This window comes from Varanus komodoensis, unplaced genomic scaffold, assembly GCF_004798865.1.
Source record: "Varanus komodoensis strain SLA01 unplaced genomic scaffold, ASM479886v1 scaffold1, whole genome shotgun sequence".
NCBI classification, from domain to species: Eukaryota; Metazoa; Chordata; class Lepidosauria; order Squamata; family Varanidae; genus Varanus; species Varanus komodoensis.
The window spans coordinates 82,860,828-83,115,697 of NW_025335268.1; the positions used below are offsets into that span (position 1 = coordinate 82,860,828).

Here is a 254,870-nt window from a genome sequence, read left to right on the forward strand (position 1 = left end):
AGCAAAGAATTGGACAGGCAGGATTGAGTTGGTACTAAGTCATTCTTGGCCTCACTTGTCCAAAGCGCCACGCATGTAGGGCTCTTTCATCTAGCTGGCCAGTTTAGCATTTCTTGACTTGCGGAGGAGCAGGGAGGGAAGAGGCAGAAAGAAGCCACCTACAGGCCAGTACAGAGAATGGTTTGCTCTGTAGACCACAGCAAATGACTTTCCAGAACAAACTTACTCCTCAGTCTGGTTGTATGCAGTAATTTTTTGCATTTTTCTAGTACATGTGCTCATGGATTTAATCAGCAGCTAATAATTTTTATCACAGTGTGTACTGTTTTATTTGTAATTGTTCTTGCTCATTTCTAGTTTCCTTGGTTAGCAACCAGTTTCCCCCGATCAGAACACTTTGAACTGACCCAGGACCACAGAGGCCTACCGCACTGGCTGTCTCCTACATCACTCATGCTCAGTGGCCAAAGGTGAGCCATGGCTCTTTAAGTACTCCTAGGACAATGCACGGCCAGTGAAGACTTTGGCAGAGCTCTACCCTTTTTGGCCCAGCTCCCCAATAGGAGAGGGACAAAGTGGCACCAGGTTCCTCGGCTGCTTATCCTCATCTGTGACTCATGTGGAAGTCCCAGAGCATGGTCATAAAGCACATGATGCTTCAACTGAACAAAAGCTATGCAAGTCTGCAAGTTTGTCTGAATGGGAATGATGCAGGAACCCTGTGTACCTAGACCTAAAAAGTAAATTGAAGTGACCAACTGATGTGCACATGAGGAGAATTGTTGCTTATATGGATGACAGACCTTTTTCTACATCGTAGCTTGAAGGGAAAAAAGCAGGTATGTGAATTTGCAAGTCTTCCTTGGAACTGAATACTTTGCTAGAGGCTATACCAAGTCCCATTGCCTTAGGAAAAGAAGTAGTCCAAACACTTGATTTAAGAAACAAAGCAAACTGATAATCATGATGCATAAACTGTCAATTATATTTGTGGGTCATTGATTGCAATCCTCTTCTAAAAACATTTATTGCTTGGACTGGAGTGGAACTATTCCCTTAAAAGCATGCACAAACAAGAAATGGTTTTTGATTTGTTTATTAGAAAATCACAGTTAGATCTTAAATGCCAGATTCATAGGGTTTCTCCAATCTAAGGAGCCATAACTTTAGTTGAGAACTAAACACACCCAAATATCTATCTATATATTTTATATTGCTTTACCACATAATATACATGAAGCATTATTACAATAAACTATGACAATATTTCTTATAATAGAGGTTAAATGCCTGACTGTTCATTTTTATGCAGAAGTAAGCCCCACTGAATTCAGTGAAGTTTATTTCAAAGCATTCACAAAAGAATTCAGGCAATCCTATATGCATTTATTTGAAAGTAAGGTATATTGAACTTTTGGGAACCTTCTTCCAAGTGAAATACACACAGGAACAAACTATTGGGCAGAAATTCAGAATATGATTTCTTCTTGCTTTTTGCAACAAAGTGAATGAGTGTTTGGGGATAAAACTATTTTTTTCAGGAATGACATGGGAACATCTTCAGAAATCAGAACATTCCAATATTTAAGTTCAGCATTGCTCCTGATTTGCAAAATGAGTATCATATAAAAAGTATTACCACTTAGTACAAGCAAGTTGCAGTCTCCTATGTCAAAACATGATGTTTTTATTAGGGGCGCAACATTATGCATGCTTGTAGAGAGAAAAAACATCATATGACTAAGCATTCCAGCATGAGTGAGGAATACTGCCAACTGTGGTATCAGAACTGTATCCTAATTTTTAAGACACATATTTGGTGCAGAAAATATGTCTTCCATTTTGTTTCTCATATGCACTCTAAGATGAACAGAGTCAAGGATCCACACATCGCTTATACAGCTAACTTTCATCTAGTTTGCCACTGAATGTTGTTTCGCTCCAGAAGGCCAGTCATACAGAAATAATTCTGTGTGATAAAGAAATGGTTTTACATTGGCATGATGCTTAGCTAAATATTATATGAATTACCAAAAAGTAACACTCTGGGTTGAACCTTTCATGATGTAGTTTCATTTTTGTTGTCAGCTTCTACAAGTTTTATTTATTTATTTAAAACTTTTATATGCTGTCCACTAGCAAATGGTCTCAGGATGGTCTTACAATAAGGTCACCATCTTAAAACTCAAAGAATAGACGCAGGAATTCTTTAAGATTTGTTCCATCAAATGGAAATATTGCATTTGACTGTTCCCGATGGCCCTCAAGGCCTTTTTCCCCATGAAAATTGATTTCACATTGTTTGGATCAATTACTTATTACAGGTTCCTTTAATGGCACTTCAAGGTATAATGCTTAAGGCACATGCATTGGACAAACAACCCTTGTTATCAGAAGCATATTATCTATTTGCTGAAAAGTTTTAACTAAGTACTCACAAGAATGTTAAGTCTGGGGGGCAGAAAAAACAAAGAGCCGGCAGAGCCCTTGTGAATAACAAAGAGCCAAACATTATAGTCTGAAGCATAGGCCATCACACAATTTTAACAGGTAACTGCATTAGCTAAACTTAGTTTGGTTTTCTAGTATAATACAATGCAGACCTAGAATTAGTAGCTGGATATTTGTAGGCCAGTTTGCGCAAAGGTATATAGAGGGCCCCACTGCCAGAAGCAGAGGAAATAGAAGAGACTGTATTTCAATTGCCATGCCTATATTTTAATTCAAAATAATAAAGATATATTTTGATTCATATGACCTTAAGTGCAACATGTACTAGAAAAGACTTCTTAGAGAGTCAGCTTCAAGTGAGAAATATTAAGGCAACGTATCTTGTACCTTCGTTTCCTATGTACTTTACAGAAAGGTAAGATAGAATGTTAAAAGTGGCTTCAAAATCAAAAAGGCTATTAGACTTGAATTACTTCTTGGAAGGCAAATATCCACAATGTTCTAGACATAACCCCCAAACAGAACCCAGGATGCAGCTATGGAGAAGGAAACACAATTGATCAGCTCACCAGGGATGTGGTTAACCTCCTATGCCAATGAATGCAAGACTTAACTTCTCTCCCATATCTGTGGCTGGTTGCCACACACTCCTCTGTGAAGAAATGAAAATGCTGCACTTCAGGGCAATGAAGTGGTGAGGGCAAATATACACACCATCCCTCACAACTGAGTGGCCTGAGCCTTACTGACAAGGCCCTGGAAAGAGGATGTGATGTGTGTCTCTGTGCAAAAATGCACCACACCTCCCTGTGGTCCATGTCTCCCCTGGTACATAGCCTGCCCAAAGGCAGTTTGCTAGCAGGCACTAACATCTCCCCTCAATTTAAGGCTATCGCCACAAAACAAAAGTTGAAACTTCAGACAAAAGTAACAATTTCAACAACAATATGTTTTAAAGCAAATAATCAGCAAAAGCACAATGTTCAAGGTTCTGAAGGTAAACCACAAGTACAGGTACTGGGATTTGCTGAAGCTTTCTTCTTCCTTTCAAAATATGCTTCAACAGGACTATTCTAACTTTACTTCACAATTCATTTTTTCTGCTTGAAATGTGTTGTTATTCAGGGAAATATGTAGGTTCTCTATCCAGTTTCTGGTCTTCTCTTCATCTTAAAGTTTATTACTGTTTCTGCAGAAGTGTACGTTGAACTAAAAGAGAGGAGAAGAAACCATTTAATATTTAGATATGCTCCCATTACAAATATTTCAAGAGAGAGTCAATATACAGACTGCTGCTCAAACTCCCTACAGTCTATTCACTGAAGTCGCAATGCTGAATGCACTAACTTCTGGAAGGTGGACATCCCTTCCACCCCGTTAAGTGGAGATTCCCTTTCCCTTTCAAAACCAGATAGGTGCAGGCAGCTGCCTGAAGTGAAAGGCTTTTGAGAAAATTATGTCTTGAGATTCCAACAGGCAGAATTTGCTTCAGCACTTAAGAGCTCAATCCCCTGTTTCAGTTATTATATCTGTTCCAGCATTCTCCAAAGAAGCTCATGGAACTTGCAACCTTTTATTTTCACAGAAGACCTCGTTGGTAGACTGTGCTGAAGTATACTGTTGATTGGCCTATTCACATAAATAGTTTTATGACTCAGCCAGGATTTGAATACACGTTTCCTAAGTTTAACACCAACGTTCTTGTCACTCACTATTGCTTCCGTGCACTAATGCACACATGGAGAACCAAATGAAAAAAGGTAACCCTCTTCCCATATCCCATATTGAAATGAGCAAACCAGTCCTTGCTCACAGGACAATTCTGCCTCTGTCAAAATTTGAAACAGCTGCCAGAAGCACGCTGTGGCTTAAGACTTTGTACTTTCAAGTAGGCCAAGGACAAAAATAGGTTTGCTTTCCAGCCATTGCCTAAAGCATTTTGTCATCACTCCAATCTAAGGTTAAAAGTTCCCTGCAGTCAGACATGGGCAATACATCAGTTTTTAGTCATTTTAAGCCCTGCAAGCCCTCTCAATGGTAGCAACAGCTCTGTATGATGGAGACGGAGCACACACAGAGACAGTCTATCACCATAATGAGCACCAACAATGGAAAATGCCGCTGTCTTGTGCTCTCTTTCAGAGGGAGCGTCTTTGTTCCACACAATAGTTCAGCAGCAATGTTAATCTTTCCTGCTCCCAGTTTGCTTTCATAGAACTTCAGCCCTGTCCAAATTCTGTTAACATTTTCCTATTGCCAATTCCTTCTAAGCTTTGCTTTATAGGTCTAATCTATGGTCCAACAATACAGGGGATGCTGTCAGACTTCCAACACATTCCATTCCAGCAGCAACCAACAGTCAATGACCAACAGTTGCAGTCAATATTCTTTTTCCCCATTTAAAGCTGCAGTCTTAAACTCCATAGAACACATTTGGGTTGACTTCTGAGAAGACATGGGTAGCTGTTTCATTGTTGCAATCTGTAGGTTAAATACACATCCCTGAACATCAAAACCATTCATTCATCAATTTTTATTGATTTATTTGCGGCCAGTGTTCCTTTCAGCTTTACTTTGGGAAATTACTTAGGCTCCACACTTTTGATTCAACACTGAAAAGTAAATGAAAAATTAAATAGGCAACCCTTTTTGAATACTCTAAAATATAAGGCAGGATAGAAGAGAGAGACGATGAAGTACAGGGAGGTCAGTCACATATACACACATAAATATCCCTGCATATATGCATCTTTGCCTACGTATATATCCATCTGAAGAAGACCTTTCTCAGCAGACTTCTGAAAGAGATTGATTTTCCTACTATTTGGTCTTAGCTGGTTGTATCTGTGCTTACTGATTTGATTATCATTGTGGCTTTTATATGGAAAGTCATTTCAGAACCACTGCAGAAATGAGACAAGACATTTTATAAGCAACCCTCTCCCTCCCTCCTGCCCTGTATCCCTTGGTCATGACGGGTTCCCAGTAAAATACAACCTTTCCCCCCCTGTAGAATGCACATGTGTATGGGGGAAATGTCCATAAAGCCCATGAGGCCCAGAATGAGAGGAAGCCTGTTCAGGGCAAGGGTGGGTGGGTGGTACTTTGTATAGCCACAACCAGCAACACAACTTTGCCACCATTGGCTTGTCCCAACTCTCAACAGATGAGAAGAATTTTGTCTCTATGATTAAAAGCCCCTTAATGATGAAAAGGTTCACCTCAGTGACAGAGCACATGCTCTGCATACAAAAGGTCCCTGGTTCAGGTATGAATGAAATTATAGCCATAACAATAACAATACACACATTATGTTTCTAGGGAAAGGATTTCTTACCAGGTGGCTCTGCATGGGCTCCCTGTTGGCTTTCCATATTAACATTCTCTTGATCTGCAGAGATAAACATATTTAAGAGACCTAGCACTTGTAAGTCATAAAGAATATTCAGCTCATGACTGCTCTGATTTCAAACTGCGGGCCTCTGATTACAATGCATACAGACAGTGAAGTATTGAGGCAATATTCTATGAGCATTTCCCACCCTGCTCTCAGAAAATTATCTCATGTCACTGTTAAGTTACAGGAAATGGTATGAGCAACATTTGAAGACCCTCCCTGCCCCAAAAGAGACAGAAAGGAAAAACTTACCACTAGCTTTGAAGCAAAGCTTTTTCTTCTGATATGCTATAAAGCTTGATGCAGCCCCAACTACAGCCACAACGACTGAGCTAATAATGCCAGCTAGCATTCCTTGAGAACCTGTTAGAAAACAGTTTTAATCTCTGAACACTCTTATATAAAATAGAATAGGGGACAAGTTATTCAATAGCATTACTTAGACAAGCAAATTCAGTGCATGAAGAAACCCTAGAGTTCAACAGAGTTTTCTCTTGTAGGCGTGCATGAGATCTCTTAGGACGGTCTCTTACCATGCCCTTGTGCTGCCACTAGTGATATTGCACCACAAATCTGCACTTTACCTTGTTGTCCTAGTAAGTGCTTGTTTCATTGTGCAAATGTTCGTTTAGGCTAGTGCAACATCATTATAATACTAGCAGTGGGGCAACGCTAGATAGTACACTTTGAACATATGTTCCTCTTTAAGACGTGGTTTGCACATCATGAAGAGAATGGCTTGTTTAACTCGTGAGTTATTCACTATCAGATAGGTGCAAATCTGCATGCTGGGGCCTAATGGCTCCTTCTGCCTTGATTAACAACCCAGGAGCAGGCTAGCAGCAGAGGTTTAGCATATTACTTGACTTGCAGCTTCTGGGTAATGCAAAATATGTGCCACACAACCTAGCAGTCACAGGCTCCCAGTTCCTGATGCTCAGTTACAGCCAAAAGGCTGTGTCGAAACCAGGACAAACTTTTCTACTCAAAGTAAGTATTATGAAGAGTTGGTTTTCAACATCAATTCCAACTGAAAACCCATGCTTTTAAGCAAACCTTCGTGAGCTGAAGTACTGGTGGGCAGGAAGAGAGGAACAAATGCCACGACACATTGTGGATCATGCTGTCCAGAGCAGCGTTCAAGTCAGACAGGAGATCACACTTTCTGACACTCACCAGCCCTGCTTCTAAACACATACAACAGGAAGTGATGGCTCTGTGTTTGCCAGGAGTAATAGAGGATGCTGGCTCATGAGTTCTCTTTGAGTAATGGGTGGAAAGGGAAAATGGAAATATTGACTTCCTCCCTGGAGAAGTAATAACAAATTTGAGGACCTCAGAAGCAAACACACCAGTTCTATACTTGTCCATGGAACTGCCTTTGAGGATGGTTCAGAAGCTACTGCTTGTGCAGTATGTGGTGGCCAAATTAATAACAGAGCCAGAACATCTGAACATCTATTTCTGTCCAGCTTTCACAGACTGCTAAATGTTTCTGAGCTCAATTCCAGGTGCTAGTTAGAAACTATCAGGTATTACACAGCCTTGCACTGCCAGCATAGATCTTTTCAGCACTAGATTAAGATCTTTTCGCAGGCATTTGGCAGCATATGATGAGGTTTTAGTCAAGCCTGTTTCCTGTTGATGGTTTAAAATTGTTTCTGGGCACACATGTTTCTCTGTGTCTTGCATGTTTATATGCATATAGCTGTTTATAAACTATTTTAAGTTTTTTATTTTTAAGTTTTTTCTTTTATTTTTAAGTTTTAGCCTTCCAAGCTGCCCAGGAAGCTTCAGCTATTGAGTGGTACAGTAATGTAATAAAAGAAATGAAATTTTCTCAAGTTTCTAACAACTGCAGGAAATCATAGGATGTTCTTGACTCTCTAGCAGTACAATACAAATAAGGACTTAGACAGCTCGACTCAATGCTAAGTTTAGAGAATGGGTAGGAAGCAGAAACTTGACAACTATCAAAGAGGATGATTAGCCACCCAACTTTAAATTAAACTATGATCCCACACTGTAAAATCAGTAGGATGGCCTTCCCTATAGGCCAAAATAATGTCTCCTAAAGGAAACATTCTATGGTAAGTTAAAGGAATTTCAGCCGTAAACATCTATTTTGAACATTGCTAAAAAAAAAAAAAAAGACCCTGAAGGAAACTCAAAACAAAACAGTGTTTCCAGACCTTCAAATCCCTTAACTAGACTTTTCACCAAAAGGAAAGGATAATAACAAATAGTTGTTTCAACAGCAGATTTTCTGAGCAAGTGAACAAAAGGTAAAGATAAAGTATGAGTATTGGTGCCCATGCAGTATGAGAATCTTCATTGCTAAGAAGGAGTGAGCTAAACTATTTAAGTAGTGAGCTAAACTGTCTAAGTACAAACATTAATTTTTAGGGACTTTTTAAAAACTAAGCAAGAACACATCAGCTTACCTTCTGTATTTTCAGTGGAGCCTCCATTCCCTCCTCCTGTGGGAATAATTATGTTAGTATGCATATTACACAGTATAGATCCCTTTTTTTCAGTAACTGTAATAGGATATTACCTATAGAAAATAGTGCTTTCTTGAACGATGTGAGGTCATCTTTTTTAAGCCTGGATCTTTAAATAATTGTTGTCTGGTTTTATATTGTGCTATGACTATTAAAATACATCTATTTTGTTAAAAGTACTTAATGTTGGCCATTCAATTAAAGGCTATCCTTACAATTAAAAAAACCACCTTCATTGCTTGGTTTTAATTTTCCCCTTTCCTTTAAAAATCTTGTGCTCGGTTCAAGCAGGTTACAATTCCAGTAGATGGGTTTAAGAAAGATAAAAAGAATGGGAAATATCTGAAAATTAGTAATAACAAGACATCAAGGGACTTTAAGTTACAAGCAAAGAAAGAAATGCAAAGTTGCATCCAACTCAAAACAAGCATTGACACAGGCCACATACCTGGAGAAGGGTTAGAAGCACGGCCTACATTTAAAAAAAAAAAAAAAAAAACGTGCATAGCATTGTGAGAAGCAAAAACCAACTCAAATTGTTACTTTAAAAAACTCTTGAGATTATCAGCATGTGTTAGTTGGACATGCAAGCACATGAAGCACATTAGCTGTATTCTTGTACTTTAAATTTGAAGACAGTTTATACAAAATAGCATCAAATAGACAGAACCTGATGTATGTACCTTGCAAAAGCAGCACCAAATCAAAGGGCAATATCGTTAAGCTATTATCCATGCACAGCAATTTAAAAAAATTAGGAAGAGATCTGACAAGGACTTTCATTCTGCATATAGGGAGCTTAAAGCAATTAGGCTGCACACGTCCATTTGAGCATCACAACAGAATCCAGTCTGTATGCTGGGGTGGGAAGGGGGGAGATGAGAATCTCATTCAGCCTGGGAACATCATTTAATTTTGGCCAAGCTCAGGGGGGCTGTTTTTCAAGTGCTGGGGAGCAGGGTCTGAAGGCAAAGGGCTAGGCCTAAAGAGGCAAATACAGGCATACCGTAGCTTAAAACTCTTCATATGTTAGAAAAGGTATTTCAAACTTTTAGAATGGGGAAAAGCTATACAAAAGCCAGGAAAACACAAAATGATTTTGTGGTTGGAGTGAAGAGGGTGTGGCCATTCCTGAACCCTTGAAGGCCAGAAGGGCCAGATTTGGCACCTGGGCTTCAGCTTGCCCACCTCTGCCTTAGTTCCTTTAGGCTGCAGTCTTATGCCCATTCCCCTCAGAGCAGACAAGTGTTGAGCAGCTCAAACACACAATCATGGCCAAAAACAAAGACTGCAATTCAAAGAAAAGTTTTTTTGTAGGGTAAAAACTTTTGTGCGCATGCATAGTTTCTACCCTACAAATAAAACCTTTGAGAATAGGAAAGAAGATAACTGTTTAGTCAGGAAGGCTAAAACTCCCATACAATGGTGGAAAGAGACTGAAAACTAGAGTCTGGAACCTCCCCAATTTTGTGACTGGAAACTAATTCAGCAGTAATTATGTATGGGCACATATATAATTTGAGGAATTTGGAGTTTGCCCACTTGTGCAGATAGGCATGCTAATGAGAAAAATGGCCCCCTAAAGGAAAGCAGGGTTACTACATTCCCATATCCTGTGTTGGGCAGGGATTTTACAAATTTGGAGGTAATTTCAAGATATACACATCCTAAATATTTTTAGGCTTTTAATATTTTAGTGCATAATTTTTGTATGATTTTGTTTGTTTTTGTTGTGAGCCACCCCGAGGCTTTGTTGCGATGGGGGCGGCATAGAAATGTTGTAAATAAATAAATAAATATTTTCAGTGCCTTCATTCATGCCCCAAGGCTCCACCTTTTAATAGCTAAGCAATATAAAGGAAATATGTGCTTAAGCTGTACATTTGAAGACAACTTAAAAGTTGTAGACCTAACATACATAGCCCTGTTTCCATAGTAATAAACAGATAAATAAAGTTGATTTCCAGGTGAAGTTTTTTGTTTGAACATCACTCTTTGTTAAACGTCATTGAACTTGATTTCAGTTTGTAAACAAATATTTAATGTTGGCTACTAATACATGAATCAGTTTTTATACAGCATGCAAAATTAACATGGGAGTTTGGTTCTGTTTCTTTTGTTGCTTTGCTTGTTTGAAGCTTTGGCTGCTACATCTCAGTCAAACAAACATACTATATCAGGCTTTTTCTCTCTCTTTTATTTCAGAGATCACTCAGCATAGTTCCTCACTTGCTATCATGAAAACAAACAAGTCCAACACACAAGCCCCAAATATTTTTAAATATGTTGTATGTCAGAGACTTACCTGCTGGTGGTTCTTCTGGAGGCAATTTACCACCGACTAAATCCAAATCACTTAATTCTTTAAAGACAGATAATTAAAGCAAGTGTTAAAGAAAGTTCATAATTCAAGCATATTGTTCTCTATGATAAATTGTGCACTGTGGTGTTTTCACTACCTTTCCAGCTTCTGTAGCTTTGGCTACAACCACAAGTGCATCTACCTGAATGTTAAGCTGCTTGAGCTTATTAGGACATGCTTCTAAGTCAATGTGGTCAAGACAGAAATAAGGCTTCCTACAATAACATTCAAAGTGCTCAAAATCCAATTTCACAAAGCACATGTTGGTATTGTGCATCCTATAATGCTCTGCCATCATTCCAGATGTCAGCACTGGAAGGGAATCGGACAAAGAAAAGAGAACATACATTCAGGTAGTGCAAATATCTTAGCCGTTCCTAAGGCATCAACTCAGCCATAAAACTAGGGTACAGCAAAGCGTGCAACGAGGAAGTAAAGCACGGAAGAAAGAAACCATTTTTACCTCTCATGTTAGATTTTGGGTTTCTGAGAACTAAAGAACTCATTATTTTAAAGGCACAGCTAGGAGCTACTTTTTTTTCTTTTTTTTCTTTTTTACTGTAGACTACACACAGTGGTCCTGATCCAGATTTGTATGCTTTAACACTTGTCCCTGGGGTCCCAGTCCAGAGCACGGTCCCTGTGCCTTCAGTATTGCCAAATAAAGATCCATTTGTTTTAACGGATGACGACTGGACAAGAGACATAGGAAGGGTGGCAGGGCACAGTTACTCTAGTGTAAAAAGGGAAAGATGTAGCTGCTGCTGAATTCTTTAAGGTGTGGTTGGGCGACGTGAGGCCTAACCATTGACTAAGTGGCTAGGACTGATGGGGTCTGTAGACTAAAGCATCTGGAAGCCAAGCGGTTGTGCTTGGCTTTAAAGTAGCATGCATTTTGAGTCCCACCCAGTGTTTATTCACAGAAGGAAAGGCATTTCAGGAGACTGAAGGCTGAGATCTGTGACCCAGGATGCCCCTATTCTGAATAGATTTCAAGGCATCTCTGCCACACTCCATTACTGTTTTTCCCTTTCAGATATTCAAAGGTGCTTGCAAGGAACACCATCATCAGTCTACCTCTAAAGCTAGACACAGCTCTGCTTTTAGCTTAGCACAGATCCTGCTCACCACAAGAAATTATATGGATTACTCTTAGAAGAGAAATACCTTAAACACGTTTTTATTTAAAACATTGCCTATAACTTCCCTGTTAAATATAAATCTAAACAGGTGTTGAAGATCAACTGCATACACAGTAATCATTCTAGAAGCCCAGTTCCCTCCACATCTTGCCCAGGGTTCCCAATCTGCTTGAAATGAAAAGCTCCTGAAGCATGCTCAAAGAGTTAAACCAAAAGGATGAACTGGGGTCCACAGGCTCCACGGTGCTCATCCAGTTCTCCCCAGGTGTTAAAATCCCTGCAGGCACCCCCACCCCAAGCAATACAGAGAAGAATTTCACAACTGGGTTCAGATGACATAACAGACCAACAAGGGTAAACACCCATCACTCCTACTGCCCCACTAGGCCCTGAAGAAGTTTTTCCAGAGAATCTTACCCCCAGAATTGCCATGGCTTCCGGGTTTTGGTTGAGGAGGAGGTGGTGGCGGTGCTGGATTGGAGTCTTGATCTAGCAATGAAGAACAAGCATTCACATGTGAAAAGCAGAGAGAACCTCCAGCATTCGAAGAATGCAAACATTTTAGCCACAGTCCTTATTAAAGTCGTAACACAGACTTGAGTTTAAAAAGTCATGCACTCTTCCAGCAGACTGAAGCACAAGAATGGACTCCTTCTCCATTAGAGTCTCACAGTACATCAGAGTCTCACAGTCTCACAGAGTCTTACAGGCGAGGGCTCCAACTGTGTAGACATGCACAGAACCCTCAATTCATTATATCAGCATCAACATCCCATCTCTTTTCCTCATGTCAGGAATCTAATTTAGCACAGTTCCAGACGTTGTGGGGGTAGCAGAGGGACAGTTTTTAGTCTTCAAAACCCCCAACTTTCACACCAATGTCATTTTGTCTGATGCAACTCAGCATTTTGCTGCCATCAACCATGGACATGGCTTACATCATTTCTGGCCCAAAACATGTGGCAGGGCACACATGTGTCCTTATGTGCTGGGTAATTTGTGAGAAGCTGTGCCAAAAGTGGTTCCATTGTCATGCATATTTGGACTGCAAGACCAGTTTTGGATTTTAATCTTCCACAGAATGGAGGACCATATATCTGGCCCAAAGACTGAGGGATTCTGAGAGTTTCTTGATGTCCCAGAGGATTTTCCCAGAGATTTGGACAATAGATCTGCCAAAGCCCTAAGAAGTGAGAAATAGCAAAGGCCATTGATAGGATCATTTCTGAACATCTTTTGTCAAGTTAATTCACTTCCACAGAAACCTGTGGACTGGGAACAATGAAATAGCATGCACAACTCTGAACAGAGATATTATTTTGCCACCACTGTATCTGCATAGTGCCACTCAATGCTTTTCAAGCCATAAGGGCCTGTTTACAAGCTTGTTCAGACCAATTTGTAATGCTTTTTACAGATAAAATTGCACTCCAACCTACCCACCACAACCTGGACAGAATCAGGGACAAATACAGCGAGGGTACTTTCTGGTCCTATTGCTATAGACTGCTTTTAACTTTTGTAACTGAAGGCAGGTTGGGTTGCTGAGGAAGCCCTTGTCTCTTGACTAGCAAAACTGGCCAGGGTTGGGCTGTCAATGTTGGCTTTGGAAACAGCAAGTGCTTCATTAAGGAACTTTGTAGCCTTCATCCTGGGATGCTCTAAAGTATCAGTTAACTGACCACTCACTTTTTATTACTCTTAATTGCAACTGCTATATTAAGTTCCATTTTTAGAAGAGACAGAAGAGAAAGGCACACCTGCCTGTTTGAAATGAACCAACCCACTTTCTTCAATCTAACACACAGCAAAACTTCCACATGAGAATTGTTCTGTGGGTGCAATCACCAGCAATGACTAATGCACACATACCAAAAGCACAGGAAAGGCAAAGAGACTCGGAAGCATGCAAAATTCACTTTTCAGTTTTAAGAGAATGCCTTCCCTAAAAGTTATGGAAAATGGAAAGGGCGATTCTGCTTTCGTGAGCTTGAGTGGACTCCGGGAGATGGTGGAAGACAGGAAGGCCAAGAGGAATGCTGTCCATGAGGTCGCGATGGGTCGGGCACGACTTCACAATTAGCAACAACATTCTGCTTTTAAGCAAACTCTTTGATCCAACTGTGCTTTTGAGATGTTGTCTTCCTGATCATATGCACATTATGGGCCAATGTCTAAAAACACACAAGTTAAAGCCCAATTTATAATGGTTTTTATTACTTTCAGTACTTACCATCGATGGCATCTCCTAAATCAAAACCACCATCTAAACAGGAAACATAAATCATTTAACAAGAAAAACAATTGAATTAGAAGCCACCCATGTGGCTTATATGTTTCAGGTAAGGTGGCCAGATTTTTTTTAAGAAATGAAAAAGAATTAGTATCCCATCCACAAAAGAACATTTGCACATATTTAGAAATGGGGGGGGGGGGGGGCAGCCAGGAACAAAAATACCTTCTTGCCTAGCCTTATGTGGGAGAAAGCAAGGGAGAAGTATATTCGATGGCTCACTAAAGGCACAATCTTGTGCATGTTTAGACACAAAAAAGACTCACAACTCCCATCCCACTGGTGTCACGGACTGCACATAAAGAAGCTTATTGCTCAAATTCAGTTAGATCCACTGAAGAGCTGTACATGAATATGAAATCATCTCTAATTAATACAAAGAATACTTGCATACTCACCACTTGGTGGCTTTTTACTAGGCACGGAAGGCTTCGACGTTGGGTCTATAGTATAAAAATACATAGCACTTAACCAACATTTGAACAATTAATTACCACAGTAGGGGATCTGCTTGAATGATTTTGGGATAAGTAAGTCAACAAATGGGCAGAGTTGCTTTTTATGCTAGTTAAAGCAAAATATAAAAGTCAACTCTTATACAAGGTGTGAGGTTTCCAATTGAACCAACAGTAAATAGTAATAACAGCATTTATAAATGCCTTAAAAAGTTAGAAGATATATTAAACATATAAAAACTAGTCCTGTCAAAGTAAGTTTATGTTCTCTGTTATCCAGGTCTACTGAGGCAGACAGAATTGAGCTCAATGGTTATTAAACTCAGGAAAAAAAAATCTAAGATTACTGTCCATACTGTGTAGCTGAGCTTTGCTGACAAGTTGCTCAACTGACAACATGTTGTTGTTGTTGTTGTTGTTGTTGTTGTTGTTATTATTATTATTATTATTATTATTACATTTCTATGTTAAGCGGATACCAAGTTTAACATTGACATAATAAAACAAAAATTCTAAATAAATAAATAAAACAAAACATTCAGTCTTAAAACTAGGGCAATATCAAGTATCTAGACATTTTCGCTGCCAGCAAACATTTAGGAATAATGGGTTTTATGAATGAGTTAGGAGAACATGACTCTGTTTGCTTAAGTTAAGGAAGCATGGGCCTTGGCAAGATCATCATGTAAGCTGCCTGGTGTTTTCTACCAGAAGAGCATAAAATGTAGATATTAAATCAGAATATTATCTCAATGCATGTAACTCTTTAAAAAGCTCATCTACTCTCTTTTTCCAATGTGGAATGAGTCCGGGGAACTATAGGACCAAACTACAAACAAGAGCAGCACCCCCATGTATCTGAATGCAAACCCATTTCTTCCTTCGGCTCCCACATCACCAAAGACCTGAGACCAGTTAAGAAAACTGGCTGGGGAAGACATGGGTGAGGCAGGGGAAATCACAAGCAAAGAGATCTGTAGGCATCTGCCTCAGTGACTGCTTGGGGCATTAAAAAGTTCGCCCTGCCCATGTTTTATCAGTTATTAAAGCCGATCTAAGATATGATTTAAATTAAAACTCTCACTGTACTATATTATCACTATTAAAAAATCATAAAGAAGACATGAAGTTTATTTGTGAATTGAGCTACTTACGAGATGGAAGTGCATCTGACAAGTCAAAATCTTGTCCTGTGAAGTTAAAAAACAAAAATCATTATCTTGTCGTAATACACAATTATAGGTCTATCCAGGATAATAATAAATCAGGGAATGTAAACTATTTTCTCAATCTTAACTGATTTTTGATAAGTTAAAAGGTAAAGTAAAGGTAAAGGTTTCCCCTTGACGTTAAGTCCGGTCATCCCTGACTCTCCGGTGCTCATCTCTGTTTCCTTACCGAGGGAGCCAGCGTTTGTCTGCAGACAATTTCCATGGTCATGTGGCCAGCATGACTGAACACTGAAGTCACAGAATGCTGTTACCTTCCCACCAAAGTGGTACCTTTTTATCTACTTGCATTTGCATGCTTTTGAACTGCAAGGTTGACAGGAGCTGGATGGAGCAACGGGAACTCACCCCATTATGTAGATTCGAACTGGCGACCTTTCGATCAACCAGCCCAGCAGCACAGCGGTTTAAACCACTGCGCCACCTGCATCCCGTTTTTTGATAAGTTACCACACAGGAAATATCTTTGTGGAACCACTCTTTGCCAATGGGTTTTCCACATGCAAACCAGTCTGAAATCACACTCTCAGCTGTTTAATCTTGACAGATACTGAGCATCATGAGAGTTAAGTAGCCACATGGTAAATTCCCAAACCCATCCAAAAGGTGCACTGTTAGGTATTTCTTTCCACCAGGACTTGTAGGATTGGTAAATCAACTACATTCTCTCAAGACTGTCTATGCATTTCTTTATAGAGTTACCAATTAGCCATGTTAGCCAAGTGGAAGCTCTTTTTCTAAGGAAGTACGTCTCTACATTCCAGGCACCATTGCCACAGTGCCATTTGTAAGCTTCTTGGAGGCAGCTATTGTCAACTGCCAACATAATGCTAGAGTCGATGGCTCCTTCCTGTAATCTAGCAGGGTCCCTCTTATGTCCTTATGGTGACTCATACCTGGTTGAATAAATTAGACCCATGTCACAAAGGATTGGTCCAAAGAAAAATGGATCACTACAAGTTGAATACAACATGCAAAAACTTGTTTAAATCATGTTTTCATTCTTCAGTTCTTAACACTATGGTAGACATTTATTTGTTTGTTTGTTTGTTTAGGAAGCTTCTATGCTGCCCCATTCGCCGAAGCCTCGGGGCGGCTCACAACAATACATACTTCCCAGACTGGACTTTCTGAACTTCTTCAGAGAGTTGGCATACCCTGTTAGCAGTCACACAAAAAATAAAGATTGGTATTTTTCATGCAAGTTTTCAGCAGGTGAATGACCTCAAGAGCAGTTCATACTATTTTCCCGAAACTGGAATACAGTGAATTCCCTGATCAAACTAGAAAGCAGGCAAGTTATGGTCTAGGTGCTTCTAGTATGTCTGTGACTATCCTGCAGCAGGGGTGGACTGAAGGCAGATCTTCAGGAGTGATGGACTTCAAATCCCAGCATTTCTAACTATTTGGCTATTTGCAAAGTGTCCTAGAAGGTCAAGTTCCAAATATCTGAGATCTAGCTTCTGCACACCCCTGACCTAACATTTTCTCCCATTTGATACCAGGCAAGAATGGCTGTGTGTCCAACCTGGATTTGGGCCTACACCACAATAATTACAACTGCAGGTGTTTGTTCCTGCAAAAATAAGGGAAAGAAGAGGGGTGGGGGAAGAAACTTGTAATGGAAGAGTTGTAAGCAGCAGCCACAAGAAGTGCATCAGTTAGATGAGCATCTAATTTTCATTTTATGCTTCTGGCATGCATACATATTCAGAGCACTCTGAGTTGGGGGCCAACTATGCCTAAACTAATAGTATTTTTAAAGGAACTCCCCCAAGGATCCTAACTGCTTTCTGCGAAAACAGAAAAGCATCTTGGTCACCTAAGGAGAGTAGTGTTCGCAGAAGAGTTTCTTCTGCTTATTGAATAAAGTAGTGAGGATTCAAGTGAGCAACATGAAAACTCAAAGTGCGACTGGCATCATTTTTCAGTTTATATAGTGAGGGACAAAAACACTACTCTTTTCAAAATAATAGGGATTTGCTTTTAACTTGGTTTTTTCCCCATATTTGAAACTTTTTTTGAATAGTCAGACTTCCTCCATCATTCATCTCCCATCTGAAATCCATTCAGCTGCAGAGCAACACCAAATCCATTAGGTACAGGTAGTTCGAAGGATGCAGTACATTGGCATCCCAACCTGTTATGCCTTTGCCGTATCACTGCTAGAAACAGCTCAGTAGACATTTGGACATTTTAGAGTTTGTTAGGTGGAGGAACTAGAATACAAGCATAACTCACAAGAAGAACAAACTGCTTGCAACAGCATTAGTCATCTCATACTATGCAGGAATTTGTGGGCATCATTCCTCCCAATGAAACTAAACTCTGACAGGATGTTTACACTCGCTGCTAAGCAGCGCTTTATAATTAGCTCTACAGGAACATACCATGAATTTAGGAGGACTCGGTACTACACTGGAATTTCTATCTGTGTCAGCACTACATAGATTGTCTCAAGCTCAACAACCGTTTCAGTATAGATTTAAAAATCTTTCAAAGTCATTTTGAAACATATGGGACCAGCAGTGCATGCAGTCTGGCAAAGACAAGATTCTTAAGCTTAAGAGACTTGGTGCTTTTCATAAAGTTAAATGCTATAGTCCCCTTGCATCAGCAGCATGTCTTCTTACAAAACTTAACTCCCAAACCCCTGAAAATGTATTATATAGAAGGCAGATTTGGCCACAGTGACCTGTTTCTTAACTATCTCTCACTTAGATGAATGTATGACAGTTTACATAGAGCTGCTCTTGAAAAGTGTTCTGAAACCAAGAAGCCCAAAACACAGGAGCCAGAGTCTTATCTGGCATGTCTTTTAAAGAACCTGCAAAACTTTTCAGCCAAATACATTGTTTTCCAAACCCCATTCAAGAGCTGGTTTGGATCTTCAGATCTTTAAATAACCCAGGGTCTAAATAAGTGAAAACCCCTGTTACTTTGGATTATGTATGGGATCCGTTGCTTCAGAAGAAGGATCTGCTTTTGTTGATGTGTATGTAGGTAATAGTTATTACTCTATATGTGATTTGGGTAACCGGTTATGTTTTGCCATTTGATAGCTTGTTTATTTAAGCAAAATAGGAGGGCAAGAAGATATTTCCAGCATTAGAACATGTGCTGGGAACCTTTTTTTAAGCCCCAATGCAACAGCTCAATACGATGCAAGGAGTTTCAGTTAACTGCCTTAAACTATTATTACTGATCAGAAATCATAACAGAAGAGGCATGTGGGCCAAACAGAACCTTGCTTGGGGGAGGGGGAGCTTACTTTTTCTTCCACTTTTTTCTTAATATGTATATCTTGTACTTGCAGTTGTCCTTCTCTATCCTTCAGTTTACTTATTAGTATCTTCTCTCCTTCCTTCTTCACTTTATAAGCTAACCATCTCCCTGGTTTATTAGCATTTTCAAAGTTCTGTTTGGTCAATTTCATTTGCTTAGTGAGTTCGTTTGTATCCAAGAGGTTCAGTTTATGTTTTAGAATATTCATTTGTACCTTAAAGTCTTTTATGGATGGATCTTCCTGTAGTTCTTGTTCGCATTTCGTCAATTCCTCTACTATTTTAGCTCGTTCCTGCTTTCTCCTTTTATTTATTTTTGCTGAGTATGTTATTATGAGCCCCCTGACATAGGCTTTGGCTGTATCCCAGACATTTTGCAAAGAGGTTTCTTCAGTTTTATTTATTTGAAAGAATATTTGCATTCCCTTATTTATCTCTTCTATGAATTTTTAATCCTTTAATAAGACTTTGTTTAACCTCCATCTGGGCGTTTTTACTGTCCCTTTCAATGTCATAGTTACAGGGTTATGATCTGTCCAGACATTTGCCTCTATTTCAGCTTCTACCAGGTCTGGTACTAAGTCTGGGGCTATCCAGATCATACCAATGCTAGACCATGACCTATGTCTATTCGAATAGAAAGTATATTTAGCAGAGGTTGGGTTTTTATGTCTCTAGACATCTATCAAACTAAATTCTTCAATCATATTAAAACAAGACTTTGGAAGTATCCTCCTGCCTTTTTGGTCCTTAATCTCACTCTTATGGTCCATTTTCTTGTCCACAATTGCATTAAAGTCTCCCATTAAACACACGGTCTGGTAGTCCAATTGTGAGAGTAAAGCATGTAGCTTTTGGTAAAACGTTTCCTGATGGTCATTTGGGGCATAAATCGCCACTAAAAACACATTTTTAAGTTTCATTGTTATTTCAACCATCAGAATCCTACCACCATCATCAGCTAATATATATTTAGGGTCTAATTTTTCCTTGATGTATAATGCTAAACCTCTTTTCTTTTGAGAAGCGGAAGATATAAATAGCTTTCCAAGCTTTAAACATTCCAAAAGCTTATTATGTTGTTTCTTAATATGTGTTTCTTGTAGGCAAATTATATCTAATTTCTGCTTTTGAAGTTGAGAGAAAATCCTTCTCCTCGTAGAGGGTCCGTTTAGTCCATTTATGTTTAAAGAGAGCAGTTCAATTCTTCCATTTTGAAAGCCATATTTAAAGGATATATATTTATCTATTTATGCTTCACCTTTACACTTCTACCTTTTTTCTTTTCCTTTGGTTCCAGTGTCTGTTCCTCTTGTTGTAAGTCTGTATCCACTATTTCTCCTTCTTCAGAGTGGTATGCTGTTAATTCCATTGGTTCAGCACCTTTTCCTCCTTCTTTTGAAGCACCCGATTCTTCCTCTTCAAATGTGCTTCTAAATTTTTCATAAAACTCTTGCGCCTTGGATACTGAGTCCAGCTTATATCTTGTAGAGTTCCAGGTGAAAAATATTCCTTCTGGTGTTAGCCACATGATCTCTTCCTTAGCCAGCTTCGTGGTAAGGAATAAGTATTTCTTTGGTCCTTCTCTAATCCTCCATGGTATTTGTTTCAAAACAGTCACCTCATGATGATCATCAGCCTTTAAAGGTTTATCATGTACAGCCCTCAAAACATTGTCTCTTATAGACCTTTTTGCAAATTTAACATGAACGTTTTGCAAATTTAACATGAGCGGAGCCGGCTGGTGCCGGAGTTCAGACTAGATGGCCCGGGAGACCCCTTCTGACTCGCTCTGTTTCTATGTTTCTATGTTTCCTTTGGAAGCTTGTGTTTCCTAGCATAATTTGAATTCACTCTATAAACAAGGTCAATATTTATGTCCACCTCTTTGTTTTCTAAATCCAACACCTCTGCCAGCATAGTAATTATTAATTCCCTTAAGTCCTCATTCTTTCCTTCGGGTATATTCTGGAATCTCAGATAATTAGATGCCTTCTCCATCTCTAATATAGCAAGTGAATCCCATAATGACTTGCTTGTTTGTTTTATTGTGTTTCTTTGTCTACTGTTTCAATTTTTTCATGGGCTTGTTGTATTTTTTGTGTATTCTGTTTACACAGTTTTGAGTCGAACATCTGCCAGTCGGTTTGATACATCCTTAACAGAGCTGTCCAATTTGTCAAGATGTTCTCATTGTTCATTTGCAAAGTTAGGTTGCCCTATACTATTGAACCATGGTTCAAGTCCCCACTCAGTCATGAAGCTCACTTCATGGACTTGGGCTAGTCACTATCTCTCAGCTTCCCTGGACTGTTGCATGAATAAAATGGTGGTGGAAATGCAGGAATTAAAATATACTGTAAAGATTCTATATAAAATGAATCCCTTGTAAGGTAGAGAACAGAGGAAAAGTCTTGATGGTTAACTAAATTCAGTCTTCTGCATTCAAATAAGCCAACTGTGAATAAGCCAGTAGCATGATTTTGGGCAGCTTCCAATGCACTCTGATTTTTAAAGAACTGTTATCATGATATACCAGCTTTCCTCAAACTGATATCCTCCAGATGTTTTGGACTACAATTCCCAGGTCTCTTGACCATTGGCTCTACTGGCTGGGGCTTAGAAGAATGGAAGTTCAAAACACCTAGAGGTGTTTTGCCAGACTGGTGAAAGCCAAAATATTCTTGTGGGTAGCCTTCCCCAACCTAGCACTCTTTGGATGTGTTGACTAAAATAATCCCATCAGCCCCAACTATTAAGATGTGGATGATGATTTGTAGGCCAGCATATCTGGAAGCTACCAGCTTGGGGAAAACTGCTCTATGTTGCTAGTTTAGCCACACAGTGGCTTCTCTTTCTTTGCAACACCTGATCAGCATCTATTTTTTGAGTTTGCGAACCAGTTCTGGATCTTCTTGAGATACTAAAAGCAGATGTTTTGGTTCTTAAAAAGCAAAATGTTAAAATATCCTCTACAAAATGTTGGGAAAGGTTTTTCTCCACATAGCAAAGCTATTGTCATTTCCTTGCTGTTTACATTCTAAAGGAGGAAAAAGCTTGGAGAACCTTCCGCAAGTTTCCAAAAGATGAAGCCTTCTTTTATCATATGAGGCAAATCATATGACTTGGAGCTCTGATTCACAAGCAAAGCCTTCCAAATGACATGGCATGAAAAACAAAGGGATCAGAGCTACATCTCCTCTCTACTACACTCTGAATGTACCAAAGATACTCTTTCCTCTAAAGTAGGAAAACTAGACAGAGAATGTCAAGATGGGGTTACAGCACAGTTCTGTGCCAATCTACTCACAATTTGGAATTCAGTGGGAGTTAACTTTCAAGTTGTGTGCAATAGATTGCTGTTTTAGGCCAGCTTTTGGGTAATGCCTTGTTACAATGTTTGCCAACATAATTTGATTCCAACATCTACACTGCACATCAAAAGATTTGTTCAAAAAAAAAACATTTTTCAGTCTTGTTTACGTGGCCAAGACAACACCTTGGAAGAAAGTGTAATATGCCCACAGTGGACTGTCCCTTTTTTTCTGAACCAGGTTAGTGAACGAAGCTCTTTCAGTTCAGATGCTGCACTGCCCTTTCAGATTAACAGTTACTGGAAAGGAGGCGTAACAATGAACTTTAAACATTAAACTAGCAATTTGCCTGTTTTGTACATCTTACCAAGGTACTTGCAAAAACCACAATTCATACTTTCCTGGCTTTGTAATCCATTTTCCTGCTTTAAATTTTGCTTCCTTAAAACGAAGCATTCTAGGTGAAACAGCCCTGGATATTGCCTGTGCCATGCAGGACAAGTGACCTTCACAGAAAGCTCACCCAGAACATCCCAAGAAATGCAGCACTTGTGTCTGGCCAGCTCTCTAGAGAAGCTTTCTGGAGAGTCTGTTTACACTGATCTCATTCGGAAGCCCTTGGATGACATGGAGGCTCTCTGTGCAGCAGAAATAGGTGGGCACTATAGTAGGTGAACACCAGGTTCAAATCTCCCCTCTGCCAGGAGGCTCACCAGGTAAACTTGGGACACCTATTATCTCCCAGTCCCCCAGAATTGTTGCAAGAATAAAATGGGGGAGGAAATGCCAAGTATAAACATAGAGATGTATGTTATCAGAGGCATAATATATACTGAGTGAATGGTGGCAATAGCACCTTTGCCAGCTGTCTGCCCTACAGGTGTGGTGCTTGGATGCCAGCCCCATCCTTCCCAGTAGGGCCCCAGGCAATCTACCATTCTGGCATTGGCCATGTAAAGGTGGCTATACCACCGCACGTGACAATGGCAGAAAATGTCCTAGGGCCCTTGAACCCGCAGTGGCACGATTTAGGCCAGCCTTCCCTAACCTGATGCCATGGAGATGCTTTGCACTACCATTTCCCACATGACCACTGGCCATACTGGCTGAGACTGGTGGAAATGCAAAACATCTGGAAGGCCCCATGCTAGGAAAGGGTGATACAGGCAAGCAAAGCTTTGAAGATGCAGTTGTGACAGCATAGTTCTTTCTCAATGATAGGTCATTTTAATGGAAAAGAAAACTAAATTTCACATTGATTGCATTTTTGAGATCAATATTCATGGTGTTGACAAACTTGTTTCAGGAGCATTAATGAATCCACAGTAAAGAGAAAGAAAAACATTTTACCTAAGTCTTTTGGAGGTGATCTTATTTTAGAGTTCCACCAAAGCATCCAGCACTGGGAAAGATATTGCTGACACTGGAAACTTGTGACTCCCCCCTTGTATTCACAGTGCTATTGCAAATAAGCCCCAAGTTCTCCAACAGTGTTTATCCCTTGAAAAGTACATGCTCAAAATGATGGCATGCTATAGGCATGCTTTTGCACAGACATTCATTTACGACACCATACGGCAGGCATGTTGAACTTCTTTCAGTCCTCATTGAATGTATTCAAGTTATTTCTGTTTGGCAGAAGCTCTCAAAGGTCTCAAACCAGTGGTGTGTGCAGCCTATGAAAACAGAAGCAGGCCCAAAGGCAAAGGAGAAGGTCCAAAGCAGTAGCATATTTTAGAATAAAGCACTCACTGTCAGCAATAGCAACTTAGAAAAGTATTTCAAATTTCTGGATGCTGCACAAAAGCAAAGAAACCTACAAAGGATTGGTGGCTGGGGAAAGGGGGCCCACGACTGGGACTCCAGGAGGTTGTGTTCCTCTGTCAATTAGCCTGGGACCACAGACTGGCCACATAATGCATTAACAATAATACCATCAAGTAGTATCAGTGCAGAGAATGGAAAAAATAAGGCAGAGCTGCAAATACCACACCCCACACATGCAGTTTTGAAAAACATTGCACTGCTGACTATTGCCAGTGTTAGGAAAGAAGCTTCAAGTTCCAAGAGGGCTTAAAAAGTTCTGGAAGTGTTAGCAGAAGATAACTAAACTGATTGTACAATGTAGCCCTTTGTACCATCAGGGGGAGAAATATTTAATGCTTTCAAGAAGCAGGCAGTATTCTAAGTTTAAGAGATTTAAATGGCAGAAGAGCCGATGATGCATTTCTCATTTTCTTGTTTGGTTAATCAGACACAATTTTAGGATAAACACATATGCATAGCTAGTTCAAAACAATACCACTGGCACAGAACTATTCCCAAATGCATTGATATGACTGAAATTACTGTTGTGTATTCCTTCCGGAACCAGGTTACTTAAGAACCTATTACTGAATTCTAACAATTTTCCTCATAGTGTATACTATAAATAAAGCTTTAAATCACTAACATATCTGATTAACTTCTTAAACCTTGTGTCTCCTACAGAAGGTCATAGTTGGCTGTGATACATGCCAGACTGACCCAGCTCATTCAGCCTTCAGAATGCAACCCAGATGGATTTCACTCAGGAGTTTCCTATCTGTTTTTGAAAACATGACTTAGACTTCATCCTGTCTCAATAAGGCTGATGATGAAATACCTGTTTTTCTAGTTTCCCCTAGAAATCACCTATGACAAAAGTACTCAAGGGATGAAGGAAGAACCTTGACTAATGGGGTGTCAGATCTTCTTTACTTAATCTTTACCGCTTCAGGTGTCCAGGAAGGTTCTTAGATGACTTTCATAAATGTAAAATTTCATAAACATAATATATTTTCCAACATGCTTCCCTAATTGTCCATATTTTAATATATAATCATACTGGCATTATATTTTAATATATAATCATACTGGCATTAATATATAATCATACTGCTAATATCAATGATACCAGGGCAGTAATTAATGGTGCCAATTACCAAGAGTCTGTAACAGACAGAGTACTATATATTCCAGCCTAAAAGGCAACTCCTGTATAAGATGAAGTTAATGTTTTGGGTTGTTTTTCTGGTGTTTGTCATACGTTGGGCAAATAAGATGACCCCCAATTTTTACTTTATTTTTAGCTTCAAGGGATTCTTATACGCCCCGTATATACGTGTATTTGTCAGCCGGATGCTTCTAGACTCTGATAATGTCATGTTTCTGTCTCCTGATGTCACATCCCTCACTGATTTGGAGGCCGATGGTGGGGGCTGGCTGGCTGGGGTCAGTCTGGGAGGAAGGCTGGTGCCAGCACCATGGACGGACATGGATGGCTGGGCGCAGAGGGACAGGCGAGTGTGGAATGGGCACTGGACACAAGACTGGGTCTGCAGCTGCGTGCAAGGCTCACGACACATCACAACACAGGACGAGCTCTGCCAGGACCAGTAAGCAGCATTTATCTATCCAATAGACAGACTCCAATCTTACAGCAGTTGAATCTGGTGAAGTTTTCTGAGCACAGCCTGGTCCAATTTTATTGGATGATCTGTTGTTTCAGCTCGAGGATGTTGTTGACAAGATGTTTGCACAGATTTGTGCAAACACATTTGTACTGGATCCTTGCTCCTCTTGGTTTTTAAAAGCTAGCAGGAGGGAACAGTCAGCTGGGCCAGGGAAGTAACCCTTGTTACCTGTACAAAAGGGAGTGGTCCCATGCTCCCTTAAAGAGGCAGTTGTGAGGCCCCTCCTGAAGAAACCCTTTCTGGACCCAGAAAACCCAGCGATATTAGGCCAGTGGCAAGCTCAATCTAGTCAACACTGAGGTGCTGTGGTGATGGGGGGGGGGTGCAGGGGCGGGTTCTTCTGACTGGATGGAACATGTTTAGCCTGTACGGAATGAGGTGATATGCCCCTTGAAGAAGCAGGCTGATAGACTGGGGTCAGCCTGGAGTTATCTTTGTTACTTGAAACCCTGATGGCCTCAGTGGCACAGAGTGCCTTCTCCCAGTTTCAGCTGGTAGCCCAGCTACACCTCATCTGGACGGAGATAGCCTCTCTTCAATAATCTATGCTCCGATAGTCTCTAAACTAGATTACCGCAGTGCAGACTAGATGGGGCTGCCTCTGAAGACAGTTTGAAGCTGTAGCTTGTGAACATGCAACAGCCAGGCTAATAACTGGGACCATCCAGTCCAAACATGTAACTTCAATTCTGACCTCCTTGCACTGACTGTCTATTTGCTTCTGAGTCCAACTGAAGCTGCTGGTCTTAATGTACAAAGTCCTCCACAGCTCGTGCCTGTAATACCTGAGGGAATGCCTGCTCTAACCACAGTGCTGCACTCAACATCTGAGGCCACCCACTAAATGTCACCTCCAAGGGAGGCTTGGCTGGTGGCAAAAGAATGCCCTTCTCTGTAATAATCCACAGGTTACAGAATGATCTCCCATTGAGGCTCACCTAATGACAAATTTACTATCCTTTCAGTGCCAGGTTAACATTGCCAGGTTAACATATCCCTATTTGCCAAAGTGTTTACAAATTCCAATCAATGCCTGTTTTTAGCAGGGCTAGCAGTACAAACAGGTTTTGGATGTTCAGTTGTTAAAATGTGTTTTAATGTAATGTTATATTAATACAGTATTTATTAATTGTACTATACTTACAAAAACAGTGAGGACTTTATGAGACCAGCGTATTTCAGAAACCTATGGAATATATTTAAATCAAACGTGTAGCTCATTGTACAAAGCATAACTAACTAAAACTTCTAACTGATCAGCATTCTGTCTTGTTGTTGTTAAATTTAACCTATGTTTGTTTGTGTGCATTCATATCCTGCATTTCTTGTAACAGGACACAAGATTGCATACTTTGAGACCCTGCCATTTCCCAGTCTGAAACAGACGAGACTCAGCCTTTCAGCTAGACCACTACATGATGTCCCTTCAAAACCAAGCTCTGATCTGGGGGGATCTTATTCAAATTCATGTAAAATTAAGCCTTTGCATGCTCGTGGTAACAAATAAAGCAGGGGATATTGTAGAGAAGAGCATTTTGTGTTCCTGCAGCTCATGTTCCATTTTTCAGCACAAAGTAAATATGACATTTAAACGACTTGCCCAAGGGAAATGTTCCAAGAAAAGAGTGAGAAGGGGGATTCTCTTTAACTAATAAACATCAGAATATTTCTTGCCTGCTTGTGAATGGGAAAAGAGGCAAATATAGGGCACAGCAGTCTTTGCCATAGTCCTACATAGACTAGAGTTTGACTCAGTTTCATTCTGAAAGTGGGAAGTTATAAGGCCAGATAAGTTTTAAACTTGAATTAGTTAAAGTGGGAAGAGCCACGCCTCTGTGTAGCACCAAATTACATATCTGTGCATGGTGCTACAGTCAAAAACAGCATCCCTTTCCAGGGTTTATACAAAATGAGCAGGTATGAACTTAGTTACATGCATCTAGTGGCCAACTTCAATTCAGTAAATGTCTGCTCAAGGTAGTAAGGATAATGAAGAAAAAAAAAAATCCTAAGATGCTACAGGAATGCTGTGTGCATTTATATACTTCCCTCGGTGTTTACTGCAGGACTCTGGAGTGTAATACTTACTAAGGAAGAAATTAATACACAAAATGTGAGTAAGAGTTGTACAAACATTATTCAATGTCACATTAAAACTGACTTATGTTTATATGAGCCAGTTTAAAATGATATACCAGAAGATGTGTTGTGTTTGTTGTTTGTTTGTATGGGTGGGTTTGTTTTGAGAGGGAATGATGCTGGTAGCAATTATGAAGAGTTTAAAGCAGGGTCGCTAAATATATACAGGTTCCACAGAAAAGTAGGTAGCAGACAATAAAGCACATCCATAGCATTTAATCTTTTTCTTTTTTTAATTAGTGCTCTGATGTAACATGAGCCCCAGACTCTCACCAACATTAGATACATATTGTTTTAAAAGCTTGCTTTTGTCACAGAGTGCAAAACATAATTCAAAGCTGCATAGCTAGCTGCTGCTGCCAAAAATGGGAATCTAACTGGCCCAGATTCCAAAATAGCACTCAAAGAAAGTGTCTGCCCTGTCAAGTTAACCTTAATGCAAGAGCAAACCATGACTAGTTGGTAACACTGAGAGCTGTAGGTGTTTTTAAAATTTAAACATGCATAGAATTGTGTCCTAAGCATACTTCATTCCCTTGACTGTTTCTTTAAAATTATTTTTATTTTTATAAATAATAATAACATAAAATTGTTTAAACTTACTTCAATACATTGGATTTTAAAGTGCTTTAATATTTAGGGGACTATTTGGATAATCACTCCCCCCCCCAAAAAAATAGAGAATCCTCCCCCCCACACACACACACCGGACGATCCTGGTTTGGCCACTTCCCTATTTGCTTGCCACATCTATTCTCTTTGAATTCTGAGTTCTGAAGCTTGACTTTAGAATTTAAGGGTGCAATCTTATGCTTGTTTAGACCGAAATAAGTCCTACAACCCCCAGTATCCCCAAGCAAGCAGGAAACGATTCTGCTCAGTTTGGGTATCAAGAGATCCAGACCAAAGGGGACTGCTGTGTAATAGTCTCAAACTACTCAAGGGGCCAGTGGTAGATCTATTAGCAAGCTTGGTCAGGGGGAAAGTTAATTGTAAACCCCCACTCAACTATGAAGTTATCTCTTGGGCTAGCTTTCTCCAACTTGGTGACCTCCAGGTAGCCATACTGGCTGTGGCTGATGGGAGTCATAGTTCAAAACATCCAGAGGGCACCAGATTGAGAAGGCTAGATGATTAACCTAATTTTAAAAGACAAAGAAAAATGTGATTTGGGTATAATTACTGTTCTGTGCCTCAAGGAGGAAGCACTTTTTAAAAATGTTTTTTAAAAGTCCAATTTGCTGTGTAACAGTGGGCAACACAGCAAATTAATTTCCTAACTTTCTTTGCTCAGATTCATTAATGCCATTTCAGACAAGATGGTTTTCCTACACAGGTATCACTTTGAGACAGTAAATACTGTGACTGCATTGTGATGAATAATGGATGCTCATCTATCTGTTTAGTCCCACGCAGATAGCAAAACCGCTTGGATGCATTCGTCACACATGTTGCTTTATGGGTTTGTCCTGTGGACGCCACACCATCCTCCCCTTCATGAGTTACATAAAGGGAAACTCCCATCCACATAATGCATCCTTTTTAAATTAGCCAAGCCAAACAGCATGTCTAGCTGTTCTAAGTCCCTGTTATGTAACTGTTATCCACTGCTCATAACCAGAAGCATCAGAAAATCCTTCCACGGCACCTTTAGCATATTATCATAGTTATCCTGAATAACACTAACAAGGGAAAAGTAGACTCGGGGCACAACCATATGCATATTTTGACACGGACAAAACTGTGCAACTGTCAACACTCCCCGGTTAGCCATCTGGAAGCAGGAATACAAATCTGACAGCAGGTACAGCAACAGCCAAACACCAGTGGGAGAACATTTCAGACCACCAGGACACTGCCCCAAGACTTTGTAGGCAGGTTAACACATCTAAATTAGCCACCGAGGGTCGCTTGTTCATGCATCAACCCATGTTATTCCTGATACATGATCAGAAGCACAGAGGCTTGGGATGGCTTCTTTCCTCCTCAGTCTCCCTGGTAGCTTCCCGAATGTATCATTGTTCTTTGCATGGCAACTCATCCCTAACCTGGAAACTTCCCCAGTGTACTCCCCACTCTAATTGCTTTTGGAGTACTTCCCTCATTTGCTACTTTTTTTAAAAAAGAAAAGTATCATTTCTGCACTACAGTCTTTCACAAGGGCAGATTCAGTTATCTACTATGTATAGTCTTGTCTCCTTGTATGTTACAACTATCAAAAGTTAGTGTTCAAATGGAGAAGGTAACAAACAAACTGCCACAACAAGGAAAAAAGCCAGTGCACATGCTAATCTGCTTGCATTTGCAAAGGGCTAAAGTAAAAAACAATGAACCCATTTGCCTTCCTCATTTTGACATTTCCCAAAAACAAGTTAGGATGGGAAGCAATAACTTCCACTTGTCAACTCCCTTGGGATTCACTGAGATGTTGGAAGGAAGAGATACTGTCACAGGAAGACTTCATTTCCCATTTCTTTTCCAAAGTAAGCTATTGTAGCAAGTTCTAAAATGTGATGTGAATTAGCAAAGACACAGCCATCCCCGATGTTTTCACGAGCTGAACGAACAACCAAACAATGTGCCTGATTTGCATGTAATGATTTGTGGTTTTGACCCATGCATTGTTGGGGCCGCATGCAAGCACAAACACCAGCACCTGCCCATTCACCACGTTGCATCTGCTCAGGCAAACAACCGAGGAACACCACATCCCAGTTCCTCATTGCTTGATGCAGCATGAAAACCTGGAAGTCTGGGGTGCTGAATGGGAAATATCCTAGCATTTTAATCAAACAACACACCATGCATTCAAACTCTGGGTTATGTAAGCTTCAACCACCCAGAGAACTTCCTAACAACTTAGGAACAGGGCATTCCTGGGTTGTTTCCCAAAGCAGATGCAGAATGGAAGCAGCAGATTGGAGGCCACACTTTTGCTTGTGGCTCCAATAATTCACAAGTTAAATAACTCGTGTATTGTTGTGCGCAGATTGAGTCAATGGGTATCACCCCTCTGAAGCAAGGACTTCCACTCATTTCCAGTTCCACGCTGGTTTTTCCCCCGAGAACTTAGGGCAGTCTAACCTGCATGAGGACATGAAATACCACACTTAGGAAGGGCGGCTACTTAAACAATAGGGAGGAAGTGACCCCGGGCAAAGTCCTGTGGGTATGTCTCCTGGGAAGATGCATTGTATAAATGCTTACCTAAATTCACTTAACTCCAACTAGTTCGTGACACCAATCATCCTTTTGCAGACACCAAGGGTTGAATCCAGATTTAGTCAGCCTTGGAAAAGGCCCCTTGGAATCAATGGAACAAGTTAGTCTAAGCATGACTAAATCTAGATTCAGCCCATATGGATTGGACTGGATTCTAGCCAACGTTGCACCCCATTCCACAATTCTCTCAAATGACTAAGCAGGATTTTACAGAGCACTAAGGACTGTGAATGCACAATAATTATTCCAGAATTATTGTTTTACTTAACATATTACCTGTACGTAATCCGATCCGTACAATACCGCCTTTAGACAATAGACCCTGCTCATTTTAAAGCGCTGCCTGATCTGAACTTGCTTCCTAGTCTTAAACCTACGTAAATTCCATGGAATTCAGGGCGGTTTTCGCCCATGTAAAAAGTAGCCCCGCAGGTCCAGTCCGATTTGCGTCGAATGCCTCTTGCTGATCTTCCATGGCCTCTGAAAATCGTGGTAAGGGATCGTCTAAACAACCCCTGTCGTGTGATCAGTGTGAGCATGGATTATTTTAAAGCCAGAGACAAGCCACGGAACTTTGGAAAAGAATGCTTTGAAGCATGTACAGATTGCCTCTGCCTTTCCCACGTCAATGAGCACTGCGGCACAACGGCTGCCAGCTCCGAGGGCGTGGCCTTGCGGGCAGGAGCCGAGCCCAGGGCATCTCTCATCACCGAGAAATGTGGCCCCGGAGCCTGTCGGCCAGCGATTGCCACCTCTCTCCCTCTCCGCTCTGTCTTAGTTCGGGACAGGAGGGAGGGAAAGAGAAAAAGAGACGCGCGAGCAGAAGGAAACCTGGGAAGCAAACAGCAGGCAGTGCCCAAGGGGAGAGTCTGTGAGCGGCCACGCCTAAGGCAGCAAAAAGTGTGGGAGGAAAAATGGAGCCCAGGGGCACCCCTCTTACCTCTGCAATGGGTCGCGAGGAGCACCAGCGACAGAGAGACAAAGAGGAGGAGTTTCCGCATGGTGCCGCCGCCAGCAGCTGCCTCGGTCCAGGTTCTGGAACGAACTTTTCGAGACTCCCACACGCTCTTCTCGCCTAAGCCGCCGCAAAGTGCGATTGGTATCCTCTGCCCACTCCGGCTCTCTCTCGTTCACGTCGGTTTCCCGCAGAGCGTGGAGGCGCCAGCTGAGCCCTCCCCTCGCTCCGCCAGAGAAGCCCCGCAAAACAAGCGGCACCAAAGTTGCAGCTCCGCGGCTAAAAGAAACCGATCCGAACTGAACTCGCTCCAACTTGGGAGGCCCGCCTCTACGAGGCGATCGGCCAATCCCGAAAGGGAGCGGAGCGCCAGCGGCCAATGAGAAAAACTCTGGGAATCTCGGCCTTGCAGGCATCTGACAGCAAGAAAAAAGACCCGAGCGGAGCAAGTCCTGCCCCAAGTAATCGGAAACCCCGCTGGGGCGTGACTTGGCTTGGCTCGCCGCTGTCGGGGCGGGGGAACGGCTGAGTGGCTTTGCTGATACGGCGGCTGCCGCGTTTGCGGCACTTTGCCGCAGTTTGGATATTTGTTTCAGTAGCAGGACAATTGAGAGCTCAGCTGTCAGGGATCTTAAAACAGGCTGGCCTATCCTTTGATTGAACAGTATGGATCGGAGTAGGACGGGCTTGTTTATTAGAGCTATGGATAAAGTCTGTGATCCTTGAGAAGTAGCTAGTGCTCAACTCCAGAGAGGTGTGGTGGTTACAAGCTACCGAGACTTGGGTTCAAATTCTCCTTGCTCATTCCTCCCAGGGAACATATAAGCCTGGACAGGGTTGGAATCTTAAATGGGTGCGGCTGTGCTTCTTTAGGGTTACATATATGCATTGGCTTGGGAGTTCAGACCCTTCCTAGGCTTGTACGCTTGCTTCTGTGCAAAGTACTTACCTTGTGATCAGCCAGGTCCTCCAGCAGCTGTTCTAAGACTAACCACAGCAGGTGCCCACAGCACTTTCTCAAATCCTCAGATGTGCCCATGGGTCTGAAAAGGCTCTGGCTTTTGTCAATCTGCTTGGACTGTTCAGAAGTTTTTTTCTTATGTTCATCTGAAATCTGCTTTCCTGCAATTTAAGTCCATTATTTCATGTCCTAAAGTTTTGGATGATTGAAAACAGGTTGGGGCTGTCTTCTGTGTGGCACCCTTAATGTACTTGAAAGGTGGCCTTATATCCTTCATTCCTTCTCAAGGCTAAACACTTGCAGTTCATTGAATGCAGCCTTCTTCCTGCACATCTTGCCTCTCCTTTTCTGAACTTATTTGATTTTCTGTGAATCCATCTTAAAGCAAGGTGTCCAGAACTGGCCACACTATTTGAGGGCAAGTCACCTAGGACAGTGAAACTGTCACATTATTCTGAAATGACACGGCTTTGGTGCAATTGAATGAAATTACTTTTGCCTTTTTTGCTGACTCATACCCAGCTCGTGATCCACTGTAATGCCAAGATCCTTTTGACATGTTCTATTGCCAGACCAAGTATCCCCCACTTATAATTTCTTTTTCTTAAATAAATAACTTTGCACTTAGCTCCAGTAAACTTTGCTTTATTATTACCCCCCCCCCCCCAGTTTTCTATCCATTCAAGATCATTTTGATTGTTTTTGTTTGCAAAGGTATTGGCTATCCAACCCAATGACGTGCCATCTGCAAACCAGAGAGGCATTGCCCCAATCTCTTGTTTGACCTTCCTGTCCTGGAATCCTATTGATCAGTGTTGTTAGTTCATCGTAGTCCATTTTCCTGAAGTCCAAGGGACGAAGATGTTTTGATGGTGCTTCATGCAGGTTTAAATGCTTTCTTGGATACTTCAAAAGTATTGTTGAAAACAGTATCAATATGAATTTCTTCCAAATGCCTCCCACTGTAGTAACTATGTTTCAGTGGAGCCTCTGTAACCAGATTCCTCTGCAGCAGGTTTAAGATATTTTTTGTTCTATAAGACACGAAGACACACCTAGTTTTTAGAGGAGGAAAACAAGAAAAAAATATTCTGAATCAAATGGGCACATAATCACCGGCACATTCCCCATCACTTCCCCATGGGCTGCACATCTGACAGACTTACTGCACACACACATTCGCTCTATAAGACGCACAGACATTTCCCCTTACTTTTGAGGGGGGGAAAGTGTGTCTTATAGAGCAAAAAATATGGTACTTTTAGCACAATTTCAATAGACTGCAGATTTGATTGAGCAATCGTATAACTTTTCTTTTTAGATGGCAACATTTTCCACAAGCAGAAAATGCAGTAATTAATTTGAGTGTAGAAAGAATGAATTACTTTCCTCAATCTAGAACTGTAACTGCATTCTGTCCTTGAACCAATAGGCATATTGAAGAACTGTATTTATACAGCTCAACAACATGTGTTGTACCTGACTCCCCAGGATCCTGACATAATAGAGATACCTATCAGCTTTCTCAGGGCATTCAGGATAGGCATGACTCCTCTAGGCTCCAGATAGGCATGACACGGCCAAACACTAGAATAATCAGCTGTCTCAGGGTATGCATGATAGGCTTAGCTCTCCTAAGCTCTAGCCCATTCAAATGTCTAGTAACTGCCTCAGAGAATTCCCTCAGAAAATGGAAAAAGCTTACCAAAGACGTAATCAGCAAAGATTGCTTAGAAGGTGTAAATTAAAAGATAAAGCTTACTGCTAACCAAATCTGCTTCTGTATATCGCTTGCTCAACTGCTTATGTGATTCTGCAACTCCCCATTGTCACCATTGTTCTCATTCTTGTCAAAAACTGATTGTATTGTTCCCCATTTGCCGAAAGCGGATTGTGAAGGTATAAAGATCTCCTTCCAACTCTGTTCAAGCACCGCATTCTAACCATGAATGTTGGTCCCTGCCGCAGGAATAAATCTCCTCTTTACTTCACCATCCGGTCTCTGGCCTCGTCTGTAACACCGTGGGTACAACAATGTCCCTTTTTAAATTATATGTACAACTGTTCACATAAGTCAAAATATTTTCCATCTATTGGCTGAATTTCATACACTATTAGGAATCTGTGGGCAGAACCCACCATGGCACTACCCCCAAATAATAACATCCCAACTTAAATGCTGGGGGGGGGGTGAGGGGAGAATTAAAGGTTTTCCTGTTCATTTTCTAACATTTGTGTATTACATGTAATTAGTCCTCTGTTTAAAAAAAAAAGGCAGGGAGGAAAGGAATCAGGGGGCACCCCCTCCCCATTAGGGGGCCAGGGAGCTGCCTTCCTGGCCCTGGTAAAAACTATTTGCCTATTTAGGCAAAGCTCTCCAGGAACTGAGGAAGAGAGCTTGCACATTCCCTGCTTCCTGGTCCTCTTAACTGGTGACAACAGGAGCGTCGGCACAATAGCATGCTTCCTGGACCAGGAAGACATACAGCTTCCTACTGCTCCCCATCCGCACGGTGATCTTGTCCATGCTTCTCCCTGAAGGCATTTTAGAGCAAGGCATTGGCCCCAGCAGACACACCAGACTGCTGCACTGGCCGCACTACTTCTCAGATATTTGCAGTAACCAAAAGCAGTCTTTGCAGTTCTAGAGAGTCCATCCACTGAATGACCCCCAGGGGAATCCTAGCTGTCACTTTCCTTTCATGGTAAATGCTAAGAAAACAGCCCATCACAAAGACAGCTTTCTGGGTGGTTGATAGGGAAGGACAAGTCATCACCCCACCCAGTCCACTGCCTGAGGCAGAAGAGCTAGCCCTGAACAGCTGTGATTCAACTTCAAGCTTTATGTGTGTAAAGCATGCTCTGTTACTAAGAGCTCTGGTCTCTCCTCTGTTCACAAAAGGTGGAATATCAGCCTTTCCCCATCTGGTTCACTCTAGATGTGTTGAACCAAATGCTTATAGCCAGCTGGGGCATGCTGGGTGTTATACTTCAACACATCTGGAGGCAACTGCTTAGAGAAGGCTACTTTAAATCATAAAAAGTTTTTTCCCCTAAAATCTTAAGGTCCACCATGTTTTGAATTTCAAATGTATTAAATTTATCTAACACCAAACTGGATTTGATGTTCTTTAGTTCTCAAAAAAGATCTACCCTTAGTAGATCTTAATATAATTCTAGATCTTCACTCACATGAAACTAATGGGAGTGCATTCTTCTGTGTTTGTTGGTTTCCAGCTAAGTTAATTGGAATGCACCACTCCCAGCGAGCCTATCAGAAAAGCATTTAAGAGCAAAAGAGGCCTAAAAATCCCAGCATGCCCCAGCCAGCAAAGTTGTGAATTTGTGCCAGCATCATTTGAGATAGACTCTTGTGCTGCAGTGGATGGAAGATATTGCTTCATTTGGCAAAACAACAGGTCCATGTGGCTTAACTTATCGATTTTCCATTTCTGCTAAATGTTACTTCTTGAAGAGGGAAATAGTCTCTCAAGGATGCAATCCCATACATGTTTAGGCAGAACAATGTCCTATGTCTCCCAGCATGGCTGAAGAAAACTGGGACGCATAGAACCTTTTTCTGTATAACTGATTTATACAGAAAAGGGACCATCTTCTGTACTTGAGGGACAGATCTGTGTTGGGCATCTCTCCATCCAAAGGTATGTCAGCTCTCACTGGCCCAGATGGGAGACTGAACAGAGTTTTTAAAACTTTTCTCCTGTTAGTCTCTCTCTCTCTCTCTCTCTCTCTGTGCGTGCACGCGCATGCGTGCACGTGTGTATTTGCAATGGGGGACCTCCCTACTCCATCCATAGATAGGGATCACATTAGAAGAGGAAAAGGAGGATCCGGATCCAGCATATCCAAGGCTTCTCCCAGAGTTTCTCACCAGAATGCTGCAGGTTGAGATTGGCAGTACTCCTATGACCATTGTTTTGAGCACATATACTGGGAGACTCAGGGACTCTACTGGCACAAGGAGTCATTCTGCATTGTAATCCCCCCTTCAGCCATCCTGCCAAGAAGATTAGAGTTGTTCTGTTGGAAAGAACAGAAATATGTATTAGATATCATCACAAACCTTTTTTCTCCCAAAGTTGAAACAGTGCATTTCAGAGGCTCAATGCAATGCATTAAAAAAGTCCCTGCTCAGCATTTCTGGTGAGTGACGAAGACTCACTTGGTCTGACTCATTATCATATGGTAGCCATTCATTTTTTTTCCAAAGATTTAAGCATTTTTACAATTAATGCTATATGGAAAAGTGCCATGCTGTTGATAGCCCCTTCAACCACTATGTGATTTGTGCAGTATAATCCGGAGGATTTTATGGAATCATTTTAATGCTAGTCCTCTTTTTTCTTCTCAACTCTTTCTTCTCTGTTTCTGAAAGAGCCAGGGTGGCATAGTGGTGAAGAGCATGGGACCGGGACTCAGGCGATCTGGGTTCTAGTCCCCGCTCAGGCATGGAGGCAGCTGGGTGACTCTGGGCCAGTCACAGACTCTCAGCCCAACCTACCTCACAGGGTTGTTGTTGTGGGGATAAGATGGAGGAGGAGGAGGAGGAGGATATAAGCTGCCTTGAGCCTTTTGTAGGAAAAAGGCAGGATATAAATTGAAAAATAAATAAATAAATAAATAAAATAGTCTGTCTCCATTACCACATTTATTGGCAACCTAGCACAGAAAAGTCTTTGCTTAACAGATTTCTCCCCATGAATGCATCACATGAAATGCTTGCCCCCCACTTTGTCACCTGTGTGGATTAAAATCCTTTCTGTGCAAGGAAATTGAAAAGTAGCTGGATTATTCAATATATTGGCAGGGTGGCTAGTAAAAAATTTGTGGACCAGTAAGATTTGCAGAGGCTAAACTCATATCTGTGTCATGTTATTTGTAGATTTTGTACCTTTCCTACATTACCTTTCCTACATTATGGAGTTTGCAATTCAAAATACAAAGTGATGCCAAATAAGGACCTTTGTTAGGATTATTTCCCTTCATTTGCAGTTTTTAAAATCTTCTGACACGCTACATTTTGGGGGACCATGCTACCTGAAAGATTACCTTCTTTCATCTGTGGCTATCTGAATCTTAAGCTCTTCCCTACCCAGACCTTTTATATAAATGTAGTCTGAGACTCTAAAATGTAAAAGCTTCCCCCCCCCCCCCATTTTGGAATGCTCTGACTTTTGTTTTTGTTTCCAATTTTACATTGCTTTCAATTGTGTGGTTGCATGTTCTATTTTTGTATTTAAATTGCTCTATATTTGTTTACTTAAAGAGAAGTTGGTAATGAGGAGGCATGAAAAGTTATTTATTCATTTATTTACAATATTTATATGCTGTCCTGTCACGAAAGCCTCAGGACAGCTCACATAGATAAAATACAATAAAATATAACATAAATAAAATTATCGACCCACAGTGGCTGCAATAAAAACATATAGGTCATAATATTAAAACTTTTTAAAATATTGCTGAAATAAAAAGGTCTTAACCTGGCACCGAAAAACAAATAACGACAGTGCCAGGCAGACCTCTCTGGGGAGCGCATTCCATACGCGGGGTGCCACCGCACAGAAAGCCTTCCTCCAGGTACTTTGCCTCCTAATATCTTTCATGGAAGGTTCCCGGAGGAGGGCTTCTGCTGCCGATCTCAGGAGGCAGGAGGGCAAATATGGAAGAAGGTGTTCCTTTAGATATCCAGGTCCCAAGTCTTAAGGGCTTTATAGGTAATGACCAGCACCTTGAATTGAGCCCGGACTTCGATGGAAAGCCAGTGAAGCTGATAGAGGACTGGGGTTATATGAGAATAACGCCCAGTCCCCATAAGCAACCTGGCCGCTCTGTTTTGCACCATCTGAAGTATCTGGACTGTCTTCAAGGGCAGCCCCACATAGAGCGCGTTACAGAAATCCAACCGGGAAGTAACCAATGCATGTGTCACTGTCACTAGGCAATCTTCCTCCAGGTAGGGACGCAGCTGAAGCTGAAGGAAAGCGCTCCTTGCCACCACAGTCACTTGAGCTTCCAAGGACAGCTCAGGGTCGAGGAGCACTCCTTTAGAGGGAGTGCAACCCCATTCAGGGCAAGGCCCAAGTCACCTACCCAGGAGCTCGATCCACCCACCAGCAGGACTTCCGTCTTGTCTGGATTGAGTTTCAGTTTATTGGCCCTCATCCAGCCCATTACCTCAGCCAGGCACCGCTTCAGTACAGCCACTGCCTCACCTGGATTGGTTGAAAAAGAGAGGTAGAGCTGGGTGTCATTAGCATACTGATGACTCCACAGCCCAAACCTCCTGATGACCTCTCCCAGCGGTTTCATGTAGATATTAAATAGCAAGGGGGACAAGATGGAACCCTGCAGTACTCCATGGCATAACTGCCATGACGCAGAGCCAAAGTCCCCCAGTGACATGTTGAGACAGCCCCATGGCTGTGATGGAGGCCAAGAAGTCCTGAGCCGCCCTGGTCAGAACAGTCTCGGCATGGAGATTGAAGTCCCCCAGGACCAACATCCTGGGGTCTTCAACACCAGGTCCAAGACAATCTTTGTCAGCTCAGGCAGGGAGTCTGATGGGCAGAAGGGTGCACGGTACATCAGCAGAATCCTCAAACTGTCTCAGTCACCCAATGCCAGGTATAAGCACTCTAGTCCTGGTCTTGAGAGAACAGGAAGCCCCACAAAGAGAATAGAAGGTCAGTAAATTAAAGCGACCCCCCCTCCCCTCCCCTCCGGATGTGGCTTGTGCTGGACCAGATACCCAGGTAGGCACAATTGAGAGAGGGATACATTCCCCCCCTTCCTGCCCAGGTCTTTGTAATGCAAGCCAGGTTGGCCCCCTCATCCACAAGTCGTGGATGAGGGATGTTTTCTTATGGACCGACCTGGCGTTAAGCAGCAGCACCATCAGGCCCAAAGGGCAGTTGACAAGTTTACCTGGAACCTTCCGGTTGGGGGAATAACCAGAAGGGGGAACAGGTGTCAACCATCTGTCCCTCGTTCTTCTATGCCGACACGTTAAACCCCCAACATGGAGGGCCCGCAGGCCAGCAGTGTCCCCTGGCCCCGGTCCTGCAGTGGCCGCCATCCGTCTGTCAGGCAGCATCAGCGGGCGGGGTGGGTCAGCGTCTGCAGGCGGCGGCGGTGAGTGGGCCAGTCCAGTCCCAGCTCCAGCCCAGCCGTGGCTGGCCAGTTAAGCCAGTGGCCCCTCCCTGCGCCCTGCTCCCAATCCGGCGCAGCTGCCACCCATGCTGGCGGGGGAGGGGGGTAAGGGCAGGGCCCAGGGAGAACTTGCCGGTGAGGATGGAGGGCCCGCAGGCCAGCAAAATGGCATAGACAAGTGAATAAATAAAAAGGCTCAAGTTTTGTGTGTCCACAATTCACCCTCTAGGTCTGGATTAAGTTGAATTATTTGCATCCGTAGACCTGGTTTGCATGGTACACTGCCTCATGTTGTAACAAAATGTGTGAATTTGGACAATATACTGCAGGTTGTTATACGTTTTTTAACCTGTGATGGGCCGCGGGATCTGCAAATTGTTGTGTCCTACAAACCTGGCCAGTGTGGGTCATGTGGGGTCCATAGCCCTAAAATAGGCAGTGGGTTTTATGAAGGTTGCTTAACCAAGCAGAGATCGCAACCGCCGAGCAGAGCTTGCGCAATCAAAATGACAGCTGCACGCACACTGCATACACTCACAGTTATGGTAGACTGTATTTTTGTGAACAGCCACTATGCATTATTGACTCCGAGTGGTTCTGATGTGTGAATGCTCCCATGCTAACAAACCATGATTTGTTAACCACCATCGAAAAGAAGAACATGTGGTTTGGTGTTGTGAACTCTGGTAAGTGCAAACCATGCATTGTTATGACTAGTTGGGCCTCAAATTCTTCTTTTTGATGCCACAGGACATTGCCTTGGTTTAGAGGTCTTGACTACCACATTATCCACTGGTAATTATATAACCTTTGCTCTAGGCTCCAGGCTTATCTTCAAAGTTGTTTTGCCCATTGGTTTTCTTTTTCAGACTCCACTGAAAACTTTGTTTTGTTGTTCATATTCCTCAATTAGCTTTGCATGTACATACACTTATTTTTCCTAATTCTTTAACCTTTTCCTTCTGGTTGTGAGCCACCCCGAGGCTTTGTTGCGATGGGGGCGGCATAAAAATGTTTTAAATAAATAAATAAATAAATATGCATATTTCAGAAAATGTTCTCCCCAAAAGTGAGCTTTTATTTGATGATACATAACAAGGCTCCAGAGGTAGCAGGCAAGAGTGATAAAACAACACAATACAACAAAACACCCCCTACCACTCACTCTGTATGCCAGTACTACAGGGGTGCAAGGACCCTTGGGATGCAAGAGGGAGTCAGTAAGAGAGAAAGGAAATAAACTAGAGACTGAGAAAACAACTCCAGACTCCCAGAAGGACAAGAAACCAGGGGTTAATAAAACATAGGTTAGCATTATGTGTGAACTGGGCCATCATGTTGTACAACTTTTGGGATATCCTGTCATGCTTAGCTAGACTGTTTCAGTTTCTCTGATCACATACAGCCCTTCCTTCTCCTTTACACTTCTTTAGGAAAAAATGTTACTGCTATTGTAAGACTGATTTGAAATTAAGTCATCTGCACCTGCTCTCACACTCATTCCTACAAGGACTACCCCACTGAGACTTAGCGGCAGGAATTACTTTCCACCCTGGGGCTGGGAGGAAAGAACAGATCTAGGAGGAAAGAGTCAACTAAGGTTGCTCAGTGGTTGCATCACGGCAGTGATAGCAGCCGCTATAGCAACAATAGCAGCCTTAGAGCTGGGAAGCCTCTTGGGGGACTAGAAAGGGGTGTTACCCCAAGAAGAAGAGCAAAGAGCTTTTTACCAGAAGGGCTGGCAGGAGGTGATCTCTAAACTAGGAAGAACTGGATGTTTGAAACACCAAGCTGAAAAGACCTCCAAGGAAATCAAACACACCACTGTTCTTATTCCTAGTATTTTGTGGTTTAGGGATGCACACAAATTCTGATTGTGAGAGGAGCAGTCACAGGGAAGATGTGTGGGCTGAGGGTGAGTCCCTGGGATCTGCTGAAGGCCGGTTCAAGATGAAAAAGTGTCTCCAGGGCAAGCGTGGGGCTCAACTGGCCAGGGGTGGTGTCCAGGATGCCATTGGCACAGTGCTGCTAATGGGACACCACTGCAATCTCCACCCATAGCCACCAAAGCCTAAGGCTGAACTGGCTGGTTACCAGCCCCAGCTGCTGCTACAGTCCCTTCCTCTTTGGAAACCCCTGTGCTGCTTGCCCACCCAACAGAAAAGCCACAAACCTCATTTCTCTCTGGTTTTCTTTCTCTCTTTTTCGTTTTCGTTTTCCTTTTTGAAACCTGCGGTCATGCCAACAGCACAGAATCCTGCTCTCCTGGCTGGCCCCCAGCAAAGCAGCTTAGCATGCAAACCTTTTTTAAAAAATGTTTTCTTAACTGAGGCTTTGAGCCGTCAGGATCTGCAGGAGGGAGAAGCTGCCCTTCCGGGAAATGGAAAGAGCACCTTGTGTTCTCATCTGGCATTCCCCCCACCGCCAGGAAAGTGACTGGTTTAGATCACTGCTACTCAGCTTTTAAAGACCTTTTTAAAAATGTGGTGCTGCAAGGCCTGCAGGCTTGGCCAATGCACTTTCCAGGTGGGTGAGGAGCAGGGTAGGAAGGCACAGGAGTGGCAGTGGCTTAAACCACCTAGGAAGGCCCCGACAATTATAGGCAGACTATAAATATATGCAAATATATGTGCATAAATAAGCAGGTGGGCCCTTTGAACTCCTGTGCTCTTGGCAGCTACCTGCTCATGCCAAGCTCTGGCACCAGGCCTGTCATGCTCCTTCCCTTTCAAGGGCGTGCAATAGATAACAAACAGAAAAGCAATGAAGTTAAATAAACGTGTGTTCCTTGGAAGATGTTTCCTCGGAAGGGTTTTCAGTTGCATTCTAAGGTCTGTGGCCAGTGCAAACAAAGATTCAGTTCAAATTCAGATTCTGGTGTGTGCAAAAGAAAAAAGAAAAAAAAGCAGCAACCCTCACTGGGGGCACATCAGTTTTATGCACATTCTGCCAAGCGACTTGGTCCTTTTTCCTGTTTGTTGCAGCTGTTTGACTTCTCAGACTGTTGCCAGCATTGTTGTGTTTTACTTAGCAACCACCCTTTGGAGTACAGTGGCCATAATCAAGACTGTGAAATATTGTTCAGCTGAAGAACAGAAGAACAGCAGGAAATGATTACTCATCAAGAGAAGGAAAGAAAACATTGCATAAAGCTGCTGGTAGCGATTTATGTTTCTACTATTTTTTGTTTTTCGTTTCCTGAGTGTGTTCTTTAAAAGGGAAAGAAAATCTCTTTGCCTGGATTCCTGCAACAAGCCGTTGTGGACAGCGAGCCATGGAGGGTTGTTTTGGCATGATGTGCCAGACCACTATCCACGGGGTGATTTGCTCGTGGCCACCAAGACATTCACTTGCTTGTTCTAGGGGCTGTTGGACCCATGACGGGTTCCCATGTCATCTGTATCCAGGCATCCAACCCCACTGTGAACTCTTTGAAGCAGCTAGTGAGGCGCTCTGCAAGAGCTGGTCCAGGCCACCACCAATGTCAGTCACCCCACTGATGCCCAAGCAGCACAAAGGAGTAACCATTACCTTGCCACCCCCCACCACAATTACAAACCCTTTTGTGCTCACCATGACCTTCCACCCCTCATGCGTAGGATTGAATCCTAAAGGTTGCGGGTAAAAAATTGGAGATGCTATCCCATTTCTAGTCTTCTAAAAGCAACAGCAAAACAGAATGTGGTGGGCAGCGATCCCTACATAGCATCTAGAGGGCCACATAATTTTTTGAATGCTTAGATCCAAGCTCAGAAAAAAATTCAGCGCAATCCTGCCCACCCCATCCTCTACAGCTGCTGTGGAAAGAACTACACCAGCTTCTTCCCCGAGATCATAATAACAGCCTCAGGTAAAGGATGTAGTGGGTGCTCCAGGTGCCCAGAAAGGAAGGAACTGGCTCTGCCAAGGCACAACCTATCCTGGTGGTACCTCAGCCTCCTCCCCACCTTGTCCAAACATGACCATCTAGCTACCTTCCAGAGTAGGATGCACAGAGGTGACCTTCACATCCATGCCCCTCCCAGTCTGCATAGGATGCCCATAATCTTCCTAGTTCAGGGGGTTGTGGCCATTTCCACTGCACCCTGAATTACAGTTTTCTTATAACCCAAGCAGAGTGTTCTGTTAATGCTTCAGAAATAATGACACTGCTGATTTTTTATGTACAGGTTTCTCAGTAAACAAATCACCATGACAATTCAGAAAGTTCCAAAGGTTGAAAAAAGAATCTTCCTTTTCAATTTTCTTACTGTGTTTTTCCCCCTCTCAAAATCATGGATGTAACAAAGCACAAAAAGCCTGCTGAATGTAAATTGCCACATTATTTGGCTCGAAGGAGAAATACACCACAATGCCTGGTGACCTTTTCCATACACATTATACCATGCAGTAATAATAAGCAGTGAAGATCATTACAGAAACAACCCCGGGGCTTTCTTTTCTTTTGCACACAATTATTAGCCAAAGCCAGATAAAAGTTCAGAAAGAAAAATACAGATTGTGTGCATTCCTGGAACATCCAACTACCACCAAGTTTGAATAGCAAGCATAGCCACAATTGTACAAAATGCTCCAGAGGGCTGATCTGTGATATTTTTTAATCCATTGACTTCAGTGCAGAAACTGGCCATCCATGATGATCAAAGTCGCATTAATCTGGTCATCAATGCATGACTCATACAGATATTTTTGTTTTTCCAGTGATATCAATAACTATGTTTCAGGGTGGGGGAATAGCATCACTGGCAAACAGCTATAATGTTTTACAAATAATTGGTGTTGCACTTGAAAATAGACAGATTTACCTTCCTCTGATTGTCACAGCTGTATACAAAGATGTTCAGTCTTCTGGCCATCTCCCTGCTGTGCCACATCCCAACCTTGAGACATTTAGTAGGGCATGTTCAGTGAGAGGACAGTGTTTCAAAGTAAATCCCACATTTAATTCCCCAGTGATTACAGATAGAATAGTCTGCAATGGCTGTTATATGGGCACCAGCAAAATGCCTGTCCCTACCATGGGAAGGGTAGGGAAAGTTACATATATTATACCAAGGGATGCACTGGAAGGCACAAACTGGTATTATACCACCCCTAAGGAGACCCTATTGATGTGGGAGGGGGCAGGTGTTAAAAATGTATCAGTTCTCCAACTAGTGGGGATTTGAGGTTAGGCACTACAAAGCCCGAATTTTTTTTTTTTTTTGGCTAAGAGAGTATGGGATATTGTAATACTGGAGGTCTTTGTTGTACTTTCAAATATGCAAACAAGAGTATATGGGAAGCAAGCAGGCATTCCTATAGCAGGTATGAGATTCCCAGACAGCAACTTGCATTGCTCCCTTTTCCAGCAATGTCTTCACCCTCAGGAGATTTTCTACACAAGGTTGTTAATTGTCCCCACTGTATCTACTTTTGGTTTCATTGTAGAACTGGTAACCAAACACTACAAGTTTTTTCCCTGCTTTTCCATTACATAATTTCTAGGTGGCACTATGGTATAGCAGAATAATCCTGCTTTCTTCCACTTTTACAATTAAATGCTGCATTTGTCTTGCTGCGAACAAAACAAAAGTTTCACTGAGTGCGGTACTTAGACACAAGTAAAACTGGAGGATCATATAAAGACAATATAAATAACCATGAGCAGGGAGTGAGGAGTGCTTGATAAACTTCTCATTAAAAAAATTCCTTAGGAGTGATTCCCCAGTATCATAAGGCCATGTTTGGTCATTTTTGTCCATTGATGAAACATATGTTGATAATCCCAGATTATTAGCCACCTACTTGCCTAACAAAGGCATGATCAGCCAGAAGCTAGCATGAATAAATTCACAGTTCAACCTTATGCATGTCTACTCAGAAGCTTGACCCACTGATGTTACTGGGACTTACTCCCCAGTAAGTATGCATGGGATTACAGCCTCATTAATGAAGTGTTCCATGGATAAGAACCAACTATTGATAGGTGACCCTACCTTCATCCTAGACAAAGATGATACTTGGTAAGTTTCAACACTTCTGTTGGATATTCCCTTCCCAGCCTGACTTTGGTACACATACACCCCATTGCTTGTTCTGTTAAGGAAAGGAGCGGGGCTAAATGCAAGGAAGGCTTCATCGCAGGCCATATGAGGTGACAAGCATAAGAAGCATCTGTTTCCAAAAGGGTAACCTGATAGTCTGCTGCAGCAAACAAAAACAACAAAGAATCCTGTGGCACCTTAAAGATGACCAGATTTTCTATGACTTAAGTTTTCATGGGCTGAAAGAGGTATGGACAGATTAACTGGTAAAAGCCCCATTTGAAGAGACAGCTCATTAAGATGAGGGAGGAGTGTCCAGCGTAATCTTAAGCATGTAGGCATGAGACTCCATCAGGATGTGGCAAAGAAGTGACACATCAATGCTAGACAGACAATAGGAGTTCCAGGCAGAACTAATATTCATGTGTGTTGGTGACATGGACTGCAGATCACCCACTGGGCTGCCTTTACTTCCAATGAAAAGATGTGTGATAGGAGGAGGGGGCGTCTCTTATTTGGTGGGCTGTACATAACTTTTATAATACCAGGCAAATGATCCAGAAATGTTTTCTGGGCTACATTTGTTCTGAGAGTGTTTCCATTGTTGTAGCTAAAAAAAGAGGTAATATACCTGGAGTCCAGGAGAAGCTTGGTCCATCTTGTTGATGCAGTTAGGATAAGAGGGTATCACACTACTTGAAAGCAAATTCCATTAATGTTGTTGTGCTTGTATTTAAGAATGTTGGAGCGTTGGCTGGTCATGAGATCTTACCTGGTGTGTGTGTGTGGTGAGAGAGAGAGAGAGAGAGAGAACCTCAGAGAATTAGATAATTCTATCTGTATAAAGCAGGGAAAGAGGAGTTAGAAATACACACAATTGACTTTGATTTGTTTGAATGACTCAGTGGCAAACATTCATGCTTCCTTCCTCAATCTAAAAGATATTAGCAATACAATTTGACTGCAGCTATGAAGCTGTCCTGATCTGGAGTTCATTTCAACATGAACTAAGAAACCAGTTCTAAAACAACAGTCCAAAAGAGCTTTTTCTTATACATTTTACAATTGTCAAAGCAAGCCTGACAAATGGAAACCCATTGAAAATGATCTTCTAAAAATATTAGATATCTCTTAAATCAATCAATCAATCAATCAATCAATCAAAGAAACAAACTGCAGTACAGTTAGAACAATTAGCAGGAAATGCAATAACAGTTTCACAATAAAGTTCTCATAGGTACAAAGTGGAGTCATGCCATTGTGCCATCAAAGACAGAAGGGCAGAATGAGAAATGGCGTGTGGTCACAATGCCCCAGGCTACAGAACTGGTATGCCTAAGAGAACAAAACAAAAAACATCTTGAGCATTCCTGGGCACCATTTATTGAACATATGAGGAAGATAGTTAATACTGATATAATTAATGTGGTAGAAAGTGGTGGTTTTTAATATCTCTGAAAACAATCCACACAACCCTTCCTTGTCTTACAAGTAATTAGGCAGGTGGGTGCCAGGCAGGCCTCAGTGAGGAAAGTATCCCATTCCACATTCTGTTTTATACTATTGTTGTAAGTTGTAACTGTTTATAATACTTTTATGTAAACAGTTTAGGGAATTTATATTATGAAATTGCACATCAGTGTTATAAAATTAAATAATAAAGTATTTGCACTAACATACTTATTAGTGTATAAAAAGTAATTTTGGAGCAAAAGCATGTTGCCTTCATATGGTTAACATTTGTATTTTAAAAAATGATAACTAGTTTGCTGAAGTGCACAAATACATAATATGATGCATGCAAGTTTGTACATTTTTGTACATAAATAACTGTTTGTTTGTTTAACTAACAGTAGCTTCCTGAGTTGATTTTTCAGTGAATCAGCTGAGGCTGAATTGTAGACTCCTTGTTTTAGCTATATGTGAAGCTCACGGCTTGTCAGTTCATGTCATTATTTCCATTGTCTGCACATTTATGACTCATTGGTTTTGCTTTTCCTTTATTTCTGTCCTGCACATCCCCCCACCACTCGGCTCTTCCTGTCTTCTGTCAGGGTGGAGTGAGAAGAGAATTAAAGATTCGGCTAATAGGTAATGTAATGGTACCACAGATCAACTTTGCTGAGCTTTGGGTGCTGGTGGCTGAGTTTTAACTCTAAGTAAATATGAATGATATATGAAAGCTCCAGCTACATTAGATCACAGCAGAATAAGATCACAGATTGTGAGCCGCCCCGAGGCTTCGGCAAATGGGGCGGCATAGAAGTCCCCTAAATAAATAAATAAACAAACAAACAAACAAGATATAATTTTATTACAGTCATTTAAGTTGTCAATGTCCTGAAGTCCTGTTTAGATTTCAAGAACAGGCTTGTCAACTTGAGAACGTGCCATTTCTCTTGACAGGTGTACATAGTTTTCAAAGACCCGTCAGTATCAGAAAGGACAAATGAAGCTGAAACATTCATAGGTTAGACACTTCTCATTAAATAATTGGGCTTAACAGGCAGCCAAAGCATCCATGCCACTTAGCAAAAGGACTGAAAGCAGGCAGATTTCACTGTTTTTCTGAAAGGCAGAAAATGATACGGTTTTTTTCTTAATAACCATGAGTGCTCTGATATGGGACTGGGTGAGAGAATTCCTAATGCCCTTGGCCCATAGTAATGCCTGATGAGATGGCCCTTTGGGTCTACCAGGTACCCATGAAAATGGGCTATTTCTGTCAACAGCAGGTATATGGCAGGACTCGGGGCACTCAGTGACTTGTTTTGCACAGAATACCATTTCATAGTTTAAACAATCCATGTATTGGGGGGATCACATAAGAACAAGCAAGAATGTTGACTCCTGCCTGTTTGCCACATCTGCTTTGCAACCACTTTCTAGAACAGCCCAGGGTTGTTAGTCTAAATATGACACTCTGGGATGTTTAATGGTTTGGACAACCCAGAAACAGGTTGTTTGTTGTTTTGGAAAGCAGATGGAAAGTGGAAGCAATTTGCATGCAACAGTCAACACACTTGCTGGTGCTTGGCCCAACAACGCATGATTTATTCAACCCATTGGTAGTTGTTACATATGAACCAGGCCAATGTTTAGGGTGACCAGTTAGGGATTTCCAAAAGATGTGAACATAACTCCCAAAAATGGTAGATACATCTTTTTTCTGGTGTTTCAGCTTTGACCTTAGGTGACCATGCTAGGAGACTAGTAAAGTGAGAGAGTCTGGCCTCCTGACAGCATTGCTCTTTGCTTCTCTGATACCCTCAAACCCCCTTAACATGTTAAAGAGTGAATCTAAAGTGGTGGTGGGGGGACCTCTCTTCCAGATTTCACAGCTGGTGTGTGTGTGTATGTGTCTTCACAGATTTCACAGCTGGTGTGTGTGCATGTGTGTGTGATCAGCTAATTTTTTTAAAAAAATAGTGGCATCTTATGAAGATATCCGTTACTTTCAAGAAGTCTGAAAATGAAACCTTACTAATTTTTCCCATTTGTCAGTGAGTTTAGTGAAATGCTATATATCCATTTACTTATATGATCTTTTCAGAACAAATGCTTATTATAGGTTTTTCTCATACTCAGTTGTAATCTATCTTTCTCCAGTTTCTATCTTTATACATGCTATATTTAATCACTATTTATATGTATTGACAATGAGTGGAAGGGAATGAGACTAGTGACTAGAAAGGAGTTACCATAAATGATGTAGCAGCAATCAAATAGATTGTGCTTTAACTGGAAGATATTCATTTACTATTTCATATGGTTTGTAAGATATAGCTCACAGAGATAAATAAATAATGGTCAAATTCTGAAAAACAACCCTTTTCTTGTATTGTTGCTGGTGTTATGGAACTTCTCAGGAATTTTGCACGTCCGCATGAGCAAAAGGAACATGACCGGGTCTTGTGGCTAGATGTTGGCCACTCCAACCACTGAAAGAAGTCATCAGAGAAATGAAGTGCAAACTTCTTGTTTATTATTCTCTGCTTCCCCCTTCTGGAAATTAATAGTGTCTGACTGTCGTCTGCACTGCTGATGATTCATCTGGAACTGTTTTGAGCTGGTCTTTTCTTCCCTCCCTAGCAGATCAAGGCAAGAGGTTTCTAACTAGTTATTTATTAGGTTAAAGTTTGGGTTAGGGTTTATTTAACCCTAAATAAATAGATGAAAGTCCAACCCCACCTTTTTTCCCTTTTCAGATTCAGCGCCATATCCATGTTGGAATGCTGTAATATGGGAGACAGGAGCCTCGTAGTGTTACTTTTCCAGACTTCTCTTTCTTCAATTTTTGACCATGGTCGTCGTTTTGCTCTCAAAAATACAATTCTTTTTGGAATCCACCTGTCATCTTATTGTCTACTGTTGAAACAGCCAATGCATTACATAACTGCTGCTGATAACTGATGTGCTCTAGTTAGGCTGATATTAAAAGCAACAACAATTACCAGGACTTATGAGCTGTTGGAGTTCATGGACTGGGTCACATGACTGGCAGGCAGCTAACAAGCCATGGTGGGTTAATACCTATGCTGCAAGTGCCAGTCTCATCACAGTCCCAGCCCGGCCATTAGGCAGCAAGAGGCAAGTACCTCAGTAAGTGGATCTGGGGTGTTACATTATTGTTACATTAGTATTAGTATTTTTAATTCCAAAGAAAGAGTGAGTTTGGGGTACTTTCTGCATCAGGTAGCAAAATAATTTGGCTCGCCTTTGGCATTTTGACTTGCTGGGGGTATTGACTATTTGCTATGTTGCCTCTGGCAGCAAAATGGGTAGGAGCAGCCCTGTCCATGAGTCCTTTTTTGCTCTTGAAATCGGAACAAACCCCCCACTTGTCAGTGATCGGAGCGGACCTGCGTTTAAAGGAAGAGTCTGCAGTATTCAAGTCACAGTTCAGCCATAGGAAAAGGAAGATGGCATCTTTTAATATGGGCAAGGCCTGCCTGCCTGCCACTAACATTGATGCTTTTCCAGGGTCAGGTTAAAACCTTCTTCTCGCAGGCAATTGGCAGCAGATTAGCAGGTTTTAAGCAGGTCATGATTTTTTTCTTGCTGGTGACTGCTTAGAATTGTTTTTAAATCTCTGTATTGTAGGATTATATCACTATATGCATATAATTTTGTATATATAAACTACAATAATCTCTGTCTGTCTGTCTGTCTGTCTATCTAAAATTAGTATACAGTATAAAGTGCATAGCAGAGGTGGCCAGACTTTCTCAATGGAAGAGCCACATATGGTAAATCTCAGGTGTCTGAGAGAAGCAAACGGGCACCCACGGGTGCTGAAACAGGGTGGCGAGCAGCAGGTGGGTGCCTGTGGGCAGTGGCAGCAGCAGTGAGCAGCAAGCTGCAAAATAAACTCGAGGAGCCTGGGTTCAGCCACCCCTGGTATATAGTATATTGTATAATGTAATACAGTTTATAGTTATTCTATAATATAGTTTTTATAATGCATTTCAAGGTTCTAATCCTTGTTAATTTCCTAAAGCAGTATAGAAACATTCTACACAAATGAATGAAATGAATGAACAAGAACTATATAATAACTTTTTAAGCTCTCTTTTCCTATCATCTTAAACAATTGCACAAACAGGAAGAAAAAACATATTACTCATTGTTGTACTAGGGAATGAGCTCTTACACAATCCAAACTAAACTATCACCAGGAGAAAGAGCAATACTAGCAGGAATAGTGAACTAATTTCTGAATTTGAATTTCAAATTTGAATTGTAAAGTGCAGCTCTGGCTCTGAATGTTAATAGGCTGGGGTGCAACGTGCATTATAATGGCACACTGGCCATCCACTGGTCACCACTGGGACAGAAATTGCTGGCAGTGGTGCTGGTGGCTTTGTAGTCAGAGAGGCCTTTGCTGTGATGGGTGATACTGGGAGAAAAGCCCCAGATGAGCTGTCCCATGGTCAGGGAAGTTCTCGCTTGGATCAGCTGACTTGAAAGCACTCCATTCCTCTAGATAGGCTTGACCTGAGCTCATCACCCATGGCAAGTTTGGAATTGCTCTGGCTAACCCCATCCCTTCATTGCTGTGAATGGAAAGGGAATTGGAAAACACAGATCTTACAGATGGAAAATCCTGGCAGAACCGCCCCCCACAGATGCACTTTGTATTTTGGCAATACAAGATGATGGATCTGTGAACGAGGTGATGGATCCACTGTCCTGTTTCTTCCACCTCCAATTAGAACTTTCCTGATAGCAAGGAAAGGGAAACTGAAGTAAAACAGGAATCAGTGCCATCCTATCAGTGGAAAAGGATAATAAAGTAAAATGAAAAACAAGCTCACTGTTTCTAAATCTGTCATTAACTGAGAAGCCAGGATTTGACACAGACTCCTTACAGCTTGCTGTCTGTGGACTGCAGCTCTGCTAGATGGTAGATCCCCTTTCCACCCCACCAGAATCGACCATGAGTTCCAGCTGCTGCAGTACTTGGGCAGCTGGATTATGATGCCTGTGTCAAAAGATGAAAATCAGCTTTTAGAATACATGGCCTTTGTATCTGTGCTAATGAACCTCATTCAGACATCACATCCTTCCTTTAGTTGCCATGTTGCAATTGCGTTTTCAGTTCTCTCTGTGTAAAAAAAAACTTTTAACTGGTAATTTAACAAGCTGACTAACATAACACATTGTGACTCTCATGTTTTGTGAAGATGTACGTGACACCCTTAGGCTAATTCTGATTTTAAAATCTGTCTTAACATTTTTTTCAGTATTCCAGTCTAATTAAAATCACTCTGCATTTAGATTCAATGCAGAATGTGAAATCTGATTTTAAACTAAATGGTTCTGACACTGAAATCCATCCCTAGAAATGCTTTGGTTCTGCTCTGCTAACAGACCTCAGAAAATATATCAAAATAATGGCCATATTTCATACTGGAATTAATTAACACACATTCTAATGGAATAGTTGCATCATAGCCAGCACTTTTCAGAAATAATTAGTTATTTCTAGTTGCAACTTGACCTTGTGCTCATTGTTGTAAATACCAAATCTGTCACCTCAAGACCTATTTTGCAGCCATGTTCTCACTAAATTTGAGAATAATTTCATAAATAGCACATTAAAAGTGTAACACCAGTACTAAGGGATGTTTTTACTCTGGATGTTATGGTGAAACATCAGTAATTTCAGTATGGGAAATGCATGAAGCTTTCAGGAGAGGATAGTTAATTAATGAAGATAGCTCTCTAAACAGCAGGAAAAGGCTCCTGGAACAATGTAAAAGGCCTTGAAAAACAAGGTCTAGATAAGACTAGGGTTGTAACTCAATATATAGATCTGGAAGTGGTCTGGCATGTTAAAATCAACACTGTAAAGGGAAACAAAGCATATAACTATCTCTTGAGGAAATCTGGAGCAATGGAGAAGAAATTTTGGATACAAGCAATGATGCCAGAAAAAGCCTGTATGGTAAATATTGCTTACCAGAAAACAAATCTTTTTTTTTTTTTTTGTCATTTTGCTAAAGGCCATTTGCTAGTTCCACAAAACACTGATATTCACCATTTAGTTTTTAGAAATTTCAAAATGATGAATTGTGAAACTGAATAATTCTTTGTAAACTCTTGCTTGTGTCTGGAAAGCTGACAGCTAATTCCCTAATGCCATTGTGTTCTAAGTTATTTTTTAAAAAGCCTAGAGGGAGGGAGCTTTGGCTTGCATAAACCTGCCTTGCATTCCCTGGGAGGAGGTGAAAGACCACATTGTCTGGCAAAGATCCAGTTTTGATTGACCGAGGTCTTAGCTATGTGGAAAGAGCAGAAAGGAACTGACAGTTGATGGCTGGGTTAGTCAATTGGTTCATATTTGCTATGTGACAAAAGGACTAGAGAGCAGCTGAGGAGAAAGAGAATAGCTGAGGCCTGAAAATTAAGCTATTACTTTTTAAAATTTATTTATATCCTGCCTTTTTCCTACAAAGGACTCAAGGCAGCTTACATCTTCCTCCTCCTCCCTCTTATCCCCACAACAACAACCCTGTGAGGTAGGTTGGGCTGAGAGTCTGTGACTGGCCCAAAGTCACCCAGTTGGCCCCATGGCTGAGTGGGGACTAGAACCCAGATTGCCTGAGTCCCAGTCCCAGGTTCTTATCCACTACACCACACTGGCTTTTTTGCAGTGATAATCATGGCTTGCTGGTGGAGATGAACTGATGGCTGCCCTAAGATTGTGCTGGAAGGTTAAAGAAGCAGGCATTAAAAAGAGATAAACTGTTCAAATCCCCAGTAGTAGAAGAGGAGATGCTTAGGTGTAAGAGGAAACCTGTACCCAGTACTGTACTGGATGTAGGTGACTTTGACTAGGGTAGAGGCTTAGGGAACACGGCCTGAGGCAAAATAACTGTTTTGAAACTTGTGTAAGCAATAACATCAACAATTATTTTAAGAAGTGTCAGCAAATATACTTTTGAAAATCTCAGAGCAAATACTGAGTACAAAATATCTCATTGATAAACCAGCTTATTTATGATCATTATCTGGTTGGTCTATCTGGATTCATTTCAACAGCAGTTCAGGCTGGGTGTCAGCATGGAGACAGCCCTGACTGTCCTGCATGATGGCCTTTGTCAGGAAATAGACTGGGATCGTGCTGTCAAGAACAACACCCCCAACCCCCGCATGCAGGTTAGCCTAGGGAAGACCACCTAGCTGAAGAGCTGCAGACATGTTGCAGTTCCTGCTGTTGCCTTTTTCATGTTGCATTTCCTGCTGCGGGGGACCAAAGAGTGATGAGCCCCATGTGAACTCCTGGGACAAGTCAGCAGACTCTCAAAAGAGGCAAATGGGGGAGAATTCATGATGCCTGGAACAAGTCTGAATCTCAACAAAAGTAACAAAATGCATTATGAATTAAAGTAGATGCAGAAACATGACATGGGTGTGAATGGTTGGGAGATTGTTAGAGGACATATGGGAAGGGAAGTCCTTGGAAGAATAAAGGGCTCTTCTGTAAACTAACAAAAGGAAATGATCAAGAGTATCCACTTTGTATCTGGAAATCATGCTTGTGACATGGGGTATATAATGGATGCTTTTTGTACTTCTGATGAGATGTATTTTGGAAGAATCCAATCCCCTTGGTCTCCATTTACTCTAAAGTGCACTAGAATGAAACTGTTTCCGGCCTTAAGTCTCATCTCAGGCTCCTTTTGGTTCAGGGACTGGGGTCCACCCAGGCTTGCTGAGGTTGGTAACAATAGTGTGGCATAGTTGGCAGCCTTCAGTACTGTTGACTTTCTGGGACAATTGAGTAGAATGTGAGAGGTACTTCACTGTAGTGGCTTCACTCCTACTTGGATTGTTGACTCCAGAATAGTTTCTAAGATACTAGACATGCACTGAGAAGATAATTGCTGGCATCGAACTGTCTGCCTAAGTGTCCACTGTTAAGATAAGTGTGGAATGCAGCCTACTTTCTCTAGCTAACAATGCACAGAAGGTCGGATCAAAGGGACAGGTCAAAATGACCAATCACTGAGTTTTCTCTTAAAGGTATTAAAACATTTGGATTGTTAGTGGAAGGTGCCAATCTCTCTTGGAGAGGCAGGCTGTTCTGTATTGTTGGGTGCATGATTCAGTACAGAGCTTTTTCTGTTAGATCTTGCTGGTTGTTTGTTGTCTCTCACAGTTAGAGAAATGAACCTTAGCCAGTTGGAGTTAGAGTCCCTGAAAAAAGGGAAAGAGAATTCTCATCGGTAGCCCCTGAATCTGAAATACTCTCCCTAGTAAGGTCTACCAGGCACCACCACTATCTTCCTTTTGGCACCAAGTTAAGACTCTTCTAATTTTGAGGCTTGGGGTTTTCATTGACCTTAGTTAGATTTACTTCTAAATAAACAGACTGCAATACATTATTTCTATGTGCTTTTTTTCTATTGAAAAATGTTTATGTATTCCAGTTCTTAAACTGAAAGAAGCACTTTGACAATAATGATCTATAATGGCAAGGAAAAATGTGATGGGAAAAATCACAAGGTTTTGCCATTTCATGTACATCTTTCCTTGCATGTTTCTTTCTGTTTTAATAGGAAGTAATTTCTTGGTAGGATGTTTTGGATTGGTTTGGTGGCGTTTGTCAGCTGCCACAGCAATACTAGACAATTTCCTTTGTTCATAAGTCAGGCTAAATTTTAACTTATTGTTCTATACAGGAAAAATAACTTAATGCAGAAATTAGTACTTCTTTGTTCAAGGGGATGTGGTGGATCAAAATTAATTTCTGCTTTGATTTTATAAAAAGTGCAAAAAGGTGGAGGAAGGAAGAGGATAGGAAGTAACAGAAAGGATAAATGCAGCATTACAGAGAGAACACTTATATATAAATTATGGTACTCAATCTACTATTATGTTTTATTAAAGTTAAATTTGTTTAATTTGCATTTCTCTGAAATGTTGAAGTTTACCAGTTCTGTAAGGATGATAGGATATATACAGGCTTTCATTTTACCTGCTTTTTATGAAATTAACCACTTCCAATCTCTTTGGATTTATGAAACATTATTTTGATTTAAGATGCTTAATCTCATATTTTAATCTCACAAAATGATTGTAGGCTTGCAATTTAAGGGATCCACATTTGTGGTCCTAAAAATTTGCCGCTATTGGAAAAGATTGCTTACTTATATTGAAGAAGACTCATATATCCAACACATGGGCCTTTTCTTCATATATCCACTACATGGGCTGGGATCTAAATTGCTGCTTGAATGTATTTATTTGAGGAATATGCAGTAACCCAGTAGATTTCTATCTCTCTCTTTGAATAGCTGACTTGCACGGCATGTCATGAATTGCTTTTGGCACTTTCCACATTTTCCAAAGTAGCTTTTATATATCCCATAATATATAACGTATATCATGCCAACATAGAAATATGCTGCTCAGAAAAAAACACATCTAAAGCCTTTGTGGTTTATCTTAAACATTATTTTCAAATGGATTTCAGAATATATATATTATATATGCTCAGGGGTGAGCAACTTGCATCATTTGAGATGTTTTGGCCTACCATTCCCATCAGGCCTCACTATTGGTAATGCTGGCTAGGGTTGATGGAAGCTGTATGCTAAAGCATCTGGAGAGCTTCACAAAGAGCTTAGAGATGACATCAAAACAAAACAAAGCAAAACATATAGGAAGTGGAAGGAAGACCAAACTACGAAGGAAGAATACAAGCAAATAGCAGGGAATTGCAGGGATGTTATCAGGAAGGCTAAAACTGAAATTTTGCTGAAGTTAGCAAGGGTCTCAAAAAGCAACCAGAAAACCTTATTCAGATATATAGATAATAAAAGACAGGAAAGAAATAATGGTTCAGCTATTCAACGAGAATGGCAAAATTTTAACAGATGACAAAGAAAATGGAGAGCATTGAGAAGGGGCTGCAATACAATGGACTTAATAGCTCCTTCCAACTCTACTGTTCTAGGATTCTAATTCTGACCCTGAATTCTCATCATTGGCTGTGCTGTCTGAGGAACGACATATGGAGGGTACTAGGTCAGGGGAGCCAGCTGCAGAAGATAGGTTTGTTTAAGATCAGCGCAAGGAACAGTTCCACACAAGAGAGGTCCACCTGGCGCCGTCATTATTTGTTTTTCGGCACCAGGCTAACACCTTTTTATTTAAACAATATTTTGATAACGTTTAATATTACTAATATGGGACTGCAGGTGGCGCAGTGGTTTAAACCTCTGTGCTGCTGGGCTGGTTGATCGAAAGGTCACCGGTTCGAATCTGCACAACGGAGTGAGTTCCCGTTGCTCTGTCCCAGCTCCTGCCAACCTTGCAGTTCGAAAGCATGCAAATGCAAGTAGATAAAAAGGTACCACTTCGGTGGGCAGGTAAAAGCGTTCTGTGCACTTCGGTGTTTAGTCATGCCGGCCACATGACCACGGAGACTGTCGGCGGACAAATGCTGGCTCCCTCGGCTAGGAAACGGAGATGAGCACCGCCCCTTAGAGTCAGGCATGACTGGACGTAATGTCAAGGGGAAACCTTTACCTTTTAACCTAATATTACTATAGGTTTTAATTTGCAGCTGGAATGAATCAGGTTTCTGATTTGTATAATCTGTATTTTTTGTATTATATTTGTTTATTTATGTAAGCTGTTCCGAGGCATTAAGCGATGGGATGGCATACAAAAACTCTAAATATATATATATCTCGTACCCATAATTTAGAATTTAATTCCAGATCCTTTAATCATCCATGCTAACATCATGACCCTGGTAAGTAAAAATGCAAAATAGCCCTCAGAAGAGCACATCTGTTCTCTATAAACAAATGAGAAAATCAGATCAGGAGTACTATGTAAAGCTTTGGTTGCTGTCCCAGAAACACAGTAGGGTAGCTTGACAAGAGTAAGAAGAGAATTTAAATGGGACTGGCATTTCTGAAATCACTTGGATTGTTTTTCATTCTAATGAATTTCCTTGAAACAATCAATAGGGAAGACTTAAGCCAAGCCTGGAATGATGGCACGGTTGCCCCTTGATAAAGTGGTAAACCAATTTCATGTGTACTAGCATAACTTTGGTGGGGTGGGGGTGGGGGTTATGAGCTAATCTGGAGTAGCTGAAAATATATATGACATGATTCACACAGATGCATAGCCACATGAATGGTGCCTGCATTGTTCTATTTTTCAAGAAACAATCTTGCTCCTATTCTAAAGTTTGACTGTAAGGTACAGGTCTGTCTCTGGTGTTACCTTTTACAAATCTAGTCTTCGTTTTGTATCCCCATGTAATAAGAAATGCTACTTCATTCCTTCCCCTTGTGCTTTTGCAAATGCATGAACCCCTTGTGTAACCAGAAGTGTATGAAGAATGTAATCCAAAGCGGTGACACCTCATCTCACCTGTGCTTAGATCTGCGTGCTCTGGAAGAGCAGGTTTGGATGTTCAAAAAGAAAAGGCAGCAGCTGCAAGCTGGGATTTAGAAATGTGACTCATACTTCTTAGTTCATTCTTCAAGTCTACTGCTCAAACTGGAATGCCATGAAGAGCAGTTGTGAAGAACTCTATTTTTTCCTTGAAGATGTAACTGTAGAATACCTGGATTCCACCTCCTCTACTGAGAATATTGTCTTAACGCCCTTAGATACATTAAGAGGGCAGATAAGAGCCCTCTCCCATGCAAAGGCCTGAATGATAGAGGCAAAAATATTTCAACTTACAAATACTGTATGTTCATTCCCTTACCTCTTGGTGGTTGGGATGGCCAATGGGGAGGATTTGGGATGTATAACAGGGGTTAAGAACTATTCAGGGAGCATACTTACCCTCATCCATCCACTGTGGATGGCATGATGTTCGAGGGGAAAACCCCACCACTGGACATCATATTAGCTGCCCAATGGTTCTGCCATGCATTTGTTCTAAAGTAAGGTAGTTTTCGAGCACAAAAGTTGGCTTGAAACTCAACATTAAGAAAACTAAGATCATCTCATCTGGTCCTATCACTTCCTGGCAAATAGATGCGGAAGAAAAGGAGGTAGTGAGAGATTTTATTTTCCTGGCCTCCAAGATCACCACAGATGGTGACTACAGCCAAGAAATTAAAAGATACTTGCTCCTTGGGAGGAAAGCTATGGCAAATCTAGACAGCATACTAAAAAGCAGAGACATCACCTTGCCAACAAAAGTTTGTATAGTCAAGGCTATGGTTTATCCAGTTGCAATATATGGCTGTGAAAGTTGGACCACAAGGAAGGCTGAGTGCCGAAGAATTGAGGCCTTTGAATTGCGCTGCTGGAGGAAACTCCTGCAAGTCCCTTGGACTGCAAGGAGTTCAAACCAGTCAGTCTTAGAAGAGAGCAACCCTGACTGCTTTTAGAAGGCCAGATACTGAAGATGAAACTCAAATACTTTGGCCATCTAATGAGAAGGAAGGACTCCCTGGAGAAGAGCCTAATGCTGGGAACAATAGATGGCAAAAGAAGAAGGGGATGGCAGAGGATAAGGTGGCTAGATGGAGTCACTGAAGCAGTTGGTGTGAGCTTAGCTGGACTTGGGGGATGGTGGAGGACAGGAGAGCATGGAGGAATGTTGTCCATGGGATTGTGATGGGTCGGACGTGACTTTGCTACACAACAACAACAAAGTAGCTTTCATGATAGCATTGCTTCTTCTTGGAAGCTACCAGCATTGGCATGGGGAGTTCTGATGTAATAAAGCCAGTCCACACATGTTAGTTCCTCTATGAGAAAGGAAATATTCAGAAGTACAAATAAATTCTGATATTTTACATGTTTTACACCTGTGTTGGCCAGATTTCATTATAGGACACAATCTGATCTCAGGTGAGCTGCATTTGGTGTTACTGCTTCCTACATGATTTTTACTCCAGTTATGCACAATGGTTTGAATCTAGACTTATTCCTGCAAAAAGCTAGTGAAATCAGTGGCATTTAGGGTAGTCATTAGAGGAGAGCAGAACAGATTAGGGCAAATGAACTGAAATTAAAAGGACAAGTTAGTCATGACTGATTTAAGTCCCATTGGTTTCAGTGGGTCTAATCTAACATGCCTAAGTCTGGATCCAACCCAGTGTGTATACAAATCAGCCCACAGTTAAACAGCAGCTTTCAACCAGTGTCCTCCAGAGAAGTGTTTTCTGTTGTTCATGGTGCTGTCTTTCGCTTTCCTCACTTGATTCTGCAGTGAGCAGTTTTTACGAGAAAAGCCTGACTCACTGCTACCATCTGGAATCGACTTTCCACCATTCATGTGCTGATCGCAATAAAGCAAGAGGGCCAAAGTATACTTAGCATTAGTTGTCTACAGTGCATATGGAGGTTCCTATCAATCCGGTTGAAGAAATAAACCTTAAATAAGCAGGTCACCTTTGAGACAGGGGCACTCACATCAGTGGTAAGTTTCTGACCCACCTTTCTCTATATCCTTGCTAGATAAATCCTATAAATAAGTAATCCTTGGAAAGCCAATCGTCTAGTCAGGCATATACCTGTTCACCCCATTAGGTGGAGCTATTAGATAAGTCAATCAATGAAGGACACCTTCATGCTCTAGAGAAATACTGTATAGTGTTTTCCTTTCAAATGCATTCCTCTTATGATTCATTAAGTGTATTCTCTGGAAAGCTTAGTTTGAGGCAGCTCCTATCTTTTCCCTGTGGTCTGTTGCATTACTGATTTTCAATTGCTCAACATAAAAAGATGCTTCATAGAAAAGGAGTAATTCAGAGGAGATGATAGACATTTCTAGAAAGATTTGCACAGAAACAGCAGACAGACTCTCATACAAAATTCAGAGGCAAAAAAAGTCAAAATATCCCTGGGCAAAAAAGGATTATACAAACATGCTATAAGGTTATTAAAGTCATCCATAACAAGCTGATCATGTGAGGAATTTTTCTTTTTTAAAGTCTGCAGTGAAAACATCAAAGTAATATCTCTAATTAATTTTGCTTAATGTCTAAGATGACATTTTAAAGACACAAAACTGGAATCAGGTGCCCAATTATCTCATAGGAAACGCAAACAAAGCACAAGGCTTCATCCTGTTGCATAAGTAAAATAATAAATTTTAGGGATTGTTCCTGTTTAAACATGCCTAGGATTGCATCTCAAAGTTGCAACCCTGATTACCCTTAGCTGGAAAAAAGTCTCACTGACCTCAGTATTTACTCTTCCATGAAGGATATTTTAGTCTCCCCTGTCATTCAATTAAATCATATTATAAAGCAAACCAGTCATTTTACTTTGATGAATGATCTGAAGAATTTTACTATTTGATCAGACTGTTAGCAAATTAATTAATAAGCAAATTAATGGACATGTCAATACCAATATTTGTAGTGAGATAGTCAGGACTATACTACTCTTAGGCTCCATATATAGACAGCCTGGGGATTTTAGTGCAGACCATCAACCTTAAACCAAGTGTTGGAGAAAACTACTTGGATCCAAATTTACTTTTGGAGAAAGTTGCAGGGCCTGCATTCCAGTGGTGGGTGAGGCGAAGGCAAAATGGGATGTCAGTAATCCAGGCTTAAAAGCTGTATTTCAACCTTTAAAAATGTAGGGAATGGGAAAAAGTCAGGAAGCCACCAGATAATCAGGGTTTGGAACAAAAGGAGGCAGGGCCAGGGGATGGGGTGGGCTATCCAGGAGCTGTAGAGAACCCAGTTAGAAACCTAATCCCTCAGAAGATTGGATTAGGCCCTCAGTTTGGAGGTCCTCCCCCTGCACTAGATAGCAGAATGCAATAAGAGAACTTACGCACTCTCCTACAACTGGATTTCATGTGTACTTACTCAAAACCAAGACTTAGTGGGGCAGTGGGACTTATTCCCAATGAAAGGTACCTGGGATTGTAGACCTGAAGCCCAATTCTATGCATGTTTTGACAGAAAACAAGTTCTACAACTCCCAGCATTTCCTGGCCAGTTTTGCTGGAGATTCCAATGCTTGTTTCTGCCTAAACAAGCACAGAAATGCACCCTTACATATATACCATAAGTGCACACTTGCTTTGGAAGAAAGCCATGAAATTTTCATCTTACAAAGCATTTAGGTTTTAAACCAAAGTGTGTAATTCAGCATGCAGTTTTGAAAAGCTCTTTTGACATCTACTGAATCTATCCATGCATAACGATGAACTGGAATGTTCTTGTCTCTGTTGTGAACCTGCTCTGAGAAGAAAAGTTTCAGGAGACCCATATTCAAACAGACTCTGGCTGACTTGATTGTGAGCAGAATTTAACCTTTAAAGGTTTTCCAAATTAATACTTCCTTATGCTGCCAGGGCCCCTAGACTGAATGGCAGGCTGGGCTTGAATGAGGAGGGGCTGGCCAGACATGATGCACCAATGACACTTCATCAGAGCTTCTAGAAATCAACCCAAGACTGTGTGTTGTGCTTAAAATGTTGGGCTAGGACTTGGGAGATCTGTGTTCTAGGCTTCACTTGGCTATAAAACTCACTGGGTAACTTTGGACTTGTCATGGACTCACAGCCTAATCTACCCCACGGTGTTTTTGTGAGGATAAAATGGAGAGGAAGAGGGCCACGTGAGCTGTTCTGGGTTCTTTGCAAGAGAAAAAAGTTGCTTATGGTAATAATGAAAGACCCAGCTTCATGACTGGGTCTAAGTCAGAGCCCAAAGCCATCAGATCAGTTGCTTTTGAACCAGAGGAACACTGGAATTCAGATCTCCAGTGGTTGTGTTCTCAGATCCTACAAAGCTAGGAAATGTCCTTTCCATGCCAGGTTTCCCCATCTCCATAATGACTCAGCAAAGCACCTGGACGAAACTGCTAGAAAGGAGAAACTTCAAGACAGAGGTCTTCCATCTCAGTTCATTCTTTAGACTTTGCAGAAATGAACTTCTAACTTGGAACTTTTCATGGTGCTGCAAATCCAAGCATTCCTTGTTCTGTGGAATCTTCTCAAATTCAGGGCAGGACATTTGCAGTTGATGTATCCAGGTAGCTTTCTCTAAGTTTGCTGCTTAGGCCCCTGTTGAAAGAATACCTAATTTTCTAAGCACTCACTCAGCAATATTTAATTGCTGGGCAAATGAAGCTCTTCTCTCTTTCCTACCTCAGTTTCTAAAGCTGGTATTTATTTTCTTTCTCCATTCATTCATAATTCATTTTCATCTTCAAGGCTGTGTCTTGGCTCTCTGCAACTCATGAATGCACCTCTTTCTTTTCTGTTGAAGTGTTGATGTGGTTTGCCTTGCAGACTAACTTGGGAAGTTGCTATTTGAGAAAAATATAAATTCCCCTTGAGCTTATAGAAATAATCATGCTTTCTTTTAATCTTGCCCTAAGCAGTAGTAGTCTCTCTCTCATACACACAGTATTGAAAGAATGTATGTTTGGTGAAAGATTTCAGCAATGGTTCCTAGAAGATGCTATACCTTATTTAAGGGGAATGACTAACTTAATTTAATCACTTTAAGAGTGAGAAAAGCCTATTAGTTTTATCTTTGTTTTATGCAAATATAACGCTTTCATAATAGTCTATTTTGAGGAGAGCTTAGTTTCTCCGGATTTAATTTAGCTTGGGTGAGAAAATCTGATGATTGCATGACCATTGGTGAAGGATGTTTAGAAGTGCTAGCAATGAGCCTTGCTCCAGTTTAGCATGAATGCAGACAAGGCTTTTTTAATGGTGTCCTTGCTCCAATTTTTATACTAACATCCACTGCTTTTTTTTCCCATTTTCACCCACAGTCAATATAGTTATCCTGTTGAATAGAGGGGATAATTTGTGTGTGTGAAAATTTCTAAACCTTCAGGCAGGCTGACTATTTTCTTTTGCTGGTATTTGTTTAGGAGGAAGAAGAACTGAATACAAGCTTTTACCTATCTTGCCACAATTGTTCATTTTCCATACCAAAGATTCTGAACTGCTCCCTCTGAAGCTGTCAATAGAATTTTGCATCTACACAGCATCTTCTGTAAGGAAAGTTAAAAGTTAGTTTTGTTTAAGGAAAGAAAAGGCATAGGGCCTACAGATGAGAATACCAAGCTAGTGCCAGTCATGTAACTGGCAGATTGTAAAAAAGCTAATTGCAGGTGTGGGATCCTGATCCAGACTGGTAGAAGACTTTAATCCTTTGCCCTCCCCTGTAGTCCCAATCTAGATCAAGCCCATACATTTACTATTTGCATCAGGAAGAAGTCTCCTATTGGAGTGAACATAAGCCCCCCCCCCCCCCCAGTCAAATAGCAAGTGTGGATCAAGACTATGGCAAGGGGCAAAGATTTAATGCTGCAGATCTTTTATGCTAGAGTTCTGGATAACCCAGTACCACCATTACCAGAATCCACGCAGTTCACATATAAAAAGTCATTCACCTGGTTGAGAATGTAAAGAGGGATTGGGCCAATGTGAAATTAATTGTGAAAGAGAACATATTCAGGAGCTGAGATGGCATGAGCACAGGAAGCTGAGGAGGCAGATAATTTGTAGGGTTCCATATGTTTTGTACTCAAAACCCACATTTTGGGCTTTAGGTCTCAGGTTATTCTGTAACTTTGAGAATGCAGAATGTTTACACTATCCATCTGCCCGTCTGTCCATCCAATTTCTATGCTGCCCAGTAGCCAAAGCTAAGGACAGTGGGCATTCATTCATAAAGTGGCCCAAGTCAGAGATGACTTAACAGCACATAACAACAATTCTGTTGCCGTCAGAGCAGTATGACTGCTTCTCCAGATCACGTAACCAAACTTCCATTCCATCTGAAAGTATGCCATCCTTTTAATGACTGGAAGGCTCATTCGCTCTTAAAATCTTTTTAAGAAAAACTACATGAAAAATGGCATTGGAGCAGAGTTGCAATATTTGATCAATGAGTTACAATCCTAAGGAACTTTCATGTTAAACACAGATTGCAGGTTAACTTTGTGACAGCTGAAAGCTGGATTCTTTCATGACAAAGGTGTCAGTTAGATTTTCCAGGTGATTAGAGGTCTCCAGGGCTTTCTTCTACATGTAGCTTCAATTTCTCTTCAAGCTGGTAGAATTTGCTAGGGATGTTTACTCAGGCATAAATTTCTCTGTGTTCACTGGGGTTTTACTCCTGGTTTTGTGCATAAAGAATTGCAACATAAATGTGTCAATACTATTATGTATTAACTAAGAACACTGATTACTTTGTCTTGGAAAGCTGGAGCACGAATATACTAGTATTCTGTTTTGTGTGTGTTGCCTTTAAATAACATTTCTTTCTAACTTCTCATAAGCAGAACACAAGCAAGATATAATAGAATTATTAGAAGTTAAAGGAAATCATTAAAAAATGGTATCCATTTATTATTTTTCCCTTCTTTATCATTGCAATAGTGTAGAAGGCAATACAAGGAGTTTGTCTTTTCCGCAGAAGCTGTGCACTGGACCAACATTTTCACTGAGCTGTCCATTAATAGCAGACCATGCAAAAACCAGAACAGTGGCACCCAAACCTGTTGCTTTCTGTGGAGACTTTATATGTGAAGGACAAAATGCACATACTTTTCTTGCTTCCATGCATGTGAAATCATTGCACATTACAACCTGCATAACATTACGTCATTTCATACAGAGAGGGTTTTCTAGCCTCAAATCCAGTGGCTCAGGCCCTGTTTCTATAGCTATGATCCTTTCAAAAATGTTTTACACTGAAATTTACAGTGCTGGATCAGCCAATATGCCATTTAAACTGCACTCAGCGTAATGAGCAGAATATTATATGTACTAAGATGACTTCAGCAGCAGGACAGGAAGGTGGGTGTAAGAGGGAAGAAGTGTGTGTGTGGTCTGTAAGAGAGAAGTGAGGAGGGAATAGAGGGAGGGAGAGAGACCAGCTTTGTTGGCAGAACAGAGAAAAATGTTTAATGGGTGAGATTTCTTTATGTCAGAAACATGGTTCATCAGTGGAAGGCTGCTGCTGTTTTTGCAAGTGGCATAGCTTTTCACAACCTGCTATCCTCCAGAAGTTTTGGACTACAGCTCCCATCAGCTTCAGCTAGCATGAGAAACAGTAAGGGATAAACGGATCAGTAATCTAAAACATCTGGATGGCACCAGATTGGTGAAGGAAAACATTTGCAGCATGAACTAATGCAATAGTTGGTTTTCAGGGTCAGGCATTGCCAACAGATGCCTAGCTGGCAACTGGCAAGAACAGGGAACTAGGGACACTTTTCAATGATGTCATGGAAAATAGCAGAGCCTTATAGAACTTTTGAAACTCCCACCGGTTTATTGCAGCACAAACTTTTACAGGCAAAAAACAGTCAAGGCTGGTGGCTCCAATATAAATGGGATGGTGCATCCACTCTGGGTTTCTGAAATTTAAACGAGCTATCCCTGTTGCTGATTGTTATTTCAGGTTAAAACCTGGAGTGGAGATACCGCCCCACTAACCCTGGAACTACCAGGCCCGCTTCAGATATATAAAATGCTATCCTGATATTCAAAAGGCCATTTTTAGTAAAGCTCTGCTTTATGCAAGATAACAACAATCATATGACTAGCAGGCATGGGCAATAATGCAATGTTTCTAGCTATGCTAAGTTGACACCTGTCATAGAAGAGGAATGCATGGATCTAATCAGGACCTAAATGAACAGAAAAAAAAATTAGTTCCACGTGTTTACATGGGATCTTTCATTCAAGTATTTGTTGAATAATGGTGACTTCCTGACTGGCAACAGAGTGCCCTGGGAGATGAAAAGGTTTTCTCACTCATATCGCCTTTTGTAGTCGCCTTTCTACCCATTTCTTCTCTTATGTAGACACTGACCTGTCTGGCCTATGTAGAAAGTTGGAAAAGGATGCAGAAAGCAGAAACAACTGGAGGGTGACAGCGCCTATCACAGGGTTAGGCTATCTATCTATCTATCTATCTATCTATCTATCTATCTATCTATCTATCTATTTAGAGAACTTCTATGCCGCCCCATTCTCTGAAGCCTCGGGGCAGCTCACAATCATAAATAAATAACATAGTATAAAACAGTATAATTTGACAGTATAATTTAAGTCGCCCTGGCCAAAGAATAAAATAAATAAATAATATTAACAGTTCAAATAACGTTTGAATAAAAAGGTCTTCGCTTGGCACCAAAAAACAAATAACGACGGCGCCAGGCGGACCTCTCTGGGGAGTGCATTCCATAGATTGGGCGCCACCGCAGAGAAGGCCCTTCTCCGAGTACTTAACCTCCCAATTTCCTTCACGGAGGTTTCTCGGAGAAGGGCCTCTCCCGCAGATCTCAAGGGGCGGGCAGGCATATATGGACGTAAGCGCTCCTTCAGGTAACCAGGACCCAAGCCGTTAAGAGCTTTATATGTCATCACCAACACCTTGAATTGGGCCCAGACTTCAATGGGAAGCCAGTGAAGCTGACAGAGGACTGGAGTCATGTGAACATAACGCCCAGTCCCCGTCAGCAGCCTGGCAGCTCTATTTTGCACCAATTGAAGTACACGGACCGTCTTCAAGGGCAGCCCCACGTAGAGCGCATTACAGAAGTCAAGTCAGGAAGTCACCAACATGTGTGGTGCCCATGGTCACCAGTAAAATGCTAAACACCTTTATTTGTCCTATACCTCTCTATATAGGGATATATAGATCTCATTAGAGAGAGAGATCATAGATACATCCATTGATGGTGAGCTAGGATGTGAGAGAGTGAATGGATGGTGACCCATCGTGAGAGAAAGAGATAGATAAATGCGGGGGGGGGGCGGTGAATGGGTTAGCAGATGTGCATATCACATTGGAAGATGAGCAAGTGAACAAGCATCTGATGCTTTGCATGGTGTGATTAGGTTCTGTAATGAAGGGATTGGGCCCATTTCTTCCAAAATGCAGCATCCCGGCTGCATACTTCAGACTCTGAAGTCAAACTTCAAGAAGAGGCAGGGTTGGAATGTTTCACTGAATTGTCCAGGCTGCAAAAGAAGCAAAGCAACTGACTTTCTCTGGTTCTGGGGAAGACATTGGGAAATGGGGGACATGTCACTTACGCAACCCAGAGCTTCAACCTCCAATCAAATTAGCAAACCAATTAGGTAATATCTGGCATGCCTGTCATCTGGCCCACAAGTAGCACAGCCTTCCCCAAGTCAACTCCATTTGGTGGGTAAGGGAAGAGGGGAATTCACGTTGAAATCTACTCTGGAATGAGCAGAATTAACTATACAACAGAATCATTAACTTGATGGAGCTTCTTGTTAACAGCACTTATATTACTTACTCTTTATAAGAAAGCCAGCCCTGGCTGGGGAGCTTATCTTAATAAGACTGTACTTAGAAGCCTCTCGCCTTGATCCGCTGGAAAGAGAAAAGGAGAGAGGTTTTGGAGGAGAGAGACCAGCTAATGATATATAATAGCATTGCCTGAGTGAACATGGAGACAGAATCATCACAGTTTGTTGCCATGCCTTCATATATATATTCTTTTATATTTTTTTATTTATTTTATATTGTTAATTTTAATTTTATATTGTTATTTTTGTATTTTATTGTGTTGTAAGCCGCCCTGAGGCTTCGGCAAGGGGCGGCATAGAAATGTTTTAATAAATAAATAAAATAAATATATCTCTGTTTGCTGATTTATTATAGTGAGTTAGAGTAGATCTGTACGCAAGGGCTGGGCTGCTATCCCAAGAATGAATAGGCTGTAGATCACTGATGAGACATTAAATTTAGTCTAGCTGGAAACCGGTAGTGCAGTTGGGTCATTCTAGACTCTGGATTATGGAGAGAGGCTCTTTAGGTGAAATGTACTACCAAGTGTGGCAAGCCAGTCCTGCTTCTCATTCAGTTGAGTATAGTTTGGAAGTGATACCTGTTCTGTTTTGGGGATCTGGTAGAGGCAGTCTGGGTGAAACTAAGGAGTTTGTAACTAGATGTTATAAAGGCACTGGGCCCTGACGGATTACACCCGAGAGTACTTCAGGAGTTGGCAGAGCTTCTCTCATGCCCACTGGCCTTCATTTTTGAGGCCTGGTGGAGAAGGGGTGAAGGGACTGGAGGGTGATGTCAGTGGTCCCAATCTACAAACAGGGTAGTAGACAAACAGGGTAGTAGAGGGGACATGGGGAATTACAGGCTGGTTAGCCTTACATCCATTCTGGGAAAGACGATGGAAAGGCTCATAATATGAAATGCTCTGGAAACCCTAGATAGGGAAAGGAGGTTGGTGGCCATGCAACATGGCTTCTGGAAAAACAGATCCTGCCAGACAAAACTTGTGGACTTCTATGACAAGGTTTCAAGGTGGCTTGATGGAAGGGACGCAGTGGATGTGGTTTACCTGGATTTCAGCAAGGCCTTTGACAAAGTGCCCCATGATATCCTGGTTGAGAAAGAGTTTTGGGATAGACTAATGCACTGTCCAATGGATTAGGGCATGGTTGACTGACCAAAAGCAGAGGGTAACCATTAGTGGGGAATCATCAGGATGGCAGCCAGTGACAAGCGGGGTTCCCCAGGGCTCTGTCCTGGGGCTGATCCTGTTTAATCTTTTCATCAACAATATGGAAGAAGGGGTGAACAGTCTGCTGATCAAATTCACAGATGATACTAAAACTGGGGCAGTGACCACAACTGAGGAGCAGGTACTCCTGATCCAAAAGGATCTGGACAGACTATGGAAGAGGGCAGGAAACAACAGGATGGCGTTCAATGTGGATAAGTGCAAGGTCTTGCACTTGGGGCATAGGAATGAGTGTCATAATTACAGGTTAGGGGACAAGTGGCTGGAGAGCAGCACTTGTGAAAGGGATCTTGGGGTACTGGTGGACTGCAGGCTAAACATGAGTCAGCAGTGTGATGCAGTGGTCAAGAGGGCGAACGCCACCCTTGGTTGCATAGCCAGAAGTGTAGCTTCAAGATTGAGAGAAGTATTACTACCACTCCTAGTGTGCCTGCAACTGAAGTACTGTGCTCAGTTTTGGGCCCCATCATTACAGAAAGGATATAGCCAGGTTGGAGTCAGTGCAGTGTAGGGCCACAAGGTAGGTGGCCGGTTTGCAGGGGATGCCGTATGAGGCGAGACTGAGGAAACTGGGTCTCTTCAGCCTGGAGAAGAAGAGACTCAGAGGGGATATGTTGGAGATATACAGGTATGTGAGGGGATGTCACATGGAGATGGGTAGAGACCTGTTCTCCCCTGCAGAGGAAGGTAGGACACGCTCCAATGGAGCAAAGCTCAGGGAGCCAAGGTTCCATTTGGATGCCAGGAAGCACTTCCTGACAGTTAGGACCCCGAGGGTGTGGAATGGGCTTCCATGGGAGGTGGTTGAGGCCCCATCGGTGAGGGTGTTCAAGGATAGGCTAGAAATGCACATGGTAGGTATGTTGTGAGCAGAGCCGGCTATAGCTGGGGGTCAGACTAGATGGCCCGGGAGGACCCTTCTGATTCATTTTGTTTCTCTGTTTCCCTGTATCCTTTCTGAAGCTGTTCATTAGTAGGTTACCGTGGATGGCCTGTTTTTTCCCTTCTGTTTCTTAGCTTTATGAGGAGGTTATTGATGTTTGAGGAATGCCTGACAGAAATACAACCAGTATACGTTTCTGTTGTGCAATTGCATTAGAGGTTCCTAATATTCTGTTGTTAAGCTCTAATGATACACATTTGCATTGTTGGAGATAACCCAGATCTTCTGTCAACTACATCTCACATCTAATGTGAAACATCTCAAAAGCACTGATAACATATGATTTTTGTTTCTGCAACAATAGTGAGTATTGGTGCTAGGAGTACAGATGCATGCATTCTATACATGAAGAGAAACATACCGAATAAGTATACTCCAGAAATATACATCATTATTTTCAGTTCCATTTCCCCATTTCAAAAATTGTGTTTAAAATAGGTTCGATCCACATATAGACATGCTTATAGTAGATTCACTGAAACCAGTGGGACATAACACTAGTCATAAGTACCATCAGCCCCATTGATTTCAGTGGGCTGGCTAAGTCTGGATCCAACCCATTACTTGCCAACTGCGCCTGTGTTTTCATTTTCACTGTGCTGGGGAGAAGATGACAGAAGATGGAAAGGAGCCCTGACTGGAAAAATGTGAAAAACAACCATATTATTGAAATCTTATTACTTCACATCTTCCATGAATGAATGCTCATAAGCCCAAGTGAAGTAATAAAAATGTCATGCTTTGAAATAATTGCTGTAGTCCTGGCAACTGGCAATAGCCTAAATTCTGAAATATATATTACCTCACCCTGTACTGGTCTTATCTAGAATAAAACATCCAGATCTGGGTCATACTCTGGTTCTGGGTTTTGTCCATCTCAGGTCTTTTGCATGTCTAGATCCTTGTCTGCTCCAGATCAAGTTCCTGGTCTGGATTTGGGCCAGGGTCTGAATCCAGTTCCGGGTTTTTGCATGGGAAAGGGTTTGTGTGTGTAGGGGACCTGTTCCATGTCCAGGTCTGGGTATGGATCCAGATCTGCATCAGGGTCCAAATCCAGTTCCAGGATTTCATCTGTGCCAGGGTTTTTGTGTGTTAGGGTCCAGGTCCGGGTCCGGGTCTGGGTCAGGTAGGGGGTCCTGATCTGAGTACAGGTCCTGGTCTGAACTTCATTCCTGGTTCTTGTCCATGCCAGGGTTTTATTGTTTTGGTGTCATGGTCTGGTTCTGGGTCAGGGTTGAGGGGCTTATCCAGATCCAAGTCTGAGACCAGATCCCATTCCAGGTTTTTCACCATGTCAGGGTTTTTGAGTGTATGTGTCCTGATGCAGGTCTGGGTCAGTGACTGGATCTGGATCCAGGTCTGAATCTGGTTCTAGGTCCTGGACTGCATCCAGATCCAGTTGTATGGATGTGAATCCAGATCTGGATCCAAATCCAAATCCTGGGTTCTGGGTTTTTATGACATCAGCATTTTTGAGTATTGGCTAGGATTATTTTCTAGGTTTTCTTTCTTTCATGGATACAAACCCGGATCCAGATCTGGATCAGAAATCAGTTTGGGGTTTTCCTCCATGTTTGGAGTTCTGAGTGCTCAGTTTCTTGTCTAGGTTTTTTTTTTCTTTTATGCACCGAACTCAGATCAAGGTTTGGGTCTCCATCTGGTTCCAGGTTTTCCTTCATGTCTTGGTTTTTGGTTGTCCAGGTCTTCTATTTTTTTAACCCGCTTCCATTTTCAGGTCAGAATCTGATTCTGGGTTTTCCTCCTCGTCACATTTTTGTACACCTGGGTCCTTTTGTAGTGCTAGGCGATGAATGGGACCCAGATCCAGGTCTGGCAAAGGATCTGGTTGCAGCATTTCCTCCATGTCTGGGTTTTTGGTGGTCGGGGTCCTTGCCTTCCTTCTCTCATGGATACAAACCCAGATTCAGATCTGGGTGGGAATCTGGTTCCGTGTTTTCCTCTTTGTCTGAGTTTTTTGGTTGCTAGGGTGATTGTCTAGGCCTTCTACCTTGTGTTGATGCAAACTCAGATTGAGTTCCAGGTTAGATTCCAACTCCAGGTCTTCCTCCATGCTTGGTTTCTGCTTGGTGGGTCCAGTTCCGGGTCTGAATCCTGGCTTTTGGAAGGTGTCAGGCTTTTTTGGTGTTGGGGTCCTGATTTGGGTCCAGGTCTGTTTGTGGATCTGGATACCTGTCCAGGTCCCAATCCCGTTCCGGGATCTTGCCTGTGTCAGGCTTTTTGGGGTCCTGGTTTGGATCCAGGACTTCTCAAAGGCCAGCTTCAGTCAACTGAAGGCCAGGCTTGAGGAAGTCTCCTGGGAGAAGACCCTGGAAGGCAATGAAGTTCAGGAGGTTTGGACTGCTCTATAAAGGGAGGTGCAAGCCTTTAACAATACTGCTGATTAGCAATGTGAGGAAGCATAGGTAGAAGCCACCATGGATGTGAAGAGTGGTGGTAAGAGGGATTAGAAGGAAGAGGGACCTTTGCAGGAAATGGACACTGGGGAAGTGGACAAAAGGGTTTACCAGGAAGAGGCAGCACAATGCAGAAGGATTCTTCACAAGGCTAAAGCTGATTATGAGCTGAGATTAGCAAGGAATATCAAGAGCAACATAAAGTGCTTCTGCCTTCATGTAAAGAGGAAGAGGAAGGGAAGATAAGCAGTGGGAAGGGAGGGAGGGGATCTGGTAACTGATGTAAGGGAACAGACACAGATGTTAAATTATTGTTTTGCTTCTGTGTTCTCTCCAAAGTGGGTTGGGAGCTAGATGAGGCTGGGGTTTTGGGGGCACAGATTGGAGTCAAGGAGCTCCTCAAAGGCACCTTGATGGGCTACACCTGAGGGTACCTTGGGAATTGACAAGGGTATTATCACGTCTATCGGCTTACATTTTTGAGACCTCATAGAAAACAGGAGAAGTTCCAGAGGACTGGAGGGTGGCATCAGTGGTTGCAATCTTCAGAAAGGGTAGCAGAGGGAATATGGGGAATTACAGGCCAGTCAACCTTATGTCCATTCTGGGAATGATGATGGAAAGGCTCATAATAGGGAAATCTCTAGAAACCCTAGATAGGAACGGGAGGCTGGCAGTCACACAGCATGGAGTCCGTGAAAAACAGGTCCTGCCAGATGAACCTTGTGGAATTCTATGATAAGGTCTTGAGGGGGCTAGATGGATACTGTGGATGTGGTTTACCTGGATTTCAGCAAGGCCTTTGTGATGTCCTGGTGCAGAAATGGTTGAACTTTGGAATAGATTGATGCACTGTCTGATGGATTAGTGCATGGGTGACATACCACAAGTAAAGGGTGACTATCAGTGGGGAATCATCAGGATTGCAACCAGTAACAAGTGGAGTCTCCCAGGGCTCAGCTCTGGGTCCGATTCTGTTCAACCTTTTTATCAATGAGCTGGAGGAGGGCTTTCTCTGCGGTGGTGCCCAATCTATGGAATGCGATCCCCAGAGAGGTCTGCCTGGCGCCGTCGTTATTTGTTTTTCGGTGCCAGGCGAAGACCTTTTTATTTAAACATTATTTTAATTGTAATATTATTTATTTATTTTATTCTTTGGCCAGGGTGACTTAATTTATACTGTTAAATTATATTGTTTTATAGGAAGTTATTTATTTATGTTTGTGAGCTACCCCAAGACTTTGGCGAATGGGGCGGCATAGAAGTCCCCTAAATAAATAAATAAATAAATAAATAAATAAATAAATAAATAAATAAATAACCAGTCTGCTGACTGAATTTGCAGATAATACCAAAGTGGGGGCAGTGGCCACAACTGAGGAACAGGTGATCCAGATCCAGAAGGACCTCGACAGGCTGTATAAGTGGGTGGGGGACAACAGGAAGGCATTTGATGTGGATAAGTGCACTTGGGACACAGGAATAGGTATCACAGGTACAGGATGGGAGACAAGTGACTGGAGAGCAGCACTTGTAAGAGGGATCTTGGAGTACTTGTAAATAGCAGGCAGAACATGATCCAGCAGTGTGATGTGGGGATTCAGAAGGCAAATGCCACCCTTGGGTGTATAGCCAGAAGCATGACTTCCAGATCTAGGGAAGTGTTGATACCACTCTATAAGGCTCTGGTGCACCCACAACTGGAGTACTGCATCCAGTTTTGGGCTCCACGTTATAGGAGACACATAGCTAGGTTAGACTCAGTTCAGCAGAGGGTCACAGGAATGGTAACTGAGTTGGGAGGGATGACATATGAGGAAAGATTGAGGGAACTGGGTCTTTTCAGCCTGGAGAAGAGGAGACTCTCAGGGGATCTTTTAGCAACTGAAAGGTATGAGAGGGAATGTCATGTGGAGCGGGGCTATGATCAGTTCTTCCCTGAATTGGAGGGCAGAAAGCATTCCAATGGGAAAAAACTCCAGTAAGCAGACTTCAGGTTGGATGTCAGGGAGTACTTCCTGACAGTTAGGACCCCTAGGATATGGAATGGGCTTCCAAGGGAGGTGGTGGAAACCGATCAGTGAAGGTGTTCAAGGAAAGACTGGACAACCACATGTTGGGGATTACATAAGCACAGTCAGCTGGAGCCAGGGGTCAGACAAGATTGCCTGGGAGGCCTCTTCTGACTCGCTTTGTTTCTATGTTTTTATGTTCTATGTGCTTCTGAATAGACATCCACAGGAGGGTGCTGTTAATCATGCTGAGTCAAGGATACAGGATGCATTCCTTTTCTCTCAGGTATTACAAATTGTAGAGTGGCACCAAGTATCTACTAGATAGCAATGAGAGATTCCTGCTGTATACTTCATCCTTATGCAAACATGGACAAAATGCCTTTAGCAAGTTGTATAAATCATGAGTATAGTATATTCTTCCAGGTGCCCTTCTTGAATCACTTAAACATTAACTATCTGTATTTATTTTATTTTTTATTTAGAAAATTTCTATGCCGCCCCATTCGCTGAAGCCTGGGGGCGGCTCATATTTATTGTATGTCAACTCAGCTAAACCATCTATCTCAGCTGGCTTAACCTGTGGTGTTCCAGAGAGATTTTTTGCATGCTCAGACAGCAACTCTTTTATGGCTTAAAGACAATCTTGGTATAAATTCTTCTTCTGTGTGGGAACTAAGTAAAATGATAATAATAACATGGTATTTTGCACATAGTAACCATGTGCAAAAAGCTGCTTAGGGCAGGGAAAAACAGAATGATGAAACAGCTAAATATAAAAGGTAAGTTTTAGAAAGTCATTTCAAAATGAGGAAATATTGTGGGAAGACAAGATATCAGGTCACTAAATTCTTGACTTACTCATATGGTATGATTTTTCAGGAACAGGTAAAGCAAAACTAAGTGGGACTTGAGAGTGAGGCAGGAGCAACATCCAAAGCCCTGCTGACTTTCACTGGTTAATGGGCTCTTCAGCCCAGCAGATAATGTCATTTGTCAGTTTACCCACTGTTTTCACTTAGGAATCAGATATGTCAATTCCAGACTGGTGTAGCTGTGGGAGCTGGATTAGGCCCTTTTGGGAGAAGAATGCAATTTTAGGTTGAGGCGCTACAAATCCAGCTCCAGCTCACCACCATCCCATTTTAGGACTTTATATTTATGACTTCTGATGGGAACATTGCCAGTGGTAGCTTTTTACCTGATCTCTAGTGGTCTTTAAAATGCTGCTGGTAATAGTGGGATATTATAAATGCATTGTGCATTTAATAGTAGTTCTATGAAGATTCACAGATGAAAATGATTCATTGAGTAATTTTATCTATGTCTCCAGCTGTGCAGGAGCATGAGTTCATTAACTAAAAAGATCATTTTCCTAGGCCAAAATATTTGAAATTAGACATGATACATCCATCCTTTCTAAACTGTTATGTAGCCATTAAATACCTCTATATACTCTCAGTTGTGGGGATATGTTCTTTTACTCTACCTACAGCTTCTCTTCCTATTTCTTGTAAGTTCTATCTTTGAAAAGATTTCCCTTTGAAAAGATTTCCCTTTAAAAACTCATATTATTCTCAGTTTTTCTCATCTTTAATATGCCATGTGCTTCAATTTCACCATGTAAGCTATATTGCCTCTAGAGCAGAGAAATATATTTTGTCCTAAGTGAAAAGAATAACAGTTTATAACATCTAACTCTTCCCATATTGGATATAATGAATTCAGATCAGTTCATCTGACAGAATGACTGAAGGGTCAGTACATATCCTTTTCCTAAGCATATGTCTTGCTATAAACAGAGAGACACATAATACATACATAAATATATATCTGTGCACATACACACAATTTGACAAATCTGATTCTGATAATGAATCATTCATATTTTGTAGTCATATGGCACCGACATTCTGATTTTTTCCTCTGCATATGTGCCCACCAGCTTCATTCTAGAGCAACATTATTTCATGAATAAAATCTGTGTCACAGACAAGGCACCCTGTGCCACCTGTGAGTTACTCATTCATTAGAGATGTGTTTCAAGTATTTACACCACATGGATCTCACTTTGTATCTTTTTACCATGAATTCATGTTAAATCAATCTTAGCCTGTGGTCTCTCGATCTGCCTATCCTCAGTCTCACCTAATGCTGGAAGTTTCTAGCACTGATTGCCAAAAGTTTGATGGGGTGCTGGAGGTTTCTGTCAAACATACCAGGACTGTTGTCTGTTTTAGAACACTTCTAGCTGTTATTTCATTATTCATTGTTACGAAATAATGAAAAAGCTTTTTATTTTTTTCATCCTCTGGTCAAAGGTACTATTTTGCATGTGGGAAGAGGAAGGAGGGGAATAGGTTGAAGCAGATTGTCTTCCCTAAACCTAGTCTGTCAGGTTAGAAGCAATTGATCAATCTTGATATATCAAGTTTGTATGTAAGGAAATGCTCACTGGAAAGTGCTGCCTTCATTTCTTGCCCAGGTATTCTAACCAAGAGTAGTTGCCAATTATTCTTTCCTGAAAGCTTGGGACTGGGGCTCAGACGATCTGGGTTCTAGTCCCTGCTCAGCCATGGAGCCAACTGGGTGACTTTGGGCCAGTCACAGACTCTCAGCCCAACCTACCCCACAGGGTTGTTGTTGTGGGGATAAGATGAAAGAGGGGGAGGATGTAAGCTGCCTTGAGCCCTTTGTAGGAAAAAAGGCAGGATATAAATAGAATAGAACAGGCTTATGTAAGTAATTTTAATGTGTAATCTGAAAGCAGTATGGTTTTGTGATATCATGGAATGTAGCTGTCCATAAGAAATGGCTGATTTCCTCTGCTCATTCCTCTGTTCTCTGGGTGAAGGTTTCTGAATAAATACAACATAAAAACCAACAAAGCTCAGTGTACAGAATCAGCATGAAAACCAGAATAAAAATTAGCATAGGTGTCCCTCTGTGTATAGGGTGATTTATAATCCACGCCACTTGGAGAACTCTTTAAATTGCTCTAGATAGCCTGTTATCACATGGGATACTATGTGAAACAGTGTAATATGTGTCCTGAATTCCCTTATTTCTCCCTTGCCAGCACAAATCTTTGTTTTGGGGCTTTTGTGCTGGAGCAGGAGTGGGAACTTGCCCCAAGGGCATCACAAAATGTCTTCCCAGCATGAAAAGCGGACCAGTTGTCACTTTGGACAAAATAATGTGGCAGCCCTAATATGTAGGCTGGATTATTTTATAATGATTATGTGCCATCTGATTTGCACAAGATTGGATCTAGACTTACAGATTTAGAGTAGACTGATTAAAATTAATGAGACTTAATTTCCTTGTAATAAGCATATATTCCATTCATTTCAGTAGGTCTACTATACTCTGCATCCAACTGAATATCTTCATAATTTCATGACTTTCAGCTGAAGGTCAACCCTGAAAGATACTGCGTTTGGTAGCAGAAGAAGCGATGTGGAAGCTCAGTCTGTGCAGCTCTGTGGGAAAGATCCCTGAAAGCTGCTTCACACATGCAACTTGCTGCTGCAAGATGACCAGCCTGCACGTGCTGAACTCAACGCCACAGGTGGCCGTTATCCTGGATTAATGATTCTGGGCTGGAATAAAGCCTGAGCATCTCCTGACCCCTGGGAAGTTGTGCCCTCCATCTATCTTGCTTCCCTCCTTTTAAGGCATCCCTGCCCTTCTCCCCACTTGTAGGCACAGCGGCATCACAAAGCTGGAGCTGGTGGAGACGTCTGCTAAGCGTGCGCGGCGGAGGGGGTGCAAGCCCGGCCATCACCCCCTCCCCGCTCACGGAGACACGCCGCACCTCACGCTCCCCGCAATTAGAATCGCAGCACGCGCGCTGCGTCTCTCGGCGACAGCCGAGGTTTCCCCGGCCGCACGGGCGGCTTGCGGGAGGAGGACCAGACAGAAGGCGCAACGGGGGGCAGGCGGGCAGGCGAGCGGGCAGGAGGCGGGAAAACGGGAGCACGAGCTCCGCCGGGTGGAATACTAATCAGGCAGGTTCCCGGCTGCAGCGAGCCGGCTGCCTCCGCAGCAGCAACGCGCGCAGGCAAGGCGCGCTTGGAGCATCTCCCGCGCCCCCCGCTCGACGCAGAGGCGCGCGGGGGCAGCAAGGGACTCCCAGGGGCGGGCGCCTGCCGCCCCCTCCCTGCCTGCCGCGCCGCCTCCTCTCCTTCTGCCCTCCCTCCCTGGCCGGCTCTTCCCCGCTCGGCTGCTGCGCTGTTCTGCCGCCGAGGTCCTTTCATGGCTTCGCGCGCAGAGCCTCTCCGGAGCAGCGCGCCTTTCCCCAACTGCTGCTGTCGCCGCGACCCGCGGGCTGCCTCGTCGCAGCGCAACTTCGAATGCGCTCGCTGTTGCGCCGCTGCCCGGCGCGTCTCCAAGGTGGCGCGTCTCTGAAGCAGGGCAGGCGAGGGGCAGCGAGGGCGAGGGGGAGCCAGCGGGGACACCTCTCTTCCCCCCGCCCCTGCCACCCCCGCGGAGCCCCAGCGACGCGCGGCGCCCATGGCAGCACTATCTGGCAGGTCAACTTCTCCCCGCCTGCCCCCTGCGTTTGCCAGCCGAGCGCTGCTGCTGCTGCCGCTGCGGCGGCGGCGCCTTCTTCTCAGCCTCGTTGCCGCTGGAGACTGGCAGCTGCAGCGGGAGGACCCGGGGAGCGACGGCTTGTGAACGCCCCGCGGGTCAGTCTCTTCTCTGGGCGCCCGACCAAGGGGGGAGCTGATCTCGCCCACCCGCCGGCTCTGCTTCGCGCCCTCTTGTTGTCAGCTTGGCACGAACCAATGCAGATGCAGCCCAGGTTTTAGCGGGGCTATTTCAGACAGCCGGGAGACTTTGCTTCGCTTCGGATAGTGCCGCTTGCTGCTGCCTCTGCGGGAGACCCTTCGTTCTCTCTCCATCACCGGGCTCAGCCATCCATCGTGGGCGCTTCCTAAACGTGGTCTTAATTGCCAACTAATCTCCTTCGGCTGCGGCTCTTCCCGGGTGTCATGCAGTCCCTCATTTCTCCTGTGACCAAGGCGATTCTGGTGGCTCTGTTCATCTTCGCCATCCTCCTCATCCTCTATGTGATTCTGTGGTACATCTGCCGGGATGTGGATTGCGATCATGGGATCTGATCTGGGATGCTGGGCAAAGGCTTAAGGGACGAGTTCTTATTGCCTCGTAGAACTGTGAGGACGGATCGCAAGAAGCGGAGGGGGGTTGCCAAAGCGAGTAGAAGGGGGAAAACAGAGAGAAGAAATAAAACCAAATCTGCTGAAGCCCCTCGAGGGAACGCTAGCCCAAGAGTGACCTTCAGAGATCAGGGTGACCCGGTGAGTCCCTCCACTTCTTGTTTACAAACAGGGAAGGGGAAAGAGAGCAAAGTTCTTATGCCTGGTTTTAAACAAACGTGTTTGCAGCACAAATGAGGCACTCCTCTTGTTCCTCAACCAGGAGAATACGCATGTATTTGCTCCTCCAGAAACTACTGCAGTGTCGGGCAGTTTTGACTGGCTTGCACAGTTGTTCCGTGCGTGGCCTCAGTAGTCACCATAACTGTCTATGTGTGAAGAAGGCGGGGAGGGGGCACAGAGCTCCCCTTAGCTCTTCTGCTCGTGTTTTCCTTATGGTTTCACATATAAAGACAATGCCAAATAGCTCCTGTCTACTAGTTGCAGCTCAGGATCCTACCCTGGGTTCTGTTTCATTTAATGGGGACATTGCAAGGGGTCTTAAAAGAACTGTAGAAGTAGATATGTGAGTGAGACAGAAAGCTGTAGCTGTCATGCCCCCCTCCCGCCTCCGCACACGCACACACACACTTCTTTAAAGTCTACCTTTAAAATACACAGGGTTTGTGTGTGACTGAAAAGGTGTGAGGCTGTTATCAAGGGCTGTTAGGTTGTCTTTGCAGCCCTCAAATTGGTATGCAGGAGGTAACTGCACTGCTAAACAGACCATAAAGGTAAGCCCGTGTGACAGAAGGAGCAAAATGCTTTGTAAATCCAAAAGGTGGAAAATCAAGGAAGTAACTGAAAATTAGATCTCATGCATTCAAGATTCTAGAGGCACAAATACATGTAACGTGGCATAAACACTTTAGAATGATTTTGCCCCTTATATGTTTCACCTTGCACTCTGCATAGATTTGCATTTTAAAATGTCCGTTGAGCAGTTTGGAGGTTGTTGTTTTTGTTTGTTTATGTGGGGGTAGAGAAAAAAATATGCCTCATACATCCTTTTTGAGAAGAGCTAAGATTCAGTATTTAGAACAAATCACCTTCACTCCTGAAGCTATCCTAGGTGCAATCTCATTCTATAAAAAATGAATTTGTGGGCTGCCACTCCGTGTTTAATTGCTGAGTCCTGAATATGTCTACTGCTATACTGTAAATATTGGGAGTGCTGTAAGACCCATGCAGCTGCCCCCTCTATATAGCCTACACAGGGGAAAAGAAAGGTGTATCCCATGGCCATGATGATGTCAATATGTTGTTTTGACATCCCTCAGTGTGAGCGCCTGTTAAAATTAAAATGGGGGGTGAGGAGAAGAATGTCAAGCATACTGACTCGATGGAGATCTTCCTGAAATGAATGTGGTGCTGGTGGTGGTGGGATTGTTTCTATGACAGGCAGGAGAGGGCTTAAGAATGAGAGCCCAGCCCATGGGATGTATTGCCCTTAATTGGTGTATCTGCTGTGTGAGACATGGACACAATCTCTGTCTAACATGTCATATGCACCAATTAAGAGAGATGCTTTGGAGGAGGGGAGGCCAGAGAGAGATTGATTTGTTTTAAACTCCCAAGGGTATCCATGTAGTCGAAGTGCAACTCTGTGATCTGAGATGATGTTGCATGCCTTGCCTTGCCTGAAGGTGACTTCTTCTCTCCGGAGACCTTTTAATATAGTTTAGAAGTGGGGGAGCTGTGGGGAAGTGCCTGCCCTTATGAAGTGTTCTCTATTAAATTTTGCTCTAGCTCACATTGCACCTCAAAGGGCTTCTGGTCTGGCTGTTGCTGATATTTCTATTAATGTACCCTACCAACTAATGTGTTTACAACAGCCGCTTCATCACTGTTTACATGTCTGGCAACTGTGCTGCTGAATCCATTTGTTTATCCTCTCCTTTTGCCAATCTGAAATTCCTGCTGCTCAAAACTGTGAGCAAGCAAAAGGTCACAAGCAGATGTCTACAACAACTAGCCCATCTTCACTGAAAACCGTTTCCTTCACTAATAGGTTTTATGTGCCTGAGCATTACCTAGACTGCCACATGGCTGTCTCCAAAAACATATACAGAAGTCTATTTATAAGACCTCTCACATATTATGTACTCACAAGGAAACTATTTGATTATTCATTTATTTATCTATCAATTATTTTCTATGCCATTCCACACCAACGATCTCTGGGTGCTTTACAGTGGGGTGTTCTTCTGCATGTGCCCCTGTGAAATGAATGGGAGTACTGTTATGCCAGGTCATCTTGGGGAGCAAAGGGGGTACATCTCAAAATGGGGTACTTGCCACCTGATTGCCTTGAAAGATTTGGGAGCTCTGCTGGGGTTTAACACGTGTTGCCAGACTGAGAACATACCTTGTTTTTTTCATTTGCAAGCACACACATACACATGCACCACTTAGGAAAGAAAATTTATTCAGCAGAAAATAAAAAGCAGACATAAACTTTCAACCTGATGTTGTCTGGGCAGAAAGAATTCCTATTTCATCCCACTCTATATTGCTAAAGAGCTTCCTGTCTAACGGAGAGCAGTTAGCATGGAGGGGGGAAATGAGAGGGAGCCCATTACATGTTCTGCAGAGAAGACTCTCAACATTGGTCCCTTGTGTGGGCAGGAATGGTGCAAGGCAACCACAGGCTGTATTGTCAGGCCTGACCTTGTGCTCAGAGCTTCCCCCTTCCTGCTCTGTTCATAGCTTGCGCCCCCTCCATTTTCCAAGCCTCTGGACATTATACTGTTTCTCTCTGTACGTGCCACTATGGGACTGAGGGATTTCCCCAGACTTACGCTCATTGTTGGATGGGTGCTTGATTGTTCCTTATAAACTTACTTTCTATGATCTACTAGGTGACCGTGTCTATTTTCTATGGGTCTTCTGGTGTGTTTGCTAGCTGCTATTGATGGGCTGATTTCTAGGTGTGTCAGGACACTGGGTCATCCTCCTTGCAGGGTTGTTTTGCCTAATCTGTTTGAGGGAAAAGCCTGACTTTTCTCTGCAAGGATTCCAGCTGTCCTTATGTATCCATGCATCCTTATCACATGCTGGCTAGCCCAGGATACCAGTTCCTTCTCCCTGAATTCAAGCCGATGCAACATGATGGCCCACGGCCTGAAAGCCTGAAGCTTATTGTTATGGTGCTAATATTAACGTGTACATGTGATAAAGTTTTAAAGAACAAAATAGCGTTTTTGCATATCAGTTTACCTCATTGGGGGCTGTGCAAGACAACTTTCTGATGCAATGTGCTTTTGCTCTTGAAGGAGAACCATTACAGAAAAGATACAAATGTATGTTGATATATGCAAAATTTGACGTTTTTCACATTTCAAGCTGCTGCTGTTGTTTTACAAGTTATTGATTTGATGAAACACCAACTATTAGATTTTATTTACATATGCATTTATTTTGGCTGCAGGTGAGTGAATTCATAAATATGACTCATTATTAAACAGCATTGCACTTGTAAAGGCTGTGAAATCATTCTTCTGTATGCAGGATGCATATCTTTGATTACTTTGATGCTAGGTAAAATTCTTTTAAAAATCATTCTATAACAAAATATATTCTAGGTAAGAGGAGTAATTCATAGCCCATATTAACTGTATTTCAACTTTGAAAATATATACATAGTGGCATTACATATGAAGAAGGTAATGGCAATGCACAAAACAATACTTGGCTCTCAGCACTTACCTGGAATTAATTCCTAATAAAAGACAATGAGAGTTACTAGTCAGGTAAATGCTGTATAGTCCTGTACAAGTCTTCTCATAAGTAAGCCCCATAGAGTTCAATGGGACTTACTTCCAGGTAGGATAAGACTGTGGGCTCAGGATCATATTGTTTGAACCTTGCAGCCTAATTCTGTGCATGTCTACTTCAGCAGGGCTTATATCTGAGTGAACTTGGAAAAGATAAGGTCATTAACAAGTAACTTTGCCCAAATCATAATTTGCAAAAATCTTTACATACAAATCATTACAAAGTTCTTTAATATACACAACCTTAAAGATGTGCATATGTGGTAGAACGAGCATGTCAAATGAAGTTTTACTTTCTGCATTATAGCAGTGAAAACAAAATATTGTGCAAATTTATACTATGTACTTGTTACATTTAAATACACTATTGCTGCTCTCACTATAGGAAGTATTCATACTGTGAATACCCCATACTATGGAGTATTCAGAATTTCTTGAGTATTCTCAGGAAGCTTGGTTTGAATCCTGCGTAACACCTTTTCTATTTCTCCCTTACTAAAGAATCAATGTTATTTGAGAGAATATTCTATGTAGGACACTTGGATTCTGTTTTCTCATTTGTTTTCATTTTTTGGTAAATTGGGTTAACAAGACCAGATGATCTATGAACAACTCGTACATCTTCTGCCACAGGAAGGCAGGGAAATGTGCACTGCCCCATCCAGTGCCTACATCTCTGTAGTAATGGAGAAGGATGGTCAGGAAGATGTAAGTTTCTCACAGCAGACTGTTCTCATCAACACGGGGAAGTTTGGTGTGGAGAGGAAGGGGCCAGTTGTTCCCATCTCTCCTCCATATTTACAGTTTTCTAACAGTAGGGCTCATGGGTCCCTTGAGCCCAGTATCGACAGTCCTCTTTTGTACTACTTTGCTATTGGCTCTAATTGAAAATCACCTGATCGGTTTAACTGGAGATGCCAGGGTTTGACTCTGGGACCTTCAGCATGTCTTCCACCATTGAACTACTATTCTTCTGTTGTGTGTAATGTTAAATTCTGCTTAACCAGTATTCGAATTCTAGGGCAAAATTGTAATGATTGGTGCACAAGTAGCATAAATGATTTGTGTATACTTATTGATTTCTCCCAGTGAAGTGGTAGACAAAGTGGTTGTCCTTAGAAAAGGAAGACCTAGTTTCGGAGATGCCACATAACAACATGTTTCAGTTATGGCTTGGACCAGGGAGGCCATGACAAGAACTGTGGAACTTCACAGTCCCCGTAGCTCAGAATAATACTGATTGGATTGAAAAAATAGGGCAAGCTCCCATTTATGTTGCCCAGAGCCTTTTGATGGAAAAGAAATTAATCATAATAATTTATCATTATCCACTTTCAATCACCTGTCCTAAACACAAAATAAAGCATAACTGAGATTTTCTTGAGACAGACTAACTCCTTTACTGTCAGAATCTTATTATGTCTTTAACAGTCATTCAATCAGGGGAATTTCTTATATCAAACCACAGGTTCTTATAATTTTGCCAGAAAAACAAAAATTAGACAGTCACAGAAAGATCACAGGTTGAACAAGGTGTGCAAATCAGTTCACCATGTACATAACCTGTAGCTACATTTTTAGGATGTCTGCTCTAATCATTTTAGTTCTCATTGTAAGTGATGTTACTTCATGAGTTCTGTAAGGTTCTGTATCTACAGGTAGCTCACATTATCTGCTCAGCCAAAGTTTTATCAGACATCACTCACTGATTTTTTGGCTATGATTGAGTGAAATTAAGCAGTCTTTGGTTTCCCACGATTATGAAAATATATGCACACATGTGTATGCATGCATAGATACATATATACACATCTTGGTACTTGTTCTTTGTCACAAAGCTGTAAAAAGGCAAAGAAGCGAGAGAACTGACAAGCTACTTTTCCATGGTCAGTGTACTGTGGTACCAAATTAAAGAGAAAGACTTGGCAAGCACAAAGCATTGTGAAATGCAAGACTAAACTTTAAATGTAATTTTAAATGATCGTTTTAAATTTTGATAAGAACACAGCTCTAGTAAGGGGTCAGGCCTTGCATGCATAGCAATTTAAAATCTGCTGTAAGGATAATTTAAACCAAGGGTAGATGATATGGTCCCTAGACACTCCTTTTGGTGCTGCCCAAGGTTCACTACCACGCAGCTTAAAAAACAAAAACCTGAAAGGTTTTCTCAAAATAAGTATCTCTTGGTGTGGAGAAATATGAATTCAAAATATTTGTTAAGCGTGTCATTTATAAATCCACCCAACACTCCACTTAGAACTAATACTAATAGTTGATGGTTAAATCTAAGCAATAAAGAATAAAGCATAGCTTTGCAACGTTTCATAAAGGGAACATTTTTGCCTTTACCAGTTTTACCTATGCAGAAGCACCTAAGTATTTTAGACAGCAGTACTATGCGTACTTACTAGGGCTTAAGCCCCACTTGACTCAGCTGACATTCTTTCTGACTAAATGTATCCTCTTCTAGGGTGCCCTTCCTCTCTGTTTGAATTCAGTGGAGAATCAATTAATTTTAATTGAGCAGGACTGCAGCCCTACTGAAATACCTTAAGAAAAGTATATTTCCCACTGTCATCTTGCTAGGTGAAGAGCGTAAGTCTGATGGAAGGAAGGGCCAAACTGGAATGATAGGAGAAAGAAAGTTGAATGCTAATTACTTACTTTTTAAGAAGTGAAATTTTAAAGTTTTCTTGCCAAATTTAAATAGTAAAATAACACATCAGAGGGCTTTCCAATTGTCTATCTTTTTAGCTGGTTCAGATTTTTTGTAGTAGAATATATCAACAAATTACCAGCTGCTGCTGCATGATTTTTTAAGTCTTGCCAAAAGATGGGGGGGGGGGGGTTTGCCTTTAGTAAATACTTGAAAGCCTATTACAGAAACTCATATCTATAATTTACAACTATTTTATTAGAATTTAATACATTCCTCTTCCTTAAGCATTTCTGTATGTGCACTGTTTAAAGAAGTAATTTCATATAGATAAATTGACATTTATTCTATATGTTCTACATTATAGATATAAATAAATTGACATTTCTATCAAATTATATTTAGTTTGTTGGGAATTTATCAGTTGTGTGATTTGATTTGTACTCAAAGAAATATGGGCTACATTTCTTCCAAAAATGGATCTCAGGGAGTGGCTATTTTATTGGCTTTATGCATGGAACTTTTAGGGATTTTTATTATAATGTTTATATTAGTATCACCCCGGGCTTTCATTTCTATAATAAGCTTCAGAATTAAACTCTAATTATGATATCTGTGTCATTCTGGAACTCTCAGAGGTATGGTCTGGTTCATATGCAACAACAGTACAAGCTATATTTTCAAAACAAAACACAAAAACCTGGGTTACTGTGCACCATTGATTTGTTCATCATAACTTGGTTCCCTCTGCCAGTGGAAGCAGCTGAACAATTCTGAAGTTAAGTTTGGTTTGGCTTGGCTTGGCTTGGCTTGGCTTGGCTTGGTTTAGTGTGTGATGTTTGAACCCAGAATCTTGCTTCTCGCCTTTCTGAATGCTCTCCTTGGAGGAGAGAAACCAAAAGAATATGGAGAAGGGTAGCTTACTAATATGGGATGGGAAGAATATTCTCCATTTAACTTACAGTTAAGCTATGGAATTCACTGCCATGGGAAGTGGTGATGGTCCCCAATTTGGATGGTTTTAAAAGGGATTGGACAGATTCATGGAAGAGGAGGCTACCAGTGGCTACTAGCCTTGCTGACCATGTGCTGCTTCCCTTACCAGAGGTGGCCTGCCTGCATACACCAGCTGCTGAAGCACTCAGGCAGGAGGAGGTCTTGCACTCATCCTGCTGGAGGGATCCTGTGGGCAGCTGGTTTGCCACCATGTGTATGCCACCATGTGGTCTGATCCAGCATGGTTTTTCTTATGTTCATACTCTTCAGAGAGGGCAAAAATGGTCAGTTACATTGATATAAGAAAACACTATCCCTCTGTTTTAAATAAACATGTACAGCTGAGTTACAAGATCGCATAATTAAAATTTCCAAGGATTTCTTGCATGGTTAGCTTAACTTCTTTTAGATTTGACATTTAAATCTGTTTCAGATTATGCTCTGCCTAGCACATACTTATGTCCAAGTGCCTGAATCCAGCAAGAGAGACAACATGTAGGCAACTTCCATGTGAGTAGCCTCTACAAATATGTACGTACATTCTTTTCAGCTTTACAATGCTCATCCAGGCCCTGATGAGCTAATTTAATGTATTTTTTGATGTGGAGAAATGTACATTTCCATCCAAAACCGCCAGTTATTATGCATGTTTTGTTGCCCACAGCTTTTGGGGCCAAGATCTTACTTACTGTAGAAAAAGCATGATTATATAATTCTTCTTTAAAAATTTAAATACATTTTCTTGCTCTTATGTGAGAATAAACTCCAAAGTTGACACTTGGCAGTATAACTTAATAAACACAGTGTGAGAATAATAACTATGAATACTAAAAATAAAAATAAACTGTTCCTGAATATGGAGGAAAATGGCTTCACCACTAGACTCAATCAAAATCACTGAGCATTTTTCTTGTTTTGTATGATTATTCAGGAAAGAAAAAGATTGGGCAAGTGTGTGCACGGATTAGCCTGAGAGGCTGGTTCTCAATACTGGTTTGAATGAGACTAAGCATCATGCGAACTTTCAGTTCAGTGAATTGGATGTCATAATTCTTAGTAAACTGGTTGGCTTGCACTGATCATCACTAATGAAAAGGAGTGGCTACCTAAACTTACCTATGTGGGAAATAGTGAATCTGTAGATACATGGAGATCATATGAATGTTAAAAGGTGGCAAGAACAAACATTTGATCTTGCTTCATTACCAGTGGGCTGGTTCACATGACTGAATAGCTACCATAGCTTATTTAAATGCCCAGTGGCCATTTTGAATATTCTACAACAAGCAGTGTCTTGTTTAGCCTTGTACAACTTCCATTGCCCAAGTTTTCATGATACAACAGGCTAAAGCCAGACACTACATATGCGGATTCGGCCTGGTATTTGCTGCAGTGACCTATTTTGATCATACAAACTGGGTCAGAATGTTATGGGGATCCAGATGATAGTGTCCACTTATAACACTTCTGTGCTTCCGTACTGCTGCTTCTTTTTCATACTGCAGAAAATCTCTTTCAAAACAAAACATGGGATTGCTGCATGATGCTTCTACTTGGTAGTACTACTGAACCACCAATATCCAAATATAACGTTCTTACAGTCTGTAGTGCATGCGTGACTTTGTATTCTAGGTTGCGGGTCCAGTGGTCTCTGCCTAGGACAGAGAAACTCTGTGTGTTAAACAAAAGGCAGCTTGATGTACTATTTCAGCACACTGCCTTTAATGTTTTCAAGTCACATGTTGCCCTAGGATTAGTCCACTTTTATATTCCAAACATTATGCTTATCAAGCAAGGATAGAACTAGTGCAGGCCACAGTATCTTCATTCATTGAGTGATAAATATCTGCATTCATAGAAAGTTTTCCTAGGCCATACCATTCCTACTTCCTGTACCATTATCACACCTTATATCTGCTTGTACCATTTCTAATTCCTCACTATCAGGGAAACAGTAATCATACATTACGACTGGCTTCAGACAGCCCAGTAACTCAAATTATAGAGTTTAGTTTGGACTGAGTGTGGGTTGTTGTTGAACCCAGCTACACCAGCAAGCAGAGGCTTCTTAACCATGAACAACATATGAAGAGAACACACGTTTTGTTATTGGACTGTGAGTTGTGGGCTGTTCACCATGGTTAATTATTAGGTTGGGGCCAGACAACATGATGTCCCACATTTCAACATCTTCTGAATCCTTGAGTGTGGGCTATTGTGTTAACTAATGCCAGTCATTACATCAGGAAAAAAGCCTCAGTGAGGCTTATTCCCAGATAATTATGAATAGCATCTCAGCCTTAAGAAACAGTCAAGTAGGACTGTGAGAAACTCCAGCACTGATGAGAAAATGAGGGAATAAAGAAAATATCTGTTGAGGAGCTAGATAGTTAGAACAAAAACAAATGCCACAGATTATTATTTTTGAAGAATTGTTGTTTCAGGACATGTATGGGCCAAAGGGGAATTGTGCAACACAATGTTGCATATGATTTTGGTGAACAGACATGTTTTTGAAATTTGGATTTATGTAACAGAAACTGATTTGAATAGGAGTCTCAGGGCTGATTCTCATACTGGGGCCTTTAGATCTATGGTAATTCAATCAGCATACTAACCCTATGTCAGGCAGAACATATAGTTTATTCCCTATATTTATTATCGGTCATGTTTAGTAAGTCCTAATTAATAAACACTTGACAACTATATTTGAGAAAGAGGCTGACTATCCCTACAATAGGAATTAAGTAAGGCTTTCATTATCATGGTCTTTAGGGAATATAAACTGACACAATTAGCTAATTTATAGACTAGATTTCTTTAAAAACCTCTTTTAAATTAATGCGCTTAGAAAGATAAGAAGTTATCATTGCCACCCTTATGAGATATGTATATTGAACAAGGATTAAAACCAAGTTGACAATCAGTCTCTGTTTTAATGACTTGTTTTCATTTCGTACCGTAATACCATTCTATTAGGCCAAGTGGGGATTTCAGCTAAGTGGGAGGTTAATGGAAACGGAATCACTGAAGATAAAATATGACATTAGGAGCATACATGAGGCCACTAGCTTGCTTGAGTTTACAGCTACTGAAATTAGCGCTAAGGAATGCCCATTACTGGAGCAATCCTCTGCATGTTTAGACAGAAAAAAGGCTGACAACTCGCAGCATGCCCCAGTTGTACACATATTTTCTGTCTAAACTTGTGAAGGATTGCACCCTTAGCCACCCATTGCCATAGAAAATCACAGCTCCGTTCCCTCTGGTAAGCAGCTGAAGGTTACACAGTGAAAGACGAACTTATTCTCTGTGCCTAGATTTTTCGCGTTAAGTGGGATATAAAGGGAGTCTTTCTCTTGAAGGAATGTGAATTAGAGTGAGCAAGGAGATATGCTTTATGCGAGAAACAGAAATTCATAGATAACAGCAGTGTCATAACTGTTCCTATTATCACTTGACCACCAAAAAGCAACCAAATAAAAGTATTTTTGGTGCTATATGTTGGCTAATTGTCTCTAACGTGACATCTGCTCAGCAGAATGTGAATTCCAACACAAAATGACAGCTTCTGAAAGCTGTATGAAAATATTGAAAATGGTTTTGTAGCCATCTTTACACAAACTTGACAAGGATCTGCACTTTGCTCTACCTCATTCCTTGCCTGAAGAGAAGATACTCAGTTTTCCAGCACTGCAATGAACTAGCTTATGTAACCATGTATGAAGGATAATACTGTTCTCAGAGAAGTAGAATTTAAGTACAAGTTTTCATGCTTCTCTTTCTGCCCTTCATTCTGTTTTCCTGAGGGACAGTGGGGGTGGGAGGCAAGGTGAGTATGACTGGAATGCTTAAGGCTCTTTTAGGTGGAATTGTGCAGGATTCTTTGGGACTCTTTGAAGGTGTGATGATTTGCATTTAGAGAGTGGGAAACACTTTTCAGCAGGAGGAGTGCTATTTACAAAGCAGGAACAGCACGATCAGAGTTCAGCAATCACATCAGGCTATTGCTGCTACTGTTTTGGTCCCAGCTTCTTTGTCCTGACCTACCTAAGCCAGTTTTTTCATCATGGTGAAGGCTGGCTATCTGGCACACCATGCTACACACTTCCTAATCTGCTTTTCTTGTGCTATTTCAGCTCTCTTATTTTTGGAATTTACAGTTTGAGGTCTCTTGCAGTTTTCTTGCAGACTGTGTATGTATGCTGTGATGGCAGTTGTGTTACCTATCCTGATGGGAATGACTTCACGTATGGAATTTCAGTAACAGCCAGTCCCTTGAAGGTGGGCAAATAAGATGTGGCTTCCCATGGAACAAAGTGGATCTGTCCACTATTTCCTACTTTCTTGGGTGGTGCAGCATATCTACCAATTAATATGGGGGTGGGGGGGAGGAGCTCTTCCAGCTCCTTGCTGTACCTGCAAAAAAATTGGTTTCTTGAGAAGAAAGTTCCTACTCAATGCTTTCTTCCTTTCTCATTTGCTCTTGTATGGCTGTCTACTATTTATTTATTTACACATATTTATAGGCTGCCTATAACTGCCGGGGCCTTCCTAGGCAGCTTGCAATGAAAAATGGCCTTTTGCCACAGTAGGAAAGAGAAGAGGATAAAAGAACAAGGAAAGATGCACATCAGACAGTAGTAAGGGACCATTTTTCTGGGAACTGCCTTGCAAGAGCAGTCGTTTCTACACCCGTTTCCTCCTCCCCTTCTTTCCTCTTCCTCCTTTTTTGTGGATGCCTTTTTCAGTGCATGCAGAGTCTGAACAATCATTTTTAAACCCCTGTTGCCTCACACCACAAGCACGTATTGTGACAGCTGAGGGTTGGTTTCCAACATCTGACATGAGTCAAAAGAAAAAAAATGAAACCAGTGCCTGAATTTCCCTCCCATTTCTTATACATTTTAGTTCCACAATGTAAGCTTTAGTTCCACAAACTTTCATTACAAAGTTATACAACTATACCTTTCCATTTTCTCCTACTTCTCCCACAGTTGGAATACTATGCACATTTGTGTGACGTGTAGTAAAGGTAGCAGATAGTGCACCCTATTGATGTGCTTCAATGGAAACAATGATTTTGAAGAAATCCCACAATAGCACTGACTGATGCATGGAAGGAGATCTAGTGCAGGTCATTCTCGCGATAGTGAATTTCTAAGCTATTCATCATAATCCACCTTATTTGCAAACAGATGAACTGTTTTTTCAGGAAAATTATCACACCTTATATGTCGGCAACAAAACTGAATTGTGCAGTGCAATCATATGCATGTTTACGCAGAATTCCACTGTTCAAAGGAATTTATCCCTCAATGGGTGAATTTAAGATTGCTTCCTTAATTGGTGAGGGTATTCGGGATACAATGGAACAGTATCCTAAAAAGCTTTGAGATCTGAGAGAAAAATAACATGTCCACAGAATTAATAGTGGATAATATGTGTTTTTGTATTTTTTTCATAGAAGAGCAATGACTTCCACGAAGCATCTCACATTAAACTGACTTCATGGAATAGGCATTGATTCAATAGGTATTGGACCACCGTCATGTCCATCAAGATTGTTAGCATACACCTAATCTTAAAATGAAGTCTTCTGGATTATGTAATATCATATATTACTGGCATTTCAAGTATAGACTATGGGCTTTCAGTGATAATCCATAGTCTTCATGTTGGCTTATTAGTATTTGGGAATACTTAGGGGGAAAGCTAGATATGGGGGCAACAGCCCCAAGTGTGACAGTCAGGTCTGAATTTTAAAAGCATCAGGTGAAAGTGGAAATAGGTATTCAACAACCCCTTTTCCCCCAGATAAAACTGCTTATAGCCGTTTTTCCTGGAAAAATGCCAAAACGGGAGGTGAAGCCCCCCCCTCCCCCCAAAAAAAGCAGGAAAAAAGCACATGAAGAATAGTTATTTTTCAGAGAAGGGGCAAAATTTGGCAACAAGAAAAGTTTGCTTCTACACCCATCCACCTTCCTTGGATAAAAAGAGTTCCAATTAAAAAAACAACATTCTGTTTGGATTCAAAGTATATTTTTGGCTCCAAAAATCCTAACATGTTAATAAGAGTACCGCTTGGGCCTACAAGAAGTTGGGGAAGTAGATCACAGTGAATACCGTGTGGCTTGGATGTGGGCCACCCAAATTTTAATCCAGGCTCATGTGTTAGCTGATAGTTTAGGCAAATTACATGCAACCTAAGTGATTTCACAGGGTTCTTGTGGGGAAACAGAAGAGAATAACTATAAATTGTGTTGTATGCTATAAAATGCTATAGAAATTATTACTAATATATGTAACTCCCTACATGCCAGGCTGGGTAGATTATTCTAATGTATCTGCCAGCTGTAGATTTGATTTTTTTAAATATAAAAGTCATGTAGAATATATTATCAAAATTTGAAAACAAGATATATTTCAGAGTATTTCTGACCTTGCATTTTTAGCCTTCTACATGAAAACAACAGATGGTAGTTCTGAATGCTTAAAACTGCATGACTTAGCATTGTTATAATGGGTGATGTGAGTGAAATTTATAAATCTAGAGCCATAAAGAAGTTAGGCTTCCTTCAGAATGAAATAAACTCCTAGAATAGCAGTGGTCAGGTAGACTAAGGCTTGAATTTAGCCAGTGGCCAGCTCTTGGAACTTGACTTTTATGTTGGAGCTCAGCCATATGATACAAGAATAAAAGCACTTGTGAAATCACGTAGTGCTTTTAAGTGGAGGACATAAGTGGCAAAGTGCATTCTTGACTGGGGAATGTGGCTTCCAAATCAGTTAGTTTCTACACATTTATTGATTCAAAGTTTTTCTATGCCGTCCCATTACTAAAAGTTTCTGAATGGCTTACAGAGGACAAAAAGCAAAAAACAAAACAAAACAAAACCAAACCAAACCAAACCAAAAACCATAACAACAACATGTGCCTAGTTAGTTTCATTTGTTAGAAACTATCAAATAGATAAGACAATTTATTTATTTATTTATTTATTTATTTATTTATTAAAACATTTTTATGCCGCCCCATTCGCCGAAGCCTCGGGGCGGCTTACAACAATAAATTAATATAAACATTAAAAATCCAAAAAATACAATATAAAATAAGCCGCCCTGGCCAGATTAAAGGCTGCCTTTATTAAGAATATAAAAGAATATAAAAAAAGAATATAAAAATCAAGTAACAGCAGCAGTGCAGCAGTCTTTCTGGGCCAGCAAGCACATCTAGGCTTCTGAGAGGGGCCAGTACGAAATGGTGATGTGGCCAGTACAGAAAAATATACGTGTACGTGTGCATGCAGTCTTCCTCCTTTCTTCTTCCTCTCTTTTACCTCAGATTTTTCTTTAGGGCCTTTCTGCTCTGCATGTCACCACTGGTCACTCCATTCTCCTTTTCCCGCATTTTTATCAGGCAGTGGTGGAAAAGGGCTCATTTTTCTTGTTTAACAACTTTTTACTGGGTATCTGGATTTGCTGCAAAGTGAAGCACTGTCTGAAGGGTCAAGCTGGCTGCCATCTTCATTTATCCAGTATGTCATACACAGTACAGCAGTTCTGGAAAACACACTCACTTTATAAAACATGTCTTGCAATGGGAAGGGAATAGGGAACCTTGTCAGCACTGTAGCAAGTCTCAGTGAGTTCTGGTGCATGCTACTGATGCTACATCGGGGCACACAGTATTAGAAAGTGTCTTTAACCTTACGGCTGCATGTGAATTCACTCTGACTTTGAGAGCTTGTGATGACAAGGTGTTTTAAGGTACCTTCTCCTATGCAGTCTGGGTCTGCTGTATTTTTAAAAGCTCGGTTGTAAAAACAAGGGGACATGCAGCTTCCCTGCTCCACAGGTTCTGCTTGCCGTAGTCTCATTGATTATGACCCTTACTTGGATCATCATGCACCAAAGCAGCATCCTAAGAGAAAAACATTCAGCTGACTTCCAGAGCACCGCCTCTTACCCTTAAATTAACCATCTGTATGAGCTCTACTTCAGCAATAGCTATGTGCACTATCCAGTGCAGAAATGGTCTGCCAGGTTTTCCTATGGAGGAAATTCATCAGGTGGAGGATCCTAAAGGAGTAATCTTGAAGCAAGACGGGCTGGCTGGTACATAAGGTAACTGTAGATAGTACAGCAACTATCTAATTTAATCGTTCTTTCTTTACTGCCTGGGTCTTACCTTTAAAGTTAGAAGTGCAGGCATAGAGAAGCAGGCTGCTTTTGCTTCAGGTAGCACTTTACTGGAGGACAACTCTAGGCAGGCATGAGTGTGCCGGAGCGCTTTGCTTCTTTCTAGAAGGATGGGGTTTTAAGAGAGGGGGGCTAATTGATTTTGGAGAAAATTCATTGAGTGGCATTGGCTTTGGAGTGCTTTGAGCATGTTAATTTTAGGAAAAACATGATATTGGAGGTTTGATGTTAGACACAAAGATTTGCATCTCTGCTTATTGCTGTTAGAAGGAAAGCAACTTGTCGCCATCTAGTCCACTACCGTTTCCAACAATGGAAGATGCTAAATCACTAACTGTGGGTAGTACTTGCCAATATCATGTATTAGATTTTAGCAAGAGGAAAGCAAGTTTGTTATGTGCACTGTTTCACCTTGTAGTTAACTATAGGGGATTCCCTCTCCACAGCAGTACCACTGCCTGTGGGAAAAATGTTGCTTCACTGGGAAGTCCCACCTATAGGGTTTTTTTTTAATTTATAGCAAATGCTTTCTTTTCACGTGCTCCCATAACTCAAGAGTTCCACAAGGTGACCCTTTCTGCTGCCACCAATTCTGCTAGTAAGCAAAACCTCCTAGTAGTTTGCTGTAAGGGGCTTCAATCTGAAATGGGCATCACCACAAGAACCAAGAGTAACAATTAAACGAATTTATTTATTTTGTACACAAAGGGATTGCTAAGAGTTATTTTGCGGTTTTGAAGACGGCTTAGTAACAATTTATATGCACTCAAGAGAAGTGTTTGCTGCTATTTCTCTTGTTGGTTGGTTGGTTGTTTTACTGCAGCCGAATTCCCTACACTTCCAGTCCAGCCTAATACATATTCACTCAGATCTGGCTCCTGGATACTCTTTGTCTGGCTACTTGGGCAATTTATCTGAATTTTTACTGCTGAGTACCTTTCTTTTTTCAAAAACATAGGGCAGATTTCTGGTATAACAGTACCTTACTCCCTAGCACCAGGGCAACAGAAACAGGCCCCATTTTGTTCTATAAGTCATGATTGCGCTGAGTTTAAAATGTGAAACTGCACATTCCAAGAATATTTCTTTGTTTTAATCAGAATTGGCAGACAGAGTTTGTTTGTTTGGACGGCAGCCTACTAAGAATGTACAAACAGTTGTAAAGCGTGGGAAGTCAGTGGTGCAGGGGGGTGGAGAAATGTGAACTGTGTGCTTCAAAATTGAACTGATACACATCACCATTTAAAGCTTCTGCCACCAGCAGACCATTAATTTCAGGGCAAAAAATTACCTTGTTGCCTGGAAGCCACAAGCATGCTCAGTCCTTAATTGGTCAGCTTGGAGAGAAGCAGAGTGCACCTTTTTGGTAGTTTAAAATGTTTTCTACTTCTTCAACCTCAGAGTTCCCTGGAACTGAGCATGCTAATATTTCTCTATTGATTTGCAGTGGCCCCATTTAAACTCCTGAGTTCACTGTTAGAGGGAATGATATACCTATAATTAACTGTATTGCACGGGTTATTCCATTGTGAACTCAATATCAGGTTGGAGCCAGTAAAATGTTTGATATAAACATATTTGTATTTAATTATATGTTTACTTGGACGGGATGAGATGTAAACGTGTGTTTAGAACTGCAGCAGCAATATTGAATGTATCCAACTCTACAAAGAATTCATACAGCACAGTTAGGGCAAATTTGCAGTTTGCAAACCACATCTTCCACATGGGTCAATAATAGAACTGGAGTCTGTAAAACCATTTTAGATAAAAGAACTTTGCTTTATTTCTGATCATCTGATTTCTCTTCTGCAAAATCCAATGAAAATTTACCAAGTACTATTATTGTTTACTCATAATAGCACTGGGAAGAGCTGCCTAAGGCTTCAGCCACGTGACTGTGGATACTTACATCCAGCACATTCCAGTATACAAAGGGATTCCACCTCTCCCAGTGTATTTCTGCAAGAAGCAGCAATCCTACAACTGCATCTGTAACTAACTTTCCCATTTAATGAAGCAGCATTTGCTGTGCTTCCTTATGACCTAATCCTATGAGTCACTCCAGAAGCATCAGTTGTAGAACTGTGCACCAGGTTTTGGATGTCAGAATGAGACCACATGCCATAAGCAATAGATGCTTTTCTTGTTTGCTTCAGCTCAGCTGTGATTTCTCCTCCTTGTCCAGTGATTCATATACTGCTGTTGTCCTAATGATTAGGCAGTCAGTGTTCATGTTTCATTAGGGCATTTATCCTGTACAGGCTTGCTGAAGTTGTCAGTCACACTGAAATACATAGGGCACACTCCAAATAAAGATTCTTAGGCTTGGGTTACATATAAGCCATGGCAAGGAGAAGCTCATCCAGTCCATGCACACATTCTTCTTAGGTGTTCCCATCTTCTGTGGCACATGGGTTCCTATTTCATCTTCTGACTAGACTTTATTCTGATGCATCCTCTCACCGTTCTCCTCTTAAACGATTTGCGTGGCTTTGTGTGTTACCATTATTCTTTAAATATTGTAGGGTGAAAGGTCCAAACATTTAAAATTAACTTTAGTAGCCTGTCAAAATTTGTAGTTGCTATAGCATGGCACTAGAGACTGTAGGAAAGAGCCACCGCTCCCTTCTCCTCAAATTAGCAAGGGTCAACATTTTCTCTATGATATTGTACTGAGTTTTATATAATGCCACTGCCTGGCTATATTCCAAAATGGTTACGGGAAAGCTGGGTGATGCTGTCTCCCATTCATAAGCCTCCTGTGTTTCCCCTTCTTCCATCATTTCTCTTCCCACATTAAAAAGCAAATTCAGAACTGCTATACAGTGTACTCCGACTGGTCGAATTAGGAGCGCCCCCTCCATCTGGAAGCACTTTGAGAGCACTGTAGCTTTCTGTGTGGCTCTGAAGCCCAGCATGATTGTAGAGTTGGACTTCTCTTCTCCACTCAAGGATGAGAAAAAAGCAATAGTTAAGTAATCTGAGGTCAGTTTAAAACAAGAGTCAATATAAGCAAATAAGACTTTACCATGAAAGAGTCAAGGTCAATACCCTAAGGCTATCATCAAAGGACATAAGCAGTAGTGCAGTCTGTGAGCAGGAGGCCAAGATTTCAGAATGCCAGGCAAGCATGTCATGGTCAAGGTTCTGATATGCAGCTTTCCAGGGTGAGTTTTCCCCCAAAGCAAGCTGGTTATTCTAGCCTGGCTAAGCCATACCCTCACCCCACAGCTGCAGGACACAGCTTACTTGTAATGGCCTGCTCCTAAGCACAGCTCCTGAACCTTAGCTTGCAATTGAGAAATGACACTCTTTGAGAGAATGTCTTTGATATTTGGCTTGAGCCCATGTCTTTCTTGAAGCCTGAAACTGAGTCTTCCTCCAGTTCTCATTGCAAGCTTTCCAGCTGTGAAGATGGAACACTGAGGGTCTGTTTGAAAGGTCATTACTGATGTCTGGCCAGCTCTGTCCTGCACTCCTCCAAGAGAAGAAGGCTCTTGAGCTAAAGATAAGCACTCTTCATCTATTGAACCAGAGACCTGTGTCAGAAGCAGGTCCTCTACACAAGAGGAGTCTTTCAAGCAAGGAATTAAATCCACTGAGAAAGTATGTAGAACACTGTAGCTGTTTGGGAAGTCTGGCTGCTCTCTGAAATCTCTAAAGCTTACTGTGACTATGGAAACAAACGCCCATTCTTCTTCCATGCTTGCTTCCAGATCAAAAAGATCTGACACTCAGACATCTGTGGACCATTTACAACAACTGAGTCTTGAATTATTGCTACATTTTATATGCAATATCCACTCAAAGTTCTCTTTTATAGCATGAAAAGCCATAAGGATATGTGAGGATGGGCTGACCCAATGACAAACAGATTATCTGTGCACATATACATCTGTGTGTAGAATCATGAAATAGCTCGTGAGGGAACAGGGGATGGGTACTAAGCAGTGGAAGTATCAATGTGCTGATCAGGAAAGGGATTTGGTTATTAAGGAGAAATCATCAAAACAACCGAGCTATTCTATAGCAGCAAGAAAAAAGCAGCAACAAGATAACAGGCTACAGAGGCTTGTACAAAATAAAGCAGTAATGCTATATAATGAGAAGCACTCAAGAGGACATTTCCCTTACAACTTCAAGGATAGGAAAATTTACTCTGCAACATGAAGGCCAATACACGATCATATGGTGAACTCAGACCTCACTGATGTATCATCAACACTCTGTGTGACATCAGTTTGTATCTGTGAGATGTCAAGCCCATAGCTACAGTGGGTGGAAAACACTGTAGTTCTGGAGTCTCAAGTAAGCCATATGTGATGAAGCCCTGTGAAGCATTTAAGACCTCTTGCACAAGCTGTGGTGTTGTGGGAGCTGGTAAAGTCCCTCATCATATAATCCAAATCCTTCAGTCACAAATCATGACTGAGAATACAGCTATTCTTAAACACACTAAATATGATTCTCATATGTGCTCTGGGATGTGTGCAAGGCCCTTGATGCTGACTAGGTTCTCTGATGTCAGGCAGGGCAGAAATCTGTAAGTTCATTTAGCCTGGACCAGACTGGCCCAATCGTGTTGCTACTGAGGCAGAGCGGCAAATGGTGCTTCTGCAGCTGCCCAAGTCAAGAGGCTCAGTACCCAAAGCCAGCCAAGTTGTTTTGGCAGATGAGGCAGAAAATCCTGTTTTTCCAACTCACTGGCAATAAAAAAAAATATAACGAGTTAAATAATTAATGATTTGTTGCCCTTTCACGACACCCCAGCTCAGCTGCCTGAGCTAGCTACCTCATTCTGCCTAATGGTAGGGCCTGGATTGGGTCTTAGTTGCTCTTGTATAAACAAACAAACATAGAACTTCATTAAAACGGAAGATTACAGTTCCTGAGGTTCCTGTTTCCTTCTGAACTAGGAAGTTCACATCCTTGTTGCCAAGGATGAGAACACATGAAGCACATCTCCCAGTTTATTGGAAAGAAACATCCCTGGCACATGTGGAACTTCATCTGTATAGCAGAGTTGCTGTTTTGTGTTTCCTGGATCAAACTCGTATGTCTCAGCTTCTCTGAACTGCAGGTGTTTGTTTAAAACAATAATCTTTAAAAGTATTCATCAGCATGCATTTGCTAAACTGGGGAGAGGATTCTGCAGAAGTGGCAGTGATAATATGCAAGATTTCCCCTTCTCAGCAGGAGCGACTCTTTATGCCTATAAATCAAAACAGGTTATTATGGCACTCTCAAGGCTCTAAGAATCCTGGGTAGCAACAGAAGATAATTAAAAGGTGAAGACATCAAAAATTAATTGCAAGGCCTCTTTTTCCCTCAAGTCTCTAAAATAAATAAATTAATTAAAACCAGAAAATGTAGACAAGGTACATGGAAAATATGTAGATGGATGCAGGGGGTGAAAAGGACATACAGTCCCATGATACATGCATTCCTAAATAGGTTCAGAGACCCCTGTTTCTACTACATAGCTGACAGATGTTCATCAAATAATTGTGCAATATTAAATATACACTTGCTCGCATCCATATGGTCTAAACACACACACACACACACACACACACACACACACACAGAGAGAGAGAGAGAGAGAGAGAGAGAGAGTTATCACACAGAAAAGGCTCAACTTTCTGAATATTTGGGGAAAGAATAGTAATGATACAACATCTGATAGTTAAGGAAAACATAATGGAAACGTAATATTAGCCAAACATTGTTATTTTACTTCACTTTACTTTGTCATTGTCACTTTATTCTTTTCGGTGTCAGGCCAAACCCTTTTTATTTTCCTAATGTTTTAAGACCTGACTGTTTTAACTGAGGTTTTATTATTAGCTAAATTCTGGGACGCCCTGTTTTAATTTAATTAATTTTTTTTCTTACATTTTGTATTGTTAAACCATCCAGAGACTTCAGTAATGGGACAGTCTACAAAAGTTTTAAATAAGTAAATAAATAATCGCATTTGGACAGTGAATACTTTAGAAAATATACCAAATGGAACCGCAATGAAATACTGCTGCATGGAATGCTGTGTCTGCACTTTCTAGAGCCCTCACCTTGGCCCAACAGTGCTAATATGGTTTCACACAGTGTACTACTGCTGATCTGGGAAAGGGGTTCAGGCTGTTGTGATGGTGTTGGAAAAATACAGGCTTGCAGTTTGGGAATACTCTTGAATCTGGCTTCACTCCTGGATTGCCAAGTAATTACTATGTCCAGAAACACTTCTGCTCAGTCTGAGCTGCTGCATCTGCAGGGCCCTTTCTTGGGCAGGTCTGACCTGGGCATGCTGAGATGTGGCTTATTTATTCCCTTACTGGATTAGTGCAACAAATTGTACATGGGGCAGAGCTCAAAGTCTTCAGAAATGCCAGCTGGTCTAGAATGCAGGGGCACTCATTTTGATGGGCATTTGGGAGCATGTGATACCCAGTTCACAACAGCTGTACCGAACTGTAGCTTGTGTGTCACCACAGTTCAAAGTGCTGGTTTTAAAGTGCATAATTTGAAGCCCTAAAACATTTTGAGGTTAGGATACCCGAAGGATAATCTCTTTTCATATGGACCTGCCTGTTCATTAAATCTTCAGGGAAACTTTTCTTTTTTATCCTGATAATGGTAGAAGAACAGTTGGTTGGCATGTGAGACGGGATCTTTTCTGTTGTCATGCCGAGACTGAGCGATTGTCTGAATTTCACTGGTAAAGTATATTAAAAACTGGACATATATAGGGTGGCCACTTGCCTATTGCACAACAAGGAGGCGATTCGGCACAAAAACAAAAATAAAAATGCCGAACAAAAAACAACCCCCAAAACACTAATTTGCTTGATATTTATATATGCAACTTTGTATGTACAGGGAAACATTTAGAAACTATAATTTAAATAGAAGCACAGTATATTTCACAGTACTAGAAAACAGTAACTAGCTAACTTCTAAGTCTCCTTTGTCTGCTATACAAGATGCTATAGATGGGCAGCTTCAAGGCCCTTGCCTGTTCTCCCTTCCCATTCGGCAGGGGTGGCCAGACTGAGGCTCGCAACCACTGGTGGGCACCCCCTTGCCATCTGCTGCCACCACCTGCAGGAATCCTGGAGACCCTAAATGGGGTCTCTGTGAGGTTTGCAATTTATGTTTCGATAGAATATACTTCACAGGAGATTAGAGAAAGCATTTCCCAGTCGTAGTTACAATGATGATGATGATGATGATGATGACGACGACGTCACAATATTTTTTAAGGGTGTTCAGACTGTTTTATAATAGATGCTTTTCAAACAGAAGACTAATTTAGTCCATATTGTCCAAACTAATACTTAAGAAATTGACCATTATAGTTTAAAGAGGTGCAAAAAGCAGCCACAAATGATTATTTCTTTGTTATTTTATAACAGGGACTTCAAATCAGAAATAAACATCTTTGCAAGTTATTTTCTGTCAAAATTAACACAAAATCTTTTTTAAAAAATTCCATGGTTTGTTTGAAAAGCATATTTATTTGAGATACATTTCTGAGTTGCTGATCTAAGGCAATATCCTTATTGCCAGGAAGGAAACCCCTTTGAACTCAATGGAATTTACTTTTTGAGTAGACTTGCATAGGAACGTGCTGTTCCAGTGCAATTCTACACATGTTTTCTCAGAAGTAAGTCCTGGGCTGACATCCAGGTCAATAATTATAGGGCTGCAACCCTATATAACTTACTTGAATGCAATAACTTACCCAAGGGTTAGATGAAAAAGCCACCACAAGAATTCCTACTCTTGTCAGCTTCACTACATTACTGCCAAAGCAATGAAGCTGAAAACAAAAAATTCAATGCAGAAATTATGATACACCCATTGAAGACAACTACACAGTTCCTTCCCCCTTAGCAGTGTTTGCCCCAGACAATTCCTCAGCAATTGCAGCTCAAAGAAACCGAAGAGAGTATCTCAGAATTATGCCTTCGTTGTTTCCATCACTCAATTCATGTCCCAATAATCTGGGGAGATGAGAAGAAAGCAGTAGTCTTTCTTTTAACTTTAAAATCAATAGTGTAGGAGAATGGATTAGAGTTTTACTATATGGAGTTAATGATCACTTCATTTCCCCAACTCCAGTATTACAGGGATTGTTCCCACATATCTTCAGTCATACACATGTGCATATGTGTCCTTACTGGCCATGGAAATACAAGGATTGCAGGCAGATGCATGGCAATGCATGGGAGACTGTACTCTGCTAAGCAAGGCTGTCAGTGGCTAGTAGTCCAGGCGATTATATGCAACCTCTAGTGTAAGCGGAAACAGGCCCACCTACACCAGTTGCTGGGAAACATGAGCAACAGGATGCTACTGCACTGATCCTGCCTGCAGGTTTCCCACAGGCAGATTGTTAGTCACCATGCAACCAGAACACTGGACTAGACAGACTTGGTCTGATCCTATTAAGGATCTTCTGAGGATCTTAGATACATTGCGGAGATTATCTAAAGGAGATAGGCAAGGTTTTATTATGAGTAATATAGGTTTTATTTTACAAACAAAACAAAATCTATTCCAGAAAGGATTACTTTAGACCAGGGGCTATGGGCAAGACCACACAATGGCTCCCATGAAGGGTGTGGCTAGCTACCGTGGCACCCGACTAGCCAAGAGTGAGTGAAAGAGATGTGTGAGGTGCAGGGAGAAATGGCAAGGCCAAACACTGGGAGGGAGGGGGAAGCTAGTAAGAGGTACTGAGGAGAGAAACCGCAAGGCCCCCTTGGCTGCCTGTATGTTTCGAAGCCCCATTCAAGGAGCTGGTTTTAACCTATAGAGTTTCACATGGCTTGGGACCACAATTCCCGATGGCGTGTCTTCTAATTGCAATCTGGAGAGCATGAGCCAGCAGTGTGATGCAGCATTTAAGAAGGCAAATGCCACCCTTGGATGTATAGCCAGAAGTGTGGTTTCCAGATCTAGGGGAGTATTGATACTGCTCCACACAACTCTGATGTACCCACAACTGGAGTACTGCATCCAGTTTTGGGCTCCACGTTATAGGAGAGACATACCTAGATTAGAACTGGTTCAGCGCAGGGTCACAGGAATGATACTCAGGTTGGGAGGGATGACATATGAGGAGAGAGTGACGGAACTGGGTCTCTTCAACCTGGAGGAGACTCCAAGGGGATTTTTTTAGCGACGTATAGGTATGTGAGGGGATGTTATGTGAAAGAGGGCTGTGATCTGTTCATCCCTGCAATGGAGGGCAGGATATGTTCCAATGGAGCAAAGCTCATGGAACCAGACTTCAGGTTGGATGTCAGGAAGTACTTCCTGACAGTTAGGACCCCTAGGATCCTAACCCTACTGGGCTTTCAAGGGAGGTGGTGGAGGCTCCATCAGTGAGAGTGTTCAAGGAGAGATTGAACAACCACATGTTGGATTTACATGAGTGGAGCCAGCTGAAGCCAGGGATCAGACTAGATGGCTCAAGAGGCGCCTTCTGGCTCACTTTGTTTCTAAGTTTCTGTGTTTCTCTTTGAATAGTAAGCTCAACATTGGAGGCCTTTGTCTGAATGCCAATTCTAAAGGAAGCTTGGAGGTCAGCAGCAATGAGGAGAGCTTTTTTACTGGTGGTCCCCATTTATGAAATGACCTTCTCACTGAGGCTGTGCCAGATTTGTCATCTTTTTGGTGCCCGCTTATGTTCCTTCATGACTTTATGCCATGGCCTTTAAAAAAAGGATATTCAAGGGCTTGAGGGGAATACCCATCCCAGATATTTTACAGAGCTTATCTTCATTTACGTTCAACTGTTTTTAAGTTTTGTTTTAAATGTTGGCATTTTGGAATTATTTTATGGCATTTTAATGTACTGTTTTTATGGGCTGTTCTAAAACTGTCTAGAGAGCTTGGGTTATTGGGCAGTATAGAAATGAATTAGATAATATTACTAATAAATAAAAATAGAGAAAGGAGGCCTGAGCTAGAGAAGGGAGAGAAATAGGAAAAAGGTTGAGGGAGAGAAAAAGCAAGGCTAGTGCCTTGAAGTAAACAGATGGGGAGATATCAAATGGAAAAGGTTTATTTTGTCTAGAAGAAGGCCCAGAAAGTAACTTTTTCCTTCACTGCTTGCCAACCAACAACTCATCTGCAACAGGTTTAGGAACGAGGAGAATCCAGTGTCCTTATATTTTTCAAGGAACAGGCCCCTTTTGCTTACACAGCCTTCCAAGAACGATAAAAACACATTAGGCTCTTGGGCAACATTCACTTTCCTGGTGCCCTCCAGTTATGTTGAAGTACAGTTCCCATCATTCTCAGCCTTGTTTCAGATAATCTGGGAGTGCCAGATTTGAGATGTTAGCGCTAGGTTGATACCTGCAAAACTAATATAAAAAAGCCAATTTGACAGAGCAACATATGGTGGATTTATTTATATTCACAACTACCAATGTTCTGTAAATAATGAAAAGAGGTGTTTCAGGGAAATTAATCACCAGTGGACTTAGAAATCAGGCCATTCAATATATGTCCCATTTATTTCAATAACCATTGACCTACAATCAATTTATTCATAGCAATAAGCCATGACTGGTATACTTGAGTAGCTAGAGATAGGCTGGTTAAGAAAACCCATGGTCTGACTCAGAGTGCATCAATTGTCTATCATGCAGAGTTTCCAGATTCCTCCAGACTGCCATATTTCCGCTATGCTCTCACAACAGGGTACAGACAGTATCAACTCCAGGGTCATGGCATGTTTTCCCCTGCAAGGTATGACTAAATGTGGCTATCAGTTTTGTCCCCTCTGTGACAGAGGAGGGGGTCAAACTTTTAGGCTGTTTCCACATGGGAGATCCCATAGCACTATCAATTACAATTACATTCAATTACAAGTGCACTGATTCACTCTTTTATTTTAATGGTAAGTAAAAAGAAACGTGTGGAAAAGCCGCCCTAGAACCTGGTTAAATTCCATTAATGAAGCAGGGCAACGGAGCAGTAAACGCTTAGTATGGAAGCATCTCCCCCATGGATGTAAAATATATACAGTAGAGCAAGTGAACAATTAAAAACTGCCTTAATGTGACCGAAGTTCACGGCCTGCCCTCTCTCCATAAAACATGTAACTAATTCCTCCGTTATTTGTAAATGAAGGCACAAAGGGCTGGTTAGACAACGAAGTGTCTTACGACTCCTAGGCTATCCAGCTAGTGCCAGAGGGTGTTCAGTCAATGGAAACAAGGCAATAAAAGCAGGGAAATGGAAGCATTTAAATCGAGTGTTTTCATCATCTTTTAATGGATGGTTTTACAAAGCTAAGTTTCCCCTCATCCAATATATATTTTAGTGCAGAGATAAGGAACTCAGTGCCCCTTCTTCTGGCCACAGACCTGTTCCCCCAGTCACCGATCGTTTTGTGGCTTCTCAGCCTTTGTGCAGTTTTCCCACCCAGTTCCAAAAAGTGGAAGCGCGTCTGCTAAGGCTTAGCTACTGGCAGTAAGAGCTTTAAGCTAGAACATGCTGGCCTTTTTGGGCCCGAATACCCCTGAAATATGCTCCCCAGACTTTTGAGGCGCCCTTCTGAACCCTGATGAGAACCAACGTAAATGTAAGAAAGCATTTAAAGAAGAGGCCTGACACCCGTTATGGGACAGTCCGCGCAGGACTGGGAAAGCAGTCACAGCTGGACGCGAGTCTGGCAGTTGCCTCGGTGTTTTACATGCCCATCTTGCATGCAGAACCACCCCATCAGCAGCAAGAAAAGACGGGACTCCTTCTGTGCAAACCAGGGCAGGAAGAGCGGGTCCCCAGCGAGCAAAGCGCGTACATGCCCAGAAAAGGGAAAGGAACCGACCGCTCCACCGAGGCGGGCGCAGTCGCTCTTCCCTTCCGCTAGGTGTGGCTACCAAGTAATCCCAGGCGTGTTATCTGCGCTGCTCCTCCTCCTGCTGCCGGGGGTGGTGGCCAAAGCCTTTTCTTTTCTGAGCCACGGAAGAGCACAAGGCGGCAGCGGCGAAAGAGCTGCCGCAGCAGTGGGCAGCCATGTCGCTATTGTCCCTGGCAGCGCTTGTCCTGCGAGTCTACTGGGTCGGCCTCCGCGTCGTCTTGCAGCAGCTGCTCCGCCGCCTCCGCCCGGGCGGCGCTTCCCAACCAGGTTAGCAGGCTTTGCGCAGACCTGGAGGGGCTCCGGGGAAGGGGTGGGCAAATAGTCTTCATCTAGCCAGCCGGCGTGGGTTAGGCGCCTGGTTTATGGAAGGTAACGAAGGTGCGCTTTCTGTCCTCCTCTCTGTTCTTCCCCTGAGAGCGGTGACAGATGTTCTGCAAGGATTTGTATGGAGGCACCACACGCCCACCCGGCGGGGATGGTGCTGGGGGCCAGGCTGAGGTCCTGCGGTCGTGGAAAGAGCGCAGCCTCTAGCAAAACGCTCCCGTAGGCTTTCCGATTACCGCGTCCATTGCCTGAAGGGGACTTGCCTTCCTCGGCCCTTACATTGCAAAGCTTGGCTAAACCATGCTGTCAAGTGCCTCCAAACTCTTCCCTAGAGACACTGCCCACCATCCTGGCCGCTCAGAGGTGCGTGGCTCCTAATCGAAGGTGCGCACGCCTCCCTCTTCTGCTAGCCTCTGCAAGTCTGTGGCTTGTTTAGGTGTCAGGAGATCTAACTGCCTATTACTGTAATTGAATTCCTTAAGAGAAACCGTGGGCTGCGCTCCATTACCTCCTTTCCATCCATAATCTGCTAGTTCTAAGAACAGTACCTAGTAGTCACTGTGTGATTACCAGCACATCTTGCAAAGCAAGGGTTCCTGCCTGAATGCTAGCTTGCACCATGTACGCAAAAAAGAGTTGCTGGTGACACACTTACAACTTTTATGCTCAGTTCCTGTGCATATCTGTTCTGGAGTCACTCCCACTGAATTGAGTGGGTCTTCTGAATCCTAGTTTTGTAAGCCTGTAGAGCTGTTGTTGGTATGTTCATGTTAAAGAGATGTGGAGCATACACACACTTCATTTTCCTATAAATGAAGTGTGTAGCTTTAAGCCTGGGTTTGCTAGTTTGAGGGTGGTGTGTCTACTGCTGTCTTGAGATCTTGCTAAAGTTGGGGTAGAAATGCTTTTAACAAATAGATACCATTGCACCTTTTCCTCAGTGAGAGAAGACTTTAACATCCTACCCAGATCTAATGTCTGAGTGAACACTTGGTCACTTGTTGAAGGTAAAAATTGAAAGAGTTGTGAGTTAAGGTTAGATTCCAGGCCCTTAAAGATGGAGATTGACAGAACTCTTCAATTTAACTGTGGGGGGGGGGGGGAAGGGGACAACACAGGTAGCTAAGTACTATTGTTTACCATTAAATTTATATCCTTCCTGCTTATCCTTGCAACCAACCCAATGTAGTTTACAGGCTTCTCCTCCTCTCCATTTTATCCTTACTGCAACAAGGATAAAATAAACCTTCTGTGTGAGAGAGTTGCTGCTGAGATCTATTACTGGCCCAGCCAGTGAATTTCATGGTTGAAGGGGGATGAAATCCCCAGAGTCCCTGTCTAGCACTTTTAACACACTCGCTCTTATAATGTAAACAGTAATGGAATCCTTAATTGGTTTGGTTATAAATATCAAAATCCAACAGGCTTATAATCCAAATAAGGCCACCGAGAAATAAAACAGAGGTATTTGCTTGGGGATCTCCACATCATGCAAAAGAAATATCATTTTAAGAAAGAGTCCATCGTGTTAGGAACTAGAGTGTAACTTTTCCATTGCCTCAACAATGAGAAGTGACCACGCACTATGGCTGCAGGTGGCTTGATTGTCTGTTGGGGTGGAAAAAGTGGGAGGGGGATGAGATGGGAGTGCCCTGGAGAGGGCATGGCTGCCCTCAGGCAGGAGCACTTTACACTGCCATCTTTCAATGCAGAGCCTACTTATTTCCTCCAAAGGTGATCTCAGGCAGTCAGACACCTATCATTTTCGAAGCATAATGAGACCACTCAAAATGGGTGGTTTCTCTGCTAAGGATTTCCTAAGCGCAGTAAAACACTGTAATGAAAAAACAAAAGAATATCAAACAAAAACAAATGGACTGATGAGCACCATGAGATCCCATGACTTACACAGTGTTGATGGCAGTTGGACTTTTGCCAGGGTGGTGACATGGAGAAAGGAGATCTAAGAACCTGATCTTGGGCAGACTGTATAACTCACATTAGTTGAAATGTGAAATCTTGGGGTGTCTGTAGAGTTTGGAAGTAAATGGAGGGCAGGGGAAGAAAGAATTGGCCTGTTCAAGTGCTTGACTGTTTATTTTAAATATCCTGGACTCAAGTAATGGGTTGGGAGGGTGCTTGTCATGATTAGGATGGATGGGGGATAAATTACAGCAATCCTTTTTCTTTCTTACTTGGTAATCCCTTTACTATATAGCTATTCAGTGTCCATATTCTGGGATAGAACCCTTCTAGCACTATAGAGAATAGCAATGGAAGAATGGGAAAGGGTGTTGAAGGAAAACATATCCTTTCCCCCTTAGTTCTCCCCCCCCCCCCAAACATTTCCAATCTACCTTTGCTCTGTATAGTTCTGGGCTCACTGGAGTCCTGAAAAGAAGCACTCCTTTTAAAGGCTAGGGATAAACTGCTCCATTTCATTTCACTTCCCAGTTGTCTAGAATAGGTGTAAGAAGTTATGGGTTGCATTTCAGTCTTTTATCTCCTGTGCTTTGCATGAATGAATCTCTAGCACATTTGTTTTGCTATGTTTGTTGGTTTTTTCCACTTGTTTGATTACCTGAATACCAGAAAAGAAACATTTCTTACTGTTGTGCTTCATATTATGCCACAGAATGTATTTTGTTCTAGGCTGGCTGGCTGTTCAGACCTTTTTACTGTCTTTACATTCTCACAGGCTGATTCAGGCCTTTTCTGTGTGATGCAACCCCTTGTGAAACTGCATAGGCTGAAGGTCAAGAGAGATGCAATGTTAACAGATACATTTATTTGCCTGCCCTATTTTATGTGTAAAACAGGAGAATGGGCATAATTCCAACATGAAAAGGCCTGTGCAATAGAGCAAATAGAACTTGCTCTATTTCCCCTCCATTAGTCAAGTGATGCTTTTTTCCTTGCAACTGGTTCCAGTACGTCAGTGCTCTGTACTGGGAGAAAAGTGTCCAGCATGATGAAGCTGAGGGAGCCTTCACCTCTCCTTACTCCTGCTCTTTTTTGCATCTTCCAATATGTTCTCCCTTTTTACTCTATATGTAAAAGTGGCAGCTGACATGCCTTTTTAGATTGGACGCCTGCAGGAAGGGACTATCTTGTTCAAATGATTACATGTGGGTCACTTTAGGAGTCCTTTTGGCTGAAGAGCAGCATAGACATACTTCAGATAAATAATTAAATGTGGTTGTGTGGGTCCTGAGCTCTTGCTTGTTTCTCTCAGATTGATGGAATTACTTCCCAGTCAATGCATTCCCAACTCAAATGGAACTCATTTTCATCCTTAACAGAGGTGGGCCAGTGGCTCCCTTAGAAATAAATTATTTCTAATTATTGGCACTGAATAGCAGTTGGATCTGACACCATACTCTAAACATGTGTTGCCTGTGCATGGCCAATCATATCCTGGCTCACTAAGTATGCATGAACTTGTGGACACAGAATTCTTTTTCTCCTCCCTTTGCTGAGAGCTGAAGCAGCACAATTAGTGGTTTGGTGTGAGGTTAGGGATAAGGGTTTACTCTTTGGTGAAAGGGACAGTTTCCTGGAAACCATAAATTCCTGCTTGTCATCAGGACCTCAGTTAACTTCTGGATTTCCATTTGCGAATCAATTAATCACTGATGAATTCATAACTTCTCATCTCAACTCTGTTTTTATTAAATTTAATACAAACTGTACATTTAGTAAGCTGGTTGAATTATATCATTTAATCATACCCATGTTTGACCATGCTCATTGCATTTGGCATTCTGATTTTTCCTTCTGGTTAGCATTGCATTTAAAATGGAAAAGCTTCTCCATATAAACAGGACACTAAGGAACTCTGACCAGGCTTTATATGCTGTATAGCAGGGGTGAGGAAACTTTTCAATTCTAGGGCTTAATTCCAATTTGAAAAAGTCTTCAGAGGCCCGATTCTGAATGTGGATGGGGCCAAAGACAAAGTGGGGTAGAGCAAATATGTAAAATTACTCAGAATTAAATAGAGCAAGACTTCTACATAGCTATTTAGAAGTAAACAAGACTGGATTACTTTTATGTAGCATGCAAATACCAAGCTTCTGTTTGTCTGCATGAGTAGTCTATCTACTTAGAAGTATCCAGGGCAAGGTTCAGAAATCAGCAGTACTGAAGCTCTTCCTCCCCAAGAGCTGCAGAGAAAAGCTCTTATTTCCAATGGGCAGCAGTATATATTGCTGTCCATTGTTTCACTTTTGATTTCCCAGAATTGTGCCTTGCAAGTACATTCAGATTATCCATACACAGCCTAGTTAAATGTAATAAGCATTGAACTTCTATTTTGATCTGAAAAGCTTATTTTGCATTGGCCTTTAAGGAATTTCTTGATATATTATTTTGAAAGGCATTGTTATGGTAATGGAGACCTTAACTTTTGTACTTTGGAAATGGAATGGTAGCAATGTACTGAAGAAAAGACACATGTAGAGTAAACTTTTGTAGCTGGCTTTGTATTGTTTGGAATGACACTGGGTTTCCAGTCTTACTACTAATGAGATTTCAGGTAGCATGCTTAACTGATGCGTCACCACAATTGAAAGCTTAAAGGAAGGAATTGCATTGACTTCCCTAAACTTCCAGCATTCTGTTGAGGTGGAAGTTGGAAAGATTTGCAAGTTCTAAGGCAGTGAATAGGACAGTTCCATGTATTTGCTGTCATCATTCCTCGGCCTAGTGTCCAGATGTTTTGGATTTCGGCTCCCCTTAGCCTCAGCCACTGGGCTAATGGTCAGGAATTTGGGGAGCTGAAGCCCAACACATTTTGAGCATGCCATCCTGTCACCCTTCCTTTTCCTTTCTGACTGATGTAGAAGGCTTTGCATTCCCTTTACCCACCTCTGTGGAAACATCTTAGGTGGGATAACTTCTCTATTATAGTTGGTTTTGATTCTTCTTTTCTAACTATAAAAAAGAAGTAGAAATTGTTTGGTAGAAACTCTGATTGCCTTTTGTGTGTTCTCAGTGGCTTTGAGAGGGAGTGGGAGGCCGGCTGTGGGCCAGTCCAAGAAGAAACTATTGGAGTGGGAGATAAGTGGGTTAAAAAGAGGTCTCTCTTTTCAGCAGGAGTCTGAAACATTATTCATCTGCACACTTTATTCACTCCTCTCCTTCCTTGGCTAACCAGTTGGAATGCTACAGGCAGATGGCAGCATTTACTTTTCACCCTTCCTTTTCCTTTCTGACTGATGTGTGCATATTTTTACTGAGGCTTCACAGGTGCCAGGGCAGGACTAAGACTATAGCATGATACAAGATGAGGGTGACTTATGGAGGTGGGCAGAAGGTAGATCAAGATCTGCCTGTAAATCCTGGGGTGATTTGCACCGGATCACCAAGACCTTCTGAATCTTCCTGGTTTAACCATGGCAACCACAAAAAGCCTTCTTCCCACCCAAAATGAAGCTGCTGCACCTTGGACTGGGCCTGAGAATAGTTATTTATGTGTGAAACGATGTCTATTCTGGTACTAAAAACAAGCTCCTGTACTGAGCCTGTACTTGGAAGTGTCTTGTTCTGTAATGAGCATCTACTTTGTACCTGACTCAAGTTGGTTGGCCTCCAGGTTCTTGCAAAAAAACCCTTTATCCCACAAGCCTTAATTTTGGGCACTCTTCCTTTGATTTAGGACACACATTTTCTTTCAGCAAGAAAACCCTGCCATAGTTTTCGAAGCCAAGCCCAAGCCTACATGCTGTGATATTTCATGTTTGTGAATAAATGGAACTACTTAAATCATTATATATTATATAATCATCACAATCATTTTTCGCTTGTCATCTTTGCTTAGGGGTTCTTAGAAAACATAGCATGGATATATTAAACTGATACCCCTTTGGGAATGATGTAACAGAACAGGATTGGATCAGTAATTTGTGCTGACAGTTTCAAAAAAACAGATATTAATCAGAGCAAAGATTTTAAGTGATGGTGTTTAGGTAACAATTTCTCACGATCAGCAGCAAATATGATTGCAACAGTTTGATTAAAACTAATCATATAATATTTTTGGACACCATAATTTAACAGGATCTATGATTGGCCTCTTCAGTCTAGTTAGTCTTGAGTACCTTATCAAATAAATAAAATGAAAGTAAATCATACAAGTACTACAGTACTTTGAATAATTGAGGTTGTGATTCTTTGCACACTTACCTGCATATAAACGCTACTGAGCTCAGTGGGAATTACTAGTAGGAGTATACATGAAAGGGATAATGCTGTTTTTCTGGTCCCCAAGAATTTGGATGGTTGTGATGTATATTAGAATATCTCAGGAGAATGGAACAAGTAGAAGCCATTGGCAAATGGGATTTGTAGGCTGGGGCTGGGATGGCATGGGGCAGGGTGAAGGAGTGTGACAGGCACCGGGGCGGCCAAGGGAATTTCAAAGATGATCAGTTGCTTTCTGGAGAGCGGCAACCATTTATGGGGCTTGTACAGGAGGAAGTGTGACATGATTGCGTTCTTTGTATCACTTGGCTTAAAGGTGTCGTACTTGTTGGCATAAAGTTCTTTCAGTTCCCTTTCTCTTTCTCACCTGGTTGTCCTGTTCACTACACTGGGGAGCTGGTGCCCAACTATCATGGCTCCTTGGTCACCTACATGTCAGGTGCGGCACAACAGCTATCAGAAACATAAGAATGTAACGTAAGAAACGTAATAAATATTTCACCAGCACCTTTGTATGCGTGGGTTTTGATGAATGTTCATCACAGGGGCTCATCCAAGAACATGACCAAAACAGCTGTTTTAAAGACAGAATAATTGACCTGCATTTTGTAAGAATATTCTGTGCTTGACCATTTCCCCATTGACTCAGTAATTTCTATTTCTATTGACTATGCCTTCTTCTCTAAGCTTAGGGTAGAGATAATGTCATATTAGCCATTTATACAGTATATGTTAATAACCCTGGATATAATCAGCAATTAGATTTTATCCTCAATGAAAGTTCATATTCCATTTCATATGAACACCTTATCTACAAATAGATACTAAAGACAAAGTTCAGGATGCATAGAAATTTCAGGCAAAAACTTGCATGTTAGTCTTTTTTTCACTTAATATGGTACATGTTCTTTTTCTAAAATCTGAAGCTAAGCAAGTAGAATTCACAGAGCCTTGAATATTCCTTCACCTCTAGTGTTTATATAGCAGTGAACATTACACTAAAAGGTGGAGAAAAAAGTGTGCTCACTATATTAGCTTGGAGAATACCAGAATTCTGGCAGGTCTTTATTTATTAAAAGAACAATGTTCTGGTAATCCCTCGTTGTGTCTTTCCAGCATTTCCTTTTGTGAACCCAGGAGTACTTCATTTTTGTTTTTGTTTTTCTTTGTGTTGGGGATTATCTTGAGCTAAGTTTCCTCCCTTTGCATATTCAGAGCCACAGATCTTTCTTGCAGAATGTTCTTTATTGACCAAAGCATTTTCCAGAAGCGTGAATGAATCTCTGAACATGTACAAAGTGGTTCATTGAACCCAATCTAGCATTTACTTCTAGGAACTTTCCTTAAGAGTATGCTTGGGCCCCATCCTTTTGGGAGGAACCTTTTGGAAACAAGCATGCCTTCTCTCTGCACGCTGATCCTCTGATAGGTCCTTCCTCCTCTGTTGACGTTTTGTCATGGGGTTGAGAGTCATGCCTGGCTTGTCTGTTTCTGAGAAACTCCCCTGTTCCAAACCTTCTCCCGCTAACAGTACATCTTGGTTATTCTCAGAGGCTTCCTGAGCACCTGGGGAATCTGGCCTTGAGATAAACATCTTTGCTTGTTTCATCTCAGTGTCTGGAATTGGTCCACATTCCAGGGCCTTCCCCTGCTCCTCCTTTTCCAAGTCCCAGTCCAAAAGCTTTGGGAATGCACACTAAGAGCAATTGTCTTTCTTACTCCCAACAAGCATCTTATGTTTTCCTTTCCTATGCAGTGAATTTGTGGGGGAACAAGATGAAGCAAATGACATTTGGGGCAGGCAATATGCAAATAATCCTGAATTCAGTATGCAAAAAGTAATATTTTTAAAATGTTAAATTTGAATGATACGTCTTTAACATTCTTTAACATTCCCAATGCAAACTAGAAGACAGGAAAGAAAAGAAATGGAAGATATGAGATTAATGTATTCAGAAGCTCCACACCTTTTGACAAAGTTGTATTGTGGCACGGCTGGTCTTACAGGGTGGGGTGGACAGAAGGTAAATCTCCAGACATTGTGGACTTCGACTCTCAGAAATCCTTGCTAGCCTAGCCAATGGTCAGGAATGCTGGATGTTGAAGTCTCAGTTTTCTGAAGATACACTTTTTTGCTCTGGCCTGTATTAAGGCTCAACTTTGTTCCATAGCTTCTTGCTTCCTGTGACCCTGTTTCCTATTCAGAAGTTGTACAATGTTTGTTAATATAATTGCATGCAGTTAAGTTAAAACAAGATGAATTAATTGCAGCTATGTGCTTTATGGTATATTCCTCAGAGTTGAAGAAGTTACCCAGATTTACTTCAGCAGTTTCAGAAAATTGACAACTTTGCCTGATGCTGTTTGTCCAACTCTACTGCTTCCTGACTCTCAGGTCTGAATGGCACCAGGGTAGCATTACGGCAACCACGGTGGAAGTTAATGGGAGATGCTGAGGCCCTACGTACTGCTAATTCCTGAAGTGGCAGCAGCACTGCTGCAAAGAACTTTTGGAAAGAAAGCTAAAAAAGGCACAGGGACTTCATGCCTCAATTCATATATTAATGCAGTGTGATTGCAGCTGCCTGTGAAAATGTTCAACAGATTAATGACCTCATTATTAAGCAGTAAGTGTGCAATCTGCTGGCATTAGACGCAGGACTACCCAGGTACCTAGACAGAGAAGCTGGATCTCTTAAATTGGAAAAAGTAGGTACAGCAGATTGTTCTTTTCTCCTTTTCCCTTTTCAGACTGGGCAAAATAATCCATATGATCTTTGCATTTTTAGGGTTTGCTACATAGGAGGACTTCTAATTTTTAGTAGTGTTTTCCCTGGCCATATGTTGCAACAGCCCCCACTCTCCTTTTTAATCTTGCATTGCTGAGAGTGGCCATGCTGCCTCCTACTGACTGTCATCCCTGCTGCAGGTGGGGGTGAACTAAACATTTAGGGATTCTCTTTGCATTTGAGTAGAGAGAGCCCAGAACAGGATCCAGAATCAGTCAGTGTAACTGAACCTATCACTCAGAATTATTATGGTTTCCTTGCTATTTCACCCACTCCCTTCCGCCACACACACAACCAGTTTTGTTTTCACATTTTCTTTCTGTGCCTAAATACCATTACATTTGTTTTCACACACAGTAGTTCTCAGAGTTAGCAGGAACACAGGAAGCTGCTTTATATTAGGGTCAATTTGCATGACTTGAAGATGCTTAATAAGCCACAGTGGCTTTTTGACCACTGTTTGTGTGCCAGACCACCTTTCATAATTGCCCCTGCTGGGTTCAGCTACTTGTGTTGTCTGAACCGGGCAAAGGTAGTTCATTGATGTGATTAGCAAACCACTCGGAAACCATGGCTCTTTATAGGGCTGTGGAGTAGTTTCCTAACCACCTCAACAATCCATGAAGGCCATTAAATAAGTCCTAGTGGACCAAGGTGGCTGTGCAAACCAGGTCACTGCATCAGACTTGCTCCATTTAGCCTGCTATCATTGAATTCACTGACAGCAGCTCTCCAGGGGTTCAGCAAGATTTTTTTCCAGCCCTACCTGAAAATGGCAAGGATTGAAGTTCTGGTGCAAAGCATGCGCTTTACCACTGAGCCACATCCCTTTCCTCAGGGCTGATATCTTGCCTTCTTTTTCCCAGGCACAAAAGTCTTTGAATTACGAGAGTGCTCATTTAAAAAGAAGAAATAGAGTGTTAGGCATGTAAGTCCTGATGGCAAAGTCACAATGACATTGGGTGATGTGAACTACTTCATATTGGTTGAGGGTGCAGTCTTGAAAAGTTAGGCATGTGCATGGAAGAGATATATGTGTAAATTGGGGCTATATTTGAATCTTATGTTGTAGACAAGCCAGTTTACTTGCCTGATGCTTTCAGCAAGCAGATAATAGGTGAACCCCTGAACTTGCTGGCTGCTTTCTGTGTACTGCGTACATCAGAAACTTCAAAGTTCTTGCTGCGCATAATCATTTTGCTCCATATGTCTGCACAGGTGTGTAGGACTGCAATCCTAAAAGATAACCAACATTTTATATCACACTTAGTATCTCAGCATAATGTTTATTCCCATGTAGACAGGAAAACATGCACAGTTCATCACTAAATTAGGTTCCAGATGAACATGGAACAAAGATTTGTCTAATAGCTGCTTGCCAGGGGGTGCGGAACTGAGTGCATGTGGAATGGCGCAGGAAGAGGAGGTTGTTTTAAAATGGAATGGTGCCTGGGGCAGCAGAATGCTTAATACAGCTGTACAAATACATTCACAGTATGTAATACTTGTTTTTACTTGTATGCCTGCCAGCCCACAAATGCTTACAACAGGTGATCATGGCACATTGACAATGTCAAAGGAAAAAAGAAAAAGACAACGGACTCTTTAATTTACAAAGGCTTCCTGTCACTTCTTCTGGACGTACCCGAATGTTGAGAGGTCATGTAGAAGCCAAAACTAAATAGGGCTTGCATATCTTCAGTAGCCTAGAATTTACTTGACGTGGCCAGTGCCTCTTCTGTCACTCGTGAATGTGGTGAGCTCTTGGCACTTGGCTAAGCTTGGCACCCGAGTGCAAGATTGTACTGGCAGTCTCAATGTGCTTTGGTAGTGCTCTGAGTATTTCCAAAGCTGAGTGGCATGTATTGAACCCCGCACTCATCCAGAGCTTGGTGCAGGTGGGTAAGGTCTGGAGTTATACCGGATGATGTTGCACTGTGTCAGCCCTCCATCTTAAATTTTCCGTCAGGAAAACCCTGTTTTGCTCCCTCTGTTGTGGGGGAAGGACAGAGGATGGTGTCCTCAAATTTGGCTGTCTAGCAAGGCTAGCCAAATTGCATGGACCCCTCAGGATGTTTTCCTCTCCTTCACCTGAGTGGTCTGTGTTCCTTGTGGAGGGAAGTCCAGCCTAAGTTAACACTGAGATGATACTGCTGAGACGTTGGCTCAAGTTCCACCTACAGTACTATAGAATGTAACATTTAATTTTGGTCAAGGCTTTGTCTACAGCCTGAATTGCTGCATTCTCCACATACTTGTATAGCGCTGTTGTTGTATGTCCCATTTCCAAAGGAAGTGTAAGGCTACCCTCCAATACTCAGATAATGCTATACATAAGGTAGGTTGTGTTTATTCATCAGAACACTGATTTCACATAGTTGATTGGACCAAAGCTTTCTCATTGTATGTTTATCTGCTGCCTTTATTAGGTGCTCATTAATGAGTGAAGAATCAAAAGTTTGGGACAGTGGCCAAGAAGAAATGGAGAATAAAAGTTTGGAAACTTCCCCAGCAGACCTAAAGCTAGTGGCCCACCCAAGAGCAAAGAGTAAAGTATGGAAGTACTTTGGCTTTGATACCAATGCAGAAGGATGTATATTACAGTGGAAGAAAATCTACTGCCGCATTTGCATGGCACAGATTGCCTATTCAGGAAATACATCCAACCTTTCTTACCACCTTGAAAAGAATCATCCGGATGAATTCTGTGAATTTGTGAAAAGTAACACTGAGCAAATGCGGGAGGCTTTTGCAACTGCATTTTCAAAACTGAAGCCAGAATCATCACAGCAGGTTGTCCAGGACACGTTAATTATGAAAACGAGTCACAGTTATGAGAATAAGAAGCATCAGGAGCTGACATCAGCCGTGATCAGCTTAATATGTGAGGGCTTATATCCTTCCTCTATTGTAGATGAGCCCACCTTCAAGAATCTCTTGAGGACAGCTGACCCAAGATATGAGCTTCCTTGCAGAAAGTATTTTTGCACAAAAGCAATTCCTGAAAAATACATTGCTATTAGGGATGTTGTATTAAAAGAACTGACTGATCTCCCATGGTGTGGCATATCCACTGATATGTGGAAAAGTGAAAACCAGAACAGATCCTATGTGACTCTCTCGGTTCATTTTCTCAACAATGGCTCTTCAAACTGCCTGGCTGTTAATTCCCGGTGTTTAAAAACATTTGAAGTGCCAGAGGAAAATACTGCAGAGACAATTACACGAGTCCTTTATGAGATATTTATTGAATGGGGAATCAATACAAAAGTTTTTGGTGCTACAACAGATTATGGGAAAGATATAGTGAAAGCTTGTTCTCTTCTGGACATTCCGGTACAGATGCCTTGCTTGGGGCAGACTTTTAATATGGGTATACAGCAAGCTTTTCGGCTGCCGAAGCTGAGTGGTGTCCTGTCCAGATGTCGGAAACTGGTGGAATATTTTCAGCATTCCGCGGTAGCTATGTGCATGTTGAGTGAGAAGCAAAAGCGGCAGAATATGTTGCATTGCATGCTTGTGAGCGATCGTATTTTCTGGTGGGGCAGCACCCTTGCCATGCTGCAGCGTCTCAGAGAGCAGCAGTTTGTCATCGCTGCAGTTCTGGTGGAGGACAGCAATAATCACCACCTGATGTTGGACACCAGTGAATGGAATACAATTGAAGGCCTGGTGGACTTGCTTCAGCCGTTCAAGCAAGTTGCCGAGATGATGTCTGCATCAAAGTATCCAACAATAAGCATGGTGAAGCCCCTCCTTCACATGCTGCTTAATACAACGTTAAATATCAAGGAAAATGACTTGAAAGAAATCAGCATGGCAAAGGAAGTGATTGCCAAAGAATTATCTACAACATACCAGCAGACACCTGAGATAGACATGTTTCTCAATGTTGCAACTTTCTTGGACCCACGATACAAGAAACTGCCCTTTCTCTCAACGTTTGAGAAGCAGCAGGTTGAGAACAGAGTGGTAGAAGAAGCAAAAAGCCTCCTAGAGAAGATGAAAGAGAACACACTGAGGCCTGAAGAGAAGTTTTTTGCAGTATCCGAAGAGCCACCAGTGAAAAAGCAGGCAGTTGCCTCTACTCCTCCCCCTATCAGTGCCATCAATAATATGCTTGCAGAAATATTTTGTCAGACAGGGGGTGTTGAAGACCAAGAAGAGTGGCATGCTCAGATCATTGAAGAACTAAGCAATTTCAAGTCACAGAAAGTCCTTGGACTAAATGAAGATCCGCTCAAATGGTGGTCTGACAGACTAGCTTTATTTCCTGTTTTACCAAAGGTACTTCAGAAATACTGGTGCATTGTGACAACAAGAGTGTTCCCAGAACGTCTCTTTGGTTCTTCTGCCAATGTTATTAGTGCCAAAAGAAACCGGTTAGCCCCAGCTCATGTAGATGAACAAATCTTTCTATATGAGAACACTCGCAGTGGTTCAGAAGCGGAGCCGGAAGAAGAGGATGAAGGGGAATGGGGCTTAGGGCAGGAGCACATAATTAATTTAAGTGACACAACAAATGTAAATAGCAGTTTCTTCAATATACGAGACACTGGCTTCATATAGTACGGACACTTAAGAGCATACTTTCAGAGAAAGGATATTTGTCTTAAATTACCAAAAAGAATTTTTGTCACAAGAATGTTGCAAATACCGGACGCTTGTAACCTAGCCTTGTTTTATATGTATAGTGCGTGCGTGTGCGTATGTGTGTATGTGTGCATGTGTGTGTTGGGCAGGAGGCCACCATCTTAGATCAGGAATGTGACTTGATTCCATCGTGCTGAAAGGGCATGTGAGTTGTTAAACAGATTTTACATGTAAGTAAAAGAGTAGCTTCTAAGCAATTACTCAGCTGTTCATCTGTTATAGAGAGTCCCTGAATCAAAACTCTGCAAAACAACCCTGAATAGACAGCTTAAATCACTTGCAAAGCCTATTTTCTGTCTGGTTTTGTCATTTGAAACACTTTTATTTCATTTTGTATGCATTTCAGTATTTAAAGCCTTTTAAAGGTCAGATAATCATGAGCTTATTATATAAAAAGACTAATTTTAATGGGCTGCTTCACATGTTACTTTTTCCAGTACATTAATTCCTGTGTCGATAGCAGCATGTGCCTAGGATAGATCCATAGCAGTGTTGGCACTTTTTATTCCTCTCTCGCCTGATGGATATATTAGATTCTTAAAGCATAGAAGAACATTAGAATCCTAAAGCAAACCTGAGCGTAGTTGCCCTGCATGACCTTGCAAGAGAAGATAACAAAGGGATTCTTTAAAATGTACGGTACCAGCACATAAAGACGTAAGCTGAGTTGCTGCCACAGTATGTAATTTCAAGTCATAAATCTGTGCTTGTGCTACAAAGATGTTACTCAGTTGTTTCAATTGGAAATACCGGAGTCATCTGTAGTACAAATATTTTGAATTTAGGGAAGGCTTGATTCTTCCCTTCTCTTTTTTTCAAGTATGAGTATATTAGCGTACTGTGTTGCCTTACTTAGTACTGGTCACCTACTCAATGTGAGTCAATATGCTTAGTATCAGTGGTTTCAGTGGGTTTAAGAATGCTTACTACTTTGCTGGATTGTGTCCATTGAATAATACCATACCCCTTAAGAGGCAATAGAGACATTATGATATGGTGGCCATTTTTGATTTTTCACCAACAACTTCATACTGAAGGTGAAAAAAAATCTATTCAGCTATTTGAATTTGGGCTGGGAGGAGTAGGAGTTAGCTTTTTCCTTCCCAGGTCCACATCAGAGTTTGCAAACATTTTCTTTTTTAATTGGACTAATTGAAATTCTGGAAGAATTTTTCAAACATGTGCTCAAGCTTTAACAGTGGTTCCCTCCCTCTTTGTGTTCTAGCCTGATTAAGACACAATGGTATGTCATGTTTTAGGCTGATCTGCTGTAAGCTTTGGGCTCCGGCTTGTCAGCCTCTGCCCTCTCCATCTATGACAAAGAGAAATGAAAAGCTTCCCATTTTCAGCTTCAAATAAACCACCATTTTCTACTGAGCAAACGGTGGTTTATTAGAGTGAACCACTGTTCTCACGTGTCTCCACCAGAGGAACTGGAGCTCTCGGAGGTCAAAAGAAACCTGCTCAACCAGTGTCCGAAGTCCAAGGGGCTCCTGAAGCAAGGCTTAGCAATCTCTGGACCACAGGAGCATTGTCACCTCAGCAGGCAAACCCTTGAGAAGGGGCACTTAATTACAGGAGACTCCTTCATCACAAGCAACTCCTCATGAGTGATCTTTTGCTAATGGGCTGCAATGAGTGGCACCTGAGCTATGAGGCTCTGGTGATACAAGCCTTCAGCTTCAGCCTAGCTAGTGCTGGAAACACCATTCTTTCTGCTCCATTGCATTGTATCTTGTCTGCTTGACCTTGCCTTGCAATTGACCCTCTGTGCTACTGCCCCTTGGACTCTTGCTTAACTCTGTTGCTGGACTGTGGAACATATCCAATGGCTTAACCTTGTTTCAGCCGGAGCTGCTAACATGGCTGGTCCTGCCTCAGCCTGATCTCCTACTGGCATGAAACCTGTGTGCTTGACCATTTGATTGTTTTTCAGCTTTGCCTTCATAGTGGGGAGCGGAAGCTTTCTGCTCCCCGCATTTGTGAAGGAGGAGCGCATCAGGCTGAGGCTCACTATGGCTCATTTTTATAATGTCTTGTTTGTGGTTGCTTGTTCTTTTTCACTATTCATGAGGCAGTGTTACAAAACATTCCATTAAAAATCAGTTTAAAATCTTGTGGTTTATTTAGTGTAATCTGCTATGTCTTTAGTACTGATAGATGCCTTGTGATCTTTTTGTGTAAATTTTAATTAATTTTAATGGTATTTTATTTCACTGTCTATGTTGGAAATGCAGTGCCCTGAAAAATTGATTCCCCCCCTCCCCTTTGAGTTTCCACATTTTCTTGTGTGTTTATGTTACATTTGAGCCTGTAACTGGAATGGATGTAATCGGTACTGTTACTCCTTGTTGTATACAAGCAGTGTACAAGTTGATATATACATCAACACTGAAAGTGCACAATCTTTTTATTGTGGCACAAAAGTTGAGTAAACAAAAACAAGCAAACTGTTGCTTGTAGGTTGCATAAGTGTTTATCCTCCTGAGCCAGTACTTGGTAGAAGCACATTTGGCAGTTATTACAGCTATGAATCTCTTTGGGTAAGTTTCTGTCAGCTTTGCACATCTGGATCCTGTACTGTTTATTATTCAGTACAGTATCCTGTACTTTGTAATTGTATTATTATTTATTTGTTGGAAGCCACCCCAAGGCTTAGGCAAATGGGGTGGCATACAAGTTTCTCAAATAAATAAATAAAGATTCATTTTTTGTTGTCTTATGATCCCACCTATTTTTTCTTTCAAGGAACCCAGTGTGGCTTACATGATTCCTTCCCTTCTCAATCTTATCTCCACAACAACAACCCTGTGAGGTAGGTTAGGCTAAAAGTCATCCCATTGTTCCTGACAAAACACCCCCAGGACTGTCAGGTTGGATGGGGACCACTGCTGGAGAATGACTTCACCATCTTGCCACAGATCTCAGTTGGAGTCTGGGCTTTGACTGGGCCATTCCTCGTCCTGTTTTGAAATCACTGCAGTGTTACTTTGGCTGTGTGTGTAGGGTTATTGTTCTGCTGGAAGGTGAAGCTCTGCTCCATTTCCTGATCCCTTGCACACTGAAACATGTTTTCCTTAAGACTTGCCCTGTATTTGGCTCCATCCATATTGCCCTCATTCTGACCAGTTTCCCAGTCCCTCCTGTGGAAAAGCATCCCCACAAGATGGTGGCAGTGCCACCACACTTCACTGTGGGGATGGTATTTTCAGGGCAATGAACACTCTTTGGCTTTGCAAGCCAAAAAGTTCAGTTTTGATCTCATCAGACCAGTTCATGTATTTGCTGTCCCTCCCATATACCTTTATTCAGACTCCAAATGGGTGTTGATATGGGCTTATTTCAACAATGCCTTACTTCCATGCTTTTTGGAGCGTCTCTGCAATAGCTGGGCCATAGACAGTTTTACCCACCACAGTTGCAGCTCCAGATTCTCCAAAGTGACCATTGGCTTCTTGGTGGTTTTTTTTAAAGTAGTCCCTTCTTTTATCCTATCACTGAATTTTAGTGGAGTGAGAATTAGGATAGAGCCACATTCTTGCTATTTTTTAAATAATGGATTTAATGCTACTTTGGGGAATATTCATAGTTGGAAGATTTTTTAACAGTATAACTCAACCTCTCAGTGATGTCTCTGCACAGCTTTTCCCCAGAGTTGTTTTGAGAGCTCTTTAGTTGTTATGTTGCCAGATGTTTAGATACTGTACACTCTCCAACATATGCTGGGGATGTCAAGAAACAAGTGTGCTTAATCTGGAATTGCACATGGTGGCCTCTGTTCAACCACTTGCTGGAAGCACTGGATTGTACTAGAGCTACACATGTCAGAGCAAAGTGGATGTTTCTTGCATAGCTAACAAGTGCCAGATTCTGTTTATGTAGCTTTTGTGCCACAATAAAAATATTTTGCACCTTCACAGTGTTAAGTGATTTGCATACATAAAGTGCTAACAGTACCAATTCCTTCCATTTCAATATCTGCATAATGTGGAAAAGTCAAATGGGGTGGTATTCTGCAAGGCAATGTAATCTAGAAGGTCACTTTTGCTAAAGATAACATGGATTTTATGTGCAGATTTCATTTGACAATGACTTTATTTATAGATGGTCCTTTTGTGGCATAGGTTACTTACATTGTGTGCTGCATTGTTTGAATCCGTGCTTTATACTTGGTTCTGTAAAGATCTGGTCCTTGAGAAACAGTTATACAAATTGGTACTAGTTCTTACACTATGGGGAAGAAGGACGTCTGGGATAATTCAGTATTGCAACATTGGTTGAGCAATTGGCATTAGAGAAATTAGTAGAAGCATTTTAAAATACATTTGAGACTTCTGATAGTTTTGAAGATGCAATATACAGTGTTCCTCAGCTAGATGTTCAGGCCAGTTCTAGTTTTAGAGGAGACATATCTTCCTGTTCTGAAACATTTTGCATGAAGTGTTGATTCAACACACAGTGCATGACTCAGTGTCATGCTCTTTTTGCCAGAAAAGGATAACTACTTTGCATAGAAAGCAGAGTGGCAGAACTCTGACACATCTATACACTTAGATATGTACACATATATATTGAGTTACATCACTGACAATAGAGTGAGTGTGAGCAATACAGAAATAGGGCGCTTTCTCTTAAGCCACTCTGTAAAAGTACCTTCTGCTGTTTGCCTTTGCTCATGTGGATACAGAAACCATGTAAACTTTCCTCTGCAATAACAATTTAGAGCTCAGATCAGAAGAACTTTCTAGTAGTCTCCTGAATATGCTGGCATACTATTGACATTTTTCAATATAGCTCAGTGAAGTCATTTATGGGACATGATTTCTGTAAAGTAATCAAAAGGAATATGTTGAAAAGTTTATAGCAGCACTTAACCTGTGTTGATATTAAGTTTAAGCAATTCTCAATTAGTACAGTCCTAAACAGCAGCGAGTGCTGAAATTCTGCAATGAAATAGTAGTGCTGATCTGGTCTAAATAAGATTGCAACTTATTTAATCTTAAACCAGCACAACCTCCTGTTGAAACTCAAGCACAAATACAAATTGTGCTTAGGTTATTCTAGTGGAATAAAAATAGGCTACAACTAAATAAGCTGCATGCATTGCCTTTCACTTAAATGGTTAGCCATGCCTTGACCTATCTTGCATTCTGGCTCAGGTGTTGAGGCTTGTCAGATCTTATGGCTGAACTGCACATGTTCATCTTTCATCACAGGTTAGCTTCCTTTGCAGCCAGCACTGAATCTCACAGGATGATAGGAAATTGCATTACATGAACCACACGCCCAGGTAGCCTCTATTCCTCTTCATTCAGGAGCTGCTGTCAGTAAAAAGCTCAGACCCAGTCTTGCTACCTGATACATTTAACCACAGATGCTAGATGATCAAACACAAGGCCTTCTATAGACAAAGCATGTTGTTTCCCTCTGAGCTGTTGTTTACTTCAAAAGTATTTCCAAAGTTCTTAGTTGTTGGCTGAGTTGTTTTGGTTTCCAGAGCTGGTTCTGCCCTGTTTCCTTTGCTCACTCTTGTCTTTTTAGTTGTCTCACAACCACTGTCTGTTCAAAGTTCCTTTTTCTTTCTGTGCCTTTATTTGTTCAGGCAAGAATTTCATTTCATTGAGTAGAATTTCCTTTGACAGTAGTATCTCACCTGTTTAGTTGTATTCTAAGTTCTAGGCTTCTTGGGAAGGTGACAGAATCTCAGTTTTCAATTTGTGAGGAGGAAATAAAAACTCAGGTTTGTGGGAAAGATCAAACGTTCAGACCCCCCCCCCCCGCCGCTGCTTTATTTGCATAAGCCTAGGTTTCCCACAGGTTTGACTCAATGCATTATAATGCAGAGGTAGACTCAACTGTGAGGTTTCAATGCAAGTACAGAGCATTTTAAACTCTTCTGGTCACACACACAGGTACAGAGCAATTGATGACAATGCAGACATTACAATGAAATTCTGAGGTCATCATATACAGAACAAATAAGGAAGATCAGCCAAACATACAAGTGACAATATTTCTAATTGCAGCGTATTGACATTTCAGTTGAGTAAATTCCAGAAACTTGAACCCATCTCCGGGTCTGCTTAGACATGTACATTCAAGCTATTAAGAAATCTTCCCTGAAAATATAAGCCCACGTGTTACATTCTATTATTAGGAAGGCTGAGACCCCAAGTAATGCTTCCGCATGATTCTGATTGGCCAGGGCGCATGGAACGCTCTGGGCTAGCAAAATAGATACTTCCTGGTAAACTCTGAATTCCTACAGGGATTATGTAGCTACATTGGTGAATGTGTATTCGACTGAATGGCCTGTTTGCTCTGATTTACAGCTAGAGGTGAGAATAAGAGCAGGAGAAAGGAGAGGGGAGGTATGCAATCAGCAATATTAAACAGTGACTTGGCTTGGAAAGTCGATGCTTTTGAGAAAGAGTGCAGGTTTGATTTTGTCACACATAAGCACACGTGGGCAATGTTTTTCTGCCAGGAGTTATCCTAATTGTTCCAACAAAGGGGCATAAGGTTATCTAAATGCAATCACGCAAACTGAAACTTGAATATATTAGTAAAGGAAATAAAATGGGCGTAAATGTAGAAGTACAGCTCCACATGCATGCCTGTAGAATGTAGTTGGAAAATTAAAATAAGTGGTAACTTTGACTTCTACTTTCTGACTAAGAACATTACAAGCATAAAAACACAACAGCAGTATAAAAGTGCATTGGATTATCTTAATACATAAATTAATATGGGGAAGTGTTGATGACTGAATTCTGGTTCAAATCTACTATAGAATTCCTCATGTACAGCTGACCAAATTTTGGGTTGTATCCAATCAATCCTCCAACACAACTTTTGCTTCCACATGCCCTTAAAATTTGTTGGGGAGTAGATTTTAGAAGGAGAGTAGCGGAAAGTCCTGTTTTTCAGAGAGAATTTATTTGTGTGGTGTTAGATTTTGTCCATTGCCATTATAAAACCTTTCTACAGTTTTGTCAAGCTTGTGTAAGAGTTAAGCTCTTTTGTTATGAGCCAAATGTGTAAATGAGCTGTGTTTGGTGGATTGTACTACAGAATGTTTGGGAATCCCCCACCACTGACTATGCATAAGTTCACTGATATAACAATTACTTCTGGATCTGACAATTAAAAATCTTGTATTACCCTCCTTATGGTTCTACTGAAATTTCTTGTGATGAAAAACCCCTTGTCCTTTGTAAACTTCTACTTGGTGCCATTGCAATGCATTTCTAACCTTTAAATTATTGCTATTTGAATTAAAATGGTACATCTTTTAGTGATCTCAAAGCCACTGTGTTTCTTTTCTGCCATGTGTAGTTATTTAATGTTAGGCTGTCCTTTAATAAACCAGCAAAATTGTGTTCATAACTTAAAACTCAGAAAAAGAACCCTTCAGCATGTTCAAAATATACATACCCATTGAATGATTGGGTATGGTAGTTTTCCAAGGCGATGTCAACCTAAAGTATGTCTTATTGCTAAGTGTATACTTGTACAATTTCTCCTTTTGCTGCTTAACTGCATCAATAAATGTGCTAACTTTTCTGAGGCTACACATAAAGGAATTCTACTTGGTGGCACAGTTGGTTCCAGATTCTGATTGAAAAGCGCTTCCACAGAAAAATTGATATATTGGAATTACATCTCACCTTGTGGCCATCGACTTTCCTGTACTCTGCACCATACTGAGCAGTCTCTTGTTGCACGGAATGTGTTTGAGATATAATTGGAGAAGTCTAGGCTGATAGTTTTCTTGTCAAGTGGGGTTCTTCCAGTGATTGGCCCCGCTGCATGTGTTGCAGCCAATGAGGATACAGTTACATGTACCTGTATCAAGACATGTTCTAACACACAAGTGTGTGCGCACACACACACACTTTCTGCATATCAACCTGCTTACAAAGAAATGTGAAAATAGTTCCTCAATGTGGAAGCAATGTGCCTTTATCAAACAGCAACCTCCCTTCACCCCATTATACTTATAAAACTGCTTTTGAAATGGGAGATTCAAAGGCAAGCCATGAGACAGTGTCGTGGGTGGTGGACGGATAAGTGTGTATTCAAAAACCTCAGCAGCAACACATTTTAAGAATTCCAAAATCCCTTGTAAGCCTTGGCGCATCAGTTTTTAGCATGTATGTGAAATAGATACTGAAAACATGAAGCCCAGAGTCCAGCCTTTCTTCTGGTGATCCGCAGAGCTTGTCTTGATTACAAAGAATTGGGGACAGGGAGCTGTCGTGTGCTGCAAGGCTTCATCACTTGTTCTGTTCTTTTGGTCAAGGAGTTGGGCTGTGCTTTCAACAAGGATGGACTCTCCCACTGGAGCTTTTCATGAGACCAATTAAGCCATTCAGGGATGATCCTATGGCCCCTAAACATTGTCTGAGGGGCCCTATATTGATGTTCATTTTACTTGCTTATATGGTGGCAGTAACTGAAATTCTAACAGGAAAATGGCAGCTTATAAATCAATGCAAATGCTAGTTGGCTAGAATTTAGCTTTTCTCTTCAAACACAGCAGATTCTAGCTCTGTTTGAATATCTCAGACAAGCCTGTCTGAGATTTTGCCATATTTAACAGCGAAGCAATTTAAGTTAATTACTTGCAGGACATGTTGCTCACATTGTCTTAGATTATAGCTGAGTACAAGCTTTTGAAAGCAAGCTGTTGACTCAAACAGTTACTTTAACTATTGTTAATCACTTACAAAGTACTGAAAGTTTTGTAGGCATTATTCAGAGATTATGAAGTACATTTCTGCAAGTGCACAATGTTACAGATACAAAAGGAAAAAACAGATTAAAAATGAAAATAAACATGTTCATGTAACACTTCTTAAGCTACAGTTTTTAAAAGTTATTTGAAGATTCTTTTCAAGTACAAAAAAAACCCTACAGTAACCAGCATTTCATAATACATTACTTTAAGCACTTATTTAAAACATAATCACTAAACTTAAGTATACTTTTTCAGATGCACTTACTGTTATAACTTACTTTATTATAACAATATGTTACATTATAATATATATCACATAAATAATATTTATTAAAAGCAAAATACATCAGAAATCACAATGGGCCCAATGCAGCATTATATACATGACTTATGCGTTTGTCCTCCTTACCATCTTTGCCTTAGTAGGTCCCCAGTATTCCAGTGCAGACTTGGGGAGATACTTTTGGTATAGCTTCAGGCCAGAGAGGAAGTTGTTCCCCCAGTAGTAGCTATTTTGTTGTCATATAGTCACCATTGGAAACAACCGCAATATATATATTTTCTAGTGATCCTCTGGAAAGCCTGGTGAAGGAATTTTGGGATCACAGGAGACAAATGACATTTGGTTCCAGCCAAACTGCAGACTTAACAGTGTAGATTTTGCTGCTGCTTTGATGCATAACCAAGCAAATGCCGCATAGTAGTCCAATTATTACCAAATAAGTCTTCCTGATGTGCCCATGCCTGGAGTATTGGGAAAAATTTGATTTGTACTCCATCTTTCTACCAAGAATATGTGGTGAAAGTTCACAAGAACTGAAAAGTTAACAGAAAAGTGTCATCCTTTATTCTTTGGAACCCCTATGGAAAATCTATACCAAGTGTAATAATGCTGTTGCAGCTTAAAAAACAGTCATTTCTATCCTACAGCAGGCATCCTTAGAAGAACTTAACTCCTGAAATTCATTCCAGTGAGCCTTGCTCATACAGACTATGATATAGTGATACGAACAGTGGAGAACACTTCTCAATAGAAAGAGCTGACTGAACACGAGAAGAACTCTGGCAATTGTCTCAGTAGGCTGAATGGGACCTCTGGTCTTTGCTCACCCCTAATCTAGAGAATATTGCTATACTAAATGTATTTTGATTGAGCTGCAAGCTAATGTGAAGATTCCAGGTCCAGTGTATGCTGGTCAGTATTTCTGTTTTAATGAGACAAAAGTTATTCTCTAGCTGCTACTTATGAACCAGTTACATTGGTTCATAATTTGCCCTGTGCTTACATTTCTGAGCAGCTCTTTCAGAAATAGTTGACCTAGGGTTATTACATGTTTCAGATGTTGACTTCCTTATATTTGAGTTACCATCCCCCAAACAACAATGCAGTACTTTATCCCTGGGATAATAGTAACAAACATGTAAGAAAACACACTATATTTCAGACTGCTGAGTAAGCTTTTTGTATGGTTCCCCCGAAAGACATAAGTGTTTCCTTGCTTGTAAATGCCTTATAAGTTATGTTTCTTTGTTTTGCTTTAAGTCCCATTGAAAATAATGAGCCTTATTGCTCAACAAACATGCCTAGAATGATATAGCAGGTCATCCTTTAACTTGTCAGAAGTGTATGTCTGGTTAGACTGATACATTATGCTGTGTTTTAACTGTGTTTTGTTTTTAATCTGTATGTTATTGTTAGCCATATTGTTAGCCACCAGTTTTGGTAGGGAGATGGAACATTTGGAAATAGGAAGACTACAATACCATGCTTCACTTTACACACACATGTGGGAACCAAGTCCTTAATGGGGGCTGCTTTTAGGGAAAGAATGGCATTGCAGAGCAGAAATGATCTTTATTCCATAATAATACATCTATTAATTTATCTGTTCATGCCATAATCCATGCTAGAGTTTCACTTCTGCTACCAAGTGCAGCTCTTTGAGGTACTTGTATCAAGGTGGCTATCCTATTGTTAAAACATTAAAATAACACTGTGGTTTTTACTTGAGCATCCTCTGTCCTGTTTTAAATAAATGCTTATGATAAACACTTCTCTGCTTGTCCAGATTAGGTTTATTAGAGAATAGGTAAAACTTTGAGCAGTATTCAGTGCTGTCCACAAACCAAGAAGACCACCTCTAGCAGAACAGGAAGCTAAAGATCCCTAAATCAACTAGAACTGAGTTGAATTTCTTCTTAACAGATCAGTAGAACACACAGAAAGAAGCTTCGTGAACCTGTCCCAATCTTGGAAACAAGCATTTTGGCTCATTTCTGAGAATCATTTAGGAAATGCTTGCAGTCTGTCCCGCTGGCACAACAGAATGAACAGAGGACAGTTGCAGTATTGGATACTGCCCGTAATTATCAGTTTCACATTCCAGATGCCCAGCAAGGATCACGCAGCCTACATGCTCCTTTTCCCCATCCTAAAGCAGCTAATAATTTCATAGTGAGCCAAGTCTTTTTGTTTAACATAATCCTGTTTCCAGCAGACCAGATTGCTGAGAGAGGGCAATCATGAATGACTATGAGTGATAACTGGTGTGTGTTTGGTTTGTTTAAAACAACAACACCAACAACACCAAGCCAAAAACAAGTCTATTTATGTTCCTCTACAGAGATGAAGGAGGCATGCCAGTAAAGTTAATTGTTTCTTTGAGAAACAGCTGCTGTCTCTGATGTGCCAAGGCTTTTCTCTTACCTGCATCGCACCAGGCGGAAAACAAACACACACTTTGCCTGAAATGATTAATCTGCCGATGAAATTGCCACATGGCAGTTGTGCATGTTTTGTTTTGAACGGCTAAATGTTTTGTTTTGTTTTTTAATTTATTACATTTCTATATCACCAACAGCCAAAGCTCTCCAAGTGGTTAAGCCTTGAAGTGCCTACCCTTGAACTAGCAGATTTTGTTACCTTTTAATTTTCCAAGTGCAACTGAGCTGTGCTTTTATCAACAAAGCCTTAAATTATGTATAAACGTGAAAAATGTGTATTCATATTACTTTACAAAGCACCGTCAGTGTGGTGCTTTTCAGTGTCTCACAAGGGATTCATGGCACTGAGGAATGTGATTGCCAATGGTGAAAAGAGAGATGGTCAGCTAGTTTTAAATGTGAACACATGCAGTCACACGTGAGTCCCCTGTGTGCATGAAAAGGGCCTACACGCAGGGAAGGGTAGAAGGGCTGTGCTCCTGCTACTTATGGCTGTGGCACCTCCTTGCCCCAATCTCTGCTGTCCAAGCCATGAGTGTGGACATTTTGAGATGTTCAGAGTGCTTTCCACTCACAGAGCTCCAGCTGCTGTGGAGGCTAGGGCTAATACTAATACTAGCAACACAAAGGAATTACCCTCTTCCTTGATATAAGCCTAAGCTAAGGCTAAGCTTGGATGGAGAATTGTAGGAATCATGAGCTCACCATTTTGAAAGAGAATAAAAATCCCCAAGAATGGATGGAGCGAAGAAGCCATATAATGGTGGATTATTAAAAGTGACTTTGTTGGACATCACCAGCATCAACCAGCAGGTATCCAGGATGCCAGTACAGCCCTCTCTCATATAATATTCTCTCTTGCTGGGGCAGACATCAGTCAGTTACTCACTTGAATGTTAAGTAATGTTTTTCCCCACAGTGGAAGCTCTTTCAAGGACACCATTGTCTGAGTGCTTCATTTATGGCTATTCTACTAATGGCTGGTCATATGTTGTACTTTTGAAAGTATGCGCAAGGAAGTGATGGTTTATGAAAGGAAAATTTTAAAAAATCAATTCCTTTCTCAGTGAATGCTTAATGAATTATGTTAACTGTTCTTAGCACTTAAACTTATTTTAAGTTTAGCTAAGCCATTGAAGGGCCCTTGGACTGTGAAAGGAATATATGTAATTATTGTGACTGAAGGTGTGTTGTTGTGGAGTGATGCTTCCCCTTACAGAATTTGAAGAGTCTTGTCTAGATTGGATACTTGGAGAATAGCAAGCTACTTGAGCAGTGGGTTCTTGTAAATAGATTTCCTGAGAGATTCTGAGACTGACTGGCAATCTTCTATGAGGAAGTAATAATTCATAATCATTTAGGCTAATACAACAATGAATTAAAATGGACAGACACCACTTTTCCTCAAACTCATTTTGATTTACATGTTTATTTCCAAAAGCACCTTCAACATTGTCTTAAGTAGCATTTGAAATATTTTGATAGTCTCACAGGCAATCATGCACAATGGTGCTTCAGCTTCCTGCCATGAATGGTGGGGGAGGAGATGATGTGTGAGTGGAAATAAGTTGCAGAGGAAGGCTGACATTGTGGGCCTCTTGCTCCATTTTCTTCCTTTTCTTCCCATACTTCTTTAGCCCTTAATATTAAAACCTTTTTAATTTATTTTCAGGACATACAGTAAAAAGAATATAGCAAAGAAGGTGCCAAGAGTCATTCCAGAAATTTGGCATGCAACGTCCACATTTAAACACAGTAATAATAACAAAAGTCTCCATCTGAGCAACTCAATTCTCAATTAGAAATTTATCCAGTCTATAAACTTAGTTATAGCTTACAGCATTGCTTTGGTTTAGAATGGTAATCACAGACATTTATAAAAATTATATTTTCTTTCACAATTATTTAAATGGCTCATAACAAGCCATCTCTGAGTAAATCCTTTAACTGGTCTTCTTCAGCCCTTTTTGGTATAGCTGAGTGTGTAAGGTGGTAAGAATTTAACTTGATCTTGCAGTATGCATACCTGAATGGTAAAAAACCAACAGCTTGATGGCTCTGTTAGTGTTGGAGCCATACAGGCTTGTCTAAGTGTATGCAGGGGACTGCTTTGAGGAGGTTCCCTTTTGTGTTGTAGGCGTTTGTTCTTCTCCCCATATGTCAAAAGCACGGGCAACCCCGGCACCATCTTGTTCCTCTGATCCTTTGTGCTGTGCTCCAACACAAGCCATTTTATCCATTGTTTCAGGGTAGAAGAGGCTGCTCTCATTTGACATTACAAAGATACCTCCCAGCTGTTTTCCCCTGCCTCCTTTCATCCTTGCGTTCAAAGGCAATATTGCTTTGTGCTGAATGCACCTGCGAGCTCAAGGAGATGCGATTTTTTCTCTGAAGAATTTGGTACAGATCGGTTTTAAAGCAACTGGTCCTGCTAATAGAATGTGTGTCAGTTGAAATGGCTCTGTAGTCTACTTACTGACCGATTCGTGTACAACTTCTTAGAATATTTTTAACAGAAATAAAAAGGCCTGCTATAGTATCAGAAAATCCAGGGACTGGAAAGGTTTTTATATACATTTTCTAAAACTGAAACAAAAAAAATCCATGTATTTGTATGCATCCTCCCTGAAAAAAAAAAAAAAAAAGGTTTTCTAAAAAAAATGTATCGTCCCTTTCATTTTTTCTGTCCTCATTCCTGACCTCTTAATATGTGGTCAGTAACCTGTGATGTGTTTCTTGCCTTATAAATCATCTTGATTACCATATGTGGATATAAACAATTTATTTTATATGCAGCTTAACTTCTTATATAGAAGAATTACTTATATTGATTAGAGTTATGATCCATTTACTGTTAATGACTAAGTTTTAAAAAATCCCCTTTGTGCACACACAAATGTCTATAGTTATTAAAGGTGATTCAATAGATCAGCATCGATTTTCAGTCATTTAGACAATATTTTTAATACTTTAGATATGTTTAGATATGTAGATATATGGAAGAAGGTGTGAACAGTCTGCTGATCAAATTGGCAGATGATACTAAAATGGGGGCAGTGGCCACAACTGAGGAGCAGGTACTCTGGATTCAGAAGGATCTGGACAGACTATGGAAGTGGGCAGGAGTGGGCAGGAGAAAAGAGGATGGCATTCAATGTGAATAAGTGCAAGGTCTTGCACTTGAGTCATAAGAACAGGTTAGTGGACAAGTGGCTGGAGAGCAGCACTTATGAAATGGATCTTGGGGTACTGGTGGCTAAGAGGGTGAATGCCACCCTTGGTTGCGAAGCCAGAAGCGTGGCTTCTAGATTGAGAGAGGTATTACTACCACTCCATATAACTCTGGTGTGCCTGCAACTGGAGTATTGTGTTCAGTTCTGGGCCCCTCATTACAGGAAGGATGTAGCCAGGTTGGAGTCAGTGCAGCGTAAGGCCACAAGGATGGTGCCCGGATTGCAGGAAAAGCCGTATGAGGCAAGACTGAGGGAACTGGGTCTTTTCAGCCTGGAGAAGAGGAAACTCCAAGGGATCTGTTGGCAACATATAGGTATGTGAGGGGGGTGTCATGTGGAGTTGGGTAGAGACCTGTTCCCCCTTGCAGAGGAGGGCAGGATGTGCTCCAACAGAGCCAAGCTTAAGGAACCAAGGTTCAATTTAGATGTCAGGAAGCACTTCCTGACAGTTAGGACCCCGAGGGCATGGAATGGACTTCCACGGGAGTTGGTTGAGGCCCCATCGGTGAGGGTGTTCAAGGATAGGCTAGACATGCACATGGTAGGCCTCTTGTGAGCAGAGCCGGCTAGAGCCGGGGGTCACACTAGATGGCCCAGGAGGCCCCTTCTTACTCTCTCTGTTTCTATGTTTTTGGGTTTTTTTTAATTGATATGCAATATTTTTCCTGCCTCTTTTCATGTAGAAGTAGATGGCATTACCTGATTTTTATTTGCACAACAATCCAAGGAGGAAGGTTAAGACAGCCTATTAATCTCATAGAGCATCCAGAGGTGTGCTTTGTCTCTGCTGATCATTTTTCGCCCTGCCAGTTCTCTTGCACAAGCACTGAGTACTTCCAATTACCCTGCAGAAGCAAGACCTATTACTTATGCAAGGGAGATGCAGTATGTTGTAAGCACATCTCTCCTCTTCCCCTTTCCAGCAGGTCAGAGTGAAAGATTTTTAAAATGCAGTCTTTTATTGAGCTAGGCTGGCTTTGCAATACAGAGAAGTTAAAAAAAAAAGATTACAATAAGCATTTGTCAAGATAATGATCTCTTTGCCTGGTGGAATTAGCTCCTGTCCATGTCAGGATTCCAAACTAAATCTGCCCCCTTCCTTTTCTCCCCAGAGGGACTGGGTTCAACCTTGGGGAGATTCATGCTACTTGTGGGCCAGATGGTGGGGCTACTTGACATTACTTATTTTGTCTTCTTGCTTGGTGTGACGGCAAGCCACTGGGCTGATGAACTAACAGCTCTCTCTCTCTGACCCTCCTTGTATTAGTATCGCATCCTGGGTAATCTTGCCTGTTAATCTTGGCATTTCAGTAACGCGTTCTAATCCTGTCTCCTTTTCTTCTAGCTCACCTTCAGAGTCTGAGCATTCTAACTTGGAATGCCGTATAGGAGAAGCAGACCCAATCCTTACATAGCACTTCTTAGGGAAAATCCTGAAATTACTGGAAACTCTCATGTCTGGATGGATGCAGGACAGCAGAGCCTGGGAGGTCTGCCAAATTGCCATCTTCCAGAAACAAGTGTTTCTTACTGTTTCAGGCTTTTCTGGAAAAGCTAAACCACCATTAAATAAGCAACACTTGCACACTGAGTCAGTGGACAGAAAACTTGGGTGCGGGAAGAACTCCGTTTAGTAAGAACTTGAACTAGTTGTACATCTTCTGGCCAGCTCTCTGGCCCTTACACATTGCAGCTTCTTTATGTTTTGAATTAATCCATTTTAATCAGTACTGAAACTGTCTTGATATCCCTGATGATCTTTTCTTGGAAAGGGACAGGGAAAGTGAATTCTCTAGGACCTCTCAGCTTCTTTTAGTATCATGTTGCTGAACTATCCTTCTGAATATATTTTCCTAAAGATACAAACATCTTTGACCGGGATACTGCTGTACGTAGCCCTCTTTGAATATAATAAGTCCTTCCCAGGCTTCCAAATTCACAAACCACAAAGACTTTTAATGTGCCAAGTCTGCCAGAGCTAGCTAAAGCCATCTCTCTTAGAAATGACATATTTCTAGTTTTATCTCTCAGCCTAGGAAGTGAAAAGAAGGATCTTCCTGCCTGTAGATCCTGTGTCTAATTGGTGAACTACACGGGACAGGAAATTGTCTTCCACCCACTTCCAGCCAAACCGAATAAATGAGGGGACACAGTTGATTGCTCTTGGGATCCCCAGTGCATCTTCTGACCAATAAAGAGCTTCACATGACCTCTGCCATGTGAGTCTTTTAATTTAAAAGATTTGGCAAAGGATACAGCAAATTTTGTTTACTGTTTTTATTTTTCAAGCACCTGTTGTTTGTTTATTACATTTCTGTATCACCCAATAACTAAAGATCTTTGGGTAGTTCACAATCCAAGTTATACCAAGATTGCTCTCCTTGTCTCATATTTCTTTAATAAACATACTATAATTAGACCTTAAGTCTGGAGTGTATATCAGAGAGAAACTTTTCAGTCTTCATTTGCCTAGTCTCTTGTTTCACTCCCAAGGTTCTTTGATTTATGCCGACAAAAGAGTAAGAGGAAGCAGGTTTGCTTGCCAGCCTGTATTTAAAAGGTTTCAGTTGGTCATACCCAACATTCTAGGCACAGAACTGGCTTATAGCTCTGCAGTCACTTTTCTTGGTGTCTGAGGCTAAGGGAAAGGGTGGTGGCAGACTCGGATAGGTGGAATTATGTGCAACTCGCCTGACCTGCAGTGCATTTGTGGCATGGGGAAAGACATTCTTCAAAGATACCTTTATCTACGTGGTAAATTTCTGAAGTTCTTCAGGTTGGAAGCACTGTATTTGTGAGCACAAGCTGTTGCTTGAAAGGCTGATTCCAGAAATTGGTGCTGGGGATCTACTATTCGTCTTTATGGCATTTTTGCCTTGCAGTCTCTCCTAGAAATGGGATATCTCAGTCATACTATCTTGACTGCTCAGAAACTGCAGGGAGTTCAAAATGACTAAAGCCAGCAGGCTACTAATGGAGCAGTTATAGCTTGCCATACATTTTTTAATGTTAGTTTCCTCTCCATTTCCAAGCACAGTTCAAAATTCTAGTCCTTACTTTTGAAGTCTTATGTGCTTTGCCATCTGTGTTGCACTGAGGTAATTCTCAAAGACCCTCCTCCCGAGGTTGGGTGGGTGGCCATCAGAGAAGAACATTCTTAATGGTATTTTTCATGTACTGTTATGAATAAAACTGGGGACAGTTCTCTGAAAGCATACCTGGTACACTACATTATTATTTTTCAGCCCTGGGTAAAAAAACCAAAAACCTTTGTATTTTTCTAGGCCTTTTAGAAAGTTTAACTCCTGTTATTTTAGTTGTTGTTTTTATGGATCTTTATAAGGTTGGTGATTATCTTTTTTAATACCATGTTTTACATTTTTGTCATGAATTTAGTGCTGTGTAAATGTCCCTAGAAACATGGTTGAAAGCCAGGTATATATATTTAAAAAGGAAGATAAATAACCATTTTAATGTGGTGATTGTCTATACTGCTTGTACATAGGAGAAGGAGGTTGCATGGTATATTACCATGCAACTGAGCTTTCATGGAATCTTTTGTTAAAATTAATAGATATGATGGAGAATCCACAACTGATTTCTGTCTATCTGACATGCAGATTCTACAGCTGGCTTATTCCAAGTCTGCATAGATTCTGCAGAGGGTTTGTTTTGTTTTTGTTTTTCCTGTAATTTTAACATACATTCAGTCATAGAAAAATACAAAAATATAAAAATTACTGAAAATGAGCATTTCTTCCCATAGACCGAAATGTGAAAATGCTTATGGGAGATAGGAATTTGTGCAAGTGCAAATTTGTGCAAATGCATAGGAATACATTGGCGCAAAATCCATTTCAATCACTGAACAAATGAGAACAAAAGGTACCTAAAAACATGAAATGCAGATGGAACAGATTTAACAAGCTCCACATCACTAGATGAATACCGTAAGTCTTAACTTGTAGCAAATTTGATATTAACGTGAATTACTTTTCTCTTTTCAGTTTTTCCTCTTCAAAATGGGAATGTTGCCATAGTAACTGGAGGCACTGACGGCATTGGTTTCCATACTGTGAAGCATTTGGCAAGACTTGGCATGCATGTTGTAATAGGTATTGTAGTTATTACATTTATATAAATGTTTGCTAACATTGTGATGGTACTGACTTTTATTATCTTAGTTACATTTGTATCCTATCCTTCCTGCAAGGAGTTTTGAGCAGTGTTCCAAACTCTCAGAAGTAGATTAGGACACTCAGTAGTAATAAAACAAGGTAAAATCTAGCATCATCATCTTTAAAAGCACTGCAAGGAATAAATAGCTTATGTCCACCGGGATTTTCATCCCGGTGTTACAGCAGCTGAATCTGCTAAGCTACCCAGACTGCAGCTAGTCCAATGTGTTCCAGGTAGTACAACTCAACTCAAGCGACACTCTTAGCTTTGAAATGCCAGCAAGGGGGAACAGCCAGCTGGGCCAGGGAGGTGATCAGCAAATTTTTATGAGAGGGGGAGCTCTCCTACTACCTCAAATTGTTGATGGTGAGCTACTCTTGAAAAAATCCTTTCTGGACCCAGGAGACCCAAAAAACCTCAGTGGTGAATGTTCCCATCCTGGGCAAGGCCCTTCAGTGGGTGGTTTCCAACCAGCTCCAGGCACTCTTGAATGAGACTGATAATCTGGAACCATTTCAGTGGGAGTTCAGTCCAGATTGTAGCCCACCCTATATGATGACCTACATTGAAAGAGATACAGGGAGAGTGTGACCTTATTCCCGCTCCTGGATCTATGTGGGGCTGCCTTGAAGACTCTTCAGAAGCTGTAGTTTGTACAAAAGGAAGCAGACTGATTAATAACTGGGACAAGAAAGTTGGAACACGTAACACCAAGTCGGGCCTGCTTGTATTGGCTACATGTATGCTTCTGAGCCTGATTCAAGGTGAGGGTTCTAACCTATACTGCCTTACATGTCTTGGGACTGTAACAGTGGACAGAGTGCCTCTCCCAACCTGAGTCCATCTGGACACTTTGGTCAACATCTACACCTTCCTCTGAATGCTGCCTCTGAGGCTGACAACAAGAGACAGGATCGTCTTAGTGCTGGCCCCCCAGTTATGGAACGATCTCTTCACTGAAACTTGCCCAGGACCAACTCCATCATATTTTAGGGCAAATCTAAGACTGCCCACTTGTCTTAGGCATTTTTAAGGGCCCCCTGTGCCAGTTGTTTTTAACAAGTCTGTACTGGTATTATTTTGGCTGTTGAATTTGTATATTGAACCACTGAATACTCTTTTTACTGTGTTGTGTTCTGAGAATTGCTTTGAACTATCCCGGGAGCTTCAGCAATTAGGTACTATAGTAATTAAATAAATGGATAAATAAAATGCACTGAAGTTACAGCAATTTACAAGGATTGGGAGGGCTGTGAGTGGGGAAAGAAATTCTGCTTCCACATCTAACTCTGCTTTTGAGTTAGGCATCTTGAACACAGCTTGATTTGTTAGGTGCAAGGTTCTTTGCTAGGTGCAGACTTCTTTTTACTTGGAGAAGGAAGAATATTTGTTCTGTATATAGAAAAGATCTTGCCCACGGAACAGTTGAAGATATAAAAGGGTTGGATAGGCTTGAATCCCTTGTTTAAATAAAGAATTGCTTGTTTTGTTGCAGTAGAGCTGCCAATTCTTCTGGAATTGATGATAAAGCTAATTGGCATTTTTGAAGAAGGATAAATTGGAGGGAGCATGAGGCCAGTTGATTCAATATAGGAGTATGTATATAATATATACCTTGCAGGAAGTGTTCAAGAAAGTAACTGGACTAGTTAGAATGCTTTCTTTCCACTCCACATTTCTCTTACTTATTCAGATGCTTCCAGATAATTCTATATTGAAATGTGCATTCCTATCAGTTGTTGAAATCTTCCAATGCTCCTTCTCATAATTCTCTGACAGAAATTCTTCGTTGACAGGTTTGTTTAATGTCACTCCAGTAAACTGGGTGTTTTCTTTTTCCGTCTGGAGCAGAGTCCCATAACTAGCTCCGGAGCGTTCCTTGTGTTGTCAAAAGTTCTTAGTGTGGGATGCACCATTGATTAATGTGTTATCTTGATCACTTGGCAAGGCATGCCTATTCCATCTGTTCCAGGCTTAATGTATGCAATATGGTTCTGCTGGCTTGCATCACTGGTTGCCACATAAGTACCATGGCCTTTCTTAGCAGCTGCAGGCATAAAAAGAAGGGGGAGACTGGGGATTTTGAGTAGACTATTGAGAGATGGGAGCATCTCTCTGGTCTTTGGTTTTTTGGAAGCTCATTATGGGTAACAAAAATGACAAACATTAAGTGTATTCTTGCACTGTTTTGCATTAAACTTTGAGCTGAGTCTTATGGGTATATCAGCTAATATAATTGTAAAATAGCCATTGGAACGTCAGTTGTCTCAGCCTAGTCTTGTTTTAGCTATTTCAAGATGCCTGTGTTTTTAAGGAAATGGCTGGCCTTGCTTCATGTCTGTTTTGGTTAGTCATAAAATGTTCAATCCTAGCGACTTGGATAAGCAAAGTATCTCTTCTTTTCCTTCCAGGTAATATTAGACTTGGCAGGCTGTATCATCTGATAGACAATACATTGCTTTGCATGTCTTCTAAATGTTTTTATATAAGTTTCCCTGCTGTGTCTGCCCTTTGGGAGATAAAATGTTATTTTTATTATCTTTCCCCAGCTATTTACCACAGTAAGATTAGAAAAAATGTGGCTTTTAAACTGTATCAGGTGATTTTATGTGACTGTGATCACATATCTTTGTCAAAACTCTGCTGCAAATAATTGCACACACATAACTGTCTCTGTTATCTAATGTAAATAGTAAAACTCTTGGGCATTTTCCACCTTAGTCCTTAGCATTTTGATAGATCGTAGTTTTCTTATTTGTTGACCAAATACAATTCTCTACAAAGGAGGTTTCTCAAAAAATGATGAAGCTATGAAATTTTGATAATGAGGCTCTCATTTGTCTTGGAAAGCCCATTGAGAAAATGGAACTTTTTGATTGGGTTTAGCTTTGGATAGGGATTTGCACAGACATGAGGCTGTGTGGTGCAAACATGATTTTGTACCATGAAGTACAAAATTGGACAATTTTGTGGCAATGCATTTTTGTGCAAACACCAGACTTCACGAGGATCTCTGTTTCCCCATGCAATTCCTTTGAACAGGTTTGTTTGATTCTTTACCTCATCAACTTATGGGTAGCTGTGAAGTCATTGAGTATTATTTCTTCTCTGATTGCTGCTGAAGAATTTTTTTACAGACTAATAGGATATCCTGGAAGAAAAATGCTGCTCCTATAGGTCTTTTAGCATTGTACTGAATGCTGGTTTAACATAATACCTGTTACTTCAGTGGATTTTCTCTATGTAGGACTAGCATTAAATACCATCCCTGGTGTGATTTTTCTTCTACCCTCTCCCCTATGCCACATGGTACAATACTTTTGGAACCTGAGAAGATTGTTTACAAAGCATATTATACATGGTGGGGAAATGCTGCTGCTTGGAGAGGAAAAAATTTTAAAAAATCATGGGGCATATCTAAATCCTTTGGTATACTTAATGTGGCTGCTGTTATCCTGCATTGAGTTATAAAGGATCAGGCAGAAATGCCATGTTCTGGTCTCAGCACAACTGGGTTGCGTATTCACATCTAGTCCATATGTTCATGTGAACCTTCAACTGTATTAACAGCAGTACTTGAACAGCAAGCAGCTGATAAATGCAAAGGAAAAAGTAACTGCTGAAGGAGGATTAAAGGAGATTCAAGTAGGCTGAACAAAAAGAAATGGCATTGATGAATAAAAAGACAGTGCAAAGCCAGGCATTCCAGACGGCAACTCGGTGCAACAGCAGAGAACCCGGCCAAAAGAAGCTTGCATCTACAGCCATCCGCACTAATGGTCTACAGGAACTAGTTCCTAGGAACAGCCAGTCAGCACATGATACCAGATGGCCATGGCTGATGCATTGCTGAATCTGTGAAGGGCTAATTGTCATTCCAATCAGAAAAAACGAGGGGCCAGTATGACAAATAGCACCATGCGTAATTCTGTATTCCATTTTATGTGTTACTTTATTTAAAGTTTATATAACTGTGTGATTCTGTATTCCATTTTATGTGTTACTTTATTATTTAAAGTTTTTTAAAGCTATGCTTCAGCCACAAAAGGCTTCCAAGGTGTCTTCAGTCATCTACTTTGCTGGCCCAGTGAAGATGTAATGGTGCAAATTTATTCACAATGGCCAAGCGATCACATGCAGGGTCATGTAATTCTTTCCGTTTCTTATCTGGTTGGTCTTTGCTTGCTTTAAGCGTGGTATTGCAAAGGAAACAAGGAAAAAAATTCACACAGGAGGAGGAAGGAAAGAAGGTCCCTGAGTTCTCAGCATTGGTTAAGAAATTAGTATTTCCTTCTCTACTCTGGAGTGCTGAACTATAGAATTCCACAAACTGATAATGCAAGAATGGAAGTCACAGATACCTTTTCCTCCATTGTGTATGCCTGATAAGAAATCACTTGCTTTGTCTTGCCCCTCCTTGAAATATGAAGCTTGGTGGGTATTCAATGCATTTCTGTGATTAACCATTACCCAGCATCAGGCATAGAATATCAGTGCTTAAGAAAAACAAAACCAGCAGATTTTAGAAGAGAGGAGACCATATTCTTTTAAAACCTTAAGTATATAAAGTAACATTTTAAAGGTTTTTGACAAATGCCCATAATTGTCACTATACTATATGTGACCTGGATGGAATAAATATTCAGAGATTAAATTACATGCTGGAGGTTTGGTGAAGTGCTCACTCTGCAGCAGCCTACAGAAGAGATGGGAAAACAGGATGACTTGAAAATCTTGCAATGTGTGCTGCAGAATTTGCTTTTCCCCCAGCATGGCTTTATCTACTGCTGTGACACACATTAATTCCAGGCTGTAGAAACTCACTCTGACTGAAAAAGTGAGGAGTCTTGATCTCATGCCCATAGCTTCTTTTAAGAGAACTCCATGGATATGTCAGCTTTACTGGAGGGTTTGTTTGTTGACACTGCATCTATTTCTAGAGATTAGGATCAAACTGGATGTTTGTGCTAAGTAACTCTCGATGGTTTGTGAAGGAAAACCACATAATATGAGTTTTTTAAACTATCATCTTTTTCTACTCCCATGGCAAAGGGCAATCAGCCTGCCAGTGTGCATGCAATAAAACAGTTGATTTAATAGATGCATGGCTGATTTCAGGCCACTGTTTGTGTCAGGGGTTCATGCTGAAATAAAGCTCTCCGCTTTCATGATTTTAAAAGCCTATAAGACAGTTAGTTTAAAATGCTTACATAAATTTGTACTTGGGTTTGAGAGCCTAAAAGAGTATAACAAAAAGAAATTATAATGAATCAACCGGTTGCAAATTCTCTGCAGAATCAGTGCACGGAAAATAACGGCTGCCTCTTGCATTCATGGCCATGCCTCACGCTGCTGCACAATGGTCGGGATCCAAGAGCTATTTTTCAAACATGTGGCAAGCGAGGAACGGTGGTTACAAAAGTCTGGTGAGGTGGGGAAAGTGGAACTAGCAACTTGCATGCTGGCTTATAACCTGTCCATATTCTTGCGGGAGGCAATCTTATCATGTAGTCTTGGGGACCTTGCATTGTTCCCCACATTCTTGTATATGTGGACAGACAGAACACCTGAGCAGCATGTGGTATCCCAATGGAGCAGGTGTGGACACAGCCAGCCAACTACGGAAAGCCTGTGCCTTATGCACTGAGCGAAATGCAACAAACATTTTATGAATGCTGATAAATATGTTGTTACTATTTTTTCTAATTTAAGGAGACTCAGAGCCCCTTTTAATCTGTTACATGGATTTTCCTGTTCTTCTGAGTCTTTAAAAAAATATTGTAAAGGTTCCAATGTGTATATATAATTCTCTACAATATTTCCCTGTATTCCTTTCCTGTACAGTGATTGAGTGCAGAACTCACCTATCTGAAATGTAGAACTACGTTTTAACTATGCTCAACAACTTTGTTTCAGATGTGTCAGTCTTTTAAGTCACAGCATCGCATTGCAGTGCATTCAGGGCTTTAACTGCATCTCCTTTAAAATGGGTGCAGAGGCTGAGCTGCTACTGAAATTTCAAATAGAGGCTTCTAGTATAAATGTACATACCAAGTTTCACCCATTATCTTAGTGTTCGAGAAAAGGAGATAGTGTGTTACAATTTCCACTGCACTGTTTTCCTGACTTCTTTGATAATAGACATGTCATTGAGCCGATAGCTAAATGCACAACCTGTATTTGTGTCCTGAACTACTTGTCAGTTTTCATTGCTACATCTCATGTTCAGGGGAGACACTGTGCTTTCAAGCAAAATACAAAATACGAAAAGAACAAAAACCAAAGTCATTGCATTCAGTCAATGCAGGTTATATATATATATATATATATATATATGTATGTATGTATGTATGTATGTATTGTAAAGGGTCTCACCCATTTCTAGCTCTTTTTCAATTGCATCTCTCATCCTTTACTTAAAAATGTAATATGAGGCTTTGGCTTTCAATTACTTTTGGAGAATTTAGTGCTTCACTGTAAGTTTGCATTCTGATATATTGAGAGTTATTCATATTATTTTTCTCTATTTTGCTTTTATAATAGCTGGAAACGAGGAAAACAAAGGCCAAGAAACTGTGATGAAAATAAAAGAAGAAATTTTGAATGCAAAAGGTATTTCTAGATTTCTTTCTCAAGTGTATAAAACAAGCTCAGCAATTTATTTTTCCTCTTGAGTTATGTATGTACATTTTAAAAATAAGTTTATTGTATTGTTGCAAAAACTGGGTATACTTAAAAACTGGTTATCATTTCAGTGTAATATTTTGGACAGTTCTTTCCTTCACTCCCCATTTTGGGTAGAAGAATAACGAAAATCTCTGCTGGAAGCCTTAAACAACCCAGGGTTGTCAGAGAAATCTGCAGTGGATTCCAATGAGTAGGGATTTCAATGAATCTGACCTGCACATTTGAAAGTAGAACAGTTTAAAAAAGGATCATGTGGACTTGTGGACAGCTTTAGAAACATTTTGGTATAAATACAGAAATGTGCATACCTGTGTTTACCCAAACTAAAGAGAATTTTCATACATCCCTAATATAATCCAATTCAGATGACAAAATGAACAGATGACAAAATGAACGACTAATAGAATCATAAAATACTAGGGTTGGAAGTGTTGGTTACCAGTGTTGGTCTTTGACTGTTCAACCTTCTTTTCTAGTACTTAAAGAATAAAAGAGGTTTGGGTTTAGCAGCACTTGCAAAGGAACCAGATCTGGGATGTAATTCCAGCTGCAAAATGCAGGATTCCTTGGAGGCAAATTCAGATGCAGACAGATTCGGATGCTGATTTAAGGCCTGTCTTGGCTATTGAATATAAGAAAGATGAGGGCTCAGTTCTGCCTGATTTCTCTAGGGGCTGGAACAGTTTGATACACTTGGCCAGCTGCAAGATTTAGCCTTTAGAGCAGTGCTTGAAAGCCAGGTTCCCAAGAGACGTTCTGTGGGGGAAAAGGAGGTCAGAGGCTTGGCCGAAGAGAGGAGAAGCCTAGGCCTGTCAGCTTATTTATTTAATTTTTCATTCACCTTTTACCAATGATTACAGTCTAGGTAGCTTGAAACATTAACACATCCCATTAAAATGCAATAAAACTTAATTACAGAAAGCATTCTAAGCCTCATCTAACCCACCAGAACAATTACAGGTTAAAGGTCTTCTGGAATACAGTAGTCTTTGCCTGCTGGTGGAAGGGCATACTTTACTTTTGTGCCACAATAAAAAAAATCCATAATTCAAAGTTAGAAAGGAAAGGTAAATACGTAAGATAGTAAATCATGGGAACCGGTAAAATGTCCACTACAGAACATTGTGGAAGAAGACTTCACAGTGAAATGTGTGCAGGGAACCTGGAATGAAAGCAACTAAAGTCCAGCAGGTAAATAGACGCCACAGAAAGCTTGGGCCCAGTTTGCAATCTGAGATGTCAGCAGGAGCAGAGTGGAGCTCTTTGAATGTACTGACAAGCAGCATCTAACAGAGCACTCTCTTCTAGTAGTTGATAAACAAGGGATATAATCTCACCTGTTTCCTTTGTAGAGAATGAGTTGTATCAGGATTGGCTTTGCAGAGGAAGGTCTTGCCTGGAGTCCTTCTGCCTTCTCTTTGCTCTATAGTTATCTTGGCTTTATCTTAATGACAAGTTTAAAAAAGAGGCAGAGTCCTTTTGTAAAAGGAAAAAGTGTTAGGGAAGCAGAAAGTGGTATATAAACTGTGCTAGAAGAGGCTTAAAGATCAATTTCAGTGGTTTCGCTCACATCCTTTTTTGCTTGGTTGAGCTTTTTTTTACCTCCGTGGCTTCTTCCCACTGTTGCATGCAGCTTGCCCTTGTACCCTGGGCTGTCCTTCTCTAGTACAGTTGCAATTGTTCACAATTGAATCCATTCCCGTTTACTCCAGTCTTTTACTGTGAACCAGCTGTTTCCAGCTGGGCCAACAGTGCAACATATTCTTCTTTCTCCAGGTTTTATGGGTCAGTCCATAAAGAGAGATCAGGTGATCTTACACAGCCCATGAGATTCTGGGTTCCCTTTTTCTGATCAGATCCTACAGCAGGTGTGATGCTAACAGTGATACAGAAGAAGGCATGTGGAGGCTATGAGAAAGGCGACTAAGTGTCTGGTGAATTGCATGGCCCAATTTGGATACTCTATAGATTGCTGCTTTCTACTGTAGAAAGCGACATTTGGTTTGCACCTGCTTTTTGTGCAAGAGTATAAATTTAATTTATACTAATTTACACAGACTATAAATTAGCACAGTAGTGGGAATATGCAAGTAGAATGTTAGTTCAGAACAAAAATAGGGTGAGGCCCAGTTCCACCGGGTCCTCCGCGCACCAGGTGATGTCTGCAGGTGTGGCTGTGCACATTGGCTTTGTCACCCACCCACTGGTTTTGTGCTTCTCCGTGCTGAGAGAGGCAAGGGCATTTGTCAGCACCAGGAACAGCGTCTTCTCCCTGTGCCTGCTGAGTCAGGCACCTTCTCTGTTCCTGTCGGGTGTCCAGAGGTACATGAAGGATGACTAAGCTGCACTGGGTGCAGTGGGTCTCTGCAGCACCAGCAAGGAGGTCTGGCTTTTCATGGCACCTGCCATGCTGACAGGAATGACATGTGAACAGACGTCTCTGGCATCGAGAGGGGAGGCTCCTACCAGTTTTGGTGAAGTTGGGTACCTCATCTGCATGCTTTTGCTGTCGCCATAAGCAGTTGTGAGAGGAGTGCCAAGGATGCAGCGGTCAGCATAAGAAAGAAGTGGCTGCTCCTCTAGCTCTGGCCAGATCCTTGGTTTTGAGCTGTGCATGTTGTCATCATGAGGAACTGTGCTGAGCCATGGCTTCTGGATGAACCCAAGGAACCCCATAATCCAGTCGTTGGACCTCCATAGGTTGGATTAGGCCTGAGGGCTGGAGGTTCCACATGCCTGCTGTAAAGGTACAGTATGTGATCATAATTAGAGTTGAGTCTGTGAATCAGAACAGAGCCTTTTCTTAGGTTTAAATTGCCTGGGAAAGATCAGCCTGCTGTATTGTATAAGAGTGAGACAAGGGTGGCATTTAGCTTCCATGCATTGGGAAGATGCTTTCAAACCATGAGAGAAGAACCTATTTCCTTTGTAATGCAGGGAGGACAAACTGTTTGCAGAGTGAAATAGCAATTATGACAAGCTGGCAGGGAACAGAAGAGGAGTGTGTCAGTAAGCAAATCCTGATAGGATTGTTGTCGATCCTTTTTAAAATAACTTGTCTTAGACCTATTTTTGAACAAGTTTATGCTTCTAAATCTATTTGTGTAGAAAGGCTGGCAAAGGATACGTCGTTAACCAGAAGGCCTTTTCAAAAAGTTATCTTCCAATTTCAGATAATGTCTCTGCTGATGCTTGTGCTGTATCCTCCTTTTTCTGGCATACTACACCAGCATAGATGAATTGTGGCATCTAGTCAGACAGGACAGGAATCCCGCCTTTGCAGGTGGCCTGCTTGTTCCCTTATTGGTCATATGCATTACATGCCTTGGTGTCACAATATGACACTCCAAAGCTGGGCTCTGGCTGATGATTTATGGTTCCTGAAAATTCTGCAATGAAAGCCATTGCTGTTTAAGAGGAACTGATATTTGCAAGTGAGCAGAGTCTGCTAACATCCACAGTGAGTGATACAAAGGACAATACACTGAGTGCTGTTGATATCCAGGTGTGTAGAACAGTTCACCTGAATGTTCCTGCTGGATCCTGTCTGGAGCAGTCTACTGATCCAGAGTTTAGAAGTGAATATGGAGTATTGCCCTCAAGAGCTGCTGGGTAGTTGGCTGCACCATCAAGTCCCATTGTCATTATTGTCATAATCATCATTGTCATAATCTTTTAGACTTTTATCTATGATGCTAAAGCTCTCCTGTGTTTTATAAACATGAAAGTGTGATATTTGCAGTGAAATATGGAACGGAACTCCTTTCCCAAAACTAAGGTAGCACACATATCATCTCCATTTATGACAAAGATTTGAAATGAAAATGATGTGCTGTAGAAACTGGATATACATGGAGAAAGATTTTCATTTTGTCCTAGCATTTTTCCATGGAAGCAAAATACACCTGTCATTTACACACCTGAAGAACAGTTTTATTCCCTCCTTTCTCCTGGAGTATCAGGCTTCACCAAGAATAATATCTACATAACTGAAGTACCAACAATTTAAGTTGCAGGCTGTTACCTTTGAGGATTATCACCCCATGGTTAGGGTGCCTGGAAGTTTCCAAAGAAGATTGTTTCTTCGATATGTGATCAGGAAGAGAGAAAAGCAGCTGTGCAGTATCATCACTTCACAAACCTATCCTGTTGTTTCCTCCCCCCCCCTTTTTTTTTCATGGGTTTTCAGTGGAAAATCCAGTTAAGATAGTGTGCATGCCAGATCAGATATTCTGATAATGCTTTTTTATTAGCCATCATAATTATACCACATTATTCATTATGCACTTCTACTCATTGAGATGCTTCTCCTTAAAATGGCTTTGCACTTAATTTGCCATCTGGCCTACATTTGCCCTCTTCAATTTCATTTTTGTAATTACTCTTCTGTCTTCAGACTATGAAGTTTTCTCTCAGTGATTTCTTACTCTAAGCACGTTTTTAATACAAACAATGCTTTTGGTTGTATTTCATGTATTTATTAATAATCTGTGCCCTGATAACCATCAAGCCAAAACCTGGCTTCATGCACAGGATATGTAAACCAGAAGAAACTGGATGTATGATGGCCTTGCTGATGTTACTTTGCATAGGTGGTCACCACAGTTAATAGTGATAATTTGGTCTACAGGAGTGGTCTAAACCTGGCTAGGTAAATTGAGATTGGATATATTGCAGAAGCAGAGAGGAGCAGAATCAGTAGACAAATGGAGGGGAAGGGAATATGTTAAATATAGAAGCAGTGTGTACCTGTCCCAATAGTTTCCCTTTGATTTTGTTTTAATTCTTTTAGTAGTATTTCTTGAATCGTACTGCTCTTTAAACTGTTGCTAACTCGCCTAATAAGACTCTTAAGTCCATTTCACTTCAATTTGATGAATACAAAAGAAAATCATGGTTGGTAAGGTTCATTCTTTACTGTACTGCCATCAATACAGAGTCTTGTTTCCAAGAGAACAGTGCTGTCTGAAATTCATAGTTCAGTGAATTTATGAACAAATGCTATACCAGTGCTTTTGGTCCTTGCAATTAACCTTACTCATCCTGGAATTAAGATACAATAGAGATAGAAACATGTTGGCAAGATATAATTTTCACTGGGTTTTTCATTCCAAAGATTTAGATTAGGGCATTTTTTGTTCATCTAATGTCATCTGTCACCAGTGTCTGATAAAATTCCTTTCTATGGCCAGCATCTATGTCCGAGCCCTTTATTTAGCATTCTGTCTACCACCTATGTTCTCTAGCAAATATTGGTATTGATTTTCACACAGCTTTGGGAAAGGAAGAAAAAAAGGAGCTCTTAGAGATTGTGACCAAGTGACAAAATAGATTAAATAATCTTCTAAACATTTAGGCTGACCTAGTTAAAAATATTCTTTGTTGCTTGTTTGCTTCTCTATATGATCAATAGGTGAAAAACAGTAAAACAGTACGTGATTCACTATTAGACCTCTTACTGGTCTTTTTATCTGCTGCATATAGTTTTGTGTTTTTTCTCTAGTGTAGAATTGTATATTGCTTAATTTTTTCAGTGGGGTATTAATGTTTGCTGCCTTGGTTGGGGATTAGGCATCACTTTGTATGCAGCATTCCTATAAAATTGTGTTTTTAAGTGGCTCACCAAAAACAGAAAATAGACCAAGAACAATAGCATTTCTATATTCATTTCATTGGGCTTGGGTGGACTCCAAGGGATGGTGGAGGACAGGAGAGCCTGGGGGAATGTTGTCCATGGGGTTGTGATGGGTCAGGTATGACTTTGCAACTAAACAAACAAACAAAATTTCATTTCATTAAACATGCCAGTTCTCCAGTGCTGATAAATAAACAAAGACTGCATGTATACACCTTGATAAGCCCTAGTTTAAAAAACTGAGATAGACACAAGCAACTTAATAGTTAATGCAGCAAAATTGCTCTCAGTTTGCTCCTCTCTTATATGCAAATGGATGAACAAATAGGGAAACTACAATTAAGCATAGGTTCCTGTTTTGACTAAACCAGTGAAGATGTTTAATATCAAACAATCTAGTATTGTTTGCCCACTTGCTTGAAAGGGAGAAGTGGGAACATGTTGGCCACATATGCAAGTATATTGCTTATATACCTTAGGATCTGTTAAGCCAGCTTGGATGGCTTACTGTGATTTGTGATTGTGGCCATAGTGTCTACATGTCATTAAACATAACCACCACACTGAGAAAAACCACACACATACCCAAATACTATTGCAGCAGCAAGTTAAAACAAATGACTGTAAAAATGCAGTAGTGCCAAATCATAGGTCACAAACAGCCAAAACACCAAGAACAGCAGAGCCAGAAGAAGATACAAAAAGTGAAAGCACATAATCAACCTCAATAAGGCCAGGTTGGGAGTTTCCAAAACGCAAGCAGAATCTGTCCCGGGAAACTTACCTCATATTCAGGTTGTCACCACTGCTACTTGCCCCAGGACACTCTTGTCATGCCATGCCCCACTTCACACAACCAAGTGCTATGAATCTTAGCCTCTACCCCAACTTCCTTCCCAAGGCTGGATGAGATAGTGCCGTTGCCCTTTTGATGACATCCAAAGCAACAACTCACTTTGCTGTCCCCTGTCTTTGGCAGCATGTGAGCAACACCAGTGGGCTGCCCACATAAACTAGTGTGTTATCCACCCTCTGGAGTTGTAATAAATCAGCAGAAAATGGGGGAAACAGCTCAGTGCATGTATCCCAGGAAGTTTGCCCATGTATCATTTATGCATACCGAGCCTTAATGCCTAACTCTAAAGAACAAAGAATGGATTAAATCCAAAGTTAGTCCCTTGAAGAATAAACCCATTCAAATGAAAACTTTAAATCAGTGTAAAAAACAAGGGACCAGAACTCTTAATAATTCTAGCCTTGGGAAGCCAATGGGGTGTTAGCTTGATTACAAATTTTGTAGTGGGTTAAAAATGTGCTTATCACAAAGTAATCAGAATCTGTATCATAAGCGCTTAACTAGGTGCAAATATGCGCCTAGGTGCAAATAATTTGGCTCATGAGTATTTATCAGTTTTCTGGAATGACTAACCAACCAGCCAAGATGAAAAGACCTTTCCCTCCTTTCATTGTTGTAGCCTGACATTTTCCCTTTTGTGCATCTGGGGAGTTGATAATAATGACAAGATAAAACAGTGTTAGCAATTCCACTATTTATGTTTGAACTAGCAAAGAACAATGGTTCCTTGGCTCTTGATTCTATGATTTACTGTAATGTTACAGTTTGTTAGATTCCATCATAGATATTGAGAACCTGTTTGTGGTGCCATTGGCAATAACAGTAAGGTTTACAATCACTTTTGTCTCTGGCTGATCCTTGTAGAGAGAGATAGAGTTGCATTCTCTAATTTTCTTTCACAAAGAAGGCAAGTGGTAGCAATTATGCTCATTACCTTGCTTGTGCTCAGTGTATTTTCTCCTTTCTATCCAGCTGTATAAGCAACACACTATCCAGATATTGAAGCTATTAGGAGTGTAATTTTGGAGCAAGGATGCTGGGATGCTGGCACTGTACAATCCAGACAATTATTTCCAGACAAGCCTGAAGAGTATGTTGAGGTAAATGGGAAGGAAGAAATTGTTTGATATTCAGTCTAGGTACAATGAAGCAAAAATGATGGATTGTAAACATTTTTTAAAATGAAAATGATTATAGATACCAAAGCAACAAATCAGCACAGCAAGGTAAAATTATTTGCATGTTAATCTGCACTTCTCATCCCTTTCCCAGTGGATTTTAAATAGTCATTTAGCTGTGCTCTCCATCTGTCACTGAATGGAACCCTCCCTATTGAATCAATTCCATGCTAGCATCTTTGACTAGTTTAGTGGAGAAGAAGAGTTTCATCATGCCCCGTACAACTTAATTCCATAATATTCTGTTTAGCCCTGTAGAATAAGCCATACAAACTGTTGTTTCACAGAGGTGAATTTATATTTTTCATACTACAAATGAGCAACAGGAAAACAAAGTAGAATTGAAATGAATAAACAAAAATGTGTCAGCTAATTTACTAATTTACTTGAAAGAGCTGTGGGTGGGTAAATTCCCCAACTGTTCTGCTTTGGAATTACTGCATTTTTGTATCTTCCCTAATTTAAGGCTTATTTTTACAATTAAATTCTGCTTTAAATGTGTAGAAATATTCAATCTTGACAGATCAATATTATTTATTTATCTATCAATTTATATCCTGCCTTTTTCCTACAAAGGCCTCAAGGCAGCTTATCCCCACAACAACAACCCTGTGGGGTAGGTTGGGCTGTGAGTCTGTGACTGGCCCAAAGTCACCCAGTTGGCTCCATGGTTGAGTGGGGACTAGAACCCAGATCCTCTGAGTCCCAGTCCCATGCTCTTCACTACTACACCACACTGGCTCTCTATTAGTAGTATCTTTTCCCTCCTTATTGTGATCTGATGCTGATTTCAATCACTTTAGAAAATTAGTCTGCTTGGATAATACTTGATTGTAAATCCATTCGCTTTTTAGTTTAAAGAAAGCCCATTCTTCGTGTTTATTTGGGTTGCATGTGAACTAGCTGTATATAGTTTGAATTTCAGATGCTGTGAATATGGTTACCTAATTGGGTGGCAGTCTGTGTTGATCCAGTCTGTGCATTGATCCAGTCTTTGGCAATTATATTGACCCATGGGAAGTTAAGAGCAATGCAGAGTCACTGGGCTGGGAGAAGAAGCCCAGGTATCTCTGAAACATAACCCCAGGCCAGGATAAGGCAGGACATCCCAACCCATTTAAGAAATCTTTCGTAAATAAACAGCACAGAAAATGAGTTTTTCTTGCTGAATATTCTATATCGTAGTACAGGGGTCCTCAAACTTTTTTAACAGGGGGCCAGTTGAAAGGTGCTGGTGATGGGTGCAGGCCGCCAAGGCGGTCCGGGGTGGGGCGGGATGCACGCGCGCATGCACACACGCATGGCAAGAAAGCGATCTCCTTGCGAGCAAGCTGCCACTGGGCGCGCGCACTGCGAGGCGGAGGCTTGCTCACAAGGAGATCCTTTTCTCCAAGTGAGTCTCCGCATGAGCAAGCCCCTGCCTCGCCGCACATGCACAACAAGTCCAAAACCTCTGTGGCGGGCCGGATCCAGCCTGCGGGCCGTAGTTTAAGGACCCATGTTGTAGTATGTAGAAGAGAAATCTGAACATAAGTTATCAACTGGGACCTTTACCGTCTGTCATGCCTGCAGACTCCTGTAACAGTACCCACAATGGATCCCAGAGTGATGCACATAGGCATCTGATTTTATCTGTTTTTCCATTCTTTTTCTGTGTGGGGTTTTGTTTGTTTGTTTGTTTTTTGTTTTGGTATGAAATAAGAACACGGGGTCTATTTAGTCTAGCATTCTCTTTGCACGCTGGCGAACCAGCTGCACGCAGAAAACCCACAAGCAGGACATGAATGCAGCAACACCCTCTTGCCCATGTTCCCCAGCAGCTGGAGTACTTATTTATTTATTGAATTTGTTTCAAGTTGCCTATTAGTATCATAGGCATACTACTTCTGTTATCAGAGGTCTCACAGAGCCATTTGTAGCATACAACATCGTGCCAATTATGCACAGGTTGCAACAAAAGTTGACCCAGGAAGTATGTATTTGACGGCAGTTTCTATATGCTACCCATTCATATATCAAAATATTGATATTCTATATGCTACCCATTCATATATCAAAATCATGTAAATCTATAACACCATAGGTTGTTCCAGTATCAGTTTTTAGCTTTTGAAATGGCACATAGAATCCACTTAAAATGACAATTTATTCATTTTTGTGGAGCAGGTAAATAATTTTCAGAAACATGTATGTCAGGAGACAGTAAAGATGACACTAGTTCAAAATTTCCAACTATGAGATTGCTCAGCTGCAACCCAGAGTTTACAGGAGCTGAGCAAGGCTGTCAAAGACATGACATTTTGGAGGGCCACCCTAAGTAAGAGACAACTTGATGGCATGCTACAATTCAGAATTTCTCTATGTAATAACATTCTTATAAAAAGAAGCAACTACTGGGCATTGCCAGAACATGTGCTTACAATAAACATTAACTGTATTGTATTTCTTGGAAGTAAAGTACTGTAGTTTTGAAGACCTTGGAAAATTAGACCATATCTGAAGAATCTTATAAGAGCACCGCCAGTTCTTACAAGGATGATGCATTTAATAAGGACTTGTTAAGTGAATTAAAAAGGGCTTCTTATGTGCATTAAAATAAGTTTATTTCTACCATTTCATTTATCTCTCTTCACGAAGAGAGAAGGGAATGTATCAGCCTGTTGTCTAGTCGTAGTTTTTTCCTTGGGGCAATGCCGAAGGGAATATTAGACACTGGTCACCTCTACTAGAGAACACTATACTAAGGGAATGAATAGGATAGTCTTCCCCAGCCTGGTACCTGGAGTTGTTTTGCTCCAGCTTCCATCAGTCCCACCCAGCAAGTCCTATGGTCAGTAATGCTGGAGCCGAAAACATCTGGGGAGCATCTGGACTGAAAAAGGCTAGCTAGAATTTCCCATATTCTTTCTCTGCTTTTGGGCCTCAAAAGACAAGTCTGTCTCCCTTGTACTTCTACGTTATGCCTTTCTGTGTTTTCATTTTCTTATTTTAGACAAAGCAAACTTTCCTTGGCTCTCACTTGTTAGTTTTGCCTCCAACTTACTGGCAATTGCTTAAGAGTTTTGGTTTGCTAAATAAATGACCCCGAAAAAAGTGTTTCAAGCTTCATTATGGGTTGCATCGGAATCACCTTTCTTCTTCCTCGGAAGAAGTATTATCTAAATAAATGGCGCTATAGTCCAGAATATTTGCATGGGGACTGTACTAGGCGATCCCTTTGGGGTCCGCAGTCGCTTTACTTTTGCGTGCCCCAGCAACCCCTTGCATTCAAAGATCTGTGCGGCAGCCACACACCATACGGCGTTGTATGCAGGCAAGTGAGGATGCTGACCAGAGGGAGGTGAAAGTGGTCCTGTCCTGCTTCTGCAAAGCCCACAGAAACTAGGCGGACTGCAAGGGAAAGGAAGTCCATGTCACTGTGCCCTGCACAGAAATGCAACAGACTCCTGAAGGAAGACCAGGACATTTTGTCCTTCCTCTTCTAGTTCCCAGCAGGCTAGGCGAGAAATGTCTTACTTATCCAGACTGACCAAACATGGTGGTGCATGCCACTCCAGCGCTCCCCCTTCTGGCTGTAGTTTCTGTTTGTCACATCTGAATTGGGATCCTTGAATTGCTCCTCTCTGAAGGTGCCAGAAAGAGAAGTCCTGGCTATTTCTGACTAAAGAGCTCTGGCTTGCCATTAAGTCAGAATTTGGCCAGAGGGATGCCCAGATCAGTTTTTGGAACATAAATCTAAAAAGTAATAGACAAGATAAAATGCCACCTACAAATGTCTTGAGTAGGTCTTGGGCCCAAGACGTACCTTTTATTTTAAAGGAACAGGCATCTGATTGAACCAGTCTTGCAAACAAGAAGGAGGGACTGGATGGAGCTTGGTTTCTTTCAAGAGGGAAGTCTTGCATGCATTGCTTGCTTCTAGACATCTTTGTTTAGCCCAAATCAGCCTGCTGTTGGCTGTCTATCCGCTATTAGATCACCAGTTTTGTTTTTCATTGAATATACGATGTGTTCTAAATTTTACCCGAGGAGTGTGTTGGATAGATAAAGGCTTATGTTCCTCTCCAAAACTCTGTGGGATTGCATCTAAATAAATTTAGGAATTGGGGTACACAGTATAGAATATTCATTCTGTCACATTTCTAGGCAGCTCCATGTGCTTTGCTAGCATTATGATTACATACACCCCTAAGTAATGAATTTAATTTTTTATATTCAGAAGTTTCACTTTTGGAGACATTTCTTTTATTTTTATAGGGAACATATGGCAATAGTAGGAGGAAATCTGGGCATACAGCAGTCAATGTGAACTTCAGATGCACTATCAGAATGTCAGTAAGCAGTCATTCTGCCTGTCAAAAGAATGCAAGTTATACTTTAATAAGAAGACACACACTGGATACATTTCTACTATAAAAAAGTGTAATGTTGAAAGCAAGCACTCTTACCAAATATATTTCTTACTAATTAAGGGGTCCTGACTGAGCCATTCTTACAGTCAGTTATTTAATCTGTCTTTTGCATGTAAGAATTCACAAACTTACTTCAGGCAACTTTGTTGCCTTTGGGCACAATCCAGCCAGTGTCTTTAGCTCTATGATCAGAAGTGTGGTCCTTCTTTTTAACAAGTAGGCTATTTAATATGTTGTAGCCAGGTAAAAATTTAGGGCTGTATACAGTGGTTCTTTTCTGCTAATGGGAGTGAAAGGAAGCCTGTTTGTTTGTTTTGTTATTGCTCTCTTCCCCGTGCAAACTAATGTGCCAATCTTCTGGAACAGGTTTTTTTTATAGGTATAGAGGAGAGAGGGAATGGGTAGAAATCCCCTTCCTTTCGTCTTCAATTAGTAGAGCTCTCTGCTACAGAAAAGACTTCTGCAGATGGACAGGCACAACTGGATTCATTGCTTAAGGAACTGCTTAAATCGGAATGGTTCTTTGGATTCACAGTGGAACACGCGGCATCTAATCTCTATCCAGGTCATTCTAGTGCAGTTGAATGCAAAAACACTAAGTCTTTATTCATAGCAACATAGATTGCTGCTTTAACAGGAAGCTCTTTTAGGATGTTCAACACAATTGTTTTTCATGCTGGCTAGAGATAAGGGCAGGCTTAGGAAAATCTGTGTCAGGCATCAGCACCTAAAATGGCATCAAATTTGCAACATTTGGATGCATACAAAACTCTAAAGAAAGACTCCAGACAGTTCAAAGAGGGAATTGTGGGACTAAAAACCACCACAAATAGCTGAAACCCTTTGATCCAGAACAGAACAACTGATGAGCACCTTTCATCACAGTGAAAGTTTTCTACTATAACCTTCACTGATCAGGAAGAAGGGAGAGAAGAAAGCACAGGAGACTTTTCAGGATCCTTGAACTGAAGGATGTCAGAAACATGATTTGGTTTAGAATACAGCCATGCCAGATCAGCCCCAGAGTCCATCTAGTCCAGTATTCTGTTTATGCAGTAGCAAGCCAGTTGCCCATAGGAAACCTACAAGCAGGATGTGAGTACAACAGGTTTTCCACTAACTGGAAAGCTAGTTATGCAGCCTCTGATACTGGAGGGAGCATGCAGCCATCAGGACTAGTAGCCACTAATAGCCTTCTTTTCCATGAATTTGCCCAATCGCCTTTTAAAGTCACCCCAATTGATGTCCATAACTACCTACTGTGGAAGTGACTTCCATAATTTATTCAAAGTCTTTTTTTTTACTTGTCCATCAGTCAGTTCATAGGATGATTCTGGATACCAGTTCTATGAGAGAAGGATAAAAGTCCTATCCACTTTCTTCATGCTGTGTATAATTTTGTACTTTAATTGATATAGCTTCTGCTCTCAGTATGAACAGCAACAATAGCACTGGAAAGCAAAAGTTCCGATGGCAAGACTGACTGGCACTGATGCCATCTTGCAGCTTATGTATGCTTAAGACAGGGCAGCTTTGCATGCTTCTGCTAAAGCGCCCTACAAATAGGCCATGGTAAGTTGGATACTTGCTGAACAACTCGTCATATGGCTGACGGAAGATTTGGCTTACCATGGTTTCACATAAAGTTCCCATGGGGCTTTGTAGCAATATCTGTATTGCTACCTCCCCACTTCCTCCAATCACTATCCCAGCCCCGCTCCCTCCATTGCCCTAAAAATGCTGAATTAAGCATTGCAGTTTTTAAAATAATTTTGTTCCTCGTTTGAACACTTTGGGCTGTCTGATATGTGTAGTTTTTCTGGTCAGTTTCCTTGTAGGTTTCAGCAAAAAGAATTGGTGAGGTGGGGTAGGTAACATCCAAAATAGTTGACAGGATGAGTTGCCTCTAGGAAGGATCGGGGAAGAAATAATACTCAGATCAAGCAAGGACTCGGTAGCACAATTCTGAAGCACCAAAAATGGGGGGTGTGGGAAGCCATGAAGTAAGCCTACCAAAAGTGTGTGGAAGGAGGGCAATACCTCCCCCTTGACCATCTTCTTGCTTTTAAGAGTGAAACTTACCTTTTTGGTGTCTTCCACCTTTTCAGTCTTCTGGGGACACTCCAGCTCTTCCGGAAAGGCGAGATAGCCTCCCCTCCTTTTGCAACTTCTGTTCAAAGCTGTCACTGCTGTAGTTACTGTGGTTCTCTGAAAGTTTTAAGAAAACCCCTTTTAAGAAGGTGGCTATGTGATGGTTCTTCCAGTTTGCCATTTCGGCATTGGTGAAAGGGCAGTCAGTGGCAAGATCTCAAGGAAAGAGCAGCGCAGACTTTTTTGCTAGTCTTGATGAACAGTTCGAAAGCTGATCATGGCAACCCATGATAAAATCAGTCTCCTTCGATTGGTACAAAGAACTGTACAAGACATTAGTTAACAAGCTGTTAGTTTATCTGTGCACTTGCTTGCAAAAACTAAGCTCTGCTTCAGAAAATGTCTGGAGTTCAACAAGCAGGCTTATAGTGTTGTGTGGACCTAGTTGTTCTGTTTCATGTATATCTTCTACTAAGAAATGACAGTGTATCTTGATTCTACAGAGCAAACTTTAATGCTGGTGCTCTTGGGGCATCAGGACTGCTTGCTAATTCACCCCATATATAGTTCCATATAGAATTATGCAGACAAATGGTACAGCAGATTTGAGTCATCTAAAACTTAATCATGTTGGAGAATACAGCTTGAATTAGCAGGAAAGCTTAACAGTATTAAGAGTAAGTAGATGGATCTCTTTGGAACCTATGCTGCACTTCAACCAGCAGAAAATCCTGTCCTGTTCATTAGGCACCTCAAAAATGATTTAATTGGGTATTCTAGGCAACAGCAATTGCTGGAGATGAAAGATCAAGCTCAATAGCCTGCATAATGGAACTGAGTGTGCTTGTTCTTCCTTTCCAGGAGAGCATGTGTACCACCCGTTCCCATCTTCATTTATTTATCAAATTCCACATCACAAAGGAGCTTGTGAAAAATGTATTTAATCAATCAATATTCTCACAAACCCCCCCCCAACCCTCCCATGGCAGAGGGAAGGCTTAGACACCCCCACCCACATGTGCTTAAGGGAGAGTTTTGCTCCACTGGCTGTGTTGTACCAAGTATGTAATTTGGCTCTTTGCACACATACAGACGTCTTTCTCACCCAAATTGTATTTCAGCCTAAGCATGTGCTTGCCTGTTTGCCAGCTGTCCAGGCATTGCCCTAGACGTAGAAGGACTGCATAGGTGAGGCTGCACTGCCTCATACCACTGATGATAAAAAGAGCTATCGAAATAGAAACTTCATTGGAATGCTTGAAGCTTAGCAAATAATGAAACACTCACTTCTAACAGATAAGAGGCATGTCACAAATGCAAGGGTATCAGATCTCTCCTTTTAGACTTTTTTGCAATGTTGGTGTATGATCATAGGAATATTAAAGAGTAAGCACAGCACTGTTCAACCACTAGAGCATGTTTCTTCAAACAATAGCCCGCAGGCCAGATCCAGCCTGCCTCAGAGGTTCTGGACTCCCCGTGCCCACCGCCAGCACGTGCCTTGCCGCATGCACGCTAGCCACCGCCTCGCTGCACAGGCGGTGAGGCAGCAGCTTGCTCGCTCGCTTGGAGATGCTTTGGACACACTCAGAGAAAACGTTCTCCAAGCGAGGAAGCCTCTGCCTCACCGTGCGTGCTCCCACTGCCACCTCGCCGCCACCACCTCTGTGCCTGCGGGCACCCCGCCTCACTGGTCTGCACCCGCCGCCACCCGCCACCACCGCCTTTCCACTGGCCCCCTGTTGCAAATGTTTGAGGACCCCTGCACTAGAGGAACATTCTCAATATATGACACTGCTTTGTTTATATATTTGTTTAGTTTTATTTACCTTCTAAAGGACTGCAGCTACTACTTTCTTTCCTCACCTCCACTTCTTGTAGTTGCTCAAATTGAGCTTTGAGATAGGGGATGGGGCAGAGAAGATGTCAGTGTAGGTGAACGGGACTAGACTCTTGGATCACTGCAACACATAGTTCTAAAAATGAATAAGATGAGGTGCTGATCGCATTTCTCAGTGAAAGCCAGATGGATGTCTGCTTTCGCGTGCGCGTTTGCATGAGTGCTAAGGCTGTGTTCGGGCCATCGCATCACACCATGCTTCTCTTCTGTTTCTGACATGCTTGTCCTAGGACTCAGATGCCAAGTAACAGGAGCAGCTGGCTCCATGGCGATTCCCGAGGCTACAGCTGTCTGCAATTCTCCGGGTTCTACTGGGGGCTGGATCGCAGAGGTGGATAGTATGTTACTTGTCTCAGCTATCCTGCCTTCTTAAAATTGCCAGTTCCTTTCCCTTCCTGATTATTTTCTTTTCCCATACAAATGCCCAACTTTGCCATGTAATTCAAGAGAGCATCATTTATTTATGTTAGTTGTGAAATAATTATATACCATACTTCTGAAAGTTCTTGCTATCTGTATGAAACAAATCTGGTTCAATGGTTCTGGGAACAATCCCTGATACTCAGAACAATAAAACATGCAATTAAAGTCAATAGGATTGAAGCGCTGAACTGTGTGACTGATTTTAGTGGGATTTTCAGCTTGCTTAATCTGCCCTGCATTTCACTTAATAAACTCATTCTGGCAAGCCGCTTGCAACTGAAGGCCCAGCTATCACACATGTGTTATGTAAACGATCAACACGGATGAACAACACGGATGAAGCTTTGCATGTTCTTGCATGAACATGGGGGTAACTGCCGATGTGATAACAACCGTGTCCTTTCATTGCTTGCCCACTGTCCCCTATTCTCTTCTCCTTTTCTTGCTGGGATTGCTACTGTCCCATTCAGATGATAGTCACAATCCACTTTTTCTCCACCTTTCTTAGTCTTTTAAGGTACTTAACCTCACTGAACGCTGATGTACTTTGTTTATACCTAATGTACTTAGTTTATATTGTTGTTTGACTTATTATAACTAAGCCAAAATATGTGTTACTGAAAATACCTAATATTTTTATCCTGCTTACTCATGGCTCCCTTTCCTTGTTCCTATGTGTTGTTTTCCTGTGTCTGTTTTAAACTGGGAGCCCTTTGGTGTACAGAGCTGTCATACCTGTTCTTTGTAAAGTGTCATGCACAGATAGCACTAAAGAAATGAATAACATCCCACTGGAGACAATGGAACGGCACTGTCCTGTGAAGTGTTTTCTTACATTGAATCCATTGTGTTCATACAGGAAGTCAGGTGGGAAGACATATTGACTTCGTATCAGTTTGCTCAAATTTAGAATAGAATTTGAAGCTTTTGGTTGCAATACTTAGTATGCTTCCTTGAAGTAAAGCATTCAACACTCAGTGCTGCTGGGTCAGTGTGCAGAGAAAATCCAAAATTCACAGTTAGTAAATACCAAAATACTGGAAAATAATAGTATTTTATTAGTATTTTGAATTTCTCTCCCCCTTCTCCCTTCCGATGTTTTATTGACCAGCACGGTTATCTGTTTTTATGTTCTCCATAGAATTTGCATTAATGTTGGCCAAAGATTGTTCTGGAGTGATTGAATTACAGGGGGCAAATCAGACTTCTCATTCAGTTCTTGCAGAATCATCTGGAGATTCCTAATGGAAAAGCCAGACTGGGACTCAAGAGAACAATGGCCATAAGGCTCATTGGGTGACTTCGGGCCAGTCACTGGCCTAACCTACTTCACAGGATCATTATGAAGATAGAATAGAGAGGAGAGGATTGTAAACTGCTTTGAGTAAACAGGGAAACAAAGGTGGAATATAAATGCAATGTGATGGTGGTGGTGGTGGTAGTGTGGAACAGATCAGTGCCTGGATTGGTAGCTGGCCACCAAGACGTCTTTATAAACCACTTTGACCAGTATGCAAATACAACTTCTTACCCAGTCAGTTCCTATGACCTTTCAGTACAGTTCAGTTAATAGTCAGTTCCTTTGACCTTTCAGTTCTTCCTTGAATGCTGCAGACTTTTTCTGATCTCCATGTACTGTTTCCATTTTGATGGAGTTAAACATAAAGGTGAAGGAAAACATTAAGTTCTGATCTTCATATATTTTGACAGTTTGATTTTTTTATTTGGACAATTTTATATGGAACAGATATATTATTCATTCATTGTGATTAAAGTTGACAGAGCCTGTCCTCGAGCCATCAAAAGTAGACCAAATTTTCCATAACCATCTGAGACTTACAACCAGTCAACCTCAAGGTTGTGCAACAGTCTGTTAGGCATTATGGAAAGGTTTGTTTGCTTTAAAACAAAGCCAATCTACTCACTATTATTCAATCTAATCAATTTAAGGAATGATACATATTAAGTTCAAGCTACATTTTTGGGCAATATAATTTAGACTTAGTTATTATCTTGAGTTGTCTTCTTTTTAGGTTCTCAGTACTTAACTTTTTATCTGTGGTAGGTTAATAAAGTAATATTTTGAAAAGTGTATTTCAGTTCCTTTTTGAGACTTTAATGCATCTACCTGCACCATTAAATAGGCTGTTACAGGTTCCAGAATGTCTAGAATTATTGTTGTATTATTTCATTTGTTCTCTTGGTCTGGGTGTTCAGTGCTGAAAGATTACCTGTGCAGAGCTACAATTTGATGAAAGTTTTCAGAAAATCATAAATAAGTAAAGTTCACTATTCACTTTGCCTGCACACTGGTGATCACACTTGATTTTAATGGTGAACCCACTAAATGAAGAATAATTAATTGCTGTATTATCAAGGGTGGAGAACCTAATGCAACCAAATTCAAACATACATTGCTAATGACTACAGAATTTATACATACAAACTAGTGGGTAGAATTGGGAACGTTGGTCCCACCAGTATATTTTCAATCTTGCTCAGCCTTGTGGAACCGATAATAACCTGTTTGATTTGCTATAAAGAGTCAACATAGACACATCTCAAAGAACATGAATATTTCAACTTTCTAGCCTGTATGAAGAGGTTCCATGGATGTCAAGACTTTCTTCAGAAAGTCCCTTTCTATGAATGGATTGCAACAGAACTGGAGCAGGCATTTGGAACTGGAGGGCTCTCTTTCCTTTTGTGTTTGTTCTGTTTAGGTACAGAAACCTCAGTAGGGCTAATGTGTCTTAATAATGTTCAAGGTATTAACAATAGCTTATAAAGCCCTAAATGGTTTAGGGCTTGGTTATCTAAGGGGACATCTCCTTTCCTGAAAGACTGCCCAGAGCCTAAGATCATCAGTGGAGGTCCCCCTCCTTGAGACAGGTGAGGAGGACGGTTATGATAAGGCGCACCTTCTCTGTGATAGCGCCCCAATTTTAGAACTTGCTTTCCAAAGAGGTGTGCCTGGCAGCAGCATTGTATGTGTTTCGGTGCCAGGCCAAATCCTTTCTGTTCTCCCAGTTCTTTAAACCAGTAATGTATTTTAATTAGTTGTAGCAATGTGGGCACTGAGAAGCTTTTAACTATTTTATGGTTGTAATATGGTTTTCACAGATAATTATATTTTTGGCTTTTTATGTAACATATCCTGAGATTTTATAATATTCAGATGGTATATAAGAAATTTAACATAACTAAAGGGTGTTGTTTTTGTGGCAAATTCTGTGAAGATACTGATTTAGTGTCCTTCAACTTTTCTATATCAGCCTCTGCCTGATTTGGTTCTTTTTTCGTTTTAATGATTGTACTCTAAACATTTTCCACTCAAGCCATTTTTATAGTGCACTCTTAATATACAAAGTAACAATGGGCTCTTCTTTGTTGCATAAAGTTCAATGATTATATAATAAAGATTGCTTTATTTCTTTTTTTGGGCAGGGGCAGGAGAACAGACACCTCCTGTCTGGCTTCATGGAAGTTATTTTCCTTTTTAACATGCAGTTTTCATGCTGCTGTGTAACCCACCTCTGTTTCTAGAGCTCCCTCTAATTCTCTGTCGTTGGTTGGTTTCCAGACATTTCATGCCTCACCAGTGTCTGGCAAGTTGTACTGGCAAAATGTTTTCAGTAGCCAGGTTTGGAACAGACTGTTGTAGAGCAGGAAAATTAGATAATTCTGGCAACAAAACAGAGGCAGAAAACAAATACAGTGTAGCAGCAAATAATTAATTTGTTTTCCAACAGCTGATGTAGCACTGTGCCCAGAACAATACGCTATTGAGGTATTTGGTATCTGGGGGCATAGTATAACAAACAAGGTTTTAAATGCCATTTTATAGTAAAAACTCTCAAAATGGTGTACAATAATTTAAAACAGAGAATGCCATGTATATCAATAACATGTAATATTAATAACACTGCCACAATACTCATAAAAATTCAAATATAATTGACAACAATTTTAACAGCCAAACGATAGTAGTGATACATTACAATATAACATGTAAACCACAGCAACCAATAATCAGATACATAAAAACCACTATAAAAATCAGAACATCCATAGTTGTTCTCTAAACAGTTTCATTCAGTTGTTTGAAACTTAGCACTTAAGAGGTAAGGCATTGATTGTGTCCACAGATTTGCAAAGGAACAATGAGATTAAAGTATTTTTTTTCAACTCTGTATGTTTATAGCAGTTTTGCTGTGAACATGTGATTTCTGCAGACACAAATTTACAGTTTTGAGATCTGTAAAACCAAGCATCTGTGATAATATCTTCTGGATAGAAAAATTGCCCAATAATGTTACAGAAACCTTTGGAAGAGCATGCCTTTGTGAATGGATTAATGGAACGCATTTACCAGAACATTTAAACATTGCATGAGCATACAGCCTCTTGCTACATAATTAAAAACTAATCCCTATTTCATGATATATTACCTTTGGATCTTAAATAGAAAGCTATATTTAGATATTTTTTTTCCTCAAAAAGCATTTTATTTAAAAACATCCAATTTAAATAAAAACATCCAATTTAAATTAAAAACTGTTTTTTAATTGTTTTTATCAACCCCAGAAAGTTATGAAACAATTTTTATGACTTCTAAGCCTATTTGCAATTTTATTGGACAATCTTGAGTTTAAGAACGCAAAGGGAAATTTTTTTTCCTTCTCTCCATGTGATTCATAATTGTATATGGGTGTAGTGAAGCATGTTTTGTCGAAAATTACCCTTGTCATCTTTTGTCTACTTGTATAAAGACTTAACTTTTGATCCATGTATTTGTTTTCTTAGATAAAAGATTAAGTTAAGATTAAGTCTTTGTATTGCTACACTTTGGGTCAACCTGTATTTATATATTTATTTTATCTGGTAGAATCTTGTGTTATGCTTCTTGTTGAACCCATATTGAAGCAGTGTTGATGTGTTTAATTATGAAGATACATAATTGGTATGTTGATCTGATCTGGAGTTACGTCTTCCTCAAATATGCACTAATTCCCTTTCTGGTAATCACACAACATATGGACAGGACCATATTAATAGAGATTTCATCATCACATGAAACGAGTGTGTGAATTGGTCCTTTGTGGCAGCACAAAGAACAAAATAAACAAGATCAATGCTGGCACACTTTTCATGCTGGTTTCCAATAAAAAGGCAGAGCAATACAGTAGCAACAGCTGGGGAACAGAAGCAGCCACTGTCCCGCTCCTACAACTTTTCACTCTCTTTCATGTGAAGATTGTTCTCATTAGTTTTCTTTTGCCAAAGTTCTCCTTTCTTTTTTGTTTGTACATTTATTCCCAAGATATGTTCAATTACACAGGTCATTTATACGTGGAGAATATGAGTTAATGTCATATGACTTGGATGAGCACCTGAAAGGGAATTAAGCCAGGGTTGCATGTCATGCATTCATGTCCTACCTCTCTCTTTGCAGGTTGGGGGTAAGTAATGTGATACAAATTCTGTAAAACTGTTGATCAACCATGGTGTAACTTTTTTATGGGAGCTATAATCTTAAATGTCCAGTGGCACCAGGTTGCTTGGTGTAGTATTCAGTGCAGGGAATCAGCCCAGAAATGTATCATCCCAAATATTTGTGTATAAAGAGAGCAAAGTAACTATGGCTCACTATGGTATACAAACTGGAAGCATATAACTCTGATTTCAAATAGCCATGAGAGTATTCTGATGTAATATGCTGACACCTATGATGCACTGCTTTTGTAACAAACATGGTTGCTTGTATTTGATTTGATCCAAGAAAAAGGAAAGCAGCCCTTGCAGTGTAATTTCTGGTGATTAATTTAAATAACAGGCAGGCTTATGTTGATCAATGCTGCTTTGAACATGTTGTTGATTATATTAACTGCACCTGACAGGCTTTTAAATCTTGTATTAAACAGCGCCCATTCTTTCTGTCTAACCAGGTTGTTCAGTAGCCTTGAAAAGACAATTTTCTTCCTTTGATAAAATGTTTTGAAAATCAGAGATGTGATTTTCAAGTACGGTGGCAATCAATCAGATTTATTGCTTGTATTTCATTTCCCAGTGAGTAGTAGTTTTTATTGCTTCACATTCAGTGGGCAAATTCCAGTTATAATATAAATAGGGAAGATTCATAATTTGGTTCTTACACTAAAATGCTGCATCCAGTTTCTGTAGGTTTATGGGCTAAGTTCAAACAAAACACCAACCTGTGACTGTTGAATTATGGGTTATCATGTTGAACAAACTAAGCTGTGTGAACAAACCATGCTTCATTAACTATAAACTTTCCAGAAAAAGAACCTATGAGTATTTGTTGGGTTGTGAACTTTGGGTTGTTTAAACCATAGGTTGTCTTTACATGTGAACCAGAACCCTAATTGTTTGTTGGTGGTTTTGGCAGGCTACAGAGGTGGCAGGGTGGAGGATTAATAAAATAAAACCCAGCAGCTCTCCATGCCAATAGTACAGCAATTGCAAAGACTTTTGGAATATAAGGAAGGAATGGGTGAAGAAGAATGGACACTCAAAACCCAGAGAATGAAAATAAAAAACAAACCACAATTTGTTTAGTCATTTGCCAGACAAACCTGGAGTAGGGCAAGAAATCATGGGTTAATTGTGGGTTAAATAAGCTTTGAGTTAGTGTTATGTGTGAACCAGGTCACAGTGAATGATGACTGACTCACAGTGAATTATACAGAAAATCTATGACCATTTTTATACTTGTCCCTGCTCTAAACTTGTTAAACTAAAGTATGGATCTGTTGCAGGTCAGAAATCAGGAGTTATCATTTCGTTTCCTCCTTCTTATTATGACCATCGCATGTTTCTCTGGAGAAAAAAAGCACAGTGATTTGATGGATAAATTTGGTGAATTTAGTACAGTAGAAGGCAACAAGGATATCTTTTGGTGTGATAGGGCAATTTATTTGATATCCATATAAGAGTAGTATAAAAATTAAGGCTGAGCTACATGTTCACTACTCAACAGTTTTGATGTGAAAGGAAGCGTGTATTGGAGCCAAAGTAGCTCCCTACAATAGTTCTTTGGCATCAACTCATTTGTGTTCACAGGAACCTGATTAAAATAGATCTAAAGAATCATATTCCTCAAAGAGTTCTTTGGGGTTGTACTGGCAAGCATTCTTGATCAGTTTGCCTGGAAAAGAATGTGAGCCATTGGGCAAGGTGTTGACATCATCTGGATCTAAGCTAAATTTCTTCAGGAGCAGTTGAATTATGGTTTCTTTTAAAAAGTTGGACCTCACCCCCCTCTGTCTCTGTCTCCCCACAAGGCATTTACAATCTTCAGAACAGATATCCTCTTCTTGCTAACTTTTATTAAGCCACAAAGGGCAAAAGTTGAGGTAAATTTGTTGACTAAATTCATCCAAGCACCTTGTACACATCCTCGGGTTATGGTAACCAAAAGCAACTGTTTGTAAAAATAAATATGCTTCATGGTGACAAGACAATGGCACAGAAATAAACATCTTCTTTGCAACATAGCTATCTACACGCTTCATATAATGTAATCAGAATGATTCTCACCAAAACTTCTGCAGTGATGTCCATATAGGTTTTTATGTCTTAGAAACTTCCTTCCTCACACTGACCTATTCATATATTTGTATTCTTGAAAGCACCTGACCTCGTTAAAAATGGCATGGTAGGATGTAGGTGCATGAATGCATTGTATTAAAGGTTCAGGTCCTATGAATCTTAATGGAATTACTAGGAATTGCTCTCATGTGTGCAGGAACTCTGGATATATATTCTGACCTTCTGCATTATTCTTCATTCTGGAGCCAAAGCCATATTTCCAAGCCGTGATATGTCCTCCTTGCTTATATACTATCTTGTATACCCAGAAAGAACTTGAGCTTTGCATCCCCAGAGCGAGCTTCATACTCCATGAATCACCCACTGCTGTGCTCTGGCAGCTTCCAGTTCAGTGAAGTTGTCCAAACACCCTGGGAGTTTCCTATGATCAGCAGAATACTTCTGCACTAAATACAGTATTGGCCCTGCTTGTATTTTGTGGTACCACTCACAATTCCAGGAAGCTGTGCCTCACAGCTACAAAGTGTTGCCCTTAACTATCATGAAGTACCCTTCTACAGCCAAGTTACAGTCAAAAGCATCATGCTAGCTTCCTTGAACAGTCAGTTCCCCAGTTACCTCTTGGATCCCACTTCTTCAGCTAGCTGAGTTTTCCATATAAGTGCAGGGTGCTATATACAAATAATGATATTGAGAAGAAAAGTCACACTTCAAGGAGCAAATTCTGCCCTCCCTTTGCAACAGGTCTGGTTTCTCAAATGGGCCCCTAGCATGGTAGGCTTCGATATTTAACTTTGTATCCTGGTGTCCCGTATCGCTAAGGATTTGTTTATTTATTTGCCCAAGAGGTACTCTGGGTGGTGTGCATCAATAAAAAAGCCAAAATACAAAAATTTAACCATTTCAAATTTCTAAAATCAATAAACACTAAACCCATTAGTATAAGTATCAATAACAAAAACAATAATAGTAATTTAACCATGGTAATTCTAAAATAAGTCTTGCTGAGACGGTCAACCATTAAATAATCCGCTCAATCCCTTAACATTATCAATCCCTTAAAATTTTAATTGTTAAAATGGATGGAGAAGAGAAATGTTTGCCTGGGGCCAAACTTAGAGCAGAGTTGGCACCAAGCAAGCTTCTTTGAGGAGTCTGTTGCATAGATGATGGCAGCCAACAAGATGGCCTCTTCCCTATTTGCCATCCCTCTGACTTCCTTGAGGAAAGTATTCAGATCTGCTTTGTGTTTTGGTTTTTTTTTTCAGATGTCCATATCTGTTCCCCATGACTATCATGCCTGTCATCCCCCTTTGATTCTCATGAAATCCCTGTGGTTAAGCTAGGGAACAGTGACCGGCCTAGGGCCAACCTCTGAGCCAGCTACATGGCTCTGTGTGGATCTGAAGTGCTCTGAGGGTGTGTTGCCTACGCGTCTGACTTCAAACTGGGGGGAAAGAGTGAAGAACGAAATTCTTGGCTGAAATGCCAAGGCCAGCAGTCCCAGTGACAAGCCAGGAGGCTAGTTAGTATCAGACCATGGCTGGGCCTGCTGAACAAAAGGAGCTAGATGGTTAGTCTGATGATGATGATGATGATGATGATGATGATGATGATGATGATGATGATTTTGTTTACTCGCTAAGTTGTGTCCAATCCCTCACGACCACATGGACAACATGCCTCCAGGTTCTCCTGTCCTCCACCATCTCTCAGAGTCCACCCAAGCCCACACCCACCACCCCAGTGACCCCATCTAGCCACCTCAACCTCTGCCATCCCCTTCTCCTTTTGTCTTCAATCGGGTTCTTCTCCAGTGAGTCCTTCCTTCTCATTAGGTGGACATAGTAGTTGAGTTTCATCTTCAGTCTGATTATGTGGTATCATATGGGCAGACTGGTTGATTGTCCCTCAAGCAGCATGAGCCATGCTGAATGAAGTCAACTCCTTTGGGTTGGGAAGGAAGAACAAGTATTGAGTTTGGAATCCAATTCTTATCATTAAGCTACTTCCCCCTAATGGCTAGTATTCTAACTTCACTGGTATCTTTTGCTAATGACTACTGTGATAATCGTATTTTGTATCTCCAAGTCAGACTAGATGGCCAGTTTTAACATAATAAAGTCTTTATTTAGAAGCATTTTGTACTGATCTGCTTGGAGGAAATGGGGAAAGACCAATTTGTGATGTACAACTCCAAGAATAATTCCAGTCAAAACAGTTTACTCTGAATTTTCTTGTATCACTTTTTAAATTTCTGAATTCCTGATACTAGCTCATGTCTTAAACATGTTCTTGCATTACACAAACCTCAATATGGAGGTAATTTATTGTGCCGAGAGGCTTTGAGAAAGAGTGCACAGTAAAAAAGTAAAAAAAAAAAAGTGTACTTGTTCCTGTATTTGTTTGAGAGGAGAGTCTTAATCTTTGAAAAATATGGAAACTGATATTCAGTATGGCATGCTCCAAGTACTTAGCAGGTATAGTTTCATGAACTGTAATGAAGCAGTGCAATATAGGAAATGGTGTTACATGATATCAGATTGGCTACATACTAAGTTCAAGCACATGCAGTAGCTCTGAATCTTCACTATAAGGAGGAATTCCCTCATAATCTTTTGATGGATTTGAGAATCCCAGAAGGATGTTATAGCTTGGTCTCAGAGTCCCTAGCTTATTAAAATGTAAACAAAGAAGGGATAAATGTCAGATCTAGCATGAGATTTAGGCAAGAGTTGACAGGATAAGGTACCATTGAGGAGTGGGAGATTAAGGCTTTTGAAAAATACATTAAAGGAGGAAGTGCCAGTGAAGGGCTTGTATTTGGCAAACGGGTGATTGTTAGAAAGTGTAGAAACACGCTTGTATGTGCATGCCACTACAACTGTGATGTGCACTATGCATAAGGAGAAGGAAAGCCTTGGTCCTAACTGACTCCAAGCCTCACCAGCCTCCATAAATCACTTCACCATTTCCATAGTATTCCTTATTTGGTAAAATGTTAATCTTTACCTTGGTATTTCATGCCTCTGTCTTTGCTGAGAATACTCTTCCAGTCCAGTGTACTAATCAGTCATTTTCTTGCCACACACATTGCTGGTAAACTGAACTTTGTCAGGGTTCTTGAACCAGTTGCCCCGCTTTTGCCTAGGAAAGTGCATGATCTGCGTTTTGCACAGTGTGCCTCCTCAGATGTGTGTTTTGCATACCTCTGTGTAGAAGAGAGATATACACAGTTATACCTGTGAAGCAAGTCATGGAATCTCCTTCCCTTCAAAATAGTGCAACTCTATTACCGCTGTGAGGGGTCTGTAAGTATCCCCTACAACTTCTTCCTCCCATTGACTTAATTTTTGCAAAGATGTATAATGTTGCTGTTCTGAATGTCAACGACCATCAGTGCAACTGAAGAAGAAAAGAATCTTATGTCACCCCCCCCCCCCCAGCATTCAGGTATGGGTCACCTTTCTTATCCCCCACACCTGGTGACAACTTGGCAAGTTGAGGGGCTGGGCAGGCAGGATGGGTCTGCTCAGCTTTGTCCTTTCTTAAGGAAGCAAAGCCAAGCAAGCCCTTTCCCCACTACATCCCTCCTCTTTTTCAAAGGGGGTGCAAGCAGCCAGAATCCCTTGGACAGAGCAGCAACCATTTTTGCTCTTCTTTCCAAGGGATTCTTCTATTTTCCAGCTTAACCACAGCTGAGTTCAGACGACATGCTATGCCATGATAGGTTTCCTAAATCCCAGACAAGCCCCAAGTATTTGGGGTGATTTATAAGTCACCCCAAGGGAAGCAGGTAGCTTGATTTGTAATGCAAACTCAGTCACTCAACAAAATAAGTCATGGTGGTTTATAAGCTTGTGGTATTCTCTGAATCCAGCCGGAGTGGTTAACAAACTATGCTGCATGAATCCTTGTAATCCTCCATGGCTTTTCATGCTGTGTGAACCCACTCACTGTATCACCTTTGAACAGAATGGAGACGTGGTAAAGAAAATACGACATATTCTGCCAGCAGCATAGGGCAGCATCTTTCAATATGCTGTTTTGTACAGTCAGGTTCACTTTGGTTCCTCAGGAAAGCCAGACAGATTGTCGGTACACATTATTCATCCTGCTGCTTATGACCCAGCTCCTTTGCAGTTGGTCTCACTCAAGAGTCTGGTGGGGGGTTTTAATGCACTTTGATTGGTTTGGGAAATAACAAAAAAGGAACAGGAGCAGGATCCTCTGGAGTCACACATACTGCAATTTTTAATGTTTTATTTTTCGTAATGATGTGTTAATACACATCTAAATTTTTTTTCTGTCATATTACTGTCATCTCATGGAAGACCCAGAAGATGTCTTTGAATGTCTCTGTGAATTATTGTTGGGACTTGACTTACCACTCTACGTATCAGGCACAGAATTTCTTAGGAACAGAACTTTCGACAAGGGCTGTCATGGTCAGCACTGCTATTCCTCACAGTGAAAAAGTACTGCTTTAAAGGCGCTTAAGTCTGGGTTTTCCATGGTATTTCAGTCCAATTCTTCTGCATTTCACTTACCTTTTAATTAATTTATAGTACCACTTCTGTGCCAAGTTAGCTAGCTCAAAAGCAGCTGACAAAATTCAACGAACAACATCAGATATGATGACGATGATGACGGCAGTGATGATGATGATACAGAATTGAAATCAATAACATTAAAAAGTCAGGAATTATTGAACAGAGTGGAGTCAGGTAGAACTCCCTCCCTTTCACTGCTTTTCTAAGAAAGTATAGCTGGACCATAAATCTTGAACTGGAGTTGAACTTTTAGCATCAAGCTTTTTGGCTTCCACCATGCTAACAAAGTATCACAGAATATGAATACCCTGCAGTTGTCATGAGTCTGTGCTGGGCAATGGATTGCTCTGTTCAGCACACTGCTTGCAAAATCCACCTGGGACACAGACTTTACAGGTGGATAACATTCATTTAATCAGCCTGCTGCCATCTTAAAATGTAGCATCCTTTTTATTCACCTAGTTGCTAAAATTGATATCCCAATAGTCTCTTAACAGTGCATAAAAGCCCTTCATTCTGATTTATTACACTCTGGGTTTTATTAAATTAGAAGTTACAGACATCTTTTATAGATATAATTATTCATGGACACTCTTACTTTTCTATAATATTGTTTTTCCAGGCAGTGGGATTTCAGTAAAGGAGTAAAGACTGATAGATAAACACTAATAAAAGATATTCATCCTCTGCTGATAAATTTGTTTCATTAACAAAGCAATGGGGTAAGGTGGATCATGAGACAAATAAGAAGTAGCAAGTTGTGCAAAACTGAGGTTAAAAGAAGCAAATCTTTCTTCTGTCACAACACACATAATGACAACAATATGTGTGCTATGACAGAATGGATATGTGCTGAATCCTGTGGAAGAACACTGAAGAAAGGAATAGACAATGGCTGGAAAAGGGAATGTTATGATATTTGGAGAAATATACTTTGAGTTATTACAGAGGGTCACCTGTTCAAGAAGGCATGAAATTTCTCTTGCACATGCATGCGCACATAAGTGAAATGATGCTCAAGACAGATTGCAGAATGAAATGTGAGGCAATTATACAACCATAAGGACGTAAAAGTTATTGGCTGGCTCAGGATGACCCATTACATTTTCCTGCCTGAGATGAAGCACAAGATGTTGCCCATCCCCCTTTCTACCTGCAGAAGCCAAATGATCTTACAATGGAATCTTACTTCAGTATTGACAGAGAAGCAGTGTATTGTACATCACCTGAAGAGAGCTGGCGAGGAGTGGAGGGGCCGGGCCCAGAGGAGTGGGCCGTTCTTTCCACCAGTAGAATGGAATGGATCTCAGCTCTGACCCCTGCACAATACCCACTGTCTGTCACCTGTACTGAATTCCTTACTTTGCCTAATGGTTCTGGCCGTGTGCATGGCCTCCCCCCGAGCCCCCGCCACCTCCAGATAGCAGGTACTCAGAGGCCATCTGCTTCTACATCACATCATCCTTAGCTTTGCATGTCTGTTGTGCAATCAGTGTGGGAAACAATGCTATGCAGACATGGGTAAATTGTGTTAGCATTTGGATCAAGGCTTTTTGCAGTTCTGTATTAAGCACATGCAGCTTCAACTGGGATGATACTGGGAATGGTGGTGGTTTGATCAGTAGTTGAGAAGTAGGGCAAAGAGTTGCAGTTCTTCTTTGCAAAAATGTGATTACTAAGAAAATGAATAGATGGGAAGACACTATTTCATGTTCATAAATGATACAATGCTTCACATTAAAGTGGGGATATTTACCTCAGACCTTAATTCCCTTGGAGGCTAACATGCAGAATTAGATGCTTAAAATGCCTTGTAGTTAGAACATAGCTTTCCTTTATTCTAGCTTACCTAGTATTAAGAGAGCACGTGGACGTGTAAAGAGCATGTAAGTTGTCATTTTTGCTTTGATAGCTAGCAGTCAATGACTTATACAAATTCTCTTTTTGTTGGTATGCATGCTCTGGGTTGAACACTTTATAAACATAAAGAACACGTTAAAAACATTGCCAGGTCCCAGTTATGTATGCTGTTTCTTTTAGTATTGAAGATGTTTTTCTTTTAAAGTTAATTTAATGTTATTTTAATATAAATTTAGTGCAGCCTATTCTGGAGACTGGTACTGAAAGATGGAACAGAAATTTAGCTGAAATAATAGAATAAATAACATTGTTTCTTCTGCTAACCAAATTTAACTTGCCTAAAATGTGGGCACAGAATACTAGCCTAATAGTAATTTTGGCACCTGTGCTAGAGATGGTCTGTATAATTTGGGCTTTTAAATAGCTGTTTGTTGCAAAGGGCAAAGGTGGGGGCTAGAGCACTTTGCTGAGGAAAGAAAACTGCAGTTTTCAAAACAAGGGAAGAAAATACTTGTGATCACTTACTATCTCCTTCACGACTCACAGAACAGCTTAACAGGGTATGGCTGTCAAAAGGTTTGCAGTCATTCTGGTTCATCTCACTGCGGAAAAGTTGCTTTGAAATACAAGCAAAATCTTTGGTGCTCTTGAAGTACCGTATATATACACAATGCAGGTATTTTGTGAAGCACAGTGCTTTCTAAAGGGAGAAAATTGCAGCTTTATTTCAGGAAAATCGTTGCAGCTTTTAAACCATATGCTGTTAGTTAGGCATTTAAGCCATTCTTTGGAAAACAACTTCTATCCATCTTCCAGTGTGAACCAATGAAACCCATTCAGAATGGACCCATCTGTGTAAAGAATTTGGGCAAATACTGAATGACTGAGACAACTAAAACGTTCATAACATGCAAGTGTGTAGGAAGTCAGTATTGTGGATTGTTTCTTGATTAGTTTTCAGTTTGTCATGGACTTTACTTTTGATCTTTAATTCTTTCATATTTCCATAGGTTAAAAAGGGCAAAGGGATGTTCACTGCATAGACTTAGAAGCCTGAGTTGTGCAAAGATACTTTGGAGAAAGGACTCTGCATGGCATATATTAGGTTCCTTTAATCTGGGACTAGGGAAAAGTGGCATGCCAGATGTTGTTGAATTCCAGCTGCAATCATCCCTAGTTACTAAAGTCAATGGTCAGGGATGATGGGACTTGTAGCCCAACAACCTCTGCAGGACCATTGGTGTCCCCTCTGCTCTGAGTGCACACCTACAAATATAAAGGGTAAATATGATATACATACATTTGCAAGCATATGTTCCTTAGAGATTGTGAAAGACTGCATATCTACACCTTAGATACAAAGTAGAACAGGCTGCCAGCAAGCTAGGTTGCTACTTGATTTAAGGGAATCCAAGCTGATGGCTGGTATATATGGAAACAAATAGACTCTTTTTCCAAAAGTACTTTCAAATTTACATTTCCTTTCAGGGAACCCAAGGCAGCTTATACCATTCTTTTCATCATCTCTTATCCTCACAAAACAACCCTGTGAGGTAGGCTGGGCTGACAGTCTGTGACCGGCCAAAAATCACCCAAGTTAGCTCCATGACTGAGTGGGGACTAGAACCCAGATCAGTTGAGTCCCAGTGATGCATTGTTAACCACCACGCCACATATTGCCTTATTCATCCTTTTTCTAAGCTAAACTGCCCCAGGTGTTGTGACCTTTCCTCATAGAAGAGATGCTGCAAAGCATTGATCATTTTAATTGTCAATTTCTGCACTTTTTCCATCCCTTCAATATCCTTATTTAGGTGTGGCAATTGGAATAGAACATGGCATTCCACTGTGCTAGATTTGTCTAAGGGTAGTATGAAATTGGCAGTTTTAATTTCAATTTTTCCCCTAATTATGCCTAGCAAGGAATTTACTTTTCACTGCAGTCATGCAATGTGTCAACCTTTAAAGAGAAAATTATACTTACTTGCAAATCTGTGTATGGCTGCCATTTTCAAATGCAAATTTAAGGGTATTCTGCTGGCAAATTTTGGATGACAATCACCTCTCATTTCTGAGTGGAAAATACTTTTAGACACTTCAGTTACTATTTTGCCCAAATCACACTGCATTTTTTAGACAGACAAGCCTGCTGTGCTGTTTTATATTTTTTTAGATCCATATTTGTTCTTATTTTTGTATCTGGTCTCTTCATGGAGTCTGCATATGATGTTACTGCAATGTACAGAGCAGCCTGGAACCCTCCTTCTGTCTTGGACTACAACTCCCTTTAACAGCTATGCTTGATATAATGGGAATTGGAGTGCAAAACAGGGAAGGCACCAAGTTGGGGGATGCTGGTACATAGATCACTGCAGACAAATCTGCCTTAGTCACAAGGGCACTTGTAGTGGAAGTTAAAATGTTGTTCCTTTACTTTTTAAAAAGATACTGTTCTACTGTCATTCTCCATTTTTGTGATATGCAGGAACTTGCAATGACCTATTCAAAAAAAAAAAAAAAAAAGTGGAGAATATAAACAGCAGCCATTCCGCCTGAAATTTACAAATTAGATGCGTCATGGAGGAGCTGTCGCAGAGCCTGTAAGAGCCCACTGCATCTGTTAGTATCAAATGTTTCCTAATTGCCCTGGCAGTGTTTCAGTTGGGAGGCAGCACTAAAGACCCTGAAATGGGAAATAACATGGATCTAAGAGGGATGGACAACTCTTCCTTGTTGTAAGACATACAAGGGGAAATATTGCCTTATTCAGGTGCTTGCAGACTATTTATGTAATCTCTGCCTCTCTTCCATTGCCCTTCCAATGTGCAGAGAAACCGTGAAGCCTCTCCCTGAAATTTGGAACTGTGAGGACAGAGGAGATGCTCTGCAGCACACAATCACCCTCTGCAAGTTGAGTGCAGTGAGAATGGGTATGATGTCCAGCTCATGCATTCATTTCTTCTTTTCTCCTTGTCTGTAGAGGCTGCATGCTTTGCAGGCATCTGTCTGTGTAGGGCTTCCATTGGTCCCACAGATTGGGGACTGGCCCCCTGAGAGAATATCCACAAAAATGAATAAGGGATTAAACTTTTTGTAGATATTCATACAATGGAACTGGGTTAACTTCATTTCCTCGGTAACATCACATGGTGATATCCCATGACCTTGTATCTGGGTATGCTGGGCTCACGTCAAATCATGCTAAGTAGCCGTGAAGTGAATCTTCATTCTTTCCCTTCCTTTAGTATCTTTAATAATAAATGATAATGTTGGACACTTCAACAATGTATGGATTCAAGCATTAGGTTTTTTATGTGCCTACATAATGCTTCTCACATTATTGCAGGTACTTGAAATAACATTAAAAGATTTGTTTGGGAGGAAAACACATTCATATTTCTCAACTTGCTTAGTTTGAGAAATAAGTAAAAACCTAAATAAACTTGCTTAGGTTTTGTTGAGAATACTGGGTATTTTTTCCCTTTTAAATGTGCTTGCAATTAATGTAACTATAGAATCCTGCATGTTACTTTTCCCCTTTTTGTGCTTGCAAATGTTTCACTACCTGCCAAAAGTAAAGGGATGAAATAAGCCTTTGAATCTAAGAGATATTCAGAGATCCCTAACAAATTGGTTTGTATAACTAGAACTCAGTGTGAAATCATGTTTATAAGGCTTCAGAAACTTAGGGAAGAAGCAGGAGTGAAATGGTAAATGTTAAGGTGCAGGAGCTCATAATGACAGCTTGGGGTGGGGGTTAGGGTTAGGGTTTTGCACAATTTTCTTGTATGTGAATGGTCTGTGCATTTGCAGGAGCGGGGGACATGGCTTGCTGCGACAAGTTCAAACTCTTTAGTAGGAGTATGAATGTTAGAAGAAAACCATAGTTGAAGTACTCTCGGTGCAGACTGTTTGCTTTTTTGTACTTCCTTTGTGCAATATGTCCTCATTAAATGTGACTGGACCAAGAATCTGTTCAAGAGTTCTGCTATAATAAAAGGCTGCTTTAGTGATGAGTTGGAGGAGTTACTAGCAAAGTCGTCAGAAGGCGGTGTTTTCTTATTAGGTGAAGGCAGAGATCTGCACCGGAATAGGTTGAAAGGGAGTTTCCAAAGGTTAATGGGTTGTATCTCTGCTGGAATTTTGCAGTCATTCAGAGAAATATTTTCACCAAGTAATTTAAACTTAACTCAGTATATTCAGAATGAGCTGATTTAACCTTTCCTGGCTATCCTTTTCCGTATGTTTTCCCCTGTAAAACTGTACTTCAGGCCTGTTCAGTATTTAACCTTTTCTTGCAGTTGAAATGGATTAGCATAGGCTCATAGGAATAGGTATTTTTGCTGATATAGGTAGCAACACGGATTTATTCCTTTTCCTTTTTGAACAGAAAGCTGTAAAAGAGTTCTGAGAAATCATCTTGTTTTGTCAGGACTCAGTGGACAGGTTTACATAACATAAAAAGCCACGGTGTTTGTGGGTCTGTTGTGCCAGATGCTGTGACCCAGTATGGTAGATTTGTTAAAGAAGAACTTCTGAGAGAATCAGTGATCTAGTCCAAGGTTCCCACACTTCACCATAGCTCCTCCATTTGTCCGGATGTGGAATTGCCATTTGCTCACTGTAGAGTTGTCTCTGCAATGTCTCTTAGGAACCATATTTTCCAATATAACATACCAAGGAAAGGGGCATAACCAGTCTCAGTTGTTCTTGCAATAAGGGAAAGATTGGAGCCACTCCTAGACACCCCTTCAATATGCAAAGGGAACCTAGAAGTAGGCCTAGCTTAGCTGTATACCTCCACACAGTGCTTTTTTTGTTTAAAAAAAAAAAAAAGGTGCCGGAACTCACGTCGCCGGCAGTAAGCGCATGACCATACACACAGTGTCCCGTCCCAAGCCGGGAGCAGCGCCCTCTCTATCTCACGATCAGATAGCAGACACAAAAGCAGCCTGCAGGCACTGTGTTAATGATGTTTGCTGCTGATCTGCTACGATTCAAAATCACTTCGTAAAATCCACTGGAAGAAAAGGTGCCGGAACGCCATTCCGGTGCGTTCGATGACAAAAAAAGCCCTGCTTCCACATAGATTGGAGTCAATTTTGCCACTGAATCATTTGGTTGTGAGTTTGAGCAACTCAGACAGGTAAAGTAGCTAAACCTTGTTCCTGAAACAAGAAAGGGTTTCTAGAGGAGGTCCTGAATGACCATGTATGCCCTAGAAAAGATTTCGGGCAACCTTGCTACTTGAGTTGGAATTTAAGGGTACTGTGTCACCTCTGAATAATTACCCGCCTCTCATCAGTATTTGGGAATAATTCATTCATTAGAACCAGGACCAAAGTAATTGTGCACACAGAGAAATCCCAGTGTTCAAAATTCTTTACATTGAAATCTTCATGCCACATGAGTCCAAGCATACAGATGTCCAGGGGTCAGGATTTACTCCAAGCTAGCTTGGCTTTGGGTGCCCTTAATGAACATAGTATAGCTCACACACATCCACAGTCTATGAAAAGTACAACAGTCCTTTTCATGGCAGGTTCTTGATAATAAACATGCAAAGGGAAGAAATCCAAAATGGTACAGTTCATGTGCAGATTCTCCCTTTAGGCTCAGAGGGTGCTAAATCCTCATAGCAAAGATGCAGACAGACAAAATGAGATGTTGCTAGCAAACGTCTTAGAGGCTGTGTACTGACTTTAAAAACAAAGGTATGGTTGTTCTGATAGCCATTAATTGACATGGGAGCTAGCTGATCTATGAGACCCCTATCCCACCTGACTGTTTCCTTTCACTCAAGTTGAAACTGCAACCTGAGTGTACCCCTGCAACCCATCCCTCACGTCTCCTTTTAGATTCACAGAGAAGGCTGCTAGCTTCCATCTCTGCAGCTGTAGAGGAACGATAACTCTGCTCCTTTCCCCTGAGCACACTGAAAAGATAAGCTTACCCTGGTCTTGACATTTCACAGCCTCAGACCATTCCAGACTACTGCTGATCAGATCCTGGCTGTGAAGTAGAGACCAAGTATATCGTTGACACTGAACCCAACAACCAGTTTTCAAGATGCTGTCTCCAGGAGAGAATTTATCCGCTCCCTGTCCAACTCACCACATATACAGCAACATACCAAAATTCTTCCAGTACCTAGACCCCCGTTGTCCACACCATCATGTAGGGAAAATGCTCCATAGCAGCAGTATGTAGATGACATCTGGCAACTTAACTCAGAAAACCGATGCATTCTACGCTCCTTTCCAAGAATGAGTTGTATGTGTATTTTCCCATGTAAAAAGTGGAGATGAAAACACTTGTCTTCCACAACTTAACACCTTCAAAAAGTTTTGGACTACATCAAGCTTAGAACCATGGTCAATGGTCCTAGGTGTTGGAAATCTAGAGCAAAAGTGTCTAGCTGGAAGGATGGTCTAGGCATTGCGTACTTCTCCTTAGCATTTTACAAAGAAGTAATTGTATTTTTATGGATCATTTTACCTAGGTAGAATGACAAAAGTCTATTAGCACAGTGAAAAATAAATACAGTTGCATTTGTTGCTGCATACTTTTATATACTTTCCAGGATTTGGAGACATTGCCCCATGAGGAGATACCAAAAGAACAGGGCCTGTTCAGCCTTGGGGAGAGAAGACTGATTGGGGACATGATTGATATCCCTCTATAAGTACTACAAAGGTTGATCTCTTCTCTCTGATACCAGAGTGTAGAGCACAGATTAACCAATTCAAGTTGTGGCTAGATACCAGGGAAAGTTTTCTCACCGTTGGAGCAATATGATGGTGGAACCAGTTGCCTAGAAAGGTTTGAGTTCTCCAACACTGGAGGCATTAAAAAAGAAACTGGACAGCTATCAGTGGGATGGTGTAAATTTGTGTCCGTCAACAGCAGATATGGCAACAGTGGCCTTCAAGTCTCCTTCCAATTCTGCTATTCTATGACTCCATGATTCTATGACTTACAGAGCAGTACACCAAGGGAACCTATTAGCAGGGGAAGTTGTGGGCTCACTGTCACTGGAGACATTAAAAAAACATCTGGACAGTCATCTGAATGGGATGGTGTAATTTGGTGTCCTGCACCAGAGGGACTGGACCCATTGGCCTTCTGGCCCTTTCCAACTCTACTATGATATGATTCTATGAGATCTGTGTTAAATAATGCCACTGAGGAATAGAACTGATTTCAGAAAGAACAGAGGAAAATTTGTTAGCATATAGTGCTGCAGTTTCATTTTCAGATTCACCTATTTATTTATTTAGGTCTTGGACAAACTTTGAGGCACAGAGAAAAGCAAAGCGCAAACCTGATTTATAAAGTTGTGCTAGCCCATGAGTGCATGCCATTATTAGCTACTTTGCAGATGGGTAAATTGAAACTGTGGGGTATATTAATAATGTATTTGACTAAATTACCAAATCTAATTAGGAGCTAAATGTGTTTATATTCTGTGATTTCTCTTGTTTGTTTTCTTTGCCCAGAAAAATTACTCTCAGGTCCTGTTTTCTTATCCTTGGAGAGGGCAGGAGAGAGGGGCAGTAAGACATGGGTTACATTCGTGGTGGCTGAATTCAACTTGTTCTTCATCTAACAGCCAAATCTTAAGCATACTTACAACATAATAGTCCCACTGAGTGGGTATGATCCAGTTACAGTTCAGCACTTCTAAAGTCTTGTCGCTTACACAAGAGGGAATATGGCAGCATCCCATCCTTCCTGGGATGAGTGAAACTTACAAGTGTTGTCAGATGGTAAGGTTGTGCTCAAATTCTGTGTCACATTGTATCATCTAGTTCCACAACAAATGCACTTACTCATCTGCAGATCATATTTTTCTTGCAAATATTTCTCAGGGTTGCTTCGTCTCAAGTGAATACCTCTACTTAGTCTGTGTGCAGGTGCCAAAGAGGCTAAGAGAAAACTTACCTAACCTCTACAGCTATGTTATTCTTAAAATAAAATTTCAAAAATTTGTGGCCATTTCTAATGGTTCATCTAAACGAGCACTCTTGATGCATTTCACTTTACACTTGTCCTCAGTGTCTTAGAATTTAGGTTCTGAGCATTTGTATGAATATTCTTTTCTTCCTCCTGAAATCAAAAACTCAGGGTTTTTCTAAATAAATGCTGGACTTACACATTTGTATGCATGTCACCTCAGTATATTTCCTGAGAAAGGGAGAGAAGGAGCTTAATATGGGATCATGAAATGTATTGGACCGGGCATTGTGAATGTCCAAGTATTTTTTAGGAAGTGCAAAACTACAGATTTGCAAAAATGGTGTCAACTGCAGTGTTTTTGTGTGATATTCTAAGTCAATTTTGTGGAAATGCTGCTGGTAAACAAGTAACCTAAAGTGATTTTGTAATCTATGAAATCCAATATGAAGATATTAGGTTTTTGACAAACAATTTTGACCCTTTTCCCCCACTCTCTTTCAGTGGAGTTTTTATACTGTGATTTGGCTTCCATGAAGTCCATACATCAGTTTGTTCAAGCGTTCAGAGCAAAGAATTGCCCGCTCCATATCCTGATCAATAATGGTGAGTTCTCTTGAAACATGCTGTTTTAAATGATTTCTCCTATCGGGAACCATTCCATTGTTTGATATTTTGCTCTGCTCTTTGAACCAAAAAATACACATTGGTTTTCTTTAATAGCCTGTATGACTGGCGTTCAGTGAAATTACATCAACCATTGCAACATTACTAAGATGATTTTTGTTTACTAATCATTTATGGAAAATGAATCATTTTATGCATCCACTTGGTGCACAGCAACACTAAAAAGGCACAAACTCAATGTTGGGAATATATTAAGAAAGGAATTGAACACAAAACATCTAATATGAAAATGCCTAGATAAAAAACTCAGTTGTGTACCTCTATTTGAAGAATTTAGCAGTAACCAGTGTTAATTATGCTTACAATAGATCTGCTTACTTAGCTAACTTAATTCCCATTTCATTTCACTAAGTAGGACTAGCAATGAACATTGCCCACTATGGGTGGTTCTAGTCATCCCATCTCAAAAGGGTACAGCAAAGAAGAAGCAAAATTATCCTGGAGAGATCACCTCCCCACAAGGCAAAGTTAAAGAATGTGTGGCATTTTAGTGCAGAGAAAGACTGCTGGCAGTGCACACATCTGAGAGAGGTTTATCTAGCTGGGAATGCATGAAGAGAGGGAATGTGTCCTTTCCTCATTCATAACATCAGAATTGGGTGTCTCTATGAAATTGTTTGGCAGTAGATTCAGAATGTGAGTATGTGGGGCAGCTGCAGGGAGAAAGTACTGTTCCACACAGCTTAAGTTGAGTGTGGTGCCATGAACTCTGATTGCTTCAAAACAAAGAAAAAAAGGAATTAAACATTTCTTGGAGGATGAATCTATCCTTGGGCATCAGCTGTGATGGCTAATTGAAATCACATTCAAAAACAGTATACTTCTGGATGGAGCTGTCAATCAACAACATACAGAATTAACAGTTGATACATTGATTGAAGCAAATGGTGGATACAATATGAAATTATGCTATATCAGAGTCTCAAAAAAGAAGCCCAAGGAGGGTAGAAATCGATGGAGAGATAGATGTAGTGATGATGGATGGATGGATGGAATAATGTTGTTTTCAATGACTTGATTTAGTCATTTATAAAATCTATGGATATATAAAGAGGACATATTGTTGATTGTTTTTGGATTCTGCATATGAAATACATAATGTATAAGTGAGTATGAAAATGTACATACTTTATTTAAGTGATTGAGAAAAGGGATATCCAGTTGATGTATATGTATCATAATATGTGTTGTTGTTAGTTGCGAAGTCATGTCCGACCCATCGCGACCCCATGGACAACATTCCTCCAGGCCTTCCTGTCCTCCACCATCCCCCGGAGTCCACTTAAGCTTGCACCAACTGCTCAGTGACTCCATCTAGCCACCTCATCCTCTGCCGCCCCCTTCTTCTTTTGCCATCTATTGTTCCCAGCATTAGACTCTTCTCCAGGGAGTCCTTCCTTCTCATTAGGTGGCCAGAGTATTTGAGTTTCATCTTCAGGATCTGGCCTTCTAAAGAGCAGTAAGAGTTGATCTCCTCTAGGACTGACCGGTTTGATCTCCTTGCGGTCCAAGGGACTCACAGGAGTCTCCTCCAGCACCACAATTCAAAGGCCTCAATCCTTTGGCGCTCAGCCTTCCTTATGGTCCAGCTTTACAGTGGGCAAACTGGGAAAGAAAAGCACAAAACTGGTATACTTCTGAATGTTAGTTTCCAGGGACAAACACTGTTAGAGAGTTGTCACCCACATGTTGTACTTACAGGCTCTCAAAGGCACTTACCCAAAGGGCAGCGTAGCACAAGAAAACAAGACTGACTATTTGATAAAGACTTCTGTTGGATCTGACTCCTATGGTGTCCGGTATACTGATGCTATTCTAAAATCTCTGGAAATTAATCTGAGCTCAATGAAATGAAAAACGGAAGAAAGCAAAACATTTTGTTTACCAATTCATTAATACCTTACATAGCCCATTATCATTATACATGTTCTGTTGCTTCACCTGACCACAGAAGCATGATGTTTATCTGTATATTAGTTTCAATGCAATATGAAGGGAAGTAAGTAGGTAGACTCTTTCATACAGGTTTGCTCAGCTTTGAATACAACTTCAATGTCTGTAGGATCAGGTCCAAATTTGAGTGGTATTCTTCATCTTTGACACTGCATTTCAGTTTGTATCTCTGAGAAGAGACAAAGCTTGAATCTTTCATTGTTTTTTCTCAAATATGATGGATGTTTTTAGCAAAGATTTCATAAACAATAGAACCAAGACTTTCTAGTTTAAATCTCTTTGTTTATACACAGGATTGGCAATAAAGTAGTTCAAGCCTTCCAGTGACCCACAAAATGAATCTTATTTAACTCATGATCAAGGCTCTTCTATACTTTTCAACAAAATTTATTCAGGAACTTGAATGAAATGGATAGCTTTACTATGTGTGCTTTATGAAGACTGGAACAGGTCCATAAGGATAAATATTTTCTGCTGTCCCCTTTTGGGTTAGCCCCTGATAATATATCGATCATAGAATTGTTCCTCTCATTTCATTTCTAGATATTGATAGCCATAATTTCATTTTTAATGCACTCATAATCATTTTGATCCAATGTTGATGAAAAAATCAAAATATTTGAACCACTGGATGGCAATTATGAAGATGATGGAAATTGGAAGTATCTCATTACACTTCAGAGAGGGAGGGACATGTAAGATAGCTTGTGTGCAAGATACTTTCACAAATAGCTGAAGGAGGTAGATAGACCCATACCAGGATCAGGGCCGTCTGAACGCATGGGCCTGATGGGCACTTGCCCCTGGCGCTATACTAATCTGTGTATGTTATCCCTTGGAAAATTGGAAAACTTCCAAAATTAACAGTAGTTGTAGTTGTCGTAGGGGCTCAGTACACTGCTTTGCCCCGGGGCCATAATGCTGTTAAGACGGCCCTGACCAGGACCCTGGGATGGGCAAAAGGGGACTTCAACTGTGGTCCTCACTGGAATTTCACCCCTTAAGTTTGCCCTTGAGAACATTGTTTTAGGAAAAATAATAAGGAAAATGGACAAAACCCACCATCTGCTCATACAGTGGAACTTCCCTTCTTTACCTCCCCTAAACATATTCCAGATCACTCCCCAGTTCTTCTGTTCAGCTTTTGAGAGCACACCTGGGGCTGCTGATGGAAGGCGGTTTACCATTTTGCTATTGGAAAGCTGTTCTATTGGTTGGAAAGGCAAATTAGGTATCAAAAGATTCTCAGTTGAAAGTATCAGAAAAAGTTTCTTCTGTGAGACTAGCATCTCAAATAATGCAATTATATTTGTCACAACAATGGCCGCCAGTCATGACTACTGGTAGAAGTGCATTGCATTGTTTCCTTGTTACTTGTGCTCAACAAGCTCTGCATGTTACTATATCCAGTCGTATCCTAACAGCTGAACAGGCAGTGTCAGTTATGGGCATCCCCGGAGAAGAGAGTCAGGATTCATTGATTCGACTACAGTGGGAATACCTGCTCCTGTGAGTAATCCCCTAGGCAGCGACATGCTTAAATGCTGCTGAATTCGTCGTGTGTATCCTATGAAATAGACGTACATTGTTAGACCTCGTGGGGCACTTTAAGGGCAGGGCTAAATGTACATGGATCTGCTTCTTTGTTGTATTGGATTGAGTGAAAGACCAGAGTATTTCCTTACGCTCACTTAAAATCATGTTCTCAGCAAAGTATGCAGTTTTGGGTCTTGTGATTCTAGGTCTTCATTTTACTTTAAGGCACTATCCTGTTCCATAAACAGTGATCAACCTCACTACTGAATTTTCAGAGTAAAAAGTAATAATGGAAATGCATAACAACCTCAGGTTTTAAATATTGGTACAGGTGTTTGATTGCTATGAAAATTGGGAGAAAATAGGTTTTCTTTCTCCCCACTGTAACACATAAATATTCTTCCTTACTTAACTTGTTCAGGTTATCTGATCGCTGTTAGTGTTATTAAGGAGCCGAAAAGAAAACAGTTGTTTTTATGGTCCCAGAAGAAAAATCAGTGATGGAAGAAAAGAATGCAGAGGTTATTGACTTATTTTTAAAACTTAAGACTGTCATACATGCAAGATGCTGTAAGAAAGTAAACATTACAATCTATTCTTGTGACAGTGGGCTGCAACATCTTTGCTGTATTTCTTAAAGCATTTCATCAGTCTGCACTGCCAGATTTTCAGAAAGACAGACTCTTCTTCCATATTTTATCTCACTGTTTTCTGATCGTATGCCTACATTAGGTACATTCATATATGGAATTAGAAGTCTGCTTAATGACTGGCCATGACTCTCAAAGATAATTTGTGCTAACTTCATGAGCTTCTGTTGACTTAAAAAAATATAAAGAGGATGCTCACCATTTTGAAATGCTGGGCTTCATACCCTTGCTGTTTGCTTGCTAGTGTATTGTTGCTGATTTTTATCTGTTACAAGACCTTGGCTGCTGTAGTAAGACTGGCATTCTTTGCTAACATCACATTCAGTGACTGTCAGCCTCCGTGACTTATAATGCAATGTTTCCTGTGCTGACATTCCCATAAAGTGCACAGTTTCTCTTGCAGGGGGTGGGTGTTAAAACCTCTTTACTTGAAACACAACAACAACAAAAGCAAATGGAGTTGGAGAGGAAAATGCATAACTGCAGGATACTTTGTAGACAAATTATTTGGGGCCTTTCTTTGGTTGGATGGTATTAAGTAAGGTCTAGGCATTTTAAGAATAAAGGTATGGCTCCAGTTACAATTTTAGCTTTGAGAAAGGCTTTGAATGGAACCTCTTATTTGAAGTTTGATCTGTGTTCTCAGCTAAAATAACTTTTTGGGAAAATCTACTTTTGGAAATAGAACAGTAACCTTTTGCTGTGGACTTGTTCTGATGATGAAGTTTATACTTTGGATAATATATTTTGTTTGGATGATGGATTTTTGTCATTATTTATCTATTTATTTATTGGTTTGAGTGATGGATTTTTGTCTTGATTGATTGATTGATTTGGATGGTAGAGTTTTGGATAGATTAGTTTGGATGGATTTTTTAAAATACATATTTCTAATCTGCCTTCAAAGGATGAACTTCAGTAGGGATGGAAAATATCTGTTAGGTTTGCTTTCTTCTTGCATTAGAATGTCTAAAATCTCAAGTTATTTCCCAAATATGAACATGGATTTTTGTAATTCTTGTCAAAAAACAAGTGAAACAAAATTATCTTACCAATTCAGTTGCAACAGCTGTACCCAGCATGGAAAGAGCCATGAGGTATCTGCCTGCCAAACCGTTGTTGAAGCTGAAGATTCGGGGAAGGAGGTGTGGGGAGTGACAACTTTTAGCATGATTGAATGTGCAGGAATTCAAATCCACACTTCTGGGCCTTATAACAATATTTTTTTCTCTTACTTCCATGATTTAGTTAGATTCAAATATTTAGCCTTTATTCCACTCTCTTGCAAATTCACATACACATGTGCTGTTTTCTTCTTATAGGTTTCTCTTATCCATTTCCTTTTCAATTTCATGGAAGTCATAATTTATGAAAACAACAAGGAACCAAACTAGACCAGACTTTAAATGCTTCTTACTTTTGCTAGCAAGTTTGTTTGTTTTTTAAATGCTGAGTATCAACTAGCAGTGAAGGGAAGGTGATTATGGGAATTATAGCAGGCATCAGCTGAGAATTTAACTCTTTCCACCCACACAGCAGCCCTGATGAAAATGTGACTTCTCAGGGTATGATTGGATCATCAAACCTTCCAAGCCAGCATGGTGTAATGGTTAAGAGTGCAAGACTGGGACTCAGGCCATCTGGGTCCTAATCCCCACTCAGCTATGGAGCCAGCTGGGTGACTTTAGGCCAGACTTTAGACTCTCTACCCAACCTATCTTCACAGGGTTGTTGTGGGGATAAGATTGAGAGCAGCAGGAGAAGAATGATATAAGCCACCTCAAATTCTTTAAAAAAGAAAAAGGCAGGGTATAATGCTAATCCATAAATAAATAATGAATAATTCTGCATTGCGAGTAAAGCCCCCATTGGTAGCCATGTAAAGATACAGTTGGGCTGCATCCCTTAAGAGTGGCCGAAACTGAGCTCCACTATCTGAACTCCAAGCTGCTGTGAAACCTCTGTAGCTGATTGGTCACTGATGTCAGAGTCGGGGAAAGGAGAGCGTGAGTCTGGGGGTCCCCCTTTGGATCATCACAATGCGCTTGGTAGGGTTGCTTTGTTAATACCATGTCTAGTTTGAGTAGAAATATGGGGAAGATGTACCTGTGAAACATTAGGTGGAAACAGTTTTTCTCAGATGGGGAGTATTACCTGACTTGATTTAAGAATCTGAAAGTTGGAATAAACATTTCATGCTCAAGAGCTAACTTGAGTGCTAACGCCCCTGTGACTTGTAGTTTTTCAGACTACTGAAAGTTGTGTGCTAATCCCTCCTTCCTGCTATTGAGAAATGAAATTTTCTTAGTACTCACAGTAGCTCCTTTTCCTGGAAGATATTTTTCTCCTGTCTGGCATCTGTTTATTTTATCTTGCCATCCTTTGCTGGTACATGTCACATTGTATATATAAGCCACAGCATGGTTTGAATGTGATATTAACATGTGATTGCTTATTTCAATGAAGTCTATGTCTATTGTACTTAATTTTGCATGTAGTATAGCTGCCTCTTGGCTTGCCCTGCTATACTTGCCCAACTTAAATTAAAAAAAAAAAAAAAACGTAATTCAGAACTAATTCAAGTATACAATCCCAACTGTATCTAGCAGGGTAGCAGAATTTAATTAAATACATCATCTCAGATCTTTCTATCAGGCAGATCTGCTTGTTCGCATCAGAGCAAGAATTGCTAAACAAAATCTGCATTGACACATGCTATGCAGATAATTTATAAAAGCTCTTCTGCTGCTTGCTCTCTCTGTTGATGTCTGCTTAATCAAAGGCTTTTGAAACCAAGCTCACTAAGCTAAATTAGTAAATTGCATATAAATGACAGTCCTATCAAAACAGAGAAGGTTTTTTATAGTGACATGAACATTCTGTATGCTGCCAAACCTTATTCAAAGCTCACCATCATGCTTTCAAACATGAGGGAGCATTGGGAATCCCAAGGCAATTGATAATGAAATCTTTTTGAAAAAGAGTTTGCTTCCCAGGGCTTTCCTTACAAACTATGAACAAAAAAATTTTTCAGAGTGGGCCTTGGCAAGAAATAATTTCACAGTTATTTCCAGAAATAAAATAGAGCAGAGTTTGTTGTTCACATTCACCCCTTTAGGGCCTGAGAGTAAAGCTGATGGCAGGTCTGGACAGTATAAAATCAATACTGTACAACTTCTAGTGCCCGGTGAATGTTGTGTAGTTTATAATTTAAGAAGGAGAACTTGTTCTGAAGACTTTTCCTTTTCTCTGAAGTCAGGCTCTGTGTACATTCACTCATTCCCTGCCAATATGTAGGAAGATGAAAATAGTACTATAAATTAATACATTGCCAGTTTTTTTTAGGTTTTTTTTTTTAAGAAAGCATTTGTCTCTCCTGAGATCAAAGCCTGTTGGAACTGGCAAAGGATCCTTTAGAGTACAATTCTGGGAAAATATGTTGTCTATTCAAACAATGCATCCACAAATGAAAGAAGGAAAAATATTGTCTAAATCAGCATGCAAAGTGAGGGAAATGAAAGACGTGTACAGACATGACCTAGTAGATGTAAAATGGGCTTTCCTCCCTCTTTATCCAGACAAATCTTCATCTAGCTCAGGGCCAATTCTCATGATAAAAAAGTAATGAGGTCCCCATTGCATGATGAAAAAATAACTCTGTAGTGACAGAACAATCGAGCGATGTCTTGCCACTCAGTCAGCTATAATGAACATCCATTTCCCTGGAATTTGTATTTTGGTCATGTGAATTTCACCAAAGGGAATGGGGTACTGACTGTAAGCCTGGCCAGTTTCCCAGTGTGCAAGAAGCCAGAATATATCGCTCCAAACAAAGGCATAGCAATGGCTGAATTCCCATTATTCTTTGCAAGGGAACTTGGTTCCTTACACCTGCGGCCAAATATGTAAAGTTAAAAGTTAAAGTCCCTTCTATGCTGGATTCCTGTAAAGCCATAAGATGCTGTGGGAGAACGAGACCATGGTTTCCTCCTCCGCCGCCACAAAGAAACACCTCTTAATTGGTGTTCACCTTCTGGAAACAAACTGTGCCCACAAGTCTAAATGCCACTTGTAGAACAATACTTGTTGTGATAGATTGTCAAACTGTATGGGGACACTGTCAGCTAAGATGCTCCAGCTTTAAAGCATTGACATTGAAAATAATATCTGTATTCTTGCTTATATCTAAAGCACTGTGGCATGTTTTACTATTCCATTTCTTAGTTCTACATCCCTTCTGTTCTTTTTTTTCCTTCCATTATTCTTTTCCTCTTCTCTCATCACATCTTGCCATTTACCTTCCATTCCTCACCCCATTGCATTTGAGTCCTTTCCCATCTCTTTCCTTAACAGTATTCTTTGCATAATTTCATTTATTAAATTAGATTTGATGTATTTACTTTATATAGCTCTGTACTTTTTCTGTCAACCTTAATGGAATTGTAAGCCAGAAAAGGTGGATACAGGACAAGGAGTGAGGAGCCGCATGCTAATGTCAGTGAAAAAGTAAACAATCTCTTCACATCAAGCTTCTCATATATTTGGGAAGGTGGGGAACAGGATTCAAGCTCAACATGCAAATGACTAGAGTAATGACAGTTCTTCAGCAATTAATTTTAATTGGCACTTGTTGGCATAATTAAATACTATTGTTATTAAAAACAGTGTTCAGAAGACACAACAGTGCAATTAAACATACATACAGAACAAAAGGTTATGTTGCAATCATATAGCTAGAATAGTTACAAGCCACAAATCTTTTGTAGCATTTTGACTGGCCTCAGTGAAGTGATTGCCCAGTTGTGAATTCCTGGATTATTTTTCCTCATTGACCAGCACAGTAATAATTGACTTTCAAGGAATATAAAATGAACAAAATATTACTTTAAATAAAAAATTAAAGATACATTTTCATGTTTGCATATCAAGGGTAGTACTAATCCAATGTTGCTGTACTGGTAAATCAACCTGTTGCACTAGCTTAAGCTATCTCTAGCACAACACCAATAGCACTTGCTGGCATGAGACATTTTCCAGCAAAGGCTGTCAAACTGGCAAGTACAATTTGCTAGAGAAAATGTATGCTAGTACAATGTCATTTACGTGAGCTTTGATGCAGAGTCGGATGCTGCCCCATATGTTTGATGCTAATCGTGTTTCATTTGGCTTAACAGGTTTCAGTGCATTCTCTGCAGTGCCTAGTAAGCCAAACATATAAAGCTGCTTTAGGGAGATAGCCTAGTACTCAGCAAGTCAAGCAGTTTCTCACCACTGGCCCTGGAAAACATCAGGGAAAGGGAAGAAAGAAATGGGTGCAAGTTACAATTACTCATGGATCCAGCTCGTGGATAGTGACACTGCCCTACCCCTGCCAGTGTTGCACAGAAGCTCTTACAGTGCATTTCTACACTGAAGCCATGTCTCAGCTATGTCATCTACATCAGAGTTGTAGCCAGATCACCCAGCTGTATGCAACTTAAAGGCTTGGGCTGTTAAATCTCTCTCTCAGAATATTCTATATTTTTAAAATAGGCATTTTCAGTTTGGGAATAATAAACAATCACATTATATTTATTTCTTTCGTGTCCTCAAATGCTTTCCATACCTGGCAACTGAATCTCTAGTGACCTACTTTTAAAAGGTAGTCAGTGCCCTAGCACTCGCTGTACTTACCACTGTCGCAAACCAGGACACATTATTTTTGAAGGTCTTGAGAGTGCCAACCCAAAATGATAACTCGTTCTGTGAAATTTCATGGTGGTGGTGATGGTGATAATGATGATTTTTGCTTCACAGTTGCAAGATAGTTGCAGAGCAAAAATAAGACTGCAGTGCTGTGAACAATTGCCTGGGACTAATATGGTAGGACATCTGCATAAATATGTGTAGGATTGTGCTGCAGACTGAGTCAGCCACAGTTGGAAAAATAATCACCAGAAATCATTCCTACCCTTTCTCCCTTTTAGGATGAAAATGCTGGTTTAAGGCTGCTTGTTTTAGCTTCTTTCTGTGTGCATAGGCCAGGTTACCTGGCTCTTCCCTTCTCTGCACGCAGGAGCTGAACCATTTTGCCACACAATTGTAGAAGTGTATCGAGCCAGTTTGTAGTGGTCTGAAAATAATTGTGCCTCTTCTCATGAGCATGCCTGGCAATGGCCTATTCATCACAAAGAGGGATGTGTTTATTGCACATAACCTTGTTGCTTTTTTCATTCTTAATTCTTTTCTGCTTTAAATTCCTTAGCTGGAGTGATGTTCGTGCCTCAGAGGAAAACAGAGGATGGGTTGGAAGAGCACTTTGAGGTTAACTACTTGGGACACTTCTTGTTGACTAACCTTCTCTTGGAAACACTGAAGCAATCAGGAACTCACTGCCACAATGCTCGAATTGTCAGCCTCTCATCAGCTGTCCATTATGTGGCTGAATTGCATCTTGATGATCTGCAAGGCAGGTATGAACACTTCCTAATGTTTTCACTGTGTCGCTGTAGGTGCTACTGAATGAGACTCTTGTGCCTGCTGAGATGAGAGGGGTGATCCTGTGGAACAGAAATGAGAGGGGACCATGAGAAAAGAGAAGAGGGGAGAAATCTATTGTGGGGGTGTAAGCTCATTTGGGTAATGTTGGCTTTTACTGCATACTCAACTCTCCTGATTTTGTCTGGGAAGAAGAGGAGTGAGGAGTAGAAAACAATGTCAGGTTCCCCAAGATTTCTCAGTTAACCTGTTGCCTGGCATGCTGCATTACAGAGTTTTCAGATGAAAACTAAGTAAAAGAAGAAGGAAGTCTTCACAGGGGCATCTTCAAGTGAGACTACCTCACTACCACCACTAAGTAAGCAACTGAAAAATGAAGGAGAGCCATAGGGAGCAGAGAAACAGAGCAGGTCGGAAGGGGTCTCCTGGGCCATCTAGTCTGGCCCCCGGCTCCACCCGGCTCTGCTCATGACACAGCTACCATGTGCATGTCCAGAAGCAGAAAGAAACTTGCACACAGGGCCTGGCCCTGCTGATGTCATTGAGAGTGCAGCAGAATCAGAGGAAGAACAAAACAAAGCTATTTCTGACTTATTTAGAAGCAGGCTTAGCTTACTGAGTCCAATTCCAAATCAAGTCAGAGGAAATTTGTCCATCACTACATAAGTCTATGGGAGCTTGAGTGTGGCTTAAAAGCACAAATGCAAATTAAATCAATGAAGTCAAAGCTTTGCATTGTTTTGCCTTTACAAAATAGTTTTCACAAACATTAATGGATGTTGAACTGATCACATTTAATGAATGTGCCTCTTTGAGTGTCAGATTTAGTTTATTTTCCATGGTTGCTGCTGGAACTGCTTTTCAGTTAAAGAATTGCAGGAGCTTGCTTGCGCTCTGTTTGAGTGAGGTGCTCCTAGCCTGTCAAGCATATTTTCCAGCTGGCAAGATTCTCCTAAACATTCTTGCCAGTTGGCAGTCACTCTGGCATATGGTGGCTATCCTTTGTTTCCCTTACATGTGGCCACCTCTCCCTTCATCCACCTGTCTTTGGTTCACCTTGCTGCTCAGCTTTTATCATGGAGTTCATTTGTTCATCCTTTGTTCGATTGTGTTGGTCCTGTACCCTACCAGTGAGTCATCCTTCTACAAAGCCTCTATGAAGCCTTTTCTTGTCATTGCAGGGGTGGAAGTGGGGCCTTGAAGGCATGTGGCAATAAAGCAAAAATAGAATGGATATCTAGTCACCAGGATGTGAGGCATTCTTCCTTTGTAGGTTTCTTTAACTTGCTTATCATTTACAAAAAACAGGTTATGGATTGTCCACGTACAAACACACAGGTATACGCACACATAAAATGTACCAACATGCAGGTTTATCTTGGCACAGAAATTGAAACATCCTCAGAATTTGCTCTTTATTAAGGGGTGCATTGCACATAATGCTATGGTTAAATTTTCTGTTGCAGTTCTAAATGGATTGATCATCACCATAGGTTCACTGCTTATCTAAGCCTGTTGAATTTGCCTACATTTTAATTTAAATTGGGCTTTAAAATACAGTTGTATTAGGATAATCATGTTGAAATGCTTCTGCTTCAGCTTTATAATAGTTCAGGGAATTGCAACACTTCACTATCCAAATTCCACAGTCTCTGGAGAACTCTAGTCTGAATCCTGTTAGTTTTTAAACTAGCAAACATAAAGCCAAAATGTTCTTCTTAAGAAAGAGCTGGGTTTGGGAGGATGTTCTGGCACAATATCCAAGTGATGGTGCCAGACATAGTTATTTGCACTTTATTCTCATCAGAATCCATGGAATCAAGTAATGACCACCAGCTTATTGACTTCAATGGGTCAGTAGTTCAGCTAACTTCCTCTGCTCTAACCCCTGATTTTCCAAACCAGATGCCTTCCAGAAATTTTGGACTATAATGTCATGCCTGACCACTGGCCATGCAGGCTGGGACTGATGTGAATTGTAGTATGAACTATCAGAAGTGCATCAAGTTGAGAAAATCTGATATAATCAGACTATATGCTGAAGTGTCTGATCCTGACTATTCTTGGAACCTAACCAGGGTCAGGCCTGGCTGAAATCTGGATGGATGACTTAAAAAGTTGTGAATTGCCTGGATATCTTCAGCTACAGGCAGAATAGAAATGCAATCATCATTATCATCAGTCTGGTATAATCAGAGAAGCTGCATTGAGAAACTGTATGGCAGGAAAGCCAGTGTGAGTGAGGAGTCTATGCCAGTGCTAGCAATTGCTCTTCAGTGAGCCTCATATCCCATGCAGAGGCCTCTGGCTCTAGGATGGATATCATGAATGGCTGCCATATATGGAAAAGCATAGACTTCTGCATGTGACCCTTCCTCACACGGTTTAGAAGCCTGGCTATTGCAAAGAGATCAGTGGTGTGCCTAGTATTGGTTTCAGCTCAGAAATGCACAATGTAAGGCATGTTTGGAGCACGCAGCTTCATATTTGAATGTGTCTTCCATGGTGCAAACTTGTTGCATGTGAGCAATCTGTAACATGTGCCAGAGCTCCCTCGTTGATTACTGATGTGTATTTTCATGTTTTGTCCAATCAAGTTGCATAATTTTATCATTCAGTTGTATTTGTAATGCTGTTATGGGAAATAGACTCTCCTGTTAATATATTTTTAATTAAACTGTATCTGCATATGATAAACAGTAGCTCTACTGTGTGTGTTGTGTATGGGTGTTGTGTGTGTATACATAAAGCAACAAGTAAAGATTGAGATGTCTCTTGTTGCTGGAGTCTCCATGGGTTAGGAAGGGTCTCTTGGTTGGGATATAAAAAAAAGAATTCAGGCACATCTGTGGGCTTGTGCATGACCAATGGAATTTTGCTTCATCTATTTTTTTCTGTGACTGTATAATAATCCGCATGCCTTATGAAAAATGGCTTCCCAACTGGTACTCTCCAAGCAAGCTAATTCGACACATCTGAAGGACACTGAGTTCTACCTTAATAAATCCCTGTATTTCCAAAAACAGTTTTCTATGTGGGATGAGTAGTTGCTTGGATAAAGGGAACTTACAATTTATTTGGAATCCTAGCTACTGTGCAGTCCACCTATGGCTGAATCAGATTCAGTGTTGAAGCAAATTATGTGATAATCCAGAAAAAAGACAGCAAGTCAAGCAATAATAAAATAAAATAAAATAGGCTAAATAAAAACTGAAGCCTTATACAGCCAGAGCTAACCGAGCCTCACCCAGCACCTGCTTAAGAACTTGGCTGTTAATCCCTTACAGCAAAAGAGCAATTTGACAAAATAGAAGGCCCTGTTCTTTGTTAGATCTGTTTTATGATCAGTGCAATCAGTGAAAAGCTCTTTGCTTACATAGCGGCTACAAAACAAAGCACCAAATCTGCATTTACTAATGGTGACCTTTAATTGCTTTAATAAAATAATAAAGATTCTAAGAGTAGCTACAGCTGTACATTTCTTGTACTAGCTAACATCAATTTTCCTATGTTGCCCAAACCTATCATTGTTACAGGTTAAATTACATTTGGACAAACAGCTATAATGATTCCAGCCCGCATATACAACGGATGCAGAGCCTGAGCAGTAATTTTATCCTAAACTCACTTTTTCCCTGAATATGTATTGTGCTGCTGTCACTATAACAACACAATAGATTAAATACCTGCCTGGAAGGTTTTGTATCAAAAAGATTCTTAAGTAAAGTAGACATGTTTATGATGAATGAGCCCTTGCAGTACTTTTTAAAGCTTTTTCAAAAGCTTTCTTTGTTTCTTTGAAACCTTGTTTGAGAAGTTTGAAAACTTTGAAAATTCAGGTAGTGACTATTATAGCCCTGGTTGTTCTGCTGCGTTCAATCTCACCCTATGGTACCATTATTGTGCTCTCAATATCTTTCTAACAAATAATGTTGATGTACACTTTTAGACTGTTACTGGTCATGTGGTGTTGGCCCTAGTTCTCAGACTGCTTTACTTTAAGTGATCACAAGCAAATGTACCACGCTGACTTACAGAAACACTGGATTTGTATGCAGTTATTTGAAGCAGACCAATCTTCTAGTGGAAATACATACTGCAGTATTTCAAAAGCAGCTGAAAACTTGCCCTCATTATATATCTCTCTTCCTACCCACCCATCCATCCATTTATTGGAGTAAGTCATAGAACAGTGGGTTTCAAGGATAAGGCAGAGCTTTTGGAACCATGCACAATCTTCTTTGATTTCCCAGCTGCCGTCAGCATGGGTTGCACCAGTAAATTTTCTCTTCTTCAGCATGAGTCATTGCCTATACATTAGCAATGATGTAATGTACATTACATCTGCTGCACAGATTCTCATTTCTTCCAACCATTATAGAATGGTGATGCAGTCAACATGGTAGCTTTTTTATTTTATTTTATTTTTCTTGAAGGCAAATGCATCCTGGCACACTGAAATGTCCTGGCTGACTGGTTAAACAAGACTAAAAACCAGTCTCAATAATACATCATGCAATTAATTTGGCAGAACTGAGGTCTAGATAAGACTTGACAGAACTGAGGTCTAGATGGTATTATTTATTCATTAATTTATATATCGCCCAATAACCAAGGGCTGGTTAACAAAAAATTAAACAAAAGCTAAGGTGACACACACAGCAACAGAGTTTTGCAGTGATTTTGTTTCAGCTTGCTGCATCTGTGAATTCCATGTAAGTACTCCATTGCCGAGTCTAGTGGACAGCACAGAGTGGGAACCGAAACACAAAAGGGACGCCACAAACACAAAAAGGCCAAGAGCAGAGCAAAGCAGGAACACCAGAGATCTGGAATTCAGGAGACAGGGAGCCTTCCAGAAAGTAGGAAATCAGGGGGCACAAGCAACCAGCCAACCAACAAGTTCTGAATTAAATTGTGTGCTGTGGCCATTCACTATTCTGTAACTGGGTCTGAAACCTGGAACCTCTGCCACTGAAGCAGCACAACAAATTTTGGAGGAAGAGAGTACTGCATAGGCTCTGGCAAGACCTTCTTCCGTATGTACTATTTACTGAGATACACGTCCACATTCTTAGGTTTATTCTGTTTAGAAATGGTTTAGACAATGTAAAGACATATGCAGGCACTATGGTTGGTTGGATTATGGTAGCCCCTTGCTAGATTCCTTATGAGCCAGTTGTAGTCAAGAGGGAGGAAAAGCTGCTCTTACTGATCCCTGCTACAGTTCCTGCTGAAAGCAATTTCTTAAATATATCCCATTTCCGATAATCATCCAATTATCCTACCTCTCAGTCCAGGAGGGAATGCAGGTTTGATGCATTTTATTAAGACAAGGAGAACCTTCTTTTATACACGCAGAGCATTTCACATGCTTCAGCAAGGGAAAAAAAATCACAAGAACAGTATTTGTTCTTGCAGTGTTCTTGCAGGAATGAGCTTCACATACAACTTTATGGATGGTGAGAGAGGAAAAGATGTAATCTTCAAAGGTAGAGAAGAGTGAGAGTGCCTGATTATGCAGGCGTTAATCAAGGAGGTGATTTGTGCATATCAAGGAAGATGGCAGAAAGTGTGTGTGTGTAATACAGATAAAGAACATGATAAAATGTTATTTCTTTCAGGGGTACTTCTAGCACTAGGGGACCAAAGAGCAAACAGATGTCATATAATAATGCAAAATAATGTGAAATTAACTGATTCATGCTACAGCGCACACTGACATTTACAGTCTTGTGACCTTTGGAAGCAACTGATACTCAATAAAATAGTAATACATGAGTGATTGTAAGCGATAGCTTGGGAAGATCAGCAAAACCAAGATCATCTCTGCTGCTTCGCTGAAGGACAGCAACTTTTGTATATCACAAGAGAGCTGAGAGAGTCTCCTCTTAAGTTTCATTAAGTGTCAGTTGAAAGTTTGGAGGGACATGTTCCAAAGGAAGAGAGATTTGGGTTTGGCAACATTCTCTTACAAGTCCTACTTTTCTAGTGCTGAGCAGGTGTCTAGACTGACTTCATAAACACCTCAGTTGGCTGCTGACCAATTGTTGGACAAATCATGACATTATATACAGACAATAACTATATAGAATAATTGCCAGAAGCAGGTACTGTCTGTTTCTTTCTCTCTATTGCCTGTTATATTGAGGGAATGGGATTTATAACACCCACAATGTTTTTCAGAAAATCAGTAAAATAGCTAAAGGAAATAATCATTTTTAGGTAACTATACTTAAAAAGAGAAAATGAGGAGAAATGAAAAAAAGCCACTTATATAGAGATGTATCTATAGCATTTGTCCACAGCATAACTAAATTGCTAATAATACTTCATAAGGCTACATGTCTAAAAGAGGGCAAACTCAATAGCCTCCAATTGTCATGAATTCTTCAAATTACTCTTGCATAACCTAAAATGGTAGATAAAAGTTCACTGTTGGTTTCTTTTCTGGTTCTCAACCTGACCATGAGCTTATTTCTGACCATGTCTTTGTGCTGCCCTCATGCACTCTTCTGGTTCCTGACCTTGACCTGTACCATGACTATGATTTGGGCTTTCCATTAAGCTCTGCTTTTGACTTTGTCTTTCCTGAAGTTCTGTTGTCCTGCTCTGGTACCTCTATTGCTCTTATCTTGCCTTGTCTCTGGCTGCCCATGTCCTGGCCCTTGACACGTCCATAGTCAACAAGACACTTATGACTTTATTCTATGCTTGCTAGGCACAGTCTAGATCAACATAGGATATTTCATAGTTTCACTTGTAACTCTGGAGAAGATCATTAAGGTCAGAGATGGGACTCTCAGCTTGGAGTGTCCGTCCTCCACTTCCGTAGCCAATCTAGTTTTTTGTGCACCAGCTGCAAGAATGACTTTGGAGCTGGTGTTGGCAGTGCGGGGAGGGAGGGGAGGGGAGGGGAGAGTTGAGGAACTGCCATCCTGCAAGGATTCCTGGCAGTGCCTCCACTTCCTTTCCTCATTAGCTTGTATAAAACTTTAGATGGCCAAACTCAGCCATCTAAGTGTTTTGGGGGCTGAAGCAGTGCTGAAGCAAACCTCTCTTCTGTGAAACTTCTACTCTACTGGATGCCCATAATGCTGCTAGTTTGGACGGTTATGGATAGCCACACTGGACATTGCTCTTGCTAATCAAGAGCACCTAGCTCAAGACATTTGTGCTAATTCTTGACATCTAAAACTAAATTTTAAACTAAAACCTGAAATTACCAGCTAAAAGACTGAATAGCTATATAACTTATTTGCTTTTCTTCTTGAGTCTATGCAACAGTGATACATTACAAACATATGGTATAACTCATTAAGGATTTTTCAGTACACTGTATACGCACATTATCTATTTAAAGTTCTGCAGCCAAGGAGCATATAAGGATTTTACATGTGGCATTTTATTAAAAGCCACATTATAATATACAGATTGCAGTACTTTTGCTACCGTACATAACAATTGTCCTGTACCTGGGTTTATTCTTAGTACGTCACTGAGACAGATTAGCCACTTGGAAATTGGAGGAAATTGATTGGGGAAGTCAGTACCAGAGTTTAGACGTGTGAAATATACAAGTACTTTGTGCTAGCCAGGAAATCCTGACTCCTGGCAACAGTAAGGTTAATTATAGCTGTCTGTTGTGAGCTTCCACACAATTATATGTCTCTAAAGAATGAGCTCAAACAAGAAGGCAGGGTAGGAAAGAGGCCCCCAGGAATGTAGAAGTGACATCAAGTGGCTACTTGATGTATTATTCTGACCTTGTGTCAATCAATATGCGTCAGTCTTCCCTTCAGGTGTGCACATTTGTCAGCAGTGAAGAAAAAAAATGAAGAGCACAGCACAAAAGGAACAGTAATTGGTAGGCTCACGTTGTACTGTTCCCATATCATTACCGTGCATGCTAGCATGTGTCCAACTGAGCATGGGTGTGCTATTTCTTAAGCAAAAAACAATGTATTTCAGCTAAAATTGGGAGATTTGTTCTTTTGCCAAATAAGGGGTGGACAATAAGACACAGTACAAGCATAAACTTAAGTGTGTCAATGTTTCATTGAAAGCTGAGGACATGAATAACTTTGGCCTGGAGATTCAGAGATGGGCTGTTGCTTCCTGTACAATCTCTAGAGTTCTACTTCATGGCCTTCAGACCAGCACTGGCACTTAATTTCTAGAAAGAGAGATGCCATATTGAAATTGTGCCCATCTGCCCTGGAAGACCTGCATAGGACAGACTGTGATAATGGTGGTGAGAAACCGGTAGTTCTTGGTACCTGTACCAAGATACATTAGTACCTTCTTGGTAACAGAAGCACTTATTAATTCTTCTATTCCAGGACTTAGTTCTGGCATTTAAAATTCGCCTGAGTGGTTCCATGCTAAGTCCAGGCACAAAGTAATCTCTTACAGCCACAAATTATACTCTCCTGGGATGTCTGGGGGACTGTGGGACAGCAGTTTAGAAGGTGTGCTTTACACAAAGAAGATCATTTGCATTTCCTCTTTAAGGATTAGATAGCAGGTGATATGAAGGGCTATCCCTCAGTATCAAAGGCTGGGGAACCTGAAATGGGGCTGTGCGATTGCAATCATGTGAGTTTCATCATAGCCGTTTATTAAATAGCCTAGTTTATTAAACTAGGGTGGCTTACATAATCCTTCTCTTCCTGTTATCCTTTGCAACACCATAAGTGAGACTGAGAGTCTGGCGACTGGCCCAAAGTCACCTAATAAGTTCCATGGCTGAGTAGACTAGAATCTCCTGAGTCCTAGTTATACACTCTATCTGCTGCACCACCTTGGTTTTCATTGTGTGGGAACAGAATGTTGAATTAGATGGACCTTTGGTCTGATCTGTCATCTTTTCTTATGAACGATCCCAGAAAGCTGCTTCCAGTCAGAGTGGAAAAGGCAGTATTTGGCTAGATGGGCAAATAGTCTAATGGTCCTGTGTATCAGAGGTGGTCCTGGAGAGGAGAAAGGTTAGCTGCTTTTAGAATGGTCTAAAATTGATTGGTCCCCCGTTCATAGTTCATATTTCATTTAATTTTTTTTGCCTTCTTAGGCAACTTAGCGGCCCCCCACATTTCCACCACATGCTGTAATATAGAGATCATTATGTTGACCTACTATACAGAATTGTTATGATGGTTACAAAAAGATTGCATGAAGTACTTTGAACTCTTCCTAAGTTTTGTTACTGTTCTCCCATGCCTCAAGGATCAATCTTAAAGACATCCTTGATAATTCCTCATGAAGCCAAGCTGTTACAAAGACAAATGCTGGACACTTTCTTTAATGAGACAGACATTGCTTTTGCCTGCACATGAATGGGCTCATTTGCATGAGCCCTATGGACCTCATGTTCCAGAAGAGGCACCTTTGGTGAGTTTCTGGCTTTTTGCTTATGGGATATTGCAACTTGATATGATAGGTTAGAGTGGCAGATGATAGTACCATCTTGGAAAGAGGTTAAACTGGTTGGCCTTTGAACCAATACAGATCTACAGCCCTTTGTTTCAAGGTTGGAGGATATGTAGGGTTTTTTGTTTGATAACAGAGAGCTAATATGACGTATCTAGCAATGGGTCGAGGGACTTTTAAAATAAAGACCTACTCTGTAGTAAAAATGGAAAGGGACATAGCTGTGGCAAGGACAGATAACATTGTTTTTGCCATAAGTGAAGAACTCTACAGATGCAGAGACAAATAATGCATGGTCTAAATTTAATGGGATCATCCTTTAAGCAAAATTTAAAACACAGACTACCCTAAATCCAAAAAAGGAGCACATCTAGTTTTCTAGTTCACAGAATAACGTCATCACAGGTGTTTGCTGTTACTTGGGATTTCTTTCAGTATTCTTCACTGTTGAAGGAGTGCTGATGAGCAAGTCCCTTCAGTGGCATTGGAATCAGCATGCATTCTTCAGGCTCATGTAGGTGTTTGGTGGCCTACCAAAAGGATTTTTGCCCATGTGTACCAAGTAGTACAAACCAGATATCAAAGACATATGAAAGGATAAGAATTAGGAGTATCAGCTACTGCTTGTATGCATAATTCATTAAATTACTCCCAACGTTATTGCCACAGGTAGTAGATAGCAAGTGAAACCAGAACTGATTGCAAGGGAAGGGTGGATGTGAAGTACCTTAGCAGTAGTACTGAAACCCTAATTTGGAATATTGGTCATTTATTTGACAGTGGGAAGCTTGATATTATTTTGAATGGAAATTCTATAATTGTTAGGATTTTCACTTGAAAAGACTTTTCAAAAATAGATGACATTCACCTTCTGAGTCATGCACATAATACAAAGGTTCTTAAGATCCTTTAATGTAATTATTGTACATTTAATTAATGTAACGTTGACATTGTGTCTTCATATCTCCTTATTAATATACCATTTCTTGTCGCTATGTCCAATTAAGCATCAAAAAATGGAAAAGTTGTATATATCTAATTCATCATATTTGTCCCTTTCTCCATATTGTTCAAGCCATTATTACTTGTAAATGTAAATAATATTACTGGCACAGTCCTGTCTTATGAAATCCAGGGAGCCAAAACTCTCCATATTTAATCTTTATCAAGTCAAAATGGGGCTTCTGGAAGTAAATGGGATTTTATATATAATTCTGAATTTCTTACTTTGAGAACCATACTAGTGCAAGGCTTGCATTACAGTGTATGCTAATAGCAAGGTTTATCTAAAACACATCCCATAAATCACTGAACAAAATCTACTTTTGCTGCTGCAAGCAATGTGTCTTTATATGATAACCCAGGGTTTAGTTTGGTTTTGCTTTGCTTCTAGAGGAAACAGAGGTTCTTGTATTGCTGCATTTCTCCTTTCTCCTTTATCTAGGTCATTAGAACTTGCAACCAAGCATTCATCAGAAAGTTGAAATGTTTTTGAGCATGTAATTATTTCTCTCTCTTTTTCTATTCACATCTAGTTGCTTGTATTCACCCCATGGAGCCTATGCGCAAAGCAAACTTGCCCTTGTATTGTTTGCCTATCGGCTACAACATCTCCTGACAGCAGAAGGAAGCCACGTGACTGTTAATGTTGTAGATCCTGGAGTTGTGAATACCGATCTCTACAAGCATGTCTTCTGGGCAACAAAACTGGTCAAGTGGATGGCAGGCTGGCTCTTCTTAAAGGTACCTGGGGGAATATTGCAATGGTCTCATTTCACACTGATGCCTCCTGTGCACTTTTAAATATGTAGAAAATACTTTTTTAATATTTCTGGTACTTTATAAGCTTCTCCTCTATTTTTGCTGTAATGTTCCTGTTCTGCTGTTAGGACAAATTAGGAAAACCTCTGCTTCAGAAAGTTACTCCAACACTGAAGTGAGGCTAATTGGGAACTCCACAGGCCACAGCTAACCTGATCTAATGCTTGACACTTCTCAACTTAGAGGTTGCACTCATGAGCTGCTGCAGGTCCACGTGGCCCCAGTTTGGCCTACAATGTTACAAGAGTCACTGCTTCTACCTTGACTGGGCAGCTTTCCTTTTTAAGCTTCTTAAATACCCTGTGATCATGTGAACCGGCCCAAAAAAGTCTAGGTTGACAAGGATTCAACTGTGACATCCCAGCTTCTCTTAGCACCTTGATCATGACAGGGCAGTGTTGAAACAAGAAAATGAAAATAAAAATGGTAGCCAGTTTTGCTGACTAGCTTGTACAGTGGTAGCGGTCATCATTCTTATTCTTCTCACAATGGAAAGAGGTGAATTGCAAAGTTCCCCAAAGACCTTTGATCAAATTCAGATATTTACATTATGTGTAGGAAAATTGTCTTGACACGATCTTTTCCTTGACAGTTTCATGTGGTAAACATTTGAGAGAGAAGGGGGAGAGGAGGGGAGAGATGGAGAGATGGCCCAACATGACATTAGCTGGAGTTTACCTTGTTAAATAGCATGTTAATTCTTTTGAAGCTTTTCTTGAAAAGCTGTACATGGCTTCTGGGGTGCTATTCCACAAGGAGCAATTTCACAAGTGATATAAAGGATGCCTTTTCATCTAGAACACCATCATCTTGTGAATGTTGTTAATTGAATAAATAACAAAGTGTCTTCTAGATGGTGTCAGTTTTATATTCAAATAATAGTTGTGAGAACTCACAAGCTGATTTTATTTTCATAGTTCTATAGGAACCAAGAATTTATTGATTAAGTACAGTATTTCCAGTATTGGATGAATTTACGCAAATATTTACAAAGAGAAAGCCTGTGTTTGTCCCTCATTCACAATATAAAGGGATACCTGAAATAAAATAAAATCATATTATATGGAAAACATCTCTTTTTCCCCCCTCAAACATAAATTCATAATGTTAGACCTAAGTCTAGAGTACTCACATTTGACAGTTTAATTTGAAACTGATATGAATATAGTGCTAATCTAGTAAAGTGTTCTTAAAATTTGAAAAAGAGTTTATAAAACCAGATTATTAATACAATAAAACCATTCATTGGTAGAGCCTGATAATGTTGTTTAAAGTACATTATCTATTCACCAGCTAGCGTTATTACTTTTTTAAAAAAGGAATAGTAATGTATCTTGAGAATCCCCACCACTTTCCAAGAGAAATACAATCTATTTTTATTACTGAAGAATACATTGTTCTATCTTGCGTGATACAGTAATTCTTTAAAAAAAGGTTTCCTTCCCCTGCTGACATTAATTTTCTTTTTGAATATGCAAGTAGAAACCGGTACTTCCTACTTCACTGGCACTTTTGCTGTTGCAAAAGGAGACTGAAGGTTTAATTGTCTCAACTTCTTGTGTCATTCTATGTTACTTGTATATTAGAACAATTAGTTTTCTCAGAAGAGTATACTGAAAAGGATTGCAGCAGCAGCCCTTGCTATTTTCTTTCTGTCTCTTTCTTCCATGAAGCACCTGCCTAGTTTAAAAGCCTGTCTTGACAGCACAAAACCTATTCTTGCAAGTCAGATACTGAATCTTGCTACAGCTGACCTATCCATTTAATGAACTTTAAATGTAAACTTGGATAGGGCCTCAACCAAGTTGTCTGTCATGCTGCTGTTAACTTTTGCTTCCCTCTGCTGAGCAGTCACGCTTTCATAAAGTTTAATTTATTTCCCAAAGAACTGAATCAAGTAGGACTGTGTACAAGTGGTATGTGTGAGTGAGAATCTGCAATCTTTAAATTGAAAAGAGACCATTCAAAGGAGGAGGTTTTAGTGTAGCGATAGGAATTCTGATGATAGATTCAGAGCTGCAGGCATTCAGTTGCAGACAAGACATTTTAATAGGAATCCCAATTTCCCATACAGTTTATTTTCTCAGAAAATATGGATCAAATACTGGACATATCCATTGCCTCTACAAGGATTGTTGGTTACAAGCAAGACAGATACTGGACAGGGTCTCACTCCTTCACTACCTGCCTTCTTAAACAACTCTAATAGTTTGCCATTTCTATGACACAAGGAACTCCGCTCAATCTCACCTTACCTCCTTCTTTCAAATCCCTCCTCAGTACTCAACTTTCCTGAAAAGTTTTTGCTGTTCCTCAGATTCAAAACCAGACTTTTGCTTCCGTTACTCTGTAAAGCAACAAATGAATCAGAGGTTTAACACACATCATTATTGTTCTAGAAATAAAGAATTGCTAACAGAAGTTACAAATGCACAATGAATCCAGACTAAATGACCACAAATGTTAGGCCATTTTGTATCCTGTTTTAAATAAGGAAGGTCTCTAATAGAGCACATGCTTCTCATGCAAAGGTCCTGGCTTCAATCTCTAGCCTTTTCAGGTAGGCTTGGGAAAGATCCCTGCCAGATACTTTGAAGAACTGCCCATCAGCCGGTAGTTTATCTTGTGTCACCTAACCATGATGTAGACATTACTAAACCAGGTAGACCAGTGGTCTGATCGCATACAAGGCACTTTGTAAACAGGTAAAATTTAAGTTGACTGCAACCAATTTAAAAACAAAAAACCAGTCAACTTTGTTTGACAAGCTTTCATACTCTAGGATAGATATAGATCCAATTTATAAAGTTGCAATTCATATTCAGTTTGTAGCAGATACATTCATTATGCAACCTTCCTGAATATTAAATAAGTAGCATGAAGTACCCTGTACAATAGAAATGTATATTCAAATATGTAGACTATAGAAATGCATATTAAAAACTGACACCATTAAGAAAAGAAAAAGAAAAAAAGAAACTTAAGTATCCTGTTAGCCACATCCAGAAGAATACTTTGTAAGATAATGTTATGATAGCGTATGAATGTTAATAACTGAATTTTCAATATTAACATCAGATGAATGTTTATTATCATTTGTAACCACCTAATCAGGCAGCATTCTTGGCAAGAAAAATCTGATTGGATTGGGCATGCAGCAGAACACTCAATAATTTATATCGCTGCTTTACATTGATCCAGTGGCAAGAAAACACATAGAGCTTAATTCATACGATGTAAAAGTAGATATATTGCTTTTTCAAGCAACAAAATGTGTGTGATAGCAGATAAAAATAGGATACAGACCTGTTTTAGAAGTGGTGTATAAATAAATGCATGTTATTCATGGAATTTTGATTGTGGGAGACCCATAACTATCCAAAATAGCACTATGAAAATATTCATCTGCAGTATGCTGGAGTAGGTGGGATAATGAATGCTAACCAAGCCTCACTAGAGAAAGAGAAAGGAATTGATGAATGGGAAAAAAGAAGAAAGAAGGGTATATATTTCATACTTCCCATTGGTAGGGTTAATTCCAGTTCAAATTTTCTTGGGTAGCATGATGTGTGAAGATCTCTGCTTAAAATTTTGGAAGAAATGCTGCCAGTAATCCATAATGGATGTTCTGGATGGACCACTCATTTGACTTATTAGAGGTGAATAGTCATGCATGAACCCTCTAAAGCAAGGGTGACCTTCCAGATGTTTTGGCCTACAGCTCCCATCATCCTTGCTATTAGCTGTGCTGGCTAGAGCTGATGATCATTGTAGACCAAAACATCTGGAAGGTCATATCCCTGTTTTAGGACTCAGGACTTCAACATTTCCATGGGTATCAGGGTGTCCGTAGAAACTTCTTTTGGCATTCACCAGGCTCCCTGCTGCAACAGATTTCAATTTTTAGGATTTTTTTTAATAACTGGGAATCTGATGTGACACAAAGCAAAGGACTGCCATCCAGAGTCATCTTTATTTAGGTTCAAAAGAGTGCTTTGTCTTTTGGAACTTTTTCGCCATCTCTTTCTTCTATTTTGCTTCTTTGACAAGGTATTTTTCTCACGACTTTGCCTTCTGGAAAATGAATGTCATTATGGCAGCCATTTTGTGAGTGCCCAAGACATTCTCACAATCCCAAATATGCCCACTGTCCCAAACAACTAAGGAACTCCTGTTCTAGGCTGAAGAAACAAACAGATGTAAGCCAAAGTACAACAGGGATCCTTGGGTCCACCTTCTCTTGTGAGAAGATTCTATATCAGAAAAAGAAAGAAAGCAAGAAAAGCAAACCAAGTTTGAAGAGAAATAAGGAGTACAGCTCAGTATATACCTCATAATCTTCCCTACATATGTTTATACTACCAGACCATGCAAAAAGCCTGCCAGTCTGGACTGGAATACCCTAAGTAGTGGGTAGGGATTGATCGAGAGGGATCTAGCATGATGTCCTCCGCCATGTGGAATGGAATGATCCCTGTAGTGCCTTTACAGGTTTCTTTTATTCAGGTCTGTCTGATGATTTTTGCACATGTTTGGTATATATTCTGTGTTACATGGAAGTTCTGTGTTGGGAGATTTACTTTACTCCCCTCTGATATGAATCAGTGTGCACTAATGACTATGATCTATTAACACGGCAAATGATCTTTATACTTGCCCTGATGTAAATTCATGCTGCAAGGTAGAAACAAGCAGTATGTTGAATCATAGCATATATTTGAACTGTCAGGAAATACATGGTTCACTGAACTGAAGCATATATCTCTTAAACTGTCCTGCATTTGGTTGCACTTCAGTAATCTCTCACACCCACTGTATTGTTGTCTGAAACCTTCAGGATACTTCTTGGCTAATACCTGTTGTGATGGAAATGTCTGTGAATAACACTCTGAGATTCATGCCCTATTCTGTCCCCAAAGTACTAGGCAAAAAAACAGCATCACTCTAGTAAAGAACCACTGCATTGCAGATTTGTGTTTACCAGTCATTTAAGTCCATATAAACTTCTAGTACTAAAAGGGAGACAGCAGAGTAAATGTGCATGAGAAGAAAATATGTGCTTCTCTTTCTTGATGTTATCATAGAAGTGCAGTTTGAAGATGTGCAGAATTCAGGTATCCATGAAATAAAATACTTACATAGATTTTTTTTTTAAAAAATAATTTATCACATTTCTGACAGAAGCTTTCTGGGCATTTATGAAAATTAAAAATATTAAGATACAATGCCATACATAGTATAAAAACTATTTACATAAACATCAATGGACAGTGCTCACAGACAAATCCATAAACATGTAAGCATTTTTAAACAATTAACAAAAAGAAAAATCCAAAACCTGATTAAAAGCCCATCATATGCTGCAAATGCCTGAGAACAGAGGAAGGTATTATCCTAGTGCTGAAAAGATAAACGTGTGGACAGTGGGAGAGGCTTATTGAGGAAATTGTACCTTAATTCATTTTCTCTCCCATGTGTAGTGATCCAGATATTCCATCCTTTGCTAGGGCCTCTCTGACCAAGGGTTTAGCCACTGGTTTTGGTCATGCTCCACTGAAGAAATCCATCCTCAGAGGAGGAGCTCCCATAAATTAGCAACACCCCAGCTGAGACACTCTTACCAGAGCAGTAGGGTCCTGGACCCTCAGGGGAAATGGCTGCACCCTTATCAAGCCAACATTCTGTCCCCAGCAACCCAGCAGGCCAACATTCTGTCCCCAGCAACCTTGTCACCTCAAGCAGCTGTCCAGTAGGGTGCCACAGGAAGGACTACTAGCTTGCAAAGGACTCCTTAGGAGAAAGTGGCTCCTCCTGAGTATGTTTAAAGTGGTTTAAAGTGTGGCAGTCGGCCCCTGGGTGAAACTCAGTAGGTTTTAGCAATAAAATAACTGTCTGTCTAGTCAGCACTGAAAGCAATTCCAGTTTCCCAGCTGCCATATCTTCTATCTTATCTCCTGTATCTTGCCCTGTGTTGGATGGCCAGTGGTCTTGATCCATTGGGCTTCTGAATGTGTAATGGATCTACCTGGTTAACTTTGCTTTGACCTCTTCCTGCTATGTTGACCATTCCTGATCCTTGCTGGACTGAAATCTCTGTGCTTGAACATTTGCCTGCTCTGTTGCCATACTGACTGGGAAGCCCCTTCACTCAGCCACCCTATGATAGTGGTGGGTTGGCTGTCCCAAGAATGTGGGAAGAGGGTAGAATATGTAGAAACAGTGTGGCCACACATAGAGCTCCCCATGGGTATCCTCCCTGCCTGTTCCCTACATGGCATTCCAGAGGATTTGGTTGCTTAAGCATTTTTTGCTAGCATCATGAGCCCTTTCTTGCTAAGTGCAACTTTTTCCCTTCCCCATTTTATTTTCCAGAGATCTCTTTCATGATCTCTGAGACGACAGCCATTGATAGCCTTTCCAAAAGACTTTTTTGTTTTTTTAAGTGGCACATGGGAGGCGGGGAGCTGTCCCTGGCTCACCATCACTTTAAAACACAGTTTACATTCCAGATTTGTGCAAATATTTTATTACCTTTTTAATTAGCTGGTGTTACAGAAGTGTAGAAGTGTAATCTTGCAGGGTTCTGAACTTAGGAAGTTTCACCTGTGTGATGTCATGGAAGGTGTCTGCTGCCAAAGTAAAGCAGGACCCATGGACATTGTCCCCAGAAAGGCTGCAAATAGGTTTGTTCTTTAATTTGCCTAGGTGAGACTTCCCATTTTGGAAGTACCTCTATACTTGCACAAGACTGACTGCATTAAAAAACAAAACAAAAGAAACAACCACTGGCACATATTACTGTGCTTAAAAACAGGGACACTTGTGACAGACTTTCCAGTGTGACATGGGCACTTTGAGGAGGCTGTCACCTAAGAAATCATGAAAAGCTATCTCTGAGAATGAAAAGGGGAAAAAGTCAAAGCAAGTGAAAAGAGGCTCATGATCACACAGGGGAATACTGAACCAGTGATGGTCACTCCTCAGTGCCACTCGGGCCTTGGTGAAGCAGCTGTAACTAGAGATGACCTGGTCAAGCACAGCAGAAATGGCCACAGGGCTGGTCACTCTTGCCAAGGAGTTCCCACAGTGGGGTTGGTTGCCCAGGTTTAGATGATAAAATAAAAACAACAACAAAAGATGTGTTGTCAGGATGGCTGATTGCCCACAAACAAGCCATTTTGCTAGTGGGGGTCTGGGTTCACACAACACAGAAACCCACCATGATGACCATGTCATACAAACCCAGTCAGTCTGTGCTTCACTTCAGCCAGAGCAAGATAATTTTAAATCAGCAATGCTGCGATCCTATAGCCACTTATCTGGTAATAAGTTCCACTGAATTCAGTTCAACTTGCTTCTGAGTAAAATTAAGTAGTTTCGTACTTACATGAACTTTATAACTCATCCTTTCCCTAGCCTTTCAACATGTTCCTGCCCATTCTCCTGCATACCAGTTCTCCACACAAACCAGCACATACCTCTTTTGGTCCCTAAACTGAGTTTTTTTCTTCCCCATCCCTGACTCTGTGCCCCAATCAGATGCACCCTTAATGTCTTCCCTTTGGTTCCAAGTGTTTCCCTCTAAAAGTCAGGCCCAGCTTTAGTCTCTATTTCTAGTAAATTCAGGAGTCTGAACCAGCATGCACAAACCTGGGCATTAGGATGTTTTGTAGCCAAATAACACTGTAGAAGATCATACCCCACCAACCTAATGTTCCTCCTGGAAATAACATTTTAAAATTTTAGTCATCACATAAAGAGGTAATCTCACCATATTGCACTGAAAAACGACAGTGCTTTGATGAATTTGGCAGGTTACAAAATGCTCCCACTTCTACCTGTTATTTATCACTGTCAGTGCAGGGCAAGCGGTAGACAAGAAACCTTGTAATTATCTCCCAGTTAATACACTTCAAAATCAAAAGAGAGGACAAAAGTCATGATGTGGCTGACAAGTAGTTAACAAACCTGAATCACAGACACATACCTCCCTTCACTACCCCAGCTGGAAGGAAACCTTCCTTAATGATAGAAACTATAGTCATATGAAATGTAGCCATTTGTTTTTTCTTTAAAAGAACTTACAAGTCAATAGATACAGTGAAATATAAGGACATGTGGTCTTACTCTATATTGCATGTTATAAAATTTCACAGGAACAGTAAAACAATACAGTTCTTAGGGCTGGCCATTGTTTGTGTGTGTGGTGTTCTTTTATACTTTATAGCCTCCAAAATACTGTGAACACTTTCCAATTATATAAAACTCTTCCTAAGGCAGATTGATTTCATTTCACTGTGGTTGCAGTACTAGCTTTCCCCAACCTGGTGACCTCCAAATGTTTTGGATTTCAACCGTCATCAATCCTAACCAGCATGACCAATGGTCTGGGAGTTGGGAATCTAAAACATCTGGAAGGAACTAGGATGGGGAAGGGACCTATTCCTACTCATCTGGGCATAAGTCGGTTGAATAAATTGGACTGACTTCATGGCACTGCAAGGCAGTGCACAGATTAGGCCTATGGAACCTTAGGCTTACCTGTGAGTAAGGCCTCGCCTGTGATTCAGTGGGACCTCCTTCTGAGTAAACATGCTAGGCAGTAGATTACATTTGTGCCAGCTCTGCCAGAAAGCCACTGTGACCAAACAATAGATGAGTCACATCAAGCAAAGTAACTTCCTCCTGTCCCACCAGCATTGTGGCAGTGCAGCTGGGGATTGATGCAATAGCAAATTGAGTTTATGGGATGAGCGTTCTTCTGCCCGCTTTGAGGTGGTTGTTACAGACTAGCAAAAAATGCAGTCTGTGGATTCAAAGAACAGAAGGTGACACAGGAAGGAGTGTTTCTACTAGATTATTTTGAGTTGCATACTATGGGAATAGCAACTTAAAAATAAAGAATACTTGTGCTAAAGGAAAATACAGCTTTGCAACATCATTTTCTGTCTTTTTAAAGGGAATTATTTTTATTAGGAGCAATGTACTGGCTTAAAGGCTTTCAGTAATTGTTTATGTATTAGTGACCATTTTTAAAACTCAGATATGAGCTGTTGCTCATCAGATGCAATTATCATCGATTCTTCTGAAAGATACTTTCATGTAATAGCAGCCTAAATAAGAACAATAATTGTAGATATGAAAGGAGTGTATCAAGCAAGTGGAACAGTAATCCTTAAGGCAGTATTGCTGGTGGGGACTTCAGACAGGCGAAGAGGCTATAATGGTTTTTCTTTTAATTAAATAGCCATGTGACAGTTCAAAGTGAGGACTCCACAGCCTCCCTGTGGTGCGCAGCACTCCAAATCATTGCTGTTGCTTAGTGCTTCACCTGCAAACAGCTGAGGGAGCTGAAAGCTTCCCTGGCCACCTACAGGTGTGGAGAGCAGGCGCTTCCTACTGGTACAAACTGGACTTTACCAGCAGCCTGCTCCAGGCTGCTTCATCACATGATTCGGCTTCCCAGCACAACAAAGCAATCTGTACTGAGCATGGATACTTGCTTCAATTCTATGCATGCAGCACAGTATAGATTCTTTTTTTAATCCCATGGGGAATATTGTTATCCCACTGCATTCTCTGTTGGATTTAGCCACTGCCCCACAACCACACTGCACCTGCAGCCTACACTTGAAAAGGATTTGGCCATTGATTTAAAACTAGGGTGGGTAACTTGTGCCACTCCAGATGCTTTGGCTTACAGTACCTGCGATCCTTCACCATTGGGTATATTGGCAAAGCAACATGGGTGGGAGGGGTTCCACACCTGATTTAAATAGCTCTGATTTAAATCTGGCACCCCCCTCCCCATAACAATACATTTTTTTAAAAAAATGAGACAGTCCAGCCACACGCCTTCTGTGTAAGGTGTGCTTTGGCCAGGAAGATGCTTTAGTTCATGCATCATCTTCCTGTGGAACTAGGTGGGAGGTGAGCAGTTTGTGATTTTGGTCTACAACTCCCATGATTCTTCACCATTAAATCTGCTGGCCAGGGCTTATGGCATCATCAGGCAAAACATCTGGAGGGCCACAAATTCCCTGGCTCCCTTTTGCCACAAGGTTCACACCAAAGAATTTGTCTCCCAGATCAAAAACAAATCTCAGGTTCACAAATGCATTCAATTTCTCTTTTGTCACCTTTCTTAGAAAATTCCATTGCCTCCACACCATTCCTACATGTATTATTCTGTTACCAAAGCCAAACATACAACTCTGGCCACTTCATAGTATCAGTTAGTTTCGCCTTTGTCTTTCATATGCCAGTAAATTTCCTAAATGGACTGCTGGAAAGATGGATGATTCCATTCGATGAAAAGCTGCAGTGGATTCCAGCTATAATCCAAACATGGCTAGTAAAGCAAGTCAAACAAGTGTTGAAGTGTAATTTATGCAGTCACTAGGTGTGTTTGGGTACTCATGGGAGGATTAAGCATTCAACACAAGATGGATATTAATAAACTGCATATGAGACATACAAAAAAGGTTAAGTTGCTTAGTTTTGTCCAATTAGTCACATTTATTTTAATGATGCATCTAAGTTTTTTAGGTTGCAAGCCTAAATATCAATTAGTAGAGAATAAGGTCCATTGAACACTGCGGAACTTACTTGGAAACAAACAAATAAGGGAAGTTTTAACCATTATCTCATTAATGGATTGTGTATAAATGTTGTTTGTATAGGAGGCCACATGGAAATCATAAGACTCAACATTTTTAAATCACCTTCTGTATACCTGTTATTAACAACCCTTTCTTTGTTTGCTATCTTCTTATTGTTCCTTCCTGGGATCAAGCAAGGTCCAAGGAATTTGACCGTGCCACTTGAGCAAGTTTCAAAATATTCCCTGGATTATGTATGAATTGGGAGTTACAAATTTCAAAGAAAATAATATACTGGAGCTCTGAAATAGTGGGCATCAGTACAGTTTATGCATATACTAAAAAATTGAAACTATTTGAAAATTAAAAAGTGTTCTCTAGAAAAAGCCTGGATTCCTGGAATCAGAATTGTAAATTAATTGTTTATGCTCCTGTTTTGATTAAGCCAGAAATGACTCAGAAAAATGTACAATATATTCTGCAGCAGAGGTAGTATATGTCTTTCTATAATTTTGGTTTAACTACAAAATCCAGCTTAAATAACATACAGCCCTCTTATTCACCTTCAGTTCCCTGTGTTACAGAAGTGCAATGGAAATGCATCCATCTTATCTAGGTTTCTAGTATTTTCTCCTCGCTGCTCAGTGTTGTTAAGACCTTGCTTTCACCCTCCATTGTGTTGATTAAAACAACAGTCAATGGATTACATACTTGAAATTATGGGAACACAGGTTTAGCAAGGGAAAAATAATTAAAGCAATTTATCTCGCAGAGTGACATAGGCTATTTGCTTTGAATAAAAATTAACTTAATTTTCTTTTTCTCCATCTGTGTTTCCAGCCTAAGGCTTTGCAAAGTTCACAAACAACTGTAATCCTCTTAGATTTAAGAACTAAAGGTCAGCCATATCTCATTCATTTGTTTATTCATTAAGGATATTTTATGATTAATGCAAAGCAAACAGTTATTTTAAGTGTTATTTTCCATGGTGCTGATCGGCCTGTGAACCCACTAATTCCTCCAGTGCCTTAGCTTGCCTAATATTAGTCTTGTGGCTTTAAAGGGCTGCCATGGGCCAGAAGAAGGCTCCATGATGGTTAGCGTAGCTGCCATTTATTTGACATGTGCCACCCAAGAGAAGTAAGTGCACTGTTGACAGCCTCACAAATAGAATGCAGTTTCCAAAGCCTCTTGCCCTTCATACCAACCAACTGTAAAATATTTTCCAGATTCTTTGTTCCAAAGCATTATTGTCTTTATGGTCATATTTCTGAATTGATTTCACTTTCATCATCGTTAAATGATGCTTATATGTCAGTGATTCCTAAGCCTGGCAAGAATTCAAATCCAGTACAAGAATATTTTCTTACCAAGAATATTTTCTTTGTCATGGGACAGAGCCAACAAAAAAATGTATTAATGGTTTTTATCTAAGTTGTTTAATATGTTTCTGGGAATAAGCAGTCCCAATTAACTAAAAATCTGGGCACCATGGAGATAATTGATTAGCTAGTGCTGTATGAAATGTATTACTATTTATTTATTCATATTAATAATTTATTCCAGTTTCTCCAACTGGTATAAATGCAGACTTTGACCATTAACAGAATGGCCAGACAAATCACCAAAAGTATTAATCAATTGCATCAGAGCTGGAACTGATTACTAGACTTCCAGATAAAAAATAAAAGATTAATAGGAGCTTATTCACATATTTGGCAATGCCCAATAGTTGAATTTTTGGCAAGAGGTTATAACTTGGATAAACTTCATATTAGAACATTCTTCAATATTTTCTGACGCATAGGTCCTCTTGAAAGTTAAAGTAAGGTCAATGTAAGTGGATTATGCTGGGGGACTTTGGCTCTGCGCTATGCCATGGAGTACCACAGGGGTCCATTTTGTCCCCCTTGCTATTCAACATCTACATGAAACCACTGGGAGAAGTCATCAGGAGGTTTGGGCTGTGGAAACATCAGTATGCTGATGATACCCAGCTCTACCTCTTTTTTTCAACTGATCCAGGTGAGGCTGTGGCTGTACTGAACTGGTGCCTGGCCGAGGTAATGGGCTGAATGAGGACCAATAAACTGAAACTCAATCCAGACAAGATGGAGGTCCTGTTGGTGGGTGGTTCAAGCACCTGGGTAGGTGACTTGGACCTTGCCCTGAATGGGGTTGCACTCCCTCTAAAGGACAGGGTCTGCAGCTTGGGAGTGCTCCTCAACCCAGAGCTGTCCCTGGAAGCTCAGGTGACTGCGGTGGCGAGGAGCGTTTTCCTTCAGCTTTGGTTAATCCACCAGCTGTGTCCCTACCTGGAGGACTGCCTAGTGCCTAGCGACAGTGACACATTCATTGGTTACTTCCCGGTTGGATTTCTGTAAAACGCTCTACGTGGGGCTGCCCTTGAAGACAGTCCAGAAACTTCAGATGGTGCAAAATAGAGCAGCCAGGTTGCTGACGGGGACTGGGCATTATTCTCATATAACCCCAGCCCTCTATTGGCTCCATTGGCTTCCCATCAAAGTCCGGGTTCAATTCAAGGTGCTGGTCATTACCTATAAAGCCCTTAACGGCTTGGGACCTGGATACCTAAAGGAACTCCTTCTTCCGTTTTGCCCCCCCCACCCCCTGAGATCAGCAACAGAGGCCCTCCTCTGGGAAGCCTCCATGAAAGACATTAGAAGACAAGGTACCCGGAGGAGGGCTTTCTCTGTGGTGGCGCCCTGCCTCTGGAATGCGCTCCTCAGAGAGGTCCGCCTGGTGCCTTCGTTATTTGTTTTTCGGCACCAGGCTAAGACCTTTTTATTCCCGCAATATTTTAATAACTTTTAATATTAGCTATATATGTTTTAATCTGCATCCAGGCTGGATCTAGAATTTATTTGTATTATGTTTTATTCTATTTTTCTTATTTATTTATGTAAGCCATCCTGAGGCTCTGCGAAAGGACGGCGCATATATATATATATATATATATATATATATATATATATATATAAAAATAAATATTTGTGCTCCTTTGAGTGCTAAAAGATTGATATTACACTATTGGAATGATAAACTCTCATGCATAATGGAGTGCATTGAGGGCCTAATTATGTTTTCAAGATATGAACAGGCAATATTTAGATGCCACCTACAATTGGATAGATATATGGCTATTTGGTCTTCTTTTGTTGAAATTTATGTAGAATTTTTATATAGCTGTACACACAGAGACAGAGCTATGTTCCCAGCATCTCCAGGTAGGGCAGGAAAGATTCCCCATTTGGAACCCTGCAGAGTGACTGCTTGTCAATGTACTTGATAATACTGAGCTAGATGAACTCTGGACAGATGAGTGCAACTTCCTATGTGCAGGTGCATCACATCCTAGAGGGTAGGCATGTGAACCTGCCTTCGTAATACATGGCTGTTTATTCACTTTAATATCTGTTATTATCAGTGCACATATAGATTTATGGAGTAACAAGCCCAATTTCCAAATTCCTGAATTTTATTAAAGCCTTAATTCTGACATGTATTTTTAATCGATTCTTATGAAGTGGGATCTAGTCCCTTAAAACTGGTACCCAAACATCTGTTAACTTTTAAGTTTTCATAGATACAACCTTTTCCCTAGAACTGAGCATGCATAGGATTGCACCCAAGGTGTCTCCCTTTCCTTTTTCAAAAAGGGGCCGAGAATGTCCATAAAGTATGATATGTTTGCTGCATATCAGATGTGCTGCACAGGGCTAGATTACCAACAATTTTCATTAGTTATGAGAACTGGACTGTGTCATTAAGGGGACAAATGCTCACATTCTCTAGCAAACAGCTTTGCTGTTCAGATAAAATATCTGCTTTTACCGAGATTACTGGCGCTGCTTTTTTCTTTTATGTCAGCCCAACAAACCAAACAGTCACAGCAATATTTTCAGCAGTTTCCCTTATGGCAAAATCATAAGCATCTTTATTATATCCCATTCAATTCAGGGGGACTTCCTTATGAGTAAATATATTTAGATAATCTAGCTAAAATTTATTTATTAAATTGCAAAGGTCTCATAAGATTGTTTTTAGAAGCAAGAGACACATGTGTATTCTAAAATTTTGGGTAGAAACTTATATACTCTGTCCCGTGAAAATACTTTCCTGGGCAATTAACAAGTAGAAACAATTCTACAGCCATCAACTGTGACCAGTAATAGTTCTGATTATTATTGGGTGGACTGGTACAGTGTGAAAGCATGAATATAAATAGAATCTCAGAGCATAAGACTGGAGGCGACAGTCTCTACAAGGAAAAATTTATCAAGAAGCTATAGGCTGAGCAGACAACTGTTTTGCATGCAATGAGTAAAAGAGTGGTGTGGCTTGGAGAGAGGTAAATGAGCCTGAAAGCATTTAGCTCAGGAGGAAATGATCTTTCAAAGCAATGTAGCATTTGTTTTCTTCATCCTCTTTTCTCTCCAGCGAAATGGAAGATGCAATCCTATGTATGCTTAGACTGAAAAAAAAGCCCACTATTCCCAGCATGTCCTGACCAAGATAGCTGGCTAGGCAATGCTGGGAACTTTAGGCTTTTTTCTGTCTAAGCATACATAGGATTGTGTTCTAAGTCTCTCTACATTTTAAAATGTTAAGAGATTGAAAGAATTAGGCATAGATTCTGAGGTCCTGGGAACAAATGGGGCTTTTTCCTACAATAAGGACATAATTATCTTTTATTATTATTACATTGCATAATATACTGCCTTTTTTTCCTATTGGGGGAGCCAGGTCAGCTTACACAGTCCTGCACTTTATCTTCACAACAACAGCCCTGTGAGGTGAGTTAGACTGAAGGTGAGTGCCCCAAGCTCACCCAGAGGACATCATGGTCAAGCAGGGACTAGAACCTGGAACTCCCAGGTCCCCAGTCCAACACTCTAAGCAGCACACTGCTTGTCAAAGCTTATAGCTCATCCCCGTAACTGATTCTGATAATTTTGTGTGAAGTCCATATGAGAGGGATGTTCCAGAAGTAGTTCTTCAACCAAATGGCTGTCTAGTTCTACCAGCAGGATAATAACTTGTTAATGTTAAATGTATTTTAAAACCTGGAAGGACACAGAGGATACAGCTGGACCAAGATCAGACAAAGAATACATGACAGAAAACTTGTTACTTAAGCAGAAATAGAAGTATAGAATGGTTGGTGTGACTTTCAGTAGAGTTGCACTTATTATTATTACTATTATTATTATTATTATTATTATTATTATTATTATTATTATTATTATAACATTTCTATGCCGCCCCTTGCCGAAACCTCGGGGCGGCTTACAACACAATAAAATACATTGAAATACAATAGCACATAATAAATTACAGAGGAAGTTCAAACCAACATTATTTGTGCAGCTTGTGCAAGAAGGCTATTAAATAAACTAAAGGCACCCCCTAAAACTGGGGGTAAGAGTGCTATTAAAGAAAAGCATGAGATGTGGTGATTTGCTTTCCAGAAAGAGTGAGCAAACACACAAGAGAGCACATGTGGCCTGTCACAGAGGCAAAGGGGAAGAGACATGAGTAGGAGAAAGGAACCAGTCAGGTTTTAAGGGGAATTACCAAGACAAGTGCTTCCTAGGGCCTTGAAGCAGGTGGAATGGATCCTATTATCCAACAAGGAAGGCTGCTTCTCAGTCTATTTTATTTATTTATTTATTTATTTATTTATTTATTTATTTATTTATTAAAACATTTCTATGCCGCCCCGCCTTGGGGCGGCTTACAACATCAAATACAAAATACATTAAAAAAGCAGACTAGTATTTTTCTCTCTGCGTTGAGCAAACACAGCCTCTTTCCTCCCCATGTGCTTGGAAGCACCTTGCACTTCTCACTGTACTCCTACAGTCTTTCTCCTTCCCACACATGAAGTACAGTGGAATGGCAGGGCATTCCTTATCTCTGTTTAGAAATGAAGCACCGGTCCGCCTCTGTTGCCAGCAAAGTGAAAACAGAAAATACATACATTCACTGTGCAGAATAAGAACACTGTCTTTTGCCTTCTTTGCCTTTCTCAGGATGCCTTTCTTCTCTGCGGTGGCACCCTGACTATGGAATGCACTCCCTAGAGAGGTCCACCAGCGCCATCATTATATGTTTTTCGGCGCCAGGTCAAGACCTTTTTATTTAATCAATATTTTAATATGTTTTAATACTGAATTTTATTGTTGTATTTTATTAATTTGCAGCCAGAGCGGACGTCAATTTATCTATGTTGTAAGCCGTCCAGAGACGCAAGTAATTGGACAGCATGCAAATTCTATCAATAAATAAATAAATGTGGAGATGGAGGGATGCCCAAAGAACTTTAGTGAACATGAATATTTGTATTAATTTTATTAATCATCATCTTCAATAAATAATGGTTATGTTTACCATATAATTAGTGTTGAAGTAATAATAAACACCAGTGCTAAGAACAAGTCATTTACATCCTTGAGAGAGCACCAGTGGGACTGTACCCTGACCGAATGGCTGTCGATGCTTACCCTGCATCCGCCTTAAAGACTGAAATAACGACAGTGGAACCGGCTGCCTGGAGAGGTGGTGGGCTCTCCCACACTGGAGACATTTGAAAAGAGGCTGGACAGCCCTCCGAGTGAGGTGGTGTGAATTGGTGTCCTGCAACAGCAGGGGTTGGACCCAGTGACCTTCATGGCCTGGTCCAGGGCTGCCATTATGTGATTCTATGATTTTTTTCCCTGGCCAGCCCCCCAGGGAACACCAGATTGCTAGATCAAGTTGCCTCTTTCCCACCCCCATGATATGCCCAACCCAGCTATCTGCAGGGAATAAGAAAAATCAAGTATAATGCCATATTTTGCGCATCTTATTTACTCATTTTTGATTGATGATTCTTTTATAGCCAAAACAGTGCCATCTACATACAATGAGGGAGGTATCTACAGGCATGGGAGAACCCAGCGGGAAAGCCCTAATAAGGTTAAATTAAATAAAAACCAGAGTGTGAATATGCTAGGTAGACATGCAAGGGCTGCCTTTGCGGGGTGGGGGAATGGATGACCAAGAGGGGAGGGAATAAAAGGAAGAGGGTGCAGCTGGCTAGCTGGAACCCTGCACAGTAGCACACCATGGTTTTTTGCAGGTTTCACTTGTATCGAATTGTAAACTGCAGTTTACAATTGCTGTATTTCCTTTTTGTTGCCATAACCAAAGTACTTTTTAATATGCAGCACTTTATATTTATAGCATGTTCTTTCTGCTGTCTTATTAATACCATTCTGAATGAAGCACCACCAACGGGAAAATAAAAACCAAAGCTGCATTATTTATTAGCTCTGCAGCACATACTACTCGTTTAGGATTTTTGGAATTATATGGGAGGCAAATCATCTGAAGGTTGTGTAACTTATTTGGAGAAACTGATATAGGCATCTTTTCTTACCTAGTACTTTGATTTTTTTTTTTAGTCTAAAATGTCAGCTTATACAGGGTGTGTATGTTTCTCCTCACAGGATAGTATAGAAGTAAATTAAAAAGAACACTTATTTTTACCAATCTGAGCGCTGGATTACATAAATGTAAAAGCAGATCTAACACTGCTGCAGCACCTTTTAAGAGTCAACTGGTGGTGAGGAGGACCATATCCAAAACAGGAGGGGGTTACCTGTGTGCTCTCATTCATCCATCATCCAGTTAATTACACCTCACACTCAGTTGTGTCTATCTAGCTCTCTGTCTCATTTAAGGCAACTCTCCTTCCCTCTCTCTTATCCGTCTACCCCCATCCTTCCACCTGCCTTCCACCTTCCCCCCATAAACAGTTTTTCCTTCGTGCCATTAACACTTTTTCTTTCATTCACATGCTTACCCCCCCCCCCCCATCCAGTTCTCTTTCATGCTGGATTGAGAAGAAGCAGCTTCTGTTTCTCCTGGCCAAGCAGGAAAGGAAACGCAGCTACAAACGGGTTGCCTGGCAGGCAGGGATGGTGTGCACGCCCACTGTGAGCTTCAGTGAAGACCTCCACAGGCCGTACGCCGCCTGCAGACCTTGGGCTGCCCCTGTGGCCTTAATGTGGGAGTTAGTTTATCGATTTAGTTTTGTCTGCCTGGTGCAACAGGCAGTTGTACAAAAGAAAATTGTGTGAGTGACAGGGAGCAGCTCTCACACAGTCCAGTCTGCTCAGATACATGTGTCTAGTTCTGCAGGGGAGGCAGAGGTGGCTAAATGACGTTGCAGTTTCAAGGTTACCTAAGTGAAGAGTCTCAGACATGGCATGAGAACCAGCCCACCTTGGAAAAAGATGGATACATTTCCGAGCTGAATGGGAAGTTTCTTTATCCTGTAAGGAGATGACGGACAAAGCCAGCAGATCAATGGAGAAGTACCTAACCATCTAGCCCTCAAGCAGCAGCAAGCCACCTTGATTCAGAACTTTTTTCTGAATCGGAGGGAAGGTGATGTTTCCTTACAGGTTGAACTCTTTACATGGGCAGACAGTATTCCCACATCTCAAAGAGAATGCTACTTGACTGATACTGTTTTGTAATGAGTTAAGTTTTGGTGAAAATATCTTGCTTCCACATTCTTGTCAAAATCCTCTGGAGAGAAAAAGAGAGAGGAAAAGACCAGCTCATGACAATGTACGTGTGTCTCTCTGTGTGTACAATAAAATGCCATTGTTTTAAATACAAATTGTTTATATGTTCACTATTTCTTACAAAGTAACTCATAATGATTGATCTGGAGTGTTTTTTGGCCAGAAAAGGTTACAAAAATCGGTAGCAAAACTATCTGTTCATAGTTGACTGCAATTCTTATTGCCTGCAATTTGCGGAGGAAGATGAGCTACAGAAAGGCAGTGCTGTTGTGTTTCATTGAAGATCCAGTATTTAATTAGCCCTCTCTCCATGAGCAGTGCAAACAACTTTGGTATCAATAGCCCAGGTGAAACCTTCCTGTGGAGGACAAAATGGCTTCCTCTCAGATCTTCTGGTGTGTCCCTGAGACAGAGGGGGGAATAAGAGGGATTTAAAAGGGAAACTAGGTGGCAAGAAATGGGATGTCAAAATAAGAGGGAAAATAAGAAATAAATAAAGATAGGATAAGATTAAAATAAAATTACAGTGGTACCTTAGCTCACGAACTCAATCCGTTCCATGACTCTGGTTGCAACCCAAATCCATTGTGAACCAAGTCAAATTTCCCCATAAGGTTAAATGTAAATAAAGTTAATCAGTTCTGTAAACATATATATATATATATAATCACAGGGAAGAGAGAGGGGCGCGATCACAGGCACATTCGTGCAGGAAAGACGGGCACATTCGTGGCCATCTCCAGCACCCCCCCCCAGCACGATCGCAGCCATCTCCCCACACCCACGCCAGAGCACAACCGCAATTGCACCTGTCTTCCCTGCACGAGCGCGACCACGATCATGACCATATCCCCACTCTGGGGGGGCCAGGGGAGATGGCCACAATCGCGGTCGCCACCCAATGCAGAGTTCGTGACCTGAGTCAAATTTTTAATGAAATTTTTGTTTGCGACCTGATTTGGTTGCTGAACTGCGGCATTCGTGAGCTGAGGTACCACCGTATATGGAAAATGCTAGTCTGAGGATGACTTAGAGTTCTCTGTTTGTTTTTGTTGGATTGCTTGCTTTGTGGATTGTTGCCTTAGATTTCTCTGCAACATTTGGAAAGGACAGCCTGCAGACCAGTGTACCAAATTGTCTGCCATTTATTGTTGATTGCAGTCTTTTTCTTTACTTAACAAGGACAGCATTTGCACAAAATGCAAACTGTCATCTTTATTTAATCTCATGTGTCTTGAGTGTTCAAAGATGTTTAGCTCTAATTGTATATGCATATGATGCTTATGTGAATTGCATCTCTTGGCTGGATAAGAACATAACCTAAATGACATTAGGAGACTATGCTAATTTTAAGATTTATTTTATTTTCAATTTGTTTGTCCAATACTTTGTCTTAGTCCTCAGTCTTCAAAGAACCTATCTATGGCATTTTGTTCCTTTCCATGTTAGTGAATGTTCCTATTCTGACCCAGTTTCTAGAGTAATTCATTGTGCATTGGCCTTTTCTGTGTCCGGAACTCAAAAAGGCTATGAGTGAAAGAGACTTAGATAATTAAATTCCACAGAGGTGGGATGAGGAGCATGTAGACAACTGCTGTGTCTTGGGTGATGTTAGCAAGCTATGGACTCTAAATGTCACTGGGCCAAGTCTAGCTCTGGATCTCAGGTTGTAGCTCAGTCCTTTAGGGAAAAGAGGTAACTAGCTAGGTAAAGACTTGTGTATGAAATTCCCTTTTTTGGTCATGCAATTGAGTTTGCAGTGCTATTGTGAGCCCAGTCATTTCTGAATGGAATATCCTTGATTCATTGGCAGTTTGGATTTCAAACTTGAATGGGGGCAGAGGGTATGTTGATGAACCTGGTAAATTATCTGTATCTAGATTTTATATGCCAACTTTCTGAGGTCCATGGGGCGGAGGGGAAGGATTCCTCACTGCCCAGTGACTGACGACACCATGCATCATGAGATTCTGTTTCAGTACTTAGATTCTTAGAGCTATTCTATACAAGGTGTTTATTAAAATCTGGTATTACATTTCAAACTGGAATAAATGCTTCCCAAAAAGTTATATTATACTGTAGTTATACCACAGTACTACCTTGTGGCTGATTAATAGAACATAAGGAAAGGCAAAGAAATACTGACCTCGGAGGAAAATGTGTAAAGTATGCAATTTTTCCTCCCAAAATGAAAATAATTAAAAATAGAACAGTGGTGGGTAGAGAAGTCCTAATTCTTTGTGAACCAGAACACAGAATAGAAATGGAAAAATAAAGGAAGAGAATCTGCCTATATTACTTGTGCACTTTTAATTAGGTCACATGCATAAAGCAAACGTATCCAACTTTTTGGAGCTGTTACAAGGCTCAGTTTATCTACAAAACTGTTTAGCATCCATATTGGAAGTACTTGTGCAGAAGAAAATGCCCATTGTTCTGGAGTAAAGTCTGCAATCTTAGAAGGGTGTTTTGACCTTTCAAATCCTTAAACTTCTTCACTGACATATTTCAGAAATACCTCTAGTTTTATAAATATCTTTCGCTTCCTTAATAAGTTTAGCAGACAAAGGCATGCTGGAAATCCCATCAAGAGCCAGGTGTTGGCACAGGGAAAAGCTGAACTGTGTGTGTAAGATTTGAAAAGCATTCCCAGAAGAGGTATCAGTACTTCCTTTTCATAGCATCACTTCCATGTATAGACAACATTTTAAAGCTACCTGTTTAGGCCATCCAAGGAGCTGAACAACACATCTAAAAACCAAACTTTTATAAGCTCATCGATCTCTTTTGTCATCTCTGTCCTGCCTTTGATTCACAAAAGAACCTTTCAGAATAGTATATGCTGCTGATAGTTTCCAACCTTTTCCCCCCCTGATTTGATTAGATTACAAAATGATAAAGTTTAATCATGTTTGCAAGTTACCTCAAATAGTTGGAAAGGTGGGGTAAAAATAAGCAGATCTCCTTTGGTAAATTCTTGGTCTCAATGAGATGAAATTGCTAGTCTGGTTTTTGAAACAAAACAATTCTTGTAAAATGTGGGATCTCTGAGAAACACAAGCTCAGTATGGGATGAAGAAAATCAAAATCCATAATTAAAAATGCAGTCTATGAATGTTTCAGTATTACATATTCTAAAGTGTTCTGTTAAATGTGAGGCAAATGGTATCATACGAATACGTATCTTTACTTTCAATTAGGCCTTGTTGTTGACATGTACTAGTTTTCTTTCTGACAGCAAAGAACTCTGATGAGAATTCTTTGTGTCAAATCATATCCTGTAGTTCACTTTACTATCCTGGATTTAAACCCCACAATCTTCATTTGCTGTTGCCACAGTTATGGTCTCCAGTTCATATCACATTACTGAATGAAATATATTATACATTCAGCCTACACCTTCATCTGCTTGTGGTGGATTAAAGAACATTTCTTCCTGGTAAAATGAGTAATTACACTAGAGATTTCCATATCATTGTGGCTTTCAGAAATGCATTAATTCTCCTACTGCGAAAGGAACAACTGGCCAGTTATGTGGAACACTGCGGTATACAGATTGAAAAATCTTGGACCAAACCCAGGGCAGGGAATAAGCCCCACTTCCCAATAGCTCTTCCGGCATGCAGCAGCCTCCAGTTCTTTCCATGTACAAATGTAAGAAAAAGGCCGGAGGCTGACATTTGCAAAGAGATTAGCGTTTCTGAAAACCCACAATGCTGACTGAGCCAGCTTGAATCACCTGATATTCAGAAACGACTGAAAATCGACTCAATCCCAATCAGCCCTTTAAGTCAATCATTGTATTTCTCATGCTGGCTAATGAACATAAAGGCATTCCATGCAGGGCTAAAGGAACTATATTAATAGCAATATCAAAATGGTCTGTTCTTCCGCCAGCCCTGGAAAAATTGCTCCTGCCTCACCTTTTAAAAAACTTCATAACTTTTTAAATCAGAACACTTTCTTGGTTAAACTTTAAGCCTTCATATGTTTTCTGTCTTCTTTTCTCAACTCATTTACCTCTCCTTTTCTATTTTTTCACTTTGGAATGAAATTGAGTAAGCAGCATCATTTCTTAAATATCTTCCCCACTTAACTGCTTCACAATGGTTTAAAAAATTTGGGGGCAGACCAGTTGCAAGGTCACATGGAGAGTAGATTATCCACTTTTTATTGCTTGATGATAGGAAAAATAAGACATTTCCGTTAAGGATTGACTCTTAATTGAATTGTACTTGGGGAAAGTACAGATTTAATTTGGTTTTAAACAAAACTTACTTGGAATTCTAGAATTTTGAGGTAAAGGTTTAAAAAAGATTTTAAAACGCTAAACACATCTCATTTTTTGCTGAAAATTTAACCAGTTTAATTCTCATGGATTCCTTCCAGCAAATCTTCAGAGATCTGCGTGTTTGTTTGTTTGGAGCTGGTGAATGTCAGCTGTAGTTCTTAGACTCTTCACAGAACAACAGTTCCTAGAATTTGTTGATCAGAGTGATAACAGATGAGGCATGGTAGTTGCACTGCTCTTTGTTCTGTAGTGTAAACAGGGACTAGAACAAGAGTAGCAGCAGAGTTTCCATGGGGGTCACATGGGGTAGAACAACTGACAGAGCAAGGATGTTTCTAAGCAACAAAGAAAGTTCAAGTGATGGTGGCAAACTGGAAGGGAAGAGGAAGTGTAATGGATGCATCATCTTTGCTTCACATTTTAGAAGAGACAATGCTTACATTGGAGCATCCACTTGGAATTGTTCTGCATGTCACATGTGGTTTGACTTAGTGGATGACATACCTTGACAAGTCTTTTGACCACAAAACAACAAGCTTATAGAGTACACTTGGCAAATTGAAAGAAGAAAAAATCTGACCTGGGGAATCTCTAGTCTTTCCTGCCCTGCCCAGCCATTATTTTGCCTATGCAATTCCAGGTGTTATGTGGACTCAACACAGGATGTAACCAGTTTTCTGCATTACTAACAATAACCAGTGCTTACATATGTCTTAATGAACTTGTTCACCATATTTCCATTCAATGAATTATTTTTATTTGGTTTCGTTAATCCATAGACACCAGAAGAGGGTGCATCCACATCAATCTATGCAGCAGTTTCACCAGAGCTAGAAGGAGTCGGCGGCTGCTATCTTTACAATGAACAAAGGACAAATTCTGCTGATCTCTCCTATGATGAGGAGCTGCAGAAAAGACTCTGGACAGAAAGCTGCAGACTGGCTGGGATTCCTGATACAGTACCATAGAGGTCACAAAAAATAGCCACAGCTTGCTGCGTGAATTCAACACGTCCCACAGGCCTCTATCTGGCAGCATCACTCATACTTCCGGAATTCACTGTTCACTCACACAAGCAAATACGAACTCCGTTTGAGCTACCAATCTGCTAGTGGTAGTGGTGGGCAAAATATTCCCAACTAGAATTGTGTGTATGGTGGTTTTGAATTTAACCATCCATTTTGTAATCATGATGTTTGAGTCTGTGATTAAAAAATCTTGAACCTTATGTAGAATTAACAGTTTTCTTTAATATCAACAACAAGGAACCATCACTTGAGGCTGGAACATATTCACATAGGCCACTCTTCAAAGTTCTAGGCACTGTATCTGCTTATCAGCATCTCTTAAAAGTGGGAGATTCATTCCTTTAAGCAACCTGAATCTTGACAAAAGATTGTATGACTGAGCAGCTCTGTGCCCATGGAGATACCAAAGCATAGCTAGAGGAGGGGTTTTTTTTCCTTTGAATGGTGAAGACAACAGACCCTACCACAAAAGATTCTGAAACATAATTGCAAACCTGCCTTGGACGCACATGACTTGTTGCATGGTTCTTGAGATCCAGGCCATAATAACTGTACCTTCTAAGCCAGGGGTGTTCAACCTTTTTCAGCCTGAGGGCCAAATAAGATTTCTGAGATGACCTTGAAGACACATTCCAGTGGTGAGTGAAGCAAAAGGGAGTGAGAGCAAAGAGGCAGGGGCAGAAATATAAAGCTGTTTCTGCTCAAAGCTCTTACTGCCAGTAACTAGGCGTTAGAAGAGGCATGTCAACCTTTTAGAGTATAGAAAAAGCCTGCATAAAAGCCATGAAACTGCCAAGCATTTGGTGGTTGGGGAAATGGGGTGGACCAGGGGAAAGGGGCTTGGCCTTCTGGAGAACTCTGGAGGGCTAGAAGTGGCCCAGCCCTGTCTGGATAAGATCTCCAGGCCTGACATTCTGTAGGCAAAGACTCACAGAAAGATCTCTCAATGTGCTGCTTCACTATACAGTTTCCTTAGAGTCAATGAGGAATTTGTGTGCTTGATGTCATAAATTCAGATGGAAAGATTGAATTTGCTGTGAAGATTCACAAGGGAACTTAGGGGACTAATTGGATATGGTTGTGACAGATCAGCTTTAGCCATGGGGAGTCTCCCCAGACTGGAAGAATCCCAGAAGTTAAAAGATCTGCAGTATTAGTGATAAAAGTGAGTACTGAGCAATAGCTGAAGGGAGTTTTGGGACTCTGAAATGGGAAAGACCAGCACAATGCGCTTTCATATATGACCTGGGCAGAATATTAGTCTTGTTGCCAAATTTGCAGCTGTCTTTACAGCAACTGCAATCCTGAACGTGTATAATAAAATAACTTTTCTTTTAACTTCTCCTTTGCTTTGAGCACTTGTTTTATTTAATAGCCCCCATGAGGCTCCCCAAAAGCATCCCCAAGAAGGCATCCTCCATGCTGGCAAAAATGCCATTTCCTGCAAAATAAAAAATAAAAAAAAATAGCAACTGATCTGGAGTGCAAAGGAAATCTTTTAGAAAGTTTCAAGAAAAGGGAAGGAAAATAGTCTCACTTTTTGGTGGTCAGTAGTAGATGCTGCCACCTTTGAATCATTTGGCTGGCATTTCTCTTGCAAATAAACATTAATTCACACTTCTTTTGCAGGGAAACAAACAGGTGGCAAAAGGGTTCCAGCACAGGTTCATACAGTGGTCTTAATTGAGAAGGAAGACCACATATCATGTCATTAAATCTCCAAAAGATTTTGTAACACTGCTTCATTAAACTGTTGTTTGTCCCATGCTGTCTCAACAGGAAACTCCCTTGGAAGCTCTATGTTGCATCCATGCACAGGACAACCCAGTGAACTAAAACTACTGCTTTACTGAACATGGATGAAGTGATATTCACTGATGAATTCATACCTTAGATGAATAAAATTCCTTCCTTTGAGCAAACCACTCATCATGGGTACTCGTGCAAGCACAAGAGATTTCCAAAACTACATTGAAATCAATCTATTTTGTTCTGGTGATAACAAAGCACGCTGAATTTGAAGTTCAGCAGCCTGATATTATTTTTCAGTTTGTTATACAATATGTTCCAATGAAGGGACTGCAGGTGGCACAGTGGTTTAAACCGCTGTGCTGCTAGGCTGGTTGATCAAAAGGTCGCCGGTTTGAATCTGCACAATGGGGTGAGTTCCCGTTGCTCCATCCCAGCTCCTGCCAACCTTGCAGTTCGAAAGCATGCAAATGCAAGTAGATAAAAAGGTACCACTTCGGTGGGCAGGTAACAGCGTTCCGTGCACTTCGGTGTTCAGTCATGCCGGCCACATGACCACAGACTGTCTGTGGACAAACGCTGACTCCCTCGGCTAGGAAACAGAGATGAGCACCACCCCCTAGAGTCAGGCATGACTGGACTTAATGTCAAGGGGAAACCTTTACCTTTACTATGGTCCAATGAAGATGTAGAACAATTTGAAAATTCAGAGCCATTAGGTCCAAATGACAAACGTACTGGATTCAGAGGACACAACCAGAAAGCGATGCTGCAAAACTGCAGTTGCTTGTTGTGTTGCCCTAACTCAGTCTTGGTGGCTGACTGTTGCGATTTATCAGTGTTGTCAGCAATGGTAAGACAACATCTGTTCTAGGGTTTCTCCCTGCTGCGATTGCTTGTAGTGTCATCCAGATTTGGACAACACAACACATTGTGGGGCAAAGCAGCTACCTAGAGAGTGTGGCTGACAAGGCAGCATGGCCGGCAGCTTCCCCAGTTTGGAGCAGCTGTCAGAGGCACCCCGCTTCTCCAGCCTCCTGCCCCAGAGAGCTTCTCTGGAGCAGGAGGTGGGCTGACTGACTAGCTGGGCTACCCCCAAACAAGGCCCAGCTAATGGCCCTGCCCCACTCTTGTCTCAGAGTGGCAGCCAGCTTACTCCTGAGCTGTTGAGTGGGGCTGCCCCATTCTTGGGGCAGCAGTATGGAGTGGGCCAGACACCTCATCTCCTGGTCCAGAGGAGTTCCGTGCAACAGGAAGCCGGGGTGCCCAGTCAGCTTCCTCCTCCTCGTCCTTCAGGGCTTGACTCTTGGACAGCCATGGTGAACCAAAACTGGTGAGTGGTCATGGCTGCCAAAGGGGTACTTCTAGGGGCACGAGAGGCAAGGAGGAGGAGGGTGAAAGCAAAGCAATCACAGTGAGCCTGAATGTCTCTGGGGCTCCTTGTGCCAACCTGGCACCTCATGGCAACCCATCATGGTGCTTTATCTCCATGGTTCACTGTTATGCATAAACCCACCCATTATTTCAATCAAACGTATGGTTAAATTGACCATTTTTATTTTGAAGGAACTGTATGGGGGGGGGGGGAGTGCTCTGATCAAAATCTGAATCAAAGTTTCTACTCAGTTGCTTTCCCTTCAAAATAAAAGCAGTTCGAATCCTATGCAAATTAAGATGCATAGGATTCCCAGCTCTGCTCAATTCCCAGTATTGCCCAGTCACCCACACTGAGTGCTGTTTTCTTCCTAAATAGGCATAGTTTAGTTATTCCCAATGGTCCATCCATAATACAGAGGCAGAGGCAGACCACATGATCCATGCACCTGCCTGTTCAATCTGCTGCCCAGGTGCTAAGAGTTGATGAGTAACAATTCTTTACCTGGAAACCAGACTTGGACTCAACATAGTTCTTCAAAAAGAGAGCAGTTACTTGGCAGTCCTCCAAAAGGAGACGGATGGACTGCCCTCTAAAATAAAGGCAGAGGAAATACATGGGCATCTCAGTCCACATCAGATTTCCTCATACAGCTCTTGCTGAGGAGGTGAATGCATTTCAGGACAAGGCGATACCCAAAATAAGGTTAGCAAGTGCTATACCACATAGGCTTTGTCTTGATGTGCATCCAGCTAGCATAGAAGCCCGGGCATGCATGTGTGTACACACACACACAGCTTCAACTCTTTCTGCTTGAGCTGCTAAAATCATATCAGCTAAAGCAGAAAAGTAGAAATGGCATATAAAATGGGGCAGACAGTCTCCCTGGATGGACGGACAGCCCACCCACCCACCTGGCTTTTAAATCCCACAGGTAAGGAACAAGGAAGACCAGTCACATTCTTAGGAGAGTAAGGATGCAGGTACCTGGGAAGGCAGGGGTGGCTGGAAACAAGGACAGGAGCAGGCAGAATGCAGGATGGCAGCAGCAAGCCGGAGCACAAGGGAGCCACAGCGATGGCTTAGGCTGCTGTGGCAAAGAGCAGCAGTGCAGGGCAGCCTTTTATGCTGGCTCCGGACCTTCCAAATGCACTGCAGAATTGCTCCTCAGCTGTTGCCTGCAAGCACCTGCAAAGGTGCTCTTGGTTCTGCAGGCACTTTCAGGGTCACTCAGGCCCTGATCCAGCAGGAAGGGAGGCTGGGCTGAGAGTCTGTGGCTGGCTCAAAGCTACCCCGTGAGCTCCACGTCTGAGTGAGGACTGGAACCCAGACTGGAGGAGTTCCAGCCCAGCACTCTTCACCACTACACCCTGCTGGCTTTTTATATTACAGCAACAGTTAAATACTTTAGAATTTTGGGGTAGTCCCTCTCCCACTTCATCCTAAGGCTAAAAGGTCCACCCCTCAAAATAACATTCTCTGAGGTGAATCAGGCAACCACATTATCGTGTGTGTGTGTGTGTGTGTGCGTGTGTGTGCGCGCGCAAATGCATCTTGTTCAAATGGATATGCTTGCTAGGAGTGCACCACAGCAAATAGGTTGTGCATCTGGTCTAACCTAAGCCAGTCGCCACAAGCAGAAGCTCTTAACAGGCCCACAAAAGCTCATGGCTCATTCTGGGCACAGAGGCAGCAAACGTTGAATGTTGAAGGCAACATCCACACGCTCCCTTTTTACTAAGGGTGCATTTAAATACTGCTGACAAGCCTGTTCCTTCAAACAGAAAACTAAAAGTAGCAGTGTGAATGGTCTCTCAATCACCCAGTTTTGTGCTGTCAGAGAAAGACGTAGCTTATTCCCTGGCTTACCTTCTGACTTGCCTCCTTTGCTCAGCATCCTTCAGAAGTGCCAAGAAGAGCAATGGAAGTTGGTGGGATATGTGTGTGCTCACCTTGCTGCATCAGTGGAGAACCTGGGCAGTATCTAGGCTCCTGAGAGGGTATAGGAGGCCCTTTTCCAAAAAAATCCTGCAGGACTGAATGCACAGCCATAGGTGCAAACAGCATCTAACCACAGCCTTCTCTTCAAGTCCCCCTCTATTTCCATGGATTATATTCTGCCTACTTGACTGCCTAGTTTTTATACTTTGCTTAGGAATGATTACCCATTCCTGCTTCTGTCCCTGCATTTTGGACCTCATCCATGATCCTACGGAACTGACCCACCTCTTGGTTTAAGTGCTGCTTTTTAATCATGCCCCCATTTGGGAGCTTTGCCTTGAATGCCCAGTTGAGGTCTTCAGGGAGATTGTGTATTCCTGCATATAGTTGCAGCTTTGTTGCACACGTGAACATGGATCACAACAAAATGAATAGGCTGCCCATCCATTTTCGAAGTTTAGGCAGAGCAATGAGAAAGAGGTAGAGACTGAATATTAAAGAAATGCCACTTTCAGGATCACACTGGTCTCCAACTGCTTTCCCAGTGGAATACAATAAGGCAAACAAGTCTTTCATTTGTTTACCTTTGCCTTGTATGTTTACGTCCATCTCTGGAGTTATCTTTGTGCATATCTGCTATGCTGTATTAAAAAGATACTAGGGAATATTTTATTAAATAACCTGACTTTCCCATTTGGCTTACTTTTTTCTCATTCATAGCTATATTTCACAGTAACCAGTGCTCCCAGTATACTGTGCCAACAGTTTATTCTCTTATATTTTCCTTCTTTCTATTCAAACATCTAGTCCAAAATGTTTTTTCTCTTTGTCCCACATCCACTGCCTTTGCCCTTTTGTGTTCTGGCGATGGATGTCTTCCAACAGTTGGAGGCATACCAGTTGGATGCCAATGTAAATTTGTAACATACAGAGATTTTGTACAGTGCTTGATTTTAAGTACTAAAGAAATGATACATTCTGGAATGAACCGTGTCATGCTATGAAAAATGGATCTCAAAACCAAACCGAAACAAACCAAACCAGACCCCAACCCTGTAGAATTCTCTTGCTTCATTGAAATTTTTGGCTGTGGAAGTATGATAAGCTTAGCAACTGATTTTCTAAATCAATCTGATGTTTAACCTTTTCAAAATGATCCTCGTCTAACATAAGAGGAACCAGAAGTCATTAAATTCATGCAGGTATCCTCCACACTGCATACCTGAATGGCAGTGACTTTTGCTCTTTTCTTACCAAACCAAACCAAGTGAACAACATGAGTTTCTGGTAAGAGTTAAGCTCCAGAACCTTTTACCTTTGGAATAAAGGCTTGGATGTCCAGAAGAATAAGGCCTTTTCTTACATGTGAAATGATCACAAGCAGTATTTAGCATTTGGAATTGCTTCACTTGAACTCATTCAGAGGGCTCTTGGTTCTACCAGACATCCTGCCTTCACTTCAGTTTAAGCATACACCTTTTATTCTCTTGAGCAAAAACATAACAGCAAAGATTTTGCCCCTAGAAATCCTGACCTCTATCTGATGCTGCAAAATCCATGATTACATAACAGAACTTACGCTGCCCGGTACCCTTCATGGCTGGCTTGCATCTGTTTTTGCTTCTCACCATGCAAAAAGGCAGGAAAGCCAGGCCTTCTCCCTGTCTGTTAGTGAGACACAGTCTATGCCATGGTAGACGGGAAACATAGTGTTGAAAACAGAGTCTGTTTGCTCCAAAAGCAAAACAGTGCTAAATTGTTGTTCTTCCATTTTATTTATATACTGTCTAATATAGTCTTCTGGGTGGTGTTCAACAATTAATAACTATCATATAAAATATAAATAACAGTAAAAAATACAATAGTACATTTCACTCAGAATTAAAATTAGCATTAAGAACTTAACAGTTAAGGCAGCTTAAAAGACTCCAAAACTCAGACTGGCGTCGTCTTTGCTAACTTTTTGGCGTCAAGCTAAGACTGGTCCCATGTCAGGGCCTTTAATAGGTTAAAAATATCATGGAGTGGGCAGGGGGGAGCAATTGACAGTTGTTTTAAGGAGGCCAAGCTCAAGGAATCTGTTTTAGCTGTTCATTTGATAAACCTGAGTTTTAAATGTGAATGCAGTTTTATGAAAGGATAGCTAATCTGGCATTAGACTAAGCTTTTGCAGTCGTTTAAGCAAAGATAAATGATGTACCAGTGTTGTAGAGCTGGGAAAGAATTGGATTCAGAAGCTATGAGTTCAATGGATACTTCTGCTCGGGACTCACTGGCCAAGTTTGCATATAACTAGAAGCCAAAATTGTAGAGAATTCCAGAATCACAAGCTATGGTGTGGTGCTTGCTGCTTTAGGGCTCCTTCTTGGCTCCTAGAACTGGTGGGAGTCAGTAAGGAAACACTCTTTTGGTCCCTAGCAGTGACTGAGGAGTCACAGCAAAGTTCAGATTCCAAGATTAGAAGCTGGATGCAGCATGCAGATCTCAAAGCAGGGTGTTGGAACACTGCCAGTCCATGCCTGCCTCTTGCTATCTTGCCATAGCCAGCCTGGAAAGAGCCATTTATTTATCTTTCAGGGTTGCCCAGCAGTTTTGAGGAGGTGGGATAGGAGAGCTTTAACATAAAAGCAGAAACAAAAGAGATGTGCTAGTTGGGCATGGTGAACGTAGTGTTGTAAAGCTCCCCACTCTGTGCAAGACCATTAAGTCCAGAGTCCAAAATTACCTTGCTGCACCACTGAAGGGGTTCAGTACCTCCCCTGACAACATACTGAGCCAGTGGTGCCTGCAGATGTCTATGGAAGAAGACTCTCACTTGCCAACCACCTCAGATTTTGAATGCTGTCAGGATATTTAGATAAATGAAGTGGCAAAGCACCACAGTATGGGGATTGGATGTCATTTATCATCAGGACAGAAACAAACTCATTCAGAGCTTCGAAGAAGGCAGCACATCTGCCCTTATTTACTTTATTTTTATTTATTTATTTATTTATTTTTCAATTTATATCCTGCCTTTTTCCCACAAAGGGCTCAAGGCAGCTTACATCATTCTCCTCCTGCATCTTATCCCCACAACAACCACCCTGTGAGGTAGGTTGGGCTGAGAGTCTGTGACTGGCCCAAAGTCACCCAGTTGGCTCCATGGCTGAGCGGGGACTAGAACCCAGATCGTCTGAGTCCCAGTCCCAGGCTCTTCACCACTACGCCACACTGGCCCTGAAATGGCAGCTTCGGCATGTTCTCTTCCCTTATCCCAAGCCATTTATTTTCCTATTGCTTTTGAGCAGGCATTGTTCTGTGGATGATGTTCACAAATGGCAACAGTGCTGGCACGCTGACAAAGCTGATAACATGGCTGCCCTACAAGGTTACCGGGGAGGGAGCACGCGGCTCTGCTTAGGCAGCCTGGCAAAGGGAAACATGGACAGGCGCTCCGTGGGCCGAGGAGGCAGTTTGCTATTTGCGCATGTCTGATTATATGCAATGTTACAAAGAAAACACAAAGGGCCTGGCACTGCTCGAAGAAGATTAGAGCGTGACTACTTCATGTTAACAGAAACCTTTTTCTTGAAGGCTCTTTGGGTGCCATATGCTAGAAATGTGGTGGATGCGTTAACTACAGAGAGAAATAAACACATTTTTTTCTTCCTATTCTGGTTTGTTGGTTTGGCCTTTTTTATTTATTTAATGTTAGTTACTCCAACAGATGCTTGGCTGCTGCATTGAGACATACGCTTTAGAAAGCTGCTTTATGTAACAGCTGACTTTTTAATAGAATGTGTTTGTTTTTCTGTGTTTCAAACCATAGCCTTTTCCAGAGATGCTTCACCCACCAGGAATGAAGAAAAATATTGTCTTTACTGATGGGAATGGTAATTCACGTAGGGCAGAATGTCCTGACATTGATTCGCCTCCTGCAGGATTTTGCCATTAACTGTGATTTTCTATACAAAAGCATGTTATAGCACTTCTGCGCACTGTGTACACACTCCATTCACTTGGGGTCATGCTAGGCATGATCCTGTCCCATTTTTAGGCCCTGAAAAGGGCTGAATGCAAATGGAGAGAGAGAGAGAGAGAGAGAGAGAGAGAGAGAGAGAGAGAGAGAGAGAACGAACAGGTGAGCTGTACTGAGACCATGGTGTGACAAGATAGGGAAGCTTTAACTTTTAGACCTCACCAAAGTCCCAGTCAGATTCTTCTGCCCATGCGTGCACTTCCTATTTGTAATGGGACAGCGATGGAGCAAAAGGTTAAAGACCCCCTGCCCATGGCATGGTTCTTCTCCATCTTTTCTTTCTGCTCCTCCATACCATCCATCCATCCATCCATTCATAAAATTACCTGGCACGTGGGTGAATGGTCAGGCTAAGGATTGGAGTTTCTTACTCAATACTCTGTGAGGGTTCAGGATCCCTATGTGATCCATCTGCTTCCCTGAGGCATGTTTTCCATGGTGCCACAAGTCAGTCTAGATGTGGATAAAGCAAGTTCCCTTCCCTCCTAACTAGAGTACCAGCAGGTGGACTGTTCATGGGTATGAAAGCAGTTGGCCCATCTTTGTTGTACAACTTCCAGTAGTGCAGTGATTTCAGACTCTGGACTTAATCAGAGCATCAGGGTGGAAGGCAGCCCTTCTTAGATTATAACATGCAATCCAGCACTACTGCATTTTTGGAATGGCCTGCTGATTGGAGACTCTGGACATCTGTCCCAAAGTTCTGTTCTGCTAGATCATAACAAGCAGCGGTGTGGCAATAACCCTTACCAGACACTTTCAACACGTTCTGCCCATGCAGAGACTGAGCTGCAGGTGAATCATGGTTGGAGTCCCTCTAGATTTGGAACAACCCATTACAGATCTATTCAGAAATAAGACTCTATGAGCTCAATGGGAATTACTTGCTCCCAGGGAAATACTCATATGACTGCAGCCTCGCATTACTACAAAACACAGGTCAGGCTGACTGTCATTAATTTCTAAATATGACAACAGATGGCAGCTTTATTGAATTGTGTCCAGCATGAAGTCCAATTTAAATCAATATTTTTTTCTTCATATCCACAAGTTAGCTCTTCATTTAGAAAAAGCAACAACCTAAAAGATGTTTCTGCACATGAAGCCAAACAGTTGACTACAAGCCCCTGACTCAAATTATTTTAGGCCACAATCCTATGAATGTACTACCTTTAAAAAATAATCATGATTTAGATACATTTGTTCCTTTAGTTACCATCTATCCTAGATTCACTCTGATTTGGATGTAAGAGAAATGTGTGCTTATGTGATAGTTAATGTCAATCTTAGGCATGCTTGGGTTCTTATGATGAGTTGATTCAACAGGAAATCAAATGTGAAATACAAAGTCTGATTACAATGTTAGCTATGCACGGGAATAATCCAGACAGCCATTTCAGTGGGTTTATGAATACATTCTTGGAATAGTGCAACAAATCACAAACTTGAAGCTTAGTTATTTTCACAAACATAATTAAGAGGGGGTGGGGAAACAACAACACTATCTTCAATTAATGTTTAGTATCAGAAACTATACTATGACTACACATCAGTAATATGAACCAAAATCTTATAAATGCAATAGATAAGATTGTGTTTCGCAGAATCACAACGATTGCTCCAGCACACAATCATTTTAGTTGCCCTTTTCTGCAGCTTTTAATTCTATCCTATTTTGCTTAATTTCTACGTCCCTTGCCTCTTCACTCTGTCTTTTCCCATGATGGCCAAAGCGCTCTCAAAGATCAATGAATTTGTGCTCATTTTCCTACTTCACCATGTCTTCCTTGGAAGATAAATAAAGCAGTTCACTGGCTCCTACTATCCATGGGTAGCTGCCCTTCACCATTCAACGTATTCCATTCTGATGTATGCAAGCTAACTAGGAAGACCAAATTGCCTCTTTTACCCACAGAAAAGGAAAGTAAATAAATAAATAAAACACAGAAAATCATGAATCACCTCAGCCAGGTTTTGTCCCTGGATTCAGCAAACGGCTTCTCCACTTTTCTTCAGAGAGAATATCTAACTGAAGGGATAAGAATGATGATGGTGATGAAGCAGATTTTGAAAAGTGATAAAATAGAAAATATTCCTTGGAATCCTTCCTTTTATTCCTCATCAAGTTCCACAGAATTCAATGCATGAATGTCAGTGTGTGGGCTGCTCCGGTGGCTACAACCAGAGCAACCAACACCACATTTGCAGGACCAGTCCCAGGCCTTGCTGGAGCTCCCACTCTGCTCTGATACAGCTCTTCCCCCAGGACTCCCTCCTGCCTGACTGGCCCTGCCTTTGCATGCTGCCTTGGCCTTGTGCCTGCCTCTGGCCTTGCCCAAGTATCTTGCCTTGCTGTGTTGCTACAGGGCTTCCCGCAAGTTGTAGTTCAGCTCCTGCATCTTGCCTGACTCTGGCTGCCTCTGCTTCCTGTTGTGTCATGTATATTTCTTTGCCGTGAATCCTGTGGTGCCATGTCTCCTGCCATGCCATGTCTCCTAGCCTGTTATCCTGCCCAAGGTATCTGCACCTCTTCTTGTCCTCCTGGTTCTCGATCCTTGGCTTTTTCCTGGCTATGTCCTTGTTCTCCTTTATGCAGTCTTCTGATTCCTGACCTCAGCCTGTTCCATGACTATCATTTGGACTTTGCATTAAGCCCTGCCATTAAGACTCTGCCTTTCCTGAAGTTCTGTTGCCCCAGCCCTGGTGCCGCTGTTGCTCTTGCCTTGCCTCTGGCTGTTCCAGCTGTGAACCCTGACAACAAAATTATAGGTAGCAGGATATAAAGCAGGCCACCCAGTTTGAGAGTTCAAAATTTGATTGCATATGGATGTTTATTTATTACATCCAGGTATTTTCCAACAATTAAAACTATAAAATGAAACATAATAAAGTACAGTATAAAAGAACACACAGGTTGGGAAGGTTGTTCTGGAGTGCCACAGCAGAAAAAGCCTCCTTAGCCAGCCAGATCTAATTTTGATTTTTCTAATTTAGCTGGGCAATCTGCGGTCTGTATGGGGGCAGCTCTGAAGTACTGAGTGGGCTGGAGCGGCTCGCGTCATCCTCCTGCTAGCCAACGCAGCACTAGATCCTATGCACTCTTACAGTGTGCTGCTATAGATCAAGGTGCATAAACGGAGGGCTCCATAAGGTACGAGCTGGGGTGGTGCTCTCTGTGCATGTATGCACAAGCGCACACCTGCAAGTATGTGCATGCACTCACTTACAATTCACACATATCCCACCCAGTTACAGTCAAATCACGTCCGAAAACTTTTCAGAGGTCTGGCCCCTGTTTGATCCGATAAAATCAGGGCTCCTTCCAGTAACTCAGATTCTTAAACCACCCAGCCATCCAGAAACCTTGGCTCCTAGGCCTTCTTCCTCCTCTAATCTACTGCCTTGATGAAAGATCCTGACATTCCACACTCTCTTACTTGAGCATTACTTGAGAAAAGAAGGGAAAACAAATTAGGGGAAGAAAAGGAGAAAATATGCTTTAAGAACACTCTCTGCAGTTCCTGCCATGAAAACCCCAGCAATACTTCTAATATAGAGCATCTTTGAACACTGTTTCCTCTAATATATGTATTTTTAATTAAAGAATCCAATCGCAAAGTTCAGAGACATACAAATTTCAAAATTCCTGCTTAGTTTGATGGTGCATAACGGTTTGAAAGGGTAAAATTGGGTAAATTAGCATTTAAAAGCAAACTGAACAAAGTTCTCTCCCATTTCTACAAGAAGCCAGATCTAATTTTCCCACTGTGAGTGCACTGTCACAGCTGGAAAGGTCCTAGTCCTTTTTCTATGCCACTTCAGCTACTGGGATGCAGCCTCCCACTTTGCCATTGCAGCTAAAGTGAGCCCTCAGGACTGGGTCATCCATTGTGTAGGAAAGCCAGGTTGTTTCTAATCTACCTTTCCTCATTTTCAACAGAGATATTGCCAGAACGCCTGCCATTTGGGAGGAGGCTGCTGCTGTCTTTCTATTCAGATAGCAGCTCTTGAAAAAGAAAACTACCCACCCGTCTCAGACACCTGAGGATCCCTGGGCATTTCTTATTCAATCAGAGCCACAATGCAATAAATGCTACCTCCTCTTATAGCCGGCAGCCTTTTTAAACAAGAGTGTTCCTATACTGCGTCTCATTAAATGAATTCAACAGCATAGCAGGCAAAAGAACTGCTGTGGAATACAATTCATCCCACAAGGCAGCCATTCTCGCCTAGCAACAATAGACCTGTGAAAGAGACGAGTCATCTTAAAAGGTCCAGGCTTGGAAGAATGAAGAACTGAGTCTTTTGAGAAATGGTGGGACCCTTTTGTGAAGAGGCTTTCTCCTCTCACGTGTGTGTTCTTCAAGCCCACAGGGAATTATTATTTTGCAAGGGAGTCCACAAAGTGCACTATCTACCTAAGCCAGCAAAGGAGCCAAATACCTAGCACTCTACCACCATCAACCAACAAATGCCACAGTGTTTGCATTCCAGTCCTGATTCCTCTATCACCTGAACTGTTCTGCCCATCAACACAGAAAAATGCATGAGGGGGCTGTCTCTGAGAATTACGTACAGATCAGAACACCAACACAGGAGTATTACTGGAAGTAATACAGGAAGCAAAAGTGGACAGGGAAACAGTCACAGGCGCGCTCTCTTTCCTAGCCATTGGCTCATTGGTTGTGATGACAGAGAGACCACAGGAAGCTGGGACAGTAGGTCATATTGCGGGGAACGGGAGCTGGAAGCAGGCTGAAGTTAATGGATGTGAGGGCAAGCAAAAGAGGGGTAAGTAGAGAAAGGTGCAATTCTAATTCAGGGACCGCACTGCAGACTGGGCCTTGTCACTTGCACCGCTGCTTTCCTTCTTACTGGCATTTGCTTATATGAATTCTGGAAGCCTGGTGGAAGCTGGATTTAGTGAAAACTGGTATGTGCTTTGGGATTTAATTAACTTTCTTTCTTTCTCCCTCCCCCAACTATTCAAGAACTGGTGAAAGGGACAGACAGAGGAGCAGAAATAATAGTAATGATACAAAAAGCAGAGGGTCGAAGGTAGATGGCATGCAATATTAAGGGACATAAGGCTGGAATCATACTTAGAGTAGACCTAATGAAATCAACCAATTTAAGTTTCATTGATTTCAGTGGATGTAATGTGAGAATAATTAAGGCTAGATTCAACTCAATGTGTGTGATCATTTTAGCTTTCATAAACATCATTTTTCACTAAGAACATAGCATACCTGAGGTGAAAAGCAACCGTGCCCTATCTGTCTCCCCATTCGTTGTTGTTGTTAGTCGCAAAGTCATGTCCGACCCATTGCGACCCCATGGACAACATGCCTCCAGGCCTTCCTGTCCTCCACCATCCCCTGGAGTCTACCTAAGCCCACACCAACTGCTTCAGTGATTCCATCTAGCCACCTCATCCTCTGCCTTCCCCTTCTTCTTTTGACATCTATTGTTCCCAGCATTAGACTCTTCTCCAGGGAGTCCTTCCTTCTCATTAGGTGCCCAAAGTATTTGAGTTTCATCTTCAGTATTTGGCCTTCTAAAGAGCAGTCAGGGTTGATCTCCCCTAGGACTGACTGGTTTGATCACCTTGCAGTCCAAGGGACTTGCAGGAGTCTCCTCCAGCACCACAATTGAAAGGCCTCGGTCCTTCGGCGCTCAGCCTTCCTTATGGTCCAGCTTTCACAGCCATACATTGCAACTGGGAAAACCATAGCCTTGACAATACGTACTTTTGTTGGCAGGGTGATGTCTCTGCTTTTTAGTATGCTGTCTAGATTTGCCATAGCTTTCCTCCCCAGGAGCAAGTGTCTTTTAATTTCTTGGCTGCAGACTCCGTCTGCGGTGATCTTGGAGCCCAGGCAAATAAAATCTGTCACTACCTCCATTTCTTCCCCATCTATTTGCCAGGAAGTGAGAGGACCGGATGCCATGATCTTAGTTTTCTTAATGTTGAATTTCAAGCCAACTTTTGTGCTCTCCTCCTTCACCCGCATCAAGAGGCTCTTTAGCTCCTCTTCACTTTCTGCCATGAGAGTGGTATCATCTGCATATCTGAGGTTGTTGATATTTCTCCCAGCAATCTTTATTCCAACTGGTGATTCATCTCGCCCCGCCTTTCTCATGATGTGCTCTGCATGTAAGTTAAATAGGCAGGGCGACAGTATACAGCCTTGCCGAACTCCTTTCTCAATTTTGAACCCATCAGTGGTTCCGTGTCCAATACTCACTGTTGCTTCTTGACCCGCATATAGGTTTCTCAAGAGACAAATAAGATGGTCTGGTACTCCCATCTCTTTAAGAACTTGTCACAATTTGTTGTGATCCACACAATCAAAGGCTTTAGCATAGTCAATGAAGCAGAAGTAGATGTTTTTCTGGAACTCCCTAGCTTTCTCCATGATCCAGCGTATGTTGGCAATTTGATCTCTAGTTCCTCTCCCTCTTCAAAATCCTGCCTGTACTTCTGGTAGTTCTCGGTCCACATACTGCTGGAGCCTGGCTTGTAGGATTTTGAGCATATCTTTGCTAGCATGTGAAATGAGTGCAATGTTGCGGTAGTTTGAACATTCTCCCCATTGCAGCAGTTAATTAGGTAGTAATTATTAGTAACATCACTAGAGCCGGATTTCTAGCCACAAGGAAACACTAGCCATGCTATTCCAGCATTTATGCTACTTTCTCTTGCGCCCTCCTTTCTTTCAATGGGCTGTGGAGTAGAATTTTCCAGTGCATTGTGCTTACCCAGACTTACTTCCAAATACCTGCCCTTCCAAGGGCTGTAAGCCAACACAGGTGGGACTTGCAATATAATGTTGCCATGCAGAGTTCTTCTGTTCAGGATTTCAGTCACTCCAAAGCATTATCCTTCTCCCAGCTCTCCATCTCACCCATTCCCTGGCTCCTCAGCCTTCCATATCCACTGATCATGTTCAGTCCTCACTGGATGCTGAATAGGGCTGCTTGTCCCTTTCTCACCCAAATATTTTCCATTCTTCAGCTAGCCTAAGGACTTCTATAACATCCTAATATGCCAGTGCTTAATTGTGATTGCATAAACACTGGTAGTCAAAGAACTGAGGTCAGCTCTTGGCAACTAATGATCCATACCTTTCTAAGTTTTCAAAAGGCAATGTTGAAGTTATCCTTGAAGAAGGCCTGTAAAAACTTCAAGACTGGCCAAGAGCGGGCTTCAGCGTTATTTTGCATAGCACTTATAAACAGTATGTCCAAATGCCAGTGTGAGAAATCCCTGAGAGACAAACATATGGCCGGGTCCCTCTGGCCAAGCACCATGTTCTCAAAACTAATCCAGCAATCAGCCTGCACGTCTTCAAAGTGACAACTGCTGAAATGGCTTCTCCCAGTGCCAGTCCCAGGTTGCCAAGGACTCTTGGCAAGAGAACTGCAGTGGACCCTGTCCCTGAGTCTGCCATCTTTCACCACTGTCACCAGATGCTCCTCACCCTCTTTCTCATCCTTGCTGCCAATTGCTTGCTTGGCAGGCAGATAAAGCAGGTAGGCAATGGCATCCTCTCTACGGCTCACTACTTTTGTTCCCACCATCACCAGAACAAAGGGCAGGAGACTGCAATGGGAACGGGGGATCTTGCCAGGGTCTCCTTCTGGAGTGTGGGCCCTCAGCAGCTGCCTGGGCATGCCTATCCTTCTGCTGGCCCTAGCCTGCCACTTACAGGGGGTTTTGGGGGAGGAGTAGTGAGAAAAAATGCCAACCTTCACAATCCATATAATACAAATATAGCAGCTCATTAGTGCAGAAGCTGCTTTGTAACACACTGATTCAAAGCAAAGCTGCCACTTGGACTTAGGTTTCTTTTGTAGGCAAAAAGCCCTTGCTGCATTTAGAACTCCGAAGAGTTATGAACAGCTCAGACTTGTCAGAGCAAGGAGGTTTTGGGGTTTAGACCTGCCAGGCACTGAGTGTAATAGGCTTGCTGATACAAGTGGAGGAAAGAACCAAAGAACAAAACATCTTTGGATGGATTGTGAGACAGGAGAACTGACAAGCTACTTGCTGATACCTGCAACATCTAGGTTGTTTATATCTACTTCAAAAAGATTCTAGGTCTTAATGCTCAGAATGGTAAATCCATAGAATACTTGGGTCTAGTTAGATAAAATGATTCATTGTGTTTGGTTAAAAGAAACCAGGGTGAAAACTGTGAATTAATATCCAATTGCCTTAACTTGATGCTGTTAGAACAAACCACAGTTCCCCAGTTGGAGCATAATGGGAAACTGTCTAATGCAGAAGTAAAATATGTAAGGTTTTGATATCTACATCAAGGAGTTTGATCTCTGTACTCTCCTCATGCAAAAGATGAGGTACAATTATCAGTTGAAAAGAGCAGCAAAAGGCAAGACGCTGCGGCACGGAGCTTGAGGATCTGTTTGGCATACAAGAGGGCTCACGGTCAATTTCTGTGTCTTCTGGCAGGGCTAGGAAAGAGCCCTGCCTGGAATTCTGGAGAGTGGTTCCCGGATCAGCAATACTGGGCTAGGAGAACCAATGGGCTGAACCAGTATAAGTTGGTTTTCTGTGTGCCTGTTCTTTAAGCTCTCCCGAATCAACACAGGAATACTACCTAAATTCAGTTTAAAAGGGTGCAAGACTGGGGCTAGTACTGAGACCTAATAAAAAGGGGAACATGCTGTGTTTCAGGAAAATGAATGGAAACCGGGACATTTGGCATTTTAGCAGAGAGCACAAGGGCTTCTGAAAGTCTCCAAACTTCACCTTCCTGACATTCTATTTTTCTTCATTTTCACCTGGCTTTCAGAGTTGATCAGAAAAATATCTTTAGCTGGCATATGAAATAAAACAGACTTCATAGAAATGTCACAACTGTTATCCACACTTTCAGTAAAGTGCAGAGGTGTTTTAGTGTGGCTGTTTGTTTGGTTTTGTTTTAAAATCCAATCAGAGCTATACTGTTTGGGGAAAAGATGAGAAATCTCTGAGGAAGCAGAATGCCACCAAATGCAGAAGCAAAATCCTCATAGCTGCAAACTAGGCATGGATAGCAGTTTTCTTCCTGCAAGAGGGGATGGAAAGCTGAGCTCTTATGAATAGCTGTAGCTGTATCAAAACTTAGATGTTTCCCCTGGCTAATGGAAGTAGACTCAGGTGACCTGGGCTGATGCAACATGATCTTTCCACCTCCCCATTTGCAGCCAGAGGAGGTTTATGTATCCATTAAGGAAGTTCTCTCCTTGTCCTCAGCCTACATAATTGTTGCAGAGTATTACATTTTCAGGCTACACCTACTTATTTGGGAATAAGCCCCACTGAATGCAGTGGAACTTACTTCTGAGTAGACCAGCATACAATTGCACTGCAGATGGATGTTAAACTCACCTCATGTTTCTCTGGTCCCTAATTATTGTTTCCAAGTCAGAATCCAAATAGCAATAACCATAGAGAAAAGATCAGGAAGCTTCCCAGAATGCATTGATCTGTCATACATATATGGATAAGACATAAAGCAGACACGGCATTAATTAAATCTGTTTTTTTTTTAATAGGACCACTACTTTCTGTAATAATGTTACAGTTATTTATTTATTTATTTATTTCCATTTCTATGCCATCCCTTAACCCAAAGGTTCTCAGTATTATACAGTTGAGAAGCAATGTGGAAAATGCTATAAGGCAAAACACTACTTTACTGACCCTGCATATAATATATATTATTGTTTGTTTGTTTTTAGTTCCTTGGTTTATTTAGCACAATATTTCTCAACTCGGTGACTTTCAAACATATTGGTCATCTGGCTGGGAAATGATGGGTGTTGTAGTGTAACACATGTGGAGGTCTCCAAGTTGGGAAAAGTTGATTTAGGATAAAGTCTCTCTATATTCTAAAATAAAGCAACCTCATTTTACAGCTGTTTTGAGCACAGCGCTTATAATTCCCAACCAGCATGACTAGCTGTTCTGTTCCCCTGTACCTCTGTTTTTCAATATTCATTGGATGCATACATGCTATTATACTTCTCAGTAAGCTAATAGTGTTCTTTTAAATTTCTATTTATCATAAAAATTAAAAAAAAGAAAAATGTGGCCTCATATATTTAAATTCACTGAAGTTTATTTTTGCAGTATTAAGTGAAATTGGTTTTCCTGTAGAATTTTTGAAACAGGTCAGAACTTTATACTCAACTCCAAGAGCTCGAGCTATGACTATTGGCCCTTTTTCAGCTTTCTTTTCTTGGTAAAAGTACCAGACAAGGATGGCCACTTTCTTCTCTGATATTTGATTTCTATTTAGAGGTTCTACCATTTGACAAAACAGTAGTATTCACAATTTTGCACATAACTGTTTGTAACTGTTTCTAATATTATTTACACTGATGATTTTTTTAAAATCTCAGAACTCCAGTTGTCAGAGCTAGTTTAATGCAGTTGAATTTGGTAACTTGTCTGGCTGTTCAATTGGAACTGAGCCTACTAAATCTCATAGTGCTTTATGACTGGCAATTCCAGTGCTGCCTATATGTTATTAGATATTGAGGAATACTTATTCCCACAGGCATATCTTGCATAAACTGAATGAACACATTAATGATATTTCTAGGGATTTAGGTAGAAGGGTATCTTTCAAACTTGTCAGGTAAGATAAATTTGCTCAAGATGAATACTATATGTCTCGGCTATTTTTGAGATACATAGAATTCCTCTATCTACATCTGGAAAATATTTTTAAAGAAATAGTGTGTATGTGCATGCATGCTTTCTTTTTTGGGTGAGGTAGATGGAGTCACTGAAGCAGTCGGCATGAGCTTAAGTGGACTCCGGGGGATGGTGGAGGACAGGAAGCCCTGGAGGAATGTTGTCCATGGGGTCGCGATGGGTTGGACACGACTTCGCGACTAACAACAACAACAATCTTCTACACCACAACTATTTTTGGAAAGGATGCAACTTCCAGTTAAAGAAGGTGGGTTTGTCCTTTATTTACTGCTTTCTTCTTGTCCATTTGGATAGTTATTGGTTAGTTCAAAAATATCTTGGTTAGTTTTTGAGTCCTTCTCTCTGAAAGGTATTGAGTTCTAGCCAGAGTCAAATGGAGAGGGCACCTTCTACTATTAGTTACAACTGTTAGAGATATATGACATATAATGTCATGTCATTGTAAGGATAAATGTTGAACTGGAACACTCAGTTTATCAATTTATCATTTAGTATATATTTAATTTATTGTTATCATTAGTTATTTTATAACTATTAATTTTATTGATATTGTTGTTTTTATTGTATTGTTGATTTTATTGTGATTGTATGTAAGCCTGTGGCTAATCGGGCAGCATATAAATCAAATAAATAAATAAATATTTACTGATGTACAGAACCTTTTTTTTTTTAAATAACTTCTGAAACTAAACATATGGACATTAATACCGTATCTTTCTGACAGTTAAAAGGCTGATAATACAATATTGATCACCTTCTATAATGCAATGGACTGAAAACTTTTAACTGCTTTCAGCCTTTGAATGTGCAATGTATGGACACGATCTGAGCATGGATCCTTTTTTATATATTTGATCTGCTTTTGTTGAAGGCTTAGAAAGGCTTTCATTATTCTTAGAAAGCTGTATTTTCGCACACAGACACACACAATGACATGTGCATGTATTAAAACAAAATATTCAAATATATGAATTTAATTGTATTTGAATAATCCGAGAACTCTGGAATACTGAAAACTGTTTACATACATACTTTACATATGAATGTTATCCCTACTGTTTCTTGTAAGATGGCTACTTGGATAGTCCCAAAAATGAAATGTATCACCAAGAAAGAATACAAATCAAGATAGAGATTTGCATAAAATTAGAATATTTATATGTATAGATGCAAATTTAGAAAATTTAGAAAATTGGCATCTATACATGCAAATTACTGCTCCAGTTAAAATAGAAAGAGAACATTTCAGCATGGCAGGAAAGACTGTGACCAGGTGAGCTGTGCACCTGTCCAGTCTGCAGTCCTGGTGCTAACTTGAATGAGCCACTACATGTGGTTTCCTACTGTCTCTCATCATGGTTGTTTACCTTTACACTGCAGAGCCCTCCCATAGGAGAGCCAGTGTGGTGTAGTGGTTAAGAACAAGGGATTGGGACTCAGACGATCTGGGTTCTAGTCCCCGCTCAGCCATGGAGCCAACTGGGTGACT

The 254,870-nt window shown here is 41.0% G+C and overlaps 2 protein-coding genes across 5 annotated transcripts; one reads left to right on the forward strand and one right to left on the reverse strand.

Annotated features, from left to right (window-relative positions):
* Positions 1-1,080: 1,080 nt before the first annotated feature.
* On the reverse strand, positions 1,081-32,588 carry LOC123024669 (CD99 antigen-like). Of its 3 annotated transcripts, XM_044432686.1 has the most exons (11): positions 32,227-32,581; positions 15,759-15,794; positions 14,548-14,592; positions 14,090-14,122; positions 12,274-12,345; positions 10,658-10,714; positions 8,801-8,824; positions 8,293-8,328; positions 6,101-6,211; positions 5,789-5,842; positions 1,081-3,660 (listed from the first exon to the last, which is right to left on the reverse strand). In XM_044432686.1, the coding sequence occupies exons 1-11, from the start codon at positions 32,285-32,287 to the stop codon at positions 3,632-3,634; spliced, it is 558 nt and encodes a 185-aa protein (XP_044288621.1). In that variant the 5' UTR covers positions 32,288-32,581; the 3' UTR covers positions 1,081-3,631. The 3 variants fall into 3 exon arrangements, with proteins under 3 accessions (XP_044288621.1, XP_044288641.1, XP_044288630.1); XM_044432706.1 differs by lacking the exon at positions 14,090-14,122 and having other exon boundaries at positions 32,227-32,588; XM_044432695.1 differs by lacking the exon at positions 8,801-8,824 and having other exon boundaries at positions 32,227-32,574.
* Positions 32,589-108,608: 76,020 nt separating this feature from the next.
* On the forward strand, positions 108,609-233,763 carry LOC123024679 (E3 SUMO-protein ligase ZBED1-like). 2 transcript variants are annotated; one of them, XM_044432729.1, is made up of 8 exons: positions 108,664-108,785; positions 120,265-122,270; positions 141,196-141,303; positions 147,911-147,979; positions 186,995-187,096; positions 197,561-197,768; positions 208,758-208,965; positions 233,315-233,763. In XM_044432729.1, exons 2-8 carry the CDS (start codon positions 120,275-120,277, stop codon positions 233,501-233,503), a joined length of 2,880 nt encoding a protein of 959 aa, XP_044288664.1. In that variant the 5' UTR covers positions 108,664-108,785; positions 120,265-120,274; the 3' UTR covers positions 233,504-233,763. The 2 variants fall into 2 exon arrangements, with proteins under 2 accessions (XP_044288656.1, XP_044288664.1); XM_044432721.1 differs by lacking the exon at positions 120,265-122,270 and having other exon boundaries at positions 108,609-108,785.
* Positions 233,764-254,870: the final 21,107 nt, after the last annotated feature.

Coding starts and splice junctions, on each gene's coding strand:
- LOC123024669 (XM_044432686.1), bottom strand. CDS start 32,287: ATGCGGAAACTCCTCCTCTTTGTCTCTCTGTCGCTGGTGCTCCTCGCG. Junction 10,715..12,273: donor AAGCCATGGCAATTCTGGGG/GTAAGATTCTCT, acceptor CTGTCTTTAAAG/AATTAAGTGATTTGGATTTA. Junction 5,843..6,100: donor GCTTTGCTTCAAAGCTAGTG/GTAAGTTTTTCC, acceptor TTATCTCTGCAG/ATCAAGAGAATGTTAATATG.
- LOC123024679 (XM_044432729.1), top strand. CDS start 120,275: ATGAGTGAAGAATCAAAAGTTTGGGACAGTGGCCAAGAAGAAATGGAG. Junction 147,980..186,994: donor AGAAATTTTGAATGCAAAAG/GTATTTCTAGAT, acceptor ACTCTCTTTCAG/TGGAGTTTTTATACTGTGAT. Junction 197,769..208,757: donor CTTGATGATCTGCAAGGCAG/GTATGAACACTT, acceptor ATTCACATCTAG/TTGCTTGTATTCACCCCATG.